Genomic DNA, 287,709 nt, shown 5'->3' with positions numbered 1-287,709 from the left:
AGGAAAACTTCCAAACTCGTTTTATGAGGCCACCATACGTTGATCCCCAAACCAGACAAAGACCCCATCAAAAAGGAGAATTACAGGCCAATATCCTTGATGAACATGGATGCAAAAATTCTCACCAAACTACTAGCCAATAGGATCCAACTGTACATTAAAGGATTATTCACCACGACCAAGTGGGATTTATCCATGGGCTGCAAGGTTGGTTCAACATCCACATATCAATCAATGTGATACAATACATTAATAAAAAAAAGAACAAGAACCATAGGATCCTTTCAGTAGATGCAGAAAAAGCATTTGACAAAGTACAGCATCCTTTCTTGATCAAAACTCTTCAGAGTATAGGGATAGAGGGTATGTACCTCAATATCATAAAAGCCATCTATGAAAAACCCACAGTGAACATCATTCTCAATGGGGAAAAACTGAGAGCTTTCCCCCTAAGGTCAGGAACACGGCAGGGATGTCCACTATCACCACTGCTATTCAACATAGTATTAGAAGTCCTAGCCACAGCAATCAGACAACAAAAAGAAATCAAAGGCATCCAAGTCGGCGAAGAAGTCAAACTCTCACTGTTTGCAGATGATATGATACTTTATGTGGAAAACCCAAAAGACTCCACCCCAAAACTGCTAGAACTCATACAGGAATTCAGTAAAGTGGCAGAATATAAAATCAATGCACAAAAATCAGTGGCATTCCTATACACCAACAACAAGACAGAAGAGAAATTAAGGAGTCGATCCCATTTACAATGGCACCCAAAACCATAAGATACCTAGGAATAAATCTAACCAAAGAGGCAAAGAATCTGTACTCTGAAAACTATAAAATACTCATGAAAGAAATTGAGGAAGACAGAAAGAAATGGAAAAACGTCCCATGCTCATGGATTGGAAGAACAAATATTGTGAAGATGTCAATGCTACCTAGAGCAATCTACACATTCAATGCAATCCCTATCAAAATACCATCCACTTTTTTCAAAGAAATGGAACAAATAATCCTAAAATTTGTATGGAACCAGAAAAGACCCCAAATAGCCAGAGGAAGGTTGAAAAAGAAAAGCAACGCTAGCAGCATCACAATTCCGGACTTCACACTCTATTACAAAGCTGTAATCCTCAAGACAGTATGGCACTGGCACAAAAACAGACACATAGATCACTGGAACAGAATAGAGAGCCCAGAAATGGACCCTCAGCTCTATGGTCAACTAATCTTCGACAAAGCAGGAAAGAATGTCCAATGGAAAAAAGACAGTCTCTTCAACAAATGGTCATTGACAACTTTCCTGTATGGATCTGGGTGCTTCTGAGACCCTGGCATCAAATGTAATTCATAGCCCTATAAAGACTTCCTTAGACTTTAATTCTACATCGTCTTCAGCTTCATTTCCCACAAACAACTACTACTTCACTCTGTGTCTCAAAGAGGGAGAATCTGATCAGCCTTGAGCCTAGAAATATGAATAAGATGTTGAATACTCTCCTGTGGCCTTAGGTAGAGCATCCATCCCTGTCCAATCAACTATGATGAGGAAATGCTATATGATATGGAATATAACATGGCCATACATAATCTGCAAAAGCAGTGGGTAGGAACAGTTGGAGTACAGGGTGGGGGGAGGAGGGTAGACAGGAAACAGATGAAGCAGATTCAAAAAGACATTTTGAGTACAAGGAGGTTTTCAAGAAAGACAGTAAGTTCAATTTTTGGCTTGTTGAAGTTGAGAGAAGCTGGTGAAATTGTCCTTTTGGGAGTTAGATATATTGGACTCTGCCTTGAATGTGAGCCAAGGCCTTGGATTTGTTCTAAGGATTATGAGGAGAGTCACATGTGAGGGTATGATCATATATACTGGCTCTAGAGAAACAAATTACAGAATTAAGACAAACTTGCTCTAATCAACATTAATCATGTTCAGGCAACCAGATTTGGATATACATACTTATGCTTCTGAATATAATGTACTAAAATACAAAATAAGTGGTTGTTTATGCTAATTAGATTTTCTTTCTGGGCATGTAGTGAGAAGATCTGAATCCCAGGCTTGGTTCAGACACTTGATTAACTCAGTTGACCTAACTCTGTTACTCAACTGCCAATTGAGATGCTCCCTGGTGGTCTAGTGGTTAGGATTCAGAGGTCTCAACTGCCAAGTGAGTCCCAGGATGATTTTATCAAAAGAGAAGATATCTGTGGGAATGTTTCATAAACTGTAGCTCACTGAAAATGTTAGCAAATTTATCTCTCTTTTAAACATTTGTTTAAATGCACTAAAGACCTTTGCTTTGTTCCCATTTGAACTTTTGTTTTCTAGGTATAAGACTGAGATTTTGAGGAGTTAGAGAAACATTACCTTTAGCCAGGAGCAGTGAGCAATGCTATCTTTCTAAAAACATTCTCTTGGGGCGCCTGGGTGTCTCAATCATTTAAGCATCTGCCTCTTGATTTTGGCTCAGGTCATGATCTCGGGATCTGAGATCAAGCCCCACATGGGGCTCCGTGCTCACAGGGGAATCTGCTTGAGGATTCTCTCCCTCACCTTCTGCCCCTCCCTCCTAAATAAATAAATAAATAAATAAATAAATAAATAAATAAATATAAATATTCTCTTAAGAATTGGTGTCACACAATAAGGCAGACATTGGAGCATTAACTGCTCCTTCTGAGTGCTAAGTTTTAAAAAATAAAGAATTCTATCTCCAGAGGGAAAAATTATAGACCATATTTACCTGGTAAAGATAAATCTAATGCAAAATACGGTTTCTTAAAATTGTGTCTGATATTCTATATCAAGATTTTGAAATGTACATTTAATGGGTTAAAAACACTGTTGTAATTATTCAATTATACTTAAATCATGGTCCCCAATAATTAGAAAGGAAATCAGGCATAATGTGGTTGGTTTTTTATGATAATTATAGTAATTTTGTAAATTATTCAAAAGAAATCATTTTAGAGAATTAACAATAAAATGTTGATTCTGTGTGCTGAATCATGACTCTAGGCAAGATTATGGAATATCTTAGCTTCCAAGGTAAATTTGCTTTTGCACTTAATTCCTTAGTTGTGGAAATTCTAAACCTTGAATGTGTCCAGGCTTAGAGTAAGCAACACAGTCTTTCATTTATCAAAGCCTCACCATTAGCACTGGAACATTTTTTTCTCATTTGAAAGGAATGCAGGACTCTCATGTGTATGTTTTATTTCATTTAGGAGGGAGATCTTCCATTTCCCAAATGGCTTTAGAAATTCAAATTTCACAGCTATTACCAATATTACTTTAAGGTAAATAATTGAACTTTCTTGCTAATATGGATTATCTGGTATCTGTGGCTGCAGACCAGAGTATAGTTAAAACCAATTTCAAATGATTTAGACTTGCAGAAGTGCAAGAAATTAAAAAATGTGACCTGTAAATATAAAACCACCTACTGTTCTTACTTACATCCAGCAAGGGAGTAGTAAGATGGACAACCTATTTTCTAAGATTACACGTGGACCTTCTCAAAGATGTTAATTTTCCTATTTGATGCTTTAGCAATCTGTACTATTCACAATGGTTTTACATAGAATGATATTTTGATCTATTTGTGGGGTGACAAAGTATTCCAAGAAGATAATTTTCTACTCTTCTCATCGTTACCATGTCTTTAAACTGAAATCAGAAATAGATTAGTAAGGATGTTTAAGTTAATAGAAATCAATAACATAATTTTGAAGTAAAACTGGTATTTTAAAATGCCAACATTGATGGGTGTCTGGGTGGCTCAGTTGATTACACAACTGCCTTCGGCTCAGGTCATGATCCTAGACAGGGAGTCTCCTTCTCCCTCTGACCCTCCCCCCTCTCATGCTCTTTCACTCTCTCAAATAAATAAATAAAATCTTAAAAAAATAAATAAAAAGCCAACATTGAGAAATAAGGCTCATTATCACCACTAGGTACAGAACCTAGATATAACAGGTACTCAGTAAATCCTGTCTTTTCATACTCAAATAAAAATGGGTTGAGTCCTCATTCCAAGCACTGTGGTAAAGCCAACATGCACTTTCTGAGATTTCTGGGAACATACATTTCCCCTGATCAACTCTTGACCTAATTTCCTGTTTTGATTGGTTCCAGTTTTCTGTTTTCTTGTGATTGTCTTCTTCTTTCTCTTCCTTCCTCCTTCAATTTCTTTTTCCTCCTTCCTTCTTCAACTTTTAAAAATTTATGAAATAACTCATAAATATAGAATATATGTAATTTATAGAATTTATAAAGTATAAAAACAAAATAAACATCTATATACTCAGCTTAAGAAACAAAATATTGTCATTATAATTAAACCCACTTTGCCCTTTCCATATCACATTACCTATCTCTCCTCCAAAGACAACCATCCTCCTGAATTTTATCATCTTTTAAATTTGCTTCTTATATGCGATCTAAAATATGTGTTGTATAGTTTCACTTGTTTTGAATTTTTTTAATTTTTATTTTAAAATTTTATTTAAATTTTTTTGTTTAAATTCAATTTAGGTAACATGTACTGTATTATTTGTTTCAGGGGTAGAATTTAGTGATTCACCAGTTGCATATAACACCCAGTGCTCATTACATCAAGTACCATCCTTAATGCCCATTACCCAGTTATCCCATTCCCCTACCCACCTCCCCTCCAGCAACCCTCAGTTTATTTCGTAAAGAGTCTCTTATGATTTGCCTCCCTCTCTGTTTTCATCTTATTTTATTTTTCTTTCCCTTCCCATATGTTCATCTATTGTTTCTTAAATTCCATATATGAGTGAAATCATATGGTATTTGTCTTTCTCTGACTGACTTATTCCACTTAGCATAATACCGTCTAGTTCCATCCATGTCATTGTAAATGGCTAGATTTCATCCTTTTTGATGGCTGAGTAATATTCGTGTGTGTGTGTGTGTGTGTGTGTGTGTGTGTGTGTGTGTGTGTGTGTGTGTACACCACATATTCTTTATCCATTCATCTTTTGGTGGACATCTGGGCTCTTTCCATACTTTGGCTATTGTGGACATTGCTGCTATGAACATTGGGGTGCAGGTGCCCCTTTAAATCACTGTTTGTATCCTTTGGATAAATACCTAGTAGGGCAATTGCTTGGTTGTAGAGTAGCTCTGTTTTTAACCTTTTGAGGAACCTCCATACTGTTTCCCAAAGTGGCTGCACCAGTTTGCATTACTACCAACATGGTAAGGAAGTTCCCCTTTCTCTGCATCCTTGTGAACACTTGTTTCCTGACCTGTCAATTTTAGTCATTCTGACTGGTGTGAGGTGGTATCTTTTGATTTGCATTTCCCTGATGCTGAGTGATGTTGAGCATTTTTTCATATGTCTGTTGCCCATTTGTATGTCGTCTTTGAAGAAATGTCTGTTCATGTCTTCCGCCCATTTCTTGACTGGATTATTTGTTTTTTGAGGTGTTGAGTTTGGTAAGTTCTTTATAGATTTTGGATACCGACCCTTTATCTGATATGCCATTTGCAAATATCTTCTACCATTCCATAGGTCCCCTTTTAGTTTTGTTGACTGTTTCCTTTGCTGTGCAGAAGCTTTTTATACTGATGTAGTCCCAATAGTTCATTTTTGCTTTTGTTTCCCTTGCCTTTGGAGATATGTCTAACAAGAAGTTGCCGCAGCTGAGGTCAAAGAGGTTGTTGCCTGTGTTCTCCTCTAGGATTTTGATGGATTCCTGCCTCACATTTAGGTCTTTCATCCATTTTGAGTTTATTTTTGGTATGGTATAAGAAAGTGGTCCAGTTTCAGTCTTTTGCATGTGGCTAATTTTCCCAGCACCACTTGTTGCAGAGACTGTCTTTTTTCCATTGGACATTCTTTCTTGCTTTGTCGAAGCTTAGTTGATCATAGAGTTGTGCATCCGTTTTTGGGTTCTCTATTCTGTTCCATTGATCTATGTGTCTGTTTTTGTGCCAGTACCATACTATCTTGGTGATTACAGCTTTGCAATACAGCTTAAAGTCTGGAATTGTGATGCCTCCAGCTTTGGGTTTCTCTTTCAAGATTGTTTTGGTTATTCGAGGTCTTTGTTGGTTCCATACAAATTTTGGGATTGTTTGTTCTAGCTCTGTGAAAAGTGCTGGTGGTATTTTGATAGGGATTGCATTGAATGTGTAGATAGCTTTGGGTAACATAGCTATTTTAACAGTATTTGTTCTTCCAGTCCATGAGCATGGAATGTTTTTTCATTTCTTTGTGTCTTCCTCAATTTCTTTCATGAGTGTTCTATAGTTTTCAGAGTACAGATCCTTTTGGTTAGGTTTATCCCTAGGTATCTTATGGTTTTGGTGCTTGTTTTGGATGTTGTATAAATAATATCATATTATATTATTACCCTAAAATTTGCTTTTAAATTTTTATATTGTATTGATGATATTCATCCATGTTGATGAAAGTGGTTGGAATTGGTTCATTTTACCTACTAAAAAGTATCCAAATGAGGGGCGCCTGGGTGTCTCAGTCAGTTAAGCGGCTGCCTTTGGCTCAGGTCATGATCCTGGGGTCCTGCGATCAAGTCCTGCATCAGGTTCCCTGCTCAGCCAGGAGTCTGTTTCTTCCTCTCCCTCTTCCCCTCCCTGTCACTCATACTCTCTCTCTCTCGCTTGCTCTCTCTCTCAAATAAATACATAAAATCTTTTAAATTATAAATATATAAAGCATCCAAATGTATGAATATATCAATTTAATTTTCTACTGCCCAATCAACGATATTTGGAATAGCTCCAGTTTTTCCTTCTATTACGAACAATGGTGCTCATATACATCTCCTGATAGATACATGTATCAAGAATTTGTAATCCTGGGATGCCTGGGTGGCTCAGTCGGTTAAGTGGCTGCCTTTGGGCTGGGTCATGATCCCAGGGTCCTGGGATCGAGTCCCACATCAGGCTCCTTGCTCAGCAGGGAGCCTGCTTCTCCCTCTGCTTGTGCTCTCTCTGTCAAATAAATAAAATCTTTAAAAAAAAAAAAAGAATTTGTAATCCTATGGAATAAGATTACTGAGTTCTAAAAATATCTGAAACTTACAAGGTAATGTCAAATTACATTCCCAAGTATTTATATCAATTCACACATTAACAATGGTATGACTTCCTATTGCACCACATGACCAATACTTACTATTGTCAATCTACCAAGTCTGAAATTTTTGGCCATTCTTTCTTTTTTCTGCCCCTTTTACTTTCTCCTTTCCTTCTGGGACTCTCATTACGTGTATATTGTTGTACCAACTGTATCTGCAGTGTTCACTTTTGAAAAAATTTCACAAGTAAAAGCAAACATACAATATAGGTAGTATATCAATAACTTATAAAACTAGTATGAAGGTTAAAAGACAAAAGTAGTAAAATCATTTATATCTGAAAAATTAATTAAGGGACTTACAAAATAAAAAATGTGAGATATGATATATACATAAAACATGGAGGAGGAGTAAAAATGTGCTTTTATAATGTATTCAATCTCAAGAAATCATCAATTTAATATAAACTACTCTATGTTTAAGATTTTATCTATGAACCTCATGGCAACCACAACCCCAAAACCTATAATAGGTACACAAAAAATAAAGAGAAAGTAATCCAAGCATAACACTAAAGAAGGTCACCAACACTAAAGAAAGTCACCAATCACAAGGGAAGAGAGCAAGAGAAGAAAGGAACAGAAAAGAACTACAAGAATAACTGGAAAACAATGAACAAAATGGTAATAAGTACATACCTATCAATAATGACTTTAAATGTAAATGGTCTAAATGACCCCAATCAATTGGAATGCCTGGGTGGCTCAGTTAGTTAATCATCTGCCTTCAGCTTCGGTCATGATCCCAGGGTCCTGGGATCAAGTCCCACATTGGGCTCCTTGCTCAGTGGGGAGTCTGCTTCTCCCTCTGCCTGCTGCTCTCCCTGCTTGTGCTCTCTCTCTCTCTCTGACAAATAAAATCTTTAAAAAAAAGAAATGCCCCAATCAAAAGACATAGGGTGGTGGAATGGATTTAAAAAAAAAAACAATGCCCATCCGTATGCTGACTACAAAAGACTCACTTGAGACCTAAGGACACATATGAATTGAAAGTGAAAGACTGGGAAAAGATATTCCATGTGGAATATTCTAAATGGAAGTGGAGTAAAAAGGTTGGATTAGCGATACTTACATCAGGCAAAATAAATTTTATTTATTTTTTTTATTGTTATGTTCATCACCATACAGTACATTAGTTTCTGATGTAGTGTTCCATGATCCATTGTTTGTGTATAACACCCAGTGCTCCATGCAATATGTACCCTACTTAATGCCCATCACCAGGCTGACACATCCCCCTCCCCTCCTCCCCTTTAAAACCCTCAGTTTTTTCCTGGAGTCCATAGTTTCTCATGGTTCATCTCCCCCTCCAATTCCCCCCCTTCATTTTTCCCTTCCTTCTCCTAATGTCCTCCATGCTATTCCTTATGTTCCACAAATAAGTGAAACCATATGATAATTGACTTTCTCTACTTATTTCCCTTAGCATAATCTCCTCCAGTTCCATCTAGGTTGATGCAAATGTTGGGTATTCATCCTTTCTGATGGCTGAGTAATATTCCATTTATATATGGATCACATCTTCTTTATCCATTCATCTGTTGAAGGGCATCTCAGCTTTTTCCACAGTCTATAAAATACTTCTCAAACTCAACACCCAAAAACAAATAATCAAGTCAAAAATGGTCAGAAGACATGAACAGACACTTTTCCAAAGAAGACCTATAAATGGCTAACAGACACATGAAAAAATGTTCAGCATCATTAGCCATCAGGGAAATTCAAATCAAAACCACAATGAGATACCACCTTATATACCAGTTAGAATGGCAAAAATTGACAAGGCAAGAAACAACAAATGTTGGAGAGGTTGTGGAGAAAGGGGAACCCTCTTACACTGTTGGTGGGAATGCAAGTTGGTACAGCCACTTTGGAAAACAGTGTGGGGGTTCCTCAAAAAGTTAAAAATAGAGCTACCCTATGACCCAGCAATTGCACTACTGGGTATTTACCCCAGAGACACAGATGTAGTGAAAAGAAGGGCCACATGCACCCCAATGTTCATAACAGCAATGTCCAAAATAGACTTTAAAACAAACTGTAGCAAGAGACAAAGAAGGGCATTACACAATGATAAAGGGATCAATCCATAGAGAGAATATAACAATTGTAAATATCTATGTACCCAACTGGGCTCACCTATATACATAAAGTGAATATTAACGGACATACAGAGAGAAACTGACAGTAATAGAAAAATAGTAGGGGATTTTAACACCGCACCTATATCAGAGGATAGATCATCCACAAAAAATCAATAAGTAAACAATGGCTTTGAATGATACATTAGACCAGATGGACTTAAATATATACAGGCATTCCATCCCAAAACAGCAAAATACACATTCTTTTCAAGTGCACATATAACATTCTCCAGGATAGATCATGTTAGGCCACAAAACAAGTCTCAGTATATTTAAGAAATCATATCAAGCATCTTTTATGACCACAATGATATGAAACTAGAAACCAACTATAAGAAGAAAACTGAAAAAAACATAAACAATATGCTACTGAACAACTAATGGGCCAATGAAGAAATCAAAAAGAAAATAAAACATACATGGAGATAAATTAAAATGAAACACAAGGCTCCAAAATCTTTGAGATGAAGCAAAAGCTGCTCTAAAAAGGAATTTTATAGCAATACACACCTACTTCAAAAACAAAAATCTCAAATAAACAATCTAATCTTATACATAAAGGAACTAGAAAAATAAAGCCCAAAGTTAATAGAAAGTAGGAAATAATAAAGATCAGAGTGGAAATAAATGAAATAGAGATGAGAAAACAATAGGAAAGATCAATGAAACCAAAGGCTATTTCTTTGAAAAGATAAACAAAGTTGATAAACACGTAGTTAAACTCATCAAGGAAAAAAGAGGACTCAAATAAATAAGATCAGAAATCCAAGAGGTGAAATAACAACTGACACCACAGAAATACAAAGAATTATAAGAAACTACCACAAAAAAATTATATGCCAACAAATTGGACAACATAGAAGAAATGGATAAATTCTTAGAAACATACAATCTTCCAAAGCTGAATCACAAAGAAATAGAAAATCTGAATAGCCAATTCCTAGTAGCAATATTGAATTGGTACTAAAAAAAAAAAAAAAAAAAAAAAAAAAAAAATTGCCAACAAGCAAAAAATCCAGGACTAGAGGATTTCACAGGTGAATTCTACCAAACATTTAAAGAAGAATTAATACCTATTTTTCTCAAAGTATTACAAAAAGTAAAAGAGAAAGGAAAGCTTCCAAATATATTCTACAAGGGCAGAATTACCCTGACCCCTAAAGCAGAAAAAGACACACACACACACACACACACACAAAATTAAAGGCTAATATTGGATGAACATAGATGCAAAAATCCTCAACAAAATATTAGCAAACGGCATTTACCAATACATTCAAAGGATATTCACCATGATCAAGTGGGATTTATTCCAGGAATGGAAGAATGGCTCCTTATCTGCAAATCAATCAACATGATACATCACATTAAAAAAATAAAGGCTAAAAACCATACAATCATCTGAATAGATGCTGAAAAAGCATTTGACAAAATTCAACATCCATTCATGATAAAAACTCTCAACAAAGTAGGTTTAGAGGGAACATACCTGAACATAAAAAAAGGCCACATATGAAAAACTCACAGCTAACATCATACTCAATGGTGAAAAACTGAGAGCCTTTTCTCTAAGATCAGGTAAGATAAGGATGTCCACTCTCACCACTTTTATTCAACATAGTACTGGAAATCCTAGCCACAGAAGTTAGACAAGAAAAAGAAATAAAAGGCATCCAGATTGAAAAGGAAGAAATAAAACTGCCACTATTTGCAGAAGACATACTACAAATAGAAAACCTTAAAGGCCCCACCAAAAAACTACGGTAAAATTGTAGGATAGAAAGCTAATATATAGAAATCTGTTGCATTTCTATACAATAATAATAAAGTAGCAGAAAGAGAAATTGAGAAGACAATCTCATTTACAATTGCACCAAAAAGAATAAAATATCTAGGAAGAAGTTTAACCAAGAAAGTGAAAGACTTATACTTTAACAACTATGAGACATTAATGGAAGAAATTGAAGAGGACACAGAGAAATGGAAAAATATACCATTCTCATGGATTGGAAGAATTAATATTGTTAAAATGTTCAGATTACCCAAAGCAACCTACAGATTCAATGCAATCCTTATCAAAATACCAATTTTTTTTCAAATAACTAAGACAAATAATCCTAAAATTTTTATGGAATCACACACACACACACACACACACACACACACACACACAAAACCCAAATAGACAAAGCAATCTTGTGAAAGAACAACGAAGCTGGAGGTATCACAATCCCAGATTTCAAGATATACTACAAAGCTCTAGTAATCAAAATAGTACGGTACTAGCATAAAAATAGCAGATCAATGGAACAGAATAGAGAGCCCAGAGTGCCTGGAAGGCTCAGTTAGTTGGGTGTCTGACTCTTGATCTCAGCTCAAGGTCATTAGTTCAAGCCCTACATTGAAACAAAACAACAGCAACAACAACAACAAAACCTTCCCTCAAAAGAAACCCCAGGTCCAGATTGCTTAACAGATTAATTCTATCAAACATATAATAAAGAAATAATAGTAATTCTTCATAGACACTTTCAGAAAAATTGAAGAGGATGACATACTTGCCATTTCTTTTTATGAGGCCAGTATTATCCTGATACCAAAACCAATAAAAATTATAAAGAAAAAGAAGTAGAGACTTAGTTTAAAAATTTATTTTTGTAAATCAAATCCAGCAATATTTAAAGGGATAATAAACCATCTTAATTTTTTTTTTTAAAAAGCCAGATGATTATCTAATTAGGTACAAAGCCAAGAGCTAAGGAATGTGGCAACTTCCAGACTCTGGAAAAGGTAAGCAAAGCATCTCTAAAGCTTCCAAAAGGAATGCAGACCCACCAGTCCATTTTAGATCTCTGATCTGCATGACTATGAGATAGCAAATGAGTGTTGTTTTAGGCCACTAATTTTGTGGTAATGTGTTATATTGCAAAAACAAAAACAAAAACAAAAACAAAAACAAAAACAAAAGCTAGTATAGATTTGGGTACCTGGATATTTAGCTTAGGAGATTCCCAAGCCAAGTGTTGAAGGTGTTTCCTGGTTTCTTTTCTGCTTATAGTAAAATGTCAGAAGAAAGACACTGAATTAGGTAAGAATCATAAAGCAAAAAGGAATTAGGACTTGGTTTAGGAATTCTTGTCCTGTCTAGATGGCAAAGGATGCTAAAATCCAGAGATGGTTGCTGAAAGCATGGCATAGAAAACAAAATTATGGAAGTTTGGCTTTACAACCCTTTGCTGAGACCTTGGAATGGTTAAAAGGTCAGAACACAAGAGATTAAGGATGTACCTCACAGGTCTTCTCAGTGAAACTAGAGTACCTCTAGGAAGCTTAAGAGCATTGTCTCTCAGTGATCTTAATAGAAACCAACTATAGAGAAGGTGTTATCTCAAAAAGATCTGTGAATGTAGCTCTGCCAAATGTTGTGAATCTACTTGAGATCCACAGGGTTCTTGGGAATTTTATATCAGCAGAAACACTTCCTGCTTGTACTTAAAGGCAGATGTGTACAAAATAGAAGAAGTCTGTCAGATCCTGAAAATTCTACAGGAATCCTGAAAAGCAGACTTATAAAACTACTCATCTGGGAAATAAAAAAATGACTGAAGATGGGAACAAAGAGTGCAGAGGTGGGAGCTGAGAGGTCAGATGGCAGGGCTGAGGGACATGGAAGTTTACTCCCAGTCCTTGTAGCCTAATCAAGGTTCTTCAGGTACAATTTGTCCACCTGGATTTCAAAACTACATTTGACCTGTGACTCCTTTTTACCTTCCAAGTTCCCCCTTTTGAACTGGAAAGTCTATAACTCTTATCCTGTTTGTCACACCATTGCATGTTGGGAGTGTTAGGGACAGATAACTTGTCTCTGCAGTTTCATGGGTGCATAGAGAGCAAGGAATTATATCCGAAGAGTTGTACCTAATAGAGCATACCCAGAGCTTCATCCACATCTGACTTAGATGATTTAGATGATAAGATTTTGGAATTTTGAACTGTTGCCATAATGGGATGAGATTTGAGGGACCATTGGATAAGAGTTAGTGTATTTTGCATGTGGGATGGACATGGATTATTGGGAGCCAGACTATGGGAGCCAGACTTCTAAGAAAGACCCTAAAAAACCCTCACCCTTATATATTCCCCTCCCCTTTGAGTGTGGGTGGAAACTGAATATAAAGAAATATTACTCTCATGGTATTTTATATTATACAGAAAAAGATAGATTACCCAGGTGGGGTTAATGTAATCATATGAGGGGTTTTTGTTTTTGTTTTTGTTTTTGTTTTTTTTGAGAGGGAGAGAGAGAATCTCAAGTAGCCTTCATGCCCAGTGTGGAGCCCGACTTGGGGCTTGATCTCACAACACTGAGATCATGACCTGGGCCGAAATCAAGAATTGGACACTTAATCAGTTGAGCCACCCAGGTGCCCCCATATGAGCCTTTTAAAAGCAGGGTTTTCCTTGGTCACAGAAAAGGAAGTCATTGAAGCTCAAAGCATGAGAAGGATTTGATGTGCTTGAAGATGAAGAGAGCCATGTGATGAGGAATAGCGGTGGTTTTCAGAAGTTGACAGTGGTGGCCAACTGACAGCCAACAAGACAATAGGGACCTCATTCCTTCAACTACAAAGAATTGAATTCTGCCAACAACCTGAATGAATTTGGAAGTGAATTCTTTCACAGAGTTCCCAGACAGGAGCCCAGTTGGACCAACACTTTGATTTCAGCCTTGGGAGATCCTAAGCAGAAATATGGTTGTGCTATGCCAGACTTCAGATGTAAAGATCTCTGAGATAATAAATGGATTTTGTTTCAAGTTGCTAAGTTTGTAGTACTTTGTTATGCAGCAATAAAATAATACACTATAATTGTTTATTTGTCTATTAATCTGTTTCTCCTTGCTCTTCTATCAGGTTTCATTTCATGTCTTTTGAAGTTCTATTATTAGATGCATAAACATTTAAAGATTGTTATGTCCTCTTGAAACTTGATCCCTTTTTCATAAAATGACCCTCTTTTGTTATATTTCCAAGTACTTGTTGAGTTGCTTTCTAAAAGTTTTATATTATTTTTGTTATTGTTCAACTTTTATTATTTTTGAATTGCCATTATTATTTCTTTTTTGACCCATGAGTTATTTAGAATTGTGTTTTTAAATTTCTAAACTTTTTTGCTTATTTTATTTTGTTGGATTGTGGTCAGAGAATATGGTCTATGTCAGGAGTTAGCAAAATTTTTCTGTAAGGAGCCAGATAGCATATAATTTAAGCTTTGTGGGCCAATCAGTCTTTGTGCTACTATTCAACTCTGACATTGTAGTGCAAAAACAGCCATACATAAATAAATGAGCATGACTTGTTCCAATAAAACTTTATTCACAAAAACAGATGGTTGGCTGGATTTGGCCAACAGACCATAGTTTTCTGAGTTTTTGCCTATATGATACCAGTTAGTTGAAATTTGTTGAGATATGGTTTTGCCTAAAAGAATGTGCATTCTGCAGACTTGAGATCAACATTCTGTATACCCAGAGGGTAAACTTAATTTAGTGTTACTTATCTATTATTATTTATTGATTTTTATTGATTTTCTATCAATTACTGAGAAAGATGTGTTAAAATATCCATAATAATCGTTTTGTGCATTTCTTCTTGTAGTTTTGTCCATTTTGCTTTGTATATTTTGACGTGATCTTATTAGCATATATCATTCCTATAAATTGAATCTTTTGTGATAATATAATAATTTTCTCTTGAGGATTTACAAGACAAGAAGCATACCTAGAGTTAAAGAACATTAGTAAATTGTAAATAAGAAGCATTCTTAGAGTCAATTCTCTCATCAGTGTTATCTCCTTGGTGTCTTAGAGGGGCTCATTCCAACTTGTGAGATCTGATTGTTAAATATTTAGGACTTTTTGAGCTGGTTGTTAAAACACTGATAACCTGAAATCAAACATGATAAGAGTATTTACACCACAGAACTTGGCAGATACTACAAATCATATGTGCCAGTATTTAAGCACACCACCGAATCTAATCTACTCTTTAAAACTTCCATTAAATTTTTTCTCCTTTAAGGAAACTTGTTATTGGAGGAGACAAAATGGAGGAATAGTAGGGGACCTCGTTTCATCTGGTCCCTTGAATTTAGCTGGATATCTATCAAACCATTCTGAACACCCATGAATTCAGCCTGAGATGTAAGAAAAATATATCTGGAACTCTCCAAGCAGAAAAGTGACTGCTTTTTGCAAAGTAGGAGGTGTGGAGACATGAACCTGCAGGGAGATACCAGAAGATAAATGGAGGGGGGCGGGACCCTCCATAAGCTGGCTGCAGGAAAGTGATATAACCCCAGAGGGCAAAATTGGAACCCTTAGAAATCTGCTCCAGTGAGAGACATCCCTGTCTCAAGGGGGCCTAGGGAATGAAAAGGGCAGAATTCTAGGTGTGTCACTGTGGATTCAGGATCCCAGGAGTCACAGAATGAATGGGGGTGCCTGAACTGGTAGAGTGCCCAAGCAGTGGATTGGAGAAACTGGTTATGGTCAGCAAGCTCAGTAGGGAACTCTCAGCTTGCGTTGCCATAAACTGTGAGCTGGGCCAGTCAGATCACCACTCTCTGGCTGAGCACCCTGAAAAGGACTGGAATGTGGGGGCTGTTTGCCATCCCCCGGGAGTGGTGAAATAGGACCCCCAGGACCAGGCAATAGCTCTCAGGGTGATGGCCCTGGAAATGACAGTAGGGCGACACCCGGGACCAGTAGAGTGAGGTATGCACATAAGCCCGCAACTGCTCTCAGTCCCAAAGCACACAAGGGCAGTGACTCAGGTCCCTCAGACTCCCCCTGGGAGGATTACAGGGGGCATGTACCACAAGAGTCTGTGGAGTTCAGCACACACAAAAGTGAAGACTGTCCCAGAGGGTTTACTGAAGCGGGGCAGGGGGGAATGGGGATCTTTTGGCTCTGGGTCCGGAGATTGGGGCATGGCCATTTTCACTCTGATCCTCTAAAGAGGAGCAGAAAGCCTCCAGGGAACAAAAGCTTACACTGGGCCCAGCGCCCTGGCAAGAGGCAGCGCAACTCCACCCAGGCAAAGACACCTGACAAGCAGCACAGCAGGCCCCTCCCCCAGAATACCGACTAGAGGAACAGGTGGACAACTAGTAAGTTTATGGATCCCACAAGACTGTAAAACTCCAGCACCAGGGGTAAATAGTATATTGAGTTCAAGGTTTTTTTTCTCACAATTCCTTTATCTTTCAGTCCAAAATTTTCCATTTCTTTTTTTACCTTTTACCCTTTTCAGCTAGTTTCTTATTTTGCCATCTTGTTTTTAAGTTGCCTTTTAACTTTTATTTTTTACATCTACATTTTATAGATATATGCTTCATTTTAGTCCTTTTTTTTCACTCTATTCAATTCTATATATACATATATATAAAGTTTTGTTTTCTTTGCAAGTTTGGGATGTAATGTCTTCTAACACAGAGACCAAAATTCACTCAGGAACAAGTGGATCACCCTACTTTGTCTACCCTGCAAGATTAGAGTCTCTCTCTGCCCCCCCCCACCACCACTTTGTTTTGTTTTTGTTTGCTTTTCTGTTGAGGTTTCTGACCACTTCAGATTTGTCTAGGGTCTATTTTGCTTGGATCATGGTTGATATTTTGGACCTGGTCACTCACTCACCCATCCTTCTCTGGGAAAAATGACTAGAGGAGGAATTCACAACAAAAGAAAGAACCAGAGGTAATGGTCTCTGCCACAGAGCTAATCGATATGGATATAAGTAAGATGTCAGAGATGGAATTCAAGGTAGCAATTATACAGTTAACACCTGGGCTTGAAAAAAGCATAAAAGACAGTAGAGAATCTCTAAGTGCAGAAATGAGATCTAATTAGGCCAAACTTAAAAATGCTATAACTGAGATGCAGTCTAAATTGGATGCTCTAAGGGCTAGGGTGAATGAGGCAGAAGAGAGAGTTAAGTGATCTAGAAGACAGTCTGATGGAAAGGAAGGAAGTTGAGGAAAAGAGAAAGACAACTCAGAGCCCATAAAGAAAGACTTTGAAAATTTAATGATGCCCTGAAATGAACAAATGTCAGAATTATTGGTGTGCCTGAGGGGGAAGAGAGAGAAAGAGGGCCAGAAGGTATATTTGAACAAATCATATCTGAGAACTTCCCTAATCTGGGGAATGAAACAAGCATTCATGTCTAAGAGGCAGTGAGGCCCCCTCCAAAAATCAATAAAAATAGACCAACACCCCAACATATAATAGTAAAACTTGCAAATTTTAGAGAAAAAGAGACTATCCTGAGAGCAGCTTGAGACAGGAAATTCTTTATGTACAGAGGGAGGAACATCAAACTAACATCAGACCATCAGACCTATCCACAGAGACCTGGCAGGCCAGAAAGGGCTGGCATGATATATTTAGGGTACTAAACGAGAATATGCAGTCAAGAATTCTTTATCCAGCAAGGCTGTCATTCAGAATAGAAAGTCAGGTAAAGAGCTTCCAGGACAGACAGAAACTGAAAGAATATGTGACCACCAAGCCAGCCCTGCAAGAAATATTAAGGGGAAACCGGTAAGCAAAGAGAGACCCCAAGAGTAACATAGACCAGAAAGAGACAATCTACAGAAACAGGGACTTTACAGGCAGTACAATGGCACTAAATTCATATCTTTCAGTAGTTACTCTGAATGTAAATGGGCTAAATGCTCCAATCAAAAGAAACAGGGTATCAGATTGGATAAAAAAGCAAGATGATCAATATGCTGTCTGCAAGAGACTCATTTTTAGACCCAAAGACACCTCTGAAAGTGAGGGAGTGGAGAATGATATACCATGCTAATTGACCTCAAAAGAAAGCTGGGGTAGCAACCCTCATATCAGACAAACTAGATTTTAAACCAAAGACTGTAGTAAGAGATGAAGAGGGACACTATATAATAATTAAAGGGTCTAGCCAACAAGAAGATCTAGCAATTGTAAATATCTATGCCCCCAACATGGGAGCAGCCAATTATATCAACCAATTAATAACCAAAGTAAAGAAACACATTGATAATAATACATTCAGAGTAGGGGACTTCAACACCCCACTCACAGCAATGGACAGATCATCTAAGCAGAAGGCCAACAAAGAAACAAGGCTTTGAATGACACACAGGACGAGATGGACTTCACAAATATATACAGAACATTCCATCCTAAAACAACAGAATACTCATTCTTCTGGAGTGAGCATGGAACTTTCTACAGAATAGATCACATAGTGAGTCACAAGTTAGGTCTCAACTGATACCAAAAGATTGAGATTATTCCCTACATATTTTCAGACCACAATGCTTTGAAACTTGAACTCAATCACAAGAGGAAATTTGGAAGGAACTCAAACACTTGGAGGTTAAAGAGCATCCTACTAAAGAATGAATGGGTCAACCAGGAAATTCAAGAATAATTTAAATAATTCATGGATACTAATGAGAATGAAAACACATCTGTTCAAAACCTTTGGGATATAGCAAAGGTGGTCCTAAGAGGGAAGTACATTGTAATACAAGCCTGTCTCAAAAAAATTAGAAAAATCTCAAATACACAAGCTAACCTTACACCTAAAGGACCTGGAGAAAGAACAGCAAATAAATCCTAAAACAAGCAGGAGAAGAGAAATAATAAAGATTAGAGCTGAAATCAACGAAATAGAAGCCAGAAGAATGGTAGAACAGATCAACGAAACTAGAAGCTGAATCTTTGGAAGAATTAATAAGATTGATAAACCTCTGGCCAGCCTTATCCAAAAGTGAAGAGAAAGGACCCACATTAATAAAATCATGAATGAAAGGGGAGATATCATAACCAACACCAAGGAAATTCAGATCATTTTAAGAACATACTATGAGCAACTATATGCCAACAAATTAGACAGTCTGGATGAAATGGATGCATTCCTGGAAACTTATAAACTACCAAAACTGAAACAGGAAGAAAAAGAAAATCTAAAACAAACCAATAACCAGCAAGGAAATTGAAGCAATAATCAAAAACCTCCCAACAAACAAGAGTCCAGGACCAGATGGCTTCCCAGGAGAATTCTGCCAAACATTTAAAGAAATAATACCTATTCTACTGAAGCTGTTTCAAAAAATAGAAATGGAAGGAAAACTCCCAAACTTGTTCTTCAAGGTCAGCATGATCCCAAAACCAGACAAACACCCCACCAAAAATGAGAATTACAGACCAATATTCCTGAAGAACATGGATGCAAAATTGCTCACCAGGATACTAGCCAATAGGATCCAACAGTACATGAAAAGGAATATTCACCATGACCAAGTGGGATTTATCCCTGGGCTGCAAGGGTGGTTCAACATTCGCAAATCAATCAACGTGATAAATCACATTAATAAAAGACAAGATCCATATGGTCCTCTCAATTGATGCAGAAAAAGCATTTGACAAAATACAGCACCCTTTCTTAATTAAAACTCTTCAAAGTGTAGGGATAGAGGGAACATACTTCAATATCATAAAAGCCATCTAGGAAAAGCCCACAGTGAATATCATTCTCAATGGGGAAAAACTGAGAGCTTTTCCCTAAGGACAGGAACACGACAGGGATGTCCACTCTCACCACTGTTGTTCAACATAGTACTAGAAGTCCTAGCCTCAGCAGTCAGACAACAAAAAGCAATAAAAAGGCATTCAAATTGGCAAAGAAGAAGTCAAACTCTCTCTCTTCACAGATGACATGATGCTTTATGTGGAAAACCCAAAAGACTCCACCCCCAAGTTATTAGAACTCATACAGGAATTCAGCAAACTGGCAGGATACAAAATCAATGCACAGAAATCTAATGCACATTTCTGTACACTAACAATATGACTGAAGAAAGAGAAATTAAGGAATTGGTCCCATATACAATTCCACCCAAAACCATAAGATATCTAGGAATAAACCTAACCAAAGAGGTAAAGGATCAGTACTCTGAAAACTATAGAACACTCACGAAATTGAGGAAGACACAAAGAAATGGAAAAACATTCCATGCTCATGTATTGGAAGAATAAGCATTGTTAAAATGTCTATGCTGGCTAGAGCAATCTATACATTCAATGCAATCCCTATCAAAACACTATCGACATTTTTCACAGAGCTGGAACAAACAATCCTAAAATTTGTGTGGAAACAAAAAAGACCCCAGATAGCCAGGGGAGTGTTGAAAAAGAAAACCAAAGGTGGGGGCATCACAATTCCAGACTTCAAGTTATATTACAAAGCTGTGATCATCAAGACAGCATGGTACTGGCACAAAAACAGACATAGATAAATGGAACAGAATAGAGAGCCTAGAAATGGACCTTCAAACTATGTTCAATTAATCTTTGACAAAGCAGGAAGGAATATCCAATGGAAAAAAGACAGTATCTTCAATAAATGGTGCTGGGAAAATTGGACAGTCACATGCTGAAGAATGAAACTGGACCATTTTCTTACACCACACACAAAAATAAACTCAAAGTGGATGAAAGACCTAAATGTGAGACAGGAATCCATCAAAATCCTAGAGGAGAACACAGACAGTAACCTCTTTGACTTCGGCTGCAACTTCTTGTTAGACACATCTCTGAAGGCAAGGGAAACAAAAGAAAAAATGAACTATTGGGACTTCATCAAGATAAAAATCTTTTTCACAGCAAAGGAAACAGTCAACAAAACTAAAAGGCAACCTACAGAATGGGAGAAGATGACATAACAGATAAAGGACTGATATCCAAGATCTATAAAGAACTTACCAAACTCAACACCCAAAAACCAAATAATCCAGTCAAGAAATGGGCAGAAAACATGAACAGACATTTCTCCAAAGAAGACATACAAATGGCCAATAGATACATGAAAAAATGCTCAATATCACTTGGCATCAGGGAAATACAAATCAAAACTACAATGAGATACTACCTTACACGAGTTAGAATGGCTAAAATTACCAAGACAGGGAACAACAAATGTTGACGAGGATGTGGAGTAAGGAGAACCCTCTTACAACTGTTGGTTGGAATGCAAGCTGGTGCAGCCACTCTGGAAAACAATATGGAGGTTCCTCAAGAAGTTAAAAGTAGAGCTACCCTATGACCCAGCAATTGCTCTACTGAGTATGTACTCCAAAGATACAGATGTAGTGAAAAGAAGGGGCACCTGCACCCCAATGTTCATAGCAGCAATGTCCACAATAGCCAAACTGTGGAATGAGCCAAGATGTCCTTCAACAGATGAATGGATAAAGAAGATGTGGTATATATATACAATGGAATATTACTCAGCCATCAGAAAGGATGAATACCTACCATTTACATTGATGTGGTTGGAATGGGAGGGTATTATGCTAAGTGAAATAAGTCGATCAGAGAAAGACAATTATCATATGGTTTCACTCATATGCGGAATATCAGAAATAGCCCAGAGGATCACAGGGGAAGGGAGGGAAAACTGAATGGGAAGAAATCAGAGAGGAAGACAAATCATGAGAGACTCTTGTCTCCGGGAAATAAACTGAGGGTTGCAGAAGGGGAGGTGGGTGAGGGATGGGGTAATCGGGTGATGAGTATTAAAGAGGGCACGTGCTGTGATGAGCACTGGGTGTTATATGCAACTAATGAATCACTGAACACTACATCAAAAATTAATGAGTACTATATGTTGGTTAATTGAATTTAAATTAAAAAAAGTAAACTAGTTATTGAAATATAAACATACATATAGAAAAATTCCCAATCACAATTGTTCAGCTCAATTACTTTTCAAAAATAGAATATACTCATGCAGCAAGCATGTAAATAAAGAGAACATTTTTAGTACCCCCAGATTTCCCATTCTATTATTACCTCTCACAAGTAATCTCCATCTTTTCTTCCAACATCACAGATAAGTTTTTGAACTGTATATAAACAGAATCATATAGTATATACTACTCTTTTCTTGTATATAAATAGAATCATATAGTATATACTACTCTTGCCCAACCTGTGTTTGTAAAATTCATCCATGTTGTTGCACTTTGTTTGTTAACTTTGTTGACTTTGTTCATTCCCATTGGTGTTTTCTGCTATTAAGATATTCCAGGGGCACCTGGGTGGCTCAGTCGGTTGAGCGTCTGCCTTTGGCTCAGGTCATAATCTCGGGGTCCTGGGATTGAGCCCCATTGGTCAGCCTCCCTGCTAAGCAGGGAGTCTCCTTCTCCCTGTCTCTCTGCTGCCCCCCCCGCTTGTGTGCCTGCTCTTTCTCTCTTGCTCTCTCTCTCTCTAAAATAAATAAATAAAATCTTTAAAATATTCCACAACTTTAAAAAAAATTTATTGTTATGTTAATCACCATACATTACATCATTAGTTTTTGATGTAGTGTTCCATGAGTCATTGTTTGTGCATAACACCCAGTGCTCCATGCAGTACGTGCCCTCTTTAATACCCATCACCAGGCTAACCCATCCCCCCACCCCCCTCCCCTCTAGAACCCTCAGTTTGTTTTTCAGAGTCCATCGTCTCTCATGGTTCGTCTCCCACTCTGATTTCCCCCCCTTCATTCTTCCCCTCCTGCTATCTTCTTCTTTTTTTTTTTTTAACATATATTGTATTATTTGTTTTAGAGGTACAGATCTGTGCAAGACTGTTGAATCCACAACTTTTTTTAATCTGTTCTACTGTTTCAATGTTTGTATGTTTAGAATAGAGCTATAGTAACCCCTTGCCTACATATCTTTTGGTGAGATATATATGAATTTCTGTTAAGTATATACCTAGAAGTGGAATTTTTGAGTCATCAAAAACATATATGTTCAGTTTTAGTAGACAGGGATAAACAGTTTTCCAATACGGTTGTACCAATTCCTACTTCCCAGTACTATATGTATTCCAGTTGCTCCACATTCCTGCCAAAACTTGGTTATAAATAGTTTTTAATTTTAGTTATACTATTCCTTACCTATCTAATTTCTGCTCAAGTTTCAAATATGTTTATAAGTTTAAGGATGTGTATGAACTATGGGTAGAGAGTTTGTGTGTAGATTTTGTGTGAAATTCTAGGGGAAAATTCATAATTATCTATAATTGTATAATAACAATTTATGTTACTGGCTTTTACATAAATTTACAGATTTAATGTTTATAACAATCCTTTGAGATTGAAGCAGTTTATTATTATCCTCATTTTATTAAAGAGGAAAGTAATGCTCAGCACATCTGTGATGTACACAGTCCAAGGCAAAGCTAGACTCAGACTTTCTGAGAGGTCATCCTATGCACTTTTCACTTCCCTCTCTGACTATTCCTATCAATGGACTAAAGAAAAATCACATGCACCAGTAGTGCAGACAAGCTTGACTCTACCATCTGATCTATTATTAATATACATATTTTGAGTATAATGTTGATTTGCCAAAGACTCTAGATCCTCAGAATTGACCAAGATAGATTAGGAATGGTCTATGTCCTGATACTTTTTTTTTTTTAAGATTTTATTTATTTATTTGACAGAGAGAGAGAGAGGCAGTGAGACAGGGAACACAAGCAGGGGGAGCAGGAGTGGGAGAAGCAGGCTTCCCGCCGAGCAGGAAGCCTGATATGGGGCTTGATCCCAGGACCCTGGGACCACGACCTGAGCCGAAGGCAGATGCTTAACAACTGAGCCACCCAGGCGCCCCTGTCCTGATACTTTTTATTTAATGAAAGAGTCACAGGCACCTACATAAACATGATAGACATATATCAGTATGTTCACTAAACACAGAAGGAATTAGAATAGAGAATTTAATTTGGAATCATGTGGTTGAAAAATTCTACACAATTTACTCAACAAATATTTGAATGCTTTTTATGTGCTGGGCCCTGTTTTAGGTATTGGGATATAGAACTAATAAGGTAAGCTAAGTCCTACTGTTTAGAGCTTAGCTTCTAGTGGGAGTAACAGAGAATGAGCAAACAAATACAAATACATATTATAATGATCTGGGATAGCTATAATACCATTAAAAATGACAAGGAATAAATTATAATTCATAAGTATTACTAAAGCTTGGCAAAGGAAAATTGCTGCATTTTTTTTAAAAGGCAGGGAATTCATTTTCCAATTTATTTTTTTTAAGATTTTTTTTATTTATTTGAGAGAGAAAGAATGAGACAGAGAGAGCATGAGACGGGGGAGGGTCAGAAGGAGAAGCAGACTCCCCGCCGAGTGGGAAGTCCAATGTGGGACTCGATCCCAGGACTCCAGGATCATGACCTGAGCTGAAGGCAGTCGCTTAATCAACTGAGCCACCCAGGCGCCCCTCATTTTCCAATTTAAAGAACAGTCAATATGTGCAAATGGGATTCATTGTGAGGAGTGGAGAATCAAACAGATGTGGCCTGAAGCAGGCAGGATCTCTGGACAGAGGGCTGACAGAAGATGGAAACAGGTAGCTAAAGGACAGGCAAATTAATAAGAGTTGGGAAAGCTAAAAAGTAAGACTGTTTTCTAACAAGAGAATCAGTCTTATTAAATAGCCTGTTCCTGGAGAAGGATGTAAAGTATCTGCCTCCATAACTGCATGAATTTTCTGTTTAGCTGAATTTAACATGTAACAGCGTCAGATTCGTGTTCCCCAAGCTGTGTATGTCACTGAGATAGGTACCAAGGTATTTTCTGAGTACAAGGATGAACATTTTTCCTTTTGTGGGGAGGGGTTTTAGACTGTCCTAAATCAAGTTTGTCAGAAGCATTATCCCAAGACAAGGATTTTTGTGCAGGTGATTTATTGAGGAAGTGCCTCTGGGGGAAGCTAGCACTGAGGAAGGTGGGGTAGGATCTGCAAGGGTACAGTTGAAGGCAAAGTTTTGCAAAGGGTAGCTTCAACCTGATCTCCCAGGGGAATTCTGACAAATTGTCCAAATCCAAGGTAAGGAAAGAGGACATTCATACTCCCATATCTCTCAGGCTTTGGTTAAATGCCACCCAACGATAGAAGTTCCCTGGTATTGGGACTCTGCATGTGTGGTCAAAGTGGCTCTGGTCTCCCCTAGGGCAATTGGTCAAAGAAAAGTCGTATGTGTTGACTGTTGGAATCAAAAGCACACTGAATCCTACAGAAAACACAAAATGCTCAAAAGTGATCTGAGGGAAACACTGTCCACTACAAAAAGTTGTTGGGAAAATGTAACTAGCACATCAAAAACTGAATTTTATTTATTTATTTATTTATTTATTTATTTATTTATATTTATTTTTATTATTATTATTTTTTAAGTAGGCTCCATACCCAACATGGAGCTTGAACTCACAACCCCAAGATCAAGACCTGAGCTGAGATCAAGAGTCAGATGCTTAATAGACTGAGCCACCTAGGCACCCCTGAATTTAATTTTTTAAAATGAGACATTTAAAAGAATAACATCAGATAAACAGTGGCATGGATGATACTTAAGTTAATTATTAAACTGGCATAAAGATGACCACAGTTTGGCACATGCTGGCTTGGTTATCTGTTTTCATTATATGGTACATTCAGGTGTTGAGTTTCCATCTAGTAATGGCCACTTCAATCTTCTTTGACTTTTTCCATGCCGTCCTAACTATTCCAAGATAGTGCTAATTCCCCCAACACTGTGAGTGCCTCAATGCTATGCGTATTGCAAGATTTTGCACAAAAATTATTGATTTAATATTCCTTCCCTAAAGACTTTGTGAGATTCTTAGGGCAATGACTGTGTCTTACTCATCTTTGCATTTCTAATGTCTGGCTACATGCCTGGCTTACAGTAGGTAGTCAGTAAATGTTTGCTGAATGGATTAATAAAGAAATCCTTTATAGGCTGTGGAAACTCTAGAAAATAAATTTTATCTTCGGTATAAAGTTTGTATCTTGTATTAATTAGACAAAAGCAACTAAAATTATAAACTACCACTAGCATGCCAATAAAAGTTATTGAGCCTCATCAGATAACTTCTACATTTGGCACAGAAAAATTCTTACCTGAAAATGGAAACTTAAAACTTTAGTTGAGAAAAGCATTCTTGATTAAGAGCACTTGATTAAAAAGAGCTCAATAACGAAAAACAATACGATTTTTATAAGGACTAAGCTCCTTTTATCTTGCCCTGGTTTGGTTTCACGCTTCAACAAATAGCACCTTTTGGCAGTCACGGCTCCTTGCACTGCCAAATGCAGTATTTGTGGCTGGTCATGCCCTTCCTTGACGTCACTCTAGAAGAGGTCATCAGCTAATTAGCTGCATAAGCTGGTCGCCATTATTGCTTCCAAACTCCAAATGGTGTAGTCTGATGGAATCACAATGACTTTTAAAAAAATGCGTTGATTTTTTTTTCTCGACAGCACAAAAATGCTTCTTAGAACATTGAAACTTAGGACAATTATAATGGAATGTATCTGATTAAAGCTGACCTATAGATATTCAGGAGAGCAGAAAAACTTGCTTGGATAGGATGAATTCTCGGCTTTTTCTCCAGATCAGACATGGGATACATGTCTGTTTTTCAGATTTTAGCCTCTCCCTCTTCAATTCCCTACCCCCAACAGTACAGTTGACCCTTAAACAACACAGGGGTTAAGGACACCAACTCCTGCACTGTCAAAATCTGTGTATAACTTTTGACTACCCAAAAACTTAACTACTAATAGCCTATTGTTGACTGGGAGCCGTACCAATAACATAAATAGCTGATTAACACATAATTTGTATGTTCTATGTATTACATACTGTATTCGTACAATAAAGTAAGCTAGAGAAAAGAGAACGTTATTAAGAAAATCATAAGCAAGAGCAAATACACATATGGTACTCTACTGTATTTATATAAAAATATCTGCATATAAGTGGACTCGAACAGTTCAAACCTGTGTTGTTTAAGGGCCAACTGTATATCTGCTGTTCTTCCATATACTACCTACTGCTTCTTCTCACAGACTTGGAATCTGTCTTCTAGGCTCCTGTACTCACATCTCTTTAACTTTTTTTCTCTGAATAGTCAGCATGTTCACTCAGCTCCCCACCTGCCCCTACCTTCAGGAGGTCGTGCATGTCCTGTTTTCTACTTGTGGAGACCATGCCTTTGTTTTCCAAGGAAATACCTAGTCAGTTTGGAATCTGTCATTCATATCTATGTCAATCTCTGAATGGCCAACCTTTTAATCTTTTCAGATTAAAATTGCTCAAAGAAGCAATTCTGGAGGTGCCTGGGTGGCTCAGTCGGTTAAGTGACTGACTCTTGATTTCAGCTCAGGTCATGATCTCAGGGTTGTGAGACCGAGCCCTGCAGATCCTCCTTAAGATTCTTTCTCTCCCTCTCCCTTTGTCCCTCCCCACCCTCCCTCTCTTAAAGAAAAAAAAAAAAAAAAAAGCAATTCTGTATGGATTTCATGCTCTATTACAGACTAGACGGGGAAGCATCATAGAAAAGGGGAGATTAGTTCTGAAGAGGTCCCTGTGTTATAGCATACATATTTTAGATCTTATTTCCTTGTCCATTCCTCTTTCTGGGAATGAATTTACAATGTAGAGCTTTTAATTTTAAAGATTTAAAATTTAAAAGGGTCAACGAATTCATGATTTTAGCCAAAAGCTGTTACAAAATACAACATAGTCTTTAAAGTAAGGAATAAACCACAGAATAAAGACTTGAATTGTGGGCACAGAACTTTGTAACAAAATTCTCATATTTATTTGAAATATGTACTCACCTAATCAAAATGTCACAAGGAATAACTCACTAAGGTTGAGCTTCATATTTGGAAAAGGGACTATATTAAGTTCCCTCTGGTTTCCCTTGGGTGTCCAGCATGGCACTTCAGAAATTTGTTGAAATGAAGTTTTATTAACATTTTTGAGGCAGTTAATACAAATAAGAGGCCTCTTCAAGTCACAGACTTTTACACAAAATAGTAATATACTCTGAGGAAGTAACTCAGACTTGATGAAATTTGCTCCCAAAAGAAGTGATTTCTACCAACTAGTTTGGTGACATAGTTCAAGTTACCTCTGTTTTCACATCTGTAAACTAGGACGGCCTTGAAGTGTAGTTGAGGTTAAATGAGATAACATATAAAAGGTGTCTGGCCCACAGTGAGCACCCAATATAGGCAAGTTTCCTTTTCTCTCCTTTCATATTATATCTTCAATAGTCCCAATGCATGTGTGACATGGTTGCAGACATATCAACAAAACAGAACAGAGTGAAAGATAGTCCCTTTACTCAGGCACTTCAAATATAGCTACTTACTATACTAAAATTACCCTACAACCCCTTTTTGTTAAGATTTATGCTCATTTTATTATACTATATCCTATTAGTTAAAGACCCTTGGGGAAGTTTATGGTCCAATCTTAATATTAGAAATAGACACATTTCTCACAAGCTACTAGTTTGTGTTTTTCATGAACTATGAATTGTGTACTTGATCACATTTCTCTCTGTGCACTAGTAGAAAGCTTAGAATCAAATTTGTTGCTTAAGTTTAGCATATAGTATAAGTATACAGAAATTCATGGTATATATTCTTGCATTAACTTCTTTCCTATTTTATATCTCTATCAATTTTTTTCTCTTGCAACATATTTTTACCTACATTTAATTAATGTGAACTTAGTATATTATATATTTCTTTATAAGCTGTCTTAAATCCTGGAAAGAGAATAGGAGACACAGAAAAAAAATGTATATCTATTTATAGGTATATAGATATATCTCCAAAGCCCTATCAGTCGCTACAAACAGCTTCATTCTCCTCTAGTTTGGGCACACCCTTGTCCCGATAGTTTACAATCTATTTAAGTTTCACTATTAATAGAACAAACTACATAAAATAATGTAGAAAAGGGAGAAAGAAACTTTCAACAACTGAAAAATATAAGCATATAATAATTTAGTAAAAAAGAGTAGGTATTATTCATTGTACAGAAAAGCTATCAAAGAAGCTGGATAAATTTTAATCAATATAGAATTTTTGTATTCTATTAAAATTTACACACATAAAAACAGACTTCAAAACTGTTCATTTCCTGCTTAATATTCGAGTAATAACTCAAATATGGTTATGACTTATCAACAGAAACATAATTCTGAGCTACAGCTTCCTCTTGATAAAATGTTATGTTTTATTGGGATTTATGAATTCATTATTCTCACAGATGATTTAATTATATAGTCTTGTCTGTTTTGGATACAAGATTTCAATAAGCAGGACTTCCAGCATCACAGGTGTTCAAAACAAAGCATAAAAGCTGTGGTTGAACATAAATAATAACTTCTTAAAGTACAAAAGCCACATATATGATACCTATCTCCTACTTGGAATAAAATAGTCAACATTCCTTTCTAAACGTGCAAAGTAAAATTTCTTCTTAAAAATTGTCTCCAGGGGCGCCTTGGTTAAGTGCCTGCCTTGGGTTCAGGTCATGATCCCAGGGTCCTGGGATCGAGCCCCACATCAGGCTCTCTGCTCAGCTGGGAGGCTGCTTCGCCTTCTGCCTCTCATGCTGCTTGTGCTCTCTCTCACTCTCTCAAATAAATAAACAAAATCTTTTTAAAAAATTGTCTACAGAATTGAATAGCATAGGGCTCTGACTTCCTTTTAAAGTACTGGAATTACCAGACACATTTCTATGTCTTCTTCTAGAGAAGTATTATTGTCACACATATTTAATTTCCTTCTGTGAATAAAACAATGCACTGGAACCCCACCCTTTTTAAGATTTTATTTATTTATTTGAGAGAGAGAGAATGAGAGAGAGAGAGCATGAGAGGGGGGAGGGTCAGAGGGAGAAGCAGACTCCTTGTTGAGCAGGGAGTCCGATGTGGGACTCGATGTGGGACTTGATGCGGAACTCCAGGATCATGACTTGAGCCAAAGGCAGTCGCTTAACCAGCCGAGCCACCCAGGTGCCCGCACTGGAACACTTATAGGGGAAAGGTGGAGTGAACCATGAGATACATAATCTGAACACCCTCCTGTAACAGAGGAAAATGAGGGCAAATAAGATGAGATTAATTTCCCAAGACTACACTCTAGCATCGGCAACATTACACACAGATTTTATAATAGAGATTCCTATTGAAATCTTGGTCAGAGATGATAATGGTTGCAGCAGGTTGGAGGACAATGTGAGGCACAGTCCCTCCATGTAGAATTTTATCCTCTCATAGACCCACTAGCCCCCATTTCTGGCATCCTCACCCCATGGAGAATACTCTGGTCCTTGGGTTGAAATGTTATGGGCCCACAACAAGAATAACATTAGTAGTATCTTATTTTTCAGAATACAATAAAAAATTTCATGTAGAGTCATTGAATTTTTGAGGTGAATGGTGATTTAGACAGCTAGTCTAGAGGTTCTCAATCTTGGTTTTCAATCTTGGCTACATAGTGGATCAACTGAGGAGCCTCAGAAAGCACTAATGCTGCTGTGCACCCACAGATTCTGGTTTGATTGGTTCCACGTGTGATCTGGGCATTAGGATTTGAAAAAATATCCCCAGATGATCCTAATGGACCGGGGTGGGGGGTTGGCAAGAACGTCTGATGTAGTCTGACGACTCCCCAGCTCTCCGGGTTCATATTGTAGATAAAGTGAGAGGCTGAGAGTTGGAGACTTGCTCATCACCAGCTGGTCATGATGGTTAGTTTACAACTTCAATTTAGCCCTGTGTTCCTGACTAAGAAGCAGATCCAGTGAGAGAAGGTGAGATGTTCACCAGCAGCACTCCTTGGGGCTACCAGGACACTGGGAAGCATCTTGTCCTTGGCACTCCTGGAATGACACACATGACAAGCTTCCATTATTGGATCAAGACATCTCTATGAGGTTGGCATGAGTTACCCTCATTTTATAGATGATGAAATTGGTGCTCAGATAAATGTTCGTAAGCCCACATAGTTATATTGGGTTCTATGAGAGCTTTTGAATAAAATCCTATTACAATTACCTCTAGAGTACATTCAAATTATTTTGTTTTATTATTAGAAACCATATCCCTGTCTCAGTACTTAAAATTTAATTGGTTCTCAGCCTTACTCATGAATTAAATGAAAAAAATTCTTAAAAAGAGAAATGAATTATTGTATGAAGGGATAAACACTTTACCCTCATGATCACATATGGTTAACAAGCCTGGGTTTTTTTTTTTTTTTAATGCAAATAATTTATTTGTAATGACATCCATATAAGAGGATTTTTCTTACAGTAAAATCTCATAGGAAACATAAAATCTAATGGGAAGTATTGGATTAGCATGAGTAAAATGCATGAGATCATGTGTAAAAGGATCATACATAAATAACTGCATTTGTAAATCCTGGTCTGAGAGTGGTAGGTAATTGTGGTTTCATTGGGAAGGCTTGTCTGAGTCAGCATTGACCTATCAGCCCATTGGCATTTGGAATCCTTTTGGCAGAATGCCCCTCTCACCACCGGATCTGTGGCCAGGGCCCCGCACTGAAGCAGGGAGGGTTACAACAGAACAATGCCTTTGGTTGATGGGAGGCAGTGAGTATATTAAAAAGGGCCACCGTTGACTGTGTAATTCACAGTGACTCACATTCTGACCTCAGAGGAGACAGTCACATATTTCACACTGTTGCTTCTAACATCTTTTAAAATCATAAACCTAATGATTATAGAAAATGTGCCACTTGGGGCAGGCAACCACTTTCTCAGCTTTCCAGTCTCCTTCCAGCTGCTGGCTAAACCCCAAAACTAGTAGGCTTACTCCTCTTTCAGCCCCTTCAGAAGCCGCTGGCTGATGGACAGTCCCTGTGCCTACTGTGTAGGGTAACTATAATAGGTCATAGTCTTGGAGATTTGGCAAACTACCCATAAAACCTGCTACCCCCATCCTTTGTCTATCTATAGTAAAGGTGAGAGTAAAAGGGCATAGGAATTGTCTCTTTCACTGATATGACTGGTTTCAATAATATAACAAAATGTATTTATACATAGATATATGGATATATAGATAGATAAACAATAGTCCTCTCTCAATCTGTGTGTGTGTGTCCCTCTTTCTCAGCAAAGAAAAAAGATTGAAAGTAAATACATTAAGTTGATAAGCACTTTTTTGTCTCTGGGCAGCAAATGACTTTTTCCCACTTCTTTGTGACTGTGCTTTCTAAATATTCTGTGATGAGCTATTTTATTTATATTTACAAAAATAAAACATAAAATATTTTCCTATTAAGTATAAACCATCTTATCCCTTTGGTCTGTGGCAAATAGTCTAATTAGCTAAAGCACTAATTTACCTTAAAATCAAGAAAAAGGGTTACTTAAACCCTATTTCTTCACAGATAAAATGAAGGAACAAGTTAGCTAAGAAAGTATATTTTGAGAAAACTGAGAAGCATAAAAAGATATTTCTGGCTATAAAGAGGCAACTTGAGGGATCCCGGTGATGATGGAAATGTTCTGCCTTGACTGTATCTATGTCAGTATCCCAGTTGTGATATTGAACTATAGTTTTGCAAGATTGTATCATTGGGAAAAATTGAGTAAAAGATATATAGAATCTGCCTAACATCCTAGAACTGCATGTGAATCTACAATTATCTCAAAATAAAATGTTTAATTTTAAAAAGTCCCTAAAAGGCATTGCTCAGCTATTGCTTAGATGTGTTAAAGGCAGAAAGGCCTCATCATTTTATCCATCTCAGAGTCATTCTGGAGTATATATTTAATATTCTCTCCTCATGATTTGCATGATAAAATTTTTTGTTTCATTGTTTCTTAATACTTTAGGACACAGAAATACATTTTCAAAATAACAGTGAACGACTGGAAAAGTATTCTGTCAAATGAGAACATGAATTGTTAAGAGCCAGTTCTCCCTGGCTCTTTTGCATTTCTGCATGTCTTTTGAGGGAGGCACTGACTGCTCTTTGTTCTAAATGATCTCTTCAAGGAAGTTTGTTTAGTGAACAGCCTTGGAAGATAGAGTGTCTCCTTTCAGAGCAAAGGACAAGCATGCTTGTTGCCCATTTAAAAATATGTAGGTTCCTTAAGCTCAGAGTTCCTCTCAGTACACAGCCCACTGTGTGAGCAGGTGTTATCTGGACCTCTTGGTGTCGCTCTCTAGGACTTGGGGCTCAGGGAACTACTGCAAAAATGCTTGTACCCCGGCTGCTTCAGTTGCTCTAAGTAATAAATTGTCCTTTGCATCTGACCCAAGTGTTTCATGTCTTCTAACAGCATCTATGAAATTGTACCAGGTTAACTTGTTAGGTTGCAAGTAGGGTAAAATCTTAGACCCTCAAGAGTTCTTGACAGTCTTGGTGATGAGGCTGGGATACTGAGAGATGTGACTTTCTGGATGGGGGCCTCGTAAGTTAGTTAATGGGATCTGAAGAAAGCCCATGAGAATTGGCAGGAAGCATGCTGATGCAATTTTATGGTCAACAAGGTAACAAATGGTCTTCTGCTTTATTTCCTGATAACGAGGGGAAATTGGGAAGGGGGTTACAGATAAGAGACAGGTTCAAAGATAGCTGCCCAAATGGCAGCTCCCTGTTTGTTGCTAACTATCCGCCAAATGGAGGATTTCCTTGCCTAGGCGATGGTAAGCCTCAGGTCCACCCCATTGTACAAGATGAGAATATGAGTTGTTGTTTTAGTAAGGGGATAATGGTTGTCCCAGATTAAAGTGAGCCATGCTCAAGTCAAAAGAGGATACAAACCCCACTATCCCAGAAAACAATGTGGCTGTGGCTGCGGAGTCAAGTGTTCCCAAGGCTGTGACAAATAGTACCGACCATGAGGGTATTGCTACCTAGAACAGAGCACTGTGAGGGCCAAAAGCAATGAAGTCCTTTGGATTGAGCAATGAGACATGGCCACATAGTTTGAAACTGCAAGGAAATGAAAAGTCTTGTTTAATGGACAGAGCCACTGTATTAGTCTGCTCAGGCTGGCATAACAAAATGCCATAGACTGGATAGCTTCAACAACAGAAGTTTATTTCTCACAATCCGGGAGGCTAAGAAGTCCAAGATCAAAGTGAGCTCTTTTCTTTGTTTGCAGATGATTGCCTTTTCACTGTGTCTTTACATGGCCTGGGGAGAAAGAAAGAGAGCTCTGGTCTCTCTTCCTCATCTTATCAGGACACTAATCCCATTATGGGGGCTCCTCCCTCATGACCTTATCGAAACCCAAATACCTCCCAAAGGCCCCATCTCCAAATATCTTCACACTGGGAGTTAGGGCTTTAACATGTGAATTTGGGGGAGACACATTCAGTCTATAATAGTCACTCTCTACCTTCATGTCCCCTGATTTCTTCCTCCTCCTCTGCCTCCTTTTCAATCACTTTAAAGAGAAAAACAACTAGAGGTGGTGCTTGTATATACATATAATGGAATATCACTCAGCCATAAAAAAAGAATGAGATCTTGCCATTCACAACAACGTGGATGGATCTATAGGGTATTATGCTAAGTAAAATAATTATGCTAAGTAAAATTATGCTAAGTAAAAGAGAAAAACAGATACCATATGATTTCACTTATATATGGAATCTAAAAAACAAAACAAATTAGCAAACAAAAATACAGAAACAGACTCATAAATACAGAGAACAAACTGGTGGTTGTCAGAGGGGAGGTGGGGGAGATGGGCAAAATAGATGAAGGGGATTAAGAGATACAAACCTCCAGCTATAAAAGAAATAAGTCATATTTCTTTTGGTGGGTGATAAGTACAGCATAGGGAATATAGTCAATAATATTGTAATAACATTGTATGGTGACAGATGGTAGCTATACTTACTGTGATGAGCACTGAGTAATGTATAGAATTGTGGAATCACTATGTCATACACCTGAAACTGATATAACATTGTGTGTCCACTATATTTTAATAAAACAACAAGAAGAGGCCATACACTGCAGCCCAAGGATACTAGGGATTTGGGGAAAGGGAGGAACTTGAAATGCCATGGCTTTGCTGGATATGGGTGTCCAAGTTAATATCCTATCTTGTTGTGAGGGAGGAAGGGAATCCCAATTCAACTGATGGAATTTGGACAGTGGGGAAGGGAAATTAAAGGGGTCTTGGGCCAGGGTCCTTCGGGCCGATTCAGTGGACTGCCATTGTGGATCCACTGCCCAGTGTATCAGTGTTATTGATGTTTTACATATTGTATTGTAAATGGCCGTAAAGTCCAGAGAGGATGCCCCCGAAAGAAAAGAGCCACATTTAGAGAAGTGCTAGTGGAACATATATGTTGCTGCTCAATCCACCACTCTGGTCCTCCTGGGTGGTCCAACAGAACTAGTATAAAGTTCCAGGAGAGAACAGTCTTTTTTTTTTTAAAGATTTTATTTATTTATTTGAAAGAGAGAGAAAGAGAGAGAGAGAGAGCATGAGAAGGGGAGGGTCAGAGGGAGAAGCAAGCTCCCCCTGAGCAGGGACCCCGATGCGGGACTTGGTCCTGGGACTCCAGGATCATGACCTGAGCCAAAGGCAGTTTCTTAACCAACTGAGCCAGCCAGGCGCCCCCAGGAGAGAACAGTCTTGATTAAAGAATTTAAAGGCAACTGTGATTCTAAGAGATGCACTATCTCAATATAATAGTCCTGCCAGGGAGAAAAGCTAACAGGAGCTGGAGTCCTCCAGTAGGTTGTCACCAACTAGATTCAGTTGTTGATCCCATAGCCCCAGCTGTTCCAGACATTGTGACTGTCACTGAATCCCTGGCACGGGCCGATGGCACTTAGCATGCTGTCTTGGACGTTGCTAAGGCCCTCTTTGCCGTATCACTGGCACCTAAGAATCAAGAAGAGTTCCCACACATATTGCAAGGCCTCCAATATGCAACTGCAGTATTCCTTCAGGAGTCCCTAAATTTCCTGCCACTTGCCACTGGTGGGTGGGTCAGAATTTAGTGCAAATGCCTCCACCTCTGTGTCCAAAGTTTTCATTACAGGGATGACATCCTGTTGGCTGGCAAGTAAGAAGCATCAGTCTCAATGGCTTTGACTGTGATGTTATTATATTTCTGGTGAGAGGGTGAAGCTGATAAGCCCTGACAAAATTCAAGAACTAGCTCACCAAGTAAAGTGTCTTAAGACTATGTGGGCAGATTTACAATGCTCAGCCACCCCAGCAGTTAGGGGAAAACTGCTGTGTCTTCAGCCCTATCACCACCACCATTGAAAGATGCCCAGATCCTTCATGGACTCTGTGAGTACTAGAGAAAGTGTGTGCCTCACTGGGTATTCAACTTGCTCCTTTATATCAGGATCCTTTGGGGCCCCAACAAAAAGCCTGTATTAGAAGCTGTCCACACAAGCTGTGATACACTCTCTACCTTTGAGGTATAAATCTTCAAGCTAGAAGCCCCTCTTACTGGTTATTTGGCTGGTGGCAACCTCTGGCAATAGGAGGCAGCTTCCCTCCAGTTAGTTGTTAGGGTTTTGGACTTGTCATCTGCATGACATGGTGACCACGTACACCCATCTTGAGAAGACTCTTAGCTTGCTACTGGGCTCTTGATGAAACTGAATGTCTGGCCCATGGAGGCCTCATGACTCTCCATCCGATACTCCTATTTTTGGTTGGATCAACGTTGACTCAGTGTCTAACAAGGTGGGAAGTGCCCAGTGAGCCTCACTTGCCAAGTGGAAATGGTACACACAAAGACACAGTTGGCCTGGCTCCCATGGCATGTTGGCTTTACATGAAAAAATGGCAGCTCTTTCTTTGGGGAAGCATCATCCTGATGCTACCACCTGAAGCAAGCTGCTGGCTCGGTGGGGCCCTTGACTCCTAGTGCTTCCTCTAAGTGCCTGGGCCTGGTTCCCTGGTGGTTTAGCCAAGCCAGGACCTGATAGTGTCCCCTGGGTTGCCGTGTCTATGCTACTTTAGCATCAGCTGTACAGGAACAGAAGCAGATGTGGTTGTTCTACTCTGAGGGCAGAAATCAAGGGCATTTTCATAACTTGGGCCAGTATTCCTCTTGATGAAACTAGTTACATTTTTACTGACTCTTGGGCTGCTGTCATTGGCGGGATGCCACTTTAAAAACTACAGACTGTTGGATTAAAGAGACCTGTCTTTGGGGCTGTGGGCTGTGGAAATGAATTATGGCTGTTGATTGTGTCCTTCACATAGATGCCAACACTAAGGGCCCATTCTCTGAGGAAACTAGCTGGGATCAAGCTGCCGATTGAGGCTGCTTGGATCCCTCATCATATTGGACATGGCAGCACATCCGCCCTGTGGTACAAAGCAGAGGATTCTGTTTCTGATGCAGAGGCCACCATTACATGCCAGGCCTGGGATTCTGCCATAAGTTGATCCATTGACCTTGTGTGTGGTGAGGAAGGTCATATTGCTTTACTTCTGTCAACTCCTGGCAGATTGAATAAGCTGAAACTTTGATCCTTCTAGGGGCAGTTGGTGAGGCCTCAGCATTATTGACACTTTTTAAGGCAATAGTATTGCTCTTGTAGTCTGAACAGCTGAGTCTGCCCACCCCACTGTGGCCCTTGGAATTTATCTGTGGCAACTTTTTGGCTTTGTGGATGAGTAAAGTCTCATGATAGTGTACCTTCTATCACAAAAACTGTTCAGTAGAGGCTGATAGTCAAGATATTTGATGGACCTTCCATGCTCCCTACAACACACAGGCATCTGATATTGTTGACCAGTGGAATGGCTCCTTCAACACTCAACTCAAAAAAAGATTCCTGACTCAACCTACCTCACGTCGTCCAGGTTCCTACACCTGTCTAAGGCAGTTTGCTAACTGAACTGGCTTCCCCAGAGAGCGATCCTCTTCCACTGGCTGCTTCCCAGGTAAAATGATAAAAGTGGCATGGAGATCTTTTCTGGAAACTCAGGATTCTGCTCTGACCATTCTGGGGTATGGTGCATCTTTCTTTTCCCTAAGAGAAACCCTAGGTTGGCCTGGTTTGTACACTATCTGGGTGATAGCCTGTCCAAAATGGGCCCTTGGGAATTCAAACTAAATTCTTGTTCAGAAACCTGGGTTTTCTTATTGGATGGACATGTCCTAGTACATCAGGATAATGACCACTTGGTTGAGTACACTGCTCACTGAATCTCCCTATGGTAGCTCACATGGGCCAAAGTGGAGGATATAGTGGGTCTCTGTAAGATTTATAAAAATGCACTTGTTCCTCTTGCAACTAACCTTTCTAAGCAAAAGGTCTGAATGCATATAGAAGATGATTAGAACAAGGTATAACTACTGGAATGGACACACTGATTTTGTGGTGGTAGAAACTGGGAAGGGAATACTTCAGACCTTGGAAAGTAAAAATATGAAGGAGAGAAGGACACTAATTGTCTTTATCTTTCAGAATCACGCAGAAGCTTCCCCACAAAAGAAAGTGCCCTAACACATTAAGTGCCTTCCTTTTAACTCACTGCTGGGTCTGCCAACCCCTGCCAGACAACTCTGATCAGGATTTGATCTCTATTCCCTTTAACTCTACCAAAAAGTCTAAGAGAAACAGCAGGGGGCAAGTTTTTAGTTAGTTCAACAGTGCCTAACACAGAGCAAGCATTAGAAAAATGTTTGTAGAAATGAATTGAAATAGAGGCGAGGGAAGATGGTGGAGGAGTTGGGGACTCTAGTTTGATCTGGTCCCTGGAATTCAGCTGGATAGCTATCAAATCATTCTGAACTCCTGTGAACTCAACCAGAGATCTAAGAAGTGAATTGCTGCAATTCGACAAATAGAACAGTGACCACTTTCTGCAAGGTAGGAGGCGCAGAGAAGTGAATCTGAGGCGATATTTGGGAAGATAGACCAAGGGGGGAGGGAGCCTCCGTCAGCCGGCTACTGGCAAGTGATAGAGCAGTGGAGAGCAAAATCAGAACCTTTGGAAGTCTGCTCCATGAGGGACACCCCTGCCTGAAAGGCACTCAGTTGGTGAAGCAGGGTGGAATCCTCGGTAGGACAGTGTGGTCTCAGGATCCCTGGGGTCACAGGAAGACCTGAGTGTGGCAGAGTTCCCAGGCATTGGAGTGGGGAAGCTGGCTTCAATCAGGGAGCCCAGGAGCGGGCTCTCAGCTCGGTTTGCCATAAACCGCAAACCACGGCACTGGCCGGGTGACAACTCTCCAAGCAGGGGCCCAACAAGTTGAAGAACCTCAGGGAGACGCCCCCCCTCACCGCCCCCAGGAGGAGCAGCATGGCTGGATGCCACAGAAGTCTGCAGAGTTTGGAGACTCAAAGCAGGTCACATACATGAGATAGAAATGCTCCCTCACAGGTCGGGTGAGCACGTGGTGTGGCAGAAACCAGGAAGACAGGAGTGACTGAGTTTCTGTGAGGGTGCACTGAGGAGTGGGGCCCCAGGCGTTCAGCTCTGAGGCTGGAGATTGGAATGCCGCCATTTTCATTCTCGTCCTCTAAAGCTGCATGGAAAGCCTTCAGGAAACAAAAACCACAGAGAGCAAATGGGAGCCACTCGCTTAGCCTGGCCCCTGGCAAGGGCGGTGCAATTCTGCATGGGGCAAAGACACTTGAGAATCAATGCAACAGGCCCCTCCCCCAGAAGATCAGCAAGAACATCCATCCAAGACCAAGTTTATGGATCATAGAGAACTGCAAAACTCCAGCGCTAGGGGAAAGTAGTATATAGAATTTGTGGTTTTCTTCTCCAGATTCTTTAGTCTATCAATTTTTTTCCTTTATTTATTTATTTATTTATTTATTTATTTATTTATTTATTTATTTATCTATTATGTAGTGTTCCATGATTCATTGTTTGCGTATAACAACCAGTGCTCCATGCAGTACGTGCCCTCCTTAATACCCATCACCAGGCTAACCCATCCCCCTACCCCCTCCTCTCTAGAACCCTCAGTTTGTTTGTCAGAGTTCATAGTCTCTCATGGTTCGTCTCCCCCTCCGATTTTCCCCCCTTCATTTTTCCCTTCCTACTATCTTCTTTTTTTTTTTTTTTTTAACATATAATGTATTATTTGTTTCAGAGGTACAGGTCTGTGATTCATCAGTTTTACACAATTCACAGCGCTCACCATAGCACATACCTTCCCCAATGTCTATCACTCAGCCACCCCATCCCTCCCACCCCTAGTCTATCAATTTTAATATTTTTCTTTTTCCTTTTCAACTAATTTCTTATTTTATCAACTCTTTTCATCAGGTTTTTAAATTTTCATTTTACAATTACATTCTATCCTTTCACTGTATTTAATTTTATTTTTGTATATATACAAGTGTTTCTTTCTTTACAGTCTTGGGATGTAGTTTCTTCTAACAAACAGACCAAAGTACACCCAGAACCTAGGGTATTGCTATGTTCTGGTCACCTGTCTGATTATATTCTTTCTTTCTTTCTTTTTTAAGTCTTTTTTAATTTTCATTTTTAGAGTTACATTCTATCCTTCCATTGTATTTGATTTGATTTTTGTATATGTATAAGTTTCTCTTTCTTTACAATTTTGGGATGTAATTTCTTGTAACAAACAGGCCAAAATACACCCAGAATCTAGTGTATTGCTATGTTCTCCTCACCTGTCTGATTATATTCTTTCTTCTTTCTTTCTTTCTTTCTTTTTTTTGGGGGGGGGGTCTTTTTTAATTTCTATTTTTATAGTTACATTCTATCCTTTCATTGTATAATTTTATTTGTGTATACATATAAGTTTTTCTTTCTTTACAATTTTGAGATCTAGTTTTCTAACAGACCAAAATATACCCAGGATCTATTGTATTGCTCTGTTTTGTTCACCTGTCTAATTATATTCTCTCCTTTCTTCTTCTTCTTCTTTTTTTTTTTTTTTGTTGTTGTTGTTGGTGGTGGTGGTGGTTGCTGGTCTCTTCTGATTTGTTCAGTGTATAATTCTCTGGGGTAGTTGTTGCTATTGTAGTATTTGGTTCTCTCATTCATCTATTCTTTTCTGGAAAAAAACGACAAGATGGAAAAACTCGCCTCACAAAGGAGAACCAGAGGCAGTACTGACTGCCAGGGACCTAATCAGCACGGATATAAGTAAGATGTCAGAGTTAGAGTTCAGAAAAGCGATTATAAAGATATTAGCTGGGCTTGGAAAAAAGCATAGAAGACTCTAGAGAATCCCTTTCTGGAGAAATAAAAGAACTAAAATCTAATCAGATTGAAATCAAAAAGTCTATTAATGAGAGGTAATCAAAATGGAGGCTCTAACTGCTAAGATAAATGAGGCAGAAAAGAGAACTAGTGATAAAAAAGACAACACCTCGACATATAATAGTGAAGCTTGCAAATCTCAGAGATAAAGAGAAAATCCTGAAAGCAGCTAGGGATAAGAGGTCCATAGCCTACAAGGGTAGAAACATTAGATTGGCAGCAGACCTATCCACAGGGACCTGGCAGGTCAGAAAGGACTGGCATGATATATTCAGGGTGCTAAATGAGAAAAATATGCAGTCAAGAATACTTTATCCAGAAAGGCTGTCTTTCAGAATGGAAGGAGAGGTAAAAATCTTCCAGGAAAAAACAGAAACTGAAAGAATTTTTAACCACTAAACCAGCCCTGCAAGAAATATGAAAGGGGATCCTTTAAGGGAAGAGAGAGCCCAAGGAGATGATGTCTGAGGCACTGTCAACCATGGTTGTCATGAATCAACTGAAGTAGATTCCATTTGAGTGGCACCAACAATTATGAACTCTTTCTAGGCCACCGTGTGCATTCTTATGTAGAACCCAGGCATTAACTTGCCTCCCTCCTGGAAATATAGTGACATGCACATTAGTAGCAGTCATAAGGTCTTCAAGTGTTTACAGAAAACCAAAGTCCTGAAGATATCAGTTCACTTGAACTCCGTGGCCAGGACTGTTAAGGATCATAGAATTGCCCAAGACTTCCTCTGTTGCAGTTGGTAATATGTATTGCTGTACTTCAGTAGTGCAGCCAAGTGGAAAGGTCAAAACAGAAAAAGTAAGCAACCTGCATTTCCATGGTAAACCCTGATGGTTTATAGGGTTTGTTCAACTTGGGCCTGGGATTTTGGGGGGTGTGGTTGAAGTTGACATTATAAGTTGGCCTCACCCTGATGCTTGGAGTCTTGTTAATAGTAACTTTAATTAAATGCTGTATGAGACAATTGGAATGGATGTGGTCTTATCCCCTGTCAGTGAGACTAATGAGCGTGGCTGATGGAGTGGGTTACTCATGGGAAAGTTTACCAGAAACCAAGATAATTGGGTTGAATGGTGGTCCCCCAAAAGACATGCCCCAGAACATGTAAATGTTAAATTTTTTTTAGAAAAAGAGTCTTTGCAGATTAATTAGGTTAAGAATCTCGAGATTAAATCATCCTGGATCATCCAGATAGGCTCTAAATCCAATGTCAAGTGTCCTTATCAGAGACACACAAAGGAGAGCCACAGAGAAAAGGAGAAGGCTGTGTGAAGATGGGGGCCAATGATGGGATGACGCAGCCACAGCTAAGGCACACCTGGGGCCACCAGAACCTGGAAGAGGCTAAGAAGGATTTGAGCCTTTGGAGGAAATATGGTTGTGCTAACAGCTGGATTTCAGACTCCTGGCCTCTGCATGAGAATACATTTATGTTGTTTTAAGCCCCCCAGCTTGTGGTAATTTGTTAGGGTACTCTCAGAAAACTAATACAACCATGTTGAAATGAAGGTTGGGAATTACTGGGAAACATTTTTCCACGAGCAACTCCTTTTTCTGTGTATCTTGCAAGCAAGGCACTGACTGCCCTTCGTTTTGGATTATCTTTTGAAGGAATAGCCTTGGAAGATAGAGATAGTGTCTCCCTTCAGAGCAACGGGTAGGTATGATTACTGGCCCTTATAGAAAACGTGGGTCCCTAAGCTCAGGCTTTCTTCCCTGGGATGCAGTCCACCATATGTTCAGGTGTCATCTGGCTGCTCTTCATCACCTGTGAGGTTTGGGGCTTGGGGGAACCAGTGCAGATACTGATACTCTGGCTACTCCTGTTACAGGGCGGAATAAATTATCTGCTGTCCCCGGTCCCAGGAGTTTCATATCTTCTGTCAGCATCCAGGAAGCTGGAGGATTAATTAGTTAGTTTGAATGTAGGTGAGTTCTCAGCATCTTCACAGTTATTGACAGATATTATTCTTAGAACTTCTGTAATTAAGCCATGAGTACCTCTTTAGCTCTGTCCCCACCTCCTCTGAATGCCTCATTCAATTCTATCCCATCTCTTGCAATTCTCTGAAATTATGTGAACATTATTTGTCAAAGAAGCAGATAATCTGTGAAGAAATTGATTTATCATAACATTTTATATTTTCATCAGTTAATAAAGGGGAGTAAAGAAGAGGGAAATTCTTGCTTTTGAAAATCTGCTGAGTCAAGGAGTGGAGACATTGATGAACATGTGAGCGTGAACAAATTTTAGTATCTTTACAAAGTCATATGGAGTTGAGAATGCTTTAGTTAGAATATATCATCTGTACTTGTCACCTCAAATTAGATGAAAAGCTGATTCGTTGACAACTTTTCTTCAGGCAAGAGACACATATTCCACTCCCGGCCTCCCCCACCAGCCCCAGAGAGCTGAGATAAGGAACTGTATCAGTGCATGTTGAACGTTATGAAATGACAAATTGGTGCCATTTGTGGTTAAATGTTGTCAATGCATCATATCAACAATCCTGTCATCATTCACAACGAGGCAGAGAAAGGAATAGGAAGAATGTTTTAGTTAACAAGCCTAAGCTGGTCAGAGCAGGCTGGAGACAAAGTCATGAGGCTGTTTAAGCTCATCCCCACTGCCATCCACTCCTTTTCTCAGTTTGACACCTTTCACCAGGACCTTCGGCTGCCTCCCAGCTGCCTCCGACTGGCATCCTTGGTGCCAAAATTCTGGGACTCCCCCAGTCCCTAACATACCATCAAACGTACCTGTCCAGGAGTTTCCACATTGTCCCTGTTGCAAGTGAACAGCACCCCCATGTATCCTACCTTGCTTTCCAATTCGGTCGCTCATGGAGAGCCCCAGAAGACCCAGGCAGGACATTATAGACTGAAAACTGTTTGCCCAAACCTGGGAAACTGTATCTTTGATGGATTGAGTTGAGAAATAAATCTCTAGGTTGTGTACACCCTGCCTTTTACTTTGAAGAAAGTATCATCCCTGCTCAGCAATTCTCGAGGAGAAAAGAGTGGTTTCCTTGAAGTGCTCCTACATAATCTCCAAGATAAGGACTCTAAGCTCCAGCCCAGGTCACATACCCAATTGAGGACACTTTGTGAACTGGGCAGGCCTGGGTCACAGGCCTAATCCTTTGGCCAGGGTGGCCCATTCTTTCGGGTAGGGGATGGGTGAAGGGGTGGAGGTGGAGATCCTAGCCGGATCCAACCATAGAGGCCCATGTCCAAAGGCTTATGTAGACACAGCTCTGATATGGTTGTGAAGAAGCTGCGTGCTTCCACATCTAGACACATGAGGGCTTGGGGAGCTCACCACTCAATCAGTCACACAGCTGGCCTGGGTTTAGTCTGCTGATTTCTGAGCTGTTGGCCAATTTCTGATCACTAGTGTCCGGGGAAAGAACTGTGCAGGACAGACCCAATGTCAAATAATGCCAGGTCAGGTGGAACTGTGTCCCCTATCAGCCTCAAGGAGGCCAGGGCCCTTCAAGCACTGCAGACTATTGTTTTCTGTATGTTACGCGGAGCCTGTTGACAGTCAGGATGGCGCAGCAAATATTGGCATTCATTCTGCCACGCCTCACACCCATGTCTCTAGCAGGTATAACTCATGAATCAAAGCACTCTTTCCCACTGAGCCAGAAAGCACCTCAGAATCATTGTCAACAAAATTGTCTAGGCAGTCACTCCTGGTATGCGAGTTGGTATCGAGATGAGACATATTTGTTATCCCTGCACCGGGCTGTCACAAGCCAACTAATTGATGACCTATGTTTGCTATGTCTTGGCCATGTGTGAAATTTCCAGTAGTAAAATTGCATATAGACTATGCCAGAGTGAAGCACCTGGGTGACTCAGTCGGTTAAGGGTCGGACTTTTGATTTCTACTCAGGTCATGATCTTGGGGTTGTGGGATCGAACCCCGCATCAGGCTCTGGGCTCAGCGAGGAGTCTGCTTGAGATTCTCTCCTTCTGCCTGTCCCCCCACTCACGGGCATGCGTGCGCTCTCTCGATCTCTCAAATAAGGAAATAAATCTTAAAACAAAACAAAACAAAAAAACCAGACTACATAGATTTTGCTGAGCATTGTGAAAAAGCCTCGCTCAATAAGACCTTGGTGAAAATGCATACTGGAATGATACATAACCTTTCAGGCGCAACAGTGTTATTCAAACTAATAGATATCCAGTAGATACCTCAATATTTTCTAGCAGTCAATATACATATGATCTTTCCAGATTTCCTTATTTAAGGATGAATAAACTGAAACAACAACAACATAAAATTAGGAAGAGCATGGCCCTGAAGATGCAGAGCAAATTCATACTTTAAAGGAGATTTACTACAGGAAAAATGGAAGCCACCTTTGGAAAGCAGCTTCTCTGTGATCTCAACCAATTACCAGAAAATACTAACTTTATTATTTTTTAAAGATTTTATTTATTTATTTGAGAGAGAAAACAAGCAGTGGGGAGGGGGAGAGGGAGAGAGAGAGAGAGAGAGAAGCAGACTCCCGGCTGAGCAGGGAGCCCCATGGGGGACTCGATCCCAGGACTAAGCAGACGCTTAGTTCACTGAGCCACCCAGGTGCCCCATGGAAATACTAACTTTAAAAAATGATATGGGAGATACAAAAGAGCAACAGATAAGGATGCAAGTTGAGACAAAATGGAGCTGGATTAAAAGAACAAACCAAAAGTAAAACATATGAAGGCAAGAGAGAGCAGCACTGACAGTGTAAAAAACTGAATTTAGGGCGCCTGGGTGGCTCAGTCATTGAGCGTCTGCCTTGGGCTCCGGTCACGATCCCAGGGCCCTGGGATCGAGTCCCACATCGGGCTGCCTGCTCAGTGGGGAGCCTTTTTCTCCCTCTGCCTGCCCTCCCCCTGCTTGTGCTCTCTCTCTCTCTCTCAAAAATAAATAAATATTCTTAATCTCAGGAAACAAACTGAGGGTTGCTGGAGTGGTGGGGGGTGGGAGGGATGGGGTGGCTGGGTGATAAGACATTGGGGAGGGTATGTGCTATGGTGAGCGCTGTGAATTGTGCAAGACTGTTGAATCACAGATCTGTACTTCTGAAACAAATAATACATTATATGTTTAAAAAAAAAAGAAGAAGGAGAAGGTAGCAGGAGGGGAAGAACGAAGGGGGGGAAATCGGAGGGGGAAACGAACCATGAGAGACAATGCGCTCTGAAAAACAAACTGAGGTTCTAGAGGGGAGGGGGGTGGGGGGATGGGTTAGCCTGGTGATGGGTATTAAAGAGGGCATGTTCTGCATGGAGCACTGGGTGTTATACGCAAACAATGAATCATGGAACACTACATCAAAAACTAATGATGTAATGTGTGGTGATTAATATAACATAATAAAAAAATAAATAAATAAAATCTTTAAAAAAAAGAAAACAGAATTTAAAATGTAAAACACAAATTAAGAGTTTTTCCAAAAACATGAAGGCAGAAAGATGAAGAACATGGTGATGATTTGAACAAAACAATGAATAAACTTCAGCTGATGGATATATATATATATATGAACCTGCACTCAGTCCAGATAGTTTTATAAATGAGTACCAAACTTTTAAGGCCTCTTTATTATGTCTACACTGTCTTGGAGAATAGAAAAAAGCGAAAGTTTCCCCAACTCATCTTAGGAGACTACAAAGTTTCTTCATATCAAAACCAGAGCATCACAGGAAGAGAAGACGAAATTATAAGCCAGTTTTACTAATAAATATAGGTTTTTAAAATTCTCCATAAAATGCTAGTAAATCAAATCCAGCAATGTATAAAACAATAAGACATCATGACCAATACAAGGTGTAGGATGTTTTAACATAAGAAAATTAGAAAATACAACTCAACACATTATCAGATTAAAGAAGATAAACCATCTCAGTAAAGCAGAAAATGCACTAGATGGAATTCAGCATTCATTCATAATTTATAAAAAAAGAAATTTAGTCAACTAAGACTAGAAGGGAATTTCCTTAAAATAATGAAGATATCAATCAAAAATCTACATCACCCATAATACTTAATGTTGAAATGATAAACCTTTTTTTTTAAAACGAAGGTACAAACATGCCAAGTATCAACATCTATTCAACATCGCATTGGAGATCTTGGCTGCACAGTAAGACAAGGAGACAATAGAAGGGCCTAGAAAGGAAGAAGCCAAACCATCATTTATCACAAATAGCATTAGTTTCTACATTGAAAATCCAAGAGAATCTACAGAAAGATTATTCAAATTTATTAAACATATTTTGTCTTATGTATGAGTATGCCCATGTGTGTCCAGTGGATCTCATTGCCTTCCCTCTACCAAATCTGACACCACATGTGCTATAACCAGTGGAGAAGGAAAGAGATAGGGACCCTGCTTTCACAGCTTACAACTAGTGAAGGAGACAGGCAGTTAAACAAAAGGATAATAATAAAGTGAATTAAGTGTTATCATAGAGGGAGAATTTGTAGGAAGAGCCTCTAATCCTATGCAAAGAGAGGAAGGGGGTCAAATAAATCTTCCCCGAAGAATTGATATGTGAGCTGGAATTGAAATGAAGCTGAAAAGCAATAAGGCAAAGAGCCTGGGAAGAGCATTCTAGCAGAGAGAGGGTTGGTCAGAGATGTAGCTAGCAGAGGATGGTAAAGAAGTTCTGCACAACAGATGTGGGGAGATAGGGGGGTTGGGAACAGTCAGGTGAAGGGCCTTGGAAACCATGGTGAGTAGTGTGAGCATTATCCTAAGGGCAACGGATGCCGTCCAGACCTTTTGAGCGGTTTGCATTTTAGAAAAACAACTCTGGCTGCTGTGTGGCGAATGAATGAGGAGAGGGTGTGCCAGACTGAAGCTAAGGAGACTGGTTTGGAGGAAATTGCAATATTCTAGGCAAGAGACAATGGTAGTCTGTGCCAAGGTAGAGGCTGAGAGGAGCTGGATAGGTTTGGGATATATTCAGAAGACAGGGTTGTAGGACTAAGAGACTGGTTGAATGCAATGTGTGAGGGAGGAATGACATTCAAGTATCTTGCTAGGGTGTACCAAAGACTGGAAACAAATGCACTCAAATGTTCAAATCATCTATTAGTTGTAAACTTATGGATAATTGTTGCGTTCTTCTTTATATTCTTTCTTTCCTAGTTTTCTTTTAAATACTTTTTTTTTTTTAGGGGTGCCTGCGTGGCTCAGACGGTTAAGTGTCTGCCTTTGGCTCAGGTCATGATCCCAGGGTCCCGGGATCGAGCCCCATATTGGGCTCCCTGCTGAGCAGGGAGTCTGCTTCTCCCTCTCCCTCTGCCTGCTGCTTCCCCTGCTTGTGCTCTCTCTCTCTGTCAAATAAATAAATAAAATCTTTAAAAAAAATACTTTTTTTTTTTAAAATGTATGCTCCAGATCAATGCAGGGCCTGAACTCACAACCTTGAGATCAAGACCTAAGCTGAGGTGCACCTGGGTGGCTCGGTCAGTTAAGTGTCTGCCTTCGGCTCAGGTCATGATCCTCGGGTCCTGGGATAGAGCGCCACGTGGGGCTCCCTGCTCGGCAGGGAGTCTGCTTCTCCCTCTGTCCTCCCCCTGCTTATGTGCTCTCTCTGTCTCTTTCTCTCTCAAATAAATAAATAAAATCTTAAAAAAAAAAAAAGACCTGAACTGAGATCAAGAGTCAAACTCAACCGAGTGAGCCACCCAGGTGCCCCATCCCAGTTTTCCATGCGGTACTTATTCCTTTCCTAATCAAGAGAAGATTATGAATAACTCTTTTCTTTTCTTTCTTTCTTTCTTTTTTTTTTTTTTTTTTTTGAATAACTATTTTCTTGTTCCTAACATCAAATCCTTAGGACTCAGCTCTCTTCTAGGAGAACTATTATAAGGCATACTCACAGAATGATGGGTTGGTCATGTGCTATTCTCCCATATAATCTATTTTGCTTTTTATTGGTGGTTGCTGATGGCAATTTGTAATTCTGAAGGACTGCCTGGTGTGGAAGCTGGCAACTAATACGAAAAAGTGGGAAAAGCCCAAGTTTTGCAGAAACAGGGAACTCTACTGCTTACCAGTTTAGTAGTCTTGGGAAAGTCGCCTAATGTCTCTGAAAATACCACCTCTCACACTTTCAGTGTCAAGTGTAATAATGTGTGTGAAAGCACTTGTCAAACGCCATACAGATGTTAGTAGTTATGTGGCACTGTCTACAGGTAAAGTCCAAACACCTTTCCTGGCATTTTGATCCTTGAACAACTTTCCTGAAATTAACCCTCCCTTTCTGTCTTCTCACACCTCATTCTTCTGTTCAGTATTCCCCATAACTCTGCTATACTCACCCTATACTCACTTTCTCAGCTCCTTGTATATTTAGGTATTTGCAAAGAGTGAGGTGGTGGTGCACATATTTTTAAGATGATGCCTTATAGTTTAAGTGTTCATATGTCCTGGATTGTCTGTTGTCCTGGCATCTCATATATTTTACATTTATCTTGAATAACTGTGTCCTTTACTATGCTTAGCTTTAGAAAATTTAGACCTCCTTGGTCTGCTAAATCCTGGTGGACTTTGGACTTGATCCCACGGGGCTCAGGCTTCAAACAAATGCTCTCTCTAAACTTCAGTCTACTCATCTGTAAATTAGAAGTAAGAATATCCACCTTGTAGTGATGAGGAATCATATTCACAAAGTGACTGGCACATAGTAGGTCTCAATAAATCCATACCATTATTCTAGAGGTGCTGTAGTAATTAGTCTGATGATTTTTTATTTTCAGAAAATAAGCAAAAATATATTATCGTCATCAATATGACCAGCTTTTTGGTGAAGGAGGGATATGGATGTTTTTTTAAGATTTCCTTATTTATTTTAGAGAGTGAGAGAGAGAGAATGAGCAGGAGGGGCAGGGGGAGAGGGAGAGAGAATTTCAAGCAGACTCCATGCTGAGCACTGAGCCTGACACAGGGCTCGATCTCACAACCCTGAGATCATGACCTGAACTGACACCACGAGTCGGTGGCTCAAGCAACTGCACCAACCAGGGGCCCCGGGATATGGATTTATATTTAAAAAATATTTTACATATTTTTACATAATGTACAATTTTCTGTGCCCAGTCTACATAATTCTTTCATAAATTCACTAGAGTAACCCAAGTAAAGGCCAACTATTCCATTAAGACAAGAAGTCTCCCAGATCTTCAGCACCCATGGAGGAAGTTACCAATGGAAAACCTCATCCTTTCACGCATTACTCCTCTCAACCTATTTTGTGGTTCATACTAGGTTTTCAGATGTGATGGATAAAACTCAGTGAAGCTGGGAGGAAGGAACCAGAGGAAAATTTATCCATCAAACTTCATCACTTCCTGACATAAGATGACATACACTTTCAATTAACATGTTCCCTGGGTAAGTATATAATAAAAAAGAAGCAGGCACTGTACAAATAAATATAAACTGCTTCTTTACAGTTATATTAAAGTTAGGTTTCACCCTTTCAAACATCCAGACTGTGAGCTGGGTCTCAAAATCTTCCAAAGCTACTTCCTCCCTTGGGTAAGAAAGTGTCAACAGTAGCAGCTGCTGAGGGCTTCCAAGGGCAGGCGCAGGGATCCTCACCCTGCACCAGTCAGTCACCAAGGGAGACCAAAGACCTGGACGTGCCAACTGACTCTTAGCGGTGGGGAAGGTCCAGGGCTGGGCTTCTGGGACAATGTGACATCTTTCAATTGGCCTTTGGGGGAAACAAACATTTTTTTGCCCTTTTCTAAGACCAGGGAGGCAAAATTCCAAAATTCCAAAATTCTTTCAGCCATTGTTCCTCGAATTCTGGCAAACAGTGGTATCCTGCAGGTGCTCGTGTAGCCTGCCTCGTGGGGACATTCAACCGGGAAGCAGGTCCATGAACAGGACAGAACCACACAGGCACAGCGACGTGAGGAAAACCCCAAAGAATTGGTCAACGCAGACATGATCTTTCTTTCGTAAGTAGAAATGTTCCTTTGGATTTCCTTTCCCAGGGATGATTTAACTTCATCTATAATTCCTTTTTCTGTCTCTGCTTGGGCAGCCCTGTGAAAGTAAGTCAAATTAATCTATTAATATGGCCATGTTAATTGTATCCTCATAGATGGCCTACTTGCCCATAATCTACTTGGGTAATTTCAAGAACTTATTTCCCTTTTAATTTCCTTTTCTGCTTTCTGATGTCTTCCTCTGACACTTAAAAATATATATATTATTTATTTACAAACAGGAATTGTTTGCAGATGGTTTTCTTCCCCCAGAAAAGAAATTTCCAGGATAGGCTGTAAATTAAGATAATCAGATGCGGTATTTCCTGGAGATGAATCTCAGGGTTTTAAATGTTTTAGGGACTTTACTTAGGGCTTTTAAGACCCTCCAAACTATGTCTTCATCTCACCTCTATTTTTAGGTCTCGAAGGGTGAAAGCACTTGTCTATAAAAAACGAAATGGGATCCAAGAGAATTAGATGTAGTGGGTCTCCAGGAGAGTACACCCCGTAGAACATGAGAAAGCCAGTCACATGCGCAGGCAGTGAGTCCGAGGCCTTTTGGCTGCAATTCAAGTGAGCATATCACTGGCCTGGAGCCAGAATCATGAGCTGCAGAAACCATTTGCACTTTGGACTGATTGGAAAGTGCGGGTGGATGTTGAAGCGTGCACATACAGGTCAGCTCTGCAGCACTCGCATGCCTTCCACTTGGAGTCCAGGATCATGTGCTCTTTTTCTTCTCATTCAGTGGACTTAGGCATAGTCCCATTTCTGTGCTTCAGTTTTTAACAGAAAAATTGGCACAATTCCTCTATTCCTATACTTCACTGCCAGAGAAGTATTTGCATAGATTTCATTAATTTATGAGCTGAAAAACCATATAAACTGTTTGTAGCTCCTTGGGTGAGACATGAAGTTGGGCGGTGACATTTTATATGCATCAGAGGCCCGAAGCGTAAGTCCTCTGGTTTTGATATCTCTTTGTTTTACCACATCGTGACGGAACAAAGGGGCAGGATTTAAAAAGCACAGGCTTTGGTGACAAAAGCAGCTCTACTGCTTATCAACTGTGAGATGTCTGGTAAGCAGTCCCTTTGTGCTCCCCAGTTTACTGGGGATAACACAGAATTTCCTTATGTTATTGGGAGGTTCTCCCAGTAACAATACTTGGCTGATGATAGGCAGTCAGAAAATATTAGGTTCTTTTCCTTACCCTCAGTTTTGACCCAACAGTTCTGAAAAATGTTCTTCCAGCCCATTCATTAAACAAAAACCAAATGATCCTTTTTGAACACCAGAAATGTACAAGAGTACAAACACAATCCCCATCATGTGCTCAGTATTGTTAGGCACAGTTAAGAATATTTAAAAACTATACAATATATAAATAATACTTAAAACTCAATAGTCAAAAGGCAACCCAGTCATCCAGAATATATAAGAACACCTACAACTCAACAACAAAAAGACCAACAATCCAATTAAAAAAATGAGCAAGAGGGGTGCCTGGATGGCTCAGTTGGTTGGCGTCTGACTCTTGGTTTCAGCTCAGGTCACGATCTCAGGGTCCTGAGATTGAGCACCGTGTCAGGCTCCCTGCTCAGTGGGGTCTGCTTGTCCCTCTCCCTCTGCTCCTCCCCCCACGTGCTCATTCCCTCTCTCTCTCTCATAAATAAATAAAACCTTAAAAAAATGGGCAAGAGAAAAGAGACATTTCTCCAAAGAAGACAACTAACAAGCACAAGAAAAGATGCTCAGCTTCACTGGCCATCAGGGAAATGCAAATCATAATCACAGTGAGTTACCACTTCACATTTAGGATGATTATCATTAAAAAAACAGATAATGAAGAGTTAGAAAGGATGTAGATTAGGTGGTGTGCCTATACACTGCTGATGGGAATGTAAAATGGTGCAGCTATTTTGGAAAACAGTCTGGCATTTCCTCAAAAGTTTAAATATAGAGTCACTATATGACTCAGCAATCCTACTCCTAGTATATACCCAAGAAAAATGAAAACATGTCCTCACAAAAACTTGTACATGAATCTCCATAGCATCATTATTCAAAGGACTCAGGAGTGGAAACAACCCAAATGTCCACCAGCTGATGAATGGAGAAACCCAGTATGGTGTACCCATATAATGGAATATTATTTACCAAGAAAAATGAAGTCCCGATGCCTGCTATAACTTGGACAACCCTTGAAGACATTAAAATGCAAGATATCCATAACAAAAGATTACATATTGTATAATTGTATTTATATAAAATGTCTGGAGTAGATTAATGTATGGAAATAGAAAGTAGATTACTGGTTGCCTAGGGTAGGGTTGAGGGAGTTTTGAGAGAGTATATTAGTTTCCTAGACTTGCCATAACAACGAGTCACAAACTGGGGGGCTTAGAAAAACAGAAATTTATTCTCTCACAGTCCATAGTCAGTGTTGGCAGGGCCATACTCCCTCCAAAGGACCTAGGGATGAAGGTCCTAAGCACCTACGAAATAATCCTTCCTTACCTCACCTAGCTCTGGTTCCCTGAAATCTTTGTCTTTTCTTGGTTTGTAGAAGCAGCATTCCAATCTCTGTCTCTGTCTTCACATGGACTTCTTCGCATGTGCCTGTAGCTCTGCATCCAAATTGCCCTCTCCTTATAAGGACACCAAGTCATGTTGGATTTAAGGCCCTCCCCAATCCAATGTGGCCTCATCTTAACTTGATTACATCTGCAAAGACCATTTCCAGTTAGGCCACATTCATAGGATCTGGGGGTTAGGACTTGAACATGTCTCTTGGGGGACACAATTCAACTCACAACTTGGAGAAATGGGGAGTGACTGCTGATGGGTACAGTGTTTCTTTTGGGGATAATGAAAATGTCCTAAAATTGATTGTGATAATGGTTGCCCAACCGGATGAAAATACTAAAAACCATTAATTATATGCTTTAAGTAGGTGAGTTGTTAGGTATGAGAATTATATTTCCATAAGGCAGTTATTTAAAAGCTAAACTCTAAAACATGGTCCCTGTCCTCCTATGGTTTACAGTCAGATTAAGAAAACCAGTTTGTTCATGTGAAACAAGTGAACTACAGAAGTCACAATACAATGAAATGTCATCATGCAGTGTGATGGCTGATCCTGTAGATGCCTACAACAGAGGATGAATGAGAGCAGCATAATCCCAGAAAGCTTCATATGGAATCTTGAAATATGAGTAGGGTTTAAAATTACTTCTTGGGGATTTAGAATGGCTAAAATTCCCCCACTGCTCAGTGCTCTTTGGTCACCAGCTATTTACACGGAGGGTCTCCTCTGTTCTGAACACTCCTCCCGCACTGGGTCCCAGGGGCCCACCTCTGGCTTCTGTACTAGGCCCCAGTGCCAGGCCTTTGCGGAGCACCGGCCCCCCCCCCCACCCCGCCCAGCGGGCAGGGAGGGGGGTTGACTTGGCAAAAACAGACTTTGTGTGAGTCAGTAGAGCCTGGGAGGGCGGTTTGCTGGTCATTTTAGATGCTCCTCTGGGAAGAATTAGAGAGAAGGAAATTCTCTCTGTGTAACCGGCAGTAAGGAGCAGTCCAGGCTAGTCTCCTGCCAGTTTGTGTAAAATGTAAACTCCTGAGTCCCACTTTCAGAGAGTCTGATTAATGTGTCTGTGGAGGGGGCCGGGAATGAGCGTTTTTAACAAACACCTACAGTGATTCTCATATAGGGGTGACTTTGAGAAAAAATGCAATAGAATCCCCAAGCTGAAAATCAGGATCAGAGAGAAGAAAGCATATAAAAATGGTAGCTGAATGGGTCAATGCAGTGTGTCTAATACAGCTTAACTTTATTTGAGGTCTTTAGCAACTCTTGCAGAAAAAGGGAAAGATGATAATTTACATGGTTCTCATTATTGGAAAGATGAACATGTACTCTTCCTCAGGAGAAAAGTGTTTTCCTCATACTAGATACTGAAAAATATTTTTTAGATGTGGTCTTTACAGAAGAGATGCCCAGGCTCACTCGTAGGCTGCTTGCAGGGCTGGGCACAGAAAGGGGTGTTTGCTGGGTGGGAGGTTATTACCAGTGACTCCGCTCTCGGGAATGCTGCAGGAGGCGCAGCGATAAAGCCAAACACAGATAAGTTCTGTTCAATAAATATTGATTTGCCATTTACCATGTGCCAGATACCGTATGAAATGCTGGTGAAACAGAGTAAGATAGCCCTGCTCCTGAGAGGCTGATGGCCAAGTAACGCCAAAGGTTGTGAGCTGAGCAGGCAGCTCACTGACAAGCGGGCAGAGTTCAAGGGTAGGAAGTGAGCTCGACACTGGATGGGAGAGTTGCCTGACCCGTGAGCAGGAAGTGCCCAGCGGCTTGGGCGCGTGGACGGCGGCCGGAAACTGTGCCTTTCAGGAGGGTGAGCTTTTCCAGTGGGCCCTAGCTCAGCTCCCTGAACTGGGGGCCTGGCCTGGCAGGAGCGCCATCAGGTCAGAGAGTGCACCCTAAGTGATGATGTTGAACGTGACTGGTCCTCCACATGAGTTAGGTTCCAGATTAGGGGATAGGAAAAAATTACATTTAATCAAAATTCTCTTACAAAATTCCTTATATTGTTCATTAAACGAAGCACACATACACACAGCATATATAGACGTATGTGGTATTTGGTAAATAGAATATGTGCAAAATACAATTTTTACTTATTTTAAGTTATACCATTTAAATAATTTCTCTTTTCCTACTCACTGTTGAAGCCTGTATGGTTGCTTCGCATAAGTTAAAATCATGTATGATGTGAAATGGATGATCTTCAATAGGATTTTTCCCTTTTTGGCAACAAATACAAAAAAAGAGATTTCATATGAGTGGTACTTACAGCCATCTTCTATAAAACCTGAATGCTAAAACTGAAAGTAGGGTAATTCTAGCATTGAGTTCATGGGCTTTATAATACAGTGCTCCATGGGCTACCTGGACTTAAGGTGGAATTTAGAGCACCTAGAATTGCTGAATTCTAGAGACTTCATCCCTGTGACATTCTCCAAATACTGCCTCTTTGCAGGGCTCTTTGTAAGAGTTCCCGGCAAACAGTGTAACCATTTGCTGCCTGACGTCTGCTGCGCTGGTCTTCTCCATTTCTGATTCAGGTCATTTCCTCGAGGAAAACAGAGGAGGAGATGGTAGAGATGATGTTCAAGTTTGAACATTGTGGAGCCTAACCTATATTTTTGCCAGAGGAGAAAGCTATCCCACGTTCACAAAGAAGTTGGCCGCACAAATATAGATTTTTCGCAATAGCTCTGGGCCCACCTTAGTACTTAAATACATTTAACCTGAAATTCTGAGTTCCTCCCCTTCAAACAAGGCAGAGACAGTTTTGGTCTAGGAAACATTTCAAAATTGATGCTACTGGTTGCCCACAATAGGTAGAGAAGACCTTCAGGAGTGGCTTGTCTGATGGTGAGCAGCGTGACCTACCTCATAGAGCCATAAGAATAAGTTAGTCATAAAATGTATTAGGTCTCTGACCCTATTTTGTCTCCTGTGTGTTTTCATTCCCTGGCCGGGTTCTGGCCTCATGTGCACCCCCTCCCTGCCACCTGAACCTCAGCGGTTCTTGTGTTCGGGTCCTCCTTTTCAGTGCTGACAGTTCATAGTGACCTCACTTTGCTCAACAGCAGATACAGGCCAGATCCTTTGAAGGAGATCAACTATGAATGGAATTCCAAGATAGCATTGTCCCGAAGAGCATGGATGACGGAATGTAAGTCTCAAAGATACTTTAGGCCATCATGGAACAATTCTGTTACTTCATACTTCTTAATACAAATTTTCCATGTGCAACATTATCTTACCCTGACAATAAAGAGTAGCTCTTAATTGTGATTTGGCTTATAGAAGGGGCTGACTTTATTATGTAATTTGAGGAGATTGTGGTCTCAATTTGTTTTCATGCTTGCACGTTTTTGCCAAGTTTAAAAATGTACATTCAGGTTGGCTGCTTTTGAAGTCAGTCTGCTGGGCCAAGGCAGGGGTTTGTATTTCTATGGCACCGGCGTTGAGGTACTCCTGGGTCTTTACTGATAAGGTTCCTGGGGGAGTCTATTTATTTCTTTATTTATATCAGTGTAGGGCTTGAACTCGCAACCCTGAGATCAATACCTGAGCTGAGATCAAGAGTCGGACACCCAACTGACTGAGCCACACAGGCCCCCCAAGGCTACTGGGGCAGTCTTAAGGCAGAGTATTTCTTGACATATAATCCAATACATATATGAGACTAGTGCATCCCAACAGGGGTATGTCTTGGCAGAAGTGATACAGGGTTGTTCTAAAGCTATAAGCATTTTTCTAGGTTGCCATCACTATCTCAAACACTTTGTAAAAAGGGCATGGCTCTGGTGTTCCTACAAAATAGTGAGCCCACAATGTCCATGCATTGATTTTGATAAGCTTGGAAATACCAATTTGTACTGGGCTCATTCTGGAGCAGACAGAGCTCCTGAAAGCTACTAGGAGGTGGCGCATGATCCTCAGAGGTGGGGATTGCCTGTAGACCTATCTGCTTTGCACACCTCAAAAGGGAAATGTTGATGTGAATTAAATACTTGGGCACTTTTTTTTTTTTTTTTTGCTATATCTGCCACTAGGTCCTTTACATATCAGTTCATTGAACCTAATGATAGGATCAGATCATAGGTCAGATCAGATGATAGAACCTCTGATAAATCAGGAAACTGAGGCTCAAGAAGGTTGGCAACTTTCCTGAGGCCATATACCCAGGAGGTGGCAGAAACAGAATTCAGATCTGGGACTGTTTCCACATTACCACATCAGCCTGTCATCCTGGGAATATTATGTGAAAATTATAATCACCTTAATAATTCCTATAAGAAACTAATGGATACAAAAATTGTGTTTTTATGTGTGTGGATACATAGATGCTTAGTGCTTGCTCTACAAATGATTTCTGTAAGGTTTTACTCAAATGAGGTGTTAGGCATGTAAAGGGGTCCAGGCCTGAATTCTACCCTTTGTTTCCCTCTCCCTCCGGGGCTGTCACAAATAGAAAGTGTGGATGTAAGAATCAGCAGTTGAATGTGGATCAGAGTGTAATGTTTATATTAATTGATGGTTTTAATATAATACATTGTTTTCTATGAATAAATGGCTGAGTAGGCTTTCCAGGAAACCATGTTGGAGAATGAGGCTTAGCACTGAAGCCTATTGGGGTGTTCTGCTTCCTCCCTAAATCTAGACTTTTGGGGCCCACTCTGTCCACTTAGAGAGCAGCTGCCAAGAACCTCAAGCTGGCCTCATCTTCCTAATGGACAGGAAGGAGAGGAAAGAGGGGAGGAGAAGTACTTTACAGGTGGGGACAGGAAGTGAGAGATTACAGGCCGCCTGATGGCCAAAGAGGGCCACAGGCTGGGCACCTGGGACCTGGGACACATAATCCTGTCTTCTAGTAAGGTAGGGCCCAGGAATGCCAGGCGCCCACTCACCATATGAGCCATCGCCTCCGCCACCGGGGAAGGACAGCAGGTGTCCTTGCTCCATGCTCCCCTCTCAGGCAGGGAACAGCAAATCCTGTCCTCTGGAAACATGAACGGGGATGATAAATGTTCTTGAGCATTTGAGCTATGTCCAGAGCATAACTGAAAACCAGAAATAAACAAGCAGCCTTGAGCCAAGATGAGGTCACAGTGACAATCTTGTTATCCAAGCAAACTTCTCGGGCTCAGAGGGTTTCGGGGCCTTGCGAGTGTCTACCCAGAAGCAGGGGACATCACAGCATTCTCCCAGGATCAACTTTTCCTTAATAGTTGTTTGCTATAAATTTATATTCAACTTGCTCTTAAATGTCCTTAGTTTTGGCAGTGAGATACAGTGCCCTATTGGAAAGCAGTGTCCTATTTTGTATGAAATGACTCCAAATACATGATTTTACTGCTTAGTTTCCATCAACTTGCCCAATCTTCAAGTAGGTGTTAACATAGCAAACACCGTTGTAGCTACTACTGGGTCACAGTAGCCAAAGGAATTTTTGTTTTTGCATTTTATTCATGTAGTGATATAATTTTTTTTGAAGACGTATGTATTTATTTTTAGAGACAGAGAGAGAGCATGAGCGGGGGTGGGGGAGGGGAGAAGGGGGGAGAGAGAAAGAATCCTCAAGCAAACTCCATGCTAAGTGAGGAGCCCAATGCAGGGCTCGATCCCAGGACCCTGAGATCATGAGCTGAGCTGAAATCAGGTGTCGGTCACTTAATCAACTGAGCCACCCAGGCGCCCCATCGTGTGGTGATATAATTTCCTATAACAATTGCAAATTTACATAATTCTTCTTGCCAATTTGATTCTTGAGCTTGCTTTTCCAATAATACAAAGCACCGTTGTCATTCATTATTTGTATTAATTGCTGTGTACATGGTGCTTACTGTGTGCCGGGCACTATTTTCTATACTGAACTCATTCAGTCCTCCCCACAATCTTTTCGAGTACTTGCTATTATTAGATTCACTTTACAGATGGGGAAATCAAGGCAAGTAAAATTTTGAAAATTATGATGTGTTCATATATCAAGAGATGGGGATATAGTCTATATTACACACACACACACACAGTCTGTTTTTCCTCACTAGACAAAAGTGTGTGTGTATATGTATGTGTGTGTATTAGATTTTATTTCCCATGTACCCCTGACCCCATGCATGCATAGGCTCCCTCCTCATTATCAGCCTCCCCATGCACCACCAGAGTGGTACATTTGCTGTAACTGAGGAACCTACTTTAACACATTGTAACTCAGAGGTCATAGTTTACATTAGGGTTCACCTTGGTGTTGGAATTTCTATGGGTCTGGACAAATGTATAATGCCATGTATCCACCGTTACAGTATCATACAGAATAGTTTCACTGCCCTAAAACCCCTCCATGCTCTGCCTATTCATCGTCCTCTCCCCCTAACCCCTGGCAACCACTGATCTTTTCATTGTCTCCATAGTTTTGCCTTTTCTTGAATATCATATAGTTGAACTCATACAGTATGTAGCCTTTTGGATGAGCTGCTTTCACCTGGTAATATTCATTTAAGGTTCTTCATGCCTTCTCATGACTTGATAACTCATTTCTTTTTTAGCGCTGAAAAATATTTTATTATCTGGATTACTACAGTTTATTTATCCATTTATTTACCTATCGAAGGACATTTTGGTTGCTTCCAAGTTTTGGCAATTGTGAACAAAGCTGCTATAAACGCCATGTGCAGGTTTTTGTGTGGACATGTGTTTTCAACCCCTGTGGGTAAATACCAAGGAGTGCAATTGCTGGATCACGTGGGAAGAGCATGTTTAGTGTTGTAAGAAATCACCAAACAGTCTTCTGAGGTGGCTGACCCGTTTTGTGTTCCCACCAGCAATGATTGACAGGCCCTGTTGTTCCACATCCTCCACAGCATGTGGTGTTGTCAGTGTTCTGGTTTTGGACTATTCTAATAGGTGTGTAGTGGTATCTCATTGTTGTTTTAATTTGCATTTCCCTGATGACACATGATGTGAAGCATCTTTTCATATGCTTATTTGCCATCTGTATATCTTCTTTGGTGAAGTATGTGCTAAAGTGTTTGGCTCATTTTTTAATTGAGTTGTTTGTTTTCTTATTGTTGAGCTTTAAGGGTTCCTTGTATAGTTTTCATAACAGTCCCTTATCAGATATGTCTTTTGCAAATATTTTCTCCCAATCAGTAGCTTGTCTGTCATTCTCTTAACAACATCTTTCACAGAAAAGAACTGTTTATTTTAATGAGGTCCATCTTATCCAGTCTTTCTCTCATGGATCATGCTTGGTGTCGTTGTAGCTAAAAATCATCACCAAACCCAAGGTCATTTGAATATTCTCCTGTGTTATCTTCTAGGACTTTTGTAGTTTTGCTTTATACATTTAAATCTGTGATTCATTTTCAGTTAATTTTTGTGAAGAGTGTAAAGTCTGAGTCCAGATAAACATTTTTATTTTTTTGTTTCAACATCATTTGTTGGAAAGACTACCTTTGCTCCACTGTAATGCCTTTACTCCTTTGTCAAAGATCAGTTTACTAGGGGCGCCTGGGTGGCTCAGTCGGTTAAGCATCTACCTTCGGCTCAGGTCATGATCTTGGCTCAGGTCATGGTCCTGGGATCCAGCCCCCAGTGGACTCCCTGCTCAGCAGGGAGCCTGCTTCTCCTGCTCCCTCTGCCCCTCCCCTGCTCGTGCATTCTCTCTCTCTCTCAAATGAATAAATAAATAAATAAATATCTTTTTTAAAAAAGATCAGTTAACTATATTTAGGGAGGTACATTTCTGGGCCCTTTATTCTGTTCCATTGATCTCTTGGAAACTATTCTCTCAGCAATACCTCACTCTCTTAATTACTATAGCTTTATAGTAAGCCTTGAGGTTGGATGGGGTCAATCCTCTGACTTTGTTCTTTTCCTTCATGTTGTATTGACTATTCTGGGTCTTTTGCTTCTCTGTACAAACTTCAGAATCAGTTTTTCAATAGCCACAAAATAACTTGCTGGGATTTTGATTGGCATGGTGTTGAATCTATAGATCAAGTTGGGAAGAATGACACCTTGACAATATTGAGTCTTCCCATCCATGAACATGGAATATCTTTTCATTTGTTTAGTTCTTCTTTGATTTCTTTCCTCTTCTTTGATTTCTTTGAAGTTTTCCTTTTATAGATCCAGACATGTTTTGGTACTAGGGTAATGCTGGCCTCATAGAATGAGTTAGAAAATAACCCCTCTGCTTCTATGCTCAGAAGGAGATTGTAGAGAATTGATATTTCTTCCTTAAATGGTTGCCTTTTGTATGTCTTTTAATTTTTTTTTGATAGCTTGGCGTGATATAATGGGAAAAAGAAACTGCTGTAAATGGGCTTTTAGTAATGCAGTGGTGAGGTGTGGGAGTAGGGGAAGCATTCTATAGTACTATTATTAGGTTTTAGTCTTTCCTGGGCTTGTGCCTCCAGCTGTGAACTTCATGTGCTTTTTGGTTGCCCCCGCCCCACCCCTGAGATGGGACAGGATGGCTAAGAGTGGGCTTGAGTTGAGTATTTCCCTTCTTGCAGGTCAGTTAGCCTCTGATAAAACTCAGCAGATTATACTGTGTTTAAATAGTTTTTCCTGAGGGCAGACCTTGTTAAGAAGAGCAGAATGCTCTGGTATATTTCAAAATGCTTACTCCCCCGCTTTTTCTACCTGAAGCAGAGGGGATTTTTCTCTATTTCATGAGAATCTAGTAGAGCTCCAGGAAGTAAGACTGACAAAATTGTGACACCTCCCCCATCTTGTCCACACTGAGCCTTCAGCAATTTGTCAATTACAGGAATACCTCGGAGATGTTGCAGGTTTGGTTCCAGACCACTGCAATAAAGCAAATATTGGAATAAAGAAAGTCAAATGAATTTTTTGGTTTCCCAGTACATATAAAAGTTATGCTTACCCTATACCGTAGTCTATTAAGTGTGCAATAGCATTATGTCTAAAAAACAATGTAATAGGGACGCCTGGGTGGCTCAGTCGGTTAAGCGTCTGCCTTTGGCTTAGGTCATGATCTCAGGGTCCTGGAATAGAGTCTGGTGTTGGGCTCCTTGCTCAGCAGGAAGCCTGCTTCTCCCACTGCCTGCCGTTCCCCCTGCTTATACTCTTTCTCTCTGACAAATAAATAAATAAAATCTTTAAAAAATGTAATAATTTAAAAATACTTTATTGCTAAAAAGTGCTAATCATCATCTGAACTTTAAGCAAGTCATAATCTCTCTGCTGTGGAGGGTCTTACCTCAATGTTTATGGCTGCCACTGATCAGGGTGGTGGTGTTGAAGACTGGATGGCTATGGCAATTTAGACACTCAGTTTGCTGCATTGATTGACTCTTCCTTTCATGAATGATTTTGCTGTAGCGTGTGATGCTGTTTGACAACACTTACCCACAGAAGAACTTTCAAAGTTGGAGTCAATCCCCTGAACTCTGCTGCTACTTTATCAGCTAAGTTTATGTAATATTCTAAATTCTTTGCTGTTGTTTCAACAATCTTCACATCATCTTTACCAGGAATAGTTTCCATCACAAGGAAACATTTCTTTGCTCATCCGTAAGAAGCAACTCCTCATCTGTTCAAGTTTTATCATGAGATTGCAGTAATTCAATCACATTTTTAAGTTCCACTTCTAATTCTAATGGGTTTTTTTGTTGTTGTTTTTTTGTTATTTCTGCCACATCTGCAGTTACTTCCTCCACTGAAGTTTTGAACCCCTCAAAGTCATCCACAAGGGTTGGAATCAACTTCTTCCAAACTCCTGTGAATTTTGGTGTATTGACTTCTTCCTATGAGTCATGAATGTTCTTAATGACATCTAAAATGGTGAGTTTTTCCAGAAGGCTTTCAATTGACTTTGCCCAGATCCATCAGAGGACTCACTATCCATGGCAGCCATAGCCTTATAAAATGTATTTCTTAAATAATAAGACTTGAAAGTCAAAATAGCTTCTTGATCTACAAAATAGATGCTGTGTTAGTTGGTATGAAAACAACACTAAGGGGCGCCTGGGTGGCTCAGTCGTTCAGTGTCTGCCTTCAGCTCAGGTCATGATCCCAGGGTCCTGGGATCAAGCCCCACATCGGGCTCCTTGCTCAGCGGGAAGCCTGCTTCTCACTCTCCCACTCACCCTGCTTGTGTTCCCTCCCTCGCTGTGTCTCTTTCTGTCAAATAAATAAATAAAATCTTAAAAAAAAAAAAAGAAAAGGAAACAACATTAATCTTGTTGTCCATCTCTATCAGAGCTCTTGGGTGACCAGGTGCATTGCCAAAAAGGAGTCATATTTGTGAAGGAATCTTTTTTTTTTTTTTTGAGCAGTAGGTCTCAACAGTGGGCTTATAATATTCAGTAAACCATGTTGTAAACAGATGTGCTGTCATCCAGGTTTTGTTGGTCAATTTACAGAGCACAGAGTAGATTTCCCATAATTCTTAAGGACCCGAGGATTTGCAAAATGGTAAATGAGCATTGGCTTTAACTTAAAGTCACCAGCCTCATTAGCCCCTAACAAGAGAGTTGGCCTGTGCTTTGAAGCTTTGAAGGCAGGCATTGACTTCTCTCTTTGAAAGTCCTAGATGGCATCTTCTTCCAACAGAAAGCTGTTTCATCGACATGGAAAATCTGTTGTTTAGTGTAGCCATCTTCCTGAAGTATCTGAGCTAGATCTTCTAGAAAACTTGCTTCTGCATCAGCACTTGCTGCTTCACCTTGCACTTTTATAGTTATGAAGCCGGCCTCTTTTCTTAAACCTCACGAACCAATATCTGCAGGCTTCCAACTTTTTTCCTGCAGCTTCCTTACCTCTCCCAGCCTTCCTGGAATTGAAGAGAGTAGGGTCTTACTCTGGGTCAGGCTTTGGCTTAAGAGAATGTTGTGGTTGGTTTGATCTTCTATCCAGACCACTCAAACTTTCTCCACATCAGCAGTAAGAATGTGTTCACCAGAGTAGCACATTTTAATTTCCTTCAGGAACTTTCCTTTGCACTCACAATTTGGCTAACTACTTGGTGCAAAAAGCCTAGCTGTCAGCCTATCTCAACTTTCCACATGCCTTCCTCACTAAGCTTAATCATTTCTAGCTTTTGATGTAAAGTGAGAGACCTGTGACTCTTCCTTTCACTGGAACACTTGGAGGCCATTGTAGGGTTATTAATTGGCCTAATTTCAATGTTGGTGTGTCTCAGAGAGTAGGGAAGCTCAAGGAGTGGGAGAACGATGGGGGAAAGGCTGGTCAGTGAAGCAATCAGAGCACACACACATTATTGATTAAGTACACCATCTTATATGGGTGTGGTGCATGGGGTCCCAAAATAACTACAATAGTAACGTGAGAGATCCCTGATCACAGATCACCATAACAAATATAGTAATAATGAAAAAGTTTGAAATATTGTGAGAAATACCAAAATGTGACACAGAGACATGAAGTGAGCAAATGCTGTTGGAAAAATGGTGCTGATAGACTTGCTCAACACCAGGTTGCTACAAACCTTCCATTTGTAAAAAACAAAAACAAAAACAAAAAAAAAACAAATACAGTATCTGTGAAGCACAATGAAGTGAGGTGCGATAAAGTGAGGTCTGCCTGTACAGTTCAGGCTTTCCTACTTTGGTGCTGGTTTCTGTGGAAGCTTTCACTGTGGATTGCTGCTCCAATAAGTTGTGATCCTCTGTAGTCATCTGTCAGTCTCTCCAGTTTTGGAGGCAGCAATGTGCCCTGTTCCCTTCTCTTACAGATCTAAGGAGAGTTGTTAATTTTTCAGTTTGTTCAACTTTTTACTTGTTGTTAGAATGGAGTTGTAACTTCCAAGCTCCTTCCATGCCAGACCAGAACCCAAAGTAGATTTCTTAGTTTGGTTTCCCTCAGCTGGAATGAGTGGAGACAGAAAAAAAGTAGGAACTCAAGTTTTGAGATGAATTCTTTTGAAATCTCAGAGGGCTGAATTTGAGCGGAAGTTATTGCATTTATTAGCCTCTAATATATATACTCTTATCTCCGGGGATTGGTGTGATTACAGCCTGCCCGTGGGGGTATGAATCTGAATAAGACCAACTCTCAGTAAGATCCCTGATGAGAGAGGCTCTGAACGGTCTGACCCCATCTCAAATAAAATTAACTGGAAGAAAAAAAATTGACTGGAAAGACCTAGATTGTCTGTCTTGTATCAGGTCTTTACATTCTTCCATTATCTTCCACACAGTATTAAATATATGAGTATCTCCCTTCTGCAGTTCTGAAAATATTTGATATTTGAATTTGATATAAACAATGAATAAATCTTTTCATACAAATATGTCCCATGTAATATATTTTATCTGGCAACCCTACAGCTAACACAACTACCCTTGGAAGGACCTGCTGCTCTTTCTGGCCCTCAAGAATGGCTGGTGACTTATGAGAGATGATGGACTCTGAAAAACAAACTGAGGGTTCTAGAGGGGCGGGGGGGTGGGGGGATGGGTTAGCCTGGTGATGTGTATTAAAGAGGGCACACTCTGATTGGAGCCCTGGGTGTTATGCACAAACAATGAATCATGGAACACTACATCAAAAAAATTAAATAAATAAATAAATAAATAAATAATAAATAAAAAGAATGGCTGGTGACTTAACAGGTAAACTAAAGCCTCTGTGTCTTTGAGGCTGGAAGAACACTGACCTTTGTAGCTGAGGAAACTAGGATGCAGGAAAGCCTGGATGAGAAACAGAGAATTTTCCAGCTGATACCTTGTCTGTCCACAGGGGCAGAGAGCACTGAGCCTTCAATAACCCATGGGATTGCTTAAGACTTGGCCCAGGGTGAATAATACTGCAGGTAGGCAAAGTCACAACCAAGCCAGAGAGGGAAAGAATGCGCCCAGCACCCTGGATGGGCAGCTGCCGGCAAAATTGAATGGCTGGAGGAGTACATGGCAACTTGAACCAAAAAAGGCAATTAGTGCAATAAGGGGCTCCAATTACAGCATTGAACTGCTATAACTGGAACTCAAGAACATGATTTTTGAGTTTAAAAGTACAGCAGATGTATTGAAAAGGAGGATGGCAACTACTGAGAAGTGAACACAGGCCTGGAAGAACAAGTGGAAAAATCTCTCCAAACAGCAAAAATTTAAAGACAGAAACCATCAGAGCAAATCTGAGAGCCAGAAGATAGACCCAGAAGTTGCAATGTATAAATAAATAGGAATTTCAGAGGGAGAAATAGCAGTCGAGAGAGGAGAGGTGATATTTAAACAAATAGGTGAAGAAAATCTTGCAGAGCTAAGGAAACTGTTCAGATAGAAAGGAATCTTTGAGTTCCAAGGGAAGGAGCTACAAAAAAAGGGAACAAACATAACTGATTCCAGTAAAATGGGTTAATTCCAAGGATGATGACAAAGTTCTACAGTCATCCAGATGGGAAGGACAAGTCACCAGAAAAGACCCAGACTGACTTCAGGTTTCTATCTGCAACTCTGGAATCAGAAGACAGTAGGATAATATCTACCGACAACTGTCCGTGTGGATTAAAAAACAAAACCCAACCACGTGTTCCTAAAGAAACCCACTTTAAACAAAGTGGTAGAGGTTGAAATTCAGAGGATGTACAGAGATATCATCAGATAAATATAAATCAAAAGAAGCCGAGTCTGGCAATAGCAATGTTGGAACAAGCAGGATGAATATTGATATTCTGTAAAGATAAAAGGCAAATTTATAGATAAGTATAACAAACCATTAACCATGTTCACCAATCAATATAGAAGCTAAATATATAAAGCAAAACTATTAAGAGAATCTAGTAAAAATACAATTATAATAGGGATTTTAATATACCTTTTTCAGAATGAGTCAAATCTAGCAGACAAAAAAAAAAAAATAGGAAGAGGAAATAGAATAAAACAACAAACAAATTTGACCTAAAAGATGTATGGAACATTATATCTCATAACTATGTTTCTTTTGTATTTTAATGGAACATTTACAAACATTAGTCTTGTCTTTGGTCCAGAATAATATCTAGAATATCTAATATCTGATTCACAAAAGTAGAGATTTTATAGGCCACATTCTCTGACTGTAATCCCAAAAAGGGGGGAGGGGATAAATAATGAAAAGGGGATACCCCCTAAGAAAACCCCTCTAAAGACGTGGAAATTGAGAACCAACGTCCCAAATAACACTTCAAACTATAAATAGTACTTAAAATATAACTAAGTATAAATAAAATATACTAAAATGATAATAAATATATAAATAAATAGTTTTATATAAATAAATAATAGGTAAATAAAACTGAAATTACCCAAACTATCTACAAAACAATAATGGAGAAAACCTCATACCAAAACATATATGACACAGCTCAAACTATTCCTACTGGAAGTGCTTTATTATTAAAGAAAGAGAAAAATAAATTTAGAACTCAGTCTACAAAATTGGAACAAGAACAGCAAAATAAACCAAAGAAAAACTTGAAGAGTGAAGACAGAAAATAATGAATAGAAAACAAATAAAGTAGGGGGCGCCTGGGTGGCTCAGTCGGTTAAGTGTGGGACTCTTGGTTTCTCCTCAAGTCATGATCTCAGTGTCCTGGGATGAGCCCCACGCCCAGGTGGCTTGCGGATTCTCTTCCTCTCCTTCTGCCCCTCCCCCTGTTCACGTGTGCATGCACACTCTCTCTCTAAAATAAATAAATAGATCTTTCGGAAAAAAAATAAAACACATAAAGTAGGAAAGATAAGTACATCTCAAATTGGATTCTTATGACAGGCTCGCCTAAATAGGTAAGTCCCAGCCTGCAGAAGGAAAATGCAAAGAGGGTTAATGAACAACAACGGTGTAACAACAGGCTTATTGAATTTGCCTGGCTGACGAGGGTGCAGTCAGGAAACAGCTTTGTGTTCTCCCACCACTGCCTCACACATTTTTTCCCAGAAATATTTCCTTGCTCTTGGTGACATTTCCGCTAGACCCTATGACTTTTCACCCACTTTGGAGTCTAAAAACAGTCACATATTCAGATATTTTGTAGTTGGATCCAGCCTAAACGAAAAGTATCTCCGTATCTCTTCCCATTCAGTGATTTGCCAGTCTTCCCAGCGCAGGTCTGATTCACTGCTTTGTAGACCATGGTGAGGAAGGGGTGTGAGTGCCCGTATTATCTACGCCCATTCCCCACAAGCCTCCTCTGGTGTGGGGACCCGGAGTGTGTGGAGGGGAAGGATGAGCCCCCACCATCTATACTATTTCTTTTGTTGGTCATAAGCCCTCCTCGTCACGCATTTTCAAATTCTGCTTCTTCCGTGGTGTGCAGCACATGACGTTGGGAGACTTCCCTTGGACACCTCCTCACCTGCACTGGTTTTCCCTGGAGCCAGCTGATGCACTTGCCGGCTGACCTCTGCAGCACTCCAGGCGTCCTAGTCCCTGCCCTCTGCCCTCTGCCCTCTGCCTTTTGTTTTTGTGGGTTGTTTGTTGTTGTTGTTGTTTTTTATTTTGTTTTGGAATTCAATTCACCCTGGCAAGCAGCCCTCTTTCTAGGATTCAGTTCAAGATGACCCAAGCCCTGCTACCTAATGGTACTATGAAAAGAACATAAGCATTCTTTGCTGTCAGATGGTGGAAATACCATTGCAGCATGTCTCCCTGCCCTGTTGTGGGGACTGCTGTAGGCCACCTGCCTCCTCCAGACTCTTCAAGGAGAAAGCTCTAGTGTTATAGTCACAGGTGAGCCCCACATGTCAGGAGACACAAGTCAAGCTCTCCTGACACCCCTCCTGGGCTCTGCCCTGCCCCCACAGCCAGGGAGAGAAATGCCAGCCTCCTTTCTATCAAACATCCGTTCCTACAAATACATTTCTTTTTTAAAAAGATTTAATTTATTTATTTGACAGAGAGAAAGAGAGAGAGAGCCCAAGCAAGGGGAGCAGGAGAGGGAGAAGCAGGCTCCCCACTGAGCAGAGAGCCCGATGCGGGGCTCGATCCCATGACCCCGGGATCATGACCTGAGCCAAAGGCAGATGCTTAACCGCCTGAGCCACCCAGGCGCCCTCCCTACAAATATATTTCTTAAAGCTTGCTTCACTTGGTTTGTGGTAGGAAGTGAAGGAAACGAGAGCATTCCTCAGCATTCCCATATAGGCTAGCAACTTCTGCCCAGTGGATTCTCTTCAATCCCATTTTTGAGCTTCTAGTTTTCTCTCTTCTGAGCTGGAGGAGTATGTTGAAGTAAGCGATGCTACACGCCATAGAGAATTAAATGGTTAATCTCATGCTATAATAGAAAAGATCTAATGGGGGAAGGAGGGCTGCCATGCAGGACAGCAGTGCAGAAAGAGGTATCAGAATCTGGGCAGGGTGAAGGTGTCCCCATGGAGGGGTGGCCCGGGGTGAATTGTCAGAGACCAAGCAGGGAAGTGTATGTCTGAATGGAAGGACTCAGAGGAGATACCCTAGTGTAGGATGTCAGGTCACAAGCAAGGTGAGGAGGGCTTCTGCATAGAAGGATATCATGGTGCAGGGTATCAGAACATTTGGGGTAAGGAAGTGGCCCTCACAGGGGGTTGGCCTGGCCCTAAAAACCTAGGCTAGCTAGGGAGGGTATCCTGTGTGGGGAGCAGGATGGCAGAGCACAGGTGGAGTGAGAGGATTTTTTTTCAAGGAGGAAGTGCCAGCATAGAGTTACGGGAGATTGATTATATACAGGATTGATCAAAGAAGTAAACGTACTAAGGGAAATGGGAATCAGGGGGAGTTATAAATAAGGAAAGGGAGAAAATAGAGTCAGCCCTGCAGTACTGCTTGAAATCGGAAGTATCTTGAAATCAGGGATTTCAATATATATAGCTATAGAAATAAATATGGATGCAAATGTGTGTGTGTATTCCGTATTGGTCCACTGAGAAGGTCTGAGGCAGAGATGCTCCACAAGCGATGAGCACAGCAGTACTAGGATCTTAATTTCTGAAAACTATTCTCCACTGAAAGAAGCCAGAGCTCCTTGGAGAAATGAGATTCTAGGACTAAGCAGAGTAAGTTCAAAAGGAACCTGGAACAGCTTATGGTGCCAAAAAGCAAGGAGATGCTCAAAGAATTTGGGGTTATAACAAAAAGATACAAAAGCCAGCTTGAAGAGATGCCCACAGATCTGGGGCAAATTAAGCACCAAAACAACTAATGATGGAAATGCAAATAATCCTTTGAATGAAACTGCAAACTATGAGAATATGTATATATATATATATATATATATATATATATATATATATATATATTCATATACATGAGTACATTGAAAGTTTAATAAGAGAATATTAAACTTAATCTCAAAATACTCCCAAATACGACAGAGAGAAAATGTAACTTTACAGTGCAGAAGACTGAAAGACACTATCTTAAACAAGTTATCAAACTGGACAACACCAGAAACAAGTTGTGTGCCACATGACAGGATGCCTCGAGAGGAACACGGCATCCCTTCTGTAGATTTTTTCCCAGAGGTGCATAATCTGAGTTTAATAATAAAGAATAATTGCAAACCCATATTATACAAAATAGCCTATAATCTTCTAAAGAATCCAAAAATGAGAAGTTATTTCCAAGTTGAAGGAGATTAAAGAGGTATGATAGCTAGGTGCAATGCGGGACTCTGAACTAGATGGATTTTTGCTTCAAAGGAAATTATTGAGGATTGTTATTACTGTTATTATTATTGACAAAACTTACTGGTGGTACTGTATGATTGTCAGTGTGCCCATTTTGATGGTTGTGCTGTGGTTATGCAGGAAAATATCTGTGAGGGGATAGGGCATCATGTTGGCAACTTACTCTCAGATGATTCAGGAAAATGAAAGTTCTTGATATGTTTACTTGCAACTTTTCTGTAAATTTGAGATTGTTTCAAAAATTTTTTGAAGATTTATTTATTTATTTGAGGGAGAAGGGGCAGAGAGGGAGGGAGAGAATTTTCAAGCAGATTCCCTGCTGAGCATGGAGACTGATGCGGGGCTCAATTTCAACGACCCATGGGATCATGACCTGAGCTGAAACCAAGAGTTGACACTCAACCGACTGAGCCACCCAGGTGCCCTAGGATTGTTTCAAAAATATTTTTTTAAGGTTTTACCTATTTATTTGACAGGGAGAGAGAGAGAGAGAGAGAGAGCACAAGCAGGGGGAGCGGCAGGCAGTCTCCACACTGAGCAAGGAGCCTGAAGTGGGACTCAATCCCGAAGGCAGACGCTTAACCGACTGAGCCACACAGGTGCCCCTCAAAAAATTTTTCTTTTTTTTTTAATTTAAAGTTATGGAGAAATGAAAAGACTACCAATTGGGAAAGATACTAGCAATGCCAATGTCAGATAAGTAGCTAATATCTTTAACAGGCAAAGGGCTCTTATTAAACTGATAAGATAAAGACTAACAAACTCAAATAAGAGAAAATCAACATGTGAATGATAAATAAAAGGAGGTTACCTCAGTCGGTTGTCAGGGACATGCAATTTAAAATATTAACTAAATAGCATAAGACACCTATCAAAATGGTAACAATTTTAAAAAGTGGGCAGAAAGGGTGATTTGAGGATGTGGAATGAGTATTTTCATACGTTGATGGTAGAAATCTAAATTGTTAAGTGTTCATGGAATTAATCTTGGCAATATCTGTTAAGAATAGACATGCCATTGCAACTAGTAGATAAATAAATTCTGCAGATTTAATGCACAATATAGTGATTATAGTCAACAATACTGTATTATAAACTTCAAAGTTACCAAGAGACTAGATCTTAACTGTTATCTACACAAAAAGAAACGATAATTATGTGACATGATAAAGCTATACTAGATAAATGTATCAAACCAACACCTCAAACTTACACAGTGTTATCTGGTGATTCTATCTCGATAAAAACATTTTTTATAGTACATTCCCTGTGTCCCAAAAATTCCATCCTAGGGAATCCATTCTCTACATAAGGAAACAGAAACAAGAATGTTTATTGCAGCTCTGTTTCTAATTGCAGGAGAAAAAATAGTGAGTTAATTGGGAACTATTAATAGGAAAATGATTGGGACACAACTATTCCAAGAAAAACTATGCAATATAAGGAATGTTAGTTCTATGCCTGTTGACTAAAAGGGAGTCCTACATTATATTTTTTTAGAGACAAAAAGCAAGATGCAGAGAAATATATAGGATAAAATCCTATTTTTTAAACAAAGTTAACATCCCAATGTATGTATATATATTTTATATATGGTTACTTGAGCTTGTAGAAAGATAAGAAGCATACCTACATATATACCATGTATTGGTTTGGGAGAAGGGGTGGATACAGATAAGGAGAAGATGAACTTTGATGGTATTGCTCCATTTTGAGCAATTTCTATTGCTCTATAGATAAGTCTTACCATCTGTGTTAATTGATTACTGAGATGCTAGCAGTCTGGTAAATTAATTTTTACCAAAAATTTCCACTACTGTGGAAAGAGTAAGAAGTCATAATCTGAAGATCTATTGCCAGGCCCCAGATGAGAAGGCTGGAATCTGAAAAAATCAGCCGTTGGAAGCAGGACAAGTGACTAACATGCTCAGAAGAAAATCTCTGAGAACTGAGGGCCAAGAGAAGTTTAAGCTAAAACCCACGGGAGATGATTATTTACCCAAAGTGGTGGGGAGGTGGTGAGGGGGAGAGGAAGACTCCCAACGTGAGAGTCAAACACCAGAGCATATCACAGGCCAGGAATGTGTAAACTTCAGATTACTTCTAATGGTTAGAATCACGCAAGGGGAAGATGAAGATGGGTGTGGAGCTTAGCAATAACTCAGAGAAGTGAAGTTGCTGACAGAACCGGTGTGGTTGGGTTGGCCCCCTGGTCTGCTCTTCCTCCTGCATGACACTTCCAACCCCTCACCACTAAAAGATCTGGGCAGCTCCTAGGGGCACCTGGGTGGTTCAGTCGGTTAAGCGTCTGACTTCGGCTCAGGTCATGATCTCCGCGTCCTGGGACTGAGCCATGTTGGGCTCCCTGCTCAGTGGGGGGGGGGGGGGGGGGGGGAGTGTCCTGCTTGTCCCTCCTCCCCTCCTCCCCTCATGCTCTCACTCTCTCTCTTCCCCCCACTCTCTCTCTCTTTATTTATTTTTAAAGATCTATAAGACAGAGAGAGAGAGAGAGAGAGAGAACACAAGCAGGCAGAGCAGTAGAGAGGGAGGGAAAAGCAGACTCCCTGCCAAGCAGAGAGCCCGATGTGGGGCTCGATCCCAGGACCCCAGGATCATGACCTGAGCTGAAGGCAGACACTTAACCAACTGAGCCACCCAGGCATCCCTGTATTCTCTTTTTTAATCAAGCTTCACAACAACCAATGAGATAGGTACCACTATCTCCCTTCTACAGATGATGAAACTAAGGCTTACAGAAGTTAATTAACTTTCTTAAAGTCACATAAGTAAAAATTCCCAGGGCCCAGACTCAAACCCAAGCCTATCTGACTCCACAGTTAATTATTCTGTTTGTACAAAAACCAGTATTTATAATGATGGCCTGGAGTCATCCTGAAATGTTAATTTCCGGTGTCTTTTATTTCAAAATTCAGGGAAACTTAAACTATATTTCAAATATTTTCAGCCAAATAAAACTGGGTTTTCCAGAGTGACCCATTCTTCAAGGATTCTGGATAGCTGAAGCTTTAACTGTATTTGCAGCTTCTTACTAGACTTCAGTGATTATAGCTCTACAAATTGATTGAAATTGAGTTGCAAATAAAATTTTTATGAAATGCTATAAAATATATTGGTTGTAAATTCTGAGTACAACATAAATTTTATCTATTGCATTTCCTTGCAAACTTCATTTTTTTAAAAAAGGCTTCTAAATGATTTTGGCAGGATTTTTTTCTAAAAAATACTTCAATATGGACTTTTTCTTGGCAATCCCTATGATTTCCTGAAGTTCCTGCTGAGTATAAACTTACTATGTAAACATAAAACTTGATTCCCCCAGTAAAAGCATCAACCATTTGCAAACGCCAATAGGCTTTATAAGCGATTCACAGCTTGTGAGTAAGGTCATCCTCTTTCCCCGTATTTTCTCTAATGCTTGTAGTATGGGCCACAGAACCCTTAGTAAGGGTATTTGTGAATTCGTCTTTGCTTCAAGGCCTCCTGACCTTTTGACTAAACACTCCTTTATTTTCCTGAGGTAAAGAATCTGATTTAAAAACTCTAGCCAGCTTACCTGATCACATTTCCTCCAATATGTCAACTTAGCCATAACTGCTTTGAACATCTAACCTTTCCTTAACCCCCGTCACATTCATACAACTACACATAACAATATATACAGTTCCTTTTCATTTATCAAAAGAAAGAATCCTTGGGGAATAAAGATTTGACAGCTCCTGTTACAAGATAATTGTAATACTTAAAAAAAAAAATAGAGAGAGAGAGAGAGAGATGAGACAGATGGTGTACACTGGAGACATGTGGAAGTTTGCTTGAAAAATAGATTCAGAAATTCAATTGAGACTGAGAAGAAATTATGCAAATTATCATTTTTGCCTAAAAACATCATAGAAAACAATGAAATTATCTTCATTTTTAGTCTTCCACAATCCTGTAGAAGAGAAAAATGTCAACTGGACTGATACCATCTTGGTTTCCTATTTTTAAAAAACTCTATAACAGCTCATTTTGTTTTTGTTTTTGTTTTTTTTTTAAGATTTTATTTATTTATTTGACAGAGAGAGACACAGTGAGAGAAGGAACACAAGCAGGGAGAGTGGGAGAGGGAGAAGCAGGCTTCCCGCCGAGCAGGGAGCCCGATGTGGCACTTGATCCCAGGACCCTGGGATCATGACCTGAGCCGAAGGCAGACGCTTAACGACTGAGCCACCCAGGCGCCCCTATAACAGCTCATTTTGAATTACAGAGAAAAAAGATTGTTTTGAGTGAGATGATTAAAAACATTATCTTCTATATTGCTACACTTAGGTCTAATTCATTAACGTCAACCATTAATACATTTTTTGATGAGTCATTCAGTACTTTTCTTGTATCATATGTAATTTACAGGGGAATGCGTTATAATATATTTATTGTATTTCATCAAATTAAGTTCAGTGGCATAAACTGATGATGGAAATTTAACTTTAAAAATTATGTTTATTACTTTAACAAATTTTTCTTTTTTTTTTAAAGATTTATTTATTTACTTCACAGACATGGGGAGGGGCAGAGGGAGAGTCTCCAGCAGACTCTGCACTGAGCACAGAGCCCGATGCTGGGCTCAATGCTGGGCTCGATCTCACGACCCTGAGATCACTACCTGAGCCAAAATTCACTACCTGAGTCTGATTCTTAACTGACTGTGCCACCCAGGCGCCCCATTTAAACAAATTTTCCAAATTGCCCCTTTAAATTTTATGTTTGCCTGATTAAGGCATGACACAAAATTTTAAAGAAAGAAAACATGTACAAGAAGCTGTAAGAATAAAAATTCTAAGGAACAATGTGAAGGTTGGGGTGAACATTTTGGTGGTATAGGTTTAGGGGAATGAGGGGCAGAAAAACAGTAAGGAAATTGATATCAGCAAAAGGAGGAAAACCACTTACTGCATGCAGGCAAATTTTCAGAAAAACAAGTTGAAGCATAGTATGATCGGTACCTAGTGTGATGATAATTATGCTTTTAAAAACATGAATAAACACATTTTATTTGGGAGCAAGGAAGAGAGAAGTGCAGGCAGTAGCTACAGACAAAAGAAAATGTTATGATGATGAAACTGATGATATCATTTCTACTCATTATGAAATCATAGAATTTGGCTTGTACTTGAGTATACATGTGAATTAGGATGGATAAACTGAGAAAGACCCACATCTTCTGCTCAGTATTATAATGAAAAATGAAACCTGGTTCATGTGTCATAAGTCTCTAGTGAATTCAGTACATGTCTGTGTGTGTGTGTGTGTGTGTGTGTGTGTGTATTTAAACTGGCCTATTTAAATGCATTAGAAAAGTCAAACTTTATCTTTAAATTTGATCAGAAAAAAGTCTGAAAATTGATAAACAATCTTTAATATATAAAGATAGATTACCAAGAAAGATTATGGAATTTCATTTCCTGAAGATGGCTAGATAAAGTGATGGATATTTATCTACTCTCTCTCTAATAGTTGGGTTAGGTAAAATTTGCTTAGAAGCAAAAAAGACCACTTGAAGGCTTAAAATTTTAGAATGATAATGGAATTTGACAAGAGAAAGTATTTTTTAACAGAAAGGAAGAAATCTTATTATGTTTTCCTCATGCAGGTTAAATTTTTCTTTGTCCTTGGGTCAGAAAATATTAGGGGCATCTAGTTTTCAGGCATGTTTTCACTGAAGTTTAACAGTATTGAGCTATTAAACTTCTGAGGCTTGATGTGGGTGACCCTGGTCATGTTTGGGGTCTTAGGGCAACTTGGAGCCAGCCATGTGTGTTTCTTTGGGCAGACTAATATTTTGGCTCCCCTTTAAACTCATTCTTTAAAAGTCTGTCCAGTATGGGGCACCTGGGTGGCTCAGCGACTTAGGCGTCTGCCTTCAGCTCAGGTCGTGAGCCCAGGGTCCTGGGATTGAGCCCCATATCAGGCTCCCTGCTCAGCAGGGAATCTGCTTCTCTCTCTCTGCCCCTTTCCCCCACTTGTGCTCTCTCTCTCAAAGAAATAAGTAAAATCTTCAAAAAATAAAAAAAATTAAAAAATATCTGTCCAGTATTTAATAAGAGGAGACAGCAGCACTGCATGGTGAAGTGGGCAGTGAAGAGGGGGACAGACTGGAATGAATGGAGGTGGAAATACTCAATGGCTCTTCTGTTGTCCCCAGAAAACCAGCAATGGCTCCAAGCTCCCATATCCTTCTCAACAACACCAAAGCTCTAGAGGGCCCTGTAGAGATGAGTTTCCTTAGTCAATGCCCAGGATACCTCCCTTTTCATGTGCCTCTGGGTGACAGTAGGTTAGCATTTCTCAGATTGTTGTCCCAGCATCACATACATTAGAATCACCTGATTCTTGAACCCCTGCTAGACCTACTAAGTGAGAATCTCTAGCAACGAGGCTAGGATGTCTGCATTTTTAATGAGCGTTCTAGGTGATTCTGACTGCGCTAAACCTCAAGAACCACTCCCTGAAGGCCAGGTTAGAATTAGAGTCAGCTTAGAGCCCTGCAGCCCTCGCCAGGTATTCCACTGTCGAATAGTTCCTCAAATATTCAGACCTGTTTCAAGAAGGCTGGAGGAAGATTCAGTTCAGTTACCTCCCACTCATCAGTCTTTCTCCCTAGCATCCATCCTGATTGAACTGAAATCTTCAGGGAGTGTCTATAAATACTCCATCTGCTCAGATTTTCTGCCAGACAGTAGAGTTTGCACCACCTTCCCACTACTGAGGACCAAAATAACTTCTTTGGGCTTGCCTGACTCTAACTGATAAAAGCCCCTTTTCCTGACAACTAAGGTGCTTCAGGACCACTTGGCTTTTCACAAGAGGAATCCATTGCCCTTAGATGTCCTTTATGCAGTTAGGATAGGGATACATTTTTAACACTGGAAAGAACCTTAGCGATAATCCAGTTATGTGGAAAAAGGTGCAGATGTACCTAGAAAATGAGACTGGAAATAAACATTTTATTGAGCCCCACTATGTGCCATAAAAGCACTGAACTAGATTTTTCAATGAGTTTTGTCATTAAATTTTTATGATAATCTTTCAAAGTAGATAGCATTATACGCATTTGTATAGATAAGGAAGTTGAAACAGAAAATTAAGGAAATTTGCAAAGCCATTTAGTTAACAGGTAGTGGATCCAGGATTGAATCTAGACTCTAATAAAATATACATATATTTTATTACATAATATATATTACATATAATATTATATATATTATTTATACATTGAGAGAGAGAATGGGAGAGAGTGGGCATGCACTGTGTGAGTGGGGGGGGAGGGGTAGTGGGAGAGGGAGAGAGAGAATCGTAAGCAGGTTCTATACCCAGCACAGAGCCCCCTACATGGGGCTCAATCTCATGACCCTGAGATCATGACCCGAGCTGAAATCAAGAACACTTAATCGACTGAGCCACCCAGGTGCCCCTCTAATAAAAATAATATTAATCATCATTTATTAAGCACTTACCATGTGTTGGGCATAGTTCCAAGCATTCTATTTTTATTAGCTTATGTAAAATCTCCACAAAACTGCTGAAGCAGGTAGTAGTTTTAGGCCCATTTTACAGGGGGAACTCAGGCACAGAAGACTAGAAACTTGCCTGAAGGTTACCCAGTTAGTAGATGGAGAATTCTTTGATTCCAAAGCTCTCTCCAGAATCAAGTACGCTGGAGAGACCGAAAGCAGGGGGAGTATTTACTGTTCAAGTAGAAGATAAACAGTTCTGAAATAAGGACTGGGAGAAGGGGCAGATTTAAAAAAGCACTTCTGATGATCTCTGGATCATTATTCTGTGGGGAAAGGAGCAGAGGGAAAAGGAGGGACTGGAGATAACTCTGAATTCTCCGGCTTGCTTGGAGAATGAGGTGGATGGTGACTAAGACTTAGAATGAAGACAAACTGGCACTGCGTTTATGTTCTGTGTTACATAGCCGGTATTTAGCTTTTTCTGCAGCTTAACTGAGAAGAGAATCATGTGTCCTCATCTTCTACATAAAAACTTACTGACGGATAGATTATAAGACTCTCAATGGAATTTGGAACATTGCCTGATTTCCTATGTTGTGGGGCAGTGAAGCACTAAGTATGTTGCTTTAGGATGGTAATACATATAATTCTATACTTGATTAATTCTTTATTTGAGAATCATACACTGGTACCCACCATGGGCAGGCTGTCCAGGCTACAGTGGTAAAGACAGACCCAGGCCATGTCTTCAGGGAGCTTATATTCAGGTGAGGGAGATAGGCAATAAATAAGGAATCAAAAAATGAGATGCTGAACAGTACTATGAAGAAGACAAACGAAGTGCTGTGTTAGAGCACGATGATGTAGGGGCCAAGTGACACAGGAGCTCATAAAATGGGGAAGGTGCTTGATTTTTATTCTAGGTATGATAGAAAGAAATTGATGAGGTTTGAGAAAGGATGTAACATGATCTGTTATGCTTTTTTTGTATCTTGCTCTGGGTGTCACTACATTCAGGGCAAGACTGTGGGGACAGCAGTGGAAGCAAAGAAGCTGGTTAGGAGGGGCCAGAGGCAAAGAGCGATGGTGGCTTGAATAAAGGTGCAATGGAAATATTTTGGGGATAGCCGGCTGAGTTGTTGATGGAGAGGGATGGAGAGGAAAACGGAGAAATCGAAGATGACCCCTAGGTTTCTAGTTTAAACAACTGGGTAAATAGTGCTTGCATTTCCCAATGTCGTAGCAGCTGGGGGCTGGTTAAGTTTTGAAGGAAAATGATGATCAGACACATGTATGAATATGCATGTGTAAGCATGATCTGAAACCTTACAAAAGAGTGTTCTAGTCTGGGAATTTAAAAGCCTGATATATGTCATAACATTATCACTAAAAGCAATAACTGCTTTACACCCCATTTTTTCCCATCTGCAAATGGGGATGATTATATCTATCTTTACTGCTTCAGAGGGATGCCTAGAAGATAAATGAGATAACATATATGAAAGTACTTTGAAGTCTTGGGAGGATCAGAACTGTATTAAACCAAGCTATCATTACTGTGTACAGGGTGTGTTTATATTTTTCTTGTATCTACTCAAAGTCACAGGGGCCATACACATATCATGCTTACATTCTTCATGTTCAATTCCCAGAAATGATAAGATGAACATGTTTCTCTTTCCCCAACTCTTCCTTCCCCTATGGGATTCTCTTGAGAGGATTTTGCAGGTATTAGTGCTTTCTCAAACTTTTCAAAGACCGTGGGAAGGAAGGATTTTGCCCAGTATAACTCTGCCAGGGTAATTTTTGGCAGATAACGATGATGAGATCTTTCTTTAATAGAGATGTACAGATTACAAAGAACCAACACATTATTTCATTGACTCTTCCAAGAACACTATAAGAAAGGTATTTTTTCACCATTTGACAGAGGAAAGATGGCTCATGAGTTTAATTTGCCTAAAACTTGGTTTCTATGGTTAGAGTAATTAAGGCTAATAGAAGAGTTGTATTCTACAAAATATAGTGAACTAGCACCAGGGACGTTCAAAGAACTGCAGCCATGTGCCAGATACTATTCATGGGATGTGTGTGGGGGCTCCTTTGATCACCTCAGTCACAATGGGTGTGACTACTGATTTTCTTGCCTAGTTTCATGAGCTGCACCATTCCACCCATGACCTTATATACTGTTCTCCGTAAAAACAAAAAACCAAAATAAGAAGAAAACAAAACAAAAATTGTCCCTTACTCTCCAGAGTAATTCCATGATTAACAGTGTCCTCTTTTCCAGGGTACAGATATAGTACACTTGGTTTTGCCTGAGGCGCTTTGTAAGAAAGGGTACTTGGAATCCAGAGACCTGAGGTTGAGTCTTGGTTCAACATGACTGATTGTGTGTTCTGGGGATGAAATGAACCTCTATGAACTTCAGTTTTAAAAACCGTACACTGCATATACTCATATTTATCTGTTACTGACTGTAATCTTCCAGTCAGCCCCACTTTCATCGGCACAGGTCCAGATACAGAAGTATATAGGCTAAGTAGTCACTTTCAGAGTGCCTTATTTGTAGATTATTGGATTAAAAATTCTCCCTGCTGTTCTCAGCCCAAATGCGTGTGTATTTGCTCACTTCTAAGTGGGCTGTTACCTCTGGTATTCACACCATATGACTCTCAGCATATTAATCTATTTAGAACCAAGCTAAGGAGGAATGAGGTCTGAGACTGCAGTAAGGATTGAATTAATGGATGTAGAATGTTTAGCACATACAGTGAATGATCGATAATAACTGTTATCATTTTTTTCTTTCTTCGGCGATCTTATTGGTCTTGAATAGTTCAGCTGTGGCCTGGGTGGAGACTAGAGAATAATCTGGCCCCCCTTCAGAATGTTACCCTCCTTGCTGGCCAGGCAGGGATTTCTTGCATAATATTTTTAGCCCCTCTTATTTTCATATTTAGTTTCTGCACACCTTTGAGGAAGGGTATTTGGGATAACTTTTTGTAAGTTGATGGGAAATGCAAATAAAATTATGACAACTTTGAGATAATGACGAAATTTTAATTTGTTTTCCCCTCTGAATCGAGCCTGAAAAACAAACCTCTAAACCTCTGGACATGTTTTTCAAAACTACATTTCAGAGTTTACAGGTGTGCGCCTGCGGCAACCGAAACAAAGATTAAGTGATGGTTATGGCTGCCTCCCAGGCTCAGATAAAAGAGGCGCCTCTCAGCTAGCTCCACGGTGCCAGCTCACCTGGGGTCAGACTTTGAGTTTTCCCCATTTAGGGCAGGTATAACAGCAAATCCCCACAACCGTTTTCCTCGCCTCTCTCCCCTCCCATTTTGAGTTTCTGGATCAGCAATCCTCCCAGCTGGCTCAGGTTTGTGCCCCGGGGAGGCAGCGTGATGTCTGGGTGCGGGCGGCGGCGGGCCGAGAATGGGCGTTTGGACAGCTGCCCTGGGACTGTTTCCACGCGGATCCAACATAACTCTCTCGGACCTGGGGGTAACAACACTTAACTCTCGCTCTACCAAGTGTCTCCGCAGGCCTGGGCGAACAGATGCAAAGGAAAGTGGGATCAGTTCCCGCCAGGGCTGCTCCCGCCCTTTCCCCGGCCCCGGCTCCGGCCCCTCCCGCGCCGCGGCGGGATCCGCCCCGAGTAGTCCGTCCGGGGCCGCCGGGCACCACTGGGCAGGAGGAGGACGCTGCCGGCCCCTGCCCCGTGGCGCCTTCCCTTTTCCCTCCGCCGCCACTCCCAACGCTCTCCTCCTCCGGTTGCTTCATTTTTCAGGCGTGTTTCCCTCAAGGGGAGGCGTGTGCCCCCACACCATCCATCTCCCTCGCTCCTGGGGACCCCGCTTCCTGGACTCTCGGCTCTCGCAGCGCCCCCTCAGGCCGCCGCCCCCATCGCGCCCCCGCGGGCGGGCGGGGACCGCGCGCAGGTACCTCAGCGCCAGGAGGAAGGCACGCCAGCCCCGCAGTTCCCGGAGGTGCCGCGCCCGCTCCGGGGGGAGGCGCTGTGGTGCGGGGCCGCCCCTTCGCGCCCCGGGCGCCCGCAGCTGCTCGGCCTCCTCCTCCTCCTCCTCTTCCTCCGCCCTCCTCGGCTGGGAAAGTGGGAGGTGGCGGCGGCGGCGTGTGTATGTGTGTGTGTGTGCGCGCGCGTGAGGGGGGCAGCAGAGAGGAGTCTCCGGGTGCCGCCGCGGCGTCAGAGACACTGCGAGCGGCGGGCGCGGCGGGGCCGCATCTGCATCGGTCTCCGCCGCCGCTGCGGGGCCGCGAACAAAGAGGAGGAGCCGAGGCGCGAGGTAGGGCGCGGGGCCGCGCGGGGAGCCGGCGCGGGCAGATCCTCGCGGCCGAGGAGGAGGTGGTCGGGGCGCCCCCCTCCCCTCCGCGCTGGTCCGTCCCTCAGTCTCTCCACCCTCGAGTCCCAGTGGGCCCGGAGCCGGGACGGTGCCGCGGCCTCGCTGCCTTCTCCCGGCAGAAAGCTGCCCGGGCTCCGTGCCGCGTTCTCCCGGGGCGCAGCCCAGCACTCCCTGCTCTCAGATGGCTCAGTCTCTCGGGGACTCCCGCCTCATCTCTGCGGCGTCATAGATGTTTCCCGAAAGCTGGCACTTTGTGGGGCTGACTTTCGCAACTTAAGGCTGCGGATTTATTTTTAAGTCCTTGAAAACTTCCAGCAGTCGTTCCGGGGGGGGGGGGGATTTATGTGCCCGGCCTGACCCAAAGGGTGGTGGAGAGGAGGCCGTTGAATGAGATCCCCGTTCCAGCACCGGCCGGGCAGCAGCCCTAACCTGGGACCCTCCCCTGCCCCTTGTCGCCGACACCTGGCTCCGGGGTGTGTCTGCGGCGAGCGGCCGCCGCGCCTCCCTGCGGGTCTGGAAGTACCTGAGCTTGGCAGCGTGGGAGAGGGGCGCAGCCCTGGGGCTCCCTGCTCCCCGGCTCTGTCAAGAACAGATGTTAATGCTTCCATCGAAATCTTTTTACCCTTTTTCTTCTAGGCATTCACATTTACATTTATTTTGGTGGTAGGGGGAGAGCGGTGCAGTCACTGGTTTAAGTGCTTTTTCCTGAATGGCCCCATTTTCATATCATGCTCACAGTTTTCAGTCCAGCATTCCATTCTCAAATTCTTTTGGTGATAATTTTGCCAGATTTTCTGAATGGGATTAGGACAAGCTGTTCAGAAATCCCTTTCAGAGTTTGTCAACCACTGCCCTGAAGGGTGCTTTTATTATTTCAGCTGCTTTCAAACAAATCTTTAGTTGTGTCCATTAGAATTGTCAACCTTCCGCTCATTTTGGTTGGGCAAGGTTGAACAGTTCTATTTTTAAGGCCAGCGAAGAAACATATGTATTTAATATTGGGATCCTTTACCACAAGTGATCATATGAGGCATGGTTTCTTAAACACTAAAGTAGCTTAAAGATTGGGAAGTTTGTTGGGTTTAAAAGTAATTTCAGGTAGAGGAAACTTTCAGTTGCTTCTGTTCAGCCTCTCATATGAGTTGAGGACTTTATTAAGGCAGGCAATATCACTTTGAGAGCTGAAGAAATCATGTTCTTTATTGCATTTCATAAATCCCATTTTATTGCAGGAATTCTGCATAGTACTTGATAGCTATTTCTGCACAGTGAACTCTTAGATATCTTTAGGGACTAATTTTGAATTGTTTAAAAAGCCCATTTTGTTTTTAATTGTTGACTTTGGAGTTCAGGAACCACATTCCAAAGCAAAGCTGCACTATTCAGAGGAAGCACTTTTGTGTACTTTTTGGTTCTTGGCTCCTCTGTGAACCTTTTCCCCCAAATAACAATACTAATTTTCTGTCTTCTCTCCTCCGCCTCCCCCATTACTCCAGAGCAAAGTCTGAAATGGATGTTACATGAATCACTTTAAGGGATGCACACAACTATGAACATTTCTGAAGCTTTTTTCTCAGTAAACTAGATAAAGATGGATGAATCTGCCCTGCTGGATCTTCTGGAGTGTCCTGTGTGTCTAGAGCGGCTTGACGCTTCGGCAAAAGTCTTGCCTTGCCAGCATACATTTTGCAAACGATGTTTGCTGGGGATTGTGGGTTCCCGAAATGAACTCAGATGTCCCGAGTGCAGGACTCTTGTTGGCTCGGGTGTTGAGGAGCTTCCAAGTAACATCCTGCTGGTCAGACTTCTGGATGGCATCAAGCAGAGGCCTTGGAAACCTGGCCCTGGTGGGGGCAGTGGGACGAACTGCACAAATGCATTAAGGGCGCAGAGCAGCTCTGTGGCTAATTGTAGCTCAAAAGATTTGCAGAGCTCCCAGGGCGGACAGCAGCCACGGGTGCAAGCTTGGAGCCCCCCGGTGAGGGTGAGTAGCCTGCAGAAGCAGTTTGGTGAATGACGGTGGTAAAAACTATGTTTTTCTTTATGCTTTAGCTTGATATTTTCTAAATCAGTTCATTGCTAAAGAAGCCACACTTAACTGGAACAGATAGGAAATTATGCCTCAGGATTTTTTTTTTCCTCTTTTTGGAATGAGAGTGGATATAAATGATAAATTTTTGTTTCTAAAAATTCTCTCCAGATAGTCTCTGTTACCTTTTAAGATAAATTTTGGGAAACAGGTAGCAATTATTCACTGAAATCTAAAACGAAGCAGTTTTTTGGTGCCCATTTTAAAATGGAAATATGGTGTGATTTTTCCCTTTTTCATGGAGTTGGGAGAACCATATTTAGGTATGTATGTGTACATATATATGTTATAAATATGTATGTGGGTGAATCATAAGTAGGAAATTAAACCTTAATTTTTTGGTGCATTGAACTATTCTAGCCATTCTCTTGGTTTTATGAATGCATAGCACAGAATTTACTGGTTGGAGGAATTCTTAACAAATCATGGCCACAGGTAGCCGAGTTTCGTTGCTGTAGCAACGAAATGTCATTTAGGACTATGGTGTAACAGAGAATCTAGCTTTATGTTGGGTTTTGCAGGGAGTGAAATGAAATGTTTCCATCAAAATGATTTTTCTTGGGTTTTGGGTTTGGGCTGAAATAATTTTAAATGAAGCTAAATATTTGAACAGTTACCATATTTTAAATTCTTAGAAGGTAAGGTATTCTGAATAAATCTATATTATGTTGTCGGTAATGGCATTCCATTAAGACACATTTTTCTCATTTTTGTAAAAATAAAAAGTAGTTATGGGCATCAGATAATTAAAACAATTTCATTTTTGTTGGAAGAAACAATTTCAATATTTGGCCAAACTGATAAAATGTATTTTTGAACAGTTAATTTGGATAAGAATTTTTTTTCCCCCCAAATATTCATGGTAACCACTCATAACTGACTTCTCTCATTTAGTGTTAGAACAGCCATTGGGATGGCATTAGATAGTATAAATTCACGGGTGTGAATATCAGAGGCTGTACCATTCCCTGGCTTCTTTCTCAAGCTCATCTTTTAAAATGATACAAAGTATTTATATCACTAGAGGTAAAATAGGAAAGGGTTTTAATTACTAGGAAACAATTTCTTCACTAGGCTATCAGGCTTATTTTGAGTTGTATTTAATTTTTTTTTTTTAAAGATAGTGAGAACTTTGGGTTAGGGTGGTTTTCTTTGCATATTTGAAGCCCACATGTTTGTGAGGTTGGTCTGCTTATAGCAGTTTTCTTGGATTTCCTTTCTTTTACGGAGTTTACTGGTGCATTGACTAGTGTACAGAGTCGTTAATATTTTAATCTCACAACCAGTGATCAAGTTGGTTATTTCTGAGACACTTAACCCAGGTCCGGTTAGCTTAATGAGGGAGTAGACTTGCTTCTTTGGAGATTTTGTTTCCTTGTTAATTAGACTAGAGCCGTTGTAGCTTCTGGCTATGCGTGGAAGTATCTTAGTTGTTGACACATTGCTTTACCTGTTATGAGGAATGCATTGAATGTTTGATTACTGACAAAGAGGAATTTAAGAAAAGGGCTCAAGTGTCAACCTAATGTCCTTTGAATTTTAAGTTTTCTTTCTAACATAAAAATTGACTGTGTAATGCTGTAATGTTCATTTATTTCAACTGCTAAGCTTTCAAAATTGAGCTTCACTTTTCTTGGGTAAATTATTTTGAGATTTTGATGATGTTAGTGTTATTTTTCTGGCTTATATGAGTTCCTAATTTGCTGCATGTTTTTTCTTTAGCATGAGGAAAATTATTTACTGAGAATCCCTGGTGAACTTGAGCCTTATAACTTGGATAAAATAGTTGAGGTTAATAAAACAGAAAATGATGTCTGTTATTTTAGGGGGTGGGGAGGCACAGAGAGCAGAGACAAAACAAGACACAAAATTACAAAACAAAAAACAAAACAAGAAAAAAAACAGTAATCTGAGTTCATGCAAATGCTGCAGTACTTGTAAAAATAGCAGTTTTATTTTCTATTCTAAAATAATTTCTCATTAGTAGTTACCGGTACCTTTTGCTTTCAAGTATTCAAAACAACCAGGGTTGCACAAATAAATAGTCCAGGTACCTGAAAGATAAGTACATCTCAGAAAATACTTTTAAAAAAGAAATCTGTAACATACAGACATGTGGAGGTTGTAATGCACTCCTTTGGACACTTTCCTGAGGTGAGTGACCATAATAAATTCCAAACATGCATTCTCCTCTCTTAGATGTTCTGACACAACCAAGTGGTGCATGAGCCTGTTTCCACATGTTGCATAAAGCTGAAAGTGATAACATGTGGAGTATTGCTTCAGTGTATTAGTTATGTTCTATGTTCCATTAGATTGTGACCATGTGGCTTTCTCATGCATTTAGCCGAGGTAGATTTGAGTGTTATCAGCGGATACAAACATTTCCAATGTGTGACACAGATCTTGTTCCCAGAATTTTAGTGTTTCCTGCCTAATATGAAGGAGAAAATGAAAAAGTGTTGGATTGGAGTCACCATAGGAATCCCATGTAAAGAATTCCTGTTGGTTTTAGGCCAAAGTTGAGCAGTGGAATGAGCCACAGGGAGAGGGGGACTGCAGATAATCTGTTTAAAGGGACTAAAAATACCTGCAGAAGATAGATAATATATAAAAAAAATATAATATACATGCAAAATTCCACATGGAAAACATGTTTAAATAATTTCGACAGAATTATGACATAGCAGAACAGTTAAATTTCTGCTTTCTATGAATGGTTCCATTGGTTCAAGATCTATTCATATCTGTGCACCTATCTGTCTAGAAATTATTAATGATCTCACACCGGCTTCTATCTCAGTGAGTTTATTCAGCAAAAATAAATCCACATAACCACTGATTTACACTAATTCCCACTTCATTTATTCTTTCCTTTAGCTAGCAAATATTTATTGAGCACCTACTGGGTGCCAGGCACTATTCTAGCTGTTCGGTAGGTAATGATGGATAAACCAGATACCGCTTCCACTTACGAACTTAGGAGTATGTGTCCATCTTGGGGGAGAGACACACATTAATAACATAATAACAATGCAAGTATGTAATTAAACTTGGTAAGTGTTATGACAGAAAGCTAGGGGAGGGGATAGGAGAAGGACCTGTGTTTAGTGTGAGGGTAAATGTGTGTGTGTGTGTGTGTGTGTGTGTGTGTGTGTGTGTTTGTGTGTTTGTGTGTGTGGTATCTTCAAAAGCTTACTTGAGAAAGGCATTTGAGCTGAGATCTTTTTTTTTTTAAAGATTTTTTTTTACTTATTCATCAGAGACAGAGAGAGAGAGAGGCAGAGGGAGAAGCAGGCTCCCAAGGAGCAGGGAGCCCGATGCGGGACTCGATCCCAGGACTCCGGGATCATGACCCGAGCCGAAGGCAGATGCCCAACCATCTGAGCCACCCAGGCGCCCTGAGCTGAGATCTTAAGGATAAAATGATATTAATTAGTTGAGAGAGGGCTGGGCAGGTGAAGGAGCAGGATAAGAGTATTCCAATGGCCTTGATCTGAAGTGGGACAGGGTATGGATCCTGTGAAGAACCAATGGAAGGTGAAGGTGGACTGAGCATGGGACAGGGATAGTGAGCTGAATGATGCCTCAAGTACAGTAATGTACAAGGCTTCAAGAGCCACCACAGGCCACATGGGGTTAAGGGCCAGATGAGTGGTAGAGCTAGTAAGTACTCTGCATTTGGGATTAGAAAGATGAATCATTAGGACTGAGCAGTCATCAGGGCTCAGAACGGAAATGGGAGTTTGGTGTCAAAGGACTGAGAGAGAAAGGGAACTCTAGATTTGGGAGGAACAGGTGAAATTTCCTTCTGCAAATGTAGAGTATGCTTTTGTTTCTCCATAGCTACCCTCACAACTCCTTTCTCTCCCTTTCCCTGTTGCTGACTATTATGGGCTGAATTGTGCCTCTGTGCCCCCATTCATAAGATGAAGTTGTTTCCCCTAGTACCTCAGAATGTGAATGTGTTTGGGGAATAGCGACTTTAAAGAGGTGATTAAGGTCAAATGAGGTCATATTGTGGGCCCTGATCCACAGTGTGACTGGTATTCTTTTTTTTTTTTTTTTTTTTGAGAGAGATCGAGAAGTGGGGAGAGGCAGAGGGAGAGAGAATCCTAAACAGGCTTCATGTCCAGCATGGAGTCCAACATGAGGCTTGATCTCATGACCCTGAGATTATGACCTGAGCCAAAACCAAGAGTCGGACGGACAGTGAACCCACTGAGCCACCCAGGTGCCCCATGACTGGTATTCTTATAAGAAGAGGGGATTGGGACACAGAGACCCAGAAGGAAGACCATGTGAAGACACACAAAGATGGATATCTGCAAACTAAGGAGAGAGGCTTCCAGAAGAACACAACCCTGCTGACAACTTGATCTTAGACTTAGCCTCCAAAACTGATGAAATAAGTATTTGTTGTTACAGCCAGTCAATCGGTATTACTTTGTTATGGCAGCCCCAGCAAACTAACACACTACTGTGGATGTACTCCTCAAGGCCAGCCCCTTGAATGGCCTCAGTCTACTGCCAATCCCTTCAGTCCTGGTTTCCCCAAAGACCTGCAAGTGGTCCACTCCTCTGGATGTGCAATAACTCTGAGAAGTTCTCTGGTCCCTCTACCACCCTCAACTGCCCAAGTGGCCTGGTATAGTTTCACAAAATAGACAATAAACCAGAAACAGAAAATTTTAGGTTGAGAGAAGGAAGCGTCAGGAGGAGAGAACTGTTTCTACTACTCGCTTATCTCTTGGGTTCTTCTGTAAGTGGAGTTTGGAGAGGGTGCTTTCCTGGGCATCATGGTGTCTGAGGCATTACCCAAAAGAGGTGGCAGAAAGAGAATTGAAGAAGGGTAGGGGAGAAAGTCAGGTCTACAGTGTGGCTCCGGGTAGGGTGTGAGAAACTACTGCTATGAATTGCCCCGTTGGCCATCTTTAACCTCCAGTCAGTGAACAGGTACCTGTGGAGAGTTTTTTTCTGGCTCAATTCTGGGCTATGATCTGACCTAGGACAGAGGTGGCTTTAATGCATGTTTCTGTTGAAAAAGAGTTTACCTGATGGGGAGGTAAAACACAGGAAACAACAAATAAGGCAGCATCAAGTGAAGCATCAAGCTGTGGGTTAAGAAATGGAATAAGTCTCTGTAGTGTAGTTTGTGTATTGTGGCCCCTGGAGTAAGTGTCTGGTCAAAGAGTGGACTGAGTGTGGATTAGGAAGGACAGGGCAGCACATGCTACCCTTCAGTGGAAGACTCAGCCCAACACTGACGTAGGAATTGATGTCTTCATTTGGTGGTTTGGATGAGGGAGGCATCTGGCTGTCTCTGAACGGCTGAGTTAAAATAGAAAACTGTTTGTTTTTGCCAAACAATGTCTGTTGCAGACATTATTGACTTCTTCTTTTATTTATCATTTCATTCTTGACCCCTGCTTTGGTCCTTATGTTCATCCTATCCCTGACTTGACTTTATTCCTGAGTCAAGCTCAATGTCTAGGGTTCAAGGCTCTGATTTGGGACTGGGATAGAAGGGTGGGATGGAGATGAGCCTGGCATGCGTACTGATTAGTAGTTAAAAAAAGAAATGCCTAATGACTCTTTTTTATGTTACATAAAGTATGTGACCATGATCATGTAAATCTCACAACAACCCTCAGGTTAAGTACTATTGTTATTTAAAAAGTTAAAAAGAATGTGAATTTCAAAATGAGTTCCTAAAAACATTCTGGTGGTAAAAAAAAAAAAATTCAATAATGTAGATGTACGATACGAAGTGTGTGTGTCATTCTAGATCTCTTCATATACATTTGTGTGTGTATACACATAGTTTTTTTTTTACCTAAATGGAATTTCATGCTCTGGGTATCTGATGATGTGATAGTTCATTTAATATATCTGGGAAACCTTTTCATGTCTGAGCACATATATCTGTCTCATTAAAAACACCCACAGCTGTTTATTGAGGTATAATATACATGCAGAGAAGTGCACCTATTTTAAGTGAACAACCCATTGAATTATCATGCTTCATTCTTTTTAAATGACTAGGATTTTTCTCCCTATTTTAAAAATTAAGGTAATACATGCTCATGGTAAGAAACTTAATGGTGGATAAGGATGTAGAGGAGAAAATCAAGACTTCTAATCTCTCCATTCTTAATCTCCAGGAATGACTACCATGAAGAGGTTTTCGTGTGTGTGTTTTTTTCCCCCAGGAAAAATATTAATAGAAATAGGATGACATCATATGTGCTCTTCTGCAATTTGAGATTTTCTGTTTAATGATGTATCTTTCATAGCTTTCCATATCTACTGTCACTGATGTATAGGAGGGTATTCTGTACTATCATTCTCATTTTGGGGATGTGGAAAGGATGTCAGAAAGAGGCTGAATAACTTGTTCTAGGTCTCCCAGCTAGAAAGTGATGGAGATAGGGTTCCACCCTCACCTGTCTGATGCCAAGAGCTTCCTTCCCTTACCCACACTCTACTTCAGTGACAGACATTCTTCCTGGGTCCTCGTGCTACTTATAACAGAGACAGCTTTTAAGTGGAAGTTCTTGTGTTCTTACTGTCCTTGCTGTGTTCACTGTTGTTGTTTTAAAGGGACAAATGAAGCTCCTTTACGGTGACAGTAGACCAGGAAACCAGACCTTCTTTAGCTTGGTGCATGGGAGGAGTGTGGTTTGGAGGTGAGAGGTTGTGGCCTCCAGTTCCAATGCTGCCATCAACCGTCTGTTTGGCTTTTCTGGGCTTTATTTCTTTAGCACAGAACTGCAAAACCTTAGGTCCCCGTGCTCCATGCAAGGAGTTGAGGGGAGAAGGATTGCTGAGTTTGGTTCATCTTGCACTTCTCAAAACCCTTTGTGGTATCTGGCACATAGTACACACTCAAAAAGAGATTTGTTGAATGAATGTTTATTAGTTTCCTGGAGCTGCTATAGCAAAGTACCACAAACTGGGTGGCTTAGAACAACAGAAGTTTACTTTCTCACAATTTTGGAGGCCAGAGTCTGAAATCAGGATATTGGCAGAGCCAGGCTCTTTCTGAACCTTTCAGGGGAGAGTCCTTCCTTGCCTCTTCCTAGCTTCTGGTGGTTCTGGCAGTCCTTGGTGTTCCTTGGCTTGTGGATATAGCACTCCGGTCTTTGCCTCCATATTCACATGCCTTCCCAGTGTGTCTGTGTCCAAATTTCCCTCTTCTTATGAGGACACAGTCATTGGATTAGGGCCTACCCGAAACTAATATGACTCCATCTTAACTTGATTGTATCAGCTAGACTCTATTTCCAAATAAGGCCGCATTCACAGGTATTGGGGGTTAGAACCTGAGCATATTTTTTTAGGGGACACAATTCAACCCATAACAGAGTGAATGAATGCAGGAATGAATGACTGAGTGAATTCTAATCACCTTCTAAGGATCCTAGCTGTACATTTTCTCAACAACTTATTTGTCCTTAACCCCTTTCTTTGTGTTGTTTCCTCACCATCTATAAAAATGGATTAACACTTCCTCTACTGATTAATAGGTTGCCTTGTGGATAAATGCAAGAACTGATGTGCAACCATTTTGAAAATTATAAAGTCCATGTAAATGGATGCATTATTATTAGTATCATTACTCTAAAAATGATCAGTCTTCCTCACAAGGAATATAATATCATTTCTATTTGGATGACAAGAACCAAATAATTGAGAAGAAATTTAAAAGATCACAAAACGAATATAGAGCTATGCAAAAGGAGGACTTAAGCTCAGTTGTTTTGGTCCCTTCCCTGTGAGAAACAGCCTAATGAATGTTCATTCTCTCTGGCTACCCCTGGGGGGTTCTTTGCCCATTTCTCCCATTTTGATTACCATTCCCTCAGCCCTTATTTCTCCTGTGGCTGATTGAAAGAGAGGAAGGGAAGGGGAGGTTATTCTGTTGTTGCTGGCTGAACAGAGAAAGGGAGGAAAATGAGATACAATCTACTTTTGCTTTAGTCCTAAGCCCTTGCTGTTCTTCCTGCTCTCTGAAAAGCCTCACCTCTGCCGCTGGTTCTCTGGCTTCGGCCCCTCAACCCAGCTACAGCCTCTGCTGGTGTAGAACTTCTGTAGTTTGTTCACTTCTCTGCCTTCTAGCCACCTTGTATTCTGTCATGCAACCGTGGTCTGCGTTTTCCAAGCGGCTAAGAGGGGGGAAATGGGAGAGATGTTGGAACAGGAAGGGGGAGAAGGAGAGCAAGCACTCCTGTGTCATTCCGTTTCCTTCCTTGAGTTGTTTTTCCAGGTTGCATCCACAGATTGCTCATTTTGCCCCATAATTAGTCTCTGGGCTGGGGAAAAGGAAGGTTAAAAATAGATACAAAAAAGGTAGGGGCAATCTGTTAATACCTACCTCCACTTCACCCTTCCAAGAGTCCCTGGCTCCTTTTTGCGTACCTCTATTCCTTAACTGTCCTCCTCTGCTGGGAAGAATGCTGGCTTTTCCCTACCACAGTCAGGCACTCGCTCTGTTTATTAATCCATACCCTCTCCAGTCCGTTGCATTAATATGGTTTAAGTAAACCTGAGACAATACATGAAAAGCCTTTTTCATTTTAAGGTCAAAAGACAAATGACTTTGTAGTTCACTTTCTAGCAGGATTCTTTACGAGGATCCGCAATAGTAGAGCAACATGGTATGCATAGTACAGTATAGTAAGAATACTTGTGATAGAAATATTATGTATAGGGGTGCCTGGGTGGCTCAGTTGGTTAAGCGACTGCCTTCGGCTCAGGTCATGATCCTGGAGTCCCGGGATCGAGTCCCACATCGGGCTCCCTGCTCAGCAGGGAGTCTGCTTCTCCCTCTGACCCTCTTCCCTCTCGTGCTGTCTCTCATTCTCTCTCTCTCTCTCTCTCTCTCAAATAAATAAATAAAACCTTAAAAAAAAGAAATATTATGTATAGTAACATAGTGTAGTGAGGAACTCAGATATCAAATCAGATGTCAAGTCAGGCAAGCCTCTTTCTTTTACATAGCAACATAGTGTAGTGAGGTGTACTTGCGATGGAAATAGTACACTTGGAAACAGCTTTGCTAGTAAGGCTCCCTCACTGTGGAACTTAGACCCCTCACCCTCCCAAAGCTTTTATCAGAAAGAATGTGTCTATCTCTCCACTTTTTTTTTTTTTTTAATTTCAGAGACCTTGAAAGTAGTAACCTTAAAAAAGAAAAATTCTGAGCCCCAGTCACCCTTTCTGTGGTCTTGCAATCCTTTGCAGTGTATGTGCCTGCCAATGCTTAGTCAAGAGGATGGTAACAGTTGCTTCATGAATGGTGACATATGGGTATCTGTAAACACAGCCATGTTAAAGATAAATGTGTGAGTGGGCTCTTCCGGGGTAGCAGGGAAGGGAGTGGAGGTGCCATTTCAAATGGTTGACAGTAGCAGTTAAGTAGTAGACCATTTGAGTTGTGAAACGTGGATAAAAGGGAGCAGTAGGAGGATGTGCAAATGAATTTTTAAGTTCTATTAAATATAGTGCAGAAAGGCAAGGACTATCAAGTTTGAACATTTTTCTGTTAGCCTAAGGAAATAAAAAATTCCTTATTTTTTGCAAGAAAAAATCCCTTTGAAACAGTCTATTTTTATTGTTTATAATGTTGCAGTGAATAAACAGGAGTGGATTTTCATTATTTTGAGTTGTAGTGAGTGGTCCTAAGCAATGAAGAATTATACAGAAATAAAATTGAAGGTTATTATAGGGTGCTCCATATCTAGTTTTAATTATGTGAGGGATGCCCCTACCCCCCAATAAAACAATAGCAAGTAGAGTAAAAATATCAGTGTGGGATACCAATACCCCTGGTATCTGTATAAGTTTCTTGGAAGTGTATTTGAGCACTAATGTTTAAAAGTTGAACATTGATTTGTTATAAGGAGATACAATTCCTCTAGAGCTAGAAACATATGTACACTCCTAATTACAATAACTACTTAGTTTTTAAAGAGTTTTAAAAGTCTCTTAACACATAGATTAAATATTATATGTAAAAAATTAAATTTCAAGCAAATTTTTATTTGCTGAGCTTATTCAAAGTGGTATGTAGTTAGCAAATCTCAGTTTTTCCCGTTAAGCGTTGTGTTTTAAGCACACTTTTGATGAATTGTTTCTAGTATTTCATATGTTTTTCCTTTTTTCCTCCACAGTTGAACACAGCTGAGGAGCTTAAGTCTATAGGCTAAATATTTTTGCCATTTTTGGTGGGCCTAATTATTTTCATTCAGCATTATGTATTTCATATGATACTATGTGCTGGAATTAACACTTTCATTTTTCTCTCTTCTGTTCATTTTTATAAAACAAGTCTGGAACATTAGACGATATTAAAAACCTGAATTCTGTTGTACAAAGACAGTGATGCAGCTGAAATTAGTGTGTTAATTGAAAGGCACCATCATGTGACAGCTCAAAATGTCTCTATATTCCAAGAAAGTCCTATTCCGATGTCAAAAAGTATTGGGTGTCAATGTAGGAGTATGAAAATGTGTGCTATGTAGAAGTTGGGGATCGCCTCCTACATAGTGGCAAGAACGATGGAGACCTGGTTTCTCCTGCTGGCTGTATGACTTTATGTGGGTGATTTCTCTTTTACAGGCTGTGGTTTCCTTTTTTAAAATGAGGGCTTGTCTGATATCGTTCTTTTGCTTCCTTGACTTTTTGAAATTATTGTGCTAGCAAAGGCCACTTTGACATTGAACGTGAAGAACAAACTGAGGTTGGTGTCGGCTATCATCTTGGTGCAATGAGGTGAAAGGTGCCTCTCAAGAGTCACCCACGGACACCAGACTCTAATATCCTCTGAGAAGCCCATGCTTCAGGCTGCCACAGGAACCTTCAGAGGAACTGCTGGATAATCTGGGAGTTGAGATGTGAGGCAGAACAGAAAAACAAGGACAGTGTAGGGAAGCCTGATTTGAGATCAGGCTGCACGGAGGGCTGGTTTGCTTGATGGGCCTCTTCTCCCTGGAATGATCTGCCTTTGTTATGCCTGAATATTACCTTCATGTGGTTGTCACACCGCCTAAAATTCTGACAGTTGGAGATTGTCCACGTATTAAAATATTCTGCTCTTTGGAAGGGTATGAAATCATCGAAATATGTTGCTTTTCTCATTCTTACTGACTTGAGAACACCCACTCTGATGGACAGGATTCTTTATACTGCAAGGGGGAGATGGAAGTAACTGAGCTTCTTTGAGGTCAGACAAGCCTGGATGAAGGGAGTGCAGTGAGGGGCTTACGTGGGGTGACCATGTAATTTATCCTCTACACTTTTGAGCGTGAAGGGATGCTTTTGATAATTTTGCAGAGTCAACAGGGGTAAACTGGGTCTTTCTGGGGCAAACAAGGCCATATGGTCATCCTAGCTGAGGGCAGTGTGAGCAGGCCCAGGAAATAGAAGAAAGTTTCATCAAGTATGGGGAGGATGCCAAAGAATACAGAAGCTCTTTCAAACATTTTCAGGCGAAATGCAAGAGAATTGATTTCTTCCTCTGAATGCTTCTTTCTGTGGGCTCTGTGGTTTTTGCTGGAGAGAAAATGTGATGTAGTAGGAAAGGCAGGGGATATAGCCGTAGGCAGACCTTCCTCTATTCTTTGTTATCTGTGTGGCTCTTGGGCATGTTACCTCATTAGCCTAATTTCTTCATTTGTAAAATGATGCAGGTCTGCTTTCCAGGGTTGTGAGGATTGTATGAGATAAAGAATGTTGAGTGTCTAGGACCTAGTTAGACATTCAGTAAATGTTAGTACCTTCTGTTTTTTCTCTTTCCAGAAATTAGGATGTTTAGTACCTTGTATCAGTTATATTGTAAAATAACCTGTGTGCGTGTGTGTGTGCACACCCGTGTGCTCGTGCATGTGGGCGTATGTAGTCTGGTCATTTAATTAATCCACATTTACAATGTTAAGGCCACAGGAAATTTTGTTCTCTTTTCAACAAGACAGACTTTAGGTGCACAAGCTGTTCATCAGTTAGTGCCTACACATGATGCTAAATATCTGGTTTAAGTCCTGCTTCTACCACTAACTGTGGTGTGACACTGGTTCTCGGGGCCTCATCTGTGAAAGGAGATGGTGAGCAACATTATCTCTCATACCTCTTCCTGTTCTCTCATCCTATAAGAGACCCAGCCGGTGGAATTCATTGTATGTTAGACCATCTGTGACTGTTTTCATTGCCTGCCTGCCTGCCTTCCTGCCTTCATTCTTGCTGTGGGGAAAATAATAGTTCAAGTAATTTAGAATACTGATCTTTGATTTTGTTCCTTGCTATAGTATTAAAAAAACTTAGATCTCTAAAACTTCTGTAAGGGAAACTAGCTGTGCTTTGTAGTACAGATTTTGTGCAGTGCACTAATTTTTTTAAAAATTAGTGTTAGGATTTTTATGCCCTCACACGGGTCCTTGAATGCCACTGTTGGATATAGAATGTGTGTGTGTTTTATTCCTTTGTGGCTGAGTTTTGTTTACCATTCCTACCCTTTCCTGCCCCTCCTTCCATAGAGCATCAAGATTATGTTCCTTAAATAGATATTACTGGTCGGTTTAATCATGTTTTCATTATTTTTATATCTCCTATCTAGAGCAACTGATTGCTGTTTTTATGCGATTAGAGCCATCTCTGACTAAATAAATGCCTTTATGTAACTGATAACTTTCTGATGAATTTTTAAAATGCTGCAACAGTGAAGAGCCTTGCTATGCTTCAACTTTAAGCAAGTTTGTATGTTTTTTTTAATGAAGCTTCTATTTATAGTTAAAATATTCACTTCCTGAGTTTGAAGGGTAAAAAAGGACACTGAGTGAACATTTTATGAAGATGATCATCTACTGCATTTAAAAAAAACCTCTTGTAAAGGGCATTTCAAAAGCTGGTTGGTAACTTATTCCTGTGACTTGCAAGTTTCATCGCCAGGAAGTTCCTTCTTTTGTATCAAATACAAATCCCTGTCCTTGCAAGTTAATCACATTCCTCTAGTCTCGTCCTTAATGGAAAAGAAGTGTTCCCTTGTATACTCTCCTTCATAACCTGGCAGGCGGTTGTGCAGCCAGACCTCCTCCCTTAGCCATCTTTTATCTGTCCTAAGTAACTGCATTTCCTTTACATGTCCTCTTAGGACTCATTTCCTAACATTTTAATCATTTTAGTCGGTCTCCTTTGGATGCTGTCCAACTTCTCATCTTGCTTGGGTTCAGGTCCAGAATAGCTCTTAGCGCAGTAATAAAGTTCTGAATAGATCATCATGCTGTGGCAGGCTATCACATGATCCTCCTGAGCATGCTGCTTGTTTTTACTTCCTGATACTATGGATCTTTAAAAATAACTCACTGTATTGCTGATTCATACTTTGCCTAGACCCTCAGAGTTTCTCTTATGTGAATTTGCTTTCCCCCTATCCTTATATGAGTGGTTAATTTTTATTATCTTTCTAATTAAACTGCCTCCTGTTGTTCCGATAATCCTTATGGTAGCGCCAGCAATTTGCAGCAATCAACGGGAACAGAAAAGTGTCAATCCAAAATGCTATCTCTTTAATAGATATTTGTAATTAAATGGATGCTTGTTCTTAAATACATATATAACCTGTTTATCCTCTGTCCTCATTTGATATTTGATTGTTCTCTAATTAATTGTGTTTTAGCTTTGTCTCCTGAACCAAGTTGTAAGTAACTTGAGAGCAGGAACTCTTGTGTTTTATATCTCTTTTCTGTTCTTTACTGTTGAAAATTAGGTGTTCAGTTCGGTAAGTACATCTTGATGGGGTTGATAGATTCTTCGCATTCCAGAATCCCAAAGTCCATTTGAACACATTCACATCTTCATAAGAGAGACTGCCTAACCACATGTATATTTTTGGTACACTTAATCATATTCAGTTCTCCATTATTTAAGTCAGCAATGAAAGTATTACCCAAAGGCTGGGTAAACCCTCATGAAACTTGGCTGTAATTGGATCCTGAATAACAGTTCACTTGAGGGTGGCCCTTGAAACATTTGTGTTACACCCACCATGGTGGTCTGGAAATCATGTTTTCCTAGTTTATTAGAAAGAATGTTCTGCTGAATTGAATCAGAAGCCTTACAAAAGTTAAAATATGTGATCTGTTATCTCCTATCCCCCAGGCACCTCATCGTTCTGACATAGAGGAAAATGAAATGAATCTAATAGGAATTAGCTATCCAACAGTCATGTTGATCTTTACCAAACACCTTGTGATTTCTCTGCTTGCATATCTACTTTTGGAATGCAAACGTTACATGTAATAAAGGCCTCTGTTTTGTTGCAGATTATCTATATACTAAGTAATTCCTGTGGTAGGTAATCCTATGGATGGTAGGAAGCACATGTAATGATGTGGTTTGAAATAGCACCTCCACATTCTAATTCCTGTAAGAGGCAATGTGCACATTCAAAGTAAAATTAAAATTCTCGAGAATGAAGTGGGCGGGGGGGGGGGAAGGCAGTTAGAAGAATAAATTAGCCACAAGTGACTCTTTCCAATTCTCAAATTATAAGCCAGCTAGCTATGATGTGAAATATGACAAGGACCCCAGGCAGTTCAGATATCTGCAAGTCTGATATTCTGTGATTGCTAATGTAGCAAATAGTTAACTATAATGCATGGAAATACCTCAGGTTATTATTACTTCTCTCAGGAGGCTAAGCTATGTGATACCTACCAATAAGTAACACTAGATCCACCTAACATTTCATTACAGATGAAAGAGAATGGCATATCTCGAGGAATGGCACGTTAGGAAGGCTTGGTAACTTTAGAAATGTGTCACGCTGTGGTTTTTAGGTATGCAGTGAATGAAGAGCTTTGTGTGGAAGGGGTAAAAATGCTCTGTGAATACTTATTATGTAAATTTGTGTGTTTTGCTAGGTTTATGTACGTTTCTTCTTTGTGATCCCAGCTTTCCTTATTTCCTGGACTGAGAAGCGAGTTTATTTTTCACGTTAACCTGATATGTAAATTGGTCAGCCCCCACTGGTGGCTTTTTTCTCCTTCCAATTTAGTGGTGTCAGGTCAGTATCTGGGCAGGTGGTACCCATCATTAGCAATTAGCTAGTGTCTTGTCTGTCAATGCAGCCATGCTCTAAGCCACCCAGCCCTTCTGTGACTGGGGTTGTTTGACCAGCTTGGGATTTATTTAATGTTGCTTAGTTTAGTGATAAATGTTGAAATTGAAAATGTATTAAAACAGAGATTGTGTTTAATGCATGCATGTTATCAGTCATTTGGTACACATTTCCTCTCTGTATCTGGAGTGAAAGGTCACCATTTCTTGGCACTTTTATCAGACATACTGGGATATTAAGCCAAAGAATAGAATAGGTGGGTTAAAGATAGATTGAGGACAAAGCTCATTTATAGTTTGATACTTAATATCAGTTTTCCTAGTTAGTCGAGTGTCATCTGACAGGTATGCAGAGTTGCTAATTATTGGCAGCCATGTACTGAATAATACTGTCTGCATAGGTGGGGAGTAATTAGATTGCAATGATATATCTGTAGCTTTAGTATGAAAATAGTAGCAATTTTAGTTTGGCCCCCAAATCACTTTTACATGGTCATGAAATCATTTTAAGAGCTGATCTGGGACGCCTGGGTGGCTCAGTTGGTTAAGCGTCTGCCTTCGGCTCATGATCCCAGGGTCCTGAGATTGAGTCTGGCTTTGGGCTCCTTGCTCTGCGGGAAGCCTGCTTCTCCCTCCGCCTGCTGCTCCCTCTGCTTGTGCGCTCTCTCTGTCTCTCTCTATGACAAATAAAAATCTTAAAAAAAAAAACAAAACTGATCTTATGGAACAATGTATATCTGGATTTAAGAAAATAAATTCTTGACTACCTGACCTTAAGGGAAAATATGTAACAAGATGTTTTGTGATCTTGAGTGAACTAATCAGTTGAACGAACTAATGAACTTGAGTAAACAAATATTTTAGTAACTGTTCTGCTTGTTGCATCTAGGTTAGCAGTGAATGAATTCATTCTGTTCTCAAATAACTTGTTTTGCATTGATATCACTGTTTGAAAAAGTAAGCTATAATAAATTTCATAAGCTGGGAGACTCAGCATGCCTTAAAATGTGAAAATGCCAGGCTTCCTTTTATATACTGAAACATGGGGTTAATTGCCTTTATTTTCCACATCTTACAAAGTTCTTGAGTCTCTGGACAGCATACCAGAGTCCTTATTTCTGTAGATATGCAGTCTATCATTTCCAGTCTCCAGCTGATAAATACCCTTATTTGGCACAAACACATATGATCAAAGGTGATCTGAATAGTATACAGGTTTGATTAATGAATACACTAGGCTTTTCCTTAAGGTTTGAACAAAGAATGGTATCACAAACAGTTTTGTTAATAAAATAAATAGGGGTTAAAGATTGGAACCGTTTCTAGTAGACTGTGCAGCCCTAAATCTTTCAAAAGTAATGAAGCAGTTTTCTGAAACAGATTGTGTTTCCTTATGAAGGAAGCCACCTTTGTTCCATGTCACTGATGCATTCTTTATAGGTGAGGTCACTCTGCATTGCTGATATCTTTTTCCTTTCATAAAAGGGAGATGTGGACCGCTCCCAGTGCATTCCATTTCTCACAGTCCATAAAATAAGGCTTAAATGTACCTGTCCATTAAAAGCTTTTGAAGGACGAAAGCCAACCTCAGAGGCTTTGTGAACCATGAATTGACAATAAAGACAGTATGCTTCTGTTTTTCACATAGCCTGTTTAAGGACAAAAGAACTATTCACTCCTACATGACTTTCATGTAGTTATAATAAAAGATAGGAGGATGGTCATCTTGTTTTGTGCATGATTTTAAGGCTGCTTAACTGAGATTATTTGAAATCATAGTTTTCAATTATTCAAACTAATAAAGTCACTGAGAGGGATGTGTGGTATAAAGTATATAAACATCTTTATGTCTGTTTCTTTTGACAGAATTAAATTTAAGAAGTTAGCTCCTCAACCCCCACAAAATCTAAAGGGTTAAAGCGTTTACAGATTATCAGGTTAAGCTTTAACTCTTGAAATAGTCTGACTAATCTTCCTCCTCTACATGTGTCTCCTAGAGTTCCCTTAACATCTCAGTATGAGGTGACACTCTCTTGCTCAAAACTATATAATGGCCCATTAGACTGAAACAGTATAACTGAGCCACGTCTTTTCCTCCACCTTATCTTTTAAGCCTATATATTTTGCTTCAGCCATACAAGTTTTCTTTTTATTTATCAAACCATCAAGACCTGGGCCATTTGTACCTGGGGCCATTTGGAACCTGGAAGGAAGTTCTGCTTTTACCCAGATTTCAGGATAGCTTGCTTCTTAAGTTTGATTTCTTCTCAGATGTTACATCCTTGGAAGGGTCTTCTCTGATTGCCATATCCAATCTTCTAGTCTGATAGATTTATTTTTCCTTATAGCACTTATGTCCACTTAAAATTTTATATTTACTTTGTCCTCCCCCACTTCCCACTACCCCCAATAGTAAGCTCTATGAGGGCCAGGACTTTGCTTAAATTTACCAGTCGTTATACCCAGCAGCTAGAACACTGCCTGGTACAAAGTAGGCCCTTGGTAAGAATTTTTTTTTTTTCCTCCCTCGGTAAGAATTTATTTAACAAATCAGTGAATGAGTTTTACTTGATGTAGGTTGGCCTTAATAACTCTGCAAACTTCATGTTGAAAAAATAATGGCAAATGGGAATATGATTGTCGATCATTCAGGTGTTTAAGTTAGAACTGAAAAGTTTTATAGATGAGTGAATTAAAGTGTCATATTGGCTTATTTGGTAATTCATTTTGTATTGTTTTATGAAGGTAAATGTGGAGTGAATTAAAAAATAATCTTGCTGTGAGCCTTTTTATTTCCAATCCAGGAGATAAGCAACATGATTTCAAACTATAGCACTGTCTCTGTTTTTAGCTTTTAGAAATGAATACACACCCTTTATAACTGAAGTGTCAGTGTACTTTAGTACTTGTACCTTTAAAGCTACCCAGAACACCAGATAATGAGGGCATGGAAAGGAGCACTGTCTTTTTCATATATTTCTGCAAACTCCTGTGCTTAACATATTCTTTAGAAGAGAAGTGACATTGTTTTCTGTACCTAAAACTGTTTAAGGAGTGGGTGGAAACACCTATTAATCTTGGCTGTGTCGTGACTTGAGAATATTTCCTCATAGGATGTCGGGGAGATTCAAATTAGCCTACAGGTATCCATTTTTTTCCTTTGCAAAATAATAGTACTGAGTTGTGGGTTGATTCTGTTGATTAATATCAACAGAATGAGCCTGTTGATTAATATCAAAAATAAAGTTCTTTTTTCTAATCTAGTATGGCTATGTGCATTATATATAAAATTCACTTAAGTGTCTCTGTAGACACTTATAAAAATGATCACAGTCACCTGTTTCACCAGTTACTGTCCTTAAATCTGCAGTTTTTTCTAGCTTATTGACATGGAGTCCTTGCTGAAAACTTATTTTTCCCATTGTTGCCCTATGTGCATCCGATAGAGGAATGGATCCTTGTATTTCTTTTCACTAACAGATAATTCTGTGTTTTTCCATCTATTGGTACTCAGTCTGCTTTCCACTTAGAATTAGAGGTTGCCCCTCCTCCCCACTAATGATTCTGGGGCAGTTCTGCAAGGTCACTGTACATAGGCCCATTCTCCAGACTCCAGCTTGCACCTGCAGTCTTGCCTCACGTGACCAGGCTGTATCCTGTGTTAATTGCCATCCCCTGAATCAGGTACACACCCCTAATGTTGCTGTGCATTGTCCACCATTCATTCCTTCAGTAAATATTTACTTGGGAGAAGATATCTTTTTTTTTTTTTTAAGATTTTTATTTATTTATCAGAGAGAGAGAGAGACAGAGGCAGGCAGAGGGAGAAGCAGGCTCCTCGCTCAGCAAGGAGCCCGATGTGGGACTTGATCCCAGGACCCCGGGATCATGACCTGAGCTGAAGGCAGACGCTTAACCGACTGAGCCACCCAGGCGTCCTTGGGAGAAGATCTTTGAGCTATAGTTTGACCACCTCTCCTCTTCACCCACTGCGGTCTCTGTCTAAACCATCAAGCTTGTTTTTTTTTTTTTCCTCTCTTCACTTTTTTTGTTTGCCTCTTTTTATCCCTCTGTTATCCACTCTCAAATTGGAGACTCAGATTCTCAAAGTCTTTGTTTTATAGTCATCCCTGTTTTCCCAGTGAGCACATCATGTCTTAATGTCCTTTTTAAAATTCCTTAACTACATTTGACTTATGGTAGAAAAACCAGTGAAGAATAAAGCACATGGTAGAAAGAGGCATTAATAGTATATGTCTCAATTTTTCTGCAAAATGGAACTTTATCTCCTTCTACCTTTCCTGGTTAGAGGAAGAGCTGTGAAATTATTCCAAGTTTTTCTACAGCAGTCTTACAGGATTGTCATACTTACCAGGGATTATTTTATAGATGAAAAATTTGAATTGGCTTTTAGTTTCAAGAGTAAAATAATTGCTAGTTTAAATGACTTACATTAGTCGATCAGACCTAGTTAACATAAGTTTGTGTCTCTTAAAATAAAAGTTGAAAAATTAAATTTGTTCTTTGGTAATTTGATTTGTAGGAAGTGGGAAACAAAGGATTCCAAACAGGGCTTTTAAAATCAGTTCTAATTAATGTGTGTGCAGATGCATCAGCGAAGATTGGGAGGCAATTAGTATAATTATGTTTAAAATACAGTTGCATGCTTAAATAGATAATCACACCCTTAGGCCTGCCTATCTTTTTCTACTTTCTCCTTTAGGCTCGTAGTGAATTTTTTGGCCATTAAGCATGACCTTGGCAGTGTCTGTGGAGCCGAACAGAGTGACAGAATGCAGATGAGCACGATTGCACATTCTCTTAGCTCAGAGTTCGGTACTTGAGCGATAATACCTGCACAGCACACCTAGATAGAACAGTTAAACCATACGAGGGAAAACTTACGTCCTCTAGCTAGCTGCTCCCCTCCACCACTGCCAAATCTTATTATTGGAAAGCTGAGCTCTCTTTATGAAATCTTTTTTTTTTTTTTTGTATTCCAATTTGGAGTAAACTATAGCTGAGTCCTCTTCAGAGTGTTATGAAATAATTTGAGTTTCAAAGTAAAACTTGAATAAGTAGCACCTTGCCTAACCGCATACCATTTGCATGACTCAGTTATAGCCGAGGTAGAGGGGCCAGTAGAAGTGCCTTCTAGGTTTCTGAAGTATTTTTGTACCTCTCAGGTCTTCAGCTGCTGCTGCTTACAATGGATGTGACACCGTGACAAAACTGTTTCTCTTCAACTTCAGCATTTGGTATCTGTACCGGTGAATGAACAGAGATGTTTTTCCTGCCTTTCATTACAAACTCATGTGACCATTTTTCTCTTCAGTAGATTCAGTTTTATTGGAAGAATCTTTCGAAGGTGGTCTTGTAGAAATACTCCCCTATTGCCCTTCCTTTGGTTTCTGGTAGCATTAAACATGATTTATAAATTGCATTTTCATTTTATAGGCTGTCCTGCAGTTACAAGACTACAGCCTTTATTACCAACCTACCACAGCGATTTTGCTTTTTCTTTCAGCTGCATTTGCTGTATTTCTGACCATATTATTTGTAGCAGAAATTGAGGTCTGCTATCATTGCTATGTTTATAACTGGATTGTGTGGTTTTCTCCACGTAGGCAAAAACAGGATCTGGAGGACAGATAGCTAGTGTTGTTAGGCCAGTTGGAGCTTTGCTTTCTGTACTGTTTTTGCTAAGCCTGCTATGAGAACACAGCTTACTTCATCTGTGGCTATCCAAGTATAACAGAGTTAGGTGAATGATAGACAAACTTAGATGGAAATTTGAAACATGGACATTGGAATTTGTAGATTATTTTTTTAAATATCTGTTAGGGTAGCTTTTATATTAATTAATTAATTAATTAAGTTCAGTTAGCCAGCATATAGTACATCATAAGTTTTTGATGTAGTGTTCAACAATTCATTAGTTATATATAACACCCAGGGCTCATTACAACACGTGCCCTCCTTAATACCCATCACCCAGTTACCCCATCCCTCACCCCCTCCCTTCTGTAACCCTCAGTTTATTTCCCGGAGTCCGGAGTCTCTCATGGTTTGTCTCCCTCTCTGATTTAGCTTATTGGTTAATATGGCTTGTGTTCTAACTCGAGTATGAGCCATCATTACGGCCTTTGGCTCACATTTAATGCATAGACACAGGCTTAAACCAAAGTAGATTTGTTCAGAGGGGACCATGCCATTTTACTTCTTCCCTTGAGGTTACCCGGTGAGAGTTGGTAGTTAAAGTTGTGTTTGAGAAGTTTATTCTTCCTTGAATCTTTGAAACAAACTACTCTTGTTCTTATGGTAAACATAAAGCAGGTTGTTTTAAAATTTAGACCAATTTAGGAATTCGGTTTATAAATGCATTATTTTAGCAGGTATTTGATGCTAATCATGATATCTTATGATGGAATAGCTGCTTGTAGTATATAGGTATGTTTACTGTAGTTTATTTACCTCTTTGCGTTAAGTGATTTATTTATGTAACCTGTGTTTTTGCATAACCTTTACTAAACACTGGGTGACTTACACTTTAAGTTTTTTACAGTTTCAGTATCTCTTTTCATGCTGAGTCTTATGTACCACCCTCTTTGTTTCTTATTAATAAGATGTTAAACAATAGTACAATTTAAGGATATTAAAGGGATTAGGAGGTTATAACAACAGAATTGAAAACCACTGACTCTTAAGTTTAGAAAAGCTTAGTGCTGCAGGGTTGTCCTTGTGTCTTGGTTAAATTTATGCAACTCAAAAAAAACCCCATTATTCTGTCCTTTATATTATTTTATTAGATATCCTTCACATAATATCAGTTTATCTTAAACATTTCCACGTGCATTTTGGGTAGTTAGGACACTGGATTTCGTGTGTCTTTCTCCTTCAACTAATGCTGATTATAGTTAGATGAATTTAAATTTATTAACTTACGGTCTCGGAAAATTTAGATTGATTGACATTCTGGCATTAGCAGTATAGTGTATTCTTGAGTGCACAAAAAAGATGTATTGTGAAACTCTAGAATTGGGTAGAAAGAGATCATCTGTGTAGTGGCTTCAAAAAAACTGGGAAGAGCTTTTACAAAAGCAGCAGGAAGTACTTACTGAATCAGCACTGGTCTATTGTGTGGAGGGGTTTGCAGATTTCTAATTAAGCCACTGAATACTTACAGTCCTCAATTCACATGGAAAAATTTTAAAATGGTGGTGAGACACGTGTACGTTCGTGTGTTTGTATAGGGCAGCTGCTTGTAATGACTTGATAGTGAAAATTAAAAAAAATAATGTACGTGGAAACAGCAAGAAAAATTGAAATAGAGTGTCTTAAAAAAAAAAAAAAGTAGAACAACCACCAAAAAGTCACTCCATGTAATTTCGAGATCAGACAAAGGGATGGCTAGAGCATAATAGGAGCATGTAGAAGCCTGTTGCTAAATCAGAAATGAACAGGAATGCAGTTCAAAACCTCATTTACTACTCTTTAGTCTGTTGCCCTAGAGACAGACTTAACATATTGACTTTGGCAACTCCAGAGTAGCCTGCCATGTCTGCAGTTATTTAAGTGAAAATCTGAATTTGTGACTTAAAAATATAAGTTTACTTTAGTCGGTGCAACCAATTACATTTCTGGTTGGGTGGGAATTTCCAGGAGGTTCTAAGTCATCTTCAGGAAAATAATGAAATAAATAGATCAAGTAAAGAATTCTGATTCTAAAAAGTTCAAATAGGAAAACACAGTAAATGAAAGCAAGACCTGTTGAGACTGATTTAAATTTCAGGCACCATCTCACTTTATAGCATGAATGAGGTAACTGGAGAACATAGATAACAAAATTAATAGTTAAGGGAGTGCATAAAATATTGTTTGAAGATTAAAATGAGAGAGTTAGCCTAGAATGATCAAGATCCCATCCAGTTCTAATTTTATTTTATTTTATTTTAAAGATTTTATTTATTTGACAGAGATAGCAAGAGCAGGAACACAAGCAGGGGGAGCGGGAGAGGGAGAGGGAGAAGCAGGCTTCCCCCCCGAGGAGGGAGCCCCATGTGAGACTCGATCCCAGGACCCTGGGATCATGACCTGAGCTGAAGGCAGACACTTAACAACTGAGCCACCTAGGCACCCCAGTTCTAATTTTAAACGATTCCTTAGAGCAAGTGAGCTTTTCAGCTTTCTCTTACACCAACTCTGCTATGCCTTGCCTTCTGGCATTCTTATTATTCTGGAGTTGCAGTGAAAATGACATTTCAAAGATTTTCTTTGAAAAACACTAATCCAACTAGGGATTGTTTAAAAAATGTCAAATGAAAAAAAAATCATGAAGTTGGAAGAATGGGCTTGGAGACTGGACAGCTGTAATGGAAATGAATTCTCTTCCCTGCAGTGCTATTTTTCAAGACCACCTGGATCAGAAGCACCAGGGGGCTTATTTAAAATGCAGATTCCTGGTCCCAACCCAGAACCACTGATGTTGATTTCCTGGGGCTGGGACACAGGAATCTGTATTTTGAACAAGTTCTTGTACACACTTAATGTTTGAGGGAAACCAAAATGTAAGTGCAAATCTTAGGTATTAAGCCACACTGATTAATGTTTCAAATCTCTCTTTCCTCTCAGTATGATTTTAGAAGTGATATTTCATCCTAAAAATATTGCCTAATAGAAGAAGATTACACAGATTCTAGAATTTGGGCTACTGCACAAGTGAGGTGCCTGTGTGGGGAGAGAAGTTTTCATGGAGAGTAGTTTTATGTTTGTGATTAAATCACAAATCAGATTAATGATTAAAATGGTTTTAGGCAGGATATTTTCCTTTTGGGGAGAGTGACAGAATCATGTAGCACTATAACTTTTACTCTTCTGTTAAAAAAAAGTATTCTAATTGAAATAGAAAAATATTTGATTAAGAATCAAATCCCTCCTTTCCTACCAAAGGATCCTATTTATAACTTTTTTGGCATTTAAGCATTGTTCATATATATCATCTTCAGATTTTATTCATTTTTTTAAAGATTTTAATCATTTATTTGAGAGAGAGAGAGAGCGCGAGCACATGAGCCAGAGGGGAGGGGAAGAGGGAGAGGGAGGGGGAGAAACAGACTCCCAGCTGAGCAGGAAGCCGGATCCCAGGACCTTGGGTTCATGCTGAGCCAAAGGCAGACGCTTAACTGACTGAGCCACCCCAGCGCCCCTTCAGATTTTATTCAAAATATAAATGACTAAAACAAATGACCTGAAACTTTATCTCATATTTTTTAAAAACAGTTTTTGCTGCTATGCTCTCTGCTGTTTAACTACCTGGTTAGCGGACTTAGGGGCTTCAGCCATAAGGGCAGAGAAGCCCAGTTGACTTTGCCAAGGATCAGAGGGCCTTGTAGGAGGGAATTAGCTCCCATATCCCTGGAAGTGCAGTATGTATTCAATAACTACACTACCTGGTCAAGTTGCCCAAATGACATTTCAGCAGGATCTCATTCTGTGCCTTTGATTTTTCACTTTAGAAAGATAGCCACCTCCTTTTGGTTGTTTAGATGCATTTCTAGAGCAGCTGAACTTGGGCGCTACTCCAGGATGTGCTGGTTTTCTCAGGATCTGCTCAGGTGGAGCTCAGGTGTGCCCCTGTTGGCAATGAGTCTGTGCCAAAACACATCTCATTTGCTCAGATGCATTCCAACCCTTCTCAGTGCCTAAGGTCTTTACTGTATTTAAAACACAAACAGAGGGCGCCTGGGTGGCTCAGATGTTTAAGCGTCTGCCTTCTGCTCAGGTCATGATCCCACGGTCCTGGGATCGAGTCCCGCATCGGGCTCCCTGCTCCTTGGGAGCCTGCTTCTCCCTCTGCTTCTCTCTCTCTCTCTCTCTCTCTCCCCACCTCTGTCGCTCATGAATAAATAAATAAAATCTTTAAAAAATAAAAATAAAAAAAATAAAACACAAACAGAACCCGCACAAATCAGGTCAACATTGCTGTATAGAATTGGAGGTGAGGTTCACTACCTATTTGCTGAAGGGTGAGTTTGTTGTAGAAAATCTATTCAAGCCCCTTCTAAATAGTATTTAGCTTGTATTTCCTGTGTTTATTTGAATGTTTAAACTTGGTCCATTTCGCAGACTTGAGTAGGGGCATTGATTTAAATTTTTTAGCCCCTAGTAAACCTTTAAAGAGAAGCCTTCATTTCTTTCTTTTTCTTTTTTTTTTTAAGATTTTATTTATTTATTTGACAGAGAGAAAGAGAGCGAGAGAGAGCATGCACAAGCAGGGGGAGAGGCAGAGGGAGAAGCAGGCTTCCCACTGAGCAGGGAGCCCGATGCAGGGCTCGATCCCAGGACCCCAGGATCATGGGGGACCTGAGCTGAAGGCAGACCCTTCACCAACTGAGCCACCCAGGCGCCCTACCTTGAGAAATTTTAATTGACTTTGAAAAGTTGCTTGTCTTAGGATTCCACTCTTGGATATTCCAATGTCTACTTTGGGTTTGTGCTTTGTAAATCTTACTGTAGATCCTAATGATTTTTAAAGAAGAGTTTTTCATTGATAGGTTTTGTGTTGTAATTTACAGTTAATTAATTAATGGCAGTTATTCTGAGTACTTCTCAAATGATGTACTCATTTCATTCATATAGGATTTTTGATGAGGTGGATGTCGCTAAAGCTTGAATGGCTAAAAGTTTTAAAACTTTGACTGTCTTTTAATTTATCCGGAAATCTCTGAACAGTTATTTAATAAAAACACGTATATACACATTGATTGAGGAGCAGTGACTAGTTCCAAGTTTGATCCTTACAGATGTCTGTTTTGTTTTCTGAACAACACTCGTGGCTCACAGCTCACTTCATTAACCTCTCATTATTTCCGTCTGTGCTTGACTTCTTAAACATCAGCTTTTTTTCTGCTTGCTGCTTATATGCTTGGCCTGCATTATATCCTTCATGGTTTAACAGAGATAGGTGATGGTAACAAAAATACTCCCTTTATACCAAGTGGGTAGATTTAAAACCTTTCTTACTGGTGTAATCGTGGCTGAAACAGCGACCCACATATGGTTGTGAAAAGGCTAAAATTCCACATGGAAGAAGAAGGTAAATAAGAAGAAAGGTCAGTGAAGTATTACTTAAGTGAGCAAATATATCTAGTACGGTCTGGTGTAAGAACTGACCAAGGCCAGTGCTGAGCAGGTAAGCTGTCTTTTGTGAAAGTGCTTGCAAGGCCCATGCAGTATCTTGAAACCGGAAAAGGGCGAGGGAGGAAGAGAAAGGAAGAGTGAGCTTGGAAATTATTTACCTGTCAATTTGTATGCCTGAGATGGTTAAATAGATAGCCTGAACGTCTAATAGGAAGAAAGGAATGGGGGGAGCTGTAAATGCTGCTTCTAAGTAATGGGGGGCAGAGCTAAACGTGAGGCGGGAGGGACTAGAAGGAGGAAGATGGTATCGTCAAAGAGTTCTCCACAGGACTCTGTTACCACCACCAGAATGTGTTCACAATGGAAGTGAATGTTCCCTAAACTAGCGAGCCTGTCAGAATTTTTATTTAGCAGTCAGATGATGGGAAGAATAAACCCTGGGAGCATAGCTGGCTGAGTTGTGCCAGAATAAAGGAGGCAATGACTTGTTTCTTGAGAAAGGAGCACAGAGCCAATTCTTGGCCTTTGTGCGGTCAGATCTCATCTTAAGAAAGTCATTTCACCCTGATAGACAACAGTCCCCATCATTCTCAGCTTCTTCTGCCTCACGAGCAGCTATTAGGACAGAGCTGTAGGAATGTACTGTGTGTTAGGAACCCAAGTGTCCCAGAGATTCATGGTGTTGGTAAAATGGGGAGGCAGCAGAGACTCTATGGCAGCTTAATATTCTGTCTTTTTCTCAGTGATGAAGATGGATTATGGGCTGCACCATTTGCCCAGGGCCAGAGTTCCCCACAACCTTCCACACTAGGACCCCTCACAGGCTCCCTTGCCCCTGCTGTGATGAGTTTTACCTGTGCAGGCTGAACTTGGGCTGCTGTCCCAATTATGGACAAGCTTGGAGATTACACTCTAGCCTCAACGTTTTTTTTTTTTTTTTTACTTCCAGCCTCCGTATTGTCATTTCTTACCGTTCACATTGTCAAAAAATTTCAGTGTCTGAGCATTTTTCTAGAGGCACCCTGGAATGGTGGCCAAGCGCTTACAGAGGTTGTGTTGTCCTGTTGGCTTATCTTCCTGTCCTTATCTTCAGTCTCAGTGTCAGAGTGTTGTTTTAGCTTCCAATCTTCTAGTTCGCAGAAGAGGAAGTTTCTACTACTTCTGCATTTCTTCTCCTTGACCTTTGACATAAGTCTACAGTATCCAGAAACCTCTGGCATTTTTCTCTTTTCTTTCTTCTGACTTGGTGAGAAGAATTCTGTGTGTACCTGAATTTTTTTTTTTCTTCTGGGAAGAGAGTCCATACACTTTCCTGAGACTTTCCTAGGGCTCCATAACCCCAAAATGTTAAGAACCACAGATCTCAAGTAAGCTTCTCATTTTCTGATTAATGCTGTGGGGTATTCTCTCTCTGCAATCTTATTACTAGTTCCTTATCAGTAATACATATCCATCTGACCTTCACTATTTTGTATTCTCTTGCTGACCTTTCTGGTCAGGTCATTCTTCCTTAATTTTTTTTAAATTACTATAATTTTAAAAAAGTATTACTGTTGTTTTCTTAGGGAGAGAGATGGGTGCGGCAAAGGGAGAAGGAGAGGGAGAGAGAGCATCTTAAGCAGGCTCCAGGCAGGGCTTGATCTCACCACCCTGAGATCATGACCTGAGCCGAAATCAAGAGTCAGACACTTAACCGACTGAACCACCCAGGTTCCCACTCTTCCTTAATTTTTTAAAAGCTCTGTGATTTGCCACAACAAAGCTTCCTGGATTTCATCACTGTACCTGTGACTTAGCTGGATGTATCATTCCCTTCCACTAGCGACATTCAGGGCTTTCTAATTCATATTTGCATTAAAAAAATACCACATACACATTGTATTATAGCAGCCCCCCGACTAGATTATTTTTTAGTAGACTAGGATATTTTTTCAGTATGTAAATGTGGTTCTTCTCCACCTTTAAGAAAGTCTTCCTCTATTTCCTTCACCAAAATTATGTCTAATAAAGACGTCAGAATCATGTAGTTATAGCATGCTAGTTGTTGATATGGGCAATCATCTTATGGGCAGGTACAACCATTTCACCTCTTAAAATCAGTTTTAATTATCTCCTGAATAAATAAAAAAGTACCTGGTGAAAATTGTCTTTGAGTGATTATGCTCTTTACGATGTTTCATGATTCTAAGCATGACCCTCTTCCTAGTCAGATCACCTTTACTCTGTGTCTAGGAACATTCCAAATTGGTTTTCCACATCATATCACTTTTTTTTCTATCTGCTTGTTCTGTCCCTAGTGACTTGACGTCAGGTGCTGGTTCATTAGTAGACATTACTGTGCATGTCACACAGCCAGTTGGCACCACATTTTTGGCTCCTTCTGATGAATCTCTTTCTAGTTGGCTGGCAGATTAAATCCGTTCATTGAGACGGTTGTATGTGTGTGTGTATGTGTTTATTTATATGTGTGTTACTGGCAGAGGATGGGGCAGAAGCAAAAGTTGGGCTGGTTAAATACAATCATCTCTCTATTTTCCTTACTTTTCCTTTTTCATCATTTTGTAGCAAGCGGATCATGGGCTTTATTATTCAGTTTTTATGCCTATCAGTCAGTTATTTGTTAGCTTTTGGGTCTGTATGTTTAGCATTTTATTATTGGAATAATAAGAAACAATATTTGTATTTACATAGCCATTCCCCATATTGTAAAGCCCTGTGACCACAGTGACAATATAAGTTAGCTTGCATAAAGTATCTAGGGTAAATAGTGGCTATTTACTATATGCCAGGCAATGTTTTGGGCCCTTTTTTAATTCTTACAATAACACTATAAGGTAGTTGCTATTATTATCTCTATCTTACAGGTGAGGTAATAAATACAGAGAGATTAAGTAACTTGTTTAAGATCACACATCTAAAAGTAACTGTATTATTTAGAATAGGTTAAGTTTTGGGGCACCTGGGTGGCTCAGTCAGTTAAGCGTCTGACTCTTGGTTTCTGCTCAGGTCATGATCCTCGGGGTCACGGGATGGAGCCCTGCATCGTGCTTCGGGCTCAGCAGAGAGTCTGCTTGAGAGTCTCTCTCTGCTGCTCCCCACCCTGCCCCCTGCATTCGCTCGCTCTCTGTTTCTCAAATAAATAATCTAAAAAAAAAAAAAAGGTTAAGCTTTGGTACAGTAATAGACAACACTCAAATTTGAGAGGCTCAACACAGCAAAGACTTATTTTTCACTCATGATGCATGGCCAACGTGGGGTCCCAGGGGGCTCTCCTCATTGTAGTTGCTGAGAGACCCAAGCTGACAAAGGCTCTGGAAAGCCTTAGTTCCTTAGGAAAGGAACGGGGAGTCGAGCTCTGGCTCTTAAAGTTACCTTAGGAAAGGAACGGGGAGTCGAGCTCTGGCTCTTAAAGTTACCTGAAGTTACACATTTTACTTCTGCTCACATCTCATTGTCCAAGCCAGGTCACTGGGCCATGACTCCATTTAAAGGAGGTAGGGAAGTGCAGGCCTGCCATGTGCCCAGAGGGAGAAAAGAATTGGAGTGTTTGTGAACAGCCCTAAAACAATTATCACAGTGATGGAGCCAGGACTGGAAACCAGGCAGCCAGGCTATAGAGGCTGTTACATTATTATGGCACAGTGACTATAACTGTGAGAAAATACGTGACAGCTATCCTGAGGCATATATTGTCTAGAATAGCTTGTCACTTAGGGTGCAGAGGAAATGTCGTTGAAAGAAATTAAGTAAACTTTGGATAATATGCTCATTATATGATTTATAATTATTAATATCACATGCTAGTATATGAGATGCAGTATAGCATAATAGGTGAGAACATGGATTCTGAGTTAGGCTGCTTGGATTACAGTGACAGCTCTGTCAGATTACCTGTGTGACATTGGGCAAGTTACTTAACCTCTGTTTAATTGCTTCATATTTAAATGGGAAAAGTAGTAGCACCTATCATACAGAGTTATTGTATCATTGAAAGGGATTTTTAAAATTGTATGTGTGTGTGTGTGTGTGTGTGTGTGGTACTGTTAGAATAGTAAGTATGAAATATATAAAATGTTGAACAGATGCTACCTACAGTTTTTTATTATGATTTTTGTCATGCTACAGAGTAAATGGCATCTCTAAAAACTTAACTATAAACAAAATAGTTTAATGACTAGGTTCATCTGTAAGGATATCACTGTGTTATGTAAGCCAGATTATCATAGTGCTTGGGTACTGTTTAATGTTTAGATGTTTTCATTTGTATTCCTCAAGAATTAGAGCAGTGTTGTACTGAGTCTTGTTTCCACAGTAGGATTATAGATGGAATCCTGTTTTAAAAATATCAACATAAAAGAACTTGTTGATTTGATTATTAAAAATATCTGTGCCCAGCAAACCTAATATGTTTGGCAAGATCTGGAGACATTTGTCAAATTGGACTGGGGGAGAAGCCAATCTAGTGTCTCAAGGCCAAAGATCCTGATAAACGTCCTACAGTGCATAAGACAGCCACCCTCTCCGACCAAGAATTATCAGACCCAAATGTCAAAAGTGGCAAGGTTGAAAAACCCTGACCTGAAAACAGAAATCAATATACCATGGATTGCTCTAAGTAGAAAGAATCCTTAGAGTGCCGGTAGATTCCTGTTGTGGTAATGTAATAGGTCATTGTAATGACCTATTGGAAATAGTATGAGGCTATTTCCAAACATTGCCAAGCAACTCATTCTAGCAAAGGTATGCTGTGAGGTATAGCAATGTCTATTAAATGAGAAGTCTAGTCTTAGAAATGTGTTAATTTATCCCCATGAAAGGAGCTATTAGGATATCTCTGTATAGATGTAAAAAGTGTTCTTCACCAAAAGTGATATTCTTTAACTACCATGGCAGTATATTTGAAGAGTTTTGTGTTGCTTTGCTTCCTGGGAGAACTGGAAGATTGTGGTACTTGATCTGAGATTATATTCTAGATCAGGGTGTCTCAGCTTTGAACCATGGACATTTTGGGCTAGATAATCCTTTTTTGTGAGGGTTTGTTTGTAGGATATTTAGCAGCATCCCAGAAATCTCCCCACTAGATGCCAGTAGCAAAATCCCCCCATCCCCTTCATCTGACAAGTGAGGACAATGAAAAATTTGGCATTGCCAGATATTCCCTGGTGGGATGCACCCAGTGAAGAACCTCTGTTCTAGAGTAATTGGGGCGAGGACACTGCTTTCTCAGAAGTGTTCAGGTCAACTAGATGGACAGGTTTAGAAGAGTGAGGTAGGAATGGGAAAAAAAACAGAAAAAAAAAACCCCGCAAACCAGGAATACTTTTCAGCTTTAGGAATGTATAGAGAATCAGAATGATAGTTGGAGAAGATTTCAGAGTACAGGATGGGGAGAGGCAGATGGTAACCACCAGGGACAGAAGATGTTTTATAGTGGCTCTGGGGCAGGGGTCAAAATAGAGAAATCGAAGGGGAAGGAAGACCCTCAGACTTACCTGAAAGCTAGATTTTCAATTACATCCCTTAATGAAATGTCAGCTTGTAAGGGCAGAGCTGACAAGTATGAAAGAGTAATGGTTCTGCGAAATAATGGGGTAGAGGGAGGTGGTTTGCTGATTAAGTTGCTCATTATCTGGAGGCTGTGAAGAAAATCAGTCAGTGCATTATGGTGTGAAATATAACTTTTATTTTTCCAGAAGCCAAACCACTCACCCCCACAGAAGAATCTAAAGTAACCAGGTTTGTTTTTCATGACTTACAGTGACAGTTCTTGTTTATCAACGACTTGATGCAGTAAAATATAATGCAGTGAGTTAATAGATTTAAAGCATTTAGAAGAGTACCTGTCCCATGGTAACCTTTTCATACTGTTAGTTATCATCAGCTGTTCAAATGAAGACCATGAATCATCCTATTCCATATGGTTTTAATTTTTAAATTATTTTATTATAATAATGCTTTGAAAATTGGTAATTCTTTTGTGATATATAGCCTATGTATTAACCTTACAGAAAATCAGAATAGTAAATTAGCCAGAACATCCCATTTACCAACTATTCTGAGGAAACCAGCATTTTGTTATTATAATCTGCTGCCTTTTAATTTGATATTTACAACCAGGCAGTTTTCACCTTTGATTAGAGTTGTAGATTATATGATGTTCAGAGTTTATGGCTTCAACTAAAGCCCTGCTTAATTGTTTGATGGGCATGAACCTTATTTGGGGGTTTGTGCACATCACTGAAGAAGGGTAAAAAATATCTAGAAGTAGCCAGTTTAGGACTAAAGTGCAGTTTATAAAAATTTACTGAATCGACTTCTTTTTGTACAGCTCTGGTGTGTGTACTATGCCGTTTCATTCCGAAAGTATTTGGTTAGTCAACTCCAGTTCATTTGCCCCAGCTAAACCAGGTTGACTATAACTCTGTGATATAACGAAAGTTTGCCTTTTAATTTCACGGGGTTGAGGAGAGAGGTTCAGTGGAATGAGAAGACCTGGATTCAAGGAGCCTCTTAGCTATTATTTTTATCATCATTATGTGACCTTGGGCAAGCCTTTTGATCTTCGAGAAGCTGTTTCCAACATGAAATATGGGAGTAATAAAGCCCACTCCCCACAAAGTTTTTGTAAGAATGTTCTAATTTTGAAGGCACTGGGAAAATCATGAAGCCTGTTGACTCGGTCTACCTGTTTTTTTTTTCCTAGTGTCTACTTCTCTTATTTTATTCTCCACATTGCCACAGTGATCTTTCCCAAATGTGGATCTGAACCCCTCTTGACCTGTTTAAATCGCTTCAGAGCCCTCTATTGAACAGAGAATACAGTCCAGAACTGTTAGCGCAGTCTAAAAGAGCACTTACTCTCGCCTCGTAGGGCCTCACTAGTGCCCTCACTGGCCTTCCAGGCTATAAACCACTCTAAGCAGTCCTTGCACGTCTGCCTTTGTGCAAGCCATCCTTCTACCTGCAATGCCTTTCCGCCCTTTTTTCCCCTGATAGCTCCCTGGCCTAGCACTCTCACCCCTCCACAAGGATGTCAGGCCCTTCTTTTTGCCAATACTGTGCTGTAGATATATTTCCATTCTGGAATTTTTTAAACTGTTGAAATCTTTCGTTCACTTTTCTTCTAGACTAACAAGTTTTTAAAGACAGGTCCTGATACTAATATATCTTTATATTTCTAATGTCTGAAATAGTGCTTGACATGTAGTAGATATTTATATGTGCTTGAAAGAATCAGTCATCAAAGAGAGATGGTTCAGGCAGAAGTAGAAAAAGAAGTAGAAAAAGGCATTATTGGTTGTTCAGGACTCTGATGGGAACAGTAATGGGTAGTTGGTGGTTACAGAGAGTTGGCAGAGGTTGCAAGTATCCTGTCACAGCTTTGGGCAAAAACTAATGGCGATTTAGATAGAATCTTGAGAAATTTGTTTTCCTTTTTATTTATGAGTAACAAATTTAGGGCAACAAACATGGTCAGATAGAATGTAGTAAAAACAACAGTAATAGAGTAACAAGACCTATTTGTTGAATGCCACGTGCCAGTACTGTTCTAACTGCTTGGCATATTTTAACTCAGTTAATTCTCACAACAGCCCCATGAGGTAGGTGTCGTTACCCTCTCCCTTACATAAATGAAACAGGGTAGGCACAGAGAGAGTAAGGAAGCCTAGGACCCACAGCTGCTGCGAGGTAGAACCGGATCTCACCCCAAGCCCCAGAGCCTGTGGTCTTCATGCTGTATCTTATCATCCCACAGGATTAGGACACTCAATGATCAAAGACATTGTTTTTCAACTATGGAGTCTCATGTATTGTAATCCCATTTTTATAGAATTTTAAAAAAAGGGGAGTCGGTAATATTTGAGTAGTTAATACTTAACATTTTAAGCTTAAAGTTGATATTTTATTTTAGATTGAAATAATTCTAAAATTTTATTGAAAAACAAGGTGAAAACCATTTGAAAGAAATTTCCTGTCCCTTTAAAATTAACCTCAATTTATTTTAATTTTTTATTAACTCACTGAATGAGGGAAAAAAAAACCTTTGAAGTGCCTTTTCTGAATCTGTTGCATATATGGAGTGGATGGAACATCCGTGGCTCTATTTGAGGGCCAGCATTTTGAAGGAGATACATTTTGATTATTTATAAACATGGTATGGTCTGTTTAGACTTCGATCATTTAAAGTCATGCTGAGTTAAACATTATTTCTTTTAAATGACCCATCCATATAAATACAATTAGAGGCTGCAATACATTTTTGTATTTGTGTTGTTTCAAGTAAATCTTAATCATAGTTGCAATTTGGCATTGATTCTACATTTAACATTTATACATATATTTCATAAACTCTCATGAGCTACACTGGGGTTGGTTTTGTTCCCAGTTGTGTTGGGAATGCTCTAAGTGCTCAATAAGTAATATTCTGTGGAGATATTCTCTACATCAGTATTCTCTTCTCACTTTCCTGCCTCAGCCCAGGATATTTATAATAGTGTTATGAAAACTTTCTGAAAGCGGGTTGAACAAAGTTAGATGTTTCAGTGTTTTGGGACTTGAGAGTTTTAAAAAGTTAATGTGCATTGTGACCCTCCCAAAGGGGGGCCATGGCATACAAACTTTTCTAAATCCATGTACAAAATATATATGATCACAGAATAGGGTTTTTTGTTTTGTTTTGTTTTGTTTTTTAGAGGTATACTGATTTACATTACCAAGTGTTCATGTAACACAGTTTGGGCCACAAAAAAGTCATGTATTTTAGATTAGACTATTACTATTTAAATTGCTGTTTTGAAGATTCAGAAATTGTTCCCTTGATCCTCTCTAAAGAAAGTGGCTATGTTGTATACCTGAAACTGGTATAACATTGTATGTCAACTGTGCTTCAATAATAAAAATTTTTTAAAAAGTGGCCAACAGAAGTATTAGAGAATTGATTTGAATATGACAAAAGAACCATTCTTAATTAAATTCAAATACTTTAACCATTTTATGTAAGTCTCTTCACTTAATAGAATTATAAAGATGAGTCCATTTTCCCACAACTAAAGTTGGAATTAAAATGCCATGATTTATTTTTATTGGAAAGCACTGACAGTTGAGAAGGAGTTCAGATATCTTTGGTTAACTGAATGGAGACCTTGAGAATTTCTGGAAAACCTCACTCTTTTGAGATAAAGTAAAATTAACTTAACAGAAGTATAGCCATAGGTCAACATAGCAGAATGAATTACAACTAGGGACAGGTGCCTTAGGACCTTTTCTAGAATAAGCCTAAAATGAGATCATAGTAGATATTAAACTTTGTGAACCTAAAAGAGTTATTTGTTGGGGTTATTGTGCTTTTGCTATCCTATGTTCTAATCAAAGATATTTTCTGGTTTACACTCCTTAAACCATCTGATATTTCTTTCAAGAACATTCTTTTTTTGATAAAATTTTAACACTACAAAGCTGTAGATGTTTGTGGAACTATTTAGCAGAGTTAGTCTAGAATTCATAAAGTAGAACAGAGAAATCTAAAGAATTTTGTGTGTGTTGTGGATATGGTGTATGTCTCTGTGTCGATATAAAAAGGTAAAATGGTATGTGTATTAATGGATGAGTACAAACTGTGGCAGGCAGGATAATGCCCCTCTCCCCCAAAGATGTCCACATCCTAATCCCTGGAACCTGTGAATATGTCCTACCTGGCAAAGGGGAAGTAAGATGGTTAATCAGCTGACTTTGAGATGAGAAGATCCTAGATTATCCAGATGGGCCCAATGTAATCACAAGGGCCTTTAGAAGAGGGAGAGGGAAGCAGAGTTAATGCTAGGTGAGAAAGACTCAATGCTCTGCTACTAGCTTGGAAGATGGAAGAAGGGCCTGTGAGCCAAAGAATGTGGGCAACCTCTAAAGCTGGGAAAGGCAAGAAAATGGATTCTTCCCTGAGGCCTCCAGGAAGGAATGGAGTCCTGCCGACACCTTGATTTTAGCCCATTGAGACCCATTTTAGACTTTGGACCTCCAGAACTGTAATTTAATAAATTTGTGTTATTTTAGTCCATGAGGTTTGCAGTAATTTGTTAACAGCAAACATAGGAAGCTAGTGCATATGTATACTGTAATCTGTTTGGGTGGCTCCCTGTGTTTGAAGACCACTTGATTTTATAGCCTGTATTTTGTAGGGCAGAGTTTTAGAAGATACACATTTAGAGTATATATGTATTCAATGACGAACAATGACGAAGTGCTTACTGCTCAGGGAAACGGTTTGAAAAGTAGAGTAGTGAAACAACTTAATTGAAGATTAAAATTGGAATGCATTATGTTACTTTTATAGGATTAATAAAGTTCACATCAGGCATTTGCGATTCAGAATCACTTTATGACTCCAGAATTTATGGAGTTCCCTTCATTCACTCTTGTGGCATTATTTTTTCAAAGTTTTCCTTAAGAATTTTCTGATATGAGGTATTTGGGGATGCAATTAGATTCTGCTCAAGTATCCAGAGACGGTATATTTCCCGTGGGAGATGTATGGTAGCCATCCCATTGCCCTTTGACATACTTCTTAAAGGTGGCTGGATTTATCTCGGTGGCATGTTCTCCTTCTTGGGGATATGGTTTCTCTACTCTCGAGTTGTTTCCAGTCTACTGGTAGAGAAAGGCACACAGAGTAATTATAGATTAATATGGGAGTATAGTAAAATAAGTAGTGCATGAATGTTATGGAACACCCAGGGATCCCAGCTACCCCTGCCAAATGTTGTTTCAGAATATAAAATGCTAATTCAGATTTAGGAAGAAACATTATGCTGCTCTGGGCTCCATTACAAGTTGTAGAGCCTAAATTCCAACTTGACACCTGACACCTGTTAAGAAAACCACATACTTTTGGTGATCTCCATGAATCATTTTGCTGTGTACCTATCAGTGAAAGATGAAATATTTGGTGACAGATAGAGTTTTTTCAACAGGAACATTTTAAAAATATGTGAAATAGGGAGTAGTTTGTTTATCATCTGCCATGTCAGATCTTTTTAGTGTTTAATAAATGAAGAGTTCTTTGAAAATAAGTTATTGATTGATGATACAGTCTAGTGAATTTTTAATTTCTTCCTATTGTTATTTTGTAATTGGAATTAACTGAACTCTCAATTCATTTTTTATGTGTTTTTAAAACTAGTTTGGTAATTGAGGGAGTACAACTTAGGTTTAGAATTGGGGTAATTAATGCTGTTTTAACTCATTCAGGATGTCACCCATTCATAATTATTATTAGCTTCACTGGTGATTTTGGCAAAATGTATAAAATATATTTACAAAGATACATTTTCACTATCTCCAGAAGTTTCCTATAAAATTGATGGTACATCATGGCCAATTACTTAAAAAGCTCCGGATCTAAGGACAGTTGCTTCTGGCTTGTGCTTTTTCTGTACTTTCGTTTTTGGGGGGAGGGGTAGTTAAATCAGGTTAGCATAAGCTATGATTGATTATCTCATTAATTACTTAGCTTATCTTTGTATTCTGTTCTTTCCTGCTCCTTTTTTAATTAAGCTCCATCAGATTTTTTCTCATTATAGCACTCTATATATTTTGCTTTTCAATGCTATGGAATGGTGGTATTATGGTGACTAGGAAAAAACTTGATGTATAGGCACAACTACAGTAAAAAGAATTTTTTGATTTATGAATTTGAAACTGGATTGTAAATGTCAGGTGATTGAGAAAGACAAACCAAGTAGGAGTTTTAAATGAATTTCAGAAACAAAATACCCTGTTTTATATATAGCATGCTAAGCATTGTCTGGAAGGTTATTCTTCATTCATTTACCAAAGATACTTAACCACCCACCTCTTTCATTCACGTCAAGTACACTAAACAAAAGAGACAAACTGTGAGTCACAACATTTGGTTGTTCTGATGTCACGACATTAACTAGAATAATGGCATTAGTCAGAATATTGATTCTTCTAGAGTGATTATTGGAAGTGTGTTGCTATCTGTAGCTTTATTCCTTTTCTCATCAGTCATCTCAGAGTTTCACATACTGTTAACACCAGTCTGTTACATGCAGAGGGGCTGTCAGCAACGTGGCGGCCACCATGGGTCACAGGCCTGACTGTTTTCCCTTGTTTGCCGAGGAAGAACTGTCCCTTCTCCTCTACAAGGCTGCCTCTCTGCCCACTTCTGTTATCTTGTTCCTTAGTAGATGGTCATCCTGCAATTTTAGTCTCTCCCTTTGCACTGGAATTCTTCTCTTTAAGCTCCTTAACTTAATTCTAAGACACATACACACACGTGCACTCACACAGTCTCCTCTCAACCCTGCTCAAGGTACCACCCCTCTCATGTCCTTCCTTTTATAACCACACCTTGACAAATAGTGTACTGTCATCTATGTTTCCTAGACTGACTCACTTTCATTAGCACTTTGCAGTCACTTTCTCTCTCGATGAAACTGCACTCTTGGCAGTTCCTGACTCTTGTTCGTCACAAAACCCTTTGGCTTTTTCTCAGTCTTTATCCCCCCTTTACATCCGTGCATTCGACCTTGTTGTACACAGCTGCGTTCTTGAAACTGCATCTTCCTTTTCTCTTATCACCACATTCTGTACCCACGGTTTTCTCTGCTGACCTTCTCTCTGGTGGTGGTGCTGTTTCAGACTTGTGACTTTAGTGGTCACCATCTTGCTGATGACTTCCAAATAGTGATCTCCAGTCCTAACTGGTGCTTGAGCTCTGGTCCCACATAGTCAGCTGACTTTCCTACTTGTGAGGTTGGTTAGCACTCAAACCCAATATATCTGAAGCTGATGCTGGACCTAATTCCTTTTCTTCTGAAACCCTCTCCTCTCTCTCCATCATGCCCAGCTTTATTCATGGCCCTGTCATCCCTCTGTCACCCAGAGTGAAATCTGAGGGTCAGCCAGTCATTAACTATCACTGCCTTTGTCTCTGTGATGTCTTTTGGATTCACCAGTGCAGAGCCTGCTCCCTTTACCCCTAAGGCTGCTGGAGCTGGCCTCACTCTCTGACTGGTCTCCTTCTTTTCAGTTTCTCCTTTTCCCATTTAGTCTGTACACTGCTATTGGATTACTCTGTGGAAAGCATGGAGCGCTTCTTTGGCACTCTGTTGCCTACAGAATGAGACTGCATATCTTGGGCTAGCTCTCTAGGTCTCAGTGATCTCGTCTCAGTTTCCCACTTCAACCTCATCTTTGACTTCCCCTCTTCAGTATTCTGCTTCAACTGGGTGAAGCCACATCAGGCAGATTCCGGTGTCAACAAAGTGCCCCTGATCTTGCTACTTTTCGGCATCTCCACGATAATGACCCCAGTCCAAGCTGTCATAATCTCCTGGATGACTGTAGTAGTCTTGTACCTGGTTACCATGGAGCTACTTTGGTCTCCTAGACTCACTTTTTTATACAGTAGACAAAGACATCTTTTCAACTTGAAATTCAAATCATAGCTCTATAAAAAGAGACAACATGCTATTTCCTATGTTCCCAACTCTCTAGTGGCTTCTCACTTACGCTCAACAACATCATATCAACTATTTATGACAACAGAGCCACGTAGGATCTGACTCAGTGGTTCTCAGTGGGAGATACTGCTCCCTTTTTGTCACCTGTAGGAGTGTTTAGAAATAAGTGATGGTTTCTTCTATTGTTACAAGGATGGTGCTATTGGTATTTGGTGCCTCAAGGACCATGATGCTGAACGGAAACAAGATCACATTATCCTGTCCCAAATGACAATAGTGCTCTTATTGAGAAATACTCATTCTCACCTCACTTACCTTTCCAGAAGTATTTCCTACCTTTTTTCTGCTTCACTTATTCTACTTTAGACACACGGGTCTCCTTGCTAGTCTTAGATAATGCCAAAGTGTTCTGCCTCAGGGCCTTTGCACATGCTTTCCCCACATCTTTCCTCTATTTGAATCATTTATTTTCTCACTTGATTCAGGTCTTTGCTCACATACCACCTCATTGATGACCCTTATAGAAATCCCCCTAAGTCACTGTGCCCTCACCCTGATTTATTTTTCTTCTTTATACTTATCACTATCTGACACTGACTTTTATATTATTTGTGGATCTGTTTGTTCATCTCCTCCACTGGAAAGTAAGGTCCATGAGAGCAGTCTTATTCACAGTGCATCCTCAGCACCTGGAATAGTGCCCGTGACTATGTAATGTTCAGTAAACATTTGTGGACAGAGTGATTTTTAGATATGAATCACTTTAGGATATGGAGTAGAATAAGTTTGAGATACAAATTGACAGAATGAGCAGATATTATACACTTGCCAGCCTCATGCTGTGGTGTCTCCTCTTTGCTCACCTATTTAGAGTGTATTTTATTTGTATCTCCGATTCCTACCCATCCTTTGGAGGGTCTTTTTCATCTGTCATCTCTTTCATGGTCCCTTCTCTGATCTTGCCAGCTCCTCAGAATTCTAATAGAGTTTTATAGCTCTAATTATGCGTGCTGACTTCTGTTACCTGTTTATGTTTCTGTATCCCTTGCTTGTCCACGCTCAGTGTCCATTTCAACCTACACTCCCTGTGTGCTGAGCACAGCACCTTGCAATGGGTGTCTGTTATCCGTCAGTTGAATAGGTGTCCTTTTGTGTCTGCCTGGGAGAAAGGGCCTCCCTTGACATTTTATGCCTGGACAGCCCTGGAGCAATGCCATAAGGGAGTCTGCATGTTGCAGGACTGACACCACTTGGGAAGAAAAGTGGAGGCAGTATTGTGTGTGCTTCATCTTTGTGAAGAGCTGCAGCTGGGCAAACCGCGTGAGGCATGACACTGCACCTCTCAGAAACTCACAGGGTATCGCGATGCTGTCCACACAGGCTTCGTAGTCCGCTCAGAGGCAAAATTTTCTCAGCTGAACTCCTGTATTAGAGGTATGGTAGGGAGCAGGACAGAGTATGGGGAATAAACATGTTCTATAAAAGTTAAGTGTCACAAAGTAGAGAGTTGTTAATGTGAGTTCTTTCTCACTTTTAGTTATAAAATGCATTTTAGAAGGTGAAAGATTAACAAGGGAAGCAATAAACTGACTGAAATGTGTCCTCAGATTACAATTCCACTTTTATGTTTGTTATTATTTTGTTATGGTATTTATCTAGCAATGTGGTTAATTTAAAGTCTATTATCTTAAATCCCTGTTAGGAAGGTGTCAAAATGTACAGAACAGCCAATGATTTATAAATTATTAATTGCAACATTGCTGATTTTGCAGTATAGTATGTTTTGCCATGGGAAGAAAATAAGTCAACCTTAAAAAAACAAGTAAATGGATTGAATATGTATTATTATCACATAGTAGACCTCCACACTTGATAATATTACAAGGAAAAATTAGTAGTATTTTTTCATTGGATGAGGGGAGAATGCTTACTTTATTTTTTTTTTAAAGATTTATTGAGAGTGAGAGTGGGGGGAGCGGCAGAGGGAGGAGAAAAGCAGACTCCCCACTGAGCATGGAGCCCGACAAGGGGCTTGATCCCACCCTGAGATCATGATCTGAGCCAAAATCAAGAGTCGGATACTCAACCGACTGAGCCACCCAGGCGCCCTGGAAGGCTTACTTTTAGAAGGATGAATTATGTAGCTCTGTTACTGAACTCTGTTCACCCACTAAGCACTAGGGTTATGCTTTAATTTAGCAGTTCACTCTCAGAGACGTAGGATCCCTCTCAAAAAGGCTATCAGAACTGTAGATATTAAGTGAAAGAAGAATTTTAAAATTCATGGGAAATTTTAGGGAGTAAGAGATGAAGTGTTGTGTCATCTTGAATCTGACAGCTACATTCTTTTATTATAAGCCATAAAAGAGACTGCCTTTAATTGTAGATTATAAGGTATGTTACAAGGAGTAGAGTATCTGTTAAAATGACATGCTACCATGGCAAAGGTTTTAGCCTAATGCATGTATCCGATTGAACCCTGTTCTTCCAGTGTTCATGTTTTCTAAATTTTCCCAGAACAGAGTTGTTAGTATAGCTGATTATGGTAAATCTTAAGTTATATATTGTTTTTCTTTGATGGAGATCAAAGTAGCAATTTGGTCAATTTTTGAGTTTTATTTTTGTGGAAACTAGTTCTTAAAAGTGCTTCCAAATCTGTGTCTGCAGGATGGAGACTCAGCTGGCTGACTGTCTATCACACTTTGTAGGAAAGACCTGGTATTTTTGCATTTCAGATGCTTCTCAGAGTTCTGTTTATAAACATTGTCAGAAGCAGAGAGTGTTAGGAATCTTCCACTTGAAAGAGAAATGACAAAAAGAATAAAATCATTACTTGACTTGCCTGTGGTTTCATGCTCAGCCTCTCATCTTAATGCCATTGAGGATTACTCTTGCTCACTAGAGAGCACAGAATGATGTTGTGTCAGCAAACTGAAAACAGTATAAAATGTAGTGTGTGCCTCTCATTTCTGATTAACTACTTGAGACCTTTTGGTATTAAATTTAAGTTGTGTTCAAACTATTTTGACACGTGATGTTCAAAGTACTTTTAACTGAACCAGAATTATTTGCCAAACTTCTGCCTTTAAGACAAATTTTACCTGTGACTGACCTTCAGTCCCATTAATTTTAACAATAATCAAAACCTCTGCAATGACTTTGTTCTTGAAAATTAAAATACTAACCTCATAAAATGTATGGATTTGTAGATTCTCACTCCAGATTTCATTTTCATGTAATTTCAAGTTTCTCTGTGCATTACTTACCAATAAATAATAGGAGGTTGTTCGTATATTCAAGCTTTGTGTTGCAAGATGGTGAACTCTAGGGCGTTGTGGGTCAGTTGTTTGATTGAGGAGTCCAGTGTAGTGAAAGCTAATCCCCCTGGAGCTGGGTGCCCAGGTGCCCAGGCTTCCGGAAGGTGGGCAGGACTGCGGATTGCTAAAATTGCCAAAGGCCAGAATATGGCTGCTCTTGGAACAAAGCAAGTGTTCCCCATCCCAACATCTGCCCCACTCCTCAACACACCCTTGCCAAAATACGCTCTCTAAAAGTACTAGAGAAAGGGAAATTTATCCTGTGGAAGAGAGGATCAAACAGAAGTTCATTCGGTTCATTTATTTTTGACTGAGGAAAGCTAGTGTAAATATTTAATCATAGAACTTGTGAAATGACATGTATTTAAAATGAAATATATTCTTCATCAGTCTTCATGTGAATAGTCAGCTAGCTGTGGACACCACTTGATGTTTCTCTTCCAGTTATAATTATAAGAAGTTCATAGGAAAGAAAGCAAATTATGTCAGTCTTAATTTCATTATTAAAACAATAAAATTATGCAGTTTATAACACAAAACTATTTCCTGCTTAAGGTACTTTTCTGTTAGTTATAAATAGGCCCTATGCAATAGGAGGCATGCTGGTAGACAGATGATTCACTTTGGCTGATTTGAAGTAATTTTAGTATTTCTATGAAGCATAAACCAAAAGTTTCTCCTTTCTCTTTTCTTCTTTCCTCCCTTCTGTCTTTCCCCTAAGTTAGATTACACAGGCTAACTTGAATTGATTGCATGGGTGTTGATTGTTAATAACAAACTGTCTATTCAAGGATCATTTTAGTCAGCCAAGACAAAGTACAAATCTGGGAATAAGAAGCATAACATATAAGTGAATAAAATGATTTTACACAGAATGACAAGTAAACAATTGATTCTGATGATTGCTTGATAAGGAAAAATGGTAGAGGGGTACAAATGAAGAAATAGTCTCACCTTAAAAGTTTGTAGACCCCTGGTTCCACCATCAAGAATTCATGAGCAGTGTTCTTGAGTTGGGCTCTTTTGAGTAATCACAGCAACGGTTTCCTGGCCCTTTGCCTGCAAATAGGCCTAAAGGAAACAGAAAACAGAAGACAAAGAAGAACAAACACAAGCTGCCCCTCATACACATCCTTCAAATATTTGGTAAGGGATTTCGGAGGAGAGTACATTAGTTTTTTTTAGCAGACAATCTTTGGTAACATTGAAATAGTTTCTTTTAGGAAGAAAAACTTGAAAATAAGGCAGTGGCTCCTTTATTTGACATTGGTTAGGAAATAAGGTGTTCTCAGGGATGAGTATTTAATCTAACTGAGGTTTATTATGTGAGATACCAGAACTCCTTTTCTTTTCTTGTAATTTTTATTAAATCCTTCCTTCCATACGTCAAGGGCTCCCTACATCGGCTGAACAAAGGCTACACAGTTTAGATTAACCCTTCCCTGAGGGTTTAGGATTACTGTTACACTTCTTGTTGAACTGTGACTCAACACAGTCCAGAGTCTGTTTCTTTGTCTTTTGTAGAGGTCAGGCTGTCAGTTATCACCTCTTCCATGTTGTTAGGCTTGCATCTGTCAGCTATTCCTTCTAATTTTTTCTGAGCTGAGAAATCAGACAACTAGGGTACTGTGAAGTCTCTGTTACGTAAGGAAGGGTTATTAAGGAGTTTGAGTATAGAGGCTTTGTGATAAGTTGTATTTGGATGGGGTAATCATGCTTCTGTGTTCAGTGGCTATATTTTAGAGGGTGGATCTGTCAAAAGTCCAACTTCCAAATAATATAAATTACAGTGTTTTTAAAGTACCTTGCAAGAACGCCTAATTACCTGAAGCAATATTTTACTTCTAGATGACCTTTACTTAACATTTTTTATTCATAGAAGCTTCCTTCCAGAAATTAATTCATATAGTTTTTAGGCACAACACTACCTACTTTGCAGACCTACAAATTCATTTCAGTGTTAGCTTCAGCCAGCTATAACTAGGCAGTGAATGTGGCTCTGATTCTTAAATTAACAATAAATGACTGACTTTATCTGCATTTTATGTCATGGGCGGTGGTGTTCCCTTTTGGTCCTTGCTCTGCAGCCTTTCCTCTCTGTGTTGAGTGGCTAATCCCCCATACCCAGGCTCCTGGTCCCAGCTCCAAGGAAATGGGTAAAAGGAGTTTCAGTTCAGGCCAGAGACTTTTATGGGGGGAGGGTCAAATATATTACTTAAATATTTTAGATAATAAAGTATATGCCCCCTAAATGTGTGTGTATATGTATATATGTATGTTTGTGTATTTACACAGTTAAACATGGCTGTATTAAACTTGATTCTCATGCAAACCCTGTCTCCTGCTTATTCTTGCTATGAATAAATGCATTCACATTTGAATTACATTTGACCTTTAAGCAACATGGGTTTGAACTGTGCAGGTCCACTTATATGTGAATTTTTAAAAAATAAATACAGTACAGCACTGTAAATGTATTTTCTCTTCCTTATGATTTTCTTATTAGCATTTTTTTCTCTAGCTTACTTATTGTAAAAATACAGCATATAATATGTATAACATACAAAATATGTGTTAGTTGACCATTTACATTATTGGTAAGGAATCTGGTCAAGAGTAGGCTATAAATAGTTAAGTTTCTGGGGAGTCAAAAGGATAATGCAGATTTTCACCTGCACGGGGGTCACTACCTTATTTCCCATGTTCAAGAGTTAGCTGTAATTTCTTGTTGGAAGTTCAATCTGTAGACTATTCTTTGTACAGTGGTGATTTAGAGGATCATAGGAAGTTTTTTAGGGAAATTTTTTTCCCTAAAAAGTTTTTTAGGGAGACCGAATATTTTTGATCAGTGATGCTAGAAAACATTTTTCCCACATTTTTGAAAATTTTCTTTTTATTGTAGTAAAATATGTATAACACAAAATTGACTTTTAAAGTATACAGTTTTATGGCATTAAGTACATTTATACTGTTGTATATCTGTCTACATAGCTTCTCCTCTTCCCCAGCTGAAACTCTACACATGAAATAGTAACTCCCTATACCCTGTCCCCATGACCAGGCTGGTGTTTTATTCCTCACCATCAAGTTGCACCTAATGTTCATCTCACTGTGATCTTGTGGCTTTATCCTTTGTCCCCAACCCCTGGTTTAGTAAGCCCTCCAGGTTTGGGCTTTGCCTTCTTGTCGCTAGTACTTCTTCCCCTTTCAACTACCACTGAGCTCTGGACAAATATCCTGGGCCTTTTTGCTGACTGAATTTGTCTGATTTTGTTAGCCGCCTACCCTGATTTCCTGTTTCTCTGATTCACCACCTGGTAATAAACATTCCTGATGGAGTGCCTGGGTGGCTCAGTTGGTTAAGCGGCTGGCCTTTGATTTCGGCTGAGGTCATGATTTCGGGGTCCTGGGGTTGAGCCCTGTGTCCCGCTCTAAGCTCAGCGTGGAGTCTGCTTGAGGATTCTCTCCCTCTTACCCTCCCCCACTTGCATGTGTGCACTCTCTCTCAAATAAATAAATAAATCTTCAAAAGACAAAATATTCTTAATGGCAACAGCTTTGTTGGATCATTTCTCTGTTGCCCAGCTGTTGGCTTTGGTGTTTTGCCTGCTGGCTTCTAGACTTTCTCCCAGGTTGTTCTGTTCTTCCTACAACTGCCTTTACTTGCCTTGGTCCTGTCCAGCCTGCCCTACTCATAGTGGTTAACCAAGCCTTGCCTGACTGCTGTAAGAAACAATACAGGCAGATTTTAAATTCTAAAGTAGGCTTTTTTATTGAAAACCATTGGAAGTCTACTCTACACGGTACTAAATGGTACTTTACTTTATCATAACATGTAACATTGAAAAATGAAACACCAAATGAATTTCGTTTACCAGAAATGTAAATAGCAGGAAAATACTGAAAACTATTAGCCAGCTTTCTAGAAATAATTATTGAGTTAGCAATTAATGGATAATACAAAAGGGTTGGAAGAATAATTCCCATTAATAAATTTGACTACATATTTAAGAAATCTTTATTAAATCAAGTTATGAAGATATTTTCCTATGTTTCTGTGTTGCTGTTTATTGCTGTATAACAAATCGTCACTAAATCTGATGTCTTTTTTTTTATAAAGATATATTTATTTATTTGAAAGAGAATGAGAGAGAGAGCACATGAGAGGGGGTAGGGTCAGAGGGAGAAGCAGACTCCCTGCTGAGCAGGGAGCCGGATACGGGACTCGATCCTGGGACTCCAGGATCATGACCTGAGCCGAAGGCAGTCGCTTAACCAACTGAGCCACCCAGGCGCCCAAATCTGATGTCTTAAAACAACAATTTATTATTATAATTCTTAGATTGGTTAGGCTTAACCGTGCAGTTGTTCAGTTCCTTGTGCTATCTGCTGGGGTTACCTGACTGGGGCTGGAACATCCAAGATGGCTGCACCCTCAGCAGATGCTGCTTTGGCCTTTCTCTCTTTGCATAGTTTCTCAGGCTAGTCTAGCTTCTTTTCATGGTGGCAGTGTGCCAGCATGGTTTTTATTTACTTTTTATTCTAATATTTTTTAAACTTTATTCCTAACTTGACTTAGTTTACTGTTAACTCCTTTAAATAGTTAAATACACCTAAGGAATTAATTGTTATATATAGTTTATGCGTGTGTGTGTGTGTTTATCTAGAGAATAGAATTTTTGCTTGGAATAAGTAGGCAGTTACACTGTTTTGCCCATGTAGATATAATTTTCAAATGAATTTCCCTCATGAGCTATTTCTAAATATTAGAGTGTAATTTGGGTTTTTTTTTTTTTTTTTTTAGATTTTAAAAAAGAGACACAGGGAGAGAGGAAACACAGGCAGAGGGAGCGGGAGAGGGAGAAGCAGGCTTCCCACTGAGCAGGGAGCCCAGTGCGGGGCTTGATTCCAGGACCCTGGGACCATGACCTGAGCCGAAGGCAGATGCTTAATGACTGAGCCACCCAGGCACCCCCCCCCCTTTTTTAAAGATTTATCCGTTTGAGAGAGAGTGTGTGTGTGAGCCGGGGGAGGGGCAGAGGGAGAGGGAGAGAAGCAGATTCTCTGCTGAATGCAGAGCCCAGTCTGGGGCTGGATCTCACAACCCCAAGACCACGACTGGAGCTTAGATCTCACGACCCCAAGACCATGACCGGAGCCTAAACCAAGAGTTGGATACCCAACCGGCTGAACCACCCAGGCGCCCCTAACATGAGTTTTTGATAAAAACATGAGGAGAAAGCATTTCTTGTTTCTGAACAGACATTTTTATACTTCATAGTCGTCATTGCATAGATCTTATTTACACTCACAATAACAGCAGACTATGTAAGGGCAGTCACAGGAAACTTTACCTAAAAAATAAAATATTTCAAATACTGGTAGGAAACAATGAGAAATACCTGGGTATTTTTAAATTCAGGAATCATGAAGATAAATGCTGAAATAATTTTTTAAATGGTTAAATGTCTTAATTTTAAACATTATAATTTTAAATTTTCCTGAACCTTTTATAGAATATGGACTTTTAAAGATTCTCTATTATTTGCCTGCCTTAGAAATAATGAATTAGACATATAGCTAATAAATACGACATATACTACATTACTTGACTTTTAGAAAACAAGTATGTCACATATTGATAGATAATAAATCTGTGAATTTTATGTTTCTGAGAGAAATAAAATGCAATTTTCATAATAGACAAATGTAATTAGGAAATCTAAATAAGGCTAAATCTATTAAAGAAATTGAATCAATAATTAATAACCTTCCAAAACAGAAAGCACCAGGCTCAAGTGGGTTCTCTGATAAATTCTACCAACCATTTAGGAAAAATTATATCAATTCTCCACGTTCTCTTTAAGAAGAGAAATAGAGGAGATCCTTTCTAACTCATTCTAGGAGGCCAGGATTACCCTAATACCAAAATCAGATAAAGACATTATAAGAGGGCGCCTGGGTGGCTCAATTGGTTAAGCGACTGCCTTCGGCTCAGGTCATGATCCTGGAGTTCCAGGATCAAGTCCCGCATTAGGCTCCCTGCTCAGCAGGGAGTCTGCTTCTCCCTCTGACCCTCCCTCCTCTCATGTGCTCTCTCTCTCTCTCTCTCATTCTCTCTCTCAAATAAATAAATAAATAAAATCTTTTTAAAAAAAAGACATTATAAGAGAAGAAAACTATAGACTAATATCTCTAATGAACATAGATGCAAACATCCTCAACAAAATATTAGCAAATTGAATCCAACAATGTATAAAAAGAATTATACGCCATGACCAAGTGGGATTTTTTCCTAGGTATGCAAGTCTGTCTGGTTCAACATTCAAAAATGAGTTAATGTAATCCATCACATCAACAAGCTTAAGGAAAAAAGTATACATGACTATCAGTATATGCAGAAAGAACATTTGACAAAATCCAAGGCCCGTTCAGTATAAAACTCTCATTAAACTAGGAACTTCCTCAACTTGTTAACATCTACAAAAACCCTATGGCTAACATTATACTTAATGGTGAGAAACTGGAGGCTTTCCCAGTAAGATCAGGTACAAGGCAAGGATATCTCCTCTCACAGCTCCTTTTCAACATTATACTGGAAATCCTAGCTAATGCAATAAGACAAGAAAAGGAAGTAGAATGTATACAGATTGGGAAGGAAGTAATGAAAATGTCTTTGTTCACTAGATGACATGATTGTCTATTTAGAAAATCCCAAAGAATTGATAAAGAACTCCTAGAACTAATAAGCAATTGTAGCAAGGATGTAGGCTATAAGCTTAATATACAAAAATCAATTGCTTTCCTATATACCAGCAATGTACAAGTGGAATTCAAAATTAAAAACACAATAGTATTTACATTAGGGCCTCCAAAAATTAAATACTTATATAATATGTACAAGATGTACATGGTGTTAGGGTATAAAACAGATCATAAGTTAATATCACTTTGAGAAGCCCTCTCTCTGAGAGTGGACTCAGGAGTGGTGTCCATCTAGATGGCAACTTGGAATGGCAGCAGCACAATTTTGTGCCAGCTTCATTGACATCTGACAATTCCCTGATACACATGGACATAAAACTTACGAATGCTTTCATCCACCAACACACATACATTTGTTATCTAGGCTTTAATTGTGGAGCTTTCCCCCTTTATGAAAAATACTGTACTAAGTGCACAAGGCCTTCTTTCAAATTGAAGGAACTCACTAAGAACAGTTTGACCTAACTCCTCATTCACAGTAGACCGTGCTAATGAGATAACTTGCTTATTCTGAGTTTTCCAGTGAATGGTTGCAGCATGGTGATCTTGGATTTAGTTCCTTAAAGAGGGGGTCAAAATACCAAGCTTTGTTCACTAATGGACATTAGATTAGAGACTTTTTTTTAAAGATTTTATTTATTTATTTGACAGAGAGAGACACAGTGAGAGAGGGAACACAAGCAGGGGGAGTGAGAGAGGGAGAAGCAGGCTTCCTGCCTAGCAGGGAGCCCGATGTGGGGCGTGATCCCAGGACCCTGGGACCATAACCTGAGCCAAAGGCAGACGCTTAATGACTGAGCCACCCAGATGCTCCGATTAGAGACTTTTTATGGGACTTTCAATTTAAAGGTATAAGTGTTTTGTCTTTTGTTCTTACTTACATTGTCCTGTGAAAATAAATAATTCTTTTTTAACAAAAGTGGGTTTTTTTCTTGAGCACATAACTTTGAAGTGGCATCACCAAAAAAATAATTATGCAAAGTTGTGCATGCTATTATGAAAAGAGTTTTTATAAACTAGGTAAATGCAATTTTATTTCAGTGGCATTTTTAAAGTTATTATTTTAAACACTCCATCAGGCTTAGACCTCTTTTGGAAATAATAAACTAAAGCATATTGTTTCATTATAATTTGTGAAATTAACATTTGCTTCAATTTTTGCATCATGCTATAAATAATCATGTTAAAACATATCTAGGGCGCCTGGGTGGCTCAGTTGGTTAAGCAACTGCCTTTGGCTCAGGTCATGATCCTGGAGTCCCGGGATCAAGTCCCGCATCGGGCTCCCTGCTGCGGGGGGGGGGGGGGGGTCTGCTTTACCCTCTGACCCTCCCCCCTCTCATATGCTCTCTCTCTTCCATTCTCTTTCAAATAAATAAAATCTTAAAAAAAATATCTAGAGTATGAGCCAAGTAGTCACATAAAATGTTTTGTCTTGGTGTGAATTAGAAGGTAAAGTTTACAGTTTTCAAATACAAATGATCCTTTGTGGTTTGGAGATGGAAATAAACAGCAAGGCAAAGAGGAGCAGAAGGGGAAGGCAAGAGGGAAGTAAAGGATACGCTGGCAAAAGACTCCTACAAGATGACAATGCAAGGGAAAATATTAGTGAGGGAGGAAGGCAGGAAGGGACTGATCAAGAATGCAGAGATCTGAGGACAATGATAAGGCATGAAGAAAGGTAAACATTTAATGTCTGTTGAGAGCTATGAATCGTGTTAGCATTAACTGCTACAGTACAGTATTATCTATTATGTCCATTTTGCAGATAAGAAAACTTGAGTATCTTATGTTACAGTGTGAGTTAGTGGTAGAACCAGGATTCAAACTCATATTATTAAATTTTTGTAGTAATGTTTACTGACTGTCATGATAGGCCAAGCTTGATATTAAGAATACTACAGTTACAAGGTAGATATTAAGTAATTAATATAATATAAAATATAAATTAATCTTATACCACATGTATATGGTGTATATATGTATATATGTATAATATATGTAAAATATAAATTAATCTTATACCATTAAGTATAATGTATAATTTAAGTATACTTTAGTATAATTTAAGCTGTCCTCAGCTTAAATTCCATTGGGACAGGCAGACAAGTAACTATACAGGTTCAATGTAGGTGATAAATGCTGTAGGTAGGGGAATGAATTCAGTAGGAGAATTCAGGGTGAAAACATCTCACACTGACTTGGCATCAGGGAAAGCTTCTGGATGAAGTAGATTCTTATTTGAGAACTGAAGGAAGAATTGACAATGACCACTCTCCTCTCCTATAACAAACTGCCTCTTTATTTTGTTTGGTGTGTTTTTCATCTTTTTCCTCATTTCTGTTTTTTTTCAATCCCTTATTTTTCAACCACAGAAACTCAAGTTTTGAGAAAAAGTTTCATGTTTTTATTTATGTCTGGGTATTTATGCATGGTTGAGGCTCTCAGCCTACTTCTTGGCTTTGGCCCTTGGGTTACAAATGACTTGGAATGAATGTTGGGCAACTTACTAGGAGCGGGACCTGAATGAAGGAGGTAGATAAGCCTGATACAGCTTCAGGGTAGATGTATGATGCTTGATTCAAAACCCTGTATCATCTCCTTTTGTCCTTGGGGTGCTAGGACAGGGTGAAATTGGTATAACTCAGATGGCCAGTAGTCATTTACTGGTCTCCTAGGTTATGTGTATTTGATTTAATAGGAATGAAAATAGTTATTTACTGGGGCTCCTGGGTGGCTCAGTCGTTAAGCATCTGCCTTTGGCTCAGGTCCTGGGATCAAGCCCCACATCACGCGGGGAGTCTGCTTCTCTCTCTCCCTCTGCCTGCAGCTCCTCCTGCTTGTGCACATGCAGTCTCTCTCTGACAAATAAAGAAAATCTTAAAAAAAAAAAAAAAGGCAGCGCGAAGAACCATGAGCAGCAAAATCTCCCGCGACACCCTGTATGAGGCGGTGCGGGAAGTCCTGCACGGGAACCAGCGCAAGAGCCGGAAGTTTTTGGAGACGGTGGAGCTGCAGATAGTCTGAAGAACAATGACCCTAGGAAGGACAAACGCTTCTCGGACACCGCAGGCTTAAGTCCACTCCCCGCCCCAAGTTCTCCATATGTCTTTTGGGGGATCAGTAGCACTGTGATGAGGCCAAGGCAGTGGATATTCCCCACATGGATATTGAGGCGCTGAAGAAACTCAACAAGAATAAGAAATTAGTCAAGAAGTTGGCCAAGAAGTATGATGCCTTTCTGGCTTCAGAATCTCTGATCAAGCAGATCCCACGAATCCTGGGCCCAGGCCTGAATACGACTGGCAAGTTCCCTTCCTTGCTTTCCCATAATGAAAACATGGTGGCCAAAGTGGATGAAGTGAAGTCCACCATCAAATTCCAGATGAAGAAGGTGCTGTGTCTGGCAGTGGCTGTTGGCCATGTGAAGATGACAGATGATGAGCTTGTGTACAACATCCACTTAGCCGTCAATTTCCTGGTGTCCTTGCTCAGGAAGAATTGGCAGAACGTCTGGGCTTTATACATCAAGAGCACCATGGGCAAGCCCCAGTGCCTGTACTAAGGCACAGTTCAATAAATTCTAGTGCTACCCTTAAAAAAAAAAAAAAAAAAAAAAAAAAGGTATTTACTAAATCATTAGGAAAGAAACATTTGGCTTGATAGCAGTTCAAGTTTTTTTTTTTTAATAACAAAATAGATGTGTGTGTACCCATATATATATACATATATATATATTTTAGAAACTTTGGTGTCTTACTAAAAAGAAGTATAGCTTTATGGCATTAAAATTTATTTTTCATCTTTTTCTTTCACCTACCTAGTGATTAACTATTTCTTTTATTAAGAATTTCTGTAGGAATATAAGTAAAAGTGAGAAGGAAAAAATGAGAGCACAATAGGTTTCAGTGGGTAACAAAAGGATGAATGGAATTCCTATAGAAGATAAAGTGGGTGGAAGGGCAAAGGTCATTTAAACTCTGGGCAGAAACTGCTAATACTTTGGGACAGACAGCAGGGATATGGATGGAGGGTTAGTGAAGGAATGTAGTTTCCTTTTAGGAAAACAAAACAAAACTGGAGGCCTTAAATAAGTAAGGCAGAGCTAAATCTTTACGTGTTTAAATAAAATTATTTTATTTTATTATGTTTCTTTTTATCTGTTGTATACTGGCAGACAGGAAAACCTGGCAAAGCAGACTAGAGGCTATCCTTACCCGGTTTTATTTGGGATCCTGCCCAGACCCTGCTCCTCTCTTTGTGCAGAATCTGCTCACCCCCACTGACACCCCATGGTGTTGTCATTAGGCCTGTGATCTGAGTCTAGCCCTGCAGGGAGGGTTGCTCCTGTGAGTGCCCTTTGGAAAGTGGCACCTGTATAAACAACCCCATCTCCTGTTGTCCTCTGTCGCATCTTGGTGGTTTTTGACACAGTAGACAAGCAGTTAAGGGAGCTTTCTAAACAAGTGTCCTCCACAGAGGTAGAGCTGCTGGACCTGGCCTAGCCCCCACAGTCTACCGTTGGGTTTATCTTCCCAGCTGAGCTCACAGCAGCCAGAAGCTGGAGGGCTGAGCTTCAAGAGTGCAAAAGACCACTGTGGAGTTGACCACATATATGGACAGAGCTCTGAGCTTTTTTAAAAGTTCTTTCTGGGGTAGTTGATTCAGAGGCTAGAGTCTAATCCTAAACGACTTTAGTATATTGTGGTGAGTTATTTTAAAAATGTAAGAATTTTGGTTTAGCAGATGGCATAATATCCAGAAGTTAGCAGATCTCATTTCTTTTTAGATTACTGCTCCATTTACTTTGTCCCTAACTTGTTTATTCATTTCCCATTGGTAAGATGACAACAGTACTAAATGTCATTTTCTTATATTTTCTGTGGCTTGGTGCGTCTTCTGCAGCATACCCTATAAAGATTGGACTGTTGATATTCCCAGGGTATCCCAAGAGCTTGAGCCTGAGATTCTCAGTACAGGTTTCCTTCATTGTCCAAAAGTAGAGTGTTCCTATGAAACTGTTTGTAGGCCAAAATGGCGCAAAGTGAAGAAGCAAATACTATTAATTTACCGGGGAAAGTTTTTGAGCATTCCGAGGCCCCAGAAATAACCTCTCTCAGGCTTTTCTGATACCTGAGGACACATCTTGTTAACGGATGCACAGAATAAATTGAGATAAAGCACAGATGCTCACAGACATGTTCAAAGCTATAGAGCTTGGTGCTGAGATGCTAAATGTAGTTCCAGGGGAAGGAGCTTGGGGACAACCCCTCTGGCTGCACGAGGCACATGCTGCCTCCATAACTACTGGTTGTAAAATGATGAATTCTGTTTTCGCTTTCTGCCTTTTTTTCATAAGAGCAAAAATCTTTTTGGAATTTCTTTCAAGTTCCCTGGAGCAGGTACAGGTTTCCCCTGCTGTCCAAAGGTAGGGAGTTCCTGTGAAACCTTTCTTAAGTCCAACTGGCTTATAGTAAAGAAGCAGTTACCATTTTGTAAAAGTGAATCTTCCTCGGATTTCTTTTGGTTAGCAAAAACAGGTGGTAACGTAGGTCCTTTGTAAAAGCGAAGTGGTGTAAAGTGAACTTTCAGAATGTAGGGGATACCTGTATAATTTCGCTTTATAGCAACTTTGTGGAGCTTTGCAAATGGCATGTTCTCTTGAAGAGTTCTGATATATTCAAGAGTGCTCTTTAGAACCAATGTCCTTAGTAGCTTGAAATTACTCATCTGATAGACTGTAGGTGCTATGTAAGCTTTTTAGGTTGCTGTGTTTGCTGCATTCCAGAATTCCATTGCTGTTTATTCCATTTAAAGACATTAATTAAGGGGCACCTGGCTGGCTCAGTCAGAGGAACATGAGACTCTTGATTCTGGGGTCATGAGTTCCAGCCCCAGGTTGGGTGTAGAGATTACTTAAATAAATGAACTTAAAAAAAAATAAAGAAATTAATTTAAAAATGTATTGTACTTGTGTTGGTGGATAGGGGAAGAACCAATTATAAAAGGCCCCAAATTCTAGCTTGTTAAAATGTAAATGTCCCTAATGAGCTGGAATGAGGCGGTTTTGCCAGAGGGGATCTGAGAACATCTTTGGGCATGGTTTGCTTGTTTTCTTAAGTCAGGATATGAGTTGCACGCGCGCGCGTGTGTGTGTTTTTGTGTGTGTGTGTGTGTGTGTGTGTGTGTGTGCGCGCGCGCGCACATGTGTGTTGTTAAGAAATATTTTAAATATCCTTGGTGTTCTCTTTCCTTGGTCAGAAAAATTTCACTCGGTGTCAATACGGTATGTAGGCAAATTTCAAGAAAGGGAAAGATAGAAATTTATTAGTCCAGTTACGGAGATCATTATGTCTGGTTAAGGACTCCTCTCAGAGTTACTGCCAAGTAAAAAAATATGCTGGAAGATTATTCTGACAGGTATTTGTCAACACTTTAATAAGATCACATGGCTTAAAAATAACCCAATGCTCAATGCTGCACTATGCCCCTCAGTTTAGGGCATTATATTTAACATGCCTGGAGGTTGGCCTGCATTTTTAGGTGATTTGATCTTATTTTTACAAAATCATAATTAGTAATATAAAAGAGATAATGCATGGGAGACTTTGCCATGCTTCTTATTGTCTTATCAGTGGTATTACAAAATAAAAATTAGTTTTCATCAAGAAATCTGACAAATCATTTCTGTTTCACCAAAGCCATACATGTGGTGTTAATTTTGACCTGATTCATAGGTCCTCTGATACCCTAACACACAAAAAGTGTGTGTAAAATAGCTAGACTTACTGGCATTAGCTTTCTCTCGCAGCTCTTGCCAACAAAGAAATACTATGTACTAAATTTGAATCTGGTTTCAAAACAAATGTCAAAATTTTAAAACACTGGATTTACTGGAACATAAAGAACGTATTTAATGAAGCGATTTCTCTTGACTGCCTTGTTACTCTGTCAGCATATGCAGTAATCCACGTTGCTAGTAAATTTCCATTTTAATACACGATTCCTATCTTTCCTTCATTCACTAATGACTGATTGAGATAGAGGATGGAAATTCAGCCTTCTTATAAAATCTTTTAATTAGCACATCGACTTATTAATATTAAAAATTACTTCAAATTCCAGAAACAAGGTAAATATGAGCCTGGACTCTTCAGAGGGGAGAAGTTGCTATCTGTGATAAGTAGGCAAGATTCAGTCTTATTTGTGTCAGTTAGGTATATATTAAATACCCATCTTCACACTCTAATTGTTTTTAGCATTGTAGAATCTTTTTTTAAATAATTTTTATTGTTATGTTAACCACCATACATTACATCATTAGTTTTTGATGTAGTGTTCCATGATTCATTGTTTGTGCATAACACCCAGTGCTCCACGCAGAATGTGCCCTCTTTAATACCCATCACCAGGCTAACCTATCCCCCTACCCCTCTCCCCTCAGTTTGTTTTTCAGAGTCCATCGTCTCTAGTGGTCCGTCTCCCCCTCCGACTTAACTCCCCTTCATTCTTCCCCTCCTGCTATCTTCTTCTTTTTTTTTTCTTAACATATATTGCATTATTTGTTTCAGAAGTACAGATCTGTGGTTCAACAGTCTTGCACAATTCACAGCGCTCACCATAGCACATACCCTCCCCAATGTCTATCACCCAGCCACCCCATCCCTCCCACCCCCAACCACTCCAGTAACCCTCAGTTTGTTTCCTGAGATTAAGAATTCCTAGCATTGTAGAATCTTAAACTTGGTATACTTCGGGAAATTTTTAGGTTTGAGGGTTGTTGGAGGATAAAGACAATATATTAACATAAAAATATGCTGTTCTGATTTTGAGGATGATAAAGCCTTTGACAGGGAATAAAGTAATTTTATGAAATGTGCTAGAAGTTTTATTGAATTAGTTTGATTAAAAGAAGCTGTACACCTCAAAATTAAAAGAAACAACAGTATTCAGGACCTTTAGAAAAGCAAATGGAGAATAGTATTGCAGTCATTGGAAACTAATTCTCTATTTTATCATATTCTGTGTGGAATTTGTTTTGCCTTACTTCTTCTTATTTAATAGCCTACCATGAAGTTTTACTTATCCCTTGAGTTTCTTTTTTCCTCAGGGTTTAAATAGGGAGGAGAAGTTAGAATGAGGGAGAGAGAGAGATTATTGGTAACTTTTGAATCCCTCTGAATGCCAAGATTATGCCAGCCACTTTCTTCACATTTGGAATAAAAACAGTCTTAATTCCTGTTTTGCAAAAAGTAACTGTTCTGCAAAAAGTAACTGTTCAAGATCACACAGCTAGTTAGTGGTGCAACTAGACTTTAAACCCTGTCCGTTTAGCACCAAGCTCTGTGTTCTTTCTTCTGCAGTGTGCTTCTAAATGTATGATTTCATAGAATCACAGGTTGCTGGTACTTCTCAGGGAGTATGAGTTAATACTCTCTGATGCACTTTATATATATAGCAACTATGTTAATATGTGACATAACTGGAAAGTACTAAATACAACATTTCTTTAGGTGTGTTCTGTGGGGTATTTGGTTAAATCATTTTAGAAAATGCTTGGTTAAATATAATGAGATTTCTTTACTGCAGAACTTCTTAGAGTCCTTAATATGCTAATGTGCATTGTCAGTCTTGCGCAGTATTTCCCCAAACTTATAGACCTTTTTTTCTAAGAGCTGTCTAGCCCAAATAGTGTTCAGGAGAACTTAGAGTACTGTCTAGATATAGAATGCTATGTCTTCCTTCTTTACTCTTTTTTTCTTTCCTGCTCAGAAAGCACCTAATTGTGTCTTTCAAGGTTCCTTTTGTTGAAGATCACGTCAGCATTTCTAATGGTAAATATATTAATCTTTAGGTGCAAGATTAAATATCTGATGACAACGGTATATATGTAAGGAGCTCATTTGTCATAAACTGCTTCTCTGCTTGTCATGAAGTTGCTAGGTAAAATTATTATGTTATTTCTTTAGAAATAGGCACTTACACAGGCCTGGAATTAACTGATACTTTGGTTTTTGAAGGTAGGTATTTACTACCATTGTATTTTCAGAGGTTCAGACAATTGTCACTATACTTTAAACCCAAGTAATAATTATAAGCTGGCTGCAAGATGAAGACTTATTCATTTTTAAATTACCCTTTAAAAAGAACCACATCCCTCCTTCAGATGAGTTGGTAAAATGAAATAGTACTTACTGCCCACTCTGGACTCCCATTTTTCATCTACACAGAGACTCACTGTTTGAGGTTGTTAAATGGGTACTCTATTTGCCTAGATGTGTGGGCATGAAAGAAAACAGAGGGCTGAGCTTCGAGGTTGATCTTATACAAGGAACCAGCCTCCTGCAGAGGGAGGTAAGCATTAAACTGAAGAAGCAGGATAAAGAAACAGTTTTTGTTAGGGCCATAGTACAAACACTGTTCTTTATGATCTCAGCACTCAAGCACCGTGTGGCACAAAATAGGCACTCAGTAAATATTTGCTGAATGACTACAACAGTAACTTCTTCTTTCATTCTGTACCCTGAGGTTATGGTTCTGGGGAACTCAAGATCTTTTCTTTTTGAGGTTAACATTTGCTTGGTTTTATGCTTAAATGTTTTGTCTACATTGTCTCATTTAATTCTTACAACAACTGAATGAGGTACTTTCCCGTTTTACAGATGTGTAAACTGAAGTTTGAGAACATTAGATACTGTGCCCAAAGACCCTTATTTCATAACTAGTGGAGCCTAGAATGAATCCAAGTAGGTGGATGCTGGTGCTTGTAGTTTTAACCAGTATCCTGTGCTACTAGGTTTCTCTACTTGCCTCTGTAGTGATTATAGATGGGATTTCAGTTCTTATTCCCAGAACTTTTAATAGTCTAGTGTTTTATTGACATTGGAAAGAAGAAAAATCAATGTATGATTCTGACTGGGAAAGAAGAGCTGCAGGGAAAGCCAGGAGTGTTTTCTCTGTGACATCACAGGAAGTTACCATGGAAATGATTATGGTATTATGAATACAGAATTATAAACTTGAATGAGAAATAAGCTGCCTAAGGAGATGAATGATGAAAAATAGCAAAGTTGTTGTCACGACAGTGCCTTTCAGGTTTTAGATGAACAAATTTAGCAACATGAGGTCTAAATGCCTAGTCCCTCTCAGCATTCCCAAAACATCAGTGTTAAATTATTCTTTTAACTCTCCCTGGTTTTGTTACTACTTTTGGAACTTGTTGAAAGTAAAATAATTCCCATGTGTGCATATGTGTTTTTAGTTTAGCAAATATTGTTGGTTTTTTTTTTTTTTTCTGACTCCTCCCTGCCTAGCTTCCTCTAATTCCTTCTTCAAGATACTCCCAGTGGAGATAAACTGTTTCCTGGTTTTTGCATCAACACATTCCCTGTAGAGTATGTTAGCACTGGTATTTGTTAATTGTTAAAGCCAACTCTGGCAGTTGGATGGAGGGGGTGTAGTTAAAATTCAGTGTTATTTTTCCAATAGCAAGTTTAATTTCAGATTTCATCGTTTCAGGAAATGCAATCCTTTCCAAAAAATGCTTGTTTAAAAAACATTGGTCATGTACTTTAAACTTAGTCAAAGAAAATTGGAAGTGGTGACAGTGCTCATCATCTTAATTTCTTTGTATTTGGAATCCTTTAGTGTTTTTATTTATTTAACTAATATTGTGTCTGACTTGCTCCAGGGCACCCTGAAGACTACTGTTATTGTCATCATTTTGCTTTGAAAGGACTGATGATTCTAGACAGGAACTTCATAGTTGTTCTGGCCCCTTCAGCTCTAGAAACTTGTCCATTTACTTACTTCAGTTAGTGCCACAGATTACTCTGGGGTCCAAAATCTCTTTCTTTCCAATCTATTCTGGGATCTGAAGTATTTTCCTAATCTGTGATTAGGAGGAAACTAGTGAATAACAGTGGAGCTTTCTTTTCAATGAAAGGGAATTTAAAAATGGTAAAAGGAACACAGAGAGAGTTGAATTGGGCACAGGTTATATGCCAATGTATCAGTCAAGCTTGACACATATGAAAGACTGTGTAAGGTATGTGTGTTATGAAGCTTACAAGTAGACTGGTGAACCTACCACCCAACTTAAGAGTCAGAACATTAGCAGTACCAGAGAGGTTATTTATATGTTCATTCACTGTCCCATTCCTCTTCCAGTTTGTGTTTAACATTCACTTGTCTTGTAAAAAGGGAGTTGTGTAGTTTACCACAGAAAGACAGGTAGTTTTGAAGAAGTAGTAACATATAAGCTGTAGCAATTTGTTTTTTTCATTCAGTGTCGTGCTTCTTATTCATCCATGTTGTTGTGAGCTGTGGTTCATTCATTCACAAGTCAAGCTTGACATGTGAATTTCTTTACCAGTCTTTGACTCACGGCTTAATTAGAAATGTTTGAAAATTTTCCCAACATATGGAGATTTTAAATTTATTTTTGTATTATTGATTTCTGACTTAATTGCTTTGTGATTTGGGAATGTAGTCTATATAATACCTATTCTTGGAAATCCACTGACACTTCTGTTGTGGCTTAGCAATTACAAAATTTTTTGAAACTGGGTATGTGAAAATAGTATGTGCTCTGATTATTTGGTGCAGTGCATGTGTTCACTATATTGAACATTTTTGGGGATCTCCTACATGATAGGTTTATTAATTTCTCCTGTGTTTATTAAATTTTGCTCTATACATATTTGAGGCTATTTTAATAGGTGTATAGATAGAATTGTTATACCTTCCTGTTAAATTTTTATCATTATGTAGATGCTCTCTTTATTTAATTTTTTTGTTTTGTTTGAAGCTCATTTTAAAAATGATATTAATATATTTTAACATCATTTATATAGGTTAATATTTGCCTGGTATATTTTTCCATGTTTTCAGTCTTTCATGTCTTTATGTTTTAGATATGTCTCTGGTATTGCTGGATTTTATTACTATTTTAAAATGCATTACAACAGGGGCACCTGGGTGGCTCAGTTGGTTGGGCATCTGACTTTTGATTTCCATTTGGGTCATGATCTCAGGGTCATGGGATTGAGCCCTGTGTGGGGCTCTGTGCTTAGCAGGGGGTCTGCTTGGGATTCTCTCTCTCCCTCTGTCCCCCCCTCAAATAAATAAATAAATCTTTTAAAAAAATAAAATGTATTATAACAATCTCCAGTGTTTAACTGGCAGATTTACATTTATTATGATTGCGATATATTTGATGTTACCACCATTTTACCTTATATTTTGTCTCACTTTTTAGACTTTCTCTTCTCTATTTTATTGTCCTTTTTTAATTGGTTAAATTTTGTTTCCTTATTCCACTATGCTATACCTCTGGTTTGGAAGCTATAACAAGACTCCCAGCCTAGCTCTTAAACTTAATATCCTCTTCTTATTCTTGAGTATACTACTTAACTACATTTCCCATCCTCCCTTGCTATTAAATATTACCATGTGATTGAGATCTAGCCAATGGAATTTGAAGAGAAGTGATGTGTGCCGTTTTGGGGCCAAGACTTTTAAGAGTGCCTGAACCTCATCCATATGCTTTTTCACCTCTGGTTTCTGGATACAGAAGATGATGATACTCAAGGATTGGTGGAGTCATAGGATGGAAAGAACCTGAGACTTTGAATCTCTGTGTGGGGGAAAACCACTTGCCAACCAAACATTAGACTGTTTTGAGAAATACTGTGCTAAGCCAGTGAAATCTGGGTGATTTGTTATGGTAGCTGGTATGTTCTTGAGTAACGTAGAAGTTGTACACTGTTTTTATTCTTTTAGTGATCCCCTTGTCCATATATAACTAGCAGAGTCTAAAGTTAAACCTGATTTTAAACCCATTCCCCATAATACAAGGATCTTAGTACACAATTCCAGTTGCCTCCCTCCTATCCTACATGCTCTTTTTTTAACCCTAGACATTATTATTGTTTTGCTTTGCCTTCATTTTACCATTTTATTTCCTTGCTTTCTTTTCACTCAGACTTGCTTTCTAGAGTCATTTTCCTTCTTGCAGTATGTTCTTTAGAAGTTCGAGTGGGTAAAACTCTACTGGTAATAAATCCTCTTAGTTTTTAACTGTCTGAATATGTCTTTATTTATCTCTTGTTCTTTTAAGTCTAGGTTGATGGCTATTTTATGTAAACACTTCAAAGATATTTTCATGAACTTTGGCCTTAATTTCTTTTGAAATCTGTTTTGAGCCTAATTGTCATCCTTTGTTAGATGTTCTACCTTTTTCTCTTTTAAAGTTTTATCTTTCTGCTTGATGTTCTGCAGTTTGATTATAATGTATCTAGGTGTGATTTCTTTTTATTTATCCCCTTAGTATTCATTTTGCTTAATGTATTTATTTACACATTTTAAAGATTTGGACAAATTGGATATCTAAAAAAGGTCAATCATTTGATTAATTTCCATAGAGAATGCATTATTTTTCATATAAATTTATTTGCAGATAAACAAATCAAGATACATGTGTTAGTATGTATATATTATACTGAACATGATGTAAAAAGTAGGAGCAAAAACAAATACATGTATTTTTTTATATAATTTTTTTGGACATTTACAAAGGTGCATAATATCAAATTCACATTTATATTGACCAGTCCTATGGAAAATTATAGCACATAAAAAAGTTAAGAACCTGGTGACAACATTCTTCTCTATGTAGATTATATGCAATGCAGAAGGAGAGCCTTATTATTAATATAACCAGGAGTGTTAAAAATATTCATTTGCCTGTTTTCTAAGAATTAGGCCTTTATTTATGGTTTAAAGTGTTGAAAGCTACGGTAACCTGACAATTTCTGATTATAGAGACCAAATGAAAGGTGGAGACAGAGGACCTTGTTGTGGACCTTTCCATAATGTAATTTACCTTTTGCTCCAGTCCAAAAAACATTGCTTTGTAGAAAGGGTGGAAACTCTTATTAATGCAATAATTTTGGACCAGTTGATTTTTCTAAAGCACTATTACGAAACTTTTTCATTTCTCCTGTCAAAGGAGAACATTCTGATTTGAGGGTCACTTAGTATTTAATAGTCCACTCGTGTGTATCAGTTGTATTATACAGCAAAGAAAACAGTTGAAACAACTGAAACTTTTAATATTTCCTTTTGATCAGTGTCCTAAAGTCAAGTGCCAACTTTTAGTCATATTTTGAAAGGATATAATATTTAACCAAAAATTGCTTGGAGAAATTTTATCATTTATTCGTTGTAAAAGTACTAGGTCTGTTTAATTTCTGGTTTTAATACAGAATGTTAATAATTTTATATTGAAAGGTTTATTCCCATTCCCACCATTCCAGATGTAGTTTGCTCTTTATAAAACATGATACAGCAAGCATAGTTATTCCCATTCCCACCATTCCAGATGTAGTTTGCTCTTTATAAAACATGATACAGCAAGCATAGTTATTCTACGGGGCCTTTGTATAGTTAAAAATAGAAGTGATAGAATTATAGATTGTTTTTCTTTTACCTTTTTGTTTTGTTTTGTTTTCCTTAACAATGAAAATTTAGTTTCAAACAGTCCTGGAAACTAGAAATACAAGACCAAGGTGTCAGTAGGGTTGGTTTCTTCTGAGGGCCTCTCTCCTTGGCTTATATTTGGCTGACTTTGGGCATCTTCACTTGGTCTTCCCTCTGTGTCATCTTTTACTTGAGTGTTGTTTTGTTTTACTTTGAGTATTTCTTTCTCAGTATTTTTAAAGTAAAATAGTCAAAACTATTTAAAGGACTTAAAAAGTAGAGAATAACATATCTTGTTGGATAAAACTAAAGCAATAGTAGACAAATTCATGGGTTAATATATGGTTAGACTTTGAGGAGGTACAGTAAAGGAACAGCTTGTTAAATAAAATACAGGGCCAGGGTAGTGGACTAGGTAATTTAGGTTAACCCTCCTGCTGAGGAAAATTGGAAAAGTAAGTTAAAACATAAAAAGGTCTTCTTGGAACAACTAAGATGTCTTTCAGTAGGTAAATGGATAAAAATAGACCCTGGTACATCCACGCATTAGAATATTATTCAGTGCTAAAAAGAAACAGGCTCTCAAGCCATGAAAAGACATGGAGGGATCTTAAATGTGTATTACTAAGTGAAAGAATCCAGTCTTAAAAGGCTACTTCTTACTACATGGTTGCAACTATATGACATTCTAGAAAAGGCAAAACTATAGAGACAGTAAAATGATTATTGGTTGTCGGAGAGTGAAGGGTAGGGGAGGATGAATGGGCAGAGCATTAAGGATATTTAAGGCCATAAAAATACTCTGTATGATATGGTAGATACATGTCCTTGTATATTTATCCAAACCTATGAAATGTACAATGCCAAGAGTGAACCATAATATAAACTATGGACTCTGGGTGATTATGATATGTAAATGTAGGTTCTCAGTTGTAATAAATGTACCACACTGGTGGGGGATGTTCGTAGTGGGGGAAACTATGCATGTGTGGGGGTAAGAGGGCTTATGGGAAATCGCTATACCTTCCTCTCAGTTATGTTGTGAACTTAAAACTGCTCTAAAAAATTAAGTCTTTAAATTAAAAAAAACAATCTGCTTGGAGGCATTGGGGAGGTAATAAGATAGTGAAGATTATGGGGCCAGATCAGGGAGAATCGAGGCCCAGCTTCTAATCATCTCATTTCCTGAAATTAGATTAAGGTGACTCCACAGTACTCGTCCCACAAGTATCTGGCAGAAACAAGTTTAAATCCCCTCTACAAGAATATAACATCCTAGTCCTCTAATTATTTTTACTAACAATTTTGCAAAAACAGTGTCTGACAATCAAAATAAACACTTGAGGAAGAAGGACCAAACATTAGCAAAACCTAGAAAAACAAGAGCAATAGAAAAATGCATAGAAGTTTTATATATTGGTGTTATTAGAATCAGACTTTAAAATTATGTTTACTATTTTCAAGAAAAGATAAGAATTCAAGAGAACTGGAAAGTATAAATAAGAACCAAATGGAAATTCTAGAACTGGAAATTACAATAACCAAAGTGAACAACTCAGTGGATAGATTTAACAACAGATTAGTTATAACCAAAGACAGAATTAGCAAAATAGGTTGAAGAAAATATGCAAAATAAAACACAGAGCAAAAGGATGAAAAATAGAGGAGTGGTTAAAAGACATAAGGATGTGGGGAGTAGTTTTGATACACTTGTAATTGGAATCTTAGAAGGTAGGAGAGAACTAAAACAGCGATATTTGAATAGAAAATGGTTCAGAACTTTCTAACTGATAAATAACCTCTATTTGCAAATTTAAGAAATCCTATAAACTCCAAGGATAAATGAAAAGAAATGCATACCTAGACATATGGTTGTAAAACTGATGAGAACAGAAATTAAGAGATTTTAAAAGCAACCAGAGAAAAAAAGACAATCACTTCCCAAGGAGCTACACTTAAACCAACAGCTGATTTCTTAGCAGAGACAGTGGAGTCAGAGGCAATGGGATGGTATCTTTATTATTATTATTTTTTAAATTTTTATTTAAATTCTAGTTAGTTAACATACAGTGCAATATTGGTTTCAGGAGTAGAATTCAGTGGTTCATCCATTACATACAACACCCAGTGCTCATCATAACAAGTCCCCCGTCCCTTACCCATCACCCATCCAGCCCGCTCCCCAACCCACTTCCTTCTATCAACCCTCAGTTTGTTCTCTATTGTTGAGTCTCTTTCTTTCTCTTTTTTTCTTTCCCTTCCCCTATGTTCATCTGTTTTGTTGCTTAAATTCTACATATGAGTGAAATCATATGGTATTTGTCATTCTCTGACTGACATATTTCACTTAGCATAATACACTCTAGCTCCAACCATGTCATTGTAAATAGCAAGATTTCAATCTTTTTGATGGATGAATAATATTCCATTGTGTATATGTGCATATGTATCTATATATACACCACATCTTCTTTATCCATTCATCAGTCAGTGGACACTTGGGCTCTTTCCATAGTTTGGCTATTGTTGATAGTGCTGCTATCAACATCTGGGTACATGTATCCCTTTGAATCAGTATTTTTGTATCCTTTGGGTAAATACGTAGTAGGGAAATTGCTGGGTCATAGGGTATTCTATTTTTAACTTTTTGAGGAACCTCCATGCTGTTTTCCAGAGTGGCTGCATTGGTTTGCATTGGGATGATATCTTTAAGCTGTGGAAAGAAAATAACTGCCAATTTAGAGTTCTTGGCACAACAAAAATATTCCTTGAGTCTGAGGGTGAAATAAAAGACATTTTCAGACAAACGAAACTTGAAAGACTTTGTTACCAACAGATTTTAGCCAAGGAGAATAATAAAGGGTGTTATTTAGGAAGTAGAAAAATTCTCCCAGATGGTCAGAAATTCAACTTTAAATGACTATGATTAGATTAGATTATGATTAGGTTAGAGAAATCTAATAACTTGTACTGAATAAAATAGTAATAATGTCTTTTGGTTTTAAAATATACAGAGAGTTGGGCGCCTGGGTGGCTCAGTTGGTTAAGCGACTGCCTTCGGCTCAGGTCATGATCGTGGAGTCCTGGGATCGAGTCCCACGTTGGGCTCCCTGCCCAGTGGGGAGTCTGCTTCTCCCTCTGACCCCCCCCCCTCTCATGCTCTCTCTCTCAAATAAATAAAATCTTTTTAAAAAAAGATTTCTAAAATATACAGAGAGTTAAAACACATGACAAATAGATTTTTGAAAAGGTGCTCAACAAAATTTGTTACAGGGAAATGGGAGATACACCTACACTGAGATACCACTACACTTCACAGGTGTGGCAAGGTCATGGGCTAACTGGAGCTTTCAGAAACTACTGGTGGAGAACATGAATTGGTCCACCCACTTTAGGAAAGTGGGATAATGTGCAGACATTTATGATATACGTGCCCTATGATCCAGCTTAACAGAAATGCATATAAAAATACATTAAATAATGTTCATAACAGAGCCATTCCTAATGACTAAAACCTGGAAAGAACTCCAGTGTTCACCAAGATTAGATGAACAAATTGTAGATTCATACAGTAGAATATACATCAATGAAAAGGAATGAACTAACAACTACATGTAACCACCTGGGTAAATTTCACAAACAACATGGAGCAAAAGAAGCTGGGCATAAAAGAATACAAAACTGCACAATTCACTTAAATAGCATCTTAAAAAGACAAAATGGCACCACGGTGTCAAAGGATGCATACTTAGGCTAAAGGATGGTGGTTGCCTTTTGGGAAAGGGAGGAGCTAGTTATTAGTAGGATCATGAGGGAGGCTTCTAGGTTCTGGCAAGTTCTGTATCTTGACCCTGGTAACCTGGTAATGGTTACGTGAGTGTTTTTCCTTTGTGATAAATCTGAACTGCACATTTTGTTTTGTGCATGTTTCTGTGAATATTTCACAAAAAAAGTTAAAATGCGTACTTATACAATTTTCAAACCATACAGAAGAAATTTTAGATGAAGAACTATTTTAACTTCCTTTTATCCAGGCGTGTGTCTGTCACTGTTTGTCTCTCTTTAAAAACTATTTTGGAGGTCCTCTTGGTAGAGTTTTTTAGCAGCTCTCATGCTAGCAATCAGGAGCATGCTTGTCCCCTTTTACAACTCTGGCCCATATATGAACAAAATCCCTCTTGGTGTTAGCATAGCTGAGAAAAAGATTTTACCAAATATCCAAGGAAGAAAAGGCAGAAAAAATATGAGTAATAACAAAGGAATATAAACCTGAAAAATAGTCTCTTTTTTTCAGATTTTGAATCTAACAACAGCTAATTTATTCCCAAAGCTCATAGAACCTGCCCTTTTCCACCGCTGAGAGAGTGTCTATTAACTTCTAAATAGAGACGTCATACTCCGTTCCAGTTCCTCGGCCAATGGGCCTGTTCTTCAGGTGACTGGCAGGGCTACGTGGCCTTCCTCATTTTATCGATGGAGTGATGCGTTCCCTGACAGGGTTTACACTGTAATAATTACTCAGCCATGCAGTGAGCCAAGCATCCTTAGTAATAGAGCAAAGTCTCCTTATTTGTCCCAGAGGGAACAATTTTGGAATGACAGTTTTAACTTGCAGACTTAATATCTGTATATATTGAAGTAGAACATAACAGCCCTGGAATAGCTACAGGCACTTATTTATGTTTAAAAGAAAAAATCTGCCCCAAATAACTCTCTGGGGGTGGAGTCCTTGCGCTTTGTCTGTTGGAGGCTGACACATCTGCAGTGTTCTGCTGAAACTTAAAACTTAAACCTAAACTTAGCTGGGGGGAGGGGAGAAGAGGAAAAAGGGGCTGACATGCACTGAGTATAGCCAACCCCTGTAGATTTGGTGCTTTGCATGCTTCCACCACCCCTTTCAGCCCCACAGCGCTCAAACGAAGAAAATGAACATCAGGGAAGTCAAGCAGCTTGCCTAAGAGCAAACAGTTAAGCACGGTGGAGTAGGTCCCAAAGCTTGTTCTTTTCCTGTGCACCCTACCTTCTTTAACAATGTAGGGAAATGCTGATTTTCTTTTTAACCTAGGGTATTGCACTAATGACCCTGGAAACAAAAAATTTGTGAAAATCTGTAAAAGAATCTCTGGAAGGAGATAGCAATAATGTACTTGCCTTCCTACCCAGTTCTTTCCCTGCCCTAATGCCAACCTTATTTGGATTTTCATGTCCAGAGCTGTGATGAGGAGTAAGAAAAAATTCATGCTAACTCACCATGACTTCTGCTCTGTGTGGCCCCACATGGCACCCACCGAAATGTATTACCAGATCTTTAAAAGAGTGTTTTAATGGGACTAAAATAGCAACAAAATATTAACACTAGGGGGTGATGACTTTACTGCTTTATGACTGACTTATTTGACTAATTGCAGAGAGGTCCTTTCTGAATTGATATTAATAGTTTGGGAACTGCTGTTCACTATTGTGATACATGTTTGCTTTGTTCTGGGGGCACTTGAATGTAGCATCAATAAAAATAGAATGGTAAAAAACCACAATGTGTTCATCTTACACATTTAAAAAGCTTCTACTTGAACTGGTAAGAGTCTTTCACAGTAACTGTATAAGCCAAAGCTTTTATGAGAATGAGACTGGTATTTGTATCCCCAGAAATTTTCATTTTCAGTGTGTGTATATATGCGGTGTGTGTATTTTTTCTTTTCCACTGTAGCTAACTTCTTAAAAATGTCAAGGTGATTACATAATTTCATTGAAAAAGTCAGTTACAACTGGTACATTGATAAACTATTTCCTTAGTGATGCAGCCACCAAAATATTGGAGAAGAAAGGAGCATGTGTTTAACACTCTCTGCTGAAAGTTTGAAGCACATACAAAAAATTGAGATAGGGAGTATGGAAGAAATTATTTTGCAGTTTTGTCCACTTCTGCACAAAGCTTTTCATTTAAAATTTATTGAACTGTGGCAGGCAGGTTGAAATTATTAAATAAGCCAGAAAAGCTGTAAAGATTTTGAGTATGTCGATGTTTTTAGATGTGGGATTTTATTCCGTCAGATTTTCAGTGAATTACAATGATTACAACTACTTTTTCATTATTTTTTGTACTGTAAATAAGGGAAGGGTTTTCAGAAATGATTAGAGAATATCGTTCTTCAGTAGTCATACTGTTAGAATAACAAGTTTGTACATTGCCTTTCATTTTTGTAGTTGGATTTCGCTCTTAACTTACAACAATCTAAGGGCAAAGAACTGCCTGAAGGTATGAACACCGGTGTTTACAATGAGAGTGATGAAGGAAGTGTGAAGATTGTGTTGTTAATACTAAGTAGGAATTTGCCCCAGTGTTATAGATCTTTGCTGCGTTAGTATTTCACTTGAAGAATGAATGGTTGTGGGAAGGCTACTTTTCTCTATCTAAGCATGCCTTTCAGCCAAAGATATTACATTAGTTTCCCAGGGCTACTGCAACAAGTTACCACAAACTGGGTAGCTTAAAACAACAGAAATTTATTTTCTTACAGTTCTGTAGGTAAGAAGTCTGAAATCAAGGTGTTGGCAGGGCCGTGCTCCCTCAGAAGGCTCTTGGGGAGAATCTTCTGTCTTCCTAGCTTCTGGTGATTGCCAGCAATCTGTGGTGTGTTTTAGCCTGCACCTTCATTACTCCCAAGTCAGCCTCTGATATCACACATCCTCCTTCCCTCTGTCTGTGTCTCACTGTGCCTTCACATGACCTTCATAGAAGCAGCCATTGAACTTAGAGCCCACAAGAATCCAGGATGTCCTCATTTTAACAAATTATATCTGCAAAGACCCTATTTCCAAATAAGGTCATTTCTGAGGTTCCAGGTGGACATGAAATTTTGGACTGTTTAACCCAATACAGGCATACCTCATTTTGCATTTCATTTTACTGCACGTCACAGATACTATATTTTTTATAAATGGAAGGTATGAGACAGCCCTGTATTGAGCAAGCCTGTTGGCGTCATTTTTCCAACAGCATTTGCTCACTTTGCATCTGTGTATCACATTTTGGTAATTCTCACAATATTTCCAACATTTTCATTATTATTATATTTGAATTGCTTCAAGCTCATGGTAAAACTTTAAAGGATAAGGAGTTGCTTCTTATGGATGAGCAAAGAAAGTGGTTCCTTGAGATGGAAAACTACTGGTGAAGATGCTGTAAAGATTGTTGCAATGACAACAAAAGATTTATTTATTTTTTTTTTATTTATTTATTTTTTTTGACAACAAAAGATTTAGACTGTTACATAAACTTACTTGGTAAAGCAATGGCAGGGTTTGAGAGGATTGACTCCAATTTGGAAAGTTCTCTGGGTAAAATGCTATCAAATAGCATTGCATGGTACAGAGAAATCATTCATGAAAGGGGGAGTCAATTGTTGCAGCAAAACTTCATTGTTGTCTTATTTTAAGAAATTGCCACAGCCACCCCAGCCTTCAGCAACCACCAATCTGAACAGTCTGCAGCCATCAACATTGAGGCAAGACCCTCTAGCAGCAGAAGGATTAAGGCTTGCTGAAAACTCAGATGATGGTTAGCAATTTTTAGCAATAAAGTATTTTTTAAAGATTTTATTTATTAGAGAGCAAGTGAGAGAGAGAACATGAGCCAGGGTGGGGGGCAGGGGGAGGAGGAGCAGAGGGAGAGGGAGAAGCAGACTCCCCACTGAACAGGAAGCCTGAGGACTCTGGAATCATGACCTGAGCCAAAGGCAGATGCTTAACCCACTCAGCCACCCAGGCGCCTCGCAATAAAGTCTTTTTAAATTAACATATGTTCATTGTTTTTTAGATATAATGCTATTACATGATTAATAGACTACAGTATAGTGTAACATAACTTTTATATGCACTAAAACCAAAAAGTTCATTTGACTGGCTTTACTGCAGTACTTATTTTGTTGTGGTGGGCTGGAACCAAACCTGCAGTGTCTCCAAGGTATACCTGTACAGGTAACCTTCTTTATTTGTTCTGAAACATATTTACTTCATTTTACTGATACCTTATTTATATCTAGTATTAACTTGCTTAAAAATTTAATTTATAGGCTACAGATGCCTGATTAGAAACTAGTATTTTTTTTTTAAAGGTTTATTTATTTGAGTGAGAGAGCATGAGTGGGAGGGGCAGAGAGGGAGAGGGAGAGAGAGAATCCCAAGCGGACTGCGGCTCAGTGCAGAGCCCCATGCAGGACTCGATATCACAAACCTGAGATCATGACTTGAGCTGAAACCAAGAGTTGGACGCTCAACTGACTGCGCCACCCCAGGTGCCCCTAGATAATTATTGTTTTCAATAAGCCTTGACTACTTTGTTATACCTAAACACTGTTCTTGTGAGTTGCTTGTCGACTAGGAGGGAGAGAGAGAGATCGAGAGACTTGTAGTAGATGTATATGAAACGAGCTCATTTAAAGCTTTTAACCATAAACTAGAGAAATAGTTGCTAGTAGCCCTAATACTTTAAAAAATATCAAAAACAATCCTTTTCTGTAAAGCAGAGATCTTGAGGTTTTATAGAGAATCTTAATTTACCTCGGAGTGGAGATGGTAGAAACTGAATTTAAAGGACAGATTCCTTTTTTTTCCCCTTAAAAATTTTTTTTAAAATTCCAGTATAGGGGCGTCTGGGTGGCTCAGTCAGTTAAGTGGCTGCCTTCGGCTCAGGTCATGATCCCAGGGTCCTGGGATCGAGCCCCACATCGGGCTCCCTGCTCAGCAGAGAGCCTGCTTCTCCCTTTCCCTCTGCCTGCCGCTCTGCCTACTTGTGCTCTCTCTCTCTCTCTCTGCCAAATAAATAAATTTAAAAAAAATCTTTAAATTCCAGTATAGTTAACATACAGTGATATATTAGTTTCTGGTGTATAATATAGTGATTCACCAACTCTATACATTACTCAGTGCTCATCATGATAAGTGTACTCTGTCCCCTTCACCTGTTTCAGCCATCACCGCATGAACCTCCCCTCTAGTAGCCACCAGTTCTCTGTAGATAAGCATCTGGGTTTTGGTTTGTGTGTTTTTTCTTTGTTGTCTGTTTCTTAAATTCCACATGAGTGAAATCATATAATATTTGTCTTTCTTTGACTGACTGATTTCATTAGCATTATACCCTCTAGACCTATGCATGTTGTTGAAAATGGCAAGATGGCTTCTTTTTTATGGCGGAGTAATATTCCTCTGGGTGTTTTTGTGTGCATGTGTTTACCATATGTTCTTTATCCACTCATCTATCAATGGACATTTGGGCAGCCTCCATAATTTGCTGTTGTAAATACTGCAATAAACATAGGGGTGCATGTATTTTTTTGAATTAGTGTTTTCGTATTCTTTGGCCAAATACCCAGTAGTGGAATTACTGGATCATTTGGTAGTTCTATTTTTAATTTTTTTGAGGAACCTCCATACTGTTTTCCACAGTGGCTACTCCAGTTTGCATTTGTACCAACAGTGCATGAGGATTCCTTTTTCTCCATATCCTCACCAACCTTTTCTTGTTTCTTGTGTTTTTTATTATAGACATTGTGACAGGTGTGAGGTGATATCTCATTGTGGTTTTGATTTGCATTTCCCTGATATGGGGTGATGTAGAACATCTTTTCATGTGTCTGTTGGCCATCTGGATGTGTTTGGAGAAATGTCTATTCATGTCTTCTGCCAATTTTTTCTTTGTTTTTTCGGGTGTTGAGTTGTATAACTTCTTTATGTATTTTGGATACTAACCCTTTATAGGCTATGTCATTTGCAAATATCTTCTCCTATTCAGTAGGTTGTCTTTTAGTTTTGTTGGTTTTTCCTTTCCTGTGCAGAAGCTTTTTACTTTGATGTAGTCCCAGTAGTTTGTTTCTGCTTTTGTGTCTCTTGCCTATGGAAACATATCTAGAAAAATGTTGCTACAGCTGATGTCAAAGAAATTACTACCTGTGCTGTCTTCTAGGATTTTTGTGGTTTGAGGTCTCACATTTAGGTCCTTAATCCATTTTGAGTTTATTTTTTGTGTATGGTGTAAGAAGATGTTCCAGTTTCATTCTTCCTCTTCTTTTTTTAATATTTATTTATTTATTTGAGAGAGAGAGAGTGCACACAAGTGGGGGCGGGGGAAGGGGCAGAGGGAGAGAGAATCCTCAAGCAGATCCCTACACCCTGAGATCATGACCTGAGCTGAAATCAAGAGCCAGTCGCCCCCCCCCATTTTCATTCTTTTACATGTTATCCCAACACCATTTGTTGAAGAGACTGTCTTTCTTTGAAGGACAGATTCTTACTGATAGAATATTTTAATAGTCAAGAAAATGTTTGTATCTATGGACATATTTTTATTATTAACCTTGGCATTTTCTAAAGAATATTTTGGAATATGTGAAGTAAAGGGATCCTTTTAAAACAGTAAGTGTAATTTTCATTATTTCATGCACCTAAAGGAAGATGATACTTTATAATGGAATCAGAAAAAAAAAGATTTGATATAAACAAACATTTTATAGTCAGTCTTTGAGAAGAAATAACTTGTTTTATAAAGTGAGATACCTAAACTGCCTAAACAAATTACTAACAATAAGTTTGGGCACCTTTCAGCCACTACTCTAAAGTTAAATACTTAGAAAATAGGACAGTCATTACTCGTGTTGGAAGAGGGAATCATTTCTTTACTTGCAGTAAATTTTCTATATAACCTGCAGTTCTCTAAATCTTTTAGCTCTGTGACATTACTCTTACCTTAATAATTAAATAAAATGACTTGAGCCCCCATCTCATACATTTTGGGAAGTCCATTGTCCACCCCAGTGTTTCTGAAGATCTTGGGGAGGTGGGCAGTGGAGAGTAACGTTGGTGGAGGTGTGTGTGCAGGAAGCTTGTGACGTGCATTTTTCTGGTCCCCGTAACCTTGGAATCCTGCTCCCATTGGGTTCTGATTACTCTGTATACATACTTCTCAGCTGTGATTTGATGCCCTTTCTCAGACCTTTTTGCCTTAACCAGGGGAAAAAAATCCCCCTCCCTCATCCTCAAAGCACAATTTGTCCAAACCTGTTGTGTATAACAAACTCTACTGAACGCTTGGGTGGATAGAGGAGGCTGAATGAGGACATAGTTTAAAATGGACAGTTTAACACCTTTAAGTTCCTGTCACTCCTAAAACCTGCGGCTTGAGGCTGTGGCTGTGGCTGTGGCATTGGCTCCTCCTCACCCCACCCCCTTCCTAAACCCATCTTTACCCTACTCTGGGGCTTTATCCTGTCCTTCCCCCAGTTCCCTCCTGGGTGAGCAGAGCCTGGACAGCTGTCCAGTTCTTCCTACCTAATTATGTAGAATAAGTCAACTCTTCTTTATCTCTCTTCTTTACTGTCCACACCAGCTTTGAGGCTGGGTGTTAGCAGTTGGTAATCACTTTTTAACTAAAATATTTGCTTAAAAGAAAAGTATTTAACATTCCTTAATAGTAATTTTTTTCTGTGCAGCTGAAGAAATCAGCTGAGACTGCAATTCACTCTTAAAAATTTGAGAATTCTTTTCTTTCTCTCTACTGTATTTAGACTATTTCAACAGTTTGAGAAGGAGTCCGAGGTTACCATTTCATCCTGCCATTCTTTCTCTCCTGGCAGTTGTCCCTGGATTCAGTTGTGGGCCCTCAGACTGCAGAGACTATCTTTCTTGTTCATCATTTTATTCTCAGTTTCTAGTTCAGTGCTGAACTGAATTCTGTAGGTACCTAATAAATATTTGTGGGATGAAAGAACAACCTCTGTATACATAAGGAAGGAAATCTTGAAATTCCCATTAAGTCTTGTCCCTTTCAATTAAAACTTCATCCTAGGAAACAGATAACACAAATAACATACTTGTAAGACATTTGGAATACAGAGGCTTTTTTCCTGGTGGTCTTGTGACATCACTATTTGAAACCTAAGGTGAGGCACAAAGAATTTGAGTCAGGAAAGTAAACGGTTTTGGAGATAATCCTTCACATGTATCATCTTGTCCACTGCTGTCCATTTTCTACTGCTGAGTCCAGTTTAGTTTTAGGTAATGCTATTCAAGTATAATTTAGATTGTATACCCTAGGGCACAGACTTTGTCTTGACATATTCCACGCACAGCCAATGTGCAAAAAATAACAAAACTCTCTTACCTCAGATGATTGGGAAGTTAGGAATCTTTTCTCTACTAGCCTTCTTCATACAGAGACAGGCATCTTCTTTTCAGTCTCATAGTAATTAGTGGTTGCTGCAAATTGCATTTAAAGGTCATGAGGTTTAGCTCTCTTCAGAATGTTATTACATTGTTAAACTTGAATGGCTCAAATGAGAAAGGATAGCTCTCCTCATGGGAGGTTCAGGAAAGTGAAGTAAGTTGTGATGAAGTGAGGTAGCCTGGATTCAAGCCCAGGTCTGACTGACTTCACAGCCCATGTTGGTTACACGCTGCTCCATGGCTTCCCCATCTGGTTTCCTAGAATCTTCAAGCATGGAAGGTCAGATCTGCTTTTTGACATGTGCCTGTGTGATATGCCCTGGTATTGTGGATGGAGTTAGAAACACCTTAAAATTTAGAGTTGAACAAAGTGTGTTGCTGTAAAGCATAATTTGCCTTGAAAATATAGACAATCCTGCAGAAGATCCTCCTGCTGTATCAAATGGATTTCAGAGGTTGGGGATGTAGGTTCACAGCTTGCTGATGGGGTGCCCTTGAGGTCTGGTACCTTCTGTGAATGAATATCTGTTAGTCACTAAGGATTGTTCATGCTCCCCAGCCTCCTCACTTCTACATCCCAGGTAACAGATTTAGGCAAAAAGAGTGACATAAGCTATTACTGCTTTTAAAAACAAACAAACCTTCCTGTTAGCCTTGCTGATGGAGACAGTCTGTCAGCTTTATCTTTGTAGTCTCATAAACTTCATGATTTTATGGAAATAACAAGTCTCTTTCCTACATTCCTAGTATCTTAGCAAAGGCTTCCAACAAGCAGGCATGTTCTAACTCATTTGTTTCTTGTTGACATTTTTTTTAAAACTTCAGCGATTATTAAAAAGTCTTAAAAAAACACTAATAGCCACCTTTCTTCTTTTATGATACAAAAAGCAATTATTTACATACTATCTCATAGTGTACTCTCTTTAAGAAAACAGAGTAAGCATCCTAATGTCTGGACAGTGTATTGTTATTCTTTACCCTTGACCACTTTGCCTCCTTGAAGTCCTATTCAAAAACAAAAATTCAGCTGAGTTAATTTGAAGATCGTATTGGCTTTATTTAACGATTCACGAATGAGGCGGCGTCCCATCTAGTAAATAGAAGCTCCACCATGGTATAGAAAAGGAAAAGTTTGTAAAGGCAGAAAGAGGGTAGAAAAAGGAAATTATTAGCAAAGAGTGCATTGTTTCAGGCAAAGTCACCCACCCTCCTAAGGGGAATTGAAAAGGTCTTTTGGGCAGATGACCTCGCTGATGCTGACCAGGTAATCCCAGGTTGGCTGCTTAAAGGTTACATTCCTGGGAGAAGTTGAAGCTGCTTAGGTTATGTATTAAATCTTAGTTTGCTGATGTGGGGCTTAGCACAGATGACTCCATATTGGGTCTCTTGTCTCTTTGTAAGAAATTGCTCCCTTTTGTTCAGACTCAGCTTAACTGAGAGATGTGATCAAAATTTAAGGCAGTAGCACCACTCTCAGCTACTGCTCTGTAGTTCTTACAACTTTTGTTGATCCTTTGTGTGGTTTCACAGGCCATGACATTTTTTGCTTAATGTCTGTGATAGGCCATGACTTTAGGTTCACAGTTTTTAAGATGATCATTTTCTTCATTCGTTTTCTGACATTCCAGTTTTAGGGAGATCATTTTCTTGACAGTTAGCAGCTGTGAACGTGCATTGACAGGTTTTGAGAGAATACAGTGCACCCGGGAAATTACTATGATTATTATAAGCAGGATAATTCCTAGTGTTTGGAGTATACTTTGGATCCATGGTCCCCAAGACCCAAACCAATCAAAATCAAGTAAGTCATAGAAAGACTCCATTGAAGGAGTCCTCCTTTTAAGCCAAGTGGCTTGCTCACTGATCTTACATGACTGAGTTTCAATTTCTCCAGAAGTTTTAATCCAGGTGCAGTAGGTGGTATTGACTACAACACAGACACCTCTTTGCTCAGCTAAAGGGTAGTTAGGAGCCATTCTATTATCAAGAACAACTTTGATTAGGCAGCTATTGTCTTAGCAGTAGTTTCTGCAGTGTTTTCAAGAGTTAAGCAGAGGTTTCTAATCATAGCCTCATTTACATTTACTCCTAACCAGGGATATAGGGCTTTACCAAAGGAACTGAATCCTGAATCATAAAAGCCTTCTAGTAGATTCTTTCTGCCTTGACAATGTAAATTCAGGGGAGTTGACTAATGACCCGTAATAGTTAGGGGCACAGTTACATAGCCTAAGAGGCACTGCCCAGTTGTATGCCAGCCATCTCGACATTCATAGGCCCAAGGAGAATGACCACCGCCACAGACAAAACTACTTCTATTAAGGTGGTACTTTTTTTAAAAAAATATTTTATTTAATTATTTGATAGAGATAGACACAGTGAGAGAGGGAACACAAGCAGGGGGGAGTGGGAGAGGGAGAAGCAGACTTCCTGCTAAGCAGGGAGCCCGATGCAGGGCTTGATCCCAGGACCCCAGGATCATGACCTGAGCCGAAGGCAGAGGCTTAATAACTGAGCCACCCAGGCGCCCCAAGGTGGTACTTTTAATGGACATACTGGAGTTTTTGATGACAAATCCGGCAGTCTGAAAGGCAGTTTCCCCATCTTAGCAGTGGCCTAAGAAATATGTATGATGGTATTATCTTTCCAGGTAATGTCAGAGTAAAGGAAAGAAAGAAAAGAAGAAGGGGTTTTATGTTTAAAGTATGAAGTTTTGGGGTGCCTGGGTGGCTCAGTCGGTAGCATCTGCCTCCAGCTCAGGTCATGATCCCAGGGTCCTGGGATTGGGCCCCTCATTGGACTCCCTGCTCAGCAGGGAGTCTGCTTCTCCCTCTCCCTCTGCTGCTCCCCCTTTTGTGTGCTGTCTGTCAAATAAATAAATAAAATCTTAAAAAAAGAAGGTATGAAGTTTTGACCTGATGTCTTGGGAGGAAGCAGTCTACCTCACTGTCAGCTACTTCTCTTCCTAGTCAATTTGATTTGGAGGTCTCCAGCTCTTGTACATGACCAGATGATAAATGGAGTCTTATTTATCTGTGAAATGTATACCTGAGGTTCAAGTCCCTGAAGTTTGGCTGCCATCTGGGTGGTAAGGAGGCTCTGGTGTAGTTCCAAGGAGATTGAAGGGCAGTCTTAGTTCTTACTGATTCCAAATCAGAAGGCTGAGAGAGAATTGGAAACATTAGTTTGGTGAGTTGTAGCCAGGTATTTAAGGAAACTAGAAGAATTTAGGATCTAGTCCAGTTTATGGGTATATAGCAAAATCTCAAAGAATCTAATATAGACAAAGATACAAATATAGTTTTTTTCTTTATAGTAATCCTCATTTTCCCCCCAAGGATAATCACAATAAAACTAATTTGTTTGCATTATACTTGGCCTGGTTACTTACACAAGTATAGCAAGAGTAGTAATTGACCATGTAAGCCTCCTTTTATGATTGCTTTGTAAGCAAGAACCTTGTAAACAAGGTACCAGGCCAATTTTTTTAAAAAGGCTTTTATTAGTTCTGTAAAGTCAGACTTACTTCCTTAAAACTGTCTGGTCATATCTGAGTCTACACATATCTCTCTCAAATACGATATTCTAGTCAAAGCCTTGGTGATGTAAGCAATGTTTCCAGTTGGGGTTTGTTACAAGGAGAACAGATTCTTATTGAACTTATGCAAATAACTAACTGTATTGCTCAAAGAATACTCAAGAGTTTCTGAATTCTGGAGGGATCAGGTAAGGAGAAAAAGTAAATATTTCATCTTTGTTCACAAAGGCATCTTTTACCAAAATGTTGATAGCTTAGGAAAAAGAGGAAACGGTTTCCTAAGATCTGGAAAAACAAAATATTAGAGAATCAGAAATGTTTCAAACAGTAAGTCCTAAAAATTATTATCTTCCTCCTCAATTTATTTAGTACCATGGAATTAATACTTGTTTGGCTTGAATCCAGTTTTTTTATTAGTTCTGGAAATTCTTATCCAGTTCAGTTTTATGATCTTAAAGTTATCAGAAACCACGTTCTAGGCTTTCCATCCATGAGTGTCCTTGAAGATGAAACACTTTTGCAAAAGTATTAGAGTGAAACAGTAACTGTAAGTAAATGACAAAAGACTTAACAATGGGTGTGATTAAAGACCTGATGGAAAGTTCATTACAATGCAGCTGACAAAGCAATTTGGTTATTTCAGTGATAACACTGAATGGTAACATTTCAAGATACAAACTAGAATTACAAGTAACAACATACCAGGACATAGCAGTTTCATACAATTTCTGAAACATATTAATAACATATCTACACAAATATAATCTAAGAAGGTTTATTATCACTTATTTGACAATGCTTCCCATGTAATTTAACAAACCAAATAAACCTAATTTGTGTAACATCTTTTTATAAGAGGGAACAAATCTTTTGAGACATAACAGGGGCCCTCTAGAAAATCCTGAAGTTAATTTGAGGCCAGAAAGATGAGTTTGATTTGTGGGAAGTTTGTCAAAAATATCAAAAGGTTTTAAAACACCAAGTCACTGTGAAACAATACTTATTCATTTAACCATAGTAACAATTAAAGACGTTGAAGGCAAATATAGAAAGTTAGTTTTTAAAAACCTTAACTCTTTTAATAAAGAAGACTCAGCCTTCTTAAGTAGTCAAAGACCTGATAAAGACAGAAAATTATTTTGACAAGACACAAAATCTTTGCTTTCTAGGCAGATGACTTAAAAGGTAAAGAAAAACCTTTTACAGTCTTATCAAGAGTAGAGAAAACCAAATTCTAATTTTGCAGTGGCTTACTTTTGATATTAAAATTCACTTAACTTAATTAATTTTATTTTAATCTTAGCCAGCTTGACCACACATTAAAATTTTTTTCCATAAACCTATGACTTTTTTACATTTTGGTTTTGTCCTGTTTTCCTCTTTACCATTTTGAAATAATTATCCTCTTTAGAACAAAATTGCTTTATTTTCCCTCCAACAAAAATGCATTTTCATTTCTCATATCTCCTTTTACCGAAAACACATATTCTACTTCCCTTGCATTTGGAGATATTTTCCTTATTTCTAGTGGCTTTAATTACATATGTTAGAATTTTTAACCCTTAAAAACCTTAATTGTTAGTAAAAATAAAGAAGTAAACAATTATGAGCTGTCTTTTATATTAGCTTTCTTTGGCTTGGCAAATTTATAAATACCTTTTATAATTTCTGGAAATACATGTTTTCTAATAAATTCTTCAGCATGGCACAAAACATGTTTTCTTATTTGTAAATGATGTGGATATTTAATGAATTTAACTTAACTCATCATTTAACTTAATTTAGCAAAACTTTAAGGTTTTAGGTTACCAAAAAAACTGAGGGAAAGTATTTGAAGTTTGCTAAAAACTACTTTTATTCCACTTAACATCTGTTTACTTTTTCTTAACAATTATGTTTACCCACAAAAACTTCATGAGACATTAGACAAAATCAGCCACATGCCAACCTGTTTTTCTTGCTGACAAATTCTGTAAGAAATAAAATGAACTTACTTGATTGGTAAACCCAGGTAGAATATAAGTCGTTTGTCTGTATTATATTTTATGCTGGTAACTCGGAAGACATGCCTGTTTTAATTAAACCAAACTCAAACTAGTTTTTACTTGTCAAAGATTAACCTGGATCAGTGAAACTGAAAAGTAGTAGTTGGGTTTGTTTCTGTTGTATTCTTGAGAATTTTTATGAATACTTAATTTATATAGGCATTTAATTTTCTTTAAGACATTTAAATAGAGGTCTTTTACAAATTAATTTTGGCAGTACCATCTGGAGGTAGAAAGTATCACACATCTATAACACATATATCTAAACAGACATAAACATACAGACAAATGCAAACAGAGACCTTAATAGTTGCAGAATTCAGAACACTTAAGATTTCCCATTAAGTTCCAAATGACTTTTCCCTCTTTTGTTTCTCTTTTGATAAGAATTACTTCTCTGAAGTGTGTACTTTAACATTTACATCTCAAAGGCACAGGGAAGAATGCAGGTTATACGAATTTTAAGATAAATGGGGAAGGTTTGGGGATTGGTAAAAAGGCGGAATTTGAGTTGCTTCTACAGTTGCATTTGTAGTTTTGCAAAGATTTGTAAGATAAAGACAATTGCTCTCAATTCCTCGAGGGCTTGCAACTTAAATGACCTGATAGGTAGATCCAACCCATAAATCATTTTACAAGGACTTTGGGTGGTTTTTCCTATACTCTGGGTACAAAGTTTTATTTTAGCTTAGGGATGAAGGCTTAAAAGTTTTTTTCTATCAGGTTCTGCACTTGGCCAGTTTTTCACCACAGAACTACTTTAGTTTTTAGCTGGGACAAACAGTAAGTATTTTTGGCAATATTGAATAACCCCTTGGACACAAGACATGTCCCCAGAGAGGATGCAAGGGAGATTTTATTTTCCTCTTTCTACTGGGTACTACCGCAGAGATTCAGGAAAGAGGCTGGTAAGAATTCTTACCTTTAGCCAGCTTCTGCCAGTTTTGCCAGGATTCCACCTACAGGCTCTGAGTGATGTTTAAAGGGGGTGTAGCTCTAGTATCTAGAATTTGGCAAGGTTTTTCATAAATTTTTAGTTTCCCTTGGCTGGTTAAGAGAATAACATAGTTTCCCAGAAAATCCCTCAGAGTCTGATCAACTCTGGGAGGAGTCCACATGGGCTCTTTTGGGGGTAGATATGAGGACATTTGAGTTGATGTTGAAAAATTTACATAGGCCCTTTGAGGACAATCTCTTTTCCGGTGTCCCAGTCAATTACAACTGAGACAGCGATCCCTGGGTCATTGTTTTCATGATGGACTCCTAGGAGAATGCGACACAGGTGTTTTAGGTGGCTGGCCTTGGAACTGTTGTGGCTATAAAGCTAATGGTTTGGCAAGCTTTTGTTTACAGTCTTCTGTCTTTAGATTTTCATTAGCTTTCTGCAGTGAATTTTTTAATGAAGCTATTTCAGAATCAACGCTTTTTGGAAGCTTCTACATACTAACGAAAATAGGTATTCCATTCTGTTTGATATGGGATCCCTTAATTTCTGGTACCCATCTTAAGTCAATCTTTTCTAATTGGAATGTTTCCCATAATGGCCATTGTAATTCTAAGTTGACTTCAGTTAAGATTTTGTCATTTTTGTAGATATTTACAGCTTCTAGGACTGCAGTTCTTAGTCATAAAATAAGCAGGTGTGCCAAAAGGTGACACATTTAAGTGGATTTTGAGGACTCATTTTTATTACTATTACTACTATTTCTATTACTACTACTATTATTTTAGCTAGGCCTTTGGGTCTCTCCCAGCCAAATTAATACCTAAAAGGGATATGTCATGGGGTTCAGAACAGTGTGATGTTTTACACTATGCCTTGTTGCATGGAAATTTTCTTGAGCCTGGTGGGTGGCCTAGTGTCAGTCTAACTTGTTCCATGACCAACTTATCCTAACATGGGAGTTTTTGAATTAGGTGGCAAGGGCTCTGTCATCTGTTAAGTGCTTGACCTATGTTCACCAACTTTGTGGCTTTTTGACTTATAAGATTCTTATTAGCAATTAGCCTTTGTCTACACAAAACAAGACAAACAGACATGTGCATCTTAACACACCAGCAATAACCAAGAGATATTACTGCATACTGGCCAAGAGAAGGCTGTGTGCACCACCAGCAATTCTCACTGGATTAAATCAGCAGCTCCAGTAAGTGGGGACTGTGGACTGGAACTGGGGAAACAGATTACAAACAACTGGTAAATTGCTGACTGAACTGTTACAGATGGAAAGTGAGCATTGTGTGAATGGGGGTGGGTCTTGGTCCTTGGATTCTGCATGAGAAGATTTACATGGGGATCCACTCTAATACAGCCAGAAGGAAAGTAGCAAGCACAAAGCAGTTTATTAAAGCGAAGGTACACTCTCTAGGTGGGAGAGTGGGCAGATTCCTTGAGGTAGAACCAGCCCTAGGGTTGTTTTGGGATTGGATATTTGTTGTGTCTCTCTGGGCTGGGAGGAGCTGTGCTGTTCAGTGGGGGTGGTCTCTAATGGAGGCTGTTTCTAATCATTTGGGGGATTCCCCCCACAGGTTGGGAGGGGGAATTTTTGACCCTACAAGGCATGGCAGCTTCTCTCCATCAAGGGGGCTGTACCCACAATGCAAATGTATTATAATGAGTCTAGAGGTTACCCTGGTGCAGAGGTAGAAGAGGACAGCACATTCTCCACACCTGTGGCCCTTGATCTGTCAGCCCCAAGGTCTTGGAAGTCACAAGGTCAGATGTTGTGCTCCCAGGCTTTTAATGTATAGCTTATTTATCACTGTTCTTGCCTCCAGCTCCTGTCTCGGTCATTCCCCTTTAAGGACTTGGGACTCTGCCTCAGGACATTCCTTCCACTGCTCAGGCCTAACTTCTGCCTAATAGAACCAAGGGCAAGGACTTGGGTTCTGGATGACATTGCCTGACAGCTCAGACTGGCCTACTAAGCCCTGGATTGGAAAGCTAATTAGATTGGGAGCTCAAAACAAAGAGAGCAGAGCTCAGAACTAAGAACTCAGCCATGGCCCTCAGAAATGGCGAGAAAGACAGTGAATTCAAAAGGTTTGTGGGGTATCATGCCTATATTTCTCCTTGTCCCTGAATGCTGTCAGAAGTTCACTTCACATCCCACCACTGCCACCAAATCTGTTAAAAAACAAAAATTCAGCTGAGTAAATTTAAAGGTCAAATTGTCTTTATTCAGTGGTTCATGAATCAAGCAGCATCCTACCCAGCAAATAGAAGGGAACCCTGCTGAGCCACAGAAAAGGAAAGATTTTTAAGGGTGTAAAGGGGACAGAAAAGGAAATTAATAGCAAAGAGTACATTGTTTCAGACAAGGTCACCCTCCTAACTAGGGGAATAGGAGGGGTCTATTGGATGGATTACTTCATGATGCTAATCAGGTAATTCCAGGTTGACTGGTTAAAAGGTACATTCCTGGGAGAGGCTGAAGGTTCAGTTAGGTTAGGTATTAAGTCTTGGATTGCTCACATGAGGCTTAACACAAATGACTCCATTTGGGGCCTGTTGTCTCTTTTTTGCAATAGAACCAGCTGTTAAGAGAGGCAAGAAGGAAATAATGGTCATTAACAGGATGCTGAACTAATCATTCATGTTCAGAAAAAACATTTTCCGTAAGCCCTTTGTAAGTCACATTAGAGCAAGATTGGATTTAAAAATCCCAAAATTACTCTATGATAGAGACTAATAAATTGTCTCTTTTATTTTAAACTGTACAGGTTAGTTTTTATGTTATGTTGGTTTCCATACTCTCAGAGCCTCCATAATAATATTTTTGAGGAGTTTTGAGTTTTCTAGGTAATATTTGGATATTAAGAATACTTCGAAGAGAGAAAATATTTTGGCATTCTTGATTATATGTGTGTTGAAATATGTACACATTCTATACTATAACCTTGTATACAAGCCACTGCTCAGTGAATGATCTTTTTGGTCATGTTCTTTTGGAAATGGTGGTGTTTTATACAGTCATTGGTGATTTGGTTATAAAAATCAGCTATTTCTAACAAATCAGTTGTAATATTTTGTTTATAGAGTTGGAGTAAGGTACAACTAACTTGAAAGTTACAAAATCACATATTTGAATTTTCCAGAATAATCTTTATTTCAGGTGGTCTACTCCATTTTCCCACATAAGCAACAAAAAACTTCATTTATTCAGTCAACAAAAATTATATAAGCACTTAACTCATGCCAGGTACATTTTTAGGCACTGAGGATATAGCAGTAAATAAAACAAATATGGTCCTTTTCCTCACTTTAATAGAAGAGATGCAGTATACAGCAAAGAGAACAGATACCTAATAGGTCATATATATATATGCACGGGTAGATATGAATTAGACTGTAAACACCATAAAGACACATGTAGCAGAGTAAGGGAATTTAGAGAGTGGTAGGAACAGAAATGTGAGATCATTTTTTTGTTAGGCCATGCATTTTCATTTTTAGTTTAAAAAATTTCATCAGGGGCGCCTGGGTAGCTCAGTTGGTTAAGCGACTGCCTTCGGCTCAGGTCATGATCCTGGAGTCCTGGGATCGAGTCCTGCATCGGGCTCCCTGCTCAGCAGGGAGTCTGCTTCTCCCTCTGACCCTCTTCCCTCTCGTGCTTTCTATCTCTCATTCTCTCTCTCTCTCAAATAAATAAATAAAATCTTAAAAAAAATATTTCATCAGCAGTGGCTTTTTGCAGTAGGGTTGGTGAAGCCCTGAGGGGAGAGGTGAACTCACTCAGGCCCCTGAGACCACTTGTAGGAATGGCCAATTGGGAGACAACCTCATTTTTATTGGCTCCAAGGGCTGAAGAAGTTGGAAGTCTCAACTGTTGTGGCCTCATGCTGGTCTCCATTCTGCTCTTCTCTGGCGCCACAGTCTTAGAAAAAAGAGAATGAAAGGATAAGACTAACATCTTCAAGGGGCACCTGGGTGGCTCAGTCGTTAAGCATCTGCCTGCGGCTCAGGTCGTGATCCTGGGGTCCTGGGATCGAGCCCCGCATCAGGCTCCCTGCTCTGCAGGAAGCCTGCTTCTCCCTCTCCCACTCTCCCTGCTCGTGTTCCCTCTCTCGCTGTGTTTCTCTCTGTCAAATAAATAAATAAAATCTTAAAAAAAAAAAAAGAATAACAGCTTCAGAAGGACAGAGTGGGCAAGATACTATATTTTGAGGATAGAAAGTTTCCGTTACACAAGATGAATAAGAGATCTGCTTTATAAGATTGTGCTTACAGATAACAATACTGTAATGTACCCTGTAAAATGTGCTAAGAGGGTAGATTGCATATTAAGAGTTCTTACCACAATAAAATACAATGGAAAATAAAATAAAAATTGGACAAGAAAAGGATTTAGATTTATATGAATGTAGTAGATAGTTACCCACATGATATAGATAAAAGAGTGTTGGGGGGACTTTTACACACTCAAAAATCATCAGACCGCCTCAGATTTCACCATTATTTTCATTTCTTTGATACCTAAATGATCTTATTAATCTTCAGGAGACTTCGCCTAAACTTTTTTTTTTTTTTAAGATTTTATTTATTTATTTGAGAGAGAGAGAAACAGCATGAGAGGGGAGAGGGCCAGAGGGAGAAGCAGGCTCCCCACCGAGCCGGGAGCCTGATGCGAGGCGGGACTCGATCCCAGGATTCCGGGACCACGACCCAAGCTGAAGGCAGTCGCCCAACCAACTGAGCCACCCAGGCGCCCCAGGAGACTTCTCTTAAAAGGGTTTTCCAAAGTGAGTGTTTGCTAAAAGAATTTTGGATATGAGACATACGGAGAGAGGGATGACATGAAGATTAGGTACCAACCAAATAAGGGAGGAAAGAACATGATAAATTAAATGGAAAGGTCATTATTTTCAATATGGCTCACTGGATGAAACACGAGCCCCAGCCCTCTCTTTTTGCCCTTACCCTGGAACAGCGGTGGGAGGAATGGACCTACTGAAGAATGCTCATCCAGCAAGGTTTTGTGGTTTCATTGCAACAGGGGAGAAACGATACTGCATGCAATTCTGTTTTTCTGTAAAACAAAAGGAGTGGAATAGATGATTTCTAAACTTCCTTCCAGATTTAATAGTTCCTAGGACTGTGGTCTTAAATAATTGTAAGGAAATACTTGGCGTTTGAATGGAAGGATTGAGCATTTCTGTACAGTATGTGTAAGAACGCTCAGAATACTGTATGTGATTTTCCTGAGTACCTGGGTTGGGCTACATTTCAGATTTAATTTACTTCACTAAGAAAGAATACAGCACCCTTCATTCTCTAGCGTGAACGCATGATTAAAGAGAAAAGAAAGGGCCACTGGCAGGTGAAACTCTTCCTCTGGCTAGTGAGGGGAATGCTAATAGGTGTCCGAGACATCTGAGATTTTTTTTAAAGTATTTGTTTGTTTAGGTTAGAGTTTAAAACGTTGAAGAATAAAACCGAAAGTATTGGGTTTAAGTTGTGGGTGTTGGTTTTTTTGTTTTTTGGTTTTTTTGGTGGGGGGAGTTAAAGTTTATAAAGTTGAAGAGTAAAAGCGTCTTGAGTTTGATTTATGTATACACTAATATGATGTAAATTAGTATTTGTTTCCTATATCACAGTATATATGTGGTGCTTTTACTGAATCTTACCTCAAGTAGGCAACAACGAAAGGCTGAACCAACTAAACAAAAACAAAAACAAAAACAGATGGGGTCTTGGGGACCAGATCCTGGATGGGCTAGACTCCCCTTGTTTACTCTGTGTTAGTCTGCATACTAAATGTTCATTTCTTTTCTTTTTCCATTTTTTGCTTTGAAGCTTAGCACAAATGTAGCTGGTGATGGGCAATTCACTAGACTAGTTAAAATTCCTCTGGCTGTGGCAGTGTGTTAAGCTGTAGTGTTATTGTTGTAACTGGCTAATTATGTAATGTCAACAATTCAATGAGGTGGAGGATCAGTATTTATACAAGCGGGACTTGGAACACGAGCCTTTAGCCTTTCTGGTTTGGGCACATTTTTCTCATCTGCAGGTTTTCAGTTTTAACTCCTTCTTTTTTTTCTTTCCCACACTACTTTATTCTTCATGGGTAATCCCTTCCCAAATCGAGACACATTAAGTTGGAAATTGGAAAGGAAAGAATCAGTTAAGGCTTGGGTCTCATTTTGCCGCATTTCCTTCTTTTGCCTTTGCTGTTACGCAGATGGTCTGGCTTTGGTTGTTCAGCACTAGAACTACAAGTTTTCCTTTTCATTCTGCTTGCCCCTCCCCTCAGTGGATGTGGCCAAGATTGATGCAGTTTTCCTTTGCATTAAATTTAAGGTATTTTATATATTCACACCTTCCTGTAAGAAGCTTATTGCGGAATGGAAATCTAAGGGATTTGCATTCACACTGTAATCTACCGTGATTACCGAGGCTGCTGGTATGACTTAGTGGGTGGAATATGTCTTAGGAAAAAAATACATAATTCTGACAAGATGCTTTTTGAAAAGTCCCAACCAGCTGTTTCAAGTAGAACACTGTAAAATTTATTCAAAGTCCATTTTGTTTCCCTTGGAAGCAAATGTAGTTCAAAGAATGAGCTCAAGTAAACAGTGAAATTTAACTGACTCGAAGTTCGTGCAGTGTTGTCTTTGTATAGGGCTTTCAGCAGCTTTCTTTTCTGTTGTCAAGCAGTGTACCAGTCTACTCAACTTATCCTTGTATAACCTGAGGAGTGTGGGAAGTTCCTCAAAGAGAGATGTGAGGCTTGTCCCATGTGGCCTTGGATGTTGGACTGGCCAAGGGATGGGAATGTTGAATATAGAGTCACATAGTGAATTAGTTTATCTTGGCTGTAACAAATTACCATAAATTTAGTTACTTAACAGAACTTTATTATCTTACAGTTTTGTAGGTCAGAAGTCTAACATAGGTGTCACTGGGCTGAAATCAAGGCGAGGGCAAGGCTGTTTTGTTTTCTGGATGCTCTAGGAGAGGATCTGTTTCCTTGCCGTTTCCACTGTCTAGAGGCTACACAATGTCCCTTGGCTTGTGGGCTTCCTCCATCTTCATAGGCAGCGATGATGCATCTCTCTGCATCCGCATTCATAGCCAGCAGTGTTCTTCCATAGTCACATCTGCCTCTGACTCTGAACTTAGCTGGGAATGTTTTCTGATTTTAAAGTCCTTATGACTACTTCTAGCCCAACTAGATAATCGAGGATAACCTGCCCATCTCAAGGTTCTTACTTCTTCACATTTGCAAAGTTTCTTTTGCCATTAAAGTAACATCTTGTCAGGTTTTAGGGTCTTGGTTTCGCTACTTACTAGCTGTGTGACTTTTGGGCATTCAGTTCACCTTCCTGTCCTGATGTATGGGGGTTGGACTAAATCTTTAAGGTCCCTTTCAGCCCCAATGTCCTTTGAGTTGATGCCTCAAAATAGGGTTAGGTTCATAATTTCTAATTTTTTTTTTAAATCTCGAGGATGTCGTCTGTGAAAATCAAGGCCTTAGCACCTTTATCTATCAGCCTTGTAAGTGATTATCTATTTGTATGTGTGTTCACATTAAACCATACACATGTGATGTTTTCCATTCAAATATATAGGAAACTGCATATATGAACTACATATAGGATCTTTTCTCTTTTAATCCCTTAATTCCATGAAAACCTGTTTACATATATGTAAGCAACTTTAAAACATAGAGATATTTTAGGGGCACCTCTGTTGCTCACTTGATTAAGCATTTGACTCTTGATCTCAGGGTCATCAGTTCAAGTTCTGCTTTGGGCTCCATGCTGGACATGGAGCCTACATTAAAAAAAAAAATACACACACACACACACACACACACACACATACATGCATATATAGAGAGAGAGATTTTAAAACATTTGAGTATTTATTTTTAAAATGGTAGATAACCCCATTAACACATAGTTATGTCTCATAAAATTATTAACATGAAAGATATTAGACTAATCCTTTTAGTGATATAGACATATACAATGGATTATGAATGTTCTTATTTATTTAATAAACTTTCATTGTATATACAGATTGTGTGTTCATTAAAATCAGTGTGGGGATCTTTCACTGCTTAATTTTATAACTTCTCTGTGTTTCTGTTCTTGCAAATGTCCTTTACTTAGATGAATCTCTTATTAATTAGAGGATGAAGAATGTCTTCTTTGGCACAAGTGGGTATATATAGAGTAAAGATTTTTAGGGTACAAGCTGAGGAAATCTTTAGGAAAAGATCTATGTTTTTTTAAAGAATTTAAAATTGGTGGACAAAGAGATAAGCAAAAGTGAGTACACTTGCATCTACCTTGTGTTCAGGGTTGACAAAGGATGACAGAACATCCCTTTACTTATAATCATTGAATTACACATAGTCTGTATATGTAAGTGCTGTACTTAAAGATGGCTTATCGTTCTTTCAAATGTAACTAGCTAACACTGCTTTCAAGAGTTGTAAACATTACCATTCCGTGTTCTTTGCTATATTTAGATAGAAAAGGAAACACGTATTGTTGAAGATTAGTGCTGAGAAGAAAAAGGGGCCTCTGAGCCTCCACCCAAATTTGCTGTTCTCTAGGCAGCATGCTGACAGCGGGTTAGCCAGCCTCCACATGAATACTTGCTATTTATTGACCAGGAAGGATCTCATTATTAGAAAAAATACTTCTTTACATTGAAAATTATTTGGGCCCATCGCAACTTCCCTCTGTTCTAGTTTTAGGTTCTAGAACTATAAAGAATAAGTATAATATTGCTCCATATGTCAACCCTTTGAGTGTTTAAGGACTACGCCCAGTTGATGAATATGTGCTCTGGAAAACCCCATCACCTACTAAATGTGTAACATTGAGTAGGTTACACAACCTCGCTGGACCTCGGTTTCCAGAGCTATTAAATGGGAATAATAACGATAGCCTACCACACAGACGTATCGTTTGTGTGAATGTATGATGGCACATTAAGGATGTTCAGCAACTACCAACTATTCCTGTCTTCACTTTCTAGGATTTTTTTCAAGTCTTCTAAGTCCTTTAGACAAATGTTCTCTAACATGATTTCTAACCACCTTTCTAAAGATCATTTTACTAATATTCCTCTTAAATTGGGATACACAGAACTGAACAAGATTCTATAGATATTGTTGATCATTCAGGACATGGAAGGTCCATTTCTTTCTCTGCATCTCATATGCAGGCTAATGTTCTAGTGAACTTTGACACTAACCATGTAGCCATGTTACTTGTGGCTTATATTGAACTTGTAGATAGTACCAATCCTTGAGTCTTTCTCATTCAATCTGCTGTTAGGGCAGTCTTTTGTAGTTTCCTATACCTGTGCTAGTGTTTTTAAACAATGAAATGTACTAGTCAATGTTCATCCTAGGAAATACTTGCTTTGCTTGGTCCATATTTCTCATTGGTGAAAATCTTTCAAAAATCATATTTCTCTCATCCTTATATTAGCTGGCTAGCTCTCCCTTCTAGTTTTGTGTCACTGGCAAATAATAATTGTGCCTAAATACCTTCATTCAAGTTATTACTAAAAATACTGAATATCCCAAAGGATGGACAGTTACAAAGCTTTGGGGCACATCACAGAGCCCTCCATCCAGGTTACTTGCTGTTGACTCATTTATTGATTTTATCAGTGTCAGTTTACTTACAGACTGTGGCGTTTAAACAACAGACATTTATTTCTCATAATTTTGGAGGCTGGGAAGTCCAAGGTCAAGATTCTGACATATTTGTTTCTTGGTAACACCTGCTTCCTGGCTTATAAATGGCCACCTTGTTCCTGTGTGCTCACATGGCTTTTCCTTGGTGCACATATGTGGAGAGAGGAAGGGAAAGGAAAATCTGGTGTTTCCTCTTTTGAGAGCACTAATCCTGCCAGGAGAACTCTACCCTTATGACCTTACCTAAACCTAATTGCCTCCAAATGCCATCACATTGGAGATTATAACTTCCATGTATGAATTTTGAAGAGGACATAAACTTTCTGTTCATAACAACCAACAGGCATTAGAGTGCCTACAACTTGCTAGGGATGGGCATAGGCCTACTATCCTCTTGAACAAGATAAGCTGTGTTTTAGAGCTTATGTTCTAATGCTTTTGGGTGGGGAGGAGGAGACAATAAACAAGCCAACAAAGGAATGACTAATATAACTTCAGAAATGCCATGAAGAAGATGAGCATGGTAGAAAGAGTAGGGTGAGGACATTATGATGGATGCTGGTTGTGTGAGGCAATTTGGAGATACTTAGGGAAGGCTTTTCTGAGGTGACATTGGAGTAGAGACCTGAGCAATGTGCAGAAGTAAGCCTGTAAAGAATATTGTAGGTGTAAGGAAAAACAAAGAGAAAGATCCTGAGGCAGAAAAGAGCCTGTAGTGGTCATGAGCAGCAACAAGGTTAGGAGTTGGAGGTTAGCAGGAGTTGGAGGTTAGAGGGAAAGAAGTTGGTTAAAGATAAGTAGGGGCTAAATGATGCAAAGTTCTGGAGGCCATGGGGGGGGGGAGTTTGTATTTTATTGTAAGTAGATGAGAAAGCCATTGGAAACTTAACAGACAAGAGAGTATAGACATCAAACTCTAGGGGTTCAAGAATGGCAATATAGAGGTAGTGTTATTTTGGCTTAGGTTGGTTGTAGAAATAAAAGTTGTAAGAAATGTACTGGTTTAGGATATATTTTGAAGGTAGAGCCAGAAGGATTACTGATGAATTGGATGTAGAATATGAAAGAATGGAAACAGAGGCGTCATGGTGAGGCTCAATGGTTGGGCCAGAGCAGCTACATAAATGGTGGGGCCATTTACCTAGATAGGAAAAAGTGGTAGAGGATCAGGTTTTGGTGGGGGCAGGTGGAAATCAACAGGTCTATTTTAGACAAGTCAACTTGGAGACATCTAGTAGACATTCAACAGGAGATGTGGAGTAGGCACTTGGAGCTCAGGGGAGAAGTTGTAGCTAAGATAAGGTCTGAGAGACATCAATGTGTAGACAACAGGTCTTAGCCCTTTATATGAGAACCATGAAGAAGCTTTTAAAAAAACCTGTATTTCTGACCCAACCCTAGAAATTTTTGTTTTACTGGTTTGGGGTGGGGCTTTACATAACTTTAAAAGAAGAAGAAAACTCCCTAGTTGATCCAAATATGCAGCCAGGGTTGGTCATGGCTGGCATAAATGGTTTTAAAAGAAGGGAATAGATAAGATCAGCTTGGGAGTGAACTTAAAAGAGAGAAACTGTCAGAAGATTGAATCCTGGGGCACCTGAGGAAGAAGAATAATAAGCAAGGAGATGGGGAAGGTAACTGATCCCTGATTCCCATGCTGTCAAAGTATGGTTCCTGGACCAGCAACAGCACCATTGCTATCTCCTGGGAGCTGTTAGAAATGCAGACTCTGGCCCTACCCAGACCTACTGAATCAGAATTGCATGTAACAGGAACACCAAATGATTTATAAGCTTGAAAATAAAGTTTGAAAAGCAACTATTTTGATTTGTAATCAGGATAGGGCTTGCACCAAGTATGAATCCATTCACTAGTTCATCATTTCTCTCACTCAGGGAAAATTAAAATGGAAGTATAATGCTATATCCTTAAAGTCAGATTGGTGGTGGTGGGAACTGCCCTTATGTTTCTAAAACACTTTATGAGAAAGAGAGAAATGGCTTTATTTTAAACATTTCAAAATCTTGTCTCTGATTAATCAAGTTTTTTTGACTGTGGTTCTAAGAATTCATATACTATCAACTCATACCCCTCCCATACACTTAAAAGCAGCTTATGAATGATAAGATAACTGGTAGTGAGGATCATATGCTGACTTCTTAAGTTTGCATGAGAAATAGGTATTTTTGAAGGTGACATGTCAAGTGACTTACATGTATTTCACAAGTTTAGTAAACTAACCCCTTTGGAGCTGAGGGAGGAAAGTATTATGCTTTTATTTTCTCCAAAGCTAACATGCTTAACTCTCCAAGCCCCATGATCTACAGCATGTCAGGAGCACAGCTCCTAGACATAAACTCTCAAGGTGAAATCACATTGACTAGTTGAATCACCAGGTCTTACAGAAGGGGGAAGTATGATTGTGGAGACAATTTATGTCTTTTTAAAAAAAAAACAAAAAACACAATTTGTCATATTTTATCCATTTGCTCTTTTTTTATAGCCATAAAGAAAATTAGCACAGCAAACCAAAAAGTCTGTATTTTTATAAGAGATGGAATTTGAATAACAAAGGAGATAGTGGGGATTTTACTGATGTTGTATTAATATTGCATTAAAGTGACAGAGTCAATTATTTAGTGCAACTGAATATCCTAATCAGTAATAGGAGTAATTGGGAGTGGGAGTAGGGGATGTACATTTAGGGCCTACCTAGCTTTTCTTTTCATTTTCATTTAAAGGTGACTTGTAGTTGCTTAAGAATATATAGGAGGCTTTGATTGCATTTAAAATGCTTTATTTCTCAAGTTAGGTGTGGGTACAGGGCTTTTATAGTATCCATCTTCTTTACATGTCTGAATATTTAATAAACAAGATAAATAAAATTTACAGTTGACTACATTAGAATTTTACACACTACATTCCTTTTTCTTATGTACTTATTTTTAAAGTTATACCTGTTCATGATAGAAAATACATAACCACACAGAAGAGTCTAAAATAAAAAATTAAAGTGTCCCTTCTCTCGTGCCCTCATCTTGCTTTCCAGAGGTAAGGGCTTATACTGTTTTCTGATGTTTAGTTCTCCTACTGGTTTCATGTACAGCCTCAAAGAATAAATTTCTTTTTCTTGATTTCTTAGCCTTCAACAATATCAATTTCAGATACCAAGTGATAAAATTGAGATTACTTCCATCTACTTCCCATCTCTCCTTCCCTAACTCTTGATTTTTGTTTGTTTTTTATATTATCAGAGTTTATAACATTCTATTATGTGGCTGTGCTTAATTCTTCTATGTTTGGAGATTGATTCTATAAATTGAAACACCATAAAAACATTGTTTGTGGTATTGTGATTATATAAACATTATTCACTGCACTGTGGTTGGGTCCATTAAAAAGGAAACATAACCTGTATCACCATATCCTGCCTCAATGCAAGTAGGATGAATCCAACTTCTAAGTCTAATGGATTCTCCTTATATTTCTTTTCCATTTTCTTCATGTCTTTTAGATCATATTTAGCCATCCATGTTTCTTGTATCACATATCTTCTCTCTACAAATCTTCTGTGGTTTTTCGGGGGGTAGGATAGGAGATACCTCCTTGAACTTTTTTTAAAGATTTATTTATTTATTTAGAGAGCAAGAGGGAAGGGGCAGAGGGAGAGGGCAGAGAGTTGCAAGCAGACTCCATGCTGAGCGTAGAGCCCCATGGGGGGCTTGATCCCATGACCCTGAGATCATGACCTGAGCTGAGACCAAGAGTTGGATGCCTAACCAACTGTGCCATCCAAGTGCCTCTGAACTTTTTTTTTCCTTAACTACACAAGGAATAAACTTTCTGAGACTTTGTATGTTCAGGAATCTTTCTTTTGTCCACACACATGTTTATTTAACGGCTTAGCTGGCTAAATTTTTCTAAATCATGTTCCCTTAGAAATTCAAAGGCATTGCTCTTTCATTTTCTTTTATCCAGTATTGCCACCAAGAATTCAGATTCAAGTTCCGAAATGGTAAACTCTTTTGCCCTAAATCTTTTAGAATCTTTTCCTTGTCTTTTGAATTTTGCAGTGTAATGAGATGTGTCGAAATACGATATTTTTTTTTCCTTATTAACCCTGCTTGGTATTTGATGAGATTGTTAAACTCAGATCTTGGATGCCTTTAGCTTATGAAACTTTTCTTCCATTCCTGTTATTTCTTTCATTATTCTCCTCCCCCTTAATGTGTTTTTTCTTCATGATTCTCACTTTAGACTTGTATCAGATTTTAGAGCTATCTTTCATATCTCTAAATTTTTGGTTATTTTTCACCTCTATCTTTTTTCTGTATGTTTTGGGATATGTACTTGACTTCAAGAGGATGGTTACTATTTTGGTCTTTAGCAGTGCCCAATATATTGTTTAATCCAGACATTTGAAATTTTTCTGTTTCCACTTGCTTTCATTCTTCTAGAAATTCCTAAAATTTTCTGGTATGCTAATGGTTACTTTCCCTATTTTCTAGAACTGCTGTAGTTTTATTTATTTTTTTATATACTTTCTGTTATTTCAGCATGACTGTAGAAAAGGATGTCATTCAAGCAATTAAAAGCATGGGTTTAGCCCACCATTGCAAAATACTGCCTTGATGTAAGTCTCTTTCTTTGATTTCTTTGCTTAGGTCAGATGAAATAACAAAAATACAAGTAGACATGCATGTCAGTGCCCTGACCCTCTGCTTGACTGTACATACAGGCAGTTACCATGTGGGCCACTCTACTAATTTTCTAAGCAGAATTTCTTAGAGTAGAACACCAGACACAGACTGCCAACTTGAATAGAGGGTGCAAGATAGGAAGCGGAGAAGTTTCCTCCTCTTTCTTAGAATTATGTAGTTGAGGAGAAGAAGAATTGCCTAGAGGGAGGGACTGATCTAATTTATTTCAGTAAATATGTTTACTATCTATAAGACACATTATTAGGCTCTGCAGGTGATCCGAGAAGGGATGAGAGACCATCCCTGCCCTCAAAGTGTTTTGAGTCTGGTAGCATTATTAGTAAAGTACTCAAATATACATGATAAAAGGTACGATAAAGCCAACAGAGAACAAACAAAGGTTTTTGTAAAGAAAACCTTCTGAGGCTGAGAAGGAAAACATACATTGATGTTGGACAATAAGGGAGGGACTTGGGAAATATGATGTTTGAATTGTGTCTTGAAGGCTGGATGGACTTCTCACAAGTGGACATGCAGTCTGGGGAAGGTGGCTTTTTGGGTGGAGGGAATGGTAGAGAAAAGTCCCAGAGGTTGGGGGAAAAAAGGATCATATTCAGGGAACTAGAGGGAATCTAGTTTGGTTAGAATATTGGATACTTGTTGGAGAGGAGTGTGAGGTATTTGAGAAGATAGTTTGGGGTCAGACTGTGGGCATCTTAAGTGCCAGAGAGAAGGGTTTGAACTAAATTTGCTAGAAACGGAATTAGAAAAAGGTTGATCAGACAGATGATTTGGTAAAAGCTGTATTTTAAGAAGATGAATCTGGCAGATTTCTCTAGGATGGAATGAAGTAAGAGGCCGCCAGAAAGCAGTCATCCAACGAGCTGATTCAGTGCCATGTGTTGGGCTGTCAGGATACAGAGATGAATGCTATCCAGACCCTGCCCTCAAGTCACTCGCATCCTGGTGCACATGAAGAACTAGCTGCTTTACCCAAAGAAACATGTAGTTAAACAATTTTTTTAAAAACATACAGGTGTAGTATTTTGTATTAGTAGATGTATTTTTTTTAAGATTTTATTTATTTATTTGACAGAGAGAGAGAGAGAATGAGAGCGAGAAAACACAAGCAGCGGGTGTGGCAGGCAGACAGAGAGGGAGAAGCAGGCTCCCCGCTGAGCAGAGAGCCTGATGCGGGACTCGATCCCATGACCCCGGGATCATGACCTGAGCCGAAGGCAGATGCTTAACCGAGGCACCCAGGTGCCCCCATATTAGTAGATATTTTAAAACCATAATTTAATTTGTTGCCAATGGCTATCTTATGATCAATTTCTCATTATCTCAAATTTTCTATTACAAATATAGCTTGAATGATCTTTTATCTTTGTGCAGTATGTATTAAAGGCTTATTGAAAGTAGTCTTGGATGCACACATATGGACTCTGCACTTAATTTTTATACTCTTTGCTATATATTTAATCACCTAGAAATATAAAAAACAATATATCATTTTTATATAATGGTTCATTTTGGTTGAAAATATCTAATTCATATCCTACTGTTTAATTATTTAGGGGAAAATAGAGGAGTTGGATTTGGGCTTCTCTGTGTTGGATTAGTTGGTAAATCTTTGCCCTTAAGTTTCTCTTATTTCATATTTTTAGTAATCAATATACTTAAATTGAAATTTTTTTTAGAGGGGAGCTTCAATAAACTACTTGTTTTAAAATAATTATCTGTTGGTAAAATTATCCATTGCAAATATTTTTTTCTTCACAGTAGTATTTCTTGTGCAGTCCTATAATAAGAAATTATATAGCAAAAGCAATTTACATTTTCTAGTAACACTCATTTAAGTATTGCAGAATATTTACAGGTATTTTTAAAGTATCATTTTATAACAGACTTAATCAAAGGTAAAAGAGCTTTGTTGACAGAACTATAAGATTGACTCTATATTCAGTTAATACTTTAAAATTTTTTGAAAGCCAAAATTCCAAAGCATATGCATAGATAGGGTTTTTTTTCTTTTAATGAAGACTTAATTATGTTTTAAAGATCTTGATTCTACCCTATGGGTTTCACAGGATTGGTTTTATATCCTTGTAATAGATTTATTTCAAAGTAAGAGGATATTATCCTGCAGTAATTACTCAGTCTTCACTATGTAAACTTCGTATTAATTAACTGGCAGAACACTCCTATGGAGAGTAGTAACAGTAATACACAGTAATATTATGTCTTACTTTTTGACATAAACAAAAATAATGAGATAAAAGTGACCTGGTGTGCCTGACCACAGCTGAGCTTGCCTATACTTTTGTTAATAATATTGCAACAGGTTGTGATAGATTTTGGAGTTTTGAGGCTGGCTTGATTGGATTTCTACAAGCTAATTCATATTCTCATTTTGTTTTTCCAAATGTCCCCTCCCAGCTCACTGTCCCATACCTTAGTACTTTCTTTATTCTTGAGATTCCACTCCTAAAAAAGAAACAAATGACAAAATCATCAAGAATAAAATTATTCTTTCAAATGGTCTGATTGCCAAAGAAATCATAGCATTACTAGAAATCACCTGTTGTAATCTTTGCTTGTTTGCCTTTGGGCAGAACCAAACTTGTGAGACTATCCTATCTTTTAAGTCTCCAGTGAAAGAGATATCATAATCCATTGCAATATTTAACAACCCTCACTGTCAGGAAATTCTTTTATCCAACTTAAATAATGCATTCATCAATTTAAGCCTTTATTTTTTCCTTTAGTGAATATGAAGGCGACTTACTTTTCTTGTGTAACACCATTTCGTTGTATTTGAATACTTACTTTACATCTCACTTTCTGCAGCTTTTCCTTCGTATTTTCCAACACTTTTATCTTCTATGCCACTCCCCATGGAGCACTATGCAACTGTCTGTTCACTTTGTTTATGGGATTCAGAATGTAACCTGGATGTCTAGTGAGCGCTGACTGGTACTAAGTGCCGGGTCAGATTATAGCAGAGACCCTACATTACATACACATACTCTGTATGTTGGTGATGAATTTCCTTTTTGAAAAGTTGCCATCTTTCTAGGCACTAATCTCCATACCTCTGGACTTCAGATTTCTTGTTTTGCCATTTTCTTTTTTTTTTTAAAGATTTTATTTATTTATTTGAGAGAGAGAGAGAATGAGAGATAGAAAGCACGAGAGGGAAGAGGGTCAGAGGGAGAAGCCGACTCCCTGCTGAGCAGGAAGCCCGATGCGGGACTCGATCCCGGGACTCCAGGATCATGACCTGAGCCGAAGGCAGTCGCTTAACCAACTGAGCCACCCAGGCGCCCTTGTTTTGCCATTTTCTTGATTGCCATAAGTTGTTATTGACTGTGATACTTTTGTATTTTTTCCTCCATGTGCATACATGGTCACATATTTGTTATATGTGGTTATTTCTTTTTTTTTCTAAGTGCTGCTACTGGTTTATTTTTATATATTTTAATATTGAAATAAAATTTACATATGTAAATTGCAGTTTTTAAGTGTACAGTGTAATGTTTTGACACATTTGTATACCTAGATAATCAACATCCCATTCAAAATATGAATCTCTCTCTAATCTCAGAAATTTTCATCATGCACCCTTCCATTCATTCCCCAACCCCTAGAGACCACTACTGTTCTGATTTCTATTACAGTAGATTGGTTTTACTTATTCTGGAAGTCATATAAAGTGTAATTATATAGTATTAATTTTGATTTTTTTCACTCATGTGTATCAGTAATTTTTTTTTATAACTAAGGATTTCATTATTCTCTTGTTGATGGACATTTGGTTTTCAGTTTTTGGTATTATGAAGAGTGCTGCATTGAGAGTTTCTGTTATGGTCTTTTTGTGGACATATGTCTTCATTTCTTGGTTAATACCTAGGATTAGAATTGTTAGGTCATAGAGTAGGTGTATGAATAACTTGATAAGAAATTGTCAGTTTTCCAAAGTGGTTGTACCATTTTTAGACTTCCACTACCAGTGTATCTGAGTTCTATTTGCTCTGTACCTTTGACATTTTCTGTTGTCAGTCTTTTTCTTTCTTTTATTTTTTTAAGATTTTTTTATTTATTTGAGAGAGAGAGAGTGAGTGAGTGGGAGGAGGGGCAAGAGGAGAGTTGAGAGAGAATCCCAAGCAGACTTGGTGCTGAGCTCAGAGCCCGACACAGGGCTCAATCGCACAACCCATGGGATCATGAAACCAAGAGTCTCATGCTCAACCAACTGAGCCACCTAAGCATCCTGTTGTCAGTGTTTTTAATTTTAATCATTTTAATGGTTGTGAAAGAATATCTCATTGTGGTTTTATTTTGCATTTCTCTGATGACTAATGATGTTAAATACCTTTACATGGCTATGTGATAACTTCCTTTTTGAATTATATCTTTGGGGGCTCCTGGGTGGCTCAGTCATTAAGCATCTGCCTTTGGCTCAGGTCATGATCCCAGGGTGCTGGGATCGAGCCCGGCATCTCCGCGGGGAGTCTGCTTCTCCCTCCCCCACTCCCCCTACTTGTGTTCCCTCTCTCTCTGTGTCTCTGTCAAATAAATAAATAAAATCTTAAAAAAGAATTATATCTTCAAATCTTGTTTTTAAATTGCATTGTTGTTAATTTATAGAAGTTCTTTATATTTGCAGATTAAAATCCTTTGTCAGTTATATGTATTGCAAATATTTTTTCCTTTGTGTGGCTTGCATTTTTATTTTTTTGTCGTTTGATGGACAGAATTTTTTGATTTTGATGAAGTCCAATTTATAAATTTTTATGGTTAAATTTTTTTTTTTAACCTACCTAATCACTAAGATGACCTGTGCTTTCTTCTGGAAAACTGAGTTTTAACTTTTACGTTTGGTTTTGGGATTCATCTCAAATTAATTTTTGTGTGTGATGTGAGGTAGTAGTTAAGACTCATTTTTTCCCCATATGGGCTTTTAATTACCCAAGAACCATCTGTTAAAAATACTTTCTTTCTTGAATTGAATTGCCTTGGCACTTTTGTCTAATTCCCCGTGTATGTGTGGATTTATCTCGATGTTATTTTAACTCTGAAACTATGAACTATCTTTCATATATAATGTCATGTCTAAATTTTATGAGCATCTCTCTCTGGGATATTAATGAAAACACTGGACAAAAAAAAAAATCTAAAACCAGGCCGTTGAATTAGATTGAAGCCTTACCTGACCTTTCTATTTAATCTTAAAAACTTGCTCCCACACACCCCTCTGCCTCTGTATTTTTGACTTTCTCTACCTTTCTGGGTTTCTGTAAGGATTAGGCAAGGGCCATGCAGAGTTCTGATACGCGGTCATTCTTCTCCATCTAGTCCCACGCCCCCACAGGCAGGTGGGAGGTTTAGGAAAGGGCAGGGGCAGATTCATGCCAGGAATCAAACTGTTTTTCAAATAGACAGAAACTTGACCTTTTACCAGGAAACATCCCTCATCTTGCCATGAGTCCCCAAGATGATAGCTCAAGTTACTGCAGAGAATTTTCCCAATAACTTTTCCTCTTCTTTGTAAAAATACTATTGTAATTATTAAACATGTGATGAAACAGAAAACTAATATTCAGGGCAATGAGTGACATAAATTTCCTGCATTTTATTTCCGTGACTGCATTCTCAATAGCTGTCTCCCCTTAGAGAAATTCAGTAAGATTTGTTTTCTTTAATGATTTGTCTGTCAGTTGGATACTCCCTTTTTAAGGCCAGCCAAGAAAAAAAGCTATATATCAACTACGTGACTATTTTCTCATAACCACCAAATGAGTTTGAAAGGAAAATATTTGTTTGCTATGTAATTTGTTTCACATTTTTCAGATGCCAGCATTTTGCTTAGTACAACTCAGCTGCCCATTTCTAGAACAGATCATGTTTTTAGTCATGTTTCCAGGGCTCATTGAAGTGGACACCAGTGAGCAGACTCATTCACATTCCCCCAGGTTTTTCTGTGGCACCTTCGTATGCTCCAGGTTTCCCAGCAGTCTTCAGAAACAGGGAATGAAATTCTTTCCTCAGTATTCCTGCTCCTCCCATGTCTCAGTGTCAAGCGCCCACCAACGCTGTGTTCCATAGGAGGCACTGAAGACAGTTTCACAAGGGTGGGCTCACGGTCTGCCATTCATGAGGAGTACCAGAGGCACAGAAATATGTGAGTGCATATGCTGTGCAATACATTTAAGCTGGTGAGCCTGACTATCCACAGAACTTTCTTTTAAGTTGCTTTTCCTTTAGATACGGTATTTTTTACACTTAGCCATCCACATCATAGACCTCAGCCTAGAGATAAATTCATTTTTTAAATTTATTTATCCACCAAGAATTTATTCGCGGACGCTGAGGTTGTAGGTGCTCATGATCTAAAGATGGGTAACACATCGTCCCAGATCTCCAGGAGGTTACAGTCTGGTTGGGGAAACAGGTTGTAAACTGAGTGAGATGAAAACCATAGTAACAGGATGAGTAAGACATACTGGAGGAGCACAAGAACAACACTTTCTCCAGATTTGGGGGAGGAAAAGTTAGGAGACTTCCCCAAGGAAGCAGTGCCTGCACTGGGTCCTTAAGAACAAGTGGCCCCTACATCTGGGAAACAGAATCTGTCCTGGCCTTATTTACATCTGATTCCAAACAACAGAAGCAGTCATGCTAGATACAATAAAAATAGAAGTGAAATAAATGCAGTGTAATTATCAACTGTAGCTCTGTCAAGATGTGTAAGTGCTGGGGACTCTCCATGTAGGAAGGTGGACAGAGATGGGCTGCTTTTGAAGAATTTTGGTGAAGGAGTATCTTAGTCCATTTGGGCTGCTATAATAAAATGCCACATTGGGAAGCTTATAAACAACAGAAATTATTTCTCAGTTCTGGAGGCTGGAAGTCCAAGATCAAGGAGCCCACATGGTTGCATTCTGGCGAAGGCCCTCTTCCTGGTTCATGGCTGGTGCCTGCTCACTGTAGCCTCACAGGACAGAGTGTCTAGGGAGCTCTGGGAGCTCTCTTTTATAAATGCACTAATCCCATTCATGAGGGCGCCACCCATAAAACCTAAGCTTTCAGGGGCCCCACCTTCTAACACCATCACCTTTGATGGTTAGGATTTCAACAGTGAAATCTGGGGGGATACAGATGTTCAGACGATAGCCAGAGGGGATGGCCTGTTGGAGGTTGGAGGTGACGACTACAGACTGGTTTGCTTGCTGACCGTGGAAAACATGAAGTGGAACAATCATTGCAAAGGGAGGGCCATAAATTCCATGGTTTAGGACATTAATTTGATTGAAGAGGTAATTGGGAATTGTTTCCACATTTTAAAGACATAGGTGATATGGATAAGATCATGTTGCAGGAATTATTCTTGCTACTGTGGTTATATTCTGCTTGTTCTCTTTCTACCTCTCAAATTCTTAGGGTTTTTTTTTTAATCCCCTAAATCTAGATATTTCCTAAGCCATGTGCTTTGGTCCACTTCTCTCCCTGTAACAGTGCTTTTCAAACTGTGCTCTTCAGTTGCCCCCATGGGCACTCCTGGCAAGTAGGAGAGGGGAGCCACGGTTGGCCCCGATTCCACCCCACGGTGTTGTATTTATCTATTCTCTATACTGCAGTTCCTAGAAAAAAATTTAAGAGTGCTCTTTATTTTCTCTCTGGATGTTTGAATATAATCTTTTGACCTCAACTTACTTCATTCTGTATTTACATTTGATTAAGTATTGATTAAATAAATGATTATGTATTATCACTTGTTTAAGTAACAGTGAGAATACTGCCCAGGGAAAGCTGCTACTTTGTCTCCTCTCCTTTTAACCTTGGGTTTTTGTTTGTTTTTTTTTTCCCTTCCCTCCACCCTTCCCCTAAACCATTAATATCATTAAAACAACAAGGCTGAAAGCTATGACTGGCTGATTGCTCTTTAGTCATGAGTCAGGAGAGAAACTCTATAAGGGCTTATGGGTTGGGTTGTAGGAGCCGAGGGTGAGGAGAAGGAGCAGGTAAGAGTGTATGGAGTGTAAGCTGGATCTGGGTGCACAGGGCACAAAGCTGGCCTCAGTCAGCCCACTCTCTGAGGCAGGTTGGAACCGGAACCACGTCAGGAGTAGAGGAGGACAGGCAGCCTGCAAAGAGTCTACTTAAGGAGAAAGCTGAAGAAAATGAGCATGCAAGAGGACAGTGAAATAGTAAAATAAGGACAAAAAGACAAGAAAAGTGAATGAAGAAAACATGTATTTCTTCATTTTTGTTTATTCACAAATGCCATCCTCAAAGTGCTGGTAGATATGATTTCAGTTAGTCCGATGAGAAGATTTTATGTGACAAACTTGGGGTGGAGAGCAGATAGTAGCTTAAGAAAGTGATCACCAGATAAAACGCCCCAGTACAGTGCTCTCCACAAATAAATTTTAAAGGAAAGAACAAATAAAAAGATGGGCTATCATGGGATTATGGGATTCTCAGTCCCTACTGCTTTGGAAAAATAACTTGTAATACTGGATGTTTGCTATATTGAAATTGAAATATTTTGAGTGATGGTCCAATAATATTTGAGTAATAATCAAACCTAGACATCTTGAGAGTAATACTTAAGACTTATTAACTATTAAAAAATCAGTATTATTATGAAATACTATTGGTACATTCTGATAGATTTTCACTTTGTAGGGAAAAGCCAACAAGTATTTTGTTGTACAAAGGATAGTTTATTTACTTTTAAAAATATTTATTCATTTGAGAAAGAGGGAGAGATAGCGAGAGAAACCATGAGCAGTGGGGGAGAGGGAGAAGCAGGCTCCCCGCTGAGCAGGAACCCCCCCCACCCCCATGCGGGGCTCCATCCCAGGACCCTGAGATCATGACCTGAGCTGAAGGCAGATACTTAACTGACTGAGCCACCCAGGCACCCCTACAAAGGACATTTTAAAAAATCCTTTTCTGAACCCATTTTGCTACTTATTACTCTGTGTGTAGTACTTCCTATTATTGTAATTTCATTGTGCTTCAGTTCTTTCTGGAAAGTTTTTGAAAGTCAAGGAGAAATCAGCCATAGTTTGTGGCCATTTAGATATAACTGAATTATTAAATTATACACACTGTGGTGCTGTTCCTACGGCAATAGTATCTTCCAGATACTCTTTTTAGTAGGTCATTGAATCTTTTTTACTTTATGGAGCGGTAAGAAATGCATGAAGAGATTTGAATTTAAGGAGGCTGTCTTGCATGCATATCTGGGCATTGGCATTTAGAGTCTATAAAATAAATTGGCAGTGAATGTTTTATTTACCCGTCAGAATCTCAGCTACATCATCAAGTAGTACTTTGCCAGATATATTGGAATACACTTGATGATACAAAAATGGACTGTAGAGTGTTTAATCAAAAATATTTGTGTGCAGGTCTCATAAGGATTTTAATGTCATATTAAATATCTGTATACATAATGTAGAAGCAAAATTACTTGGAAGAGTAAAACTGGCCAACTGTCATATTTATTCCTTTTTATATGAGCAAAGTAGTCCCTATTTGTTGAAATGTATTTCAGATTAAGAATTGTTAAAATAGCTCACCTGTCTAAATTGCCAAGGTTTTTGATAAAGGTGGCAGCATGAATGACAGCTGCAAACCCAAGGTTAGACTGCAGAGTCAGTTTCTCTCTGGCTTTCTCTCCTTTTAAGCCTCCCTTTCATGTGTAGCCAAGTGAAATGTAAGCTCTGCAGATCCTCAGGGGCCTTGGCCTGATGAGAGGATACAGAAGAAAGGCAGCAGTTTGGAAAGCCTGCTGAAGGCACGGAGGGCAAAGGGCCCGGGTGATGACATGACTCCCAGACCTTTCTAAGGAGATGAATGAGAAGGCAGTGCCTCCGTGGGCCCCGGACGTATTTTACCCACAAGAGGAGTCCGAGGCTATCAAACCAATTGTTTTGGCTTTATCCTTCAGATGTTGCAAAAGGAAAATGCATTCTTTTATGGCTCTTCCAAGTCGTTTGACCATTTATCCTTAATCATCTGCAGTCTGTGTGGGAATAAGCCTTTAAAAGATCACTGAACTTTGCTTGATTTCAAATCAGAGTAGAATTCATTTTATTTAATGTGGGAAACCTTCATTTGAGAAACTTGACACAAACTGGCTTTTTAGCCTCTTAGAATTTAATTGAAAAAGAACACCATAGAAAAACACAGCCAGATGCACAAATGTCTGCTCGTGGATTAGATTGCCATAAGCTTTATGATTCTTTCTCTGTGGTTATTGATCACTGAAATAGCCTTAGCAGTCAAGATTTAGCAAATCAGTGTGAATTAATAATTTTAGGTTGCAGTCTCAGAGATGTGACTAGGCTAACCATAATGTTACAAGTTTTATCCTTGCCATTCATTGTATCAAGAATGTGTGGTGATTTTAGGAATACTTAAGAGATTCGCTTTGGTGGAAAAGTTAATAAGTTCATTGGGCCACTGGTGTGTGGAAGTGATCTGTGAAGAAATAAATTCCTTAGGTTCCCACATAAGCATGTCACAAAAGAACCATACTGTGTTTTTTGGGGAATTTTACAGATCTCTTCAAGGAGCAGTTCAGAGTGGTTTCTAAGAGTGCTAAATGTGTATCTTGGTGCATGGATTTGGCTGGCATGGATTTGGACAGAGTGGGCCAAACAGAGCTAATTGAGGTGGGGGAAAAATCGAGAGAACAGCCCATAATGGTGAATAGAGTTATTTGTCACCGAGTTTGTAATAGGATTTTCAATTAATTCATGCAGGCTTCCAATGCCTTACATTAGCCCTGTCAAGATGAACTACAGCCACATCTAAAATGCCATCCCCTATTAAACCGTGCATGTCAGTGAATTTGTAATTTCTTCTGTTGAACCAGAAGATGAATGGATTTCACTTAGAAAACAAATGTGTGCTTCAGAAATGCACATTTCGAAATCCCAGTACTTCCTAGGAGGAACATTCTTTGCATTGCTATACAGTGAATATGTATTAAAAATGTAATTGCTATGTGAATTCATCCAAAAGGAAAAGCATCCAGCTGCATAGAGACGAATACATTTTCAGGTGCCGTGTTTCACTGGTGAGCAAGGCTTTTCATACTGGGCAGTGATGATGATGATAATAGTTCATGCATGTAGCACTTCCTAACTGCTGGGCCTTTTGTAGTGGTTTACATACATTAACTCACTAAATCCTCACAAAAACCCAGACAAAGAAATTGAGGCACAGAGAGGTTAACTTTCTCAAGGTCACACAGCTAGTAAGTGGCTGAGCTGGGATTCAAACCCAGGCATTCTGGCTTCTGGAGTCTGTATTTCCAACCCTTACCTGAAACTCCCTGATCATAGTCCCATCAGCTATGTTCCAAGAGTTGGTTTATTACAGTACTTGTCAGTTCTCTGTCTCTGGCTCGATCACTCTTGCCCTCTTTCATAGTGATATTTGTTTCTGTGTTTATTTACTGTTATTTCCTCACACCTATCTTGGGAAATACTGTTATATTATGATAACCAGACTTCCAGAAATAGGTAATAAAGTAGAGCGTGCAGTGAGGCATCTCTGTGAGAGTAGACAAAAATTAGAATCATTCCACAGAGTTGGACACTGAAGGGAATATGACTAAAGTTCACAGGATTGTGAGGCACCAGAGTTCCTGATGGACATTTCCCTTCCGCAGAAACCAAAGGGCACAGCAGAATTGTTTATAAGATTAGGTCATGGCCGGATAACAGGAGTCATGCCTTCATAGGCAAGATCTTAAGGCAAGGTCCAAAAGTCAGAGGGCACATGAGGGTTGTCACAACCTCTGGAAGGCTCAGCTCCTGCCTCCTCGGGATATTGGCCTCTCGAGCAGCCCTCATTAACCAAATGCAACATCACATGAATCAAGCCAACACAAGATGACTGCCAATAGCATTTTGAGAGCCAAGAATTGGCTATTCCTCTTAAGCCAAACAAAAATATTTAACAAAAAAAGTTTGGCTTAGGAGTAGGCCAGGCTCTAAATCTCTGACTAGAAACCAAAGCAATTTTTTTTTATTCGACAGAGAGAGACACAGCAAGAGAGGGAACACAAGCAGGGGGAGTGGGAGAGGAAGAAGCAGGCTTCCCGCAGAGCAGGGAGCCCGATGCCGGGCTCAATCCCAGGACCCTGGGATCATGACCTGAGCTGAAGGCAGACGCTTAATGACTGAGCCACCCAGGCCCCCCCACAGTAATTTTTAAAAACTATATTATGAAGTTCTGTTGCCTCTGGGATATAAAACTTCGATCCATTTTTGGGGGGTGTGGGGAGATGGAAGAGCCCAGGGAGAGGGCAGTACTATGAGTAATGCTTCCTATTTACTTCATTAGAAAGATTAGGCTGTAAAAAAATTTTTCAAGTAGTTTAGGCCTGTGCTTTGCACATAGCTGTCAGCCTGACCCCATTCTGTCCATTTCCTACTCTAATGCCTGACCCTTGCTTCTTACCATGGCCATCTGTATTTCAAACCTGTGAGGGCTTGTCATTGCCTGATGGACATAACAGTTGAACCTCTTTACATGTTATTCAAGACCCTCCATGAGTTAGCTTCTGCCTGCTTCTACACTTTATATTCCATAATTGCTCTCCAGGAACACTGCATTCTTTATAAAACTCCAGTCCCTTTGCACAGCATGCTCCTGTCTTTGCTGTTGCTGTCCCCTCTGCTTTGAATGCATCACTTCTCTCTTTTATTCTTCCACTCCAGCTTTGCCTGGCTAACTCTTGTGTATCCTTGAAGACTTGGCTCATGTGTCATCACTTCCACCAGGAAGGGTTTCATTTTCCCACCCACTAAACTCCAGAGACCTGCATGCTATGTTGAGTTGATTTTGACTAAAAAATGTAATACAGTTAAATTTTCAGACATTTTTGGACCATCCTTTAATTAAAAACTCATCTCTTTCCTTAAGGGTATACCTCAGTTACCTTGTGCCAAAGCGTTGTACAACTACGAAGGGAAAGAGCCTGGAGACCTTAAATTCAGCAAAGGTGACATCATCATTTTGCGGCGACAAGTGGATGAAAATTGGTACCATGGGGAAGTCAACGGGATCCATGGCTTTTTCCCCACCAATTTTGTGCAGATTATCAAACCGTTACCTCAGCCCCCACCTCAGTGCAAAGCACTTTATGACTTTGAAGTGAAAGACAAGGAAGCAGACAAAGATTGCCTTCCATTTGCAAAGGTAAATTTAGAATGAGATTGTCTGTTTGCCAACTCTTCCTTTGGACCTGGATACACAGGAATATGGCTTGTATTTCCTTTTGTAAAAAGATAAAATAGTTTTAGTATTTCACTGTGCTTTTAAAAATACCTGGGAGCAGTTTTCTTAAAGTCATAAAAAAAAAATTTTGTGCATAGGCTGTTCTTATATGAAAGATAATTTTGGTTTATGTTCTGTGTGTTATCATTTTCATATTTAGAGCCTAAATGTAATTCTAAGCCACTTTACAGGGTGTGTGTGCCACTCAGGAATTTTAATTTACTGAATTATGAATAACAAAATGAAACATCATTATTTCCTTATTTTATACATAAATTTCTCTGCCAAAAGCACACAGGAGTATATCTACTGAATTGATAAAACATTTTAGAACTTTTAAGTAGATAAACACAATACTGTTTTTTTTAAAAGAAAAGCAGTAGGATATGCATTGAAATGCGCATTTGGTATATTATCAGAGAGAACATGAGAAGAGCCTGAGAATCAATCTAAAACAGAAGTTCAAGAGCCTGGGATGGGTAGCATTTGAAGTTGTAAAAAGCGTGAGCCCCTGTATAGAAGGAGTACATAGTTTTACAACTGTCTGAAGGGACCAACTGTTTGATTGATTAATGGCCACTTACTTTGTGACAACACTGGATTCGTGTACTTAAAGACATGTCATAGCATTTTAATTCATGTACTCTTAAAACTTGGGCGGCCCTTTACTGAAAAGGAAAATTAAATGACGAGCTTAACGTGGGATCAAGTAGACTAATGTTTGCTGTTTCTTCAGGATGATGTTCTGACTGTGATCCGTAGAGTGGATGAAAACTGGGCCGAAGGAATGCTGGCAGACAAAATAGGAATATTTCCAATTTCATATGTTGAGGTAAGTTAATCTGTAGAAAATTCAATCATGGTAGTACTCAGCTTAGTAAACAAATCTTACTTACGCATTTTGGATTAAGATGTCTTCCCAGGGGCACCTGGCTGGCTCAGTCAGTAGAGCATGCGACTCTTAATCTCAGGGTCATTGGGCATGGAGCCTACTTAAAAAAAAATTTTTTTTTAGTTAAAATTTTTTTAAATTAAGAAAAAGGAAGCCCTCGCAATCATTTCGCAATATATACACAGAGCAAATCATTAGGTTGTACACCTTAAACAAATACAATGTTATATGTCAGTTATATCACAATGAAACTGGGGTAAAAAAAGGAAAGACAAAAACCCAGCCTACAGAAGGAGGAGGAAGAGAAGAAGAAATCGTCTTCACACAAAGCACCAGGAATGCCCTGTTCCAGATCACTGGATGGATTAGGAAGAATTGCTCCATCCTGCCTACAATTACTGAATACTCTGAAATGTTTGGAACTCTTCACTGTGTCCCCCTGCTAAAAGCATTCCTGTGTCTTGTTAAATGTTACTGTATGCTTCCTATCAGTACCTATATTGTTTCCAGGTGTTCTATTCCATTTGCCAGCTTTGGGAACAGAAGGTTGATAAGGTTCTGAGTAAGGTGGGAGGTGAGTGTATGATTGTTTACTTATTTCTTTTCATTATCTGCCACATCATCAGAACTAGAACGGTGATTTGCAGAGTAGGCCTCTAATAAACATGATGTAAAAGAATGAATATTCCCCCATGTTATCCCGGGAATACCTTAGTCCCTCCCCTCCCACCCTTCCTTTTTAATCAGCTTTACTCGGGAAGGTTATGGCCAGCCTGATTCAGTGAAGTCTTTATAGAGAGTATGGTTCTGTTACTTTAAAGAATAACACAAATTAAAAATGAAATAGGATGTTACAATTTATTGTAACATTACATCATAAGCCTGCATTACATCATATGTCATAAACATTCATGTCCTTTAGTCATAAGAATTTCTTGCTGAAAACAAATTGAAGGCATTTTTAAAGAATGAAACAGTGCAAACAACGTTACAAAGTTAGCTGAGGTCACAGAAGGATTCTAGAAGAAGTGAGTTCTTAGTGGATGTCTGTGTGATGGATAAATAAATGTTAACCAAGAGTAATAGAAAAGGTGCATTTTTATGGCAAGGAGAACATCCATGCAGGAAGACTGGCATGTACAAGAGCCAAAAAGTAAGAGAGAACAGGTTGTTTGGGGAAATTAAAAGTAATTCTGTCATTTAAGATATCAAAGCATGTATCTTAAGCATTAAAAAGGAAAAACCACCATTACTTATTTTTCCACCTTTTTATCTGAGGCATTTGTTTTGGCATGATTTTGAAAACTAAAATGACAAATCCTGTCATTGTAGTTAAAGTTTTCATTAAAAATCAGTTTGACTACCGTATGCCCATGGAAAAATAATTCAAACCATGTACGAGCCTTGATTTTTATCCATATGTTCCTATTTATTGAAACATTTTTTTTCTCCTTTGAAAGTAAACAACAGAAAAAATTCTTAACTCTCAGGCAGTCCTTCCTGTATATTATTTTTATATTCTAGCTGTGGGTCATGGAAAATTACAAGCATTTCCAAGTATTTGAATAGTTACACTGAAAAGCATGGGTAAGCACGAGATTAGTAATGAAAGCTTGTCTTTACTTGTTAGGTATTATCAATATTACATGCCAATACTTGGTTTGTGATGCATGAAAAAGGATTGCTATACTTTTTTGTTATTGAGCAGGTGTAGAATTGTGCAGATAGGCGTAAAGGATCCACCCCTGGCAAATCGGGAGTCATTTTGAGTCACTCGGGTCATTAGGATTATTTATTCTAACTTAAGTTGGAAAGATAAACTTCTGCCCAAGGGGAAGGTATTTTCATTCTTCTGCCTCCTTTCTTTCAAATGAGTATTTTTCTCATTTGAACCAGAATTTTGCCAGTTGAGACCAGATAAACAAATCATCTATCTCTAAGAGACTATGAACATTTCTTTGATGTCAGGCCATCAGATTGAAGTTTCTCGTAGGAGCAGAACATCTGGGGATTAGTAACACCTGGTTTAGCCTTCAGGGGAATTGGGGGGGATTTCAGTAGCAACCTATCAAAATTCAACTATTTAAATAAAGTATAGACTGTCTTACAAGGCAGTCTTAGATGGGGTAAAGCTAACTATAAGGAATCAAAAACTGAACCTTTTTCCTGAAATGGTCTTTATGTTGCTCTGACCCACTTAGGGTCCAGACTATCCCCAGTATAAAAACAGGCTGTGTTATAAAAATCCAGGTGTAAAACAATCTCTTGTATCTTATAAATATACATTTAAGTCTCCGTGATTGTTAGGTGCTTTTGCTTTTTTCACAGTACTCCAAAAACTGTTACCTTCCCCCCTCCCCCAGATGGTCTGAGAGGATCAAATGTGTAACATATTTTGAAGGGTCTGGCACTGCTGTGTTTTATGCATAGTGGTTTGGAGCTCAGACTGGACTGTAATCCAGAATATGGCAGAGTATAGTAATGATCAAATAAAAGAATCTCACTACTACATATAGTGAAAGAAATGAGTTCAGAATTGAATTCTGAGTCTCAGAGTGACATCTTTGATCTCCACAGGCCTGTCAGCAGAAGTGGGAACTCCCCCTCAACTCCTGCTGGTTGGCTTTGCTCATGGAAATGCTCAAGGAACTTGGTTGTGGCAGAAACTCTACACAGAATGGGCTTAGGGGTAGGATTGGGGACCTGGAGTAGAGTCATGGGGTTCAGCTGTGGAATTGGGGGGTGGGATAAATTGAAAGGAGCTGAGTATTAGAGGTGGGTAAAGAGAATTGAGTGGGAGGATTGAGACACTGAGAAATAGAAACGCTGCTGGAATGTTTACCCTTCCTTCTTGTCTTCTTTCTCTTTCTCTTCTCCCTTAACATCCCATAACTGTGTAGTACAGTCTGCACCTGTATTAGAATAAGGTAATAAAACTGTGGTGTGGTATAGCCGCAAACAAATGACCTTTTATTGAAGTACAGAATTCTTCACAGTTTGAACAGAGTGGGAGCCTCTGGTTAAGGAGAATGAGTAGGGCAAAGAATGGCCCCTTAGAGCCTTTGTTTAAGCACCTAAGATTGAGGTTGAGCCATAGAGGTTGTGGATTCTCTTCTGCTTAGACAGGATCTGCCTAGACTTGAGCAAGCTGGAAATTTGGAAGGGGTAGGGGTTTCTTAGGGAAATCTGGGGAATTCTTGAAGACACCATGCCAGGATACTTATAAAAGGGTATATTTGTCAAGGACTGAATGCAGTATAAAAAAGAAATCAGTAGCTTTCTTCTTTATTTGTTCAAAAATACCACTCTTCTGCAAAATAGGATGGAAGACTTTAACAATGTCATTAATTCAGAGCTGACTCATTCAAGTTTAGCAGTCGTTTGAACGAGTATGACATGATTCTTAGCAAGCAAAAAAGTTTGAATGAAGTAAATGCTAAATATGGGATTTGCGATGTTTTCAACCATTGTGCATTGTAGGTTCTGGTGAACTATAAATTTTTATTAAGTTTATCATTTTATTTTGATTCTTAGTCATTCATTTCAAATATCACTTGCCCAGTTTTTTTTAACAGCAACAAAAAAATTATTTAGCAACCTGCTCCTCTGCTATATAGATGTAATATAAAAATAAGCATTCCTTATGTGCAGATGGCATGAAGTAGGTATGGCCCAGTAGACAACTATGCTTACTCTTTAATTACTGCCAGAAAGAAGGGCTATGTTTCTCATTTTTTAGATCTCTGCCACTTCTTCTGACAGTCTTTTCCTCACCACCTTATCTAAAGTAGTTTCTCCTTTTCCAGTTGCTTTACCTTCCACACCTGGTGGTGTGATTGTGAGGAAAAACTTGGACTCTGAATCCAGATGGCTGGGATTCAAGTCTTTGCTCTACCACTAAGTGTCTAAGTGACTTTGGTCCTCATCTCTTCATTTGTACAATAGAACCACTTCATAGGGTGGGTTAATTCCAGCTATACTTAAAAGCAGTGCTGTAGTGCCTAGTCAGAGCTGTTTAAGTGATAGCTATGATTATTATCCCCATTGTTATTATTCCTTTATAGCATTTTATATTCTCTTCAACTATTTTGAGTTATTTGTTGATGTGATTACTGTCTTCCTGCCCCTATTAGGAAGTGAGCTCCTAAGGGTAGCACCTTATCTTCTTTCTGGTTTACCTTGGTCCCTTGAGGTCCTTGTATAGCCCCTGCCCATTATAGGCTCTCAATAAATATTGGTTCTAAGAATGAATGAACAGCCTAACAACCTTTAGAGCGAAAGGTTCTAAACCAAAACCGGATTGGTTTTTAGATGTTGACAAGTTTTACATTTTTCAGCTAATACTCCCATCTTTCACTACCTAGGCATCTAGTTCATCATTGATTTATCTTAGTGTTATTTCAGGAAGTTCCATTTCTCAACGCCTAAAAGGTCTGTTGTGTGACCTTAGTGAGATTTTTTTTCTTTTTAATTAATGAGGTTGGGTGAGTATTTGGTTGTGCCTACTTTAGAATTTTTCCAAACCAAATAATGGTAACCGTATTCTGTGGATTAGATCTTGAAGCCTTTACTGATTATTTATCTCTAATATACAGATGACTCCCTAGTACTTTCTGAGATGAATTTTCACCTGCTTAGGATTATTCCTTTGGCTCCCTTGAGGAGAGCTGGGTGACCTTATTGTCAAGGTTCCTCATTTTTTAAAATAACATTATTGAGTTATAAGTGATATACAATAAGCTGCACATATTTAAAGTATACAATTTGATGAGGTGTTATTTGCTGTTTTCAACTTTTAGGAGCAAACCACAGGCAATTCTTGGGAGATGTTTCCACAGCTAGGGAAGAGAATTAAGTGTTATCAGCCTTAACGGGGAAAAATCATATGTGCCGGTCTCAGAAAGCACAAGTGGCCTTAAGGATAGGAGTGCTAGCTTTCTCTTCTACAGAGTCAGGGAATTGGGAGATATCATCTGTGCTCCAGGAAATAAGAGGTAGAGATTTAGGTACATAGTTAGAGTTGACAAGGTGACTGACCCTTGAAGGAGCTCAGAATAGCAATAACTTTCTTTCTTAACCTAAAGCCTTTGCTCTAGAGAATAATAAGAGCAGAAGACCAAAATAATAGTCTTTTTTATTAGAGAGAGTTAGAGAAATGAGAGAGGGGAATGTGGGGAGGGGCAGAGGGAGAGGGAAAGAAAGAATCTTAAGTAGTCTCCTGACCCAGTGCATGAGCCCAACCTGGGGCTCCATCTCATAACCCTAAGATCATGACCTGAACCAAAATAAAGAGTCAGACGCTTAACAGACTGAGCCACCTAGGTACCTCCAAAATAGTAGTTCTTGATTATTAATCTTGACTTAATAATCAGAGTTGATTGAGCAGTTTAAGAAAATATTGTATCATCTGTCTTTTTCAGTGTATTCTTTTCCTTTAAAATTACAAAGTAAAATGTTCAATTAATTGAAAATTTTGTTTAAGATTTTATTTATTTATTTGACAGAGAGAACAAGGAGGGAGAGCTGCAGGCAGAGGGAGAGGGAGAAGCAGGGAGGGCTCAGCAGGGAGCCCAATGGCGGGCTCAATCCCAGGACCTTGAGATCATGATCTGAGCTGAAGGCAGATGCTTAACTGACTGAGCCACTCAGGCACCCCTGAAATCATTTTTAATAAAAGAAATGTAGGAAAATTGGGGGGAGGTTGGAGAAAATAACTATATTGCTTCACATCCAAATTTCCCCTTTAATTCTGAAGTAAATTAATTTTTATAAAAGAAACTTAGAGAAATTGTTAGAAAGAGAGGAAGAATTACTATGTTGTTTACCACACTCTTCCTTCAGTTCTGAAGTAAATTAATTTTTACAAATGAAATTTAGAGATATTGTTGAGAAATCAATAAGGGAGAATTATTCTGTTGCTTAGCATCATACTTTTGTCGATAGAGAAATGCAGCAAGACTGAAGGGCACACCGGAGGCTTTTATTTGGGGTCTGAGAACTGCAATTCAAGAGACACAGATTCGAGGAGGAATTGAAAATGTGTTCCAAAGTGGGGAGAAAAGAGAAGGGCTTTTAAATGCAAGAGGGGATTTCCAGTAAAGCCACATAAATTGTTTGTCAAGATTTATGATTGGTGCTGACAGGTTGAAGCTATTCTTATCTGTACATGATTGGTTGCTAAGGGCTATCACTAAGCAAAAAGTCCATTTGTAAGTAGAAGAAGAAAGTTCATTTCTCTTGAAATGGCAGAGTTGCAGCTGGTGCCCCAGGATGCTTGTGGTTTGGCAGTGACCTATATTTTAAAGCTTACCTTTTCTTTCAGGTGGGGACATGCAATAAGCCTTGCTTCCTTAATGGCCTCCTGGCTCCATTTTAAATAGCTCTCCTAGCAAGCCTGACTCCATTTTGATGCTTCTTTCACATTTCTCCCCTTTGATTGAAATCTTTCCTTGGAAGGATTTGGTGATCAACTAGTAGGTCATCCAACATTAGTATAGGCATCCTCAGCTCTAGGAAGGCTCATTCTTAGAAAGTCACATCCCACAGAGGAAGGAAAGTAGAGGTAGGGTGATTGGTATGTTTGAGGAGAGCTTATGGCCACATTTGCACAACAGGGAGGTTTTCAGGAGACAAGGCTTAGGCATTGTCCTCACTTCAGCAGTTTATCAAATTTATGATAGGAGTATCAAGAAGTCCAAGTGAGTAAGCTTGGCCTATCATTTGGAGTTTTCGAGCAATAATTTTGGTTTCCTGAATCATGGTATAACATTGAGAAAGGCAAAGAGTTAATAATTGCAGTAAAACAAAGAACTAATAGATTAATAAAACAATGACTAATATTATTTGTCATCCCTTTCTTAGGATGGTCCCCATCCTAGTTGGAAACCAGCTGAATAAATATGGAAATCTAAGGTTAAACCAGCTTGTTATTCCAGGGGAATGAGTTCCTTTTAGGGATTTGGTGAGTTTGAAAAGCTTAGTTGAATCCAGGTGCAACAGGAAGTGTTTGTGATAGCACAAACCCCTCCTTGGGCATTCAGTAGGTAGTCTAAAGCTATGTGGTTGTCAAGGACCACCCAGGAAGGAAAATCTAAAGATTTCTTTTGAGCCCTAATGACTCTAGCAGTTGATCTGCCCATTCTTTTTATAGTTTGGGATAGGTGTCATATCATGTATTTGTTCCATGCAGTTCCTGTCCCAGCCAGGAGCTAAAAATTCCACCAAACTGGGCTGTTTCTGAAGGGTTGACCCCTCCAGGGAGGTTACAGGCTTGGGAGTGGCCACACCTGTTGTGCTCATATACAGAGGGCTCTTCATCAGGGTAATCCTCAATTATATTAAGGACTCTCTTTTGTCTTCCTGGTTTCTGGGAACCTTGAGTTATTAATTTAAGAATTGTGAGTGGAGTTGTTAAATAACCGGAGACATTGTCCAGGGAGTCTCCAACTATCTAAACAATCGAATGTCTATGGTTTATTTTTATATGCACAGACAAATATGTGTCCTGAAGGTACACAAAGTACACCTGCCAGTGTCTGGTTATCTATAGATTCGTTTACCAGTATGGAAGAGGGCATATGATCAAACCAGGAATCTGTATGTAGGTTAACATAATTATTTTTTCAGGCATTGAGTGGCTTGTTTGCCCAGCCTGTAGATCTCATTTCTAGTTGGGAGAAGGTGTTAAACAGAGGGCCAGGGCAAGATATACTAGGAGGATATTTATTGTTGAGTGAAACCATTGATAAAGGAGAGTTCATGGATATTATAGGTACTTCTTCAGATAGGAGGAACCTCAAAGCATGGGGGATTTGTTTTGCCTGGCAGCAGGACTATCTTGACATGATAAGAGGAGCTTGAAGATGTTGTTCGATTTGTGGTGCAATTCAGAAGGGATGAAAAATTACTGACAGGTATAACAAAGGGATCAGCTGTTATACCATGGTTGGTAAGGGGCTGATGATGACATATCCAGCAATCAGGTAAGTTTCTTGCTTTGGCCATAGTATGGGATAACCAAACAAAGGTAATTTTATGCCAAGTTTCCCTGTGGGCTGAGGACAAAATGAGTAGGATTAGGGGAATCATCTTTGGATATAGTAAAATCAGAGCTCTTTAAACAGAGTTAAACAATTAAAACCAGGAGGAATAAGAAGAAATTAAGCAAGAGTGCAGTTATTGCTGTAAAAAGGAGTGGGGTACCAAATATTTCATGAATGTTCATTGGCTAAAGAGTTTAATATACAGGCCTGGTCCAGATTCTTGGAAAGCAGTCTACGTCAAGTGTCATTTGCTTCTAATCCTGGCTGGGTGGTCTTCAAGGTGGTCTTGTGTTCTCTGGAGACTTTTAATTTGAGGTCTCCAAAGGCTGGGGATGACCATTCGGGACTTGAGGCCCTTTTGAAATTAATCCATGAGTCATTACCCTTGGGTTTAGCATCACAAGGATTGGTTAATAATTTGGTATGGTCCTTTCTATTGGAGCTGTAAGGTATCTTCGTGGAGATGATGTTTCCAATAAACATAATCACCAAGTTGGAGGTCATGGTAATGTATGTCTTTTTCTCCTGGGAGCATGCTGTGAAAAGATTGCTCTATGAGCTATACGTTAATTTTGAGGGCTTTTATGAGTTCCTTGCAGTAGATTAAAAGCTCTTCTTTTAACAAAAGTGGTTTGTACATTCCATCATCTAGCCTCATAGGTCTGCCAGTGATCATTTCAAAGAGTGACAACCTGCTTTTTTCCTGTAGGTGTGGACCTAAAGTTGAGCGGCTATTTAAAGGATTCTGTGCGTTTTGCCAATTGATTTTTTATAATCCTGTTTGTACAGTCCACCAGTCCTGAGGACTGGGCATGGTAAGCTCACAATGAAAGTGTAGGATGGGCCAGATTTTACAGATTGAATTACCTGACCAGTGAAATGGAAACCTCTGTCATTATGGAGCTCTGAGGGAATTCCCCAAGCAAAAATACTTTTTTTCTAATAATATTTTGCCTACTGATGAGGCGTGGCTCTGTGGCATGGAAATGCTTCTACCCAGTGAGAAAGTATACAGATGATTACCAGTACAAATTTGTATCCCTAAGAAGGCAGCAACTGGATGAGGTCTATTTGCCATAAAACAAAGGGACCTGAGGGTAAGGGAAAATGTCCCATAGAGGTATGAATGAGTTTTCTAGGGTTATGTTTCAGACAAATTTGACATTTCTGGTATACTTGGGAAGGAGCTTTGAGATATGGCTTCCAGTAGCACTGTTTTCCCCACAAGATCATTATGTCAGTGTTCCAATCAGTTAAGTCGTGGGTATATTAATTGTTAATACAGGGAGGACTGGCCATCTATTTGGACCTACCCATAAATTGTTTTTTGGTTTATTTTATTTTTTAAAAAAGATTTATTTATTTGAGAGAGAGATAGTGAGAGAGAGCACGAGCAGAGGGGGAGAGGGAGAAGTGGGCTCCCTACTTCCCAGGGCCCTGGGATCATGACCTGAGCCGAAGGCAGACACTTAACAACTGAGCCACCCAGGTGCCCTGCTTTTTGGTTTAAATTTGCATCCTTGTTCAACACATTTTTTCTTATTTTGTTGGGCAGCCAAATGTGCTGTCAGAAGGTCCATCATATCAATAAAGGACTCAGCCAAGGTTAAGGATGTCCTGATTATATTAGGGGGTGAATTGAGGGCTGCTTTCTTGGCAGCTGCATCAGCCAAATGCTTTCTCTTACTTTCTTCTGTATTTGCCATGGAGTGTGTAGGAGTTTTTATAGGCTAGAAGTTTAGGTAATTGAATGGCTTCTTAATGGTTTAAAACACAAGTGCTATTTTTTTTTTTATCTTCTGTCCAGAGGAGGTCAGAAAACCTCTTTGTTTCCAAAGTATTACAAAGTCATGGGTAACACCAAAGGCATATTGACTGTCAGTATAAATATTGGCAGTTTTATTTTTGACTAAGACACAAGCTCAAGCTAATGCATGAAGTTGTGCCTGTTGGGTGGAAGTTGCTTGGGGCATTGAGTCAGCTTCAGTTGTTCCATTTAAGGAAACAATTATGTAACCAGCCTGGTATTGACTTGTTTCATCTTTTAGGTAGGATCCATCAGGAAACCATATTAATTCAGTATTTTCAAGAGGGCTTTCCCGTAAATCAATTCAAGGAGTCAGCAGTTGGTTTGTCAGTGTCCATCATGAGGAAGTTCATTTGTAGGCAAAGGAAGAATAGCAGTGTTTCATGTATTGTAGCAAGCAATAGTAATATACAAAGGGGATAGTAAAAAAAATGCATAGGAGGTTAGTCTGCTTGTGGATGGATGTTGAGTGTGATGGGACTTAAGCAGGGCTTCTGCCCAGTGAGGTGTATGTAGTCAGTGGTGAACTACTATTTCTTCTACATGTGGTAAAAGGTTAGTGGTGGCAGCAGTTGCTTGCATGCATGTCAGCTTATGAAGGGAATATAAAGGCTGAGCCATAGCAGAGAAATTTAGAATACAATTTCTACAATATCCTACCAACCCTAAAAATTCTCTGAGTTGTCTTTGGAAAAGTCAAGATAGCTTGAATTCTACTGGGATCCAGAGAAGGCTATGGTTAGTGATCAAATGTCCCAGATACTTAACTTGGGATTTACAGAATTGAAGGTTTTCTTTAGATACTTTGTGTCCCCTTTTTTGCTAGTTCCTGAAGGAGGTGGAGACTGTTTTTGAGAGATGCCTCTCCAGAAGTTGAACACAGAAGTCAGGTACGTATTGTAGAAGGGAGGATTGATACGGGAACTCTTTATTGGTGATGTCTGTCTTTAAGTTTTGAGAAAAGTAGGTTGGACTCTCAGTGTAACCCTGAGATATTACTGTCCAAGTGTATTGTTGTCCTCTCAAATGAAAGCAAATAGGAACTGGCTTCTGGAATTGATAGGAATACTGAAAAGGCACTATAGAAATATATAACTGTAAAGAATTTACTCTCTGGTGGTATGGCTTAGAGCAAGGTGGGAGGATTAGGCACAACTGGGTGTGGAGGTATAACTGTGTTGCTTATTGCTCTCAGATCTTGGACAAACCTCCATCCCCTTCCATGAGGTTTTTGGACAGGATAGGAGTGTTTCAAGGACTTGTATGAGAAACAGTGAGACTTTGCTTAACGTATTCCTCGATAATAGGCTTCATTCCTTGAGTAGCCTCTGCATTTAATTGGTGAATATTAGGCAGGGGGTTATTTTCATCAGTTTATATTTTTATTGGTAGTACACAATGAATACAGCCAATATCAGTTACATTTTTAGGCCATAATTCAGGTAGAATGAGGACTGAGTGTGGCTCCAGTGTCTCTTACAGCTTTAGTTACCTCATTCCCAATGGGTAAGTCTGTTTTCCCCAAGGAGTTAGTCAAAAGCATGGGGAAAATCCCCTTTTGATCCTTGGAGCATCCCTATTGTTGGGAGTATTTAGGTTGGAATCCCCGGTTTCAGAGGCTATTGGTCTTATAGGAGCCTCTTACGTGGTAAACAAAACTTTTTCCAGTGTCTGGGCTTTTTATAGTCGTAGCAGATGCCTTTAAGGGATGACTTGCCTGGTAGATTTTGGAAGGCAAGTTTGGTTGTTAAGTGTTGTGTTTGTAAGATCATTATTTGGGTGGCTTGAATCTGGGTACTTAAAACTTGGGTGGCTTTTTTCTTTGGATCATCTGGCTAATTGTTCAGGCAGGTTGACTAGCCTGTGAGGATCCATAGTGGCTCAGTTAAGCTGCTTAGGTTAAACAAGTGTGCTTAGTTAGTTCTTCATTGAACCTGTTCAGGAAGGTTGAGTTAAAAAGGGTGGACATTTCATAATTAATTGAATCTAGACAAGAATATTGTTTTTAGATTCTCTCAGGGAGAGTAATCATAAACATCTTCATTAGGTTTTGAGAACATTGTTGAATCTTTTTCCAATCAATAGTTTTAGGAAAGAGTTTAGGAATCTCATTATAAAGTTTTTTTGCTAGTTTGAGAACATTCAGTTGGTCACTTGCTCTCCACTTACTGAAATTCTCAAGAGGATTTTTCTAATTTACTATGTCCATCCATTCTTTAGCTCTACCTTCACCAATGAGCATGTGAATCAGTTGGTAAAGACTGGAGTAACCTAGCTGATAAGTTTGCATCGCTAGGTTAAATTCCTTCGCAAAGCTTATAGGATTATATTTAGGATCCGGGAACTCTTTAGTAATAGCTCAGAGTTCTGGTTTTGTCCAAGGAGTAGAGGTCACAGATGGGGGTCCCTGAACCACCTTCATTAGGTTTAACCTCAAAGGGAGTGGCAAAAGCTGGTGGCTCAGGATCTGAGTCATTATTGCAAGGAAGTTCAGCTAGTGAAGGATAGAGAGGTGTGGTGGGCAAGCAGGAGGAGGAGCAGAGGGAATACAAGCAGAGACAACAGATGAGGCTTTGGAAGACTCCTCCAGTTTAGAAAGTCTCTGAGACAGCTCAGAATTAGCCTTGGTTAATTTCAAGTTAGCATTCCGCAAGGAAGCAGTTTTGGAAGTAATTATGCATTGAGAGGCCTTGAAATATCAATGAAAATAAGCTTCCCACTTAGGCTGTTTTATCTTAAACCTCTTTCAGTTGGCTGCACAGATAAACCAATTTAGGAATTTCAGAAAAGCCCCAGTAGGCCAGTTCAATTGTAAGTTATCCTGAGTAATAGCCGGTCAGCATGACAAACATTTGCAGGACAAAGTTCCAAATTTTTTTATATATAAAGCCAGCAAGAGTTCCAGAAAGAGACTGAGCTACCCATTTTAACAGTGTGTGTGCTCACCGGAGACAAAACAGGAAATCTTACGAAGGCTGGCAACATAGGACACCCAAACAGAGCCTGAACCTCAACTGAGTTGGGAGGTTCTGGACCAAGAGGACCATTACTGCAGCCCGCAAACACTGAGGAGATGACAGAGCACGGTGGGCTCTTGTGGGGCATGAAAATGTATTTTGAAGTGGGGAGAAAAGGAGAGGGCTTTTAAAGGCAAAGTGAGGATTTCCAGTAGAGCCACAAAAATTGTCAAGAATTATAACTGATGCTGAAAAACTGAAGCTATTCTTATCTCTATATGATTAGTTGCTAAAGGCTATCACTAACAAAAGGTCTAAAAGAAAAATGTTCATTTCTCTTGAACGGCAGAGTTGCAGCTGATGCTCCAGGATGCTTATGGTTTGGCAGTGACCTATATTTTAAAGTTCGTCTTTTCTTTCAGGTGGGGTTATGCATGAGCCTTGCTTCCTTAATGGCATCCTGGCGCCATTTTAAATAGCTCTCCTAGCAATACCTGCTTCGTTTTGATGTTTCCTTCACACTTTTAATTTTTAATTCTGATAACGGAACACATTGGAGTAATACCTTTTTTTTTTTTTTTTAGCACTGTGGGCTCTGTGTCATTGTGCATGTTTTCTTACCAACTTGATACAATAATTGTTGTCTAGGGAAAAAACAAAAACAAAAATAATTGTTGCCCTTTGTTCTGCCACAATGATAGAGGAGAAAATGAGCACTGGTTTCTGAATTTCTAAGGGCAAAGGAGGGTCTCCTCTGGAGTCCAAGAAAAACTGCTTAATATAGGTGGCTAGAGGCAACTTAACTAGACTCAGTCTGACAAAGAGGCCTTTAAATTAGATAAAGAACTTAATATTTAAGACAGTTTATGCTCCATCTATTATTCAGCAGCCTCTTTCTAATTTAAGAGTTTCCTTTTTGTTTTCTATCAGGAAAACACTCAGGGAGCTGAGATTCTAAAGATCAGTTAATGTTTATTGAATTCTCACTGCATAAATGGACAGTTTCCAGTACTCTGAGTAGCTTTAAAGAACATAAAAATGCAGGTCTCCTGTAGTGCCTTCATCAGAGGCTGAGGATAATGACCGACTTATGTCTAACATCCACAATGATTCCGCATGGGACCCTCAAATTACTTAGCCTGGCCACATCCCCCTAGACATACCCAGGGCCCTTGCTAAGTTGATCTACTGATTGTTCCTGGAAAGCATGCCTTAGAATTGCTGCTTTTACAGCTCATCTGGGATATTTCTTTGTCCAACTATCTGTAGAAAGTTGACTCTTTCTTCAAGGTCCAGATGAATACTGTCATTTCTCTTGAAGTCCTTCTTTCTAATTCTCCTCTGCAGAAATAGAACAGAACAGAACAGCCTCCTCCTTGTTTCGAACTTTTAGGATACTCAATTTGTACCATTATAGATCTGGCACATGCTAAGAGTATAATTACATGTGTAGATGATTTAATGTTTTCCTGTGAGTCCTTGGGAGCCACATCTTACCTAAAGAATATTTTTAATGATTTTATTTCAGTAATATAATCACATTGTGGGAAAGTTGGAAAGGAAACAACCCTTAGTCCCCTCACATATAATTTTGATAAATACCTTTCCATTTTTTTCCCCTTATGCTTTAATGATACTACACACAGGATTTTGCCATTCTCTACATTATTATAGTACTACTAATCATCAGGTTTTTTGACTACATAAACATTCTGGTAGCTAAAATCATAATATAGTTAATTTTTTCCCCTCTTTTAAGCTGGTTAAGTGTCTTGTTTAGGGACACACAGCCAGTAATTGAGAAGTGAATTGTGGTCTCTATTCTGTCCATTGCTGCCCCACACTTCTGCCCTGCACTAGCCTTCCAGCACCTGTAATACTAGTGTTCCTAATACTGGTACAGAACCACTGTTATTAGCAAGCTTTGCTTAAAAAGTATTTAGGACATTTTGATTTTTCATCAAGAATAATGATGGCTTTTCAAATTCTAACACCTAAAAGGTTAATTTTCAGAAATGACTCATTTTTCAACAGTTTCAAATACCTGAGGTTGCCTTTTTTAAAAGAAAAACCACAAGTTAATTAAAACCATCATACTTTAAGGCCTTTTAAATGTTATTATTATTTATTAAAGTTTTACTGTATTACTGTACACATCCTAAATTTGTAAGTCACTAACGCTTTAAGAAGCAAAATAGATTGATTTTAATTAACCAAGGGTTAAGTCCTTTCTTGTATCCTGAAGAAGATTGAATGAATGTTCTATATTCTTCTGCACATTTGTGTGTGTGTGTGTGGCGTGTAAGTGGCATGAACAGAAGCATCCTGATTATTAAACCACTGGGAACAAGCTTCTCTAAAATGAAATCGAGTGTATTTCTGGAAAATTTTTTCTAAGTGTTATAAAACAGTATTCCTTTTAAAAATAGTGTTTAATGGATGCCTGTGAAGGCGTCTGCCTTCAGCTCAGGTCATGATCCTGGGGTCCTGGGATTGAGCCCTGCATCGAGCTTCCTGCTCTGCGGGGAGTCTGCTTCTCTCTCTCTCTCTCTTTCTTTCTCTGTCTCTCATGAATAAATAAATAAAATCTTTTAAAAAAACAGTGTTTAGCGGCACTGTACCTATTAGGCTTCACGTGTGTGAAGCAAAAATTTCTCTATATGCTGAGAAGGAAGATCTTAAACAAAAGTGCAAAGTCATGATGGTCAGTATTCTCAGTATTTTTCTGTGTAAGATTCCTTCTTGGTGATTAGCCTTCCTCCCTACCCCTTCTCACCTCCCACTGCTTCATACATTCATACACACACACACACACACACACACACACACGCGCGCGCGCACACACACACACTTCAGGTACACGCAGGAGAAATATTTGTTCACTGGTTTATTAACTGATTACGTATCACTGTGGAATTTTTGTCCGTGTGTCATTTGACACTGACAGATTTTTACTTAGAAATTAATGACAATTGTATATTCTTAACCTCCTGATACATATTCCAGATGTAGTATTACAACATCTGGTAATGAGGTCCTTGAAAATGAAATGTGTCATTGGATTGTATCCTTTTGGTTTATAGACATTTCTTATTTGTGGTGTGCTTTTGGTGAACAAATACCAAATAGAGACACACACAAACCTAGTGTATTAGAGTCATAAGCACAGAGAACTGAACTGAGCCCAACTTTTAAATTATCCATTGGTCTCTCTCTCTCTCCTTGGCCTCATGATAAGATTATAGATCTGTGGTTCAGAAATAACAGGTATGACTGCCTCTTTAGCATTAACCTTCAGGGTAGAGCTTTCCTCTCTCTCTAAATCCTTCTGCATATGTGCTGCTCACATTCCCCCCTTCTCATCTTCGTGGGTGAAGTGTTTCTCTTCCTTGGCAGTTTCTCTCTCCTCCTCCCAGGAACTTGGTCACATCATGTACATTTTTCTGTTTTGCATTTTAGTTATTTGCTTTCCCCTCTGTCTCCCCCTTAATGTAGGAAAATGAGTAGCTTTTTGCTCACCTCAAAACTCTTTTCCTTGACTGCATTCCCTTCAAGTTATGGTTCTACCTCTTTCCTTCCTTTCCCTGCCAAAAGTCTCCCAAGAATCACTTAACACCTGCTCAGTGCCTGTTTTCTGATCACCTGCAATTAGCCTTTGGCTCTTCAGTCCCTGAAAACTGCCCTCCCAGCTGCCAACTAATTGCCTTTTCTGAGCTCTAATTTGTTGTTTTATCCTTCCAGTGACATCTACCACTTCTTTCTTTTCTTCCCCCCCCCCCCCCCATGGTATTAACCATCACAACCACCATTCTTAATCTTCCTGAAACTCCTTGCCTTTTTCATTTCTGGGGTATTGGTTGGTTGGTTGGTCTGGGAAACTTTGCAAGGTCCTTCTGTAGCCTGAAATGCTGAGTGCCTTTTGCTTTTCCTCCTACCTTTGCCATCTCCCGTACTTTTTCTTCCCTAGGTCAGAGAACGCCAACTAGTGTGACCCCACAGGACTTTCATGCTTGGTTTGCAGAGTGGGTTTAATTCTTAAAATACAAAAATCAGGAGATTTTATATAGGCCTAAATTTCTAGCTTTCCTTAAAAAAAAAAAAAAAAATCAGCTGACACCAGCAAGCAGCTGCCTTTTGAGAGAGGACCCACACTCCCCAGTGCACCAGAGTCCATTGTTTCCTATTGGTCTCTGTCTGGCCTTCACTCATTGACCTCACCTGCCCTAGCTCTGTTGACAATGTGAATTTTGCACCTCCTACTCTTAATATTAGAAATCCATCATGCTATTTCCAAGGTCTCTTTCCTCACAAGTCAGAGGGGGCGTGTCTGTTTGCCTCCCTTTCCCCTAAACAGTACTGTGCCAGGCTTATAATAGTCACTCAAAAAAAAAAAAAAAAAAAAAAACCACAAAACTGAATGAGCTCCATTAGGTTTGATTGTGGTTACCGTGGATCTGAGGGCTCTAGCTTGACAAAGAGGTCTCTGCCTCTGAGTATTTTGAATGGGATATTTTTGTTTTGGGTTGAGAAGAGGTATCAGTACTTTATATAGGAATAAAACTTTACAGATCATTAAGTCCAACTTCATGTTAAATATAGCACATAGGAGACACAAGATAAAGTGACTTGCCTAGGGCAACAGAGCAAGTGAAGGATCAGCTGGGATCCCTCTGTGAATAGTGAGAATAACTCACATTCATATAGAGCTTTGTGGGTTACAGAGCACTTAACCTGTACTCATTTTTACCGGGGGTATGCAGACTGATTTTACCTTCCCCATTTTATACAACTAAGGAAACTGAAGCCATAGGATTTAAATGGTCTACCCAAGGTTACTTGGCCAGTGAGGAGAGACCTGACTCCAACCCAGACCTTTCAACTTTATGTTCCCAGCTTTTCCTATGGTTTTCTGGAATGATCCTTTATTCAGCTCACTAAGCTAAAATTCTTTTTAGGCTTTCAATGAAGTGAACACTCCCTTTGTCCTTTATATTTCAGAATCAGAAACCTGAAAAAGAAAATTCTAGTTTATTCATTTTTTAACAGTTGGGGCCAGTAGAGGTGAAGATGATGAAAATAAGCAAGAAACTAAGTAGCTGATGTCTCACCTTCCTAACCTAGTACAGTGGGGCAGTTACTTTGAAAATCCTTTTCCCTTGGTAGGACATCATGAAGGTTGTATTGAGTGTGTGTTCCTCACCACCCTGCTGCGTGAAGGAGTAACACATGTTACTAGCGAACTGTTTCAGGGCCCAGGAGGCTTCAGGAATGTGGGCCAAGAGAGGTCAGGGGAGAAGTTTCAGTCCTCCTTTCTCAGTTCAGCAAATTCATTGTGCTTAATGAGCCTCAAGAGACAGCCACCTTGGGTGCAGCTCCTCTCCCCTCAGAAATCCCTGAGAGTCTAGAGCTGTGCTATTATGTACGTATAGCTACTGAGCACTTGAAATGTGCTCATCCACATTGGGATGTCCTGTAAGTATACAATACGCACTAGATTTAAAAAAAATGTAACTATTTCAGCAATTTTTTTATTTTTAAAATTTTTATTTTATTTTCTAAGTATTTTATTTATTTTAGAGAGAGTGCATGCAAGAGAGAGAGGAGGAGCAGAGGGAAAGGGACAAGCAGACTCCATGCATGGGGCTCTATCCCATGACCCTGAGATCATGACTTGAGCTGAAATCAAGAGTCAGAGGCTCACCTGACTGAGCTACCCAGACACCCCTATTTTAGTAATTTTTTTATGTTGATTACATGTTGAGTGATAATATCTTCGATAAATTGGATTAAAAAGGATATATTATTAAAATAATTTTACCTATTTCTTATCTTTTTAAATGTGGCTATGAAAATTTTAAAATTATACACGTAGCTCATATTATACTTCAGTTGGACAGTGCTGGTGTAGAGAGCTTGATAGTTCTAAGAGAGTGACATTTTTATTCTTTCAACAAATATTTACAGAGTCCTAAAAGGAGCTGTTGGCTGAGGGAGGCCTTGAGATCAATTTAGAAAGATTCCTTAGTAATCCCTTCAGTCTTCCTAATTATTCCTTTTTTGTGGGGGAGTCTTCTATTATAAATGAAGACTGAGTTTGCTTTTGTATTTGATCCAAATACAAAAGCAAATATCTTGTTACCTAAATGCAGGGAAGAATAAAAGACTAATGGAAATACAAATTCCTCATTACCATATGTAAAAACATTTTGCAAAGGAGTATAACATGAGACAAAATATTTTTGTTTCTGCTAAGAGGAAGCAAATGGCATGAATTTAGATTCTGTAGCATTTGTTCACTGGTAGTATTTAAAGTGTCTAACTCTCTGGGGAAGGAACACTGGACCTAACAATGCAGAACACTGAAGTATCTTTTTAAAACATGGCTTTATGAAGGTGCATTTCAAACCAATGAGGAAAAGGTGTACTGTTAGGTAACAGTGATGGGTCCGCTCCTGAGCCATGTGGAAAAAACATGGTGCTATCCTCACCTTACTCTTTACACAAAGGTACACATGGTTTGAAGACTGAGATGTAAAAAGAAAGAAAGAAAAAAAGGAAGGAAGGAAAGAAGGAGCCATAAAACTACTAGGAAAAAATTTTCTTTTTTAAAATAATGGGATACAATTTATAAAGCATAGTAAATTGAGGGGCGCCTGGCTGGCCAGTCAGTGGAGCATCCGATTCTTAATCTCAGGGTTGTGAGTCTGAGCCCCATATTGGGTGCAGAGACTACTTAAAAATAAAATCTTCAGGGGCACCTGACCTGGGTGGCTCATTTGGTTAAGTGTCTGACTCTTGATTTCGGCTCAGGTCATGACCTCAGGTTGTAAGATCAAACCCTTCATTGGGCTCCATGCTGGTTGTGAAGCCTGTTTGGGATTCTCTTTCTCCATCTGCCCCCCAACCTCCCACTCACATGTGTGCCCCCACTCTCTCTTTCTCAAATAAATAAATAAATAAATAAAATGTCTAAAAAAATAAAATCTTTTAAAAATTAAATAAAGCATGGTAAATTGATGACATAATGGAAAAGATTGATAAATTTTGCACATAAAATAAAAAGGTATGTATAACAAACATATCAAGTTAACAAATTGGAACAATATTTCTAATTTGATGGATATATATATGTATATATATACATACACACATATTAAAGAATGGTTTATATAATATATGAAGAACAGTTATAGATCTATAAGAAAAATACTAGCAACCCAATAGAAAAGTGGCTAAAGTATGGTAATAAGCAAGTCCTAGAAAAAAAAAATAGATGTTTAATCTCATTAACACATAGAGAAATACAAATTAAAACAGTATAATATAGTTTGTTCCCTCTCCAACTAATATTTTTTAAATGATTGATAATACCTAATACTGTTAACGATGTGGGGAAACAGAGACTTTTTAATAGACTATTGGAGGTACACCTTCAATTTACACAATGTTACATGTTCAATATATTGCAGTAAAAAATACAACGTTGGGGGTGATGAAAATTAACACCTTTTTGGAGCACAATTCAGCAATATCCTTCAAAAGTGTTTTAAGCCTATACTTGGATCTAACAAGTTCACTTCTAGGAGTTCACCCTGCAGTTGTACCTGCACAAGCATGCCAAGATACATTAAATGAAGACATCTCTCTATAATGAAATACCATGCTATCAATCTGTCTATTGATACAGAAAGATGTTCATCAGATATTGTTATAGAAGAGAGGAGTATGTACTACTTGGTTTCATTTGTGTTAAAAATTAATAAAATAGATGCACATTAAACTGTCTACATAGAAAATATATGGAAGGATATGTTCTAAACTGTTCAGCTTGGATACATCTGGGAGATGAGTTGAGGGGAGACAGCTGTGGGAAACTGGCTGAGGCTTTTCACTTTTTTACTTCATATTATTCTGTACTATTTCCTTTGTAGAAATAATGAACATACGTTACTTTTATACCATGTTTTTAAAAGTTTCTTTGCCTTTCTTAAAAAACCTATTACGTTCAAGGGACAGCTTAGTGGATTGTGAATTAGAATAGGCTCCTTCCTCAGACCTACTGTTTATATTCTCTGGTGCTAAAAAACTGGACTGATTCATCTCTAAAACTTCCTATCAAATAGTGACTATTGAACTAAGTTTTCATTAAAAATTTTTTTCTCTTTAAAAAATGTAAGTTCCATCTCTTAAAAAGGTCATATTCTCCTTAGCAAAGAACATGGCTATGCACACACACGAATTATTTTGATATTTCTTCAGCTGCCTCGTTGTTATTATTTTTATTATCAATATTTTGTCAGTATTTCCTTTCTCATACTTGTTTATACTTCTGATAATACTCCATCTAAATTTTAGAGTTTCCCAAAAATGGATATTATGGTTTTAAGAGATTAACAAATCCCATTTGTCCCTGCTTGAGCTCCAGTGTACTGAATTTTACCTTGTAGGTAACCTAGGTCTCATCAGATATTCCTTACCAAGTGCTTGGAAGAAGGTATATTAGGATACAAATTTATTTTGTAGGTGATAAGTGCACTTCTAAACTTAAAGGTCATGGTTAGATAAATGTCACAGAAAGCCTACACTAGTGAGCTCAAACAAACATTTTATAAATGAATGTTATCAAAATTCCATTAAAAGCCGTCAGATCCTTGCTTTCCTGTTGTTACTGAAGGTTAAGTTACACTTCAATAAAAGTCTCTTTAAGTTTCTGCCCAATTTACTTAATGCCTCTACCAAATAGTCTTGACTTTGTGATTTTCTTTGGGACTTATAAAGGCAGCACATAGCATTTTTTAGTACTAACCTCTGCTGCTTCAGAAGTCCAAAGTAATTTTAAATGATGGCAGCATTCTGCTAACAAATATGACTGCCCGTGTGTAAAAATGAAATGTGGGAAAAATATAATAGGTGGTTTAGAGGAATAGAAATGAAAGATGTGAAATAGAAAAGTGAATTATATCTGTTTAAAGTGAGGTAATGCATTACACATGTGGAGAGCTAAAAGAGACAAAAAAGATCATTGGCTCCAGCTTCCTCATTTTATGGATGAGGACCAGAACTGTTGTCTTTGGTCTGCAATTCACTGGTTCCCACCATACCATGATGTGTCTACCTGTATGCACATACTTCTGCATGTAGATTTATTTTTCTAAACATGCCAACTGTGTGGCCCAGCAGTTCAGCAGTTGCACTCCTAGGCATATATCCAGTATCCAGATGAGTGCTTATGTCCACCAAAAAACACAAGATTATTCATGGCAGCATTGTTTTTGTTTTTTTTTTAAGATTTTTATCATTATTATTAATTAGAGCACAAGCAAGGGGAGGGGCAGAGGGAGAGGGAGAAGCAGACTCTCCTCTGACCAGGGAGCCCAATGTGGGGCTCAGTCCCAGGACCCTGGCATCATGACCTGAGCTGAAGGCAGACGCTTAACCGACTGAGCCACCTAGGCACCCCCTCCTTTTTTTTTTAAAGATCTTATTATTTATTTTTTTGAGAGCAAGCGAGAGAGATCACAGAAGGAGAGGGAGAACTAGACTCGCCACTGAGTGGAGAGCCCGATGCTAGCACCTAGCACCTTATCCAGCATGTAACATGTGATCAATGTGTATTTATTTTAATGGAAAATATGTGATACAGAAAAAGATATCAGGGAAGCACCCAGTATTTTTATAATGAGAAAAACAGGAAATATAGGGAAAAATACTTTATTTCTTATGTTTATTCCAGAGCACAGCATACAGAAACCTAAAATTTTAATACAATATTAATATAACCGACACTTGGCTATATAAGAACAGGACTAGACTATAGTAATGTTTCAGACTGTTTCAAAGCAGACATGACTAATGGAACCTATGATTTGATCCCGGGATTAATTTAACTAAGATACCAAGTAGATGTGATAGTTTCTTCCGTTCCTATTTTTGGCCTTAATGAGGAGGAAGTCTTCTCAGCTCCTTCCCTATTTCTTTTTTTTTTTTTTAAGATTTTATTTATTTATTTGAGAGAAAGAGAGAGAGAGAGAGCACATGGGAGAGGGGAGGGTCAGAGGGAGAAGCAGACTCCCTGCTGAGCAGGGAGCCTGATGCGGGACTCGATCCGGGGACTCCAGGATCATGACCTGAGCCGAAGGCAGTCGCTCAACCGACTGAGCCACCCAGGCGCCCACCTTCCCTATTTCTTACTCAACATGAGGTCTCAGTTAACTGGTCAGATTCCAGCGTATAGGTTAAGTCATGCTTTGAGGACTTGTGCCTTGGGATTCTGACTCCTTTTCTTCTGGCATTGCTGAAGTTTGGGCCACTCTCACTGTAATAATAAAACATTATATTTCTTCCTTTGGGCATCTGGTTTTCTTGGGGACTACCAGAGGGTGAGATGGCTAGACCAAGGTAGGATTTGTAAATTCTGGGTCTCTTGGTCGAATGCCATTCTAATATTATAATAAGGCCACCCTTTAATATTAGTACCTCATTTCTTCATTCCTAAACACATAACACAGGTTCCTTACAATCCTCTTTCTCCTGCCATTGATACTTCAGGCATTAATAGGTGTTAATGGTGGCATGACCGCCTATTATTCTTGAAAGTTTATCACGTGGAAAAAAAATCCTTGAAGTCTGAAGGAGATGCATGCTCATGTTTGAAAAAGAGGTATCCTAGTAATTGTAGATCAGACAGGCCAGATGAATTCAAGTCCCTGGGGATCCACAGGAACAAATTGTTAATCAATTTGCAATCATCCATAGAAGCCCTGGCTACTGAGCTGCAATTAGTACAGCTCTGTGAGCGCCAGTTGGGCCCGAGCAAGTTCACTTTGTTAAATATTGACTGACAGGATTTCCATTCTTCCAGTAGGACGTTCTCATCCACAGGGTGAGGAGACATGGTCCTAACCATTTAGGTGGGCGGAAAATAGCATTTGGCGATGGTATTTTATCTAAGGGCACTTGTGAGGTGCTGACCATGCAAAACTGAGATGAGAAAATCCCTATTATCCTTAATACTTACCTACATTACCTTTTTAAGAAGTCTATCATTTTCATCTTAATTTTTTTATAAGACGTTAAACTAACTGCTCAATGATTTCCTATTTTACTGTAATATCTAGGTAAGTTCTGTACAGCTTGTTATTGCAGCTTTCTGGAAACATTTTATTATACTTCAGGGAAAACAAATTTTGTGTTCCTTCCTTTCTTGCTGGTGTTACCAGCCTGGTGCGCAGCTTTTGATGCCTTGGACCCTTTATAGTCAGAAAACTTTTCAAATAGACAAGTTGGCTTGCCAGTAGAACTTGGATTTCATGTTTTACCCCCTTATGATTTTAAACTGTCAGCGCTATGAAAAGAACTGATGCAATGACATGACAGATTATCAAGAATGTCTACCAGCTTTTTTGTGAACTTCTCCCAAAATTCACTGAAGCAGGAGGTTAATTTATGTGGCAGTGCATGAGTTAACATATAATGGTTTCATTCTTTGTTGTCTTGCCCATTTTTACCAAACCCAAAAGTTGCCCCTTCAGTGTTCACTTGTGCTCTGAGCAAATACCCGGCCATTATCAGGCAACAGAGTATTCAGTCAGACAAATGCACCCTTTTAATTGTTGTTCTTTAGATTTCATCAGTGAGCTGAAACGAATCTTCATTTGTTACAACTGGCAAATTTTAAAATTAGATATTCTGAAAATTCTTGGGGAAATTTTTTTTTTTTTTACTGTGTTGGTCTTGAATTAGAATGGTTTATTCTTGATTTAACATCTCTTGGTGACAAATATAATGAAATCCCAGTATTGAGAGAAAAGACATCTCACGTGAAGAAAAGGTATACTTGCACATGCAAACTCTAAAGTGGTGATGTTCAGTTTTAGATAAAAGCTGTTTGAAAATAAATCTCAGTGCATCCTTGAGAATTTTGTAACCATCTTATGTCGATTTCTTGGTTTGCAGTTTAACTCGGCTGCTAAGCAGCTGATAGAATGGGATAAGCCTCCTGTGCCAGGAGTTGATGCTGGAGAATGTACCTCGGCAGCAGCCCAGAGCAGCAATGCCCCAAAGCACTCCGACACCAAGAAGAACACCAAAAAGCGGCACTCCTTCACATCTCTCACTATGGCCAGCAAATCCTCCCAGGCATCCCAGAACCGCCACTCCATGGAGATCAGTCCTCCCGTCCTCATCAGCTCCAGTAACCCCACGGCTGCTGCACGCATTAGCGAGCTGTCTGGGCTTTCCTGCAGTGCCCCTTCTCAGGTAAATCATATAGAGGTGTGACAAGAGCTCGGGCACAAAGTGATCTACCCACAAACATGTTTGTTCACTAGCTGAAAAATACAGTTTATTTTTCCTTCAGAAGAGAATAGCTTTCCTAAAAAAAAAAGGGGGGGGAATAGTAGCTTTCCTGGGAAGTAAAGCCTTTCTTCATTCTGTAGGTAGAAAAATGGAGAAGAGGAAACTAACCCGAAACTACTCAGTCATTTTCAAAGGAAGGATCGGAAATGACAAAATGGTTTAGATAATGCTTAGTTTCAAGCAACTGCTCAGTGTTACAGAACCTTGTCACAAGGCTGCTTTGGGAGATCTTGCCAACTAAAATTTTATCTTCATCCAAACTGAAGATGCTATGGTTGAAACTCATAGTTGACAGTTGCCTGCATCTGTGTGACTTACCCTGATATTTAGGCTTCCCAGTAAGAGGTATAGAGGAAAAAAAGAGAGGACGTGAAGAAACATTTAATTTAAATTAGAATGGACTCTGAGAAACAAACTGAGGGTTCTAGAGGGGTGAGGGGATGGGTTGGCTCGGTGATGTGTATTTAGGAGGGCACGTATTGAATGGAGCAGTGGGTGTTATACGCAAACAATGAATCATGGATCACCACATCAAAAACTAATGATGTACTGTATGGTGAGTAACATAACATAATAAAATAAAAAAATAAAAACCTCATTAGTTCATCAAGGCTTTGGACTATCTTAAGAAATAGCTGCACATTATTCTTGTGTTAATGATTGGAAACATGCATTCAGTCAGCAGGCATTTATTGGGTGCCTTATTGTTAGACCCTTCTAGGCACCATGTATACTGTGATAATGAGCTATAGGACTTCCCTATGTTAGGCCTCAATTCTGGACTGCAGAATGAGCTCACTAAAGTGGCTCTGCCTTAGTCACAGGGCTGCTGTAATTATCCAATTAGATGATGACTATATTTTTCCTCAAACCAAAGGTCAGAGAGCCCGGTCCAAAATAGCCTGTCATAGTGGGAGAAATTTCTTTCAGGTGTCATATGTAGTTTTTAAAATTCATGTAGATTTTACATTCTACTTTATAATATAGATGTAGTTTAAAAAAAAATCAATTATTTTCCTTTAAAAATCAATTATTTTCCTTTATAATATAGATGTAGTTTAAAAAAAAATCAATTATTTTCCTTTAAAGAACAGTCCTGGTTCTCAGAAGGTTTACAGTTAATGAAAGTGCCTGTTTTGGACCACAGAATAAAAATTTACAACACAGTTTTTGGTATTCCTTGCCAATGTTATTAAAAGTTATTTTCTCTCAGCCTCATTTATTTGATCCCGCTCCCTTAGATCATCTGGCATGTTGTGAGGTAAATGCATTCATTTTCTGAACAGGATTGTGGTTGGTTGGTGTTTTATAGGTGGTGGGGAAATGAAGCTTTTGGTCTTATGAGGGAACTAGGCTACACAGACATACCCCACTGGAACATAAGTGTGATGGGGGAAAGGTCTTTGTTTTGTTCACCAGTATATCCCAAATGTCAGACATACAATAAACACTCAGTAAATATTTATTGAATGAATGAATCTCTTGAAAAATGGGTAAAGAGGAGAACTGTTACTTTACATGTAACTAATTATTCCTATGTGAAAAATAGACATGGATTATAGATTGCAGTAAGAAGTACCAAGTGAGGTTACTCTGGAAAGGCTCAAAAGATTTTTGAATAAGGTTCTGACAGAGGTGGCTAGTAATGATGGCCATTCACTATGAGAAAATTGAATCATTTGACTGAGTTTTTTATTTTGTGACCTAGCAACATTTGCACAATGATGTTTTGTTAAAATGTAAGTTTCTGGTAAGAACAGTGGCAACTCAGAATAGGAATAGCTTTAAAAGAATAAACGGTAATCTTTTGGCATTAGAGAAAATTAAAAGAGAAAGGAGGATAAACCTAGCATTTATATCTTTTGTAGAGAACTCAGCCGTCAGGTGTGAGCATGTCTGATGCTGCCACACCAGAGCTGGCAATGAAGACTATAAAAGTAGAGCTATTTTTGTTTTGGTTGGAGTAGCTTAGGAAACAAGGCTCTTTCTGTGTTCCATTAAAACAGTTTCCCCTTCAACCATTCCACCCCTCCTCCCATATTCTGATACATTCTGTTTTAGGTGGGAATGTGTTGCCTCAGGGAGAAGTTATTTCAAGAAGCCGATGGGAGATGTTTCAAGTGCTGCCTGGCTTCCCCAGCCCAGGTTTACAGAAAATACTTGTCTAGTGCACTGTGTACATTGGAGGGAACCACAGTCCATAATAAAGCAATGATTGTGTGTTAACATAGGTGACAGGCAAACATTCTGTTAACCATGGAGATCCGTGTATATGGAAAGATGGCTCATGTGAGACTTTAAAATAGGACTGTCCTTTTCTTTGACTCCTCTTGCTCTGGCCCGTTTTTTTGTTTTTTTTTTTCTTCCCTTCCCTTCCCTTCCCTTCCCTTCCCCTTTCCCTTCCCTTCCCTTTCCCCTTCCCTTCCCTTTCCCCTTCCCTTCCCTTTTCCCTTTCCCTTCCCTTTCCCTTCCCTTTCCCTTCCCTTCCCTTCCCTTCCCTTTTCCCTTCCCTTCCCTCTTCCCTTCCCTTCCCTCTTCCCTTCCCTTCCCTTTCCCCTTCCCTTCCCTTTCCCCTTCCCTTCCCTTTCCCCTTCCCTTCCCTTTTCCCTTTCCCTTCCCTTTCCCTTCCCTTTCCCTTCCCTTCCCTTCCCTTCCCTTTTCCCTTCCCTTCCCTTCCTTCCCTTCCCTCTTCCCTTCCCTTCCCTTTTCCCTTCCCTTCCCTTTTCCCTTCCCTTCCCTCTTCCCTTCCCTTCCCTCTTCCCTTCCCTTCCCTTTTCCCTTCCCTTCCCTTTCCCCTTCCCTTCCCTTTCCCCTTCCCTTCCCTTTCCCCTTCCCTTCCCTTCCCTTTTCCCTTCCCTTCCCTTCCCTTCCCTTCCCTCTTCCCTTCCCTTCCCTTTTCCCTTCCCTTCCCTTTTCCCTTCCCTTCCCTTCCCTTCCCTTCCCTCTTCCCTTCCCTTCCCTTTTCCCTTCCCTTCCCTTTTCCCTTCCCTTCCCTTCCCTCTTCCCTTCCCTTCCCTTTTCCCTTCCCTTCCCTTTTCCCTTCCCTTCCCTTTTCCCCTCCCTTCCCTTTCCCCTTCCCTTCCCTTCCCTTCCCCCTTTCCCTTCCCTTTCCCTTCCCTTCCCTTCCCTTCCCTTTTCCCTTCCCTTCCCTTTCCCTTTCCCTTTCCCTTTCCCTTTTCCTTTCCCTTTCCTTCCTTCCTTCCTCAATGCTGAGAAAAAGGATGTTTTATTATCTTGACTTGGCCCATTTTCTCTCTTGCTTTTCCTTAATTAGGTTTGGTTCCACTTAGAAAATCTGCAGTAAGGAGCCCAAAGAAGTGTTTTCATTTTTCTCTCACCTGACTGGAATCTACATATAGGCAGTCAGTGCTGGTGTGATGGCGCCTTTCAGCTCACCTTTCCGTCATATGGGTAGAACCTTATCCTTATGTTTCTATATAGAATTTACAGATCTCTCCAGGACATCCAAACTCTAGGCAACAGGATGGGGAAATGGACAGAAGAAAGGAGCAAGGGGCTTGCTTGCTATTATATTTGGTGACTATTGAGTAAAGGCTGAACTTTCAGATACATAAATTGGAAGATTATTTATAGACTGTGCTGTCCAGGTGAGTCACCGAAACAAATATGCACAGATGTCTGTGACTGACATCTGTAAAAGCATATGATGCTATAAGTAAGACATTTTGTTTCCTCCTCCGGCCTCTGCCAGCTGGAGGAATGCTTCAAAATATTCAGTGTTTTTGTGGCATTTTTGTATCGCCAATGGCTTCAGGGGAGCCAGAGGTGCGCCCACTCACTTCCATTTGCTTTCCCCACCTCTTTCCCTCTCCACAGAGCCCTTTCTCGTGGGGGAGCCCAAACTGATTTGCCGTTCCATGAGGAATAGAGAACAGTAGAAAGTCAGTTTTTCCCAATTCAGGGCATTTATTCTGGGCATGCTCACTCTCAGCCAGTTTACTTTTGCTGCTGCTTCTGCTTAGTCATTCTTGGGTGACTTTGATCTCTTCCTTTACTCCAGGGTTAGGAGTGGCCCTGTGTTGTCTGGTGCCTGCAGGAGTCTCAGTGTTCACTGTTTCGTTCCCATGTCTGTGATGGCGGACACCTTGGAGGGCCTCTGGTCCAACTCCCAAGACAATAAACTCATTAGCAGTTAACTATCTGACTCCCAGCCTGTGGCTTTTAGAGAAACATCAGTCAGTCATGAGATCTTTCTTAGATATTTGTAGGGTCAGGCCCAGGAAGCTGTATTTTGGTGTTTTTTTCTACCCCAAAGGTTCTATGATAATGACGTGTACTTTGAAGTGAGCTTCATTGTATCTTCTCAGAAAGACTCCATCTTTTATGTGGTGCCAACTTACAAATGGCCTTGGGGTATGTATTTAAACAGATTTATTGGTTAAAACAGCTATAGGCCATTGGATTTTATGCTAGGATGAAAAGTCAGTGTGCTTCCCATTAGAAATTGACTGGAAATAGACTTTGGTTCACAGGAGAGACAAAAAAAATGAGGGTTTGGGGAGAAACTCTTGTTAGGTCATCCCTTAGATCTGCTTAGTTTAAGCCTTTGGTTCAATCAATGTATGAGCTAACAGGTACAGATGTGATCTTAAAAGGATGTGGATTCCATGTATAACACAGATTTATTTGTGGAAATAAATTGTATGCTGTGCTGCTGATTATCCCTGGCCTTGGTAAGGCCTAAGCCAGCAGGGAAACTCAAAGTTTCCTTCAGGCTTCTGGGAACTAATCTCAGGAGCTTTTCTTTGTCTTGATAATCGTTTTCTTAACATAACGGGAATTGAGGGAACTATGTTTGGGATTAAGTTTTGTTTTGTTTGTTTGTTTTAAGAATTTTTTGTTTTTTTTTTGACAGAGAGGGAACACAAGCAGGGGGAGTAGGAGAGGGAGAAGCAGGCCTCCCACGGAGCAGGGAGCCTGATGCGGGACTCGATCCCAGGACCCCGGGATCATGACCTGAGCCTAAAGCAGACGCTTAATGACTGAGCCACCCAGGCGCCCTGGGATTAAGTTTTATTACAAAAGGCCTGGCATTGTTGGTGTATCATTGTTTCCTTGGGGGAACAAGGTACCAGCCAACCACATTCCTTTAATAATGAGGAAAAACATCCCAGTTGTGTGGGAACCTACACACCTACTTCTGCAGCATCAAGTAATGATGGCATTCTGTAGGTGGGCTTGACATTCAACATGAGTGAAATTGATCGAGTTACTGAACACAGACAATGAAATGACCTGAATAACTCAATTTCTTTCTAGTAAATTAATCTTGGATAGTATCAGGGATAAGACACCTTTGAAAACAGCTAATTTGGCTTTACATTGTTCCTTTAAAGGTTTTATAAATAATTACCTGCCCTAGGCATGTCTAGGTAGCTGCATTTTAATTATGCATCCCCACTGAAAAGTAGAAGTCATGAAAAATGATCCCGAGAATAACAAAATACCTTAAGCACTTCACATAGATTTACATATTGATAGGTGAGTATTCAGCCTCGACCTACCTTAACAGGATCTTCAGGGAAATTGCTAGTGGGCTAGTCAAGCATGAGACTAACCATCTGAAAGATCAGTTTGGTTCACAGTGGCATCCCAAGTGAAGCAGCATGTTATTGCAAAAGCCAACAGTGGTTGAATTCTGTATGAAAACCATTGGAGTGGCCAGTATCTGTCATGTGACTGCCCGTGTTGGATACAAATTAGGTCATCAGTAAATGTAGATTGTATAAACTCAAAGAGCTTCTACCTTCCCCAAATAATAGAAATGACAGATACATATATTTTTTAAATTGTGACTCGCCTCCCCAAGGTTTAGCCAGTACAACCTGTTGTATTAAATGGAGTTGTCTTTTAATTAACTTTTCTTTTCCTTTTGGCAGGTTCATATAAGTACCACCGGGTTAATTGTGACCCCACCCCCCAGCAGCCCAGTGACAACTGGCCCCTCGTTCACTTTCCCATCGGACGTTCCATACCCAGCTGCCCTTGGAGTGAGTACAGCTTCTCCATCTGTGTCCCTCTCTTGAGTATTTAGTCCCATTAATGTGGCACACTGCACCGCCAACACCTGCACTGTACGTTGACACTTGCTAGGCGGGGGTGGATCTCTTTCATCTGTTATCTCTGTTCATCTCACAGAAAAAATGAGAAAGTCTGTTGCCTACAGCCTGCATAATTTTTAATCAGTGGCCTGAAGCCATTAGAAGACTTCTCTAAAATACTTTTAATTTTCATTAACGTTCAGCCTGATTTCCCGAAGGCTTAACCGAACATTTCTTTTTCATTTCTTTTCAGTTTCTAGACTTCACTTATTTCTTACAAAGACACCTTTATAGAAATACTGAGGGAACCAGGATCCCGAAATGAGTCCCAGGATGAGTTGATTCCAAATCCCTCTGTTTATGACTCCCCTTTCGGTCCCTCGCCTTCCACTCTGATAGCTGCAGCTATGCTCCCTTGGAGTCCTCCCTCAGGTTGTGTTGACTTGCCTTCTGAAGATACCACATCCTACACAGTCTAACACGAATTGCTTTACAACGTCCTCATGGAAGAAATTAATAGGAGAAATTAGGGCAGCCAAGGGAGATAGATACAAAGAAGAACACTATGGAGAGAAAAAAGGGAAGAAGAAACAAGCAAATTTAACCTTACATAGCAGAAACACGATAGTTGAAATCCCTGTTTCCTGAAATTGCAGGCACATGAACTACAAGGAACCGGCAATTGTGAGACATCTCTCATCCAGGCCAGTGCCTTGCTTATGCTTTCAGACTGTTTCTTTCAGTGCTGAGTCGAATGAGAATAGAAAAGATAGATCCTTGCATCAGATCTCCCCAGTGGGCCCCCACCTTGTAAATTCCTCAACAGAGTCTCACCTAGCTGTGATGCTCTCAGGGAAACAGTGTGGCCCAGTGATGGGGACACAGACCTGAGCTGAAAGCCCAGCTCAGCCACTTACTTGTTTACATGACCATGAAAAGTTACTCAACCTCTTTAAGCTTCAGTATCCCTACCTATAAAACGAAACTAATACTATCTACTTTGGAGAATTCACACCATGGCTAGAATGTAGTAGGGATGACTATTCCTGATCTCGTTATTGGTCTCAATTGAGGACTGTTGCAAGGTGGGCCTGTGACACATGCCACTGGTTGGCTCTCAGAATGCCTCGGAGGGCCTGGTTCATTGGGTTACGGTTTCTCCGCTCTCTGTACCAGGAATAGTGAGGCTTCTAGGCAGCTGGTTTGTTTTTAGGTTGTGGATTTTATATATGTTGTAAAGATTATGTTTCCTTCTGCTAGAATGCTTAGAGCCAAATCTGTACCCCCCTCCAACTAGGACCCCACGACATATTAGCACATTAGTTAAGATGTTGGCTCCATCTAGTTTTATTGTTCTCATGTTCCTTTTGCCTCATTTTACTTTGGAACAAGGTGGGATATAAATAAATGTGGAGTTAGTACATAGCTTGACTGAGACCTTAGAAAACTTTTTATAGAGTCAAGCATGTTCTTGTATTTAAATGGAAGTTAATAATATTCTGGTTAGAGGTTAAAGTTGTATTTTTTTTTTTTTCCCCCAGAACGATTACACTTCCTTGATAGTACCACTGTTTGGTGCAGGAAAAGTTGTGTTGATTCTTCTGGGGAGAAGATAAAATTCAGTTAACTTTTATTGAAATGTGGTTTCCATGAGATTCTGTTAGCCCCGGGTGTTTTGACCAGAGCCAAGTTCCATAATTATCCTGCCCTCTCATCTCCAGAGAAGACTCTCTCCTTTCCTTCCTTCCCTTCCCACCCCAGTACATACACAACCCAGTTGATATTTCCATTTCCAGATGACTGCATGGAAAAATTCTAGCATAATTTCTTAAGGGAAAAAGGCTGCTTTTTCTGATCTTAGAAAAATTAATTAGTGGAAAAGACAGAGCTGGCTGAGTTTCAGCCCTTCTTGTGGGCTGAAAATTTTACAGTGTAGTAAATGGCCAGTTGCTCTTAGCTGGAGGCACACTCTAGGGCAAACCAATGAGACTGGTCACAAGAGAGCATGAATATACAAAAATTAATTTACATTCAACCATTTCATCCTAAGATTATATAAGAAAGCCTGCATGTTAAGCAAGAGGAAGGTTTATTAAACAGTATGTCTACTGTGCCAATTCCATTTAATGAAAAACTAATTATAAACAGACCTGTCATCCCAGGAGATGTCTAGATCTCAAAGTCCCTAGTAGGGACTGGCAGCAATGTTTTGGATTTAATATGTTAAGTTAAAGTGGGGGAAAAAAATCTCAGTAGCATGTACCCTCTGTATCTTGCATTAATCGTGGCAAATATTCCTATTTAAAATCTGAAATATTTTCAGAGAATTTCAGCACAATCACAGCGATAATATGCAGCTTGGTAGAGAGAAAACCATGCTTTTCGTGGTGTGGATTTATTAGGTAATAAATGCCAACACTAGAATAGGAAATGAAATCATTTCTAGTATTTTTATCATGAATTGAGACTTTCTAATCTTCTATGCATATTGTCCTATACATTTCACATGTAACAGTTAAAATGTTAGATCTCTAATATTAGGAGCAAAACTAGCATTATATCTATCTAATTCAAACATCAGGCTTTTAATAGTAGTGAGGTTTTTTTTTTTTCCAACTAATTTTGTGAAGGGAGGAAGGTGAGGATCTGTATTAGTCTTATATTTTCTGCACAAGGGCAGAAGAACTCTTAAATGAGTGATTAAGAATCCCCAGTCCCCTGTACCAGCTGAGAGGTGTTTAGCTGCGAGATGTGAGTTAGGCAGGTCAATAAAGACCAAATACAGCCTGTGGCCAGCTTATAGACCGATTGCATTCCAAAAATGCGTAATCCTAACTAAAAAAATTTTACACGTACACATATAGTGTGTCTGTGCGTGTATTTAGAGAAGCAAATTAAATGATGTCAGGTTCTCAGAATAGCCAACATGTAATTAGTCCATTGGAGCCCATGGTGGAAGGCTCAGCAGGACTCACTGCTATCGACAGGATCAGGGAAGGGCTCTGGAAGTCGGGGAATGGAACTGCCAACGTCAGTAGTTTGAGAGGTACAAGTTGAGCCCTTGGAATTGGTGGGAGTTCTTGAAAATCCGGATTAGAATATGGCCAGAACGTTCCCAGCAACAACAGAAAAGGACTCTAGCATCTCAGGAACCAAGGCCTCTTGATCCATATCATGTTGTCCTAAGAGAGGTAGAAGCACAGAAAGTTTTCTCATTTGTGAAAAGTTCACTGATCTGTTAACTTCTGTCTGCAAAGCTGGGTGACAGCAATACAAGATGAGTTAAACAGTGTTCTGAGTTCATAGTCTCATGAATCATAACAACAGCTTCTCTTTTATTGGGCTTCTGCTGTGCTTCAGAGTACTGGGAAAGACAGCTTTACCTAAACTATTTCTAATTATAACTCCACCTCACAGATTGGTATATTAAGGCATAGAGACCGTATGTAATTTATACAAAGCCAATTAATATCAGAGATATCTCTTCTTATGAATCAAATGTAGAACAAGAGATCTGTAATTTGTGAGGGAAATTCCATTCCTGGAGAGATTTTTTAAAAGTGCCAAATTCTTAATTACATCTTCCCCTTTAGACATCACCATCTAAGCATCTATTTCTAGTATTTTTTAAATATATTCTTTAATTTTATTTCCTTTTCTTCATAGCTGTACCCACAACTGACTGGCTTCATTCCATTGAGCATCCAATTGAGACTTAAGAGTTGGGACCTTCCATCTTTATCTTAATTTTATCGAATTCTGACACCTAAGGTTTTTTTTTTAATCACTAGTTTCAGTATTTCCACTTTTCTACTTCCTACTCATTGTCATAAAATAAAGCAAACTATTCACATAATTGCACAAACCCCTCTACACAGATGGTAATGCTGCTGAAATTTCTGACACTCCTGACTTGAGGGAGCATGACGACACAGCAGCTTGAACCGTTTCTCCATCAGCCTATATACATGTATCTGGGTCCAGTACCCAGAGAGGCTGTTTAGAGATGTTGATGTGTAGGGTTGAAAGTGGGTTGACTGGAAATCAGATGTTGAGGAAAAAAAAAAAAAAGATTCTGGCATTGGGGGATATTACATGGTATTTGCCCAAGGGACCCAGAAATGCCCAAAGTCTATCCTGCCAGTCACTTATCTACCCTGGGAAATAGAAATGGATGTGAGGGAAATACACACCTAAAGGACAATTGGAAAGAAAATGAATCCTTTATTGTCAGTTGAACTTGTGCCCCAAACTCCAAAGCACTTTACTGGTAAGGTGGCCTGCAGCCCATGGCCCGGGCTTAAAACCTAATGGATCTTGTCACCTCTCTTTAGCCAAATCCAGACCTAACCACTCTTTGGTCGCATGAAAGGGCAAAAAGAGGAGAGAGCACTGGAGTGGAGTGGTATCACACCCACACACTTCAACTTTTCACTCACAATGTGCACTAGCAAATGTGGCTTGTCTGGCTTAGAATCCAGCCCTTTCAGAGAGGACACTTTGCTGGTGTTCATTCTAACATAGGAGGGAAATCAAGGACTGCCCTAAGACACTGAGCCAAGATTGGAATCTATGTTTTTCTGACCCCAAAGCCCATGCTCCTTCTACAGTGTAAAGCTGATGCTGCTTTCGAGGTCAGTAGGGTCAGGGGAACAGAACCTGGACGTGGCAAAGTATGATCATTTCACATTGGCGGACCACTGTCCTGTTTTTAAGCTGAATGTTATTCAGAAATAGCAATTCTTGCCTCAGACCATTCCCACAGACTGTGAACAGAAGATCTGAATCTATAGAAACACAAGGAGAAAGTTCGTTTTTAATGAATATCAGAATAACATCCCATTTTCTACATTAGTATTTCTGTAGTCTGGCCCATAGTTCCAGACAACTTTACTTTGATAATACAGACCTGCTGCATTTCCATAAAATAAAACTACAAGTGCTGAGCGCTGCTTAAGCTATTAGTTTAGTTTGCAATGTCTAGTGAAAATGGCATTTAAGTGTGGGATTTGGTTCTGAACAATATTAAGCTAACAAAATATGGGCAAAATGTGATCTCTACTTCTTGCAGGCCCATAGATGTTTTGTGGTTCTTGTTGTTGCTGTTGTTTTTTTTTTTTTGCTGCTGGTGGAGAGTGTGTCTTGGCCTCTGGGGCCTGCTCTGGCCTGGACTACGAAATAATAAGCAGGTCTCCAGGTCAGCTCTGGGTGAATGAAAGGCTGTGGTTTGCTCTGTAGAGATTTCAGGTCTTGCAGGATAGCAAACTGCCTGAAGCACAACACGCAGTGGATTACCTTTTGAACTTCCACATCACCAGATTATTTCAGTTTAAGTTGTTTATAAAGCAACCCACAGTACTTCCTAGTCAGTCACAGCTCTGGACTCACCCGAGCCCTATCATTTTACCAACCCCACAGGGCTGAACAACATCTAGGAATCTGATTTTAATCAGACTTTCTCTCTTGGTCTTTGTGTGCTTATATACCGAGTACATGTGCACACACATATGCACATTTCCCCCAAAGATATGTAACCCAACATTGGGGGGGGAAAAATCTGCCCAATTTTATTAAGACTTTTTCAACCACAAAATAGAAATAACTGCATTTTCTCTCAAGCACAACCTTTGGGATCTTTCAGAATATCCTCCTCTAAGCCATATCTCCAATGACTTCTAACTTACTCTTTGTGAAAGGGATGTACATGAAACATTTGTTTACTGTATTTTTTAACTGTAAGAGCTGACCTTTTTACATTTTGTTAACAATATGACATGTTTTTATCAGGTCCGTAGATGTTTTTTTGCCTTTTTCTTCTTTGGGCTAATTTAATACAGCCTCTGTTCTAATAAAGTTAAGATATAACAGACAATTTTAAATTCCTTTCCTCTTGAAAATAGAATTCTACTCAGAGTGTAAAGTGGAGCTTTTTGGTTCTGGGCCTTAGGTACTATTTTAAGTAATTTCCAGGAGCAATTCTCGTTGGGCTCTTTGTTGAGCGTGTGCACTGGCCTTCCTCCTTCCCACAGCCACGCTCTTTGGAGATTGGGCTTCGGAAGATCTCAGTGGAAGCCCTTTGAGTGGTAATTTTACAGTGTCCATATATTACCCGGTGTACAGTATAGACGTTTTATCTTGCCCGACAAGCTACCAGTGTGTTCCTAGTACCAGTGAACTGCCCGGGTCATGTGTGCTGAGTGTTTTACCAGGATTATCTTTGTTTCTCTCTCCTTTGTCACTGGGAGGAGCCCAAATGGAGTGAATGCTTGACCTTCTCCTGGTCAAAGGTTTTGAAGACTCTAAGCCCCAGCGCATGCAGTTCCAAAGTTGTAGCAAATCTTAAGGCTGCCATATTTTGTATGGAGAGTGTGAGTAACGTTCATGCAGTTCTAACTCTTTGAACTGGCCTCTGCCTTGTCCAGGTTAGCACTCTGTAAGCAGCTCTGTGCCTCATTTATTTCTGCACTGAATGTTCCACAACACCTTCAGCTTCGGTATGGGAAAAATCCTTCTCTAAAGTCACTTCAGCAAAAAATTAAATATAATGTGTGAAACGGTTACAACATATGTCTAGAATTCCGAAATTTTTTTCTACTTAGTTTACTGTGTTTCTGGAACTATGTACATTAACAGGCAGATGAAGCAAATGTTGAGATGTGAATTTTTATTTCACGAAATAGAAACAAAGTGACTGTTACGAACTATATTTAGAGATCATTGGGTTTTTTGTATTTATACGCTGGTGTGTGAAAGCCATTTATGCTTTCCTAGGTGTATTCTTTAGTTTCCTTATTTCTCTTTTTATTCAGTTTTTACATTTAGTGGCTCAAAGATTTGGGGAGGGCGAGGTGGGGGTTCAGGCAAGTCTTTGTGTGCCTGTTTTCCCAGGAGTTTTCAGTATACAGACCCTACAGAATCATCTGGGGTTTATAGATCAGAAAGTAACAATTGCTCCATTGATTTTCAAAAGGCATGGAATCCTGTAGGCAGAACCCCATTAGGCTGTGCCTATAAAGGAACCAGCCGCTTTTCACTGGTGTACTTGTTAAAGATTACCAGCCTTGATAGTACTAAATTTCAAAAGCTGGCAAAGTTAAGAAAAGAATAAGCAAAAGTAGCAACAATAGCCCAGTGATTGTGGCTTGCTATTGTTTGGGCTTTTTGGAAACCAGGCATCAAGGGAAATTTTCTTCTGAAGGAATGGTTTGAGATACAGTGCAGCTGAATTGTTCTGTGTTGTGTTTAAGTTACAAGTTACAGAACAATCACAAATTAATTCCTAGCAAGCAGTGTGACATTATAGCTGCCTGCTTGAAAAGCATTGGGGTTCTAATCCAGGTCTATACTGAAAAATGTTATTAATCTTAAAATTACATGCTGCTGTTCCAGTTTTTTCTTTCCCTCTTCCCCAGTGTCATTACTTACCTGTTTGCTAAAAAAGTTGCCGTGGCTCTAAGATCTTAAAAGAGAATAAGGGACGAGTGTTTTTTTAAAAAGAGGCTTTCATACAAGGTAGCCTGCTGGTTCTGCTCCCTCTGGATTCCATTCAGGTCTTTTCCTATGGATTGCTGATTCCTCTTCCCTCCCACCTTCCATAAAAGATGTAAATAAATAAATCATTCATTCTTCTTCTCTCTCTCTGTCCTCATACCAGACGATGAATCCTCCTCTTCCACCACCCCCTTCACTGTCCTCCACACCTCCGGGCGCTGCTGCTGGAATGGGACCGAGGCCCACAGCGGGAACTGCTGACCAGATTGCACATTTACGGCCTCAGACTCGCCCCAGTGTGTAAGTGAGGGTGTCATTTATGACTGCTTTAAATTTCATTTCAGACTAAGCCCAAACAGCAGAGGTAGAGAAACACCTTTCTGATAGGAGCTGGTGACAGGCTTATGGCTCACCGAAGTGGTTTGTGTTCTGCAAACTTACACCCAGTCGTGCATATAATTAGGAAACTGCTGAAACAAAATGGGTCCAACACATGAGCTTGCTAGGCAGCCATTCTGCTGAGTGAAGGCCTTTTACAGTTTAAGGATACGTAGTGTTCGCTTCTTCATAATACTATGTGTACATGGAGCCATCTTTTTGTATAAGTCCTGTGTGAGCGTTTTGTCTCCAGTTTCATTCCTTGCATTAGGATAGTAAGGAACAGGAAGGTATTCCACACGAATCCGATCTAGAGGGAGTGTGCATGTGAAAAGCTGTAAGTCCTCAGCAATAAGTATCCAGAAAAGTCTCATTGTTTCATTGTCTTGTTCAACACTTACCAATGGCAGAATACAGCTAGATTTTTGTGGCTCCTACATTGTGTGATTTTATACGTGGAACACTTTAGAGCCCTGGTTAAAACAAACAAACCACTATTGGTTAGTGTTGCCTGCCTGGTTTCCATATGTTGGTGGTATAGTCACCTTGCATTGTGGGGTGGGGGGGTTGCACTCTCTATGATCTGGGCTTTTTTTCTTTTTGACTTTTTCAAATTCAGTATTTTTCCTGGCTGAGCATACAAAAGCAGGTGCAACCCAAGCCTCTAGGTTCAGCTTGTGTGTGGAAGGCAGCGCGTTGTGCCTCCCAGTGGGATTTTGTGCCATATGTCCTCATTCAGGGCTACTTCCCACATCTAACAAGTGCCATTTGAAGAGCTCAAGTTTCCCGGTGGGTCCCTAATCCCCAGCAGCAGGTTAGGCACTTTGGGAAGTTGCATAATTCTTTCACACCCCACAAATACCATTTGGTGGGATAGTCACCTTCACACTGGGGGGACCAGGTTGGCAGTTCTTAATCAGGAAGGCGTCTGTCTTTTAAATGTAGGCCACAAAACCTCTTTCAATGGAAAATTACCAATGCTGCTTAGAGGTTAGAGGATTATATTTTCTGTTTACATCTGTATGGAATATTTAAGACTTTGTACCAAGGAAGAGTTTTTGTGCATCCTGGGGTTTATCTGTTACTCAGCCTGAAATCACATACTCTTTTCTATTCTAGGTATGTTGCTATATATCCATACACTCCCCGGAAAGAGGATGAGCTGGAGCTGAGGAAAGGGGAGATGTTTTTAGTGTTTGAGCGTTGCCAGGACGGCTGGTTCAAAGGGACATCGATGCATACCAGCAAGATAGGGGTTTTCCCTGGCAATTATGTGGCACCAGTCACAAGGTATGGTTTTGAGTAAATGATTTACTAAGTTCTAAACAGAGAAGCTTTGTTCTTTTCCATGGTTTTCAGCCTATCCAAGATTCCTTCTCACACTATAATTGCCTGTTACATAGCCAAGATTTTAAAAATTCATACCTATACTTGCTGAAATCCCTTCTAACTCTAAAATTCTTAGCTTACTTTTCACATGAGTATATGTGAACTTGTATGTTTCTACCAATATATGTACTGGGTTTTAAGTTATTTGTTTGAAGTTATATGTCAGAAGATCCAACTATACCAATTTTCAACATTTTTCTGCTCAAAAATAAAAAATACCATATTTAGTATAAACAAAAGCTATATTATTAACATGTTTACATAACACTTACTATATGCCAGGCAGGCAGATTTCGAAATGCATATTACACATAATAACTCTTGAGTCCTTAAGCAACTTGTCAATGTAGTTGCTATTATTATCCCCACTTAATAGGTGAGAAAACAGGCACAGAGAGATTAAATAACTTGTCTGAGATCGAACAGTGAAGAAATGCTTAAACCTAGGTGTCTCGCTCTATATTTATTCCAGTAGCTTGGTGATTACCTTGGAATTCTGGCAGTTAATTTCTATAATATAGTCAGAAATAAAATTCCTTAAATATGACATTGATCCTTCATCCCTCTCAAAAAGGGTGATTTTGCTCCTCAAGGGAATCTGTCAATGTCTCAGCACAGTTTTGATTGTTACTCTGGAGGATGTGGGAGGACGTTGCTATTGGCATGTGGTGCCTAGAAGCCAAGGATGCTGCTAAGTGTCCTACAGTACACAGCACAACCTCCTACCAAAAGGAATTGTCTGACCCAAAATGTTCCTGAGGTTGAAAACCCTATTGTAGGATAATAGGAAATAAGAGCTTTAAGTTTACAAGATTTTCTTTCCTTTGTTTTTTCTCCCAAAATTTATTTAAAGATAGTCCACCTTCTTGTCACTGAGGAAGGTGTAGCCTTGGAAACTGAATGGAAAGACCTATAATGGCATTGAGGGAGCCCCAGTTTCTAGCTACTGGGCTTTTAATAAATGGTCCAGGTTTAGCTCTGTTAAATCATTCCTCGAACACCCTGATTTTAAATAAATGGCTTAATGAACTGACATGTTTGTCAGCTGTTGGTCTTGATTTATAGGTTGGCCAGCAGCCTAATCAAATGAAAATCACTATTGTTGCAGATGGTGACAGAATGTTAGCTTTAATTTGACTTGGAGATTTTTAATCAGTATAAACCTTCGTTTCTGTGTATGTTAAAATCTGCATTCAGGATCCAGAAGATGGCAGATAGACTTTCCCTGGTGAGAAAAAAAACAAAAAACCTCCACAACAACTGAGGGAAATAAAACAAACCAAACCACAACAAAGACTAAGTTAATGAAGGAAAGCATTTTCATAACCTTCAAAAACAAATTATTAATAAAGTCTCTGGAGAGATGCTTACTTACAATAAATTCTCTGTTATTTATCATAGTAAATAATGAGGATGTTTGAGTTAATGAAGTATTCTACTTAGTAGAAAGCTACTATATACAGAACTGTTTAAATGAATTTAGAATATAAAAAAAATACATGACACAAAACTACAGTAAACCTAATTTAATTTAATTCAACCTGTAAATGTTCCTTTAGAGCTGTCTGTATCTGGAGGAATGTAAAAGAACCTTTTCACACTGGGCCTGCTATCAAGGAACTTTTACTGAATCAGGAGTATTTACTAAAGAATTTACATGGTAAAAATAACACATTTTGTCATCAAGGACCATAGAAGGAAGAAATTCACATGAAACAATAAAATCATAAGGTCTTAAGCCTAAAACTTAGGCAAGGCTTCTTGAAAAGATTTGTGCTGGACCTTGAAACATACGTGAGATTAAGACAGATCAAGAGAGGCCAAAGAGAATATTCCAAGAGTGTGTGTGTATGTGTATGTGCACATGCATACACGTACACAGGTCCTTGTGTGATGCAGACCTGGAGGCAAGCAGGGAGAAGGGCAAAAAACATGAGCAAAGCTATGAAAAAGGAGCAAAACTGCTAATGTTATCATTAGCAGCAATAACAAACAAATCAACTTCTTTGATGGCTGAAGCAGAAGAATCCAGGGCCTTAAAGACAGTGGAGGTGTTAAGCCTTGATATGGAAAGCTGAACCCAGTAACCGCGACATGGGCAAAATACGACATGTAATTTTCTGTGACTCACAATATATTTCCAGACCTTTCTCTCCCTCAGGGCCATCTTTACTTTGAATTTGTGATTGTTACATTTTGTAAAAGTAATTCCATTCATTCTTTAAAATGTTCTGTCTCAAAGCCCTGAGTCATTTTTCTTGCCTTTAATTGTTCTCTCCCCCGTTTTGCTGATGGATTGGGCTTTCTGTCTCTGTTTCTGTGTTGGCAGGACTGTGACAAATGCTTCCCAAGCTAAAGTCCCTATGTCTACTGCTGGTCAGACAAGTCGAGGGGTGACTATGGTCAGTCCTTCCACTGCAGGAGGGCCTGCCCAGAAGCTCCAGGGAAATGGTATGGCCGGGAGTCCCAGTGTTGTCCCCACAGCCGTGGTGTCAGCAGCTCACATCCAGACTAGTCCTCAGGCTAAGGTCTTGTTGCACATGACCGGGCAGATGACAGTCAACCAGGCCCGCAATGCTGTGAGGACAGGTAAGGAGGAGACCAGACTGGAAAGTACCCGGAAAGGGGTGCTTGCCTAATACCAGCTCTTCTATAACAGATGTTGAGAAAAACAGATGTCGTGTTACAGTAATGAAGAACATTAGGAAATAAAGCAGGCACAGTCTAGTCAGTGGTACTTCACATCTGCTTATTTTGGCTAAGCCTGCCCCGCACATTAATTCAAGCCTGATCTACAGATCGAAAGTCTGAAAGAAATTAGGCTGATCCTAAGAATGTCAATAGGACTTGAAAACATGACTTCTGCAGTCAAGACTGTAGGAGCTCATATCTCACTGCCGTTAGCCGCGTGACCACGACATCATACTCCGCTAACCAGTGTGCTGATTATTTCTGGTGAACTTAGTCTCAAGTCTATTTTAAACCTACTGGGATCTTAAGTAACTTGCTTCTTTCTGTAGCATTGAAAACCTACCCAAGGGTCTTGGGTAACAGTGTGGGGTAAACTTGTAAATTCTATCATAAAAACCAAAAGAAGGAAAATGGTTAGAAAAGGGAGAAAAATTTTGATTGATTGATTGATTGAAAAGAGAATCATTTTAAAAAGGACTGGAGGCCAACCTAATCTGACACTCTAGATACCATCAAAGACAGGCTGTGTCCATAAATCTATGGAAAGACCTTCTCTCTAACTGAACAGCCTGGGGTTATAGCTAAGTTTCCAAGCTCTCCACAGACTAAAGAGCTGATCTGGAAGGAAAACAGTGTCTAGGGACCCAGCTAAGATTAAGTGCTTTTAAACCAGCATACATCCATTATTTATTGTAAAAATTCAATAGCAGCCTTTCATTATGGGCTGAGGTAGGGAAATGACTCATGTTTTGGTGAGTAGCATTTATCAGAAAGGCCAATTTTGCTGTTTTCTCTCCTGTCATCTACTAGTTGCAGCACATAACCAAGAACGCCCTACAGCAGCGGTGACACCCATCCAGGTACAGAATGCCGCCTGCCTGGGCCCTGCATCTGTGGGCCTGCCCCATCATCCCTTGGCCTCCCCACAACTTCCACCTCCAATGGCAGGCCCTGCCACCCACGTGGCTGCCGTTAATATGGGTCGAGTCAGTGCCCCTCTGGCGTGTGCTGCAGCTGCTTCACTGACCTCTTCAAGCATCACCACCGCCTCTCTGGAGACCGAGCCCGGTGGCCGGGCAGTGACCATTCTTCCTGGACTCCCCACCTCTCCTGACAGTGCTTCATTGGCCTGTGGGAACAGTTCTGCAACCAAGCCAGACAAGGATATTAAAGTAAGACCAACGTCCTGTTCCTCTGCTTATGCTGTGTCCCATCCTTTCTAACTAATGAAAGGACTCGTTGTTCAACAGTCCTTCAAATGCTTACCATGTGTGAGTCACCATGCCAGGTGCTCGATTCATGATTCCCTGCATTGAGACACCCACTAGTTGCCAGGCCTTGTACTGTATGTTTAGGGAGACCACGGTGAATAAGACTTAGTCACTTCTCATGCAGCTTACATCTCATGGAAGAATTTCCTTTCCCCTTTTGTTACTCATTCTTTCATCATTGTGCTGTCCTTAAGTCTTCCTATTCAGTCAGTTCTACAAAAAAATATATATTTAATATACAAAAGGGTTGAAATTGTTGATCAGAAGTGTTAATTGTGGGTTTATTTTTTCTACAGCATATTGGATTATAATCAGCATGGATGGTTTTCCTCCTGACTTGAAATATGGGTGAAAAATTATTTTCTACATTCATAGATCTTTAAAAAAAATCTCTCATTTGGGGCTGAATTTCAAAGAAAAAATAAATGGAAAGCTGTGTTTGAAAGACTTACCTATGGTTGGGTTTGGAGACAGGTGGTTGGAGGCAAGGGAAATTGATGGTGAGTAACTGTGAACAAAAATCGAAGAGTGATAATAAAGTCTGGATAATTGTATTACAATCAAATGTAGTAGCAACCTGAGGAAAATCCTGTATTTTCCTCAGTATTTTGTGCATTTTCTCCTAAAGTTCTAGCCCAGTTCTGGGAAGCTTTAGGGTAATCATAAACTCTTAGCCACCTGGTTCAGTGGTAATGTATGTCGCTCTATTTAAATGGTTAGGTAAGCCTATAAATAGGGGTTTATAAGGAAATAAACTTTACAGCCTACTAAAAAGTTAATATTTAATTGTTGGGTTAACCTTAGCGTTTGTGAAAAGGATTGGTATCTGTTCAGTGCTTATAATTAACTACATTAAACTTGTACTCAAGCTGACATGTTCAACTTTGTCAGGATCTTTAAAGAATTGTTTTGTAGTTCAGAATTTAAGGTTTCAGGACAGTGAGTCACTGAGAACAGGGACTCTTCAGCTCTTGCCCTCCGAGGAAAGAACTCATTGAATCACAAGCTTGAAAGGGACCTGTGCCAGAGAGAATAATGGCTCCCCAGAGATGTCCACATCTTAAGCCCTGAAAGGAGAATATGCTTCCTTACATGGCAAAAGGGATTTTATAAAGGTCTTGAGATGAGGGGATAATTCTACCTTATCTGGGTGGGCCCCATATAATCACATGGATCTTCCTGAAAGGGAGGCAGGAGGATTGGGTCCAGAGGAGATGTGACATTAGAAGTAGAGATCAGAGTGATTCAAGGAGGAAGCCACAAGCCAAGAAATGCAAGCAGCTTCTTCTAGAATCTGGAAGAGGCAAGGAAACAGATTCTTCCCTAGGGCTTCTGTAAGGGATGTAGCCCTGCTGACACCTTAATTTTAGGACCTGATTTTTACCACGAAGTTTGTGATAATTTGTTACAGCAGCAACTAATACAGCACCTAACAGGTTATCCTGTTGAGTCCCCATCCTTGACAGATGGTCACTGGCCTCTGTTTGGACCCCCTCATTGACCATGATTGCCCTAGCTCCAGTGTGTCCCATGCCATTTTCTTTATTTGAGGGGCTACATAGGAATTGTTGATCTTCTTTCTATATGATGCCTTGACTTATTTCAGAATTATCTTCTTTTTTAAGGCTATACTCCTGAAGTTTTTGTCACTACTACTTGTGTCACAGATTATAAATTTTCCTTCCTAAATCCCCTACCTCATTGAATGTTCCAGATCCACCAGGGAGACTTCTCCTGGTTAATATAAAATCAATAATTTCATGATTAACATGACTGGAGTGTCATTTAGTCTACATTCCTCCATCAGGTCTACAAGGATGTCATGGGAGAACTTATCAGATGCCTGTCAAAATCCAGATGTCTTTTACATTCCCATCCAAACTATTCCCCAGTCCCCCATCATTTTAGCTGTTACTCATGTTAGCCAAGTGTCTCCTAGAGGAGTCTCCTCCTCAGACTCTCATTTCCTTTCATTTACTACATCGTTCTAGAATTTTCCAGACAGTCTGCAAAGTGCATTGTTGTCTTCTTTTTGAAAATTAGGATTACACATGCCCTTCTTGCCCTGAACCTGAACCTGATCTCAGGTTCACCAGGATTTGTCAAAGATTATTTGGTTGCATTTTAGCTGTTAATTTTCTGTGTATGCTGAGGTGAATTCATCCTGGCAAGTAATTATTGGATCTCTAAATCCCAATCTCTTCACCCATTTCCCTCTTATCAAGGTTTGTTCATTCTTTCTAGTCTGAAGATTATCCTTCCCTTTCTTTGTATCTTCTGAGAACCACCATCCATCTCAAACAGGAGGTCTGTATCTTTCCTGTTCTTCGCATTTCAAACATAACTTTAAGGCTAACCATCCCCCCCCCGCCTTTTTTTTCAAGTTTAAGCTGTTATGGGCCATGATACGTTCTTTCTTATGGTCCCTTCTCTTGATCTTTTTGTACTGAGTCCTTTAAAAATTTAAGCCCATTAGGCCACTCTCTGGGGTATCACATTACTGCCTTTAGATGCCTCCACATTTTCATCTGCTCAGATAATTTGCAGTTGTATGGTTAGAATTACGTTCTGGAGAGCCCTCCCATTCCTCTTGAAGTATCTTTCCTTTTGAGTTTCAGGTCATGCATATATTTTTTTTGAACTTTTAAAATCAGTTCTTTTAAACTTCAGAGTTCAAATCTGAGTATAGCCAACTTCTCTTTGAGTGCTTACTTCGAAGTTTTCAATATTTCTGCTTCACCAGCTGAAACTTTCCACCTCCTACTGGTCTCTACCATTCCCCCAGTTGATCAGAATTAGATCCAAAGTGAGATTAAATTATCAACCATTCAAGGAAAAAGTACATCAGAGATTCTAAGTGTATAGAGACCGTAGTTTAGTTGAGACTTACAGCCGATATCTAGGTATTTGACAATCTCCTTGTTATCTCTATCTGCTTTCATTATTTTGTGATCAGCATCATCCATTTACTTAAATTCTTTAGATAGTGTGTGGTGTGTCCTCCAAATGATAGCTTGTCAATTGCCCTGTCCTTTTCTCTATGCATAAATGCCCGCAGTGAGCTACCACTGGTGTTCCATAGAGACCTACAACTTTTTGATGTGCACACAGGACTATTGCAGCTCCTCGCCTAACTAAGCTATGCCTTTTGAACAATATTTTATTTGGAAGTCTTATCTCAAATGTGTTTTTGTCCTTCACTTAAAAAAACAAAACCGTTTTTGTCCCTGTAGCTAATTTTGTCTGATAACTCCGTTCTGTGGTTTGATAAGTAAGCATCTGAAACTCTTCAGTATATTTCCAAACATTATCTCAGTTATTTCTTGTTTGAAATCCTGGGCCTTTCTGCCATTGTTATTCTTCTTTCTATGGGATCCTTCGCATCTTCTACAGTTATCAGTTTAATAGCTTTATCTGGACATTTTTCTAACTGCATGTTCAGTTTAAAGGCTTCTTTATTTGATCAGCTAGTCTCCAGGCAGATGAGTTTCCCAATCCTTATGAGATACTCCTATGTGTGTGTTGTGCATGTTTTATTGTGTTTTCTTATTAAATAGACATTTATTTAGAAGTGAGAGAAAAATCTAAATATCCAAATAGAAAACCTAAATATGATCCAAGATTTCAAAGACAGCCATTAATACTATGGTGTGTATCTACTTTTTTCCCCTCATATACCAAAATACAGTAAATATTATTTTGGTATGTTATGCTTTTATCCAGAAAATAAAGTCTTTTTTTCCAGCACCAATTATGTAATTGACTGTTCTTATATTCTCTAAGTTTTATTAGAAGACAAACTGATACATATTAAAAATTTAAGAGTTTATTTGAGGAAAAACGTATTCAAATCAGGCAGTGCCAAACTGGAAGTGCTTAGGAGCGCTCCACCAACAGGAGCCAGGGTTAAGAATTATGTAGAGGACAAATCAAAGCAGAGCAGGGAGGTTATTTGATTGGCTATAGTTTAAGTGGTTGCCTTATTTGGGAAAGCCCAGTTGCTGTTTGTGACTGGTTATCCTTAGGTTTTGATTTCTTAACCTAAAAGTGTTTACAGATTTAGGTTTTGGTTTGCTAACGGAGGCTGCTAGGACATTAAAATCACCTCAGTCCTAATAGCCTCTAACTGAATCTCTAATGGTTTAATTAATTTAACAGTTTAACCCTCACACAGAGAAAGAAAAGAAACCATCTCTGAGGCCCCACTTTACTTCATGTGCTTCCATTTTCTTCCCCTACCTTCATGGTGTAAGTCTTCTCTGACATTGTCATTTATTCCCATATCAATCAGCAGTAGGTGTTGGTTCTCCTGCCTCTGCCATATTCTAGATTTGTTCCTAAAAGATAACATTTCTAAAAGTGGCCCACAAAAGGTCAACCTTTTAGTGCCTCAGATGTCCCATCCCCAAAGTCCTAGTGACTCCCTCACTGAAGGAGCCATGGGTCTTCTTCAAACAGTCTGCTGTTTGAGGACCTTTGCTCTTAATTCTTCGTTTTCTTAAGCAGAGGGCTCATCTAGTTTTTAAATACCCATTTTCAGGGTGCCTGGTTCAGTCAGTAGAGCATACGACTCTTGATCTTGGGGTTGTAAGTTGGTGTAGAGATTACTTAAAAATAAAATTTTTAAAAAGTAAATACCCGTTTTCTTCTGTTCTGAATATTTGTCCCAGAGTTCCTGCTGATCACTTTCTTTGCTAATATGATTTTCCTCCTCCCAGTTCTTATTTCGCTGTCAAAAGCAAGTTGGTGGGCGCCTGGGTGGCTCAGATGGTTAAGCGTCTGCCTTCGGCTCAGGTCATGATCCCAGGGTCCTGGGATCGAGTCCCGCATCGGGCTCCCTGCTCAGCGGGGAGCCTGCTTCTCCCTCTGCTTCTCTCTCTCTCTCTCCGTCTCTCATGAATAAATAAATAAAATCTTTAAAAAAAAAAAAAAAAAGCAAGTTGGTCTGTGAGCTTCACCACTTCATTCCATGTTAAGTGATCAGAGTCCCATTCCTGCCCCTGACAACAGCTGGGATCCGGGTCTGGACAGTGCAGATGTGCACACAGTTCCATACAGTGACCCTTATAATGTGCAGCCCTCAGGCGAACATGCCTGTTCTTTTCGCTCCATTGAGTAGATGTGCTTCTAGAGATGTTGCCTGTGCTGAACTCTCAGAAAAGCAAAGGCTAGGTTCAAGTCCCATTTCCACCCCTTACTAGCAGTGTGATTTTAGGCAACCTTAGAGAGGTGTAGGCAATGAGAATAATACTGGTTCCTGTCACATCAGCTGGGTGTTAGGAATAAATGTGGAAATCCTTATAAAAGCATTTAACAAGATTCTTGAACCTAGTGGTGTTTAATCATCTCTAGAATTTCACATGGCCTTTCCCTCTCTCTTTGCACTTCTTTAAAAAGGCCTTTTCGGAGCCTCCCATCTCAGATAACACCCCCGATCAATCACTCTCCCCTTACCCTGCTTTATTTTTCTGCAGAGCGCCTGTTTTACAGCAGTGTTAATGTCTCTGCTAGAGAATGTGAACTCCTTGTTGTGTTGTGTTGTTCACTATTGTATTCTCAGAGCCTAGCACATTGTTGGTTCACATTCAACACTCAGTAAATATTTGTTAAAGGAATGAGTGATTATTATTAGACAATCATGTGAATTAAGCTTTTGAGATCCCTTATAGTGACTGATTTTTGGGAATATGACTGTGTAGATTTTTGATGACAATAGCCCGGAAGACTTATTTATATCTTGCTACTTTCTTTGTACGTCTGAGGGCAAGGAGAGGAATAAAGAAGACTCAGGGGGTAGAATGTGGTTAACTTTATGAGTTCCTCAAATGAAATTTATTTTTGCTTGGGAAGGAGAACTTGAGGTTTCCCATATTATACTCATCCTCTGTGATATGACTAATAGAAAGTTATTTAGGTGATGCTCAGAAATTATTTTTATATGTAAAAATTACTCTCTCTCATCATCTGGTAATTATTTTCTGACCCAAATAGCTCTTTTTTGTATGAGGTGTGGGTTTTAAATCATCAGATCTTCTAAAGAGAAAATTATGAGTATAAAAACATTATTCCATTTAGGAATAATTTCTTGGAAAACCCACAGGAGAATTGTTAAGGTTCATGTTAAAAGATAATGTCCCTTTTTCATGCATGCTAACACTACATTTAAAAAATTGCTTTGCTGAAGTGTAGTCTTTATTAATTCATCTATAGTTTTCATTTCTGCTGTTGGATTTTGAAAAAAACAAAGGTGCCCTTAGATGATAAGTGTCTCTGTTTGCAAAATTATCTCTCCAGTGGCACACTGTTCTGCTAATGTAGAAAACATCAGAATGTGATATCAAAAGCACAGTTCTGTGGAACTAGGGCAGCATCTTTTCCATGTTAGCACCCCCACCCCGTACCCCCACACCCTGCCACAACACCTAATCCTCTGCCTTCTGCTCCGTGGGTAGTCGGCATCAGCTGATGATGATAACACATCCCTTAGAAGTCATTAAAGCAAGCTGTATTTAATGTGCTTAATCATTTTAGATGAACCAAGTCATCCTTCTTCTTAATCACTTTAGAGGCTGTTCCCTGAGCTCCATTCAGTTAACTGAATTTTTCTGAGTGCCCAGAACTGAGCTTTTAAGAAACATCTGTAGCTGTGGCTTGCTGAGATTGTAATTTATCACTGGACTTGATGTTCTCAGTGGATCTGTCAGGGTCCAGGGATTAGAGCGTGCTTTCTTACATCATGGCAGGAATAGCTGGAAGTTGTGGCCGACTGCCCCCCCCCCACAGAAATGTAGATGTTATTCTTTCTCAGTTCATTTGTCTGCTCTCCAGACCTCAGGCTCCCTTAAAGAAGTGTGGCAGCAGCTTTGGCAGGCGTTTGGTCAGCCCATTTCTTTGGCCATTGTATAAAGGGAAATCTTTATCTCCACGGGATTTAGGAATTACAAAATGTCCTTAGTCCCTTAGCGCTGGGACTAGCTCAGTCTTTCCCTTCCTCCCACCTGTCTCCTCTTTCAGGCTTGGCCTCTCAGCTCAGTAGGTGCAGCTCTGCACTAGGCACTGGGTGGATGAGATATAGGCACTCAAGCAGGTAGTCCAAGTGTACAGGGTCCTTTAGTGGAATGTATTAATAGCCCCTTAGAAAATGAGAAGTTAAAGGAATGAAGCAAAAGCCTGAAAGGTGAGTTAGGGCCAGGCCCTGAAGAAAAATGCAGAAGAATCTTCCTCAGGCTAGGATGGGGAGAAGGGGGTGGGGATCAATTGATTGGTTCTGCTCATCTGCAGCCTGAGTTGAGCTGTACAGAAATGAATTCAGTGCTCCCCACCATCCTTCCCTATCCTCTGTTCCTAACCCATGGCTTAGTTCGTACTGTGAACAGTATTCGGTAAATGGGGCCTGCAGTTTCCTGGGATGCTTTTTCCCTGGAACGCTTTTTCATCATCTGGTTAAATCATTACTTTTTGTCTCTTCTTTTTTCTGCCATTCTGTCTCTAATGGAACTGTGTTATTATGGATTCAGACCGTTTTCCCCAAGGGATTTTTACTGAGTATGAACTAACTCATATTCGCAAGAACAATTCCTCAGTGTTCTGTCTTTGGGTAGGCCCCTCATAATTCTATTTCCCTTTTAGTGGACCTTAATGATTCTAGTTTGAGTTTGTCTATAGAGTTTTCTAAAGAATTATTTCTCTATGAAATGTTTTATTTTCAAGCAGTGTTTCCATTCAGAGGACTTTATGATATGTCATTGACATCTTAGTAAATGATGTAAAATGATGATTATTTTCTATGCTTGATGACACAGGTTTTGGAAATGAAGAAAAGTCAGCTCTAGATCTGGTTTTCCTAGCAGAGCAAAAAATGAAAGTGTCAAAACAGACAAAGATTCAAGAGATGGTTTTCGTGGAGTAGGATTGCTGGAGAAAAAATTCTTTTCTACATTTGCCTGCAAAGCGACATATAAATGTTTTTGATTATACTGAAGCTTTATATAAAATCTTGTGGAGTTTTGGCTTTCTAATCCAAGAGATTCTTGCACAATAGAAATGGTTTGACTCCTGTCATTATTGGCTTACTAAATTTCCTCAAGGTGGTGACATGTGAGAACTGTTTTAGTCCTTAACCCTGATCAAGACATCACTACCTGTAAATGATAAGAATCAAGTCTGGGTGGCTCAGTCCTTAGGCGTCTGCCTTCGGCTCAGGTCCATGATCCCAGAGTCCTGGGATCAAGCCCTACATCCGGCTCTCTGCTCCGTGGGGAGCCTGCTTCTGCCTCTGCCTGCCACTCCCACTGCTTGTGCACTCTCGCGCTCTCTCTCTCTCTCTCTCTCTCTCTGACAAATGAATAAATAAAATCTTTTTTAAAAAAAGCTAAAAAAATAGAATCAAGTCTGTGGATGGAGAGTAAAACGCTATAATGTTTAATTCAGCATGTAAGAATTAGGGGTAAGATAGTCATAATTTCAAGAAATTAAGTCCATAATCAGAAATTTCCATTTTGTCCTAAAATGTCTACTTGTGCCTTCACCAAGCCTGATATGGGACTTGGTGAGTTTTTGTTTTACTTCTTTTTTATCTGTTTATTCTACCTCAGCAGAAGATAGTGATGAACGTTGAGTGTCCAAAACAAGCAAAAACAGGCAGGCAGAAAGGGAGAAGAAAGTGAGACAAAAGGTTGGGTTAACATCATACAGGATTTGGGAGCTAGATCACAAATAACCAAATATCCACAGAAATAAATTGTAAAAGATCAAACCCGGGGCTCCTGGCTGCCTCAGTGGGTAGAGCATGGCACCGTTGATCTCTGGGTTGTGAATTACAGCCCTATGTTGGGTGTAGAGATACTTAAAAATCTTAAAAAAAAAAAAAACCAGAAATCAAAACTGTAACACCCTATCACAATTACAATAACAACAGTACCTTCTGTCTCCAGTTAATGTACTTTTTTTTTTCTAGAAAGAAAAAAAGAGTTTGTTGAAGTTGCTTTCTGGCGCCTCCACCAAACGTAAGCCCCGAGCCTCTCCTCCAGCCTCACCCACCCTGGAAGTGGAGCTTGGTGGCGGCGAGTTGCCTCTGCAGGGAGCAGTGGGTCCTGAGCCGCCGCTAGGGGGCGCCCACGGCAGGGCCGGCTCCTGCCCCACAGACGGGGACGGCCCGGCAGCGGCTGTGGCCCAGGAAGCTCTTCATCGGAAGACCGGCTCTCTGGACTCGACCGTTCCCATCGCTCCGCCGCCTCGACAGCCATGTTCCTCCCTGGGCCCTGCCATGAATGAGTCTAGGCCTGTGGTTTGTGAGAGGTGAGTTCACCGTTGTTCCCGGAGAAAATGAAGAAATGCCTAGAAAGCTTTATGCTGGAGTATTTGTTCTGACATTGGGATACTTTTCCACAACCCCCTAAATGTTTTTAACTGAATTTGTAGTAACCGTCAAGCCCTGGCTTTCTTTTACCATTTGCTGTGTTTCTTCCATGGGTTAGGCCTCCAGCCCTCTTTGTGTTTGTTTTCTCCAGACAACCACTCCAGAATTGTATCCAGATGAAACTTGTTAATCCCTGGAACTTGGTTCACATCTTCCTTCTTCTTGCTGCTCTTCCATTGCCCGCAGCTGCTCCCTCGGTTTATCCTTTGCCTTTTTTATTAAACGTTGACATCATTACCTGCTAGTTGTCCAGGAGATTCTGCCAACTAAAGATAATTCTCTTTTTATTCTTCCTGAGCTAGGAGAGTGTGGCTCGCTTCTCAGAGACCTGACTCCTCTCCTGGCACAGTGACTTACTTGGTTCGGTTCCGCTTGGAACTTGGAGCCCTGTTTTAGTGATTCTGGCCTTGAGTAATGATTACAGATGGGAGGAGATCTGTTTGATACAACCAGTGGGGTTCTAGGAGTTACACTGGGAAAAACTATATATGTAGTAAGACAAATATCTGCTAGGATCACATGAATTTAAAAAGCACTGTTGGTGGGCCGGGAAAACATCATGAAGTACACTAAGAATAGTGGACACTTTATACATAATGCATAAATAAACATTTATTTTTAAAAGTGCCATCTGTTTTGTTTCTGTAAGATTTATTCCCTTTGTACCTGCATTTTATAAATAAAGCAAATTTCTAATTTGTGGAGGTGTTGCATTGTGGGTAGCATTATCAGTTACTGATTTGAAGTCTGACTATAAAATCTCATACTTTTTTTTTTTTTTTTTTTTAAAGATTTTATTTATTTATTTGAGAGAGAGAGAATGAGAGATAGAGAGCACGAGAGGGAAGAGGGTCAGAGGGAGGAGCAGACTCCCTGCCGAGCAGGGAGCCCGATGTGGGACTCGATCCCGGGACTCCAGGATCATGACCTGAGCCGAAGGCAGTCGCTTAACCAACTGAGCCACCCAGGCGCCCTAAAATCTCATACTTTAAAAAGACTTAACCTCAAGTCTGTATCTCAGATGAACATTTGTGCCCACCAAAATTTGAGGCCTTCATTTGTATAATTGGGGGGCATACCTTTTTACCAAAAAATAAACTGGAAAAGAATAAACTTCAAACAACCTACATGCACCAAGTACAAAGTACACAGTTTATTATATATTTTCATAGTTTGGTGAAATAATTTTCCGTAGTTCTAATCCTTATAGAACCAATTTTGAAATGAGACATTACCTTAAAAAGTGTTCCTCCTCCACAAATAAAATCATTCTATCTTTCCCCTCATCTACTGTGCTCCTCATAAAGCTTTGAAATTTTGTCCTGCATTCACTTAATCTTTTATTCTGAGAGTCAACCTTTTTTCCTGCAGTATTACTCCACTTTCCAGGGATAGGGCCTTCTGTCCCTGGAGTTAGTCCAGGGACTTGTTTACTTTCTTTTGGTCACAAAGGCTCCTTCTTTCCTTCCCACCCCCAGGCATTGATCTGCAGTTTTTCCTTCGTGCCCTGAGTCTCTCTCCTCTTTTCCCTGTCATTTGTGGTGTTTGTGTGACTGTTCTGAGTGATAGTTCATTTTGACCAGCCTCTCCCTAGGCACTGGCTCTGGCACTGCTGCCTCCCTCCCCCATTATGCATTCCTTTTCAGTTGCCAGATGTCCTCAATCTCTGTGGCTTCTGCATTCCAGCCCTTTCCTCTTAGAGGAGCTCATTTCTAACAGCAGGCTCCTGCTGTTCAGTGCATCTGAAAAGGAGAAATCGCTAATGCAGACAGGTGATGGTGGTTCAGGGAGCAGGAGGATGCATATCAGATAGGGAACATGGAGAATTTAATGACGGAACAGATGGGCATGGGCACTCTGGAATGTTCTGGCAGGTTTTTCAAATAACCATTTCAGTTTTTACAAGTGGAAAGGGGGTCTTTGGAGAAGATTTCTGCTTGAGTTTATATTTTTATAATCCATATGTTCAATGGAATATTAAATATAATAGCCAGCCTGACCAACCTTTCACAGTCCCTTTGCCTTCATACAGTGATGATGATAGTATTTATTTAACTTGTATTCTTAGGTCTGCCTGACTATAAAAACAATAGGGGAAATGTGTGGAAACAAGTAATATAGGAAAACAACTTAAAACCCACTGGGAATGAAATTTTTTGGTTAGTAGAAAGCTACCAAGTATATCATTTAGGGATTATCTGTTTTGATATTTCAAAATTTTTAACACAATAAAAAGTACTTATTGCTAAAAATGAAGGGAAGAATAACTTTCACGTCAGTATGATTCCGAAAGTATTTCAGGATCTTAGATTCCTTGATTCATAATGTAAATATCAACAGCTCCTGCTCTGGCAAAGTGCAGAAACCTTGGATTCTTCTGGTAGAATTTTTACTGATAGAATTTCATAGAGGTAGTTCTCATTATATACTGTTGGTACAGTATGAGATAGGATTCCCCCACAGATTATAATGAGAGCAAGCATAAAATTTCCCCTCAAACCATGACTCTGTCCCATAAATCTAAAGTAAAAGAATGTGAGTAGGACAGCCAGTGCCTTCAATGGAAAGAAGCATTCACGTGACATAAAGACTTAAGCAATCTCACAGTAAGGATGAACCTTGAGGTGTGTTGACAGGTCTTGGTGTCAGCGGAGACAATTCTCTGAGGAACAAAAGGATCCTTTTGTGTTTGTTAGAGAGGCTGAGGAAAACAAGCAAGCAGTGCTCTATCCTGGAGGCAGAAGATGTATAACTAATGACAGCAGAAATAATAGAACAGGTATCTTAGGCACTATTTTAGGTAATGAAGAAAAAATAATTAGGATATAGCAAAGAGAAAATAGAAACAAAATATTTCAGAAGGGATGGCAATAAAAGAAAGTATATGTGACAGGCTTTTCTTTTTTTTTTTTTTTTCCTCCTGAAAAAGAATAGATAAGGGCTTAAGGAGACACAGCACATCATCTCTGTATGTATTTTAAAGCTTAGGAATTAAACTGATAGCCACATACCTATAAACCCATCTCCTAAATTGGAAAAGAACCTATGATCTTTGATCAGGGATTAAACTAGAATACTTGGAAACACACAAATTGGATAGAGATAGATTTACAGAAAGTCAGTCGGGTTTAACCAGCATGATTAATTTGAGTTAGTGACAATGAACCCACTGGGTGAAGCAATGGATATAATTTACTTGGACTTCAAGCAAAGCTACAAAGCGGGTTAATATGGTTTTGCCAGTGAAATACTTAATTGGATATTAGATTGCTGTAGCAACTGGCAGAAAGCAGTGCAGGTTACTTACCCAAACCAGGGTGATGGGCAGAGTGCCTCCCAGAGCCACAAGGGGTCCAATTTAGGCTGTACCAGGAGAGATTAGAAACAACAACAAAAATGTATGAATTACAGAGACTGCAAGAGAGGCCAGAAAAATAAAGGAAATAGAAAATTTATACAAATAAAAGATTGCAAGTGCTCATTTAGGTGGAAGACTGCACATCATAGCACAAGCCAGGAAGATTGGCAGTGGGGTATCAGTGGAGCTTCTTTGTATAGCAAACCTGTTTCTTGAATTCCACCCTGGTAACTGTCACAAAAGCCAGCAAGAGGCAGAAGCCCATTCAGGGCTAAGACTGTGAGCCATGCTGTATACCTCATACATATTTGTCCTATTGTGTGTGGCTTATTTCACTTAGCATAGTGTTCTCAAGGTTCTTCCATGTTTTAGTGTTTATCAAATTACAGTCCTTTTTAGGGAACTTTGCACCTTTTAAAAAATAGTTTTACTATACATCGTGCCTTCTCTTTTGTCATTCAACATGCTCATTAAGAATTATCACAGGGGCACCTGGGTGGTTCAGTTGTCTAAGTGTCTGACTCTTGATTTCGGCTCAGGTCACGATCTCTGGGTCATGAGATCGAGCCCTGCATTGGGCTCCACACTGAGCATGGAGTCTGCTTAAGATTCTCTCTCTCCCTCTCCTTCTGCCCCTCGCCATTTATGTTCTCTCTCTCTCTCTCAAAAAAAAAAAGGCATTATCATTAACTATGGTAAGTGGTATGAGGCATTTAAAGTGAATTTACCATCCTCTCACCCCTCAAGCAGCTTCGGGTCTGAGAAAATAAATGAGACAGGGATGCAGGGATGCAGATGGTAACGATGCAATATACACTGCACTAAGTGCCATAAGAAATGTACATGAGGACTCTGGGATCTGAGCAAGCATGAAATTACTTCCAGCCATGGGGCTAGAGAAGATTTTGCAGGGGCAAATTGGAGCCAGGCTGTGGGAAGCTGATCAGGTGTGGATGGGCAGAGGCGTCATCACAGGGAGTTCCAGTGGAAGGAACCACATGAGCCAAGGAGTGGAGAGGTAAAAGCCATATATGGTGGGCACATTCAGGTTTAGAGGCGTGTTGGGTACCTTCATGGAGATCATTGTAGGTATAGATAGAAAGAGAGATGGAGGTCAGATCATTGAGGGCTTTACATACCAGGCTGAGGATTAACCTTATTCACAGGCATTGGAAGCCAGTAGTGATTTTTCAGCAATAGATAACTACAAGTAGAGTTGTGGGGCGCCTGGGTGGCTCAGTCGGTTAAGCGTCTGCCTTTGGCTCAGGTCATGATCCCGGAGTCCTGGGATCGAGCCCCACGTCAGGCTCCCTGCTCCTACTCTTTCTCTCTCTCTCGTTTGCTCACTCTCTCTTTCTCTCAAGTAAATAAGTAAAATCTTTAAAAAAAAAAAAAAACCTGCAAGTACAGTTGCCAGTTAAAAGTCTGTCAGTTCTGTGTAGACATGGAATAGGGGCAGAAGAGATGGAGGCAGGGAGGAGAGGTACATTCTTTGACCAGGTGGAAGATCATGAGTTTGTCCACCAGGATGGTGGCAGCGACAGTGACGAGGAGTAGATGTGTACAGATTTTGAAAGTGGGATTAGCAGGTCCCATGGGAGGTTATGGGAGCAGGGTCTTCAACTCCTGAGGTTCAGGACTTCCCCAAAGCCCCCCTACTCAAATAAAGACAAGCATAATCCAAATGAGGCAGAGGGTGGAGGAACAGATGTGAAGGACCTCTGCAGCTGCACCTTACATCTGTCTCTTGGTCTGTAAACATTCTACTTTCCATGCCTGAGATAGTTGGCCAGTTGTGCCCAGAATTTGGCCTTAAGAGTCTTATGTTAGAAATCTGTGTGCAAACTACCTCACAAGGCTCAAGGCCAGGATCAGAGCTGGAAGATTTCTAAGTGGAGTCTGTTACCTCTGCACCTGGTAGTCTTCATACAATCAGGACTGTGTCACAGTTTCCATTATGCACATGGTTTCTCGTGTGCATAATAAACCTCCCCCCCCAGAGGTTTATAACTTAGCAATGAAAATTTGCTCCCACTGGGAACTTGGCAGGAAGATTATGTTCTTAGCCCAGCAGCAGCTCTAGTTCAAAAAAATTTTTGACAAAATTGGTTTAGTGCATTTTATAAAATGCAAATATTAATCTAATTCACTTCAAGTTTTTCGAGAACTATTTTTGTTCCATTTCACTTTTAAGGCAGCTCACAGAGAACCGATGGGGAATACATTTCATGAGAGATCTACTCTGAATGCGATTTGAGTCACTTGTATGCTTCTTTCCAGACTTAAAAAGCTTTGCTCAAATTTTAACTTGCCCCAAATGGCAACTTGTTACATTGCTTTTTACATGAATTTTTAGCATGTTGGCATCATACTTGAGAAATCTTTTCATCTGGATCCCTTCCTTCAGAGATAAGTCTATAATGAAATTATTTGTCCCACTTTTAAAGATAGCAGAGAGGGAATTCCAAAACCTAACTTTATCATTCTCAAGTGTCAAGTCTCATTATCAGGCAGTTCTTTAGGCTGTGGCCTGAGTCTGTTTCTTGGGTGTAGAGATGGCCAGTGACTTCCTGGCCCACCCTTCACCCCCTCGAAGCACCAGACCCCTGCCTGCTTTTGCCTAAGCCATATGATCCCAGTGGGAGCTAGAATTTGGGAGCATAAACTCTGTAACAGACACCATACTAAGAACATCACACTTATAATCTTACTCCATTACATGACAGTACGTTTGAGTTACAGCATTCTCTTTCTACAGATAAGCTGAGACTGAGAGAGCAGAGCAAATTAGCCCAAAGTTAAGCTACTCCAAATGATCTTTAAAGCTATAGCAACCCCTAGCCCAGAGCTTCACACACAGTGCCTTTGCGCACAGTGCCATGCCTCCTCCCGCAGTTCATGCTTGATTGGAACCCTGAACCTTGTGGGTTCAACATGTTAATCCATGTTTGAATTAACTGAAACTTTCTTAGAAATAGTAAGTCAACCTCCATGCTATACCTTTGCTTCAGACCTTGGAGGATAATTTGGTTCATGTGCCCAAAGTAGCTCAGGAACTGTTTGGGCAGTCACTTGACTTTTGTAGAGATGCCTTTTCTTTTTTTTTTTTTTTTTTAGAGTAATAGTCTGGGGGTCTTGCTATGATCCTTCTTATTTTTTTTTTTTTTAAAGATTTTATTTATTTATTCATGAGAGAGAGAGAGAGAGAGAAGCAGAGGGAGAAGCAGGCTCCCAAGGAGCAGGGAGCCCGATGCGGGACTCGATCCCAGGACCCTGGGATCATGACCTGAGCTGAAGGCAGACGCTTAACCATCTGAGCCACCCAGGCGCCCTTGCTATGATCCTTCTTAATGAGAGTCGTTTCAGGTTTTTATGAGATGGAGATTGGTGAAGCTAGCAATCTTCTGAAAGGACTGGGCTCTAATGGGTTTCATAGTTTAGGGGCAGTTCTATAGAATTTGTTATGACTATCATTATTTAAGCCATATTATTCTTTACTTATAGTCAAGAGTGGATCCTGTGAGGCTACAAACTTATTTTCTGACTTTAGGAGCCAAACGAAAATAGAAACTCAAAATCACCTTTATGACTGAATACTGCATAACAGCAAATGGAGAAGGATGTATGTTCACATTTTTTAATTAACTATTGCCATGTGACAAATTACCCCTAAAATTGAGTGGCTTAAAACAACAATAAACATTTGTACCCCACAGCCTCTGTGGGTTGGGAACTTGGGAGTGGCTTATCTGGATGGTTCCAGCTTAGGGTATTTCCTGAGGTTGCAGTCCATCTAGATATCAGCCTCAGCTGTAGTCATCTAAATGCTTGACCAGGGCTGGGGGACTCTTTTTCAAGTGACTCCTTCACATCCCTATTGGCTAGTTAGTTGGCTTTTAGAAAGAGACCTCAGTTAGGGGCTCTTGGGTGGCTCAGTCAGCTGAGCATCCAACTCTTGGTTTTGGCTCAGGTTGTGAATTCACAGTTGTGGATCCATGATCAGCGGGAAGTTTGCTTCAGATTCTCTCTCCCTCTCCCTCTGCCCCTCCATCTCTCTCTCTCTCTCAAAATAAATAAAATCAAAGGAAGAGAGAGGGAGGGAGAAAGAAAGGAAGGAAGGAAGGAAAGAAAAGAAAAGAGAAGAAATAAAAGAGACCTATTACCCACCATGTGATCCTCTCCATAGGGATCTAGTTTTTTCACAGCACTGCAGCTAATTTTCCCCAGAGTGCATGATCCAAGAGAAACTAATGTAGAAGCCACAATGCCTTTAATGATCTAGCCTCAGAAATCACACACTTTCACAGTATTTTATTGGTCACACATATCATCCCTGTGCATTGTGGGAGGAGATCACACAAGAGTATGAATACCAGGAGGCAACGGTCACTGGGGCCATCTTTGAGATTGGCTACTATACACCACCTTTTCCCCCCTTTGGTTAGGAAAAGCAAGAGAGGAGTAAAGGAGAGCAGTAGTGCTGGAAAAAATAGAAAAATAAAAGGATATGGGGCACAAAACCTCAATCTGTCTTCCATGGCTGTTAATCATAATTTTGTAGAAGGAGACTAAGGAGAAAGGAAGAGGAGAGATAGATAGTATTAAACCAGCAAGGCTTCTGGGGGTTTTAAGTGATAATTATACCTTTTCCCACTAATATCAGTTGAAAACCAATAGAGAAAGAGACACAGTTACCAGACTAATGAAGATCAGAATGTCAACCTCATTACTGGTGGTGTTGGATTGAATTTGTGGCTATGGTCCTCCCCTCCCTGTCTAGACCTTAAGACAGCCTGCCCGAGGGAGAATTTGGGTATATAAGGCAGATGAACTTCCTTAGAATTGCTGCCTCATCCATATCAAGCCCCAACGTAAGGGACACAGAGAGACAGACTTCCAGACCCACCTCTAGAAGGCAGGCCTGACCCCTGACCATTCCATGCTTCCAGTGTGGAAGCAGAGGCAGAGCAGAACCCACTCAGCCTGGAGGCAGGTAGTTCAGAGACAACTGAACCCACCTATTCAACTGCTTCTCCTAGTCTCACCAATCAAATAAATTCACTCCTTTCTTCTTGGAGAAGATGGAAGGACAGGGAATTTCCTGCTAGGAAATTGAATAAAATTTTCGCTACGGGAGGGCACAAGAATAGCTTTCCCTGTAAAGGTCACTCAAACCAGTCTGGGTCATGGATAGCGAGCTGTTAAACATCCAAACTCTATTAAAACCTAGTCTCTACAAAACAGAAAATAGTTGTATTTGGAGTTGTTTTACAAATGTTAGAAACAAACATGTTACTTCTTATTCTGTTTATGTTTAAAGCTGTTTTAGACCAGTAGTACACTTTTTTTTTTTTTACTACTTTGAGTAACTTTAAGTATATCTTTTTTTTTTCTAGGCACAGGGTGGTAGTTTCCTATCCTCCTCAGAGTGAGGCAGAACTTGAACTGAAAGAAGGAGATATTGTGTTTGTTCATAAAAAGCGAGAAGATGGCTGGTTCAAAGGCACATTACAACGTAATGGGAAAACTGGCCTTTTCCCAGGAAGCTTTGTGGAAAACATCTGAGGAGACTAACACTGAGAAGGCTGAAAGTCACATCACACAACAAAATAGCACAAAGCAATTTAATGGAAAGAGCACATTTGTGGACTTCCAGATGGTCAGGAGATGAGCAAAGGATTGGTGTGCGACCCCAGTGCCCCCAGCACGGTTAGGCCAGCCAACAGCGTGAAGAAGGCGTGTGTGTGTGTGTGTGTGTGTGTGTGTGTGTGTGTCCTGTCACTCTGGATTCTGATGTGTAAGGTGTGCCTTGTACTGTCTGATTTACTATACAGAAAACCCTTTTTTAAAAAGATATATAGCAAAAATGGACGATTGTTTACAAGGCTTAACTAATTTATTTGCTTTTTTAAACTTGAATTTTTCTCGTAATAGATAAATTCTTTGGATTTTGATTTTAAGAAATTATTTATGAAATGATAGCTAAGGAGAAGCTGGATTATCTCCTGTTGAGAGCAAGAGATTCTTTTTGACATAGAATGAGCCCCCCCCCAACCTGTGTTACTTTTTTGCTTCTTTAAGCCAGAAATGCCAGTTCTCTAATTTGGTTTTCCTCTTCGGGAAACCAAAACATATAACTGAATCAGAATCAATAAAGGCCTGGGGTAGGGAGATAGAAACTTGAGAGAAAAGAAGTTAGCGACTCCCTGTCTTTCTGGTTTGGTCAGGAATCACCCTTAAGACCTAGTCCTCAATATAATTTTGTGGGTTTTTAATTCCCTAGAATGAAGTCAGTGAAGTGATAAGGAAAAATAAAGCACAACCCTTGAACAAAAATGTATTCAGAAATATATTTAGTTTTATAACAGAAGGAGCTCAATTCATTGGTTGGAAATTGGGAAAATTGAAGTTGTACTCCTGAGAATGGCTATGAAATGTAATCGCCCATTTTTACCCCAAGTGATCTGCATGCCCAGGACACAGTAAAACATTTGTGAGATTGTGGTGGTAAGTGATGCCCTCGTGCTTAAGTCAAAGGCTATAAGAAACACTGTGAAAAGTTTACATTCATCCATTGTGATTCTTTTCCCACCATCTTGCATGTGTTACTGGATTCCCACCGTAATATAGACTGCATGGTGTGTATATTTCATTGCAATTTCCTGTTGAGGTTAGTTTGGGCTCAGAAGTGACCAGTGCAGGAGGTGTAAAATAAACAATGTTCTTTTCGCTTCTGACCAAGGTCTCTGGGTGTACTCCCTCCCTCCCTGGCTAAGGCATCCATCAGCCGTTATACAAGTCATTAGTGAAAATGTTCCTTTCTGTCCTCCCAGCTGACTGATATAAAGGATGAGCCAGGAGACTGCTCCTGTGACAGTTCCCTTGAGGCTCTGGGAGGCCTTACACCAGTGAAAGTGCCCACACCTTACAATTGCGGCAGGATCCAGCTGTGCCCATCTTTTTATATCCATTCTTTGATGTCATTGACCTCTTCTCCCCATTACATCCTGGTGCCACGCAGTTGTGGGTCTGGGTAGTCCTAAAAGCAAAAGGAGGGAAGACAGCCTGGTAGTGAATGAAATTGTTGCTACAGTTTTCTTGTGGAAAAAAAAAAAAAAAAAACTTTTTCATTTTTTACTCTAAGAATTACAACTGGGAAATAGAAACGTGAACTGAAGAGTCTTCTTGCAATAGCAAGAGGTTTCATGGTCTTAAAAAGATATTATGTGGTTGAAAATGAAATCATTCCTAAATTAACCTTTTTTTTTTTTATAAAACACTGTACATTATGTTCCTGTGTGTTGAATTTTTAAAAAAATACTTTACTTGGATATTCATGTAATATATATAAAGGTTTGGTGAAATGAACTTTAGTTAGAAAAAAAGCTGACATCAGCTTTCATCTGTGTAAGTTGACACCAATGTGTCATAATATTCTTTATTTTGGGAAATTAGTGTATTTTATAAAAATTTTAAAAAGTAAAAAGACTACTACAGCTTAAGATAATTTTTTACCTGTCTTTTCTCCATATTTCAAGCTATGTGATTGAAGTACCTCTGTTAATAGTTTCCTGCTATGAAGTTGGTTAAAATTTCATCTGTTAATAGATCACTTAGATAATATAATGTATGGGTTTTCTATTGGTTTTTTGGAGACAGTAGATGGAGATTTTGTAACAAGGACTTGTTACACAGCGATATGGCAATGATAAAATTGCAATTTATCATTCCTTTTCGTGTTAATAATTTAAAGACTGGAGAAAAGGTTCAAGATTAAAATTTGATGTTCAGTCGTTATGTGTCCCTTGTGTTAATTATTAAAATTTTTCTTTTTTCTTTTTTTTAACCTGAGACACATTTGATGTAATTTCTACTTTATAAAAATTCTTTGCATATACCTCAAACAGAAGATGTCTGCAGTAATCAATTTAGTGGTTACGATACACTTTTACCTCTCCAAGTAACAAACCTTTGGTCAGTTCCCCAAGAAGCTTAAAGTCTTCTTAAAAGAGCCTGTGGAGTTTTATCACTTCTGCTTCCCTTTCCCCCTTCATGGCAACTAAAATGTCTGGTGGCCACTAGAAGTTGTTTCTTAGCCATAGGAAGAAGTACTAGACCTATAACCCAACTGTATGATAACCAGTAGGTCTCAGCAAAGCGTGGGAACATCATCTTTAGACTATGATTTTATTCTTTCATGGAATGCCAACAAGTTGTAACATTAGAATTCAAGTTTGGAAAATGCTTTTAATAGATGTTAGGCTAAGTTGTTGAGTGTATCCATATGAAATTTTTTAAAAATTTGAACCAATTATGTCCTTATCGAGGTAGCATCCTATTGAAATTATTCCTTTCCAAGAGAAAGAATTTGCCAAGCTACCACAGTAATGGAGAGGATATTTACAAAAGAGATTGGCCAATATCCAGGCTTAGCAAGGCCTTGCCCTTCACTAACTCCTGTGAACTGCAGACTACAATGGGATATGCTCTGGTATATATGGATATATCTAATGGGACTTTGCTCTGTTCTGGGAATAATTATCATCAGAGACAATAAGAAGCTACTGGAGTGGTAATCAGCCAATATGAACTGTGATAGTTTTAAAATACTCTCTCTGATTTACAAATGAAGGTTTCTTTTATTTATTTTGTGTTTCTTATTAATAACTTTCTGGCTTGGCTTGTTTCAGTTTCCATTTTGGAACCACCACCTTGGTCTCACTTGGCAAATTTTTACTGCACTGCCAATGATCCAGACATCCAATAATCATGTTGAAGGGACCTGTAATTCACATTAATCTTTGAGCCATCATTCAATACTGTTATTATATGGCAACACTAATTTAGTGATACCGTTAAGTCTCCAAAGACAACAGAACTATCCCTATTGGTAATCAGTGAGCCAGATGTCACTGCTATTGCTTCCAACTTAAATAAGAAATTTGGTTCCAGAAGGCTTTGACCTTGAGTTGAATATTTCAAGGTCTTAATCCTTGTAAAAGTACTAGAAAAAAAATGACAGATTTCAGAGTGAGAAGGCCTTCCTAAATATGACTCAAAAATCAGAAGCCATAAAAAAGAAAACACTGATACCTTCAACTACAGAAAAAGTATCTCCATGACAAAACACCATAATCAAAGTCAAAAGAAAACAATAGGGAAAAAGGTATTTAACTCCTGTAGCAAAGAGAATCTCCTTTATATATAAAGAGCTCCCACAAATCAATAAGAATAAAAGCCCAAAAGTAAAATTGACCAAGGATTTGTGACAGAAACTGCCAATTGCCTCCCAATATTCATTTTCAAATTCTCCCTTTTTAACTGATATCTGGATCCAGTTTTTCTCGGATGCAGCCATGTTACTAAGTTGTTGAAATACAAGCTAAAGTGTTAAAGGAGACTTCTGGTGAGTTTTCTTAAAAGGGTATACACCCTTTAGCCATTTTGCTTTTCCTTCTTCCAGCTACAATGTAGACTTGATGACTGGTACTCTAGCAACTGTTGAACCGTAAGATGACTTTCAAGAGGGAAGTCACATTTTAATGTGGTAGAGGAGAAAAAAAGGAGCTTGAGACCCTGATACACCTGTGGCCTTCATGCCAGCCCAAACTACTCATCTTTAGAGATGATTTATGTGAGAGTAAGTCCCCTGAGTGTAAGCCACTGCAGGCTGATCTTACCATAACCGACCTGATACCAATATAAACTGACAGTTCAGGGGTGCCTGTTTGGCTCAGTCAAGAGAGTATGTGGCTCCTGATCTCGGGTCCCATGGTGGGCATAGAGCTTACTTTAAAAATAAATAAAAGGGGCACCTGGGTGGCTCAGTTGTTAAGCGTCTGCCTTCGGCTCAGGTCGTGATCCCAGGGTCCTGGGATCAAGCCCTGCATCAGGCTCCCTGCTCCACGGGAAGCCTGCTGCTTCCTCTCCCACTCCCCCTGCTTGTGTTCCCTCTCTCATTGTGTCTCTGTCAAATAAATAAAATCTTTAAAAAATAAATAAATAAAAATAAAAAAGGAACGCCTGGGTGGCTCAGTCTGTTAAGCATCCAACTTGATTTCAGCTCAGGTCATGATCTTGGGGTTGTGAGATCGAGCCCTGTGTCATGCTCCACGCTTAGTGGGGAGTCTGCTGGAGATTCTCTCCCTCTCCCCATCCCTCCCCCTGCTATCTCTCTAAAAATAAATGAATGGTTTATCGAAAGAAATTCAAATATATTAAAAGATGTTCTACTTCTTTCCTAATGTAGATGCACATTAACAGTGAAATGTTTCATCTGTAAAATTGGAAACTTTAAAAACTTACATATCACTGTGTTGGCAAAGTGAGGAACACTTAATATTTTGCTAATGAGAATGTAATTTGATAAAATATCTAGGGAGAGCTATCTAGAATATATCAAAATTTCAAATGCATTTACCCATTCTACTTCTAAGAATTTGTCTTCCAGGTATATCTATTTATCAAGTGTAAAACAACAGTACCATATTCATTGCAGCATTGTTTATACAAGCAAAATATTGGAAACAACCTAAATGTCCATCAATAGGAAACTGGGTTGAAATCTACTATAATATCAATACTACATAACCATGAAAAGAATGGGGAAGTCTTTCAATCTTGGATATGGTATCATCTCTAAGATACATAGTTAAACAAAAAAGAGAGTATACTACCATGTGGGAGAAAGGAGAGGAAAGACAATATATAGTACATCTATTAGCTTGTGTATATAGCATCTGTAGAAGGATGTACAAGAAATCAGAATGGTGTTTGCCTTCACCATTGAAGATGGGGCCTATGCTAATTTACAGTAAGTCTCTTCATCAGAACGAGATAGAAAAAAACTAAAGCCCCAGGCTTCAATGGAAGCCATATACAGTTGACCCTGAACAACACAAGTTTGGACTGTGCAGGTCCATTTAAACATGGACTTTTCTCAATAAGTACAGTATAATACTGCAAATATATTTTTTCTTCCTCATGATTTTATTTTCTCTAACTTTATTGTAAGAATACAGTATATAACATGACATACAAAATATGTGTTAATTATTTACAAGATTTCTGGTCAACAGTAGGCTATTAGTACTTAAGTTTTGGGGGAGTCAAAATTTATATGCTGATTTTTTTACTGTGTGGGGCACCGGTGCCCCAACCCCAATGTTGTTCAAGAGTCAGCTGTATTGGAAGAGAGAATGGGGAAGGGAGGAGACAAGCATTAAAAAAATTTTAGGAAAATTTGATCTTTAAAAACTAAGTTGGAAAGCAAGGAATACCCACTTTATTTTTTTTTTAATTTTTATTTATTTGAGAGAGAGAGAGAGAGCATGAGGTGGGAGGAGGGTCAGAGGGAGAAGCAGACTCCCCGCTGAGCAGGGAGCCTTATGCGGGACTCGATCCCAGGTCTCCAGGACCATGACCTGAGCCGAAGGCAGTTGCCCAACCAAATGAGCCACCTAGGCGCCCCAAGGAATACCCACTTTAATGAGAATGATTCATCATTTTACTACTGAATTCAAGAGCAGACAAAAAGGGTATCATTTAGAGAGAGCCATCCCAAATTTCTACTCCTTTGTTCAGAGCACATTATCTTCAAGAGCCCAGGAGACCTCAGAGGTTGATTTTCCACATAGGATTGACTTTTATTCTTCTGCCATTACTTTGAGAAATTGAGAACCAATGGACTTGTTTTAGAGTACAATGGATCCCATGAGAAAGACCTTACAAAATAAACTGGATACACAACAAGGTCAATAATTAGATTCTACCAGCGCATCTGCATATACTTCCAAGATTCAGAACTCCTGGAAGACTTGCCATGGTACAAAAAGAAGGAAAAGTATCAACAAAAGTTGAATGTTATAGTGCAGCCTTCCAGACTTTGATCTTGTCTAAGGACAAATATGAAACAAGGCAGGACTTTTGCTGGTGGTTGTCCCTCCGGTGTGTCCTGGTATGAAAACTGCTACAGGGGTCCTTAGCGATTCTAGGCAGGCATACTACCTAAGTGTCCACAGAAAGAGATTCAGATATTCAACACTTGGTTCATCATTCAGGTAGTCGAAGATGAGACAGCAAGAGCAATGGAGATCTGCTTGGCAAAACTGAACTCACAGGCCTCACCCAATCATGTTGGTTCATGCAGATTCACAAGGTCTTTAGCCTTAATCTTCTCAGGGGAGCTATGTAAGCAAGAGGATGATCAGCAAAAACAAAACAAAACAAAGCACACAACAACCAAAAAACAAAAAAACCACCAAGGTCTCCCTCCCAGAGCAGAAAGTGTTTGATCAAGTAAGATGTAAAATTCAGAGTCCTTTCTGGCACTATCGCTACCTCGGCTTTCTCCAGCTGTTTCTGCAGCTTTTCAAGTTGACCTTCCAAGGAATTCAATTCTTTTTGAAGGTGGAGCCTCTGAAAGACCCATTATCGAAAGAGATCCATCTGCCACACTCAGCGGGCCATTAAATCACAAGACCTAAATGGTAGCTGAAGTGGTCTAATGGCAGCTTATAAAAATTACCTCTGAGCTATTTAAGTGTTTGGCCATTCTGAATATATTTATGTGAGCGTAGGTGAGAAATTCATCAAAATTTATTTTCTAATTCGGCACTGTCTCGTAGAACTTGTGCTCCAAAAAGTGATGGAGAGTTGTAGTTTTTTTAATGTTTTATTTTATTTTTAAACTGTAGATGTTATTTATTTATTTATTTTTAATACCTATCACCCGGTTAGAGTTTTAGTTTTTTTATCTGCACTGTCCAATATGGTAGCCACTTGTGGCTACTGAACCCTTCAAATGTGGCTACTGTGAAGTGAATCTCTTGATTTAATTTAATTTAAAGAAGCCACATGTGGCTAATGGCTACCATATTAGGAAGTGCAGTTTTAGAAAATAGCTATGTTTATTTTTTTTTTAAGATTTTATTTTTTTTATTTGACAGAGAGAGACACAGCAAGAGAAGGAACACAAGCAAGGGGAGTGAGAGAGGGAGAAGCAGGCTTCCAGATGAGCAGGGAGCCCGATGCGGGGCTTGATCCCAGGACCCTGGGATCATGACCTGAGCCGAAGGCAGACGCTTAACGACTAAGCCACCCAGGCGCCCGAAAATAGCTATTTTTAAATGATCAGACCAAAAATATGTAAAAATAAAAATGTGGCCTTGCTATACCATATCCAGCTTCTCATTTGGAGGCACCAATTTATAAGTTAAGGATCACAGAACTGGATTCTAACAAAGAAACCCTCCCCAAGATCTGTGAAAACATCTTAACTTTGAGCAATAGAGATTCTTTAATTTTGAGTAGTTTTTTCCTCCCTCTGCCCTCCAAAAAATAGATAAAGAAGTTAAAGAAGAGAATTTGGGGATCCTACTGAAGTTTTTTGGTGTGGCCAAGAAGACCAGTGCCTTCCGTGCAAGCAGAGATCCCGTCATCCTTCAAAGGGCAGGCCTCTTCTAAGTGTTTCTTGGTTTTTAACATTCACCTTGATCTTGAGCCCACTGAGGATCACCAGACTGAACCCATGACTCTCAAAGCCGTTAAGATGATGATCAGATGATCTGCCTCCTGGGAACTTAACGAACATTTTCTCATGAGATTGAGGTTGGGGTTTATAGAGGGAAAAAAACGGAACTGTAGCCCTCTAATTAGACATGAAATGACACCTGTGGAACAAAGGCCATGCTTCTTATTCCCCAAGCCCTGCAGCAAGGTCAGTTCAAGCGAAGGCCAGCGCTTTATCTTTCCAATCACATCTAGTTCATTCCTTTTGCCAGAGAAAATTGAAAGCTTAATGGAATTACCTTTTCCCTTTTTTTAAGCACTCAAGGGTGCTACAAGGCATAAAACAAAAACGTCCTTTTGAGTAAAACCAATTTCCTTACAAATTATATCACAAAAGCACACTCAATAAACTCCCTCAAGGCGGAGACAAAGTGAAGACCGAGGCCTCACGGCCAGCTCCCGCCTTCACACAAGCTAATTCAGCCACCGCCTGCCCTCTTCGTTGGTAGCCCCTCTCCCTTCTTCCCTTTCTTACAAAGGTTTCAGAAGAGGCTCTGTTCCGAGCGGATTCCGGTCGAGAATCTTAGTTTTGGCGGGGAGGGAGGATTCTGTGGGTAAAAACCCTTTCTGTGTTTCAGAGGCTACCAGATGACAGCGCCACCGCGGCTCGTGGGTCCTAGGTGTGAAACAACTGCTGGCTTCAAACTCTTCGGTACTAAATGAGACCACCTTGGTTCGTGAAACCCTCTGGGCGTCAGCGAGCCCTCTGGCTCAACTATAAACCCCAATAGTTAAACCCATACAGACAAGACCGCTTACCTCACGTGCCCCCTGCAACCCACGCTGCTTATTTCTTACTGCACTTTTTCCTTGAGGCATCCACGAAGGTGCTTTGTCATGACTAGAACATTCTGTCAGGCCAGAAAAGCCCTCTACTAACAACAGAAGGCCTGTGAGACCACAGCCCACACATCCTGTTCCGCGGCCCATGATCACGTGCGGGACACACGCCGACCCCCCCCCCCCCCGCCCCCACGCCCGCGCATGCTCACACGCCCTCCGCCAGCTCTCCTGCACTTACCCCTCGCCCACAGTCTCTCCTTGTAAAACTCTAGGTGTCCATCTTGTGGGCAGAGGTGGCTTGTTAAGGCTCGAGCCCGCCACCGCCCCCAGCTGCCAACACCCGAACTAAATCTCTCCCTTTCTCTTCTCCAAAGGCTCCTCTCTTGAGTTAATGGCTTGTCTTGCGACGAATTGATCCGAGTGTGTTCGGCAGAGTGTTGGCCAACACAACCAGGAACAGTGCTCTCTCTTCGCCTAAGCCCCTTGGGGATTCCCAGGAGGGAGCCGTTGTCCCCAGCAGCGCACCCCAGGGCTTCCCTTAGTTTCCTGAGTCGAGGGCTGTGCTCCATCCGTCACATGTGGACGGTAAGTAAGAATGGACATAGAGGATGATTTGACAGGGTGCTCAAAAGGAGGCTCACGGATTATATTGGCCCCGCGGTGTTCAAGTAGCCAATCTGCACAAATAGCCACCTGCAGGGACGCGAGTCGAAGATAAGGAGTAAGGAACCGTTCCTCCATTCCTGTCTGCAAAGGAAGAGCTGGGCTCCTGAAGAGATGAGGAGATATGACGAGCTGCCTCTCTTGCTCCGGCCACCATGTCTCCATATATAGCCGGGACTGCTTGTTCTTGTTCTACTGGAGTAGCAATTGTGGGATTGCTCTGATGTGGTGACGGTTGCAGAAATCAAAGCTGGGCTTGAATTTCTACCCTTGACGCTGAACTGTGCTTTCCTGTGATGTCTTTACCCACTGAGACAGATGTGTGGGATTGGCATGTTATCAGTCAGCCCCTGTAATAAAACTGAAGTGGGGGAAGCTTTCAAGAGGGTATCTCAAAAGAAATGCTTCACATAAGCAAAGCTGTAATAATCTCCCCCACCATCTAAATTCACCCAGTGGCTTAGGCCTGAAGAAAGCAGACTCAAAACTTTTAAAATCAGACTGTTACCCTTTGATCCTGAACTATGCCTTATGCCAGAGAATGCATTTTTTTTCTTTTCTTAAAAAAAAAAAAAAACCCTATGGTTTGGATTACTCCTCTCTTATCTCACTGTCTCTGTGTCTCCATCTCTGCCTGCCTATCCCTCTGCCCCCAGCTCCCGCTCACTCCTGTCCTCTCTTTAGTGTGGGTGTTGGGTGATGGAGCTTGGTGTCTGGTGGAATGTTCCATAAACGAGTGTCCTCATCTAGAAATGCTTATATCCTTAATGACTCCTCTTAAATTCCCATCTGAAAATCCATTGAGGGTTTTTGTTGTTTTGTTTTGCCTTTTCTCTCTCCTTAGTTTTAGTTGTATTAAAGTCAATTTCAAGGTACTGGGATACAATAAAAGACAACACAGCTGAATCAGAGGGTGACGAAGACTTAAATGATTCCAGTTAGATTCAGATTCTTAAAGAACTGAAATGTATTTTTTATTTGCCTGCAATTCATACACATATGCCCCACTGTATTTCAAAACCAATTATATTATTTTATTGAGTGGCTTCTCACGCCCCACTGTGTGTTTAGCTAGCACAATCATAGGTATTGTCACAGAAACAGAAGAAATACTTTTTTTAGACTGCAAATGTTTGGAGGCACCTTACAAAATCATATACAATAAAAATGACAAAGATAAAAATAGGTAAAATGCGTGATCTGGGAAAACAGGATATCAAGAAGAGGCAATAATTAGAAGAAATGAAAGGCACTGTCCTTGCCCTCAAGGAGATTACAATCGAGAGTAAACAAAACCTGAAAACTGTATGAAATATGAGAAGATAGTATGTCATTATAATAACTTTGAGGTAAGATTACAAATACAGTATGAGCTCAGAGGAGAGGGAGGCCATGGAAGGCAGGAGTAAGGTTTAGATAAAAAGGTGGGAGGACCTGGACAATGAAGAATGGAGAGATTTTTGAATAGGTGTCAGGGAAAGCAAAGGACATACAGGGGACCAGACCTTAAGCAAAATGGCTCAGCAGCAACCATCAGGCCGCATGTTTGTGGGGAGGTGGAAAACCCATGACTAATACAGAAAATGTGTAGTCTGTAGTTCGTTCATGGCCAAATACTTCAAGCAGAAGTATTTACCTTGATGCTGCTAGAGGTTTCCTAATACAGAAGTGACGTGGGAAAAAGATGTGACCGGCAACCGTCTGTAAGATTAGGGTTATGGAGATAAGCAGGGGGGTCAGGGAGTCAGGGGTGAACATGAGGAGATAGGGAGCTATACCTTGAGCGGGGAGGGCAGAGGGAATGAAGAGGAAAGTAAAGTCAGGAGAGGCATGTTGGGAAAAAAGAGCCAATGGGAATTAATGGCTGAATGAATATAGGAAACAGAGGAGATAAAACAAAAAACACCAAAGATTTAGATCACAGTCACTCAGGCAGTGGCCTTCGGAAGGGACACAGTTGTTGGATAGGAAGAGCATTTCCAGGTAAAAATGGTAAGTTTTATTTTGGGAATGTTGAGTTGAAATAATATCGGGAGTTTCAACTGTAAATGTCATGTAGGCAGCTGAAAACATGAAATTTAAGTTCTCGTGGGGTGACAGTGAGAAAAATATCAATGGGGTGATTTTGAAGTCCTTCAGGGAAAAGCGGTGCGGGTGGTAGACAAGGCCAGGACCCAAGGGGGCCGTTTGGAAAGGCACACAGGGAGGTGACCGCATGAAGAGGAACATTGCACAGTATTTCCTTCTGCTAACAAGGTCACGATAAGTCACCCATCACAGAAGGCAGGAGAGCAGTTTCCAGAAGTAGAGTTAAACAATATCTCCTGCAGCAGACAGAGGAGAAAGAAAGAACTTTCTATTTCCCAGTCTCTTCTCACATCGCTGACAACGCAACTGAATCCCTGAATGGGATGTTACATTTGACATTCTAAGAGATTCTGCTCAGAGTGCTTTGGAACCAACCCAGGAAGCTCTTGGCAGCTGTCCTGACCTTTTTCCCTCCTCTGTTAAAAAAAAAAAAAAAAAAAAAAAAAAATTTATTTAAAAGCTATTGCTCTTCAGGAAAAGAATGCAAAGATCTTGTTGACCCAATCAGAGTTGAAAGAAAATTTCGGTGTTCTTGCTATAATGTAATTGTGCAATGACGTATAGATCCTGCTGGCAGATCCTCTGGGGATTGACATATAAAAAGGATGTCTTTAAAATCATATAAAAATCTCATTGTATACAGCACGATATTTGATATATAAATATGACCATGTTTTCCTTACATTTTTTTCTTGTATAAAATGAGAACAGATCATTTATGAGAGAAATCACGTATCCCCCTTGCCTACTGTGCTGTTCATGTAATTGTGTGCAGAGAACCCACATGCCTGGTATGAGTAACAACTTTGGCAAGTGCTTGCTGCTGCGAACACTTACAAGCACTCCCATTTGCTATTTGGATTCACATCTTGACTGGTCGTTCCCTTTATGTGATTTTTTTTTCCATCTCTAATCATTTTCTCTGCTTCTTATATTACACTGCTCACTCTGGGCATATGGCCACAGAGAGGGAAGAAACACACGTTGTTGATTCTGCAGTGCTTGTGATGTCTGTTAACTCTGCTGGTGATTTCCCAAGATCAAGAACATGGGGTGACTTTAAAAAAATGTTTCCTTCGTGATAGGACAAAATGGAGGAGAAGTATCCAAAATTATTTGTTTCCTCCTGGCAGAAAGGAAGCATCGTGGGAGTCAGACGAATCTTTGCTGATCCTCAAAGACAGCTAGTCCAGACCATGGATTCCAGTTCCTCAAATTGCCAAGTGTGTTCCCTTCACCAGTGCTGTGGGACCAAAGCTGCCCTCCCAGGGCTGGCTTCTGCCCGGCTGGGAGACCTGGAGGAGGTGTCATCTGATACGACTCAAGATTCTCTCCAGCGACCTGCGTTTGTACACACTCGCCTTGATCCTTCTGTCTGGGTTGATGGGTTATCAGGCACAAGCCTGAAAGACAAAGGGACTGGCAGGTGTCACAGGGTAGCAGTGTCTGCGGTTCTGGGCAGCTTGGAGAGCAGGGCTGTAAAGCCCAGTCTTGTTGCAGACTCGAGCCCTCCCGGGCTCAGCTCTGTTCTCTGCTCACCGGTAACAATTTGCCAGCCATCTGTGTGGAAAGCTGCCTAAGGAGGCTGTGATGTCGTGATTTATAATAAGAAGTATCTATTTGGTGTTCCTCCCTGTTTCTGGCACAGAGCTCTTAAAACACTTGGAATTTCCGAATTCATAATTCCTTGTTATGTTAATGAAGTGACATTTGAAAGCACCTGAGGATGGGAGTCCATCATCAGAGGAGCCAACCAGGTACTTAGAGGGTTGGACTTGAACCCCACTCTCCCCACCCAACCTCCAGAGAGAGGAGAGGGGCTAGAGGTTGAAGCAATCACTAATGGCCAATGAGTTAATTAATCGTGTAATGAAGCCTCAATAAAAACCCAAAAGGAAGGGTTAGGAGGGCTTCTGGATTGGTGAACACGTGACTATCTGGGGGAGAGTGGCATGTCTGGAGGGGGCATGGAAGTTCCACAGGACCTGCCCCATACCTTGCCCCCTGCAGCTCTTCCATCTGGCTGTTCCCGAGTTATATCCTTTCATAATAAGCTGGTGATCTGTTAAGTAAAATGTTTCTCGGAGTTCTGTGAGCCTCTCTAGCAAGTTAATCAAACATGAGAGGGAGGTCGTTTTAACCCTCAATCTGTTGCCAGCCAGAAGCATGGGTAACAGCCTGAATGTGAAGTCATGGGGCGGGGGTGGGGGAGTGCCTGTGGAGGGCAGTCTAGTGGGATTGAGCCCTTAATCTGTGGGATCTGATACTCCAGGATCTGATACTCTGTGGGATCTTCTCCAGGGAGATGGTGTCAGAATTGAGTTGAATTCTTGGATGCCCTACTGGTGTCTGAGAATTGCTTGGTGTTGTCTGGGAAGCACGCTACCCCCCACCTTGGGATTGGAGGCAGAACCTAGTTTAGAGGCCCACCTGGAAACTCTCTCTCTTTGGTGATTACTCATTAAGAGTAATTTAAACGTGGTGCCTGGCTGGCTCAGTCGGTAGGGCATGTGACTCTTGATCTCAAGGTTGGGTCACGACTTTGAGCCCATGTGGGTGTACAGATTACTTAAAAAATACAAGTTAAATATTCTCTAAGTATCTCTCCTGTTTCTTGCAATATTCTTTGAGAGGAGCTAGTTGCTCTGGTATCAGGTTGGTCTCCTCTGCAAAGTGCAATCTTTTCATATGTCTGGTGATTTTTTTTTCTGTTGTGATTTTGTTTATCCTTAAAGAGGGGAGTCTCCATGTATCTGGCAATGGGAATTAAGATGTGTTCTTTTAGAATGGTGTGGATTCAACTGCAAACCTCTGGGAGAAGGGAAATGTTTAGATTTATTATAGTTTTTCTTTGATATCTTACAGATAAGGATGAAGGGTAGTTGGTGCCAAAGGCAATATTTTTGGGGCCCAAAGATTTCTTGGAGAAATGACATGACCCATTCTATCCCCAGACAGCAAGTGTTCGATCGCTTCATGTAATGTCAAAGAATCCAGATGTCAGTCTTCCTGAAATGCTTCAACCCCTTCCTTCGTATCCATCCATCAGTTTTCTAGTAGTAGCTTGGATGTAGAGGTGGGTCCAGATGGGCTTGATCCCATGTCAGTAAGTGATTAGGATGGAGAGGAACTGATGGTTGAACAGAGCTTGGTGTTGGCAAGTCATGTCCAGAGCTCAGAGTGGGACAAAGCCCTGAACTCACCTAGGGGCCAAGGGTATTCAGTATCTCCTGTAGAAATTGGTTCGAGTTAGTACCCCATCTCTTCCAATCTTACTGGCCAAGGATCCTCAGGTCAAACCCCTTCAATTCCTTATCAGCTTGTGGTTATAGGGTGGCAGAGGGTAGTGGTGGACGGAGCAGCTAAGGAGTTGGGAATGGTTGGGTTTACTCAGTAGGAGGGAATGGAATAGGGATTGAATCTGTTCCTGAATTTTGTGTCCTGTGCCCCTGCCATTCCATCTAGGCTACAGTGAAACCCTTTTGTAGCAGTTCTGGAAACTGACTCCTTAGAACAGGCTTAGTTGTAAGGAACTCATGCCAAAGCCCAGAGAATGTTACAGCCCTTAATGACCAACTCTTTTGTCATAAGCAGGTTCAGCCCAGGAACATAAACCCACCCCAGGAGGTGGGCCCCGGCTTTGTACGACCACAGGGAGCACCACCATTATGGCCTGCGTGAATGATGCCTTCTGGAGCTGGGCACTGCAGAAGCCCTGGGTTGGGTGATTTCTAGCTCACCACTCTGGACCAAGATGTCCTTTAGGCATCTGCTCTCCAAGCGATGGGACAGATTTCAACTGAAAAACTGAAAAGCACAAAGTGTCTTGTGAGTTTGCCCCTTTCCTCCAGGTAATGTGGGTCCTTAATGCATTCTTACTGTCCTGAGGGAGGGTCTCCTCTCTCTCTCTCTCTCTCACCAAATAGGGGAAATAACACAAAGTTAATTTCTGGCAGGGCACCACTTTAAAAGGGCACCAACCACACATGTGTCTCATGGCCATCTGAAGTTATCTAGGGTGGTGACCTTCTTCAAAGACGCAGCTGCCCTCTTAGGAGCCACGGTGGAGAGGGACCTGACTTGTTCATCATCCCATCGGTGCTAACTGTAAGGGCCAGGCACTACAGGGAGATGTCCCTGGCGTGGGATCCAGCATCTGGTAACTTCTAAAAGGCATGCATGGAACAAGTTGGCCCTGTTCCAACTGCCCAGTGGCTTCACCTCAGGCCTTAGTCTCTCCTCACCCAAACCAGAGAGGTTGGTGCGTTCCCAGTGGGAATGCCTTTCCTTCACTCAGGCAGGACTCTTCCCTTGAATGCAATGGCTTGGTTGATCCTCCTTTTTCTCTTGGCCACAATCCACATTAAAGAAATTTCTCTACGTTTTTGGCATGTGGAAGGCACTATACTTACCTATCAGGAGTATGTATAGCTGTGTTACTATCCTGTTTTCTTGAAGAACAGGGGCCATTCTGGGCATAATGTATTGAGAATTCTTCTGGAGTGCTTTATGGAACCCAGCTTCCCGCAGAAGAAACATCTCAGTCTACCACGGAGCCCTGGTGGCCGTGTGGTGTTTTGAATTCCTTAAAATAGTCTGATTGCCCATATTTGAATCATTTACCATTTCTAGGACACCAGACAACTCTGACGACTTAATTCTCAGAAAGCCTTTATGTGAGGGTACTGCTCTTGTGAGGGGGAAGCGGATTTAGAGAGAGAGCGTGTCGTCTAGGAAGTAGCCACCTCAGAGAAATGGGTTTGAGTAAATAGAAAAACCAAACACTGAGTTAAAACAATCAAGTGAGTATTGAATGTATCTTTTTAAAAAAGATTTATTTTAGAAAGAGAGGGAGAGAGAGCAGGGGGAGGGACGGAGAGAGAGAATCTCCAGCAGACTCCCTGTTGAGTGCAGAGCAGGACGTGGGGCTCAATCTCATGACCCTAAGACCATGACCTGAGCCAAAACCAACAGTCTAGCACTCAACTGACTGAGCCACCCAGGTGCCCCCTGAATGTATGTTTTAAAACTAAAAAAAGGAAACTATCTTCTATAGTAGGGTGTCAGTAGGAGGTCAGGAGCTGGGTAGGGTATTATGTGTTTCTCTCTTCTCTCTGCTCTCCTGCATCCTCTCCCTCCCCCTCCTCTCCCCCTTTTCCTTCTCTCCCCCTTTCCTCCTCTCCCCCTTCCCTCCTCTCCTGCTCTTTCCCCTCTCCCTTCCCTCTCCCCTCCCCTCCCCCTCCCTTCCCCTTCCCACTTCCCTTTCTCCTACCCCTTCCTCTCCCCTCTTCCTCCCCTTCCCCCTTCTCCACTCCCTTCCCCCTCCTCTCCTTCCCCTCCTCTTCCCTGTCTCTCTCCTCCCCCTCCCTCCCTCTCTCAGCCTCCCCTGTGCTAATACTCTCTCAACTTCCTTTCCTCAATCCCCCTGGGCACTTTATTCTTTAGGAATTAAAGGAATTGAGGAAGTTTGGTGTTCAAATTGCTAGTTTGCAGCTTAAACATGTTTTGCAGGAATTATGGATATAAAAAAATTTAGAGAAATTTGGAGTATATAATTATATTACCTGGATATAATCATTCTCCTTGAAAACCACCTCTCTCCCAACTCTATTATCTCACCTTCCTCATTCTCCTCTTCCTTTTCTGGCACTTTCCCTTTCTCACCTCCAACCCCATTTCTAATGGTCTGAATATCTCATTAACCGAATAGTGCATAAATTCATTGCATTTAAGATAATGATTTTAAGACCCATAATTCTAAGAAAAAATTTGAAATAATCTTGCATTGCTTTTGTTGGCCAAAGATAAATAAGCTATATCAAGTGAGACTAAAAGGTGACGTTTAATTAAATTAATTAAGCCCCGGATAATATAAACTACCTCTTACACGATCATTTATATTTTTCTGTGGTCGACTCTAAGTATAAATGATAGCAGTGAGGTTCAAAGGGCAAAGGAGGTATGCCTGGGACAGGTTGTAGGTCATTTGTTAGCTTTGTTCCTCTACTATTTGTAAGGCACTTACTGTGTATAAAGACGATGTATATAGGCTTGAGGGCAGGGGGTTTTGGTTCAGACACTTGACATTGCAGACAGACAGATGGCTACACCTTGTCTTGGTCTTCAGGGATGTGGAAGGGCTTTGAGGAAATTCTGTAGTGTAAACTGGATGGCGTGGCATTGAGAAATAACAGAATTTTGCTGGTAAGGAAAATTGGATACCCGGATGTTGAGAGAATTTGGAGATGTGACTGAGAAGTCTTTTGGATAATCTCTGAGGAATCACGAAAAATAACAGAGCCATAAGAGATGAGGAAAATGGAATTACAATTCTCAAAAAGAGAAAGAAGGCAAATTCTATAAACAATAGATTTAGTGAGCTAATAACGATTCTTGGTGAGAATCTCAAACAATACTAGAAGATGGTTTCCGAGCTCTTAGAAAGGGAATGGAGGGGAGGCAGGGCAGGGAGAGAAGGGGAATCAGTGAGTATGAAGAACCAGCACAGGGTTACTAAAAACACATTGTGTCAGAATGTTTTCATCTCCTTTTCTGATAGGCTTATTCGACTGGCAAGCTTATAAATGAGATTGATATAAGCTGTCTACATTCCAGGAAGGAATCTGACATGGTCACGCTAGTACTCTTGGCATAATGAGAAGCAAGGTATCATTTGCTGTTTTTAGGTGGTAAACCAGAGAAACAAATTCTAACTAGTTTAAGAAAAAAAGGGTTTTTATCCAAGGATACGGAAGAGCTCTCCTGGAGGGCTAGACAATCAGGTTTGGATGTCACAAATCAGAAACATACCAAAAATCACAGAGCTGGTCCTGTGAGTGCATGACAGCTTGTCAACACTGGCATGAACACCACCATTTGCACTCTGACACACTGACCCTGATGTCCCAAAAAGGGTATAAAGCTGTCCCCACCTTCTGCCAGAATAGAATCCTTAAAGTCCCAGATTCTTTGCACCTCTAGCTCCTAGGTCTGCAGTTCAGCATGATGCCTCTGATTGGTGGAGCGTAGATCACATGCCTGAACTCCAGTTGCAAAGGAAGCTGAGAAAGCCAGGAGCTTACATTTTTCCCCTTTCATCCCAGAAAGGTGGTCTCTGGCTTCTAAAAGACTCATAAGGTAGGTAATTGCCCCAAATAGAAAAGAGGTTCCAACGATGGCTGCCATAAAGATCGGTTAACGTCCTCACAGGGGCTGAGGGATCCAGGGTAATTGGGTATGTTTATAAATGGTTGGAGGACCATAGCTAAAGCTTGTTAATTAATCAATTCTTTTTCATCTAAAAGAAGGTTTTTATTGGCATACCACAGGACTCTGCATTTTTGTGCTACACAAGATTTTTTTTTCATTGAGTAGCTTGGCTGAAGCCAGAAAAGAAGCTTATTTTATTTGCAGGTGACACAGAGCTAGAGTGGAATGCTAATGCATGCAAGAGCAAAATCAGAATTGCAAAAGATCTCTAAAAGTGAACCAATCAGCCCATGTTACAAGACAAAGTCTATCAGTAGTAAATGGCAGGCTCTGTTTCAGGGTTTTAAAAATCCAGCTACTCAAATATGTAGTTGCTGCTAAGAAGCAGGCCACAGTTTAATGTGGTTGCCAAGAAAGCTAATTAAACCCCAGGCTACATGAATAGATGCATAGTGTTTAGAACAAAGCCCTCCTCACTCTTCACTAAATGAACCACAGCTGAGCACTGTGCCAAGCTATGAGCACCATCGTTTACCAGGAGCCAACAAGTTGGAGGATGGTCAGGGGGGAGCACCAGAATGGTGAGCAATCTCAGACCCCCTGGTATAGGAAGAATGGTAACAGAAGCTCAAGGAGCTTGGTCTGTGAAGAGAGGCCTTGAAGGGAGTGGCCACCGATTACTCAAAAGAGGGAAGGTGGGGTAAGGTTCATCCCAAAGCGTGTCGAGTTGAAACCAAGGCCAAAGTGCAAATTATAGGCAGTCTTTTATAAAAAGAAGACAGACTTTCTGAATAATCCAAAGGTGGAAAAGCCTGTGCTGGGAGGTAGGAAGTTACCTGTCACTGGAGATACTCAGGTAAGAGATTGGTGGCCAGCATTTAGAGGTGCTGTTGAGGGGCCTCAAGCTATGTTTAGATCAAATGAACTTTCAACTTTTTATTTTTCGTATTTAAAAATTTATTAAAATAGAATAGACGTAATATTATATTATATTATTATATTATATTATATTATACAATAGAATAGACGTAATATTATATTAAAAATTTATTTTAAATAAGTATTTAAAAATTTATTAAAATAGAATAGACGTAATATAATATATATGTTATATATATTATATATAAAACTTATATATAATAAGTTTTAGGTGTACAATATAATGATTCGATATTTGTATATATTGTGAGATGGTCACCATAATAAGTGTAGTTAACATCTCTCACCATACATGATTATTAAATTTTTTTCTTGAGATGAGAAATTTTAAGATCTACTCTTTTAGCAGTCAGTCTTTCTCTGTATCTATGAGCTCATTTGTGTGCGTGTGCGTGTGTGTGTGTGTGTGTGTGTGTGTGTGTGTGTTTAAGATTCTACATATAAGTGAGAGCATCAGTATTTGTCTTTCTGTGTCTGGCTTATCTCACTTAGCATAATGCCCTCAGGTTTCATCCATGTTGTCACAAATGGCAGGACTTCCTTCTTTTTTACAGCTCAATAATATTTCACTATATATATGACAATTTCCTCACTGATTCATCCAACAATGGACACTTAGGTTGTTTCCATATCTTGACTACTGTAAATAATGCTGCAATGAAACATGAAGGTCAGATAGCTTCTCAAGTTAGTATTTTGGGTTTTTTAAATAAATACCCAGAATGTAATTGCTAGATCATATGGTAGTTCTATTTTAATTGTTGAGGAAACTCCATACTGTTTTCCATAGTGGCCGCACCAATTTACGATTCCACCAACGGTGCACAAGGGTTCCCTTTTCTCCACATTGATGCCAACATTTATTATATATCTTTTTGATAATAGCCATTCTAACAGGTATGGCATGATAAATCATTTTTTGGTTGATTTGCATTTCTCTGATGATGAGTGATACTGAGTACATTTTCATGTACCTCTTGGCCATCTGTATATCTTCTTTGGAAAAAATGTCTATTCTGATCCTCTCTCCTTTTTGTTTTCAATCGAAGGATAGGTGACACACAATGTTAAATTAGTTTCAGGTGTACAACACAGTGATTCCACAGCTCTGTACATTACGCTGTGCTCACCACAAGTGTAGCTACCATCTGTCACCATACAACCCAATTACAGTACCACTGATTATATTCCCTATACTGTACTGTTTATCCCCTTGACTGATTTCAAAAGTGAAAGCTTGTACCTCCCACACCCCCACCCCTTTTTCCTCATCCCCTCACCTCCTCCCCTCTGGCAGCTATCCATTTGTTCTCTGTATTTATGGATCTATTTCTGCTTTTTCTTTGTTCGTTTTGTTTTTTAGGTTCCACATGTAAGTGAAATCGTGGTAGTTGTCTTTCTCTGACATTTCAGTTAGCATAATACTCTCTAGGTTGTCACCAGTGACAAGATTCCATTGTTTTTTATGGCTAAGTAATACTCCATTGTATATAAAATATCATATCTTCTTTCTCCATTCATCTATTTTTTTTAGAGAGGGAGAGAGAGAAGGGGGAGGGGCAGAGGGAGAGGGAGGGAAAGAATCTTAAGCAGACTCCATGCCCAGCGTGGAGCCCAGTGCGGGGTTTGATCTCACCACCCTGAGATCATGACCTGAGTTGAAATCAAGAGTCAGATGCTTAACTGATTGCTTTTAAATCTTGGCTATTATAAATAATGCTGCAATAAACAAATGGGTGCATATTATCTTTTTGAATTCATGTTTTTATTTTCTTTGGGTAAATACCCAGTAATGGAATTACTAGATTATGTGGTAATTCTATTTTTAACTTCTTGAGGAAACTCCATGCTATTTCCCGCAGTAGCTGTACTAATTTGCATTCCCACCAACAGTGCAAGGGCTCCTTTTTCTCCACATCCTCACCCATACTTGTTATTTCTTGTGTTTTTCATTTTAGACATTCTAACAGGTGTAAGGTGATATCTCATTGTGCTTTTAGTTTGTATTTCCCTGATGATGAGTGATGTTGAGCATCTTTTCATGTGTCTTTTGGCCATCTGTATGTCTTTTTTGGAAAAATGTCTATTCAGGTCCTCTGCCCATTTTTTTCTAAGTTTACTTATTTATTTTTTTAGTAATCTCTACACGCAATGTGGGGCTCAAACTCATGACCCTGAGATCAAGAGTGACATGCTCTTCTGACTGAGCCTTTCTGGTGCCCCTCCTCTAGCCAATTTTTGAGTGGATTATTTATTGTTCTGGTGTTGAGTTGTATACGTTCTTTATATATTTGGGATATTAATCCTTTATCAGATCTATCATTTGCAAATATCTTCTCTCATTCAGTAGTTGCTTTTTTTGTTTAGCTGATGGTTTCCTTCACCATGAAAAAGCTTTTTATTTTGATATAGTCTCAATAGTTTATTTTTGCTTTTGTTTCCCTTGCCTGAGGAGACTGGTCTAGAAAAATGTTGCCAAGGCTGATGTCAAAGAGATTACTGCCTATGTTTTTTCCTATTTTCAGGTATCACATTTAGGTCTTTAATGCCTTTTGAGTAAATTTTTGTGTATGGTGTAAGAGAGTGGTCCAGTTTTGCTCTTTGCATGTAGCTGTCCAGTTTACTGAGCACCCTTTTTTGAAGAGACTGTCTTGTCCCTATTATATATTCTTACTTCCTTTGTCATAGATTTATTGGCCATATATGTATGCATTCATTTCTGGGCCCTCTACTCTGTTCCATTGACATATATGTGTTTTTGTACCAGTACCATATTTTGATTATTATGGCTTTGCAGTTTATCTTGAAATCTGGGATTCTGATACCTCTAGCTTTGTTCTTCTTTCTCAAGATAGCTTTGGCTATTTGGGATCTTCTGTGGCTCCATACAAATTTTAGGATTGTTTGTTCTAGTTCTGTGAAAAATACTCTTGGTATTCTGGTAGGGATTGCATTGAATCTATCAATTGCTTTGGGTAGTGTGGATATTTTAAAAATATTAATTCTTCCAATCCATGAGCTTGGAATATCTTTCCATTTTATTTGTATCATCTTCAATTTCTTTCATCAATGCTTTACAGTTTTTAGAGTTATAGGTCTTTTATCTCCTTGGTTAGGTTTATTCCTAAGTAGTTTATTCTTTTTGGAGCAATTGTAAATGAAATTGTTTTCTTAATTTCTCTTAATTTTTCTCCTCTGCCCATTTTTAATTGGATTTTTTGTTTTTTTGCTATTGAGTTAAATGAATTCTTTATATATTTTGGATATTAACCTCTTATCCAAGATATGATTTGCAAATATCTTCTTCCTTTCAGTAGGCTGACTTTTCATTTTGTTGGTTTCCTTTGCTCTGCTGAAGCTTTTTAGTTTGATGTAGTCCCACTGGTTTAATTTTGCTTAACTTCAAGATTCTATTGTTTGTAAAAGTATAAGGCATTACAAAGGTAATGTAACAAGTTCTAATGTATGTGTGAACATTTTATAAGATTTTTCAATATAAAAAATGCATAAAGATGTTTTGTAGATGACCTGAGAGAGATTGTTTCAGAATTACATAGGAAGCTCCAAAGGCAGAGAAGAGAAATGCTGCATGGTAGGGCTCATTAATGACCAACGGCAAAAATCTTCCTGGGCTTGTTTGGTTTGGGCTTTGTGCACATGGGCCACAATAACAAAAATAAATCACCAGGAATTCATTTCCTCTTTTAAGGAAGGTTTCAGAACAGTGCTGAGACTGCAATCGCAGGGAGCTCCCTGTTTTCCCACACAAGCCAACAAGCTATTCCTGGAGGACAACCAAAGCAGACAACCAGTAATCTCTTTGATTTTTGTCTCCATTGAATACTTGGGCTACACACCATTCATAATGGAACTTAACGAACATCCTTATTTTATCTATAGGGCTTGTGATGCTTTTATTTTAGTTACTCATGAATCGTTACAGGCACATAGGCCTGTGAGCCATAGCTTCCTTGTACAGAGGGGATCAGGATTGAGTGAAATTACTCCAGACAAAGCTAAGACCTTTAGCTACAGGGCACTTGCAGAACAACAGCCTGAACCTCTCACCCACATATAAGGAGAGAAATAATTCAGAGGCCTAACAAAGGGAAATATAGTAGCCATGCTGGTCGAACACCTGATAGATTGCACCCAGCTAGACAGGAGAGGTGTCTGCAAGGTATTCTTAATCATTGTGGATATCACTTAAAGAGAAAAGTGGTAGCAAATGTTTACATTATAATATTCTGCTTCCAAGATAATAGGTTAAAGCAGAGTGAGAAAAAGTAGACACTGTATTACTTAGATTAGGACGTCATGATAGTAATTATGATTGTTAGGATGACCCTGGGGCTACCCGTGTTTATGTTTTTGTGACCTCTCTAAGAGACCAGTTGTTTCTGTCTCTCAAATACTTTCCCAAATTAGATTTCTGGAAGGTCAGAGGAGTGCTTTGTTAGTAGATTTCTGGAAGTTCAAAGTATTCCTGTATGTCTGGTTCAGGTCCTGTTAATCACACCCCAATATGTAGGCAAATTCTCAGCATACAAGGCTGCCTTTGTGATTGGAACATTTTGGGGGCATAGAGAGGGAGGGCAGGGATTTCAAACGTGTATAGTGGGTTTCAAATTTATAGTGACATCTCAGACATGCAAAAATGAAACTCTATTTCTCTATAACTGCACTCAATTTGCTTATGAGGTAGTGGAAAACTCAATCCTGGCACGTTAGGATAATTTAACCCATTCCGGCTTAAAAGCCTCTTTTGGGTAATTCCTCAGTCAATTCAGGATTTTAACTCCAGCAAGGCAAATATTTTCCCTCATCCTCTCCTCCTGGATAAGTCCTGGGTCTGAGTTCCTCACTTTCTGTTCTCTGGCTCCAGTTGGCCTCCTTGGACACATCTTGCTACCTTGGTCATCGGTGTCCATCTTGGGTCCCTGGTGACTTTACCACTGACCCACCTCGTCATGTCCGTCAGGCAGCATGTGATGGCTGCCCCCTGCTCTACAGTGGCTGGTGCTGCTCTCACCAACTCTCCATTCTCTATTGCCTTCCTCACTCCTCCCAAGATGGGCTCCTTTCTTGCTTTCCCCACACAGAAAGGAAGTGAGGGAGACTTAAGGTGGGGTGGTCGTTTGAGGCCCACCATCAGTCCGAGTCTGCCCTGCTTACCCTCCCCCCACCACAGTATGCACTCTTGCATAACTCTCTCTCGTCTCCCCATCTGTCTAGGCTCTGTTCTGAGTCAGGAAATACTTTTATTGCGTGTGTGTGTGTGTGTGTGTGTGTGTTGCTTTTCTGTGTGTGTGATGGAGAAATGACCTTGTACTGTGACCTGCATCCTTTAGAGGGTAACCCCTGTAAACTCTATGCTCTGGTCCTCCAAGCTTTTACTGTTAATCTTCAAGCTGAGTCCTTTTGGAATTCAAAATAAGACCACCTCTCCCTCACACAGGACTAGCTCTTTCAAGTCTCTTCAACTTCAGATGTTGTGAATTATAAATCCACTCAGCACCTCCACTGACTGCTTTGTTCTGGCTGTTTCCACTTTATCCTTAAGTCATGGATGCCATTGAATCAGCGGGTGGAGGGCCAATAATTTGGGCAAGGAAAAGAACCTCAATTTAAATTTTTAAAATATTATTTTAATCTTTGATAACCCATATGCCTCCATTCCAAATCAATGAAGATCAAAATATGTGAATAAAAGTCAAGATGACATCTAGTCTTTTTCCACTCCTGATGTAGCTTGAGGAAGGAAAGGCAACTTGTGTTCCCTAGTATTAGCTCAAAGTAACTCACCAAGTTTGTCAGGATTTCTGTTTCAAACCATCCCCCCCCAAAAAAAATCATGTGTAGGTCACACTACCTTCACTAGTGGAGGCTTATACCATCTGGATTCCTGTTTTCATCTCTAAAGAACTGATTGATTTTTTAAATGAGCACAGTGGTCATTTGTTCTGTAGCTTATTATAGACTTTGTTTTAGAGGAAAACTAGGTTTTTGTTCTTTAGGTCTGCCTTGGACCACTTTTATGTTGCCCCCGATGTATGTTTTATAAATTTCTCCTGTGGAAAAGATGGTGCCGTGCAGGGCCATGACCAGTGATTCCTGGGGTAGCTGGGCCCCCTGGGCCCTCCACCAACGCAGGCATCACCAGAACTCCCCTCACGCCCAGAGATCATCTTCTCCTCCGCGGTGCCCAGTCCATCCCCAGTTTCCTGGATCTTCTAAGTGTTGGTGGGCATCTCCATGGAGTCATTGAGCTTCTGATGGATGATCCTGATGGTAGGGAGAGAAAGGGGTCAAGAGGCAGCTCTACGGGACCCAGAGAAGTGTGTGAGCTTCGTGTAGCTGAGGCTGGGCTTGTTGGCCACGCAAGGGAGAGAATTAAAAAAAGCAGAGGAAATGACTTACCATTAGCATTTAACACAGTGAACATTTAGCGTATACTCCTTCCAACATTTTACCCAACAGTTTTCTACGTGCCGTGGGGGATAGACGAGGATCCTGGTTATGTGGAAATTATGTATACAAAATTAGTTGTGACATAACGAATAAAGAAATCACAACAAATTACATACTTTAAAAAGTTAATAGTACAAAATCACCAAACCCAGAAAAATAATACAATATTTTTATTAATTTTATACTTCTGTATATTTTCCTCTCTATATTCTTTGGCTATATATTCTCTGGTTACCTTTCTCAAGAAAACAATTTTATAATTTCATTTTCTCTAGAAAGAATAGAATCATTCAATCTTTCTTCTGGGACAGTTGATTGAAATTTGTTTATTGATAGTTCAAAAATATAGTTATTGGTAATATCATTTAAAATTCTAGGGTTATGTTAAATTTGGGATAACCTCTATCAAGTTCCCTTTATATATAGGCTGTGAAATCTGGAAGAGTTTTCCCAGACTGGCTTCTGGCTCCATGTGTTTCAAACTATGTTTTAGGTTCACGATCCACACACTTGTGGGTGCCAGAAGCCATAGAACACATCTATACTGTGATGCAAGTTCTGGCCTTCCATGTTCTTGTCATGATGCCAGGTGAGTTGGCACAATGTGTGGCGGTTTTCCTGGAAGCCATGCCTACATCAGGATGACTAGCTGTAATTTTAACTATACACAGATATGTCTCTGAACCAGATGAATGTATCCCACGAAGTCCAACGAACTGTCCAACTAAATGTATTTCAGTAACTCAACTTCTCCTTAGCTGGATTCTCAAAATACTCATGGCCACTTCTATACCACCTATGACAAGGGGGCATAGGGTGGGATGCAAATGGTCTTAACCATCTGAGGTTTAAATATCTCACATCAGTACATTTATTAAAAAGCAGACAAACAGGGGCACCTGGGTGGCTCAGTTGGTTAAGCGTCTGCCTTTGGCTTAGATCATGATCCCGGGGTCCTGGCATCCAGCCCCACGTTGAACTCCCTGCTCAGCGGGGAGTCTGCTTCTCCCTCTCCCTCTACCCCTCCCCCCAGCTTGTTCTTTCTCTCTCTCTCTCAAACAAATGAATACAATCTTAAAAAAAAAAAAAACAGACAAACACATTGTTAGGGGGCCCTCCTGGGACATTGGAAGGAGCCTGTTCAGGTGAGGGATTTGGAGGCTTTAATTTCATTTGTTTCACAGCATAGCCATATCTGATGAGGTGGGGGATGCCGAACAAGGACAGAAATCACTCCTTGCTGAGAATACCAGTGCAAAAGACTGAAGAACCACAATGCCCAGTTCAGTGACTTGCTGACCATGTCATTTTGAAGGAGAGGTGAAGGGTGGGGGATAAATTAAAGCACCGAGTGGCCCCTCAGAGAAAGGATGGATGTCCTGCAGGCTCTTGAGTGTTTGCTTTCCCCAGGGTCCACCACCTGCCCCAC

General features: G+C 39.6%; 1 protein-coding gene, 2 long non-coding RNA genes and 1 pseudogene across 5 annotated transcripts; 3 read left to right on the top strand and 1 right to left on the bottom strand.

Annotated features, from left to right (window-relative positions):
* The first annotated feature begins 51,252 nt into the window (after positions 1-51,252).
* On the top strand, positions 51,253-66,486 carry LOC113924692. The gene is made up of 3 exons (XR_003520768.2): positions 51,253-51,448; positions 63,745-63,881; positions 66,389-66,486. It is a non-coding gene; the product is annotated as an uncharacterized LOC113924692 (long non-coding RNA).
* Positions 66,487-82,811: 16,325 nt separating this feature from the next.
* On the top strand, positions 82,812-262,351 carry SH3RF1 (SH3 domain containing ring finger 1). Of its 3 annotated transcripts, none has more exons than XM_027598818.2 (12): positions 82,812-83,168; positions 85,085-85,572; positions 196,092-196,367; positions 197,182-197,277; positions 222,099-222,401; positions 228,401-228,511; positions 236,217-236,353; positions 237,551-237,721; positions 240,150-240,409; positions 241,322-241,683; positions 250,739-251,079; positions 259,955-262,351. In XM_027598818.2, the coding sequence occupies exons 2-12, from the start codon at positions 85,180-85,182 to the stop codon at positions 260,121-260,123; spliced, it is 2,619 nt and encodes an 872-aa protein (XP_027454619.1). In that variant the 5' UTR covers positions 82,812-83,168; positions 85,085-85,179; the 3' UTR covers positions 260,124-262,351. The 3 variants fall into 3 exon arrangements, with proteins under 3 accessions (XP_027454619.1, XP_027454620.1, XP_027454617.1); XM_027598816.2 differs by lacking the exon at positions 82,812-83,168 and adding an exon at positions 83,358-83,531; XM_027598819.2 differs by lacking the exons at positions 82,812-83,168; positions 250,739-251,079; positions 259,955-262,351 and adding exons at positions 83,357-83,531; positions 242,079-242,282.
* Positions 128,763-144,819, bottom strand: LOC113924691. The gene is made up of 3 exons (XR_003520767.1): positions 144,689-144,819; positions 129,683-129,799; positions 128,763-129,165 (listed from the first exon to the last, which is right to left on the bottom strand). It is a non-coding gene; the product is annotated as an uncharacterized LOC113924691 (long non-coding RNA).
* LOC113924690 lies at positions 138,407-139,058 on the top strand (annotated as a pseudogene).
* Positions 262,352-287,709: the final 25,358 nt, after the last annotated feature.

The sequence above is a fragment of the Zalophus californianus genome, chromosome 2 (genome assembly GCF_009762305.2).
Source record: "Zalophus californianus isolate mZalCal1 chromosome 2, mZalCal1.pri.v2, whole genome shotgun sequence".
Classification (NCBI taxonomy): Eukaryota; Metazoa; Chordata; class Mammalia; order Carnivora; family Otariidae; genus Zalophus; species Zalophus californianus.
Note: the sequence above shows the minus strand (reverse complement) of the source record. Positions and strands in the feature narration are given on the sequence as shown.

What these genes read in the sequence shown, in the direction of transcription:
- SH3RF1 (XM_027598818.2), top strand. Translation starts at nt 85,180, where the DNA reads ATGGATGAATCTGCCCTGCTGGATCTTCTGGAGTGTCCTGTGTGTCTA. An exon ending in TTCCAATTTCATATGTTGAG is followed by an intron (nt 197,278 to 222,098) that starts GTAAGTTAATCT and finishes CTTGGTTTGCAG; the next exon opens with TTTAACTCGGCTGCTAAGCA. An exon ending in CATACCCAGCTGCCCTTGGA is followed by an intron (nt 228,512 to 236,216) that starts GTGAGTACAGCT and finishes TCCTCATACCAG; the next exon opens with ACGATGAATCCTCCTCTTCC.